Below are 288,358 nucleotides of genomic sequence, written 5' to 3' on the forward strand. Positions count from 1 at the left end.
AGTGTTTTTCCACTGTCCTGTCTCCTGAACCTCTTGGGAGTGGGCCAAAAAGGGACCAGAAAAATAGCTCTCCCAGAGCCTCCAGAAGAGCATGGCCGTGAAGTGAACTCTATCTAATGAAAGAACGCCACTGCAACAAAAAGAAAAAAAATCACACTAGGAACTGTGCTGGATCACTGAAGCCCAGCATTTCTCTCTGGACTGTCTTCTCTGCTGCATGCTTGGGCCTAAGATTTGATCCTGTGTGAGGCTTCATCCACGGAGGACTCACATCCCTTGGAGGCCAGTCAACCCACCCAGAACAGGCGGAGCCAAGGAGTGTAGCCTTGCACATCATTTAGCCAATGAATACCACCACAACACATAGAAAAACCCACAATAAAAGTGTGGCAATGGGGACACAACACAGGCCAACATCAGACATAGAAAATGAAGATGACACATCTGATGACCAGACAACAGCCAACCACCTAATCAATCTCCCAGATAAAGAGTTTAGACAAGAAATATGGAAGATGATCAAAGAACTCAAAGAAACCATTGATCGAGTTGAACAGAATACTAATAAAAACCAAGAAAATATGAAGACAGAAATCAGAAAACTCCAAACTGAAATAACAGGTCATATAACAGGCCTGAAAAATTCAGTAAATGAATTAAATGACAAAATGGAAAAGCTCTCCAAGAGGTAACAGACCGGAGAATAAAATTGGTGCTGTGGAAGATGAGATAAATAACAACTCCATACAGCAGGAAAGATTGGGAAAAAAAAAAAAACTTAAAGCAAATGAACAGACCATGGAAAAATTAGTCAAAGAATGGGAAAAGATGAAAATAGAAGTCTCGATTCGGAAGCCACCCAGCGAGCCAGTGAGTGAGTAAGAAATGGCTGCATGTGGGGGTTTCCAGGCAGAGTGCTGATTGCTCTACATGCAGAGTCTCCACCCGGCTGTGCTTCTTCTGAGGAAACTGAGGACCTGAAGGGAGCCCTGTCCTACTCTTCTCTGTCTTTCCTGAACTCTGGAAGCTCTCCTCAGAGCCCTGAGAAGCGAACCCCAAAGAAACTACATTCGGAAGCTACCCAGCGAGCCAGGGAGTGAGTAAGAAATGGCTGGATGTGGGGGTTTCCAGGCAGAGTGCTGATTGCTCTACCTGCAGAGTCTCCACCCGGCTGTGCTCCTTCTGAGGAAACTGGTGACCTGAAGGGAGCCCTGTCCTACTCTTCTCTGTCTTTCCTGAACTCTGGAAGCTCACCTCAGAGCCCTGGGAAGCAAACCCCCAAAAAACTGAAGCTACCCAGCAACTCTCCTCAGAGTCCTGGGAAGCGACCCCAAAAATACAGCATTCTGAAGTGGCCAAGCAAGCGAGTGAAAACTACGCCTGTCCAGTGGCGCCCGACTGTGAAAAACTGTGAGTGCTGCCTGTGTGTGTCTCTCTACTATCCTGTTGCGTGAACCGCTTGAGAGTGGGCTGAAAAGAGGCTCCAGAAGGCACTTAGCTCCACTTCGCTACGCAGCCGTGCGCTCTTTCTAAAAAAATAACACCATCACAAGAAGAAGAAGAAAAAAAAAAACACTAAGAACTGTGTTGGATCACAGAAGCAAGAACTTCTCTCCAGACTGTCTTCTCTGCTGCGTGCTCGGGCCTAAGATTTGATCCTGTGTGAGGCTTCATCCACGGAGGACTCCCCTACCTTGGAGGCAAGCAGGCCCATCCAGAAAGGGCGGAGCCAGAGAAGTGTGCTGCCTGCATCATATAACCAATAAATACCACCACAACACGTAGAAAAACCCACAATACAAGTGTGACAATGGGGAAACAACGCAGGCCAGCATCAGACATAGAGAATGAAGATGACAATTCTGAGGACCAGTTAATGACCAACCAACTAATCAACCTCTCAGAGAAGGACTTTAGAGTAGCAATATGGAAGATGCTCAAAGACCTCAAAAAAACCATGGATAGAGTGGAACAGAACACTAATAATAATCAAGAAAATATGAAGACAGAAATCACAAAACTCCAAACTGAAATAACATATCAACTAACAGGCCTGAAAAAAATCAGTAAACGAAGTGAATGACAAAATGGATAAGCTCTGGGACACGGTATCAGAAGCTGAGAATAGACTTGGTGCTGTGGAAGATGAGATACATAACAATTCCATACAGCAGGAGAGATTGGAAAAAAAAACTTAAAGCAAATGAACAGACAATGGAAAAATTAGTCAAAGAATGGGAACAGATGAAAATAGAAGTCTATGATAAGATCAACAGAAACAACTTAAGAATCATTGGAGTCCCAGAGACCCAGGAAGAAAATTTCCAGGAAGAATCAACAGTCAAGAACATCATTAAAGAGAAACTTCCAGAGCTAAAGAATATATGTGATCAAATCCTGCATGCTCAAAGAGTACCAACCAAAAGAGACCCAAGAAAAACCACCCCAAGACACATCCTAGTCACAATGACAAATCCCACAGATAGAGACAGAATTCTGAAAACAGCAAGATCAAAAGGGGAAATTACATTCAAGCAAGCATCCTTGAGATTTACAGCAGACCTGTCACCAGAAACACTCAAGGCCAGAAAGCAGTGGTGGGATATTGTGACAAGACTGAATGAAATGAATGCTTCACCTAGAATACTGTACCCAGCAAAAGTCACTTTCCGGTTTGACGGAAGAATACATGGTTTCACAGACAAAAAACAGCTCAGAAACTTTATAGACTCAAAACCAGTATTAAGAGAAAAACTGAAAGACCTAATTTAAAACAAGACTAACCAAAAGACACACCAAATTTTGATATAAAGATGGCGTTAAATCCCAGGACAATTCTTTCTCTCAACGTCAATGGACTAAATGCACCAGTCAAGAGACACAGAGTGGCTAAATGGATCAAAAAACTCAATCCAACTTTCTGCTGCCTACAAGAAACACACCTGAATAGTCAGAACAAACATAGACTCAAAATAAAAGGCTGGAGAAAAATTATCCAAGCAAACAACACCCATAAAAAAGCTGGAGTGGCCATACTAATATCAGATAATGCAAACTTTATACTCAGGAACGTTGTAAGGGACAAAGATGGACATTTTATATTAATCAAGGGGTATGTAGAGCAGGAAGAAATAACTCTCCTAAACATATATGCACCAAATGAGGGGCCAGCAAAATATTTAAAACAACTGTTGACAAATCTGAAAAACAATATCAATAACAACACAATAATTGTGGGGGACCTCAACACTGCTTTGTCAACACTGGATAGGTCAACCAGACTGAAACCCAACAAGAATATACTAGACCTGAGGAGAGAAATGGAAGAAAGAGGCCTAGTGAATATATATAGGACACTCCATCCCCAGAAACCTGGATACACATTCTTCTCCAATGTACATGGGACATTCTCCAGGATAGACTACATGCTGGCACATAAAACATACCTCCATAAGATCAAGAGGATAGAAATATTGCAGACTACCTTCGCTGACCACAAGGCTCTGAAATTATTTGTGAATTCCAGAGGGACTCAGAAGAAAAACTTTAACACCTGGAAGTTAAACAACCTAACACTCAATAACCAGTGGGTCCGAGATGAAACCAAGGAGGAAATCAAAAGGTTCCTGGAAACAAATGACAATAAAGACACAAACTATCAGAACTTATGGGACACAGCAAAAGCAGTACTGAGAGGAAAATTTATAGCTTTGTAAGCACACATCAGGAAGGAAGAAGGAGCTTACCTGAGTAGCTTAATGACACAGCTAATAGAACTAGAAAGTACTCAACAAAAGAACCCAAAAATAGGAAGACAGAAGGAAATAACAAAGCTGAGAGCAGAAATCAACGAAGTGGAAACCCAAAAAACAGTCCGAAAGATCAACGAAAGCAGAAGTTGGTTCTTTGAAAAAATAAACAAGATTGATAGACCACTGGCAAACCTAACAAAGAAAGAGAGAGAGAGAAACTTGATAACTCGTATCAGGAATGAAAAAGGAGAGATCACTACTGATATGACAGAGATTCAAAGGGTAATCAGAAACTACTTTGAAAAACTCTATGCCACTAAAAATGAGAACCTGGAAGAAATGGATAAATTCTTGGACTCTTATAATCTTCCACGGTTGAAGGAAGAGGATGTAGCATATCTAAACACCCCCATCATCATTGATGAAATAAAAATGGTAATCAAAAGTCTGCCCAAAAACAAAAGCCCAGGCCCAGATGGATTCACTAATGAATTCTATCAAACTTTCCAAGAGGAACTACTACCAATCCTGGCAAGACTCTTTCATGAAATTGAACAAGTGGAAACACTCCCAAATAGCTTTTATGAAGCCAACATCACCCTGATACCTAAACCAGACAGAGACACTACCAAAAAAGAAAATTACAGACCAATATCACTGATGAATGCAGATGCAAAGATCCTCAACAAAATCCTGGCAAACAGGATTCAATGCCTCGTTAAAAAGATCATCCACTACGAACAAGTAGGTTTCATCCCAGGAATGCAAGGCTGGTTTAACATCCGTAAATCTATCAACATAATACACAACATCAATAACAAGAAAAATAAAAACCACATGATCATATCAATAGATGCAAAAAAAGCATTTGATAAGGTCCAACACCCATTCTTGATCAAAACTCTCAGCAAGATGGGAATGGAAGGAACCTTTCTCAATATAATTAAGGCCATCTACCACAAGCCAGTGGCAAATATTATCCTCAATGGAGAAAAACTAAAAGCCTTCCTTCTAAATTCTGGCACAAGACAAGGCTGTCCTCTCTCACCACTCCTATTCAACATAGCACTGGAAGTACTTGCTATAGCGATTAGGCAAGAAAAAGATATCAAGGGAATCCAGATAGGAAAGGAAGAAGTCAAGCTCTCACTGTTTGCAGATGAAATGATGCTCTACTTAGAAAACCCTAAAGACTCTACCAAAAAGCTTCTAGAAACAATAGACTCATATAGCAAGGTGGCAGGCTACAAAATTAACACACAAAAATCAATGGCCTTTCTATACACCAATAGTAATAAGGAAGAAATGGACATTAAGAAAACAACCCAATTCACAATAGTGCCACACAAACTCAAATATCTTGGAATCAACTTGACTAAAAATGTGAAGGACCTATACAAAGAAAACTATAAAACTCTGCTTCAAGAAATAGGAGAGGACACGCGGAAATGGAAACACATACCCTGCTCATGGATTGGCAGGATTAACATCATCAAAATGGCAATACTCCCCAAGGCATTATACAGATTCAACGCTATCCCTCTAAAGATACCCATGACATTCTTCAAAGAAGTGGATCAGGCACTTTTAAAATTTGTTTGGAACAATAAACACCCTAGAATAGCTAAAGCAGTCATTGGGAAAAAGAATATGGGAGGAATTACTTTCTGCAACTTTAAACTTTACTACAATGCAATAGTTATCAAAACAGCATGGTATTGGAATAAGGACAGACCCTCAGATCAGTGGAATAGGCTTGAATACTCAGAAAATGTTCCCCAGACATACAATCACCTAATTTTTGATAAAGGAGCAGGAAATCCTAAATGGAGCAAAGAAAGCCTCTTCAACAAGTGGTGTTGGCACAACTGGCTAGCCACTTGCAAAAAATTAAACTTAGACCCCCAGCTAACATCATGTACAAAGGTAAAATCCAAATGGATTAAAGACCTCGATATCAGACCCCAAACCATAAGATATATAGAACAACACATAGGCAAAACTCTCCAGGACATTGAGACTACAGGCATCTTCAAGGAGGAAACTGCACTCTCCAAGCAAGTGAAAACAGAGATTAACAGATGGGAATATATTAAGCTGAGAAGCTTCTGCACCTCAAAGGAAATAGTGCCCAGGATACAAGAGCCACCCACTGAGTGGGAGAAACTATTCACCCAATACCCATCAGATAAGGGGCTAATCTCTAAAATATACAAGGCACTGACAGAAATTTACACGAAAAAAACATCTAATCCCATCAAAAAATGGGGAGAAGAAATGAACAAACACTTTGACAAAGAAGAAATACAAATGGCCAAAAGACACATGAAGAAATGTTCCACATCACTAATCATCAGGGAGATGCAAATCAAAACAACAATGAGATACCACCTCACACCATAGAGAATGGCACACATCACAAAGAATGAGAACAAACAGTGCTGGCGGGGATGTGGAAAGAAAGGAACCCTTATCCACTGCTGGTGGGAATGCCGACTAGTTCAACCTTTATGGAAAGCAATATGGAGATTCCTCCAAAAACTGGAAATCGAGCTCCCATACGATCCAGCTATACCACTCCTACGAATATAGCCTAAGAACACAAACATACAATACAAAAATCCCTTCCTTACACCTATATTCATTGCAGCACTATTTACCATAGCAAGACTCTGGAAACAAACAAGATGCCCTTCAACAGATGAATGGCTAAAGAAACTGTGGTACATATACACAATGGAATATTATACAGCTGTCAGGAGAGATGAAGTCATGAAATTTTCCTATACATGGATGTACACAGAATCTATTATGCTGAGTGAAATAAGTCAGAGAGAGAGAGAGAAAAACGCAGAATGGTCTCACTCATCTATGGGTTTTAAGAAAAATGAAAGACATTCTTGCAATAATAAATTTCAGACACAAAAGAGAAAAGAGCTGGAAGTTCCAGCTCACCTCAGGAAGCTCACCACAAAGAGTGATGAGTTTAGTTAGAGAAATAACTACATTTTGAACTGTCCTAATATTGAGAATGTATGAGGGAAATGCAGAGCCTGTTTAGAGTACAGGCAGGGGTCGGGTGGGGAGGAGGGAGATTTGGGACATGGGTGATGGGAATGTTATACTGGTGATGGGTGGTGTTCCTTTTATGACTGAAACCCAAACACAATCATGTATGTAATCAAGGTGTTTAAATAAAAAAAAAAGAAATAAACTCTAAAAAAAAATAGAAGTCTCAACAGAAAAAACTTAAGAATCATTGGAGTCCCAGAGACCCAGAAAGAAAATCTCCAGGAAGAATCAACAGTCAAGAGCATCATTAAAGAGAAACTACCAGAGCTACAGAATACATGTGATCAATTCCTGCATGCCAAAGAGTACCAACTAAAAGACACCCCAGAAAAAATACCCCAAGACACATTCTAGTCACAATGACAAATCCCACAGATAGAGACAGAATTCTGAAAGCAGCAAGATCAAAAAGAGAAATTACATTAAAGGGAGCATCCTTGAGATTTACAGTAGACCTGTCACCAGAAACACTCAAGGCCAGAAAGCAGTGGTGGGACATAGTGACAAAACTAAATGAAATAAATGCTTCGCCTTGAATACTGTACCCAGAAAAACTCACTTTCATGTTTGATGGAAGAATACATGGTTTCACAGACAGACAACAGCTCAAAAACTTTACAGACTCAAAACCAGCCTTAAGAGAAAAACTGAAAGACCTAATTTAAGACAAGACTGACCAAAAGACACACCAAATTTTGATATAAAGATGGCATTAAATCCCAGGACAATCCTTTCTCTCAATGTCAATGGACTAAATGCACCAGTCAAGAGACACAGAGTGGCTAAATGGATCAAAAAACTCAATCCAACCTTCTGCTGCCTACAAAAAATGCACCTGAATAGTCAGAACAAACATAGACTCAAAATAAAAGGCTGGAGAAAAATTATTCAAGCAAACAACACCCATAAAAATGTTGGAGTGGCCATACTAATATCAGATAATGCAAACTTTATACTCAGGAACGTTGTAAGGGACAAAGATGGACATTTTGTATTAATCAAGGTGTATATACAGCAGGAAGAAATCACTCTCCTAAACATATATGCACCGAATGAGGGGCCAGCAAAATATTTAATACAATTGTTGACAAATGTGAAAAATATCAATAACAACACAATAATTGTGGGGGACCTCAATATGGCTTTGTCAACACTGGATAGGTCAACCAGACTGAAACCCAACAAGAATATACTAGACCTGAGAAGAGAAATGGAAGAGGCCTAGTAGATATATATATATATATAGGACACTCCATCCCCAGAAACCTGGATACACATTCTTCTCCAATGTACATGGGACATTCTCCAGGATAGACTAAATGCTGGCACATAAAACATACCTCCATAATATCAAGAGGATAGAAATTTTGCAGACTACCTTCGCTGACCACAAGGCTCTGAAATTATATGTGAATTCCAAAGGGACACAGAAGAAAAACTTTAACAACTTTAAGTTAAACAGCCTCATACTGAATAACCAGTGGGTCCAAGATGAAATCAAAGAGGAAATCAAAACCTTCCTGAAATCAAATGATAATAAAGACACAAACTATTAGAACTTATGGGACACAGCAAAAGCAGCACTGAGAGGAAAATTTATAGCTTTGCAAGCACACATCAGGAAGGAAGAAGGGGCCTACCTGAATACCTTAATGATGCAGCTCATAGAATTAGAAAGTGCTCAACAAAAGGACCCAAAAATACAGAGACAGAAGGAAATAACAAAGCTGAGAGCAGAAATCAATGAAGTGGAAACCCAAAAAACAATCTGAAAGATCAACGAAAGCAGAAGTTGGTTTTTGAAAAAATAAATAAGATTGATAGACCATTAGCAAAACTAACAAAGAAAGAGAAAAGCTTGATAACTCATATTAAAAATGAAAAAAGGGGAGATCACTACCGATATAGCAGAGATTCAAAGGGTAATCAGAAACTACTTTGAGAAACTCTATGCCACTAAGAATGAGAACCTGTAAGAAATGGATAAATTCTTGGACTCTTATAACCTCCCACAGTTGAATAAAGATGAAGTAGCATATCTAAACAACACCATCACTATTGATGAAATTAAAACAGTAATCAAGTGTCTGCCCCAAAACAAAAGCCCAGGCCCAGATGGATTCACTAATGAATTCTTTCAAACCTTCCAAGAGGAACACTACCAATCCTGGCAAGACTCTTCCATGAAATCAAAAAAATGGGAGCACTTCCAAATAGCTTTTATGAAGCAAACATCACCTTGATACCTAAACCAGATAGAGATGCTACCAAAAAAGAAAATTAGAGAACAATATCCCTGATGAACACAGATGCAAAGATCCTCAACTAAATCCTGGCAAATAGGATTCAATGCCACATTAAGAAGATTATTCATTATGATCAAGTAGTTTTTATCCCAGGAATGCAAGGATGATTTAACATCCGTAAATCCATCAACATAATACACAACATTAACAACAAGAAATGTAAAAATTACATGATCATATCAATAGACGAGAGAAAGCATTTGATAAGGTCTAACACCCATTTTTGATCAAAACTCTCAGCAAGATGAGAATGGAAGAAACCTTTCCGAATATAGTTAAAGCCATCTACCACAAGCCAGTGGCAAATATTATCCTCAAGGCAAGACTGTCCTCTCTCACCTCTCCTATTCAACATAGCACTGGAAGTCCTTGCTATGGCTATCAGGCAAGAAAAAGATATCAAGGGCATCCAGATAGGAAAGGAAGAAGTCAAGCTTTCCCTGTTTGCAGATGACATGATACTCTACTTAGAAAACCCTAAAGACCTACCAAAAAACTTCTAGAAACTATACACTCATATAACAAGGTGGCTGGCTACAAAATTAACACACAAAAATTAATGGCCTTTCTATACATCAATAATAATAGAGAAAAATGGACATTAAGAAAGCAACCCCATTCACATTAGTGCCACACAAACTTGACTAAAGATGTGAAGGACCTATACAAAGAAAACTATAAAACTTTGCTCCAAGAAATAAAAGAGGACACGCAGAAATAGAAACACATACCCTGCTCATGGATGGGCAGGATTAACATCATTAAAATGGCAATACTCCCCAAAGCATTGTACAGATTTTTTTTTTGGTTTTTAGGCCACACCCGGTGGTGCTCAGGGGTTACTCCTGCTCAGAAATGGCTCCTGGCAGGCACGGGGGACCATATGGGACACCGGGATTCGAACCAACCACCTTAGGTCCTGGATCGGCTGCTTGCAAGGCAAACACCGCTGTGCTATCTCTCTGGGCCCACATTGTACAGATTTAATGTGATCCCTCTAAAGGTACCCATGGCGTTCTTCAAAGAAGTGGATCAGGCACTTTTGAAATTCATTTGGAACAATAAACACCCTCGAATAGCCAAAGCAATTATTGGGAAAAATATATAGGAGGCATTACTTTCACCAACTTTAAACTGTATTACAAAGCAATAGTTATCAAAACAGCATGGTATTGGAATAAAGATAGACCCTCAGATCAGTGGACTTGAGTATTCAGAGAATGTTCCCCAGACATACAATCATCTAATATTTGATAAAAGAGCAAGAAGTCCTAAATGGAGCAAAGAAAGCCTCTTCAACAAGTGATGTTGGCACAACTGGCTAGCCACTTGCAAAAAAGCGAACTTAGACCCTCAGCTAACATCATGTATGAAGATAAAATCCAAATGAATTAAAGACCTAGATATCAGACCTGAAACCATAAGGTATGTAGAACAACACGTAGGTATAACACTCCATGACATTGAGACTAAAGACATCTTCATGAGGAAATGGCACTCTCCAAGCAAGTGAAAGCAGAGATTAATAGATGGAAATATATTGAGCTGAGAAGCTTCTGCACCTCGAAGGAAATAGTGCCCAGAATACAAGAGCCACCCACTGAGTGGGAGAAACTATTCACCCAATACCCATCAGATAAGAGGCTAATATCCAAAATATACAGGGCACTGACAGAACTCTACAAGGAAAAATCATCTAATCCCATCAAAAAATGGGGAGAAGAAATGGACAGTTTGATAAAGAAAAAATAAAAATGGCCAGAAGGCACATGAAAAAAATGCTCCACATCATTAATTATCAGGGAGATGCAAATCAAAACAACTATGAGGTACCACCTCACACCACAGAGATTGGCACACATCACAAAGAATGAGAACAAGCAGTGTTGGTAGGGATGTGGTGAAACAAGAACTCTTATCCACTGCTGGTGGGAATGCCGACTAGTTCAACCTTTCTGGAGAGCAATATGGAGATTCCTCCAAAAACTGGAAATTGAGCTCCCATACAATCCAGCTATACCACTCCTAGGAATATACCCTAGGAACACAAAAATACAATACAAAAACCCCTTCCTTACACCTATATTTATTGCAGCACTATTTACCTTAGCAAGACTCTGGAAACAACCAAGATTCCCTTCAACAGATGAATGGCTAAAGAAACTGTGGTACATATATACAATTGAATATTAATGCAGCCATCAGGAGAGATGAAGTTATGAAATTTTCCTATACATGGATATACATGGAATCTATTATGCTGAGTGAAATAAGTCAGAGAGAGAAAGACGCAGAATGGTCTCACTCATCTATGGGTTTTAAGTAAAATGAAAGACATGTCTCAACAATTTTCAGAGACAAAAGAGAGGAGGGCTGGACGTTATAGCTGACCTCATGAACCGCACCACAAAGAGTGATGTGTTTAGTTAGAGAAATAACTACATTGCAAACTATCCTAACAATGAGAATATATGAGGGAAATAGAAAGCCTGTCTAGATAACAGGTGGGAGTGGGGAGGGGAGGAGGGATATTTGGGTCATTGGTGATGGGAATGTTACACTGGTTAAGGGGGGGTGTCATCTTATATGACTGAAACCCAACCACAATCATATTTGTAACCAAGGTGTTTAAATAAAAAATATTATAAACAATTTATTGTTAAGGAGGACATATATATACATACATATATACATATGTATATATATATATCCAAGACAGTGCTCTTATAAACTCCCTTAAATTATATTTGGGAAAATTAATACTACTGTAAAAAGGCAAAACTTGTTAATGAGTTATGGTAATTATAACTTCTACAATAAATCAAAAATAAATTTTAATAGTCCCTTTGAAATTTAATTTTCTGTACTGATTTATAGTCATGGTTTTGACTGTTATTCCTTAGGGATGAGGAATAGGATGGGAACAAAGAAAGGATGGAAAAGGAAAAAACATTTCAAATATTTGATTTTAAATAATGAGTAAAAACAGTAAAAGCAACAGATTACTGGCTGCATGCTGTATAAAATGTTTTCTTTTTCTTTACTATTTTCAGAAATGTCTGGGGGCTCTCAGGGACTTGTCCATGTATCTAAAATGATAGTAAAAAGGAGCTCTCCCCTGCCACAGCATTAAACTTTTTCCATTTCCAAAGTTTATGAAGAGTCTCTGATTATGTCATTTCTCTATAGCAGAGTTTCTCAATCTCAGCATATTGGCATTTGGAATGGATACTTATGACTTGCAGGAACTATTTTATATAGTGCAAAATGTTTCCTAGCATACCTAGTCTATAAACACTAGTAGTACTAGTAGCATTGCCTGCTTTCCTTCTGCTTTCCTTTGTGATGGTCAACAATATCCTGGTTATAGGGTTTCAAAATGTAAAATTACAAATTAGAAACCTTTCTATATACTTGAGTGCTTCTAAATCTTATAACACTGTTGTTCTTTTGGGAAACAGATTTCTCAGAAATATAAGACTAGAACAAATAACCTAGTGATTTGACTCCTTTGAATTTGCTCCCCTACCAACCATAAAACATTAATTTGTAAAGATGTTTGAATACCTAGATGCATCACAGGACTGAGTAAACTAGCCAGAATATCCTAACAACCCAATTGTCCAACAACAAAGAGGTTGTGGTATATGTTCACAGTTGAATACTGTGTAACTATAAGGTACAGCTTAAATCAAGCAGTCTAATACAAGCAATGTGGTGGACCGGAGGGTATCGTGCTAAGGAAAATAAGTCAGAGGGATGACAAATATCAAATGAGCTTACTCATCTGTAGAATAGAGAGAAAAAAATAAGAAAATAGAAAATGTCAAAGACAAATTTTTTAAATTGCAAAATTATTATAACAATGCAAAAATATTTTACTGATGAGAGCAAGAAATATTTTACCGAACCTGCCTTGCACACACTTGGAGTCTATCTCCAGCATTATTTATGGTCCCTTGAACACTACTAGGAGTGATCCCTGACTACAGAGCTAGGAATAAGTCCTGAGCACACCTGAGTGTGGCCTCAAAACAAAACAAATTTTACTGATAGAAGGGAGATAGAGAATGGTTCAGACTAGAGAGAATATAAGAGGTCAAAGGGATGATAGTGGCACTTCGGTTATGGTAGAGTCCTTTAACAATCAATGCTATAAAATTTAACACTATTGCAACAATGTCACCTGATATCTAATAAAAAGGGGGAACACAACCTAGTTTGCAAAACTTCTCATATTTCCCAGAACAATCTCTATCCTAAAATGTTAGCACTTATTAGAATCTAAAGTGTAACTCAAATATAATATTTAATAGTTAATATTAAAATAAAAATTAAAGTTAATAGTCTTTAAACACTAGTCTGCAGATCAATGATTGTCTGTAAATATAGAATGCTATAAAAAGCAATGAATGCCAGGTAGGTTAAAACTGCCAGTTTGTGGACTGGTATTCAGGGCAGGTGTAAACATTTTTTTAACCAATGTAAACTGATCTATTAGTTCACAAATGAACACTTTTTTCCCTATGCTACTGATATTTTAATATACCAGGTGTGGATAAAACAATAGCTGCCAATATAAAACACAAGAAAGAACAAAAATAAAGAAATGTTTTTAAAAATTTAGAAGACTTGGGTTAATATGTACACTAAAATTTAATAGAATATTTTGATCCTGATCTTTAAAGTAATTGAATTTACTGGATACAAATCATAGAAACATTCCAAGTATCAATTATCATTATCTCTCTAGCCCTTTTTCCCCCTTCTTTGGTCTGAAATAAAAATTGGCCAAGTTATTACAATGGCATCAACACCAAGAAAATCAAACATGTCAAAAGTGCTGTGAAAAGAACTGGGACCGGAGAAATAGCATGGAGGTAAGGTGTTTGCCTTTCATGCAGAAGGACGGTGGTTCAAATCCCAGAATCTCATATAGTCCCCTGTGCCTGCCTGGAGCGATTTCTGAGTGTAGAGCCAGGAGTAACCCCTGAGCGTCGCCGGTTTGATCCAAAAACCAAACCAAAACAAAACAAAACAAAACAAAAAAAAAGTGCTGCAAAAAGAACTGCTGTAAGATGTATTTCCCACATGTGATATAAAGGAATTTATAAATTTATCCTTTGTAGTGACATTTACACAAGTACTTACTTAGAAACATTCTTGTTTGTTAGAAGCTGTCCCATAAAATTATTCCCACATTTATCACAGAAGGAACTCTATCTACATTCATCCAAAGGAAATGCTATAATCCTGTTTTTAAGAATAAAAATTCGACTACTAGAATGAAGATCACTGTTATAAACGATGAAAGCATTACTAAATGAAATTTGTGTCTCAAATCCAGAAGTGTACATTTCAAAACTATGTTCAATCTTTTGAGTATTTCCTATGTCTAAATCTTGTTGTAACTTACAATGGCTTCTATATCTCAAATTCTATTCCCAAAAAATGGTTTGTAATAACAAATTTACAATAATTTAGAAAGAATACATGTCTAAAACTGTTTATAAATACTTGTGAATTATGTTCACTTACAATGACATTGTAGAAATGAACCATATACCTTATTTAATATTGTAATGGTAATATAGCTGAGAATCTGTCATAAAATAAATGAAAACTCCCTGATGATTAATGATGTGTGGCCCTTTTTATCTGTCTTTTGGCCATCTGTATTTCTTCTTTGAGGAAATTTCTGTTTGTCTTCTCCGATGTTTTGATAAGGTTGGATTTTTTTGTTAAGTTCTACCAGTACTTTTATATATCTTAGATATTAACCCCTTATTAGATGAGTATTGGATAAATAATTTCTTCCTTTGTATCCTGGTCTTAGTCTTTGTATCCTGGTCATCAATACCTTTGAGGTGCAGATGCTTTTTAATTTAATGTATTCTCATTTATTTATCTTTGCTTCCACTTGATTGGCCAATGGTGATTCACCCTTGAAGATACCTTTAGTATCAAGTGAAGTGTTCTGTCTATGTTTTTCTCTACATAATTTCTGGTTTCAGGTTTGATATCCAGGTCTGATATCCAGGTCTATGCATAGTATTAGACAGAGTTCTAAGATTATTTTCTTGCATGTTTCTGACCATTTTTCCCAGGACCACTTGTTGAAGAAGTTTTCCTTGTTCCACTTCCTATTTTTTGCGACTATATCAAAATTTAACTTACAGTATACCTAGGATCTGACTCATAATATTTATTTCTATTCAACTGATCTGAGATTTTCCCTTTATTCCAATCCTCATTTTTTATTTATTACTGTTTTGTAGTAGTTTGAAGTTAATGAAAGTTATGCTCTTATCTTCTTTTTCCCAAGAATTGCTTTAGCTATTCATGCAGGTTTATTGTTCCATATAAATTTTAGAAGTGTTTGATCTATCTCTTTTAAAAACATCATGGGTATTCTCATAGGAAGTGCATTCAATCTATACAATGCTTTGGAGACTATTGCCGTTTTAATGGTGCTAATCCTCTTAATCCAGAATAGTGTGTTTTCATTTCCTCATGTCCTCTTTTAATTCTTTTGTTTGTTTGTTTTTTGGTTTGGGGGGGTGTTGGGCCACACCCAGCAGCACTTGGAAGTTACTCCTGGCTCTGGGCTCAGAAATCACTCCTGGCAGGCTCAGGGGACCATATGGGTTGCAGAGAATAGAACTCAGATCTGTCCTGAGTAGGCACCGATAATAGAACTCAGGTCTTTCCTGAGTCAGCTGCATGCAAAGCAAACGTTCTATCACTGAGCTATCACTCTGGCCTTCTCTTCTAATTCTTGAAGTAGTGTATTATGGTTTTGTTTGAATAGGTCTTTCACCTCTTAGTTGATTCTGAGATACTCAATTTTCCGAGGCACAATTTGAATGGGATTGTTTTCTTAATATCTTTTTTTTTATCTTTCATTATTTGTATATAGGAAAGTCATGGACTTTTGCATTAATTTTGTAGCTGTCACTTTACTATAAAATTTCTTATTTCTAGAAGCTTTTTGTTGAGTGCCTTAGTGAGATGCAAATCAAAACAACAATGAGTTATCATCTCACACTACAAAAACTAGTGCACATCCAAAAGATCAATTAATGCTAGTGAGGATTTTAGGAGAAAAAGATTCTTATTTACTGCTAGTGGAAAAGTAGAGTGGTTCAGCCATTTTGGAAAACAAGATGGACAGTCCTCAAAAAACTAGAAATTGAGATTCCATATGACCTAGCAATTCTCCTAGGAATACCCTTTAGGCCCAAAAACACAATGCAGAAAAGGGATCTGCACTCCTATGTTTACTGCAACACTATTTACAGTAGCCAAAAATCTGTAAATAACCTAAATACCCAAGAACAGATGATTGGATAAAGAAACAATGGTACATCAAAAAAGTGGAATACTATGCAGCTGTTAGGAAAAATGAAATCATGAAATTTTTCTATATGTGGACAGACACAGAAAGTATTATGCTTAGTAAAATGAGTCAGAAAGAGACAGACATAAAATTATTATACTCATCTGTGTGGCATTAAAAATAGCATGATAATAATACATAAAGACAATAGAAAGGATAGTGACTGGAGTGCATTAGCACAGAGAAGAGACCATTATGACAATAATAATCATAAAATTATCATTTTGAACAAGAACTGGGAACTGAAAAGAAATAAAGTGATATGCATGATGCCCATCTGTAACAAATCTGCAGAATATAGTGCCTAAAATGAAAAATGGGGAAAAAAGAGAGAGGAGTGAGAGATAAAGAAAAAGAAGAATAGTGTCTGATATAAAGGTAGACTGGGAGTGGGAGAGGGATGGTTAATGGACACTGGTGAAGGGACGGGTGTTGGAACATTGCATGACTGAAACTCAATTATCAACCTTTTTTTAACACTATATCTCATGGTGATTTAATTTAAAAAAGAACAAAAATTGTAGGATTCCTTTTTCTGTTTACTGTGAAATATAATATACAATAGAATTTATACTTTAGACATAAAATGTTAAGGTACCACACCCAACGCCAGAATGCTAATACATTGTTCCTAGGTCCTATCTCATCTTCCACACCCTTTGCAGATTCAGTTCTGTAGGCAGAATCTCAAGATTTGCCTTCACTGACCACTGTATATTATTTTACATATTTTGTTTCTTTACATAGCACATATGAGTGAGATTATTAAATACTTTTCCTTTTCCTTCTAACTCTTCACTTATGAGGCACTCCTACTCCAGTGAAATGAAAACTCATATTCTCTTTTAATTCAATTCACTTATGCAGAACCTCCACTTTAGTGAAATGGAAATCTCTCAATATGTTGTATATATTACGTTATGTATATATATCACAATTTATTCACCCAAATGATATTGGGCACTTGGGACATTTATAGGTGCTAGCTATTGTAAATAGAATTGCAATGAAAATAAGTATGCAAATATATTTCCTATTAATAATTAAAATTTTATTAAAATTTAAGATAATGTTTATGGTATAGCTTATCAAATAGTTCAAAATGATACAAAGGAGGTCCAAACACAAAAATATGATGGCTAAAGCCAATGAAATGTCTTTAATTATTCATGGACAGTAATTATAAACGCATAATTGTGTACCAAATTGAAAAATCTTTCAAAAGAGGTCAAATAAAGATTCCTTTAGCCAGTGACAGAAATTATTTTTATAGGCCTCATTCCTAGTATAGCGCAGCTAGGCCAATGAGGCTATGTTCAATATTGTTAGAAACCAACAGAACTCCACCAAAGTTTATGGACGTAGTCATGGGCCCTGAGACTAAACTCAGGGCTCTGTACATGGTAGGCATGTGCTCCACCATTTGAAATATCACCTTGACCCAAAATATCAAGTAATACTATGAAAATCATATTAACTCTTTTCAAGTGCTAGCCTTAATTTTCAAAGTAGCAGCATATTTTGTTCATCTAGTCATGATTTACTTATTAGAGAAAGTTATAAAATATGACAAAAGTTGAAAATTAACAAAATATAGAAAAATATATGCCACACAATGAGAAGCAAAAGAAAACTACTATTTTTATTAAATTAAGTAAAGAAAGGCATTTCCAAGGGAACTTTTCCAGAAGGAACTATAGTGTTCAACCTCTTACATATTTACAACACAGCTTCGATATAAAACCAGTGAGTATTGATATTAAGAAAAAAGGCAAAATTTCAATAAGATGGGAAAAATGTAATAGTCTTGTATAAAACTAATAGATTAAATAAAATACAACTTTACACTGAAACATTTAATTTATTTGGGGCTATTTTGTTTGTTGGTGTTTAGACTATATCTAGTGGTGCACAAAATTTACCCTTAGTTCTGTGCTCAGGCTCCTGGTCGGATTTTAAGGAGACATATGTAGTTCTAGGAGTCAAACCAAATGGGTATATTACTGCCACAACCCATTTATTTTATATTTTTAAATCCAAATGAAAACTTTACATTTTGACACATTAATAAAAGTGCAGTTCTCAAAATTTTTCAAGAATTAACATCATTCAAGCTGCAACTCTGAATAAAATTCAAACTTTGAGATTAACATATTACCTCAAAATGTTTTTTTTAATTTTTACTTTGAACAGTGCTGAAGATTGAGAAATTGCTCAACAGTCAGGGTGTATTTGTGGCATCACACAACTGACCCTCAGCACTACTTCAGTTACCCCTGGCCCTCTGTACACAAGTCACTTAGCAGCACCACATCACCAACACAAACACTGAACTGTCCAATCCATTTCGCAAAATATTGCAGGAAGAAAGCCTTGGCCCCCTGAACTCTGCTTAAGGAAGCCCCCAGCAAACAAATAAGACATACCACTAAATAATTAACAGGTTATAAAAAAGTAATACATTTTAAAATATTAAAAATTTAATGATAATTAAATACTATCAACTTATCAGAGAAAAATAATAAATTTTGATATACTCTATGTTGAAAAATTTAATTGGTTAATTTGCTTAAATTTTGAAAAATTCAAGGTAATTTCAAAGTCAAAACAAACTGACCCTACATTTCATACAGAAGCATAAAGGTCCAAAAAATGGTCAACTCAAAACTGAAGAAAATAAATTCATAATCATTACACAGAAATCTTTACTGATCAAATGGCTACAATACTTTATTTAGTATCTTATTTGGTCTAAGTAAAGACGAATGTATTGCAGGAATAAAGTAAATAATTTAGAAAGTAATTGGATATATATGAAAGCACACTTTATCCTAAATTAACTGGTATTTTATTTTTCACTTGAGAGCCATACCCAGCAGTGCTCAAATATTACTTATGGCTATCAAGTTCAGGATTACTCCTGGCAATTTCTGGAGGGTCATATATAGCACAGGTGACAAAACTGCTGTTGGTTGCATACAAAGAAATCATCCTAACCACTATACTATCAAGCCATCAATGGGTATTTTATATAAAACTACTATACTAATAAAGTCAATTGAATAATTATTTTATGTACTAATTCTAGCACTATTTGTAAAATAATTATCCACACTGTACCCAAATAAATCAAATATATAAATTTTAACATACAGGTACAAAAAATCTAGAATAAAATAAAATATTCTATAGTAAAATGTTATTTTAAATACTTTTAAAAGTATTTTTTATCCCTGAATATATAATGAATTAATAAAGATGAGCTAACAATCTCCCCACCAAAGTTCTACTGAAGGGGACAGAGTGATATCACAGCAGTAGGCAGTTTACCTTGCAAGCAGATGACTTGTGACAGACCTGGGTTTGATCCCCCGCATCCCACATGGTCCCTGCTTGAAGGCCTGCTAGGAATGATTTCTGAGCCCAGAGCCAGGAGTAATCACTGAACTCCATTGAGTGTGGCCCAAAAACAAAAACAAAAACAAAGTTCTAGTAAAGATGCAAGAAGACCAAAAATATTAATGGAGTGAAAACTGCAAAGTTCGACTTTCATTCATAACCATCATTTTCAAGCACTCTCTTTCCTCTCTCTGTCTTTCTGTCTCTCTCTCACACAAACACACAAACAAAAAACTGTTATGTCAGCAGTAAATGGTTTCAATTTTACTTATATATGTGTCTCCTCACCCTTGCTTAACATATAAAAATATTATGACATACTTTAAATTGGTAATGACATTACATGAGAAAATATTTACAATATATTTGTAATGTGGTGGGGGGGGGGTCACACTGGGTGATGCTCTAGAGTTATTCCTGGCTCTGCACTCAGGAATCACTATGGCAGTAGTCAGAGGACCTATTGAAAGCAGAAGATCAAACCCTGGTAGGCCACATGCAAGGTAAGCACCTTATTTCCTCTATTTTCTCTCTGGACCCTACATTAGCAATTTTAAGAGCAACTTATAAAACAGAAATTGTAATGTCTGGTATGTCATTATATGTAAGTCATAATATATAAGGATATCAAGAATTATATCTGAAATTATTACTTTAGTTTTTCCATTTGAACTTTTATATATAGTTCTCAAAACTTCTCAAAAGAGGAACATTTCTATAATAAGGAGAAGAAAAATCCAAATAGGAAAGAAAAATATCTTCTTTATAAGGAGCAATTTATATCTTCAAGACATTTCTAATATTGCTAAAAGTTACTACCTTCAGCAAGGCTTAAAGGTTCAACTTTAAATCACTTCTGGGATTACAGAGTCTCTTAAAAGGAAAAAGGGAAACAAATAAATTGGCTAACAGAGCCATGGGTATGTGCTCTGGAAATATTTAGGGCCCAGAGGTTAAAAAATATTTATGTAGCAGCCTGAATTACAATTGACACTAATTGATAACAAGAATGTCTACCAGGATGGAAGTTTAATTTTTGATCTGCCCTCCTCAACATTGCTATAAATCATCTGAAATTATAGGATTTTTCTTGTGAGTTCTTATAGTATGGCTATACTTCAAAGAGATTGCTAAGATTCAAACTAATTGAAGAAACAGTAGCAACTTCCATATTTAGACAGAATAAGTTTCTAAGACACAGAAGACAAGAAAAGATAAATAGATTATAAACTTGAAGTGTCTGAAAAAAAATCTCTTAAAATCTATCCCTGTAAACCCTGTTACATAGTAAGAATGCAAGGATTTTATGTTGATACTTATATGAGGATCATTAGAACACATTTGGAAAGAATTGTTTTCAAAAAAAAGAAAATGTAACAGTACTAGAAATTCAGAATGATTTAGCTTTATTTGAATTTTGTTTAAGTATGGCAATAAGAAGTTTGGGTAAGAAAACATAATTCCTTTTTACCACAGAAAATGAAAGCATAATAGCCCAGGAATTCAGATTGGTGAACATGTGTTTTGCATTTCCTCTGTATCAAGATCTTCCAAATGTGTTAAGCCTTACAGAAGTCCTACAAAGTAAGTACAGTTACCAAGTTTTTATCATGCTCATGCTTAGGGTCTTATTCCAACTTTATATAACTAAGAAGTCACAGTGCCAAATCTGAATGCTGTTACTTCTCCTACACAACTATCCTTTAATTTAAGGTACAGGATGCCTTCATACATATGCCTTAGCAGCAATCGAACCATTGCATATAAGAACTGGAACACAGCAGACTTTCATGACATAGCCCAAAATAATAATTACATGCAAGATAGCATGTTTAGAACAAGAAAATTCTATGTATAGAATATACAAAATATAATTTTAAGAATGCTGTATAGTTTCCTAATTTATCCCACAAGTCTTCCTTTATGTAGAAGCTTCAATAAAAATAGGGGTTTAAAACTTCAGCTATATTGACACCAATAAAGAATTGGATTTGATCCATGCAGAAATAATAGAAAAAAAGTCTCAGAATAATTCTCAAGACCATGTTGCAAAAGCACTGCTTAATATTCTTCTTTTAGGGATCTTAGAGCCTTATTTAATTGGCTAAGCATTCAAGATATCCTGCCAAATATCTGTCATATGTGGAGTACAAAATTGCATGTCAACTAGAGGAAGAAGTTGGATGAAACAAAATGTAGGATGTAATATTTAGTGCTAAAAAAATCTCTGAGTGGTGAAAACTTCCATGTCCAGTGTGTCATGTGCTGTGCCAAATGTCTTTGGGTTAAAGATCAAAGAATTCAGGTAAGTTTACTTGTGCTTCACTAACTCACTGCTATTGTGGCAAATGTAGGGAGAAGTACAGGTGTACTTGATCCAAGTCAAGTAGTTTTCTATCTTTCCATAGGTGATAGATACTCAATGGTGAGGATTTTTTATGGATTATGGAGAAAGGTGAAATTAATCTGCAGAACTAAAAATGAGAAATTTTCTCATGTTAGAAGGAAAAACTGTAGATAATAGAAATCCCTGATGTTTGGCCATAAATCCCAAATACCAGGTATTGCCTCAGTCTTTCATTGTTGTGGATGATACTGTGGACACTTAATATATAGTGAAACGTAGAGCACTGATAAACTTGGTAATATTTGAAGTGTTTCTAGAATCCTTTTTGAAAATAAAATGTAGCTACTTAAATTTTGCCTGCTCATAGTGTGTCATATTGATTGATTAAATTCAGACTACTTAATCAATATGAAAGTTCCTTTTCAATTTCCTATTAATTGACTGTTTTACTTCTTAATGGAATTTTAGAGAAAAAATTGGAGTTCAGATTTCTGTGCAATCTTACCATTGTTCCCCTCCAAGAAAACTTAAAATATAATTTCTGTTATTTATATTATAAAATATTAGTTATGAAGTATTAGAGGATGGAAAAATATTACTGACATTAAAGTACTTGTCTTGAATGAAAAAGACCACAGTTCAGTTCCGAGCACTGCACATATTTCTCCGAGAGCTTCCAGATGTGACTTCCAGACACACAGCTGAGATTAAGTCAAGAGCACCCAAAGGTGTTGCCCAAAAATGCCAAAAAGGTAATAAATATTTTTAGTTGGATTCCCTAACAAAGACTTTTTTTCTCTCTTGGTTGCATTTCTTTTGTTTGTTTGTTTGTTTGTTTGTTTTGTTTTTGGGGCCACACCCATTTGATGCTCAGGGGTTACTCCTGGCTAAGCGCTCAGAAATTGCCCCTGGCTTGGGGGGACGCCGAGGTGATCCTTCCTTGGCTAGCGCTTGCAAGGCAGGCACCTTACCTCTAGCGCCACCTCTCTGGCCCCTTGATTGCATTTCTAATATCTTTTGTACGACAATTAAAGGTTACTAGGGAGCAAAAGAAGACAATTATTCCCTCCTTGACAACATTGGGGAAGTAAAAAGCAGAAGTGAGAGTAAAGAAAACTGAGGGAATCTTTTTTTATACTAAATTGTTTATGGTGAGTTGTTTTTGCCTTTATATGGACTCTAGATTCTAAAACATTCTACCCATATTTAAACAGAAAAACATTACCATTACTCTTTCTTTTTTAATTTTTTTTGTTTTTATTTGGGGGGACCACACCTGGTGACGTTCAGGGGTTACTCCTGGCTAGTCACTCAGAAATGGCTCCTGGCTTGGGGGACCATATGGGACGCCCGGGTATCAAAACACGGTCCGTCCTAGGTTAGCGCACATAAGGCAAATGCCCTATTGCTTGCACCACCGCTCCGGCCCCATATTCTTTCATGTTTTCCTGTTCAATAACTCCATTTCCAAGCTACAAAATTAAATGTTAGCATACTTTATTTAACAGATAAATTGGCTAATTCTCTAACTTCTCTTTCCTTCCCTGCTTAATACCTTCCTTCTTTCCCTTGCTTCTTTTCTTGCTTCTCAAAATAACTTTAAACAAAGTGTTATTTTTTAATTAAGTCCTTTGTGGGGATAAAGTCCAGTACAGTCTTACTAGAGAAAGCAAAGGAGGTAGATAATAGAATAATAATAGAATGTTTTTTGATATGAAAGACATCAGTATTATGATCTTTTTCAACCTAGCCAAAAGTCACTGTTTAATTGAAATTCTATAAAAATAATTAAAATAATAAGGAAAGAGTAAGTAAAGAACATTACCTGATGTGACCATTACAGAAAGATTGAACTGCTGTTATCTATGACATCCAAGTTCATCTGTGGCTCAAGTATCTGCATACCAAAAAGAAAACTGACAATAGGTACAATGGATAGACATGGGAGTAGGGTACAATTACCAGCTACTCTCATTCTACTACTTCCACTAAGAGACCTCCTATTATGACAGTGATGGTGTAGTGTATGATACAGTACTTTATGTAATAAGTCAGTGATGATACTTATGCAACTGATCAAAAATAAATATAAAATGATTGAGACACAATGATGATGTAGAACTGAAATTGTAAATAAGCTAGCTTAACAAAAGATGAAAATTGATCAAAAAAAGTAGCAAAGGCAAAAAATTAGAACAATAAAAATTTCTAAAGTGTAGATTAATTTTAACAATAAAACAAAGCTATGTGATTACTGGTATGCTATAATATAAAATGTGATAACAGTGCATATCATACCATTACTCATGATTATGATAGTCCTCATAATTATGAAACAGGTGTAGAAAAATATATCAATAACCCTAAAGGACAGGTTAGGAAAAGAGTTTTTAAGTCTATTATACCACCAGTGATCATAAACAAGACAGAAAATAATACTTGTATTTCAGTAGAGCTGAGCAGAAATTCATGAATTTTTTTTAGAGTCAATGTAAGAATCTAAAAGGTCTAGTACTAAGACAAGAGAATTGACTAGAGTCAGGTGAATAGATGTTGGATTCTGGCTTTAGCATTTTATTATCTCTGTAACTAGGTGAAGTATACTTGAGTATTTGTGACTCTGCTTTTTCCCGTGAAAATTGAAGGTAAAAATATTATCTAGAGTCATACTGAAAATTAAATAAGTTAATTACATTGAGTGAGTTTACAACAGTGTAAAGTTTACAGTATGTTAACAAAAATTAGTTATTTGTTCAATTACCAAAAACTTTATTACATAAAAAACATGAGAAATTTTAATATTGTATCAAAAATATTAAATACAAAACCCAAGGGAGGAAAAGAACATATTAGTAAGTACAGAAAAAATTATATGAACTATGTGGAAAAGTTTACATTGTGCATCTAAGACATAAACATAAAGCAGGTGGAGAAATGGCAAAATGGTAAATCTAGGTATAGTCATGACAAGTGTCTTACATTAATGAAGAGAAAATTCTAAATTTTGATTTTGAATTTTTTAAAATTTGTTTCATGGCTACGATAGTATTAATGTTAATGGTCTTGTGTACAAATATACTGTAGCTTTACCACAATTAAATTGTGCCCAAACCCTCCAGCATTTTCCCTAAATCATTTCTCTGCCTTTGCAGTTTTAATGGATGGATATATCACCATTTCCCAGATATGAGTCTAGATAAAATCACATACTAGATCAGAGATATTCATAAAAGTGATCATTTTAAAAATGATTATCTGACTGTACCAGGAAGATAAATTAAATGGTGAAGCATATACCTTCAATATACATGGTTCTAAGTTCAAATCCAGCATCTCATAGCCCTCAAATACTGCCTGTTGCCCCAGTGGTCCTGAGAATCTCTAGGCCTACCACTGCCACACTGATTATGGCAGTAAATGAGCTGTGACCTGAGACCTGTGACCTCCTAAACACTGCTTGGGGGAACCCTCAAAATATTATAATTTATTGAATGCATAATTATCATATGGCATATTGTCTTATATATTTACTACGTAGTGTTTTCCATATTATGTACAATTTATGACATGCTGTCAATATCTACCATACCTGTCACTTAATATATAATTTAATTCTCATGTCAAATCACAAAAGATGTATAACTTTTTCCCATTTACAAGATCAAAAATTTAAAAGCTAAAGTCATACTGAGGACAAGTAGCATGTTACTGAATCATTTGTTATTTTTATTACATTCTACTCTAATAGGGTACAATAGAATTTAAAAATAATAATTTAGTAGCATTAATAAATAAGGAGATTCTTAATACCCAATATATATTAAAAGTTTTCTCCCTAAATTATATTTAATTTTAAGTCTGGAAAATTTTGCATAATTTCCACATTTTGCTGATATATTAACCAAACCAGATTTGATTCTTCAATGTATATTCATTATCAATAAAATAAATATAATATTTTTCTTTGCTAATTTTCAGGGGCTGTTCTAAGAATATTTCCAAGTTAAACGTGAAAGGATTTGTTCAGTGAAACCAAAAATGCAAATTTCGCTGGGCCATATGCTTTTTTGAACCCAAAGGTGATATGGACACATGGAGACAGGAAATTATTCAATTGTGACTGAATTTTTTCTGGTGGGACTGTCCCAATATCCAGAGCTCCGAATTTTACTCTTTGTGATCTGCCTCATCATGTACATGATAATCCTCCTGGGAAACAGCCTTCTCGTTATCATCATCATCCTGGATTCTCGCCTCCATACCCCCATGTATGTATTGTAAGATGCAATAATTTGTGCTGACATTTTCTTCCTGAATACAGTAAGTGTGAAGTGCTTTCTTTGAAAAGTTCCATGAGTTGATATTAGGTATCTCAGTGTGTTCAAGTGCTCCACAAATCAACTACAATGTTTTCCTGGTTTTAAAAGTGGAGAGAAATAAGAAAGTACATTATCTACACTCCTCAACAGACTTTATTTTTTTCCATAGGAAATGCACAATATTCAAGACCTATTTGAAGGCCTTTGAGAGTGATAAACAAAACCTGGAGAAAAGAAGGCCCTAAAATTTTACTTCTTCATGACAGAAATAGAAAGCATGGACAACAGTAGCCTCAGACATTTTCCCAAGAGTACTGCAAACCAGCAGGTATCTTTTTGCTTTCTTTTTCTCCCATATGCCAGTAGCACATCTCCTCTGCCCTACTAGCTTAGTAAGTTCTAAATGGTGAGATCTAGAATCCTTGTGCAGTAATTGAGATTGTTAAGATCACAATTTTCAGGTATGTTATGGCAAGAGAAACTATTCCCCAAAAGTTAACCATTGTTTTCTTTGATTATGGGATTTAGGAATGAATTAATTTGGGAATTAATTTTCTATGTTTCCTAAGTAGTTTTTAATTAACCAAAATTTCTGAATAAAAAATAGAAATAAAATGTCCAAATTTTCCACATACAGTATCAATTATAATTTGCTGTTAATTACCTTGTGAAACTGATTAAATTCAGAATACTAAATGGTATTTAATCAGTGTTCAATAGAAAATGCTCTCCAATCACTTGTTCATTGACTGTTCTACTTTATACTAGTGCTTTTAAAAAATTTTTGAGCCAGAGTTTCTAGATATCGTTGATACAACTATCTTTAAGAATCTTCTTAGAATTTTATTTCAAATGTTTATAACTCAAAATTAAGATCATTTGAAAAAATCAATTGAAAAATAAAGAAAGAAAATCATTAATATCAGGCTAGAGCAATAATAGAATAAGTAGGACACTTCCCTTGCACGTAGCCAACCCAGGTTCAATCCCCAGCCTCCCATATGGTCCCTCAGGTCCTTCTGAAGTGATTCCTGAGCAGAGTCAGGGAAAATCCTTGAGCATGACCAGTTGTAACCAAAAAGTAAAAAACAAACAAATAAAAAAATTGATATCTAACTCCAAATGTTTTAAATAAAACAATAGTTTAATTTTTAAAATAGCCTCTTCTAAAAGGTTAATATTTCCAAAAGACATAGATATTAAACATTATAATTTCACATGCATGCATATAAAATTACAATCATTATTAGATTAGGATCACTCATTTCCTTTTAACTACAATTTACTAATAGTATTACAAGGAACAATATATGTTTTCCTATGTGTATGTAATAATCACATGACAGAAGTTTAACATCTAGAAAAAAATTATAAAATATTATTCAATTTAAGTGTTATGTGTGGTGTTATTTTTATTCCATTTGTTGAATATTTAGGAGGAAAACTTCCTTCTGGATATTCAAAATATATTAAATATATTAAATAATAACTAATCTTTAAATAACTACTAGCAAATATCTCCAAATGTCTATTATTATTTCCACAATGGCTGAAGAGAGATAATTATATCATACAATTAATCCATATTAATAATTCTCTTAGGTGCAGATAATGAATACATTTTAGTAAGAATGAACATTGTGTTACGTAATTGGTTTTTTTGGCAGCTGAATTTTTACAATAAATGTTATATTTGTTACTTATTAGTTTTATATTTTGTATTGATAAATTATGCAAGAATTGGGAATTATATGCATTCATATAATTAATGGCATGTTATTATTCAACTAGAAACTACTTAAATTATTTAAACATGCATTCAATAGAGCTAATCAGAATTTTAATTTCAGAATTTTGGGTTAATAGACTATTTCAGTTTTATAACATAAAGTGTTTCATCATTTTTCACACTGGCATGCTTTATAGCACATAAACTCTTTGACTAAAAGCACAAAATGACTATCATAAGCATTATATATTTAGTGTTTCTTCAGAAAATCATGTCATTACAATAGGATCCTTTGTTCACATCACCTTAGATATGACATAGTATTGGTCTATAAATCAGTGCATGAAGCACAGAGACATGGGGTTCTATGATAACACAGCAGGAGCAACCTACTCTGTTCATGAAGTACAGAAATTATCCTTTAAAATAATAACATATACTGGGAGATTCCTTACAGCTTAAGGAAACAGCTAGGGACCAGAGATAGTAAAGGGTTTATTTAGGGGTACAAGAATTGTACTCAACCCATGTTTAATCTTTGGTGCCAAATTATCCCTCCCCAATATCACAGCATCTCTAGGTATAGCCCTGAAGCCTTCTAGGTGTGCCCCAAAAGGCCTTCTGAAACCATTTCGTAAGCCCAGAAGAAAAACAAGATAAACAAATATCAAAGTGTAGTAACTAGGAAGAAACAAAGAAATGTGTAGCACAGTCATTTCAGACCATGAAGGTCTTAGTTAGCTTCAGAATTTCTATGTTTGAAGGGTTGGAACAAAAAGGCCACAGTAGAAAACTTGCCTGATACACAGCAGACCTGGGTTTGATCTCCAGTATCCTATCCCCAGAGCCAGGCAGAAAAGTTTCCTGAGTGCAGATCTGGGAGTAAATCCTGATCACCACTGCGTATGACAAAAAAAAAAAAAGGCCCAAACCAGAAAATATAAATCTGAGAAACTTAAAAGTAACAGTATGGTATAAGTGTCTACCAAACTGTCCTTAAAGTTGTGTTGCATAGTAAACACATTTATTTTTCTTAAATTATTACATTTCCCTATCACTATGCCATTTATGGAGTCCCTATGAAGATTCTTAGAGATAAAAACCATTTAACCCGTTTTCCCTTGACATCATCTAAAAAGAGAAAGGGCGAAAGTGGAGAAAAGAAAACCAAAGTGATCAAACATAATAATTCTATGATGACTTTGCTTTGGGCAAAGTTATTGTATTTGCTTTCTTTTCTTCACACCATATTCTGATAAATAACTCTGGCTTGGGTTCTTACTTGAATAAAGAGAAATATCTCTACTTCATTCCTTTGCCCCAAATAACACACCACATCAAGCTACAAGGTTGATCTAGTGCCATTTCTTTAATATTAAAAGTTGATTGCTTCTCTTTCAGCATCTTTCCAACTCTTGTGTATGTTTTAAAAAGAGGTGGAGACTCATTTTATTTTTTAAAATTACTTTTTATAAACACTGTTATTTATAAGGTTGTTCATAATACAGCTGTTATTTTCTTTCACTGTTACAAAGTTGTTCATGATTGAGCTTCAGTTATATAGTGTACAATACCATTCACCAGTTTACATTTTCTGCCACCGATGTCCCTAGTTTTTCTTCCACCCTCTCCCCTGCCCACTTCCCCCTGCTTACCTCTGTGGAAGACATCTCTCTCTCTCTTTCTCTCACTTATTCCCTCTCTCTCTCTCTCTCTCTCTCTCATTTTTCCTTTTAGACACTGTGATTTGCAATATTCCTTCTCTACTCTTCTTTATAATAATTCTATTTAAACAAAAAAAGTCTGCCTAAAATGATATTTCACAAATCATTTAATTTTGGGGGGGTTTTTTTTGGGGGGGGATCACACCCAGCAGCACTCAGGGGTTACTCCCAGTTCTACAATCAGAAATTGCTCCTGGCAGGCTCAGGGACCATATGGGATGCTGGGATTCCAACCACTGTCCTTCTGCATGCAAGGCAAACACCTTATCTCCATGCTATCTCTCCGGCACCACAAATCATTTTTTAATGTAAACACTTTACCAGAAAAAAAAGGCATGGATGTCTAGAAAGAAGGGACCATTTTTCATAATACAAAGACACTGATAATATCTTGTTTTCAATCTTACCAAAGCCACTTTCTCATTATCTTTCAGAGGAATTAAAATTAATGAAAAGAAAGTTAGGAGGAAATATTTGCCTGTCCTGTCCCTAACAAGGAGATTTGCCATTATTTGTGAGAAAATTCCTCATTCATGTTCAACATGTCTATTTCCAAAAATGTTAGAAGAAATTGGTGGATGTGGCTTTAGCACAGAGTCAGCAAGAGATATTTAATTCTACCACCACAAACCAGCTAGGTCAATCTACACAGTCATGGTATAATAAAGTATGACAGCTACTTAAATACCTATAATCATGTTTGAGCATATTTAACAGACTAAAATTTAAACAATTGAAGCACAATTGAGTGTTTGATGATGTGAAATAAAAGTTCAAAATACTCAGAGCTTATCAAAAGATAAATTAGGATTTAAAAAAGGGCCAGAAAGGGGCCGGCGAGGTGGCGCTAGAGGTAAGGTGTCTGCCTTGCAAGTGCTAGTCAAGGAAGGACAGCAGTTCGATCCCCCAGTGTCCCTTTGGTTCCCCCCCCAAGCCAAGGGCAATTTCTGAGCACTTATACAGGAGTAACCCCTGAGCATCAAACGGGTGTGGCCCGAAAAACCAAAAAAAGAAGAAAAAAAGGGCCATAAAAAAAAAAACTAAAGTACAGGCTGGTTTTCATTAAAGAAAAGACAAAAGTTAGATGATTCCAAATGTGTGATTATTAGTCAAACAATATAGTGTAGATCCATATATCATTAGTCTTGATCATATTAATCATCAAAATTGTGAAATGATTTCTTAGAAGAAGACAATATGAGACCCACACTCAAAGACTACAGGAATTATTTAAATTAAGCATGGAGATGATTCTCATTTTTTACTTTACTCAGTAGAGAAACATTTTAGTAATAAGCTTTTTCTTGGAATTTGTGACAGGTAGTCTAGTCTAATAGTTGTAAGAATCATGGGAGTCAAATGAATAGATATTGGATTCTGGATTTAGCAGTTAATTATCTCTGGTTGGCCTGTGTAAATTACTTATTTTTTTTATTTTGTGTTTTCTACCAGAAAAGTGAGAACAGAATATGTTCTCTAGAGTCTTACAGAAAATTAAATGGGGGCCGGGAAGGTGGCGCTAGAGGTAGGGTGTCTGCCTTGCAAGCGCTAGCGAAGGACGGACCACGGTTCGATCCCCTGGCCTCCCATATGGTCCCCCCAAGCCAGGGGCGATTTCTGAGCGCATAGCCAGGAGTAACCCCTGAACGTCAAATGGGTGTGGCCCAAAACCAAAAAAAAAAAAAGAAAAAAACAAAGAAAACCCAGAAAATTAAATGAATTAATGCAATTCAATGAGCTTAAAATAGTACCATTGTTTATGATATGCTCAATAAAAATTAGACATTATGCAGTCAGATAAGGAATATTCATGGTTCAAATTTAAAATAAAATTATTGAAGAATGACAAAATATCAAATATAAAATTGAGAGGAAAAGTATATATAATTAAGTACTCAAGAAACGATAAGCACTTTTCTTTAAAAGACACAAAATTGGCTTTTAAGGTGCAGTAAGAGAGAAAAAAGAATAGTCAAAAATAGGCAGCTGGAGAATTACCAATTTGGGAACAAAGTGCAAAGTGTCTTCTATCAAAGAAAGACAGATTTTAGACCTAGACTCCCAAATAATAGTCACTCACATATCCAATGTAGATCTTATTATTTCTTAGCTAGAAGATATTCACTTTCTTTTAATTATTTGCTTTAAGTTCAATTAACTTGCACTGATAGGGCATAAAACTTTTTAATTCTCTAGGCCAGGTACAATAAAAAAGTACTTCTTAATCATTTGGAATATTAATTTATTTTAAATACTTCTATTATATTGAATGGTATCAATAATTATCCCATATTTATTTATATTTTATAGAATTTTACATAACATGTTGGGACTACCTGCTATAGCTATTACTTAACAGATATTACCTAAGGTTGGGGAGTGGCATAGTGCTGAAGAGGATGCTGAGAATGCTTTAGAAACAAACTGAGATTATTATCTTCTGAACACTGCCAGGTCTGATCCCAAACCAAAAAAAAAAAAAAAAAAAAGATGTCACCTAATTTAATTCTCACAAATAACCATTGAACTTGTAGACTTCCATCCATATTGTTAGCAGAGGCAAGTGATGGGAGCTACCTGGGACTCATAGAAGTGCATTAAATAGAAACAGTCCTACTAAAGTTAAGTGATATTACATTTATCTGTGAGATATTTTAAATTGAATCGTGACTTATTACAATGTCTGCTAATACCAAAATATTTATTGATAATGAGATTCCTATTAACTCACATATGCAATTGGTTACTCCATTATATTTACTTCATTGATAATCTGGCATTTTCCAGAATAAATCCTGCCTTTTTTTTGTTGTGTGAGATTCACTAGAATGATCTTTCAGTGCCTGTTTCATCATTGACAAATTTAATAATCTCACATTAACTGTTTCCAGAGACTGTTCAAAGGATAATACAAAATAGTAGAAGTGAAAGCGATTTGATGAATCTAAGAAATGCTAATTTTCCTTATGTCTTCTAAATTATAAAGGTAATATGGTGAGATAGAAATGGGAAATTACTCGACTGTGACTGAATTCCTCCTGGTGGGGCTTTCTCAATATCCAGAGCTCCGGATTCTCTTCTTTGTGGTCAACGTCATCATGTATATGATCATCCTCCTGGGAAACAGCATCCTCATTCTTCTCATCTTTCTAGATTCTCGCCTCCACACCCCCATGTATTTCTTCCTTGGGAATCTCTCTTTCTTGGACATTTGTTACACATCATCAACCCTCCCTACCATGCTTTCAATGTTTGTTTCTCAGAAACTACCTATCTCCTTCCTTGGCTGTGCCCTGCAGATGGTAATCTCCCTTGGCCTCGGCTGTACTGAATGTGTACTCCTAGCTGTGATGGCCTATGACAGGTATGTGGCCATCTGCAACCCACTGAGATACACCATCATCATGAACAAGGTGGTCTATGTGAACTTGGCTGCATGGTCCTGGATCATAGGCTATGTGGTCGCCTTAGTGCAAACAGGCCTAACAATGGTATTGCCTTTCTGTGGTAGTAACGTCGTTGACCATTTAACCTGTGAGATCTTGGCTCTTCTTAAACTTGTGTGTGCAGATATCTCTGTAAATGTCCTCTTCATGACAATAGCAAGTATTGTTTTATTGTTAGTTCCTCTCTTATTAATTTTCATCTCCTATGTTTTCATTCTCTCGTCCATCCTGGTAATCAATTCAGCTGAAGGGAGAAAGAAAGCCTTTTCTACCAGCTCAGCCCACCTGACCGTGGTCATCTTGTTCTATGGTTCAGCCATATTTATGTACATGAAGCCAAAATCTACAGATACAAAGGTTTCAGATGAAATAATTTCAATGTTCTATGGAGCAGTAACCCCCATGTTGAATCCCATCATCTATAGCCTGAGAAATAAAGAGGTGAAAGGAGCGATGAAGAAAGTGCTGAGCAAGTATTTTCATCTACGGAAAATATGATAGGCCTCAAGCTCAATTATCTTCTCAGTGTGGGACCATAACAGACCTTACATTCACAAATAAAGTAATAATGTAAGTGTCAAGGGTCCTAATCTAACTTATAAAGCCATCTATAGGCTTATTGTCTTCCACACAGACTGTCACTAGAAATCTTAGTGAGGTTTCTTGTTTAGTTGTATGGAGTTCTGCCAACTAGTTCCATGTAAGTCACCTGGCTTTTCCTTACAATGAATCTGCTCTTTCCTTTCTCATCTTTCTCTTTTCTCCATCCCCTTTTTCTTTCATCCTCACCTGTTTCTTCCGAACCCTTAGTATAACAGCCTTCTCTTTTTCACAGACAGTCTCTTTGAATTATATATCTATGTTTTCTTAGCCATCATCCCCTCTTCTGGTAAAATTATGTAACTTCTTTTTCTTTAAGAGTTTATAGGACCATCTCTCTGGGTCTATCTGCTTTTAGTCAAGCTGATCCTATAATCTAAAAATAGTGGCAAGTTTCAAGTAAAAGCCTAGGCATATAAAAAATATCACCCACTTATTCTTCAGTCCAAAAAGAGCTCACCAGAGTAATTAAAAATCAATCCAAGGATACTCATTCATATGAGAAGATACTTTCTGCTCCCATTCCATAACTAGTAAGGTATGAGTCTGAAATGATATCTGCCAATAGATAGGTAATATAAGAAACAAAGCAAAGCTGAGAAAGAAAATGTATTGATGATGGCACTTTTATTTCAGAGTTAAATTTTGGTTAAAAAGAATTTTACAAAAATGAAATTAATATTTTATAAAAAACTAAGTTAAATCGATTCATCACCTCAACCATATAAAAACTTAATTTATGCTTTTACTACTCCTGATTTACATCCCCCTCCGTCTCTTTTATTTTATATCAAACATATTTATGTATATATATTATATATCATTATATAAAGTAGCTTTCTAAGTGTTCTAAATTCTCCAGGTAATTTTTTCATTTTATAACTTAATGATAATAATATAATCTTTATATTCATAAATTCAGACATGCCAACCATCTTATCAAATATTTGAGGGGCTCAAATACTTATAAATATTTTTGCTTTTGCATTTTGCTCCAATGACATTAAGTTTAGAAGCGCATTCTCTCAGTTTAAAGCCATACTACTGATACTGTACATTATTATAATTAACATTTTTATAATAATGTTTTAAATAATTATTAATAGTTGTGCAAATTATATTCAGTGTTGCTCAGGGACTAGACTGTAAAAGTTCATACCAGGCATATCCATAGTACTTCATGGTTCCTGAAGTGTAGCCCAATGATCCCTGAGCACCACAGTGTGTGGGCCAAGTTATATCCAGTACTACTGGATCTTGTCCCTATAAAAAATAAATGTAACTTTTTATCTTAAGTACATATTTTTCATTTCTATTTAAGTATACCCCTCTCTGGTCTTGCTCGGTTTTTGTTTCTGATTTTCATTTGTGATATTTTCTCAATTTAAAAAATATTGCTTGCTTATACTACTATGCCCTTTAGATTCTTCTTTTTTTTCTTCTTTTTCTTGTGGGGGGGTGTTGAATAACACCCAATGGCACTCAGAGGTTACTGATGGCTCTGTGCTCAGATCTCACTCCTGGCACACTCAGGGGACCATATTGGATGCCAGGGATCAAAACCAGGTTGGCCTAGTGCAAGGCAAACACCCAACCTGCTATGCTATTGCTCCAGCTTCTTTGGATATTTATTATATAGAATATAAGCCCTTTTACAGATGTATAACCTCATTTTGGAATATCACTGATATTGGAATGGCTTATGTACCTCTTATATTGGAATATTCTCGTATAGATAGTCAAGGTAATTTGCTACATTAATTATTATTTATGCCAGAGGTTTACAAACAGCAGTGTGCAGAAATTTTCTGCTGGTTTCCAAAACTTATTGTACTACCACTTACCAACCACATGTTGTCTTTTTATGTAGACAGGCATCATTCTGAATAGAAACAGCAAAAACACTACTGATTAGAGCTAAGGTGGTAAAGTACATGACTTCATAAATATGAACCCTGGACTCAATTCTTGGTATCAAACAAAAATAACCCACTGATTTAAAGTACATTATTTTAAAAAGTCTTTATAAAAATTACTAATAAAGCCAATACTAAAATGACCTTACTACCTCTTCAAACATAATGACAAATAACTTTAACAAATACATCAGATCCCTATAGGTGTGACCAAATACAAATGCACAATATGGGTCAAGCAGCTTGAAGTAATTACTCAAATAAAGCAGCAAGAATGGGAAAGAAAAAATTTGGAAAATCATCAAGTGTAGTTTTTAACTACTGGCATAAAATCCTTCCCAATTACATAAAGAAAGAACTAAGTTTATATACATTTGCACCTAATAAAAGTACAATTGTGTTACAGAGATTTTATTCTACCTCCAAATCCCATCTACAGATTACTGTTTCCTAATGATTTGTATAAGTAAATGAGATTCACAGCAAATAATTTTAAAATATCTATGCTTTTATGAATTTTAAAGTGAAAAAAATAGGTCAAAAATCAATAAAATAATAAGCACATTAAACTTTTCAGAATGATAATTTCAGAATAAATTTGAGAAAGATAATACAGTTGTTTAAGTATTTGTCTTGCAAACAGTGATCTGGATTTGATCCCCAGTACCTATATGTGGTCCCTCAAGCCCTGTTAGGATGATCTCTGAGCACAGAGCCAGGAATAAGACCTAATCACAGCTGGGTGCAGTTTAAATTCTCTCCCCCACCAAAAAAAGGGGAGGGGGAATTTAAGTGAGCTCAGGAAATAAAACAAAACAAAAAGGTCATATAGTGCTGAATATTATTCTTTCATTTTTATTTCTAAATTATGCCTATATATTTTTCATTTAATTTTATTGAATATCCATGTAATTAATTTTATAGTTTTACTATATATTGTTATCAATTTAGAGCTGAAGATAAAGATTAACAAATACAATTCATAAAACCACAAGTTCAATCCCTGGTATCACCCTGTATGCTAAATGAGATCCCAGCAAGAAAGCCATCTGTGTCTCTAAGCCACACAAAAACATGTGTGCCATCACTGGGTCCCCCAAACCAACCTGTGCAAATACCAAACATAAAGTGTGCAACCTACAGAAAGCAAAGCAACTTAGAGTATAGGAATCACACCCAAATGGGAGCATCATAGAGAGTTCTGCAAAAGTACTGAGACTAAAGTATGCACAATGGGTGCAGGGGTCTCAAACTCAATTTACCTGGGGGCCGCAGGAGGCAAAGTTGGGGTGATCCTTGCGTGCAAAGTCAGTAGTAAGCCTTGAACATTGGGAGATGTGACCCAAACAACTAAAACAAAACAAAACAAAAAAAGGTTCCTCTAGGACCTTGGACCGTTGGAGCAATAGAAAAGTGGGGAGGGTGTTTGCTTTGCATTGATTAGACTCACATTCAATCTCTGGAACCCCATAGTGTTCCCTGAGTCCCATCAGGAGTGATCCTAGGTTGCAGAGCCAGGAATAAGCCCTGAGAACTGTCATGGATAGTTCAAACCCACACACACACATAAACACAAAATTATAAAATTAAAAATAAAATAATGTATTGCATGACTATTGGTATGAGTGAGCACCTACAAGCAATCTGTTCTCAATGCAACAACAAAGGAAAAGATGAGAGAATAAATTTAATAAGGATATTTCTGTTGTCCTAAGTAATCAAAATATAAAGCAATGTTTAGTAAAACTAATATTTTGTATCAATTATTTCTAAAGGTAACTCAAAGGAAAAGGAAGAGAAAAGTGGGAAACACGTATAGTTAAAAGTAAAAACAAAAAAAGACAGGCTCATATTAGGATTTAAAATAGAGAAATAAAAATTATGTGCTAGCATCTCACATTTATGGTTTTGCTCCAAGGGAAATCTATGTTGCATAAGACAAAACTGATAGAAAACCTGTTTTTATTCTGGTCTAAAGAAATAGTGCACACAGATCAGGACAAGTACAATCAATCTTAAGTGACAAGCAAACAACAAGAATGATACAGTTTTAAAGTAAACAACTAAAAGCTTTTAGTCTAAGATCTGGACCCAGACAGGGACATAAATTGTCACCAGTTCTATTCAACATAAGAACAGGGCCATTGGCCAAAGTAAATTGACAACAAAAAAAAAAAGGAAAGAAAGAAAGAAAGAAAGAAAGAAAGAAAAGAATTACCTAAATCAACAAAAAACAAGTAAGAGTATCTATTTGCAGATGACATATGTGTTGCGTAAAAAATCCTAAAGATTTTGGGGCAGGAGTGGTGGCGCAAGCAGTAGGATGTTTGCCTTGCATGCACTAACCTAGGACAGACTGCAGTTCGATCCCCCAGCGTCCTATATGGTCCGCCAAGCTGGGAGCGATTTCTGACTGCATAGCCAGGAATAACCTCTGAACATAACCAGGTGTGGCCCAAAAAGCAAAAAAAAAAAAAAAAAAAAAGAAATAAAGAAAAGAAAAGAAAAGAAAGAAAATCCTAAAGATTTTACAACTAGAGAATATTAATTTCCACAGTAACAATTATATAAATTGAAATAAAACAATTCTATTCAAGATAACAATAAACAAAATGCTTCTAAATATACAAAGGTTATATATCATAGAAATTAAAGCAAACACCAAAAAGCCTGAACACATCTATGTTCACGAATTGAAAGAACTGTTTTTAAAATAACCATACTCTATAATATTATAAACTTACATCAAACACTGAAAAGGTAAACCTACTGTTTCATCAGCAAAAAGCAAAAATAAAATAACTATAAAACCCAAAGCTATCTACAAGTCAATATATCTTTAACAAGATAAAAATCTAAAATGCACATGAAAATAAAAGCTCCAAATAATAAAAATCAATCCTGAAAAGCACAACAGTTAGATATGCCATACCTCTGAAAAACATCAAAGATCTTAAGGTATATACAAGGTTCTCTAGTGAAACAAATCAGATCTTTTGAATTCACAGATAAAATCGTAGTATTGAGGGAACTTGTCTGCTGAAAAGATGAGCATTATTTTCAACACAGATGCTCATTTAAACCATTTGAATAGTCTCTGGCCTTCTGAACATTGCTATATGCATCTCTGCCACCTTGTCCCATTTGGGGCATATGGCTTCTTCTTAACAGGAATCATGCTTTTCTTTTCCCTCTCCTTTCTCACACCTAATTCTACCTTTCTTTTTCTTCTTCTCCATTCCTTTCTCATCCTTAACCTTTCCCCCTCTATCTTCTTCCTTTCTCATCTTTTTTTTTCCCTGTCCAGAGACTTCTTTCACAACCACTTTGAGCTAAATGCTTATGGCTGTTATCTTGTCAACCATTCTCTTCTCTGGTTAAAAAAAAAAAATCTTTCTTTTGACAATTCAACCTACCTTCCTTGTGAGTCCATGTGTTACGGGGCAGGCTAATCTTATTATCTGTGAATAGAAAAAAAGGCAGAGGTATTTAAAGAAATGAATCCTCTGGTCACAGCACATGTGAGACTGCCAGGCTAACTGATTCCAAAGTTACTGTCTCAGTCTGAGGACAGAGGTACTAGCTCTCCTAGGATTGCTAAACTAGTAAACTGTGATCCCAGAACCTATATTGGCAATAAGTGGAGAAAGTCTCTAAAAGACACTAAGGAAAAAGATAGGGACTATGTTTGATGATGGTATTTTAACTGTCTGAGCTAGCTGTTTGTAAAATCAAAAGCATAGTTCCAGTATTTCTTTAATTATATAAATTAATGACTTATTTATATGATATTGGTGGTACTGGTTTGGTTTAGAGACCACAACCATCATGGATCAGGTTTTTCTCTGAGTTCTGTGCCTAGGAATCACTCCTGATGGTGGTGCGAGTTGGGTGGGGACCACATGCACTGCACAGGATCACACTGGGTTGGCTACATGCAAAAAGAAACAAGTATCTATGCCCCTGTATTAGCACTCTAGTCTGATAAATTTGCATATTTATAAAATATCAATATTGATTTGGACTTTTGTCATTTAAAAATCAATAATCTTAACTAAAGTTATACCTTTATGCATTTTCTAAAAACTTATATTTTCAGAAAAAAATATATAACAACTATTTAAAAATATTTTACCTAAATGATCCCAAGTCATCCAGCTTTAAGAACCACATAATCAAATTTTATTCTGCATATCTGCAGGCATAATTCCTGAGAAGTATTTTATATTTTTACAGATTCTGGTGTTCATTTTTATGAAGTCTATTTTTTAACTTATCTATAATATCTCTCCAGTAAAATTTTCTATGCCTCTAAGTTGTTTAAGCTTTCAACACTTCATTTTTGTCGAGAATAGGCACTAGATTCAAAAGGCCACTATGTTGCTACTTTATTTGGGGGGGTAGTTTAGGGGCCACACCCAGTGATGCTCAGGGGTTACTCCTGGCTATGTGCTCAAAAATCGCTCCTAGGTTGGGGACCATATGGGACACCAGGGGATTGAACTGCAGTCCATCCTGGGTCAGCTGTGTGCAAGACAAATGCACTACCTTCTTGCCATGTGTTGCCACTTTTATTTAGGTTCAGAAATAATATTAAGGAACTATAATCAGGAATTAAAATTAAACATTAAATATCATTGTTCTTGATATCTACTAACACTTCACATTGGCCTCTTCCATCTTTTTTTCTCATTACTTCTTGTTCTGCTATCAGAATGACACTCTCTATTCATTTCATAAGAAATAAAGATTTCTTTCCAGTGGCCTTCCCACCACACCAAACCAAAAGAGTGAATTCCTACATATGCTTTATTTTAGTATTGAGTCAAAATATATTTATTGGTTTGTCTCATAAAAACAAGTACTGTTTAATAATATAATTTTCTATTGGCAATTTTGGAAGGGAGGTACACCTACAATAGTTACCCCACTTACTCCTGGCTCTGCTCTCAAGGGACCATATGACACAAGAAATTGAACTCAGTTCAGCCACTTGCAAAGCAAATGCCCTGTCTACTGTACTATTGCTCTAACCCCTCTCTTCAGAGTACATGAGCATTATGACTATGTTATATAAACAAATAGCTTTTTTGGTTAACATAATATTTCTTCTATCACATCTAAGAATTTGTTAATTCTGAGAAAGAAAAATTTTACAAATCAGGAGTGCACCAAATTCAGATACCTAAATACAAGGACAAAATTAAGATTTTAATTTATAAAATTGTGGTTTCTGTTCATGTATGTCCTATATATCCTTGGTATATAATCTGGCAGGTATTTTAGATATACATGTCCAAAAGAGAAACACTAATACTTTCCATTCCAAAAGTATTTTTCCTTAATTTTTCCCATATCAGAAAATGGCAGTGCTATACACCATATTCAAAATGTACTAGTAAATATTATATTTTTTCTCATTAAGACCATTTAGAAACTGTGGTACATATACACAATGGAATATTATGCAGCCATCAGGAGAGATGAAGTCATGAAATTTTCCTGTACATGGATGTACTTGGAATCTATCATGCTGAGTGAATTAAGTCAGAGGGAGAGAGAGAGATGCAGAATAGTCTCACTCATCTATGGGTTTTAAGAAAAATAAAAGTCATTTTTGCAACAATCCTCAGAGACAATGAGAGGAGGGCTGGAACTTCCAGCTCACTTCATGAAGTTCACCACAAAGAGTGTTGAGTGCAGTTATAGAAATAACTACACAGAGAACTACCATAATCATGTGAATGAATGAGGGAACTGGAAAGCCTGTCTGGAATACAGGTGGGGGTGGGATGGGATGGAGGGAGATTTGGGACATTGGTGGTGGGAATGTTGCATTAGTGAAGGGGGTGTTCTTTACATGACTGAAACCTAATCACAATCATATATGTAATCAAGATGTTTAAATAAAGGAAAAATAAAAAATAAAAAACCATTTTGAAGGCGCTACCCTTATCCAAGCAATAATCATCTAATAAAGGCCATTATCAAGATTTCCAAACAATATCCTGCTTAGACTTCCATTCTCTGAATAGCAACAGAAGTGTTGTTTATAGAAAAGTCTGAACTAAGGTATAAGAGCAAGTGAAGATTGATTAATGGTATTTTAAAAATTAAAATAGTGCCTGTCTTTAATGGAGGACAAGCAAGTACTGACTGGGTGAGAGCTTAAGAGAACCTCTCTATACTTGTATTTAAATTCAGTATTTGAAAGTATTATCAGAGATAAATGCATGTGTTTAGCAAAACTGACTTATCACACATAATTACTTATAATTGAATGCAAATAAATAGTTTTAAACAATAGTTAAGACAAAATAAAGCACTTGGCAAAAATGATGAAGGTGTCTACTTTAATTCACTTTAAAATCCATCCAAAATGACTTAGATTTAATAGAAGAATATATAGATAAGTTAGCGCATCTATATGAGATAAATAATTGTAGTAAAATGTCAGTGATTTGGGACTAGAGTGATAACATAGGCAGACAGAGTTTTTGCCTTGTACATAGACAATCTAGGTTCTATTCCAAGTACTCTGAATGATCCCCAAGACTGCCAGGGGAAATTCCTGGGCAAAAGTAAACCATGAACATTGTCAGATGTGGGCAAAAAAACAAAAGCAAATATATTTTTAAAAAATAAAATGGTGGTTGTAGAAGTTGTAAGGAAGAAACACTAATGTAAATCTTTTTCAATTTTGCCTATGTTTAATTTTTTTACAATATTGGGGAAAAGTATACAAATTCTATAAAGAGCATAGCTTTTGAATAAATGTTGCATCTATAAATGAACCAAAGGTAGAAATATGATCCAAAAAAGTAGAACTATACTATCAAAAACAATTCATTCATTTTAAAGGGCAAAACTTTTTAATAGGTTATTTACCATGTTAGAGAACAGAAAATAAAAATAATTTTTAATGGTCCCTGTGAAATTTAATTTCCTACACCTAACTCTTGTCAGGGCTCCAGCTGATATTCCTTGGGGATAGGTGCAAAGGGAGGGTAAAGAAAGTAAATAAAAGAAATATATCTGAAGATTATCTAGAACTAAATTGAGAAGTAATGAGAAAAAAGAAAGACAAGAAATATAATTTTTTTTACAAGATGTGCTGTTTGTCTGTGATGTTTCTGCTATTTTGGGGTGGGGATGGTCACACCAGCGGCTCTCAGGAGTTACTCCTGGCTCTGTGCTCAGAAGTCATTCCTGGCAGGCTCAGGGGACCATATGGGAATGCTGAGATTCGAATAGGGTCTGAATTGTGTTGGCCATATGCAAGACAAACGCCTTACCGCTGTGCTATTGCTCCAGCTCCTGTTTTTACTATTTTTTGAGGGCCCTACTAATTCTAAATGAATGTCAAAGACTACTAAGGTAAAAGTATACAGATTTTAGCAAAAAAAAGTTCATTTTCTCTGGAATTTTATATCTTTAATGTAATTAAGATCATTAATGTTATGCTTTTTCTATGTATATGACAATGATATAACTTGAAACATTACTGATTTTAAAAGAATTGGCATACAAAACTATTCACATTCCACAGGCCATTTTTAATATGGATCTTTAATCAATATTAAGAAGCTAAAGTTTAGAGCCAGCGCGATGGTGCAGTAGTAAGGCAATTGCCTTGCAAGCGTCTGACCCAGAACGAACATTGGTTCGATATCCCAGCATCCCATATGGTCCCCCAAGCTAGAAGCAATTTCTGAGTGTAGAGCCAGGAGTAACCCCTGAGAATCACCAGGTGTGCCCCCCCCCAAAACAACAACAACAACAAGCTAAAGTTTATTCAGATAATCTATAAATTGGTCTAATTATTACCATTTTACATTATTCATAACCCCATAAGAACTGAAAGACAAACAATAATTATGAGGGCACTATACCACTTGAAGATGATATATGAGAGTTGTATTATAATAATAATTTAGGGTAGTCTAAAAATATAAGTTTTATGCTATCAGGAAAAAATTTAAATAAATGCAAAACTCAATATGATAAAGACTATTGGTGTTAGGATACTAAAAATAATTTTATGCTTCTTGAGGCCAGAGAGATGGCATGGTGGTAGAGTGTTTGCCTTTCATGCAGAAGAATGGTGGTTCAAATCCCGGCATCCCATATGGTCCCCCGAGCCTGCCAGGAGTGATTTCTGAACATAGAGCCAGGAGTAACCCCTGAGCTCTGCCGGGTGTGACCCAAAAACTAATAATAATAATAATAATAATAATAATAATAATAATAATAATAATTTTATGCTTCTGATAAAGGTTGACATTTCAAGGAATTTTGAGCTTACAAGCGCTAGCGTAGGACGGACCACGGTTCGATCCCCCGGCGTCCCATATGGTCCCCACAAGCCAGGATTGATTTCTAAGCATGTAGCCAGGAGTAACCCCTGAACGTCAAATGGGTGTGGCCCAAAAACAAAAAAAAAAATTAATGTAGCAAATTAGAAATAAAAACACTCATTTAACTGATTAGAAGGAACTTATTACTAATGTTTTTTTAAACTTCAAACAAATGCAATACTGTACAAACAAACCTTCCAAGCAGGTGAAGAGAGTGCAAAGGTGAAAAATAGAAGAGAAGAAGAGAAAGGGGAGAAAAAAGAATGAAAGGAAGGAAGGAAGGAAGGAAGGAAGGAAGGAAGGAAGGAAGGAAGGAAGGAAGGAAGGAAGGAATGAAGGAAGGAAGGAAGGAAGGAAGGAAGGAAGGAAGGAAGGAAGGAAGGAAGGAAGGACAAAGGAAGGAAAGAAGAAAGGAGAAAGGAAAGAAGGAAGAAGAAAGGAAGGAAGGAAGGAAGGAAGGAAGGAAGGAAGGAAGGAAGGAAGGAAGGAAGGAAGGAAGGAAGGAAGGAAGGAAGGAAGGAAGGAAGGAAGGAAGAGAGAGAGAGAAAGGAAGGAAGGAAGAAAGAAAGAAGAAAGAAAGGAAAGAAAGAAGAAAGAAGAAAGAAAGAAAGAAAAGAAAGAAAGAAAAGAAAGAAAAAAGAAAGAAAAGAAAGAAAGAAAGAAAGAAGAAGAAGAAAGAAAGAAAGAAAGAAAGAAAGAAGAAAGAAAGAAAGAGAAAGAAAGAAAGAAAGAAAGAAAGAAGAAAGAAAGAAGAAAGAAAGAAAAAGAAGAAAGAAAGAAAGAAAGAAGAAAGAAAGAAAGAAAGAAAGAAAGAAAGAAAGAAAGAAAGAAAGAAAGAAAAGAAGTCATTTTTTGCCCCAAAATAAGACAGTGTGATCAGAGGTCACTCCTGGTAGTTCCCAAGGGACCATATGGGATGCCAGGCAAGAACCCTATCGGACCTGTGACAGCAAGTGCCATAGCCACTGAACTATCACCTCTCTAGCCTTGAAAATAGATTTTCTGTGTAGGAAGAGTTTACAATTACATAATGTAAGGAGACCTTTCATTTTAAGATAATAGGATCTAGTAAGACTGCTAAATACAAGATCTATAGAATATAGAATATAGAAATTCAATAGAATTTCTGCAGCAGTTACAAATGGTTATATAGAATATAGAAATTCAATAGAATTTTCTGCAGCAGTTACAAATGGTTAAAAAATACTTCAACAAAATATTCACAATAAGTCTAAAGTGTCCATGAATAAATCTATAAAAGCTGCATAAGATTTGTGAAAAGGATAGATCTTCATTAAATCATGCAGAAGAAATCCTGCCACAAATTGAAAAGCTATATTTATTCATGCTAGGAAAATCAAGAATAAAAATGTAAATTCTCTGCAAATATATCTATAACTTTATTATCATTTCAATCAAAATAAAATTGGGATTGTTTCAGTATCTGAAGTTTACCTCATAAATCAAATTGAATAGTAAAGATCAAGAATAGCCAAGACAATTTTAGAATAAGAATCATTTATTGCACCAGATACCAGGGTCATGGATAAAACTATAATAATTCAGATAGCATAATATTGGTACAGCTAAATATGAATCTATTAATGAAACTGAGAATTCAAACGTTACCTGGGTACATGTGAAAACGTGTTTTAGCTAAATGAAATTTAATATTAGACAGTATTGTAAATAAGTAGAGACTGGATAAAATATGTAAAAATTTGTGTTTTGGTATGACCACTAGTATTAAAAATAAGAGCAATTAAAGTACAACCCTACACTGTAGAGTTTCAAATTAATTTCAAACTAAATTTGAAACATTTTAAATGCCCAAATGCCAAAAGCTAACCTTTGAGAATACCTAGAAGAATATATAAAAGAATGCCTTAATCCACAGGGATAGAAAAAACCATAACTTTTTTTGATCACCAAAACACCCTCTACTGTAAAAAAATAAAAATTAATTCAAATTCATCTATATCTAAAAATTGCAACAAAAATGAAGCAGCACAAATAGCATATACAAATACAAACAGTACAAATAAGTAACAAATACTATCCCAAAAGAGGATTTGTATCTAGAATTTGGGGAAGGGTCTCCAAAGCAGTGTTCAGGGTGTCTGAAGGCCAATCCCAGAAATAATTTGCCAACCAGACCAGACTGTTCAATGCTCTGGACCAGCAAAGTGGTATCTCTCAGGCTCAGAGGTACTGGGGTCTCCAGGGCTACACCCAAAGATACTGGGGAGGACATAGGAGGGCAGATATGAAGAAAATATGGTGCCAGAGATCAAACTCAGGTGCCTAAGTAGGCAATGCCCCCAATAAGGAGGAAATCCCTTTCACTGTTAGTAGAATCAAAAATACAAAAAGTACGAGGGCCAGAGAGATTGCATGGAAGTAAAGTGTTTGCCTTGCATGCAGAAGGATGGTGGTTGGAATCCCTGCATCCCCTATGGTCCCCCGAGCCTGCCAGGAGCAATTTCTGAGTGTAGAGTCATGAGTAACCCCTGAGCACTGCCAGGTGTAGCCCAAAAAACAAACAAACAAAAAGTATTGAATTGATAAATTAATTAATTTCACTTGCAGTTTATGCCTAGGAAGATATGAACCAAGTTTTTATTGCCACTTTATATTTAAACAAAGAGAAAATTTAAATAACAATATAGTAGGCCAGAGATATAGTACAGTGAGTAAAATGCCTGTCATGTGCACATAGATAAACTGAGGTTCAATCCCCAGCATTCATATGTTGTCCCAAGTCCTGCAAAAAGTGATCCCTATGCACAGTGCAGGTGTAAGTCCTGAGCACTGTCAGGTATGGCTAAAAAGCAAACAAACAAACAAACAAACAAAATCAGGCTTTTCCCATTCTCCCACAAGTATTTTGGAAACTGTAAGGTGTAACCATTGATATTTCCAAAAAGGAAAAGTTGTTAAGTGGCACTAATACGTTTAACAATGATTTACAGTCTTTTATTAAAGGTTGTTTGTTGTTTTGCTTGTTTGTTTGTTTCTTTGTTTAGGGGGGCATATCCATAGGTACTCTGGGGTTGGTTATTCTTGGCTCTGCACTCAGAAATTACTCCTGGCAGGTTTGGGGGACCCGATGGGATGTCAGAGAGAGAACTCAGTCAGGTCAGCTTAGTACAAGGCAAGATGCCCTACCAACTGTACTATCGCTCAGCCCCAATATAGTCTTTTAAGTAAAAGCAAAAAAAAAAAATGCTTCCTTTCCTACTCGTGTTATTTAAATAAACTTATTTTTAAGTTCATTTTTAAGTATTTTAAGAAAAATACTTCTAAACCTGGCAGAACAAGTATACATCAGGAGCAGCTTGACAGCTACCTAGTGGAGCTCAACATAAAATTCATTCTGTGTAGGGGCTCACAGCTGACTAGTTGCCCAGTCCCTCTCAGGTGGCAGAGGAATGGCTAGAGAAAATAGTAAATTTATTTTCAGGGTTACCAGTTCTCTCCTCCCCACTTCATAAAAATTGTCCAGTGGACCCCTACACACACACACACACACACACACACACACACACACACACACTTCAACTTTGGGTGATTCTTAGGATTCACCATATTTAATACTGAAAATCTAAACAACCAAAAGAATATTTTCAACTAAAACTGGAGTTTTGTCTAAAACTCCAGTTGAAAACAAAATATAGGCAAGACTGACGAAGAAATAATAAAAATAATACAATGGGTAAGGCTCAATCTTAGGCATCCCACATGGTCCCCAGAACACTGCCAGAAGTAATGGTGCCTAAATGCAGAGCCATAAGTAACCTCTGAGTCTCTGAGCATCACTGGCTGTACTTCCTCTGCACCCCCAAAAACATTAGGCAAGGAAAATAGACTTTCAAAGCCTACATTAATCATTAAATTTAAAGGGTGCTAGTCTAGGGGACCAAGATCCCCCCCACAGCAGGCAGGTCTTCAGGGCCACGCCTGGTTAATCGGGCCCTGGGGGGAGGGGGGGAGAAATTCCTCCCTATGCATCCAAAAACTACAGAACCGCTTGGGGCTCGCGCCCCCGCGCGTACTTCATGTATTAAGAATATTCCTTATTCTTATGTTATGTTTTGCGTATCCAGAATGTTCATTTTGTATTCTGCCCTTTCCCACACCCTTACAAAGCTCTTTTTTACTCCTTAACTCTCTAACCCCCCCCCCGAAACGTCACTAACCTACATTACTCTTTTTAACTTCAGTATTGTACAATCCTAATCACAGACCAAAGCCGTGCATTGTGTGTAACAACCCCAAACTGTTTCAAGATACATAAAATGGACACGAATTTCTTTAGAATATTTTGTGTTTTTTCTCTGACAGCTATAATTCTTACTAAATGTTGTCTTATACAGTGACGATTCTAACCACTTTTTATCGTCTCATTTTGAGCTGTTTAACAAGGAATTTTGGTGAAGAGTCCCCCATTTTAATGCTTATCATTGAACCATATCATGGGAATCGTTGGAATTGTTCTTATGGCCCCCATATGCGCCAATAACACCACGTGGCATTGCTCCTTTTTTGCATAGGCACATTAAAATGGGAAAATACTATACATACAAATAAGATCCTATCTAATAGAGATTGGAACACAAAAATCCTGTAGTGCAAAGGGACCTTACACACTGAACATTGACATAACGACCTAGCACAGACCTTAGAAGAAAGGGCATTTTCCATTCACCCCTGAACCAGGGAAGCCATCCACAAAACATCCAGGCTGGTCTATAACATCACCTGGAAGCAATCCTCTACCACGGAAGACCCTACACTGCTCAGACATCGACCTGCTCAAAAGAGACTTCGCTTAACACTGAGAAGACTTAACAACAACAACAATGACCTGCTTACAGGACAGGGCTCCCTGCATTGCCCTTTGATTGTAAGGTGAGACGAGAGGACGCTCCACATCCTGATTTCAATGTAGGATATGCAGATTCCAGGATCTTTAATACAGAAACATGATACCAACAACAGAGACTGTGTGAAAAATAAAAGTGTGTTGGCATTACAGACAATGTCTTGGATTGGATGATCTAGCTTGCCTGGAGCCTAGAGTTGGTCTTATGCCAGGAACCTTCAGGGCTCGGGTCTCTTTGTATTTAGGCCAAGGTTATTTCTTTCCATGTCCCTCATATTTTGGTGGGCCTATGCAAACAACAAATGCCACTCTAACACCATTTTTACTATGCTCCTTTGACTCTAATCCTTAAAAAGAACCCACTTAAAATTTGAGGTTAACTTAAGCTAATATGCATGTATATGGAAATGTAAAAAAAATACTATGCCTGTAATGCGTAAGGAGTTATATAAGTTTTATGGCTTTAGATTGCCTTGTGTGCTGTTAAGAAATATTATAATGTGTTACAATCTGGGGACTTGAGGGACAAAGTAATTGTACATGGATTCTGTCTTATTTATCTTAATGTTCTTTGGCTAAAATTTCAAAGTTAAGATATCAACAAGGGGACTTCTGAGAATTATGTTATGGGTGATTGTCCTTCTACTGTAACTTTGCCTTGTCCTCTTTCTTTGCATCCTTGTTCTCATAATTAAAAATAAAAAAATTAAAAAAAATTTAAAGGGTGCCTGTTCATTGGCTCTGCTCTTCATGTGCCTACTGAATGTTGATGTTCTTACTATCCTGGATGTGTCTGTCAGCTTTAAACAATGGCTCACATCTTGGGGACAGAAGAGGGGAGTGATATTGTACTGAATAAATCCAGCCTGTGAGCTCATTGACCCTGCTCGGGAGGCCCTAAAGCTCAAATTATCATAATGATAATGATGAGAATGATAATAACAAAAATTATTAAAGAGGGATTTGAAGATACCGTGCCACTAAAAAAAAATTTTTTTAGGGACTATTTCAGTTTTATTTTTGATATGTTTATGTATCTTTTTTTTTTCTTTTTTTTTGTTTTTCTTTTTTTGATCCCATCACCAGTGCAACATTCCCATCACCAATGTCCCAAGTCTCCCTCCTCCCCACCCGACCCCCGCCTGTACTCTAAACAGGTTCTCAATTTCCCTCATACATTCTCATTATTAGGACAGTTCAAAATGTAGTTATTTATCCAACTAAACTCATCACTCTTTGTGATGAGCTTCCTGAGGTGAGCTGGAACTTCCAGATCTTTTCTCTTTTGTGTCTGAAAGTTATTATTGCAAGAATGTCTTTCATTTTTCTTAAAACCCATAAATGTGTGAGACCATTCTGCGTTTTTCTCTCTCTCTCTGACTTATTTCACTCAGCATAATAGATTCCGTGTACATCCATGTATAGGAAAATTTCATGACTTCATCTCTCCTGACAGCTGCATAATATTCCATTGTGTATATGTACCACAGTTTCTTTAGCCATTCGTCCTGTTGAAGGGCATCTTGGTTGTTTACAGAGTCTTGCTATTGTAATAGTGCTGCAATGAATATAGGTGTAAGGAAGGGGTTTTTTGTATTGTATTTTTGTGTTCCTAGGGTATATTCCTAGGAGTGGTATAGCTGGATCGTATGGGAGCTCGATTTCCAGTTTTTGGAGGAATCTCCATATCGCTTTCCATAAAGGTTTGAACTAGACGGCATTCCCACCAGCAGTGGATAAGAGTTCCTTTCTCTCCCCACATCCCCGCCAACACTGTTTATTCTCATTCTTTGTGATGTGTGCCATTCTCTGTGGTTGTGAAGGTGGTATCTCATCGTTGTTTTGATTGCATCTCCCTGATGCATTAGTGATGTGGACGCACTTTTTCATGTGTCTTTTGGCCATCTGTATTTTGCTTCTTTGTCAAAGTGTCTGTTCATTTCTTCTCCCCATTTTTTGATGGGATTAGATGTTTTTTTCTTGTTAAAGTTCTGTCAGTGCCTTGTATATTTTGGAGATTAGCCCCTTATCTGATGGGTATTGGAGTGAATAGTTTCTCCCACTCAGTGGGTGGCTCTTGTATCTTGGGCACTATTCCTTTGAGGTGCAGAAGTTCTCATCCTTAATATATTCCCATCTGTTAATCTCTGCTTTCACTTGCTTGGAGAGTGCAGTTTCTTCCTTGAAGTTGCCTTTAGCCTCAATGTCCTGGAGTGTTTTACCTACGTATTGTTCTATATATCTTATGGTTTTGGGGGCTGATATCGAGGTCTTTAATCCCATTTGGATTTTTACCTTCGTACATGATGTTAGCTGGGGGTCTAAGTTCAATTTTTTGCAAGTGGCTACCCAGTTTTGCCAACACCACTTGTTGAAGAGGCTTTCTTTGTTCCATTTAGGATTTTTTGCTCCTTTATCAAAAATTAGATGATTGTATGTCTGGGGAACATTCTCTGAGTATTCAAGCTTATTCCACTGATCTGAGGGCCCTGTCTTTATTCCAATACCATGCTGTTTTGATAACTATTGCTTTGTAGTAAAGTTTAAAGTTGGGGAAAGTAATTCCTCCCATATTCTTTTTCCCAATGATTGCTTAAGCTATTCGAGGGTGTTTATTGTTCCAAATAAATTTCAAAAGTGCCTGGTCCACTTCTTTGAAGAATGTCATGGGTATCTTTAGGGGGATCGCATTAAATCTGTACAGTGCTTTGGGGAGTACTGCCATTTTAATGATGTTAATCCTGCCAATCCATGAGCAGGGTATATGCTTCCATTTCCGCGTGTCCTCTCTTATTTCTTGGAGCAGAGTTTTTTTTTTTTTTTTTTTTTGGTTTTTGGGCCACACCCTGTGACGCTCAGTGGTTACTCCTGGCTATGCGCTCAGAAGTTGCTCCTGGCTTCTTGGGGGACCATATGGGACGCCGGGGGATCGAACCACGGTCCGTCCTAGGCTAGCGCAGGCAAGGCAGGGCACCTTACCCTCCCAGTGCCACCGCCCGGCCCCATAAATATTCTTTTTTTTTTTTTTTTTTTTTTTGGTTTTTGGGCCACACCCGTTTGACGCTCAGGGGTTACTCCTGGCTATGTGCTCAGAAATCGCCCCTGGCTTGGGGGGACCATATGGGATGCCGGGGGATCGAACCGCGGTCTGTTCCTTGGCTAGCGCTTGTAAGGCAGACACCTTACCTCTAGCGCCACCTTCCCGGCTTGGAGCAGAGTTTTATAGTTTTCCTTGTATAGGTCCTTCACATTTTTAGTCAAGTTGATTCCAAGATATTTGAGTTTGTGTGACACTATAGTGAATGGAGTTGTTTTCTTAATGTCCATTTCTTCCTTATTAGTATTGGTGTATAGGAAGGCCATTGATTTTTGTGTGTTAATTTTGTAGCCTGCCACCTTGCTATATGAGTCTTTGTTTCTAGAAGCTTTTTGATAGAGGTCTTTGGGGTTTTCTAAGTAGAGTATCATGTCATCTGCAAACAGTGAGAGCTTGACTTCTTCCTTTCCTATCTGGATTCCCTTGATATCCTTTTCTTGCCTAATCGCTATAGCGAGTACTTCCAGTGCTATGTTGAATAGGAGTGGTGAGAGAGGACAGCCTTGTCTTGTGCCAGAATTTAGAGGAAAGGCCTTTCAGTTTTTCTCCATTGAGGACAATATTTGCCTCTGGCTTGTGATAGATGGCCCTTAACTATATTGAGAAAGGTTCCCTCCATTCCCATCTTGCTGAGAGTTTTGATCAAGAATGGGTGTTGGACCTTGTCAAATGCTTTCTCTGCGTCGATTGATATGATCATGTGATTTTTATTTTTCTTGCTGTTGATGTTGTGTATTATGTTGATAGATTTACGGATGTTAAACCAGCCTTGCATTCCTGGAATGAAACCTACTTGATCGTAGTGGATGATCTTCTTAATGAGGCATTGAATCCTATTTGCCAGGATTTTGTTGAAGATCTTTTGCATCTGCATTCATCAGCGATATTGGTCTGTAATTTTCTTTTTTCGTAGCATCTCTGTCTGGTTTAGGTATCAAGGTAATGTTGGCTCATAAAAGCTATTTGGAAGTTTTCCTGTTTTTTCAATTTCATGAAAGAGTCTTGCCAGGATTGGTAGTAGTTCCTCTTGAAAGGTTTGAAAGAATTCATTAGTAAATCCATCTGGGCCTGGGCTTTTGTTTTTGGGCAGACATTTGATTACTTTCTTAATTTCCTCAATAGTAATGGGTGTGTTTAGATATGCTACATCCTCTTCATTCAATCGTGGAAGATTATAAGATTCCAAAAATTTATCCATTTCTTCCAGGTTTTCATTTTTAGTGGCATAGAGTTTCTCAAAGTAGTTTCTGATTACCCTTTGAATCTCTACCATATCAGTAGTGATCTCTCCTTTTTCATTCCTAATACGAGTTATCAAGTTTCTCTCTCTTTCTTTCTTTGTTAGTTTTGCCAGTGGTCTATCAATCTTGTTTATTTTTTCAAAGAACCAACTTCTGCTTTCGTTGATCTTTTGGATGGTTTTTCTGGTTTCCACTTCATTGATTTCTGCTCTCAGCTTTGTTATTTCCTTCTGCCTCCCTATTTTTGGATCCTTTTGTTGAGCACTTTCTAATTCTATGAGCTGCGTCATTAAGCTATTCAGGTATGCCCCTTCTTCTTTCCTGATGTGTGCTTGCAAAGCTATAAATTTTCCTCTCAGTACTGCTTTTGCTGTGTCCCATAGGTTCTGATAATTTGTGTCTCCATTGTCATTTGTTTTCAGGAAGGTTTTGATTTCCTCTTTGATTTCATCTCGGACCCACTGATTATTCAGTATGAGGCTATTTAACTTCCAGGTGTTAAAATTTTTCTTCTGTGTCCCTTTGTAGTTTATATATAATTTCAGGGCTTTGTGGTCAGCAAAGGCAGCCTGCAAAATTTCTATCCTCTTGATATTTTGGAGGTATGTTTTGTGTGCTAACATGTAGTCTATCCTAGAGAATGTCCCATGTACATTAGAGAAAAATGTGTATCCAGGCTTCTGGGGGTGGAGTGTCCTGTATATATCTACTAGGCCTCTTACTTCCATTTCTCTCCTCAGGTCTAGTATATTCTTGTTGGGTTTCAGTCTGGTTGACCTGTCTAGTGTTGACAATGCCGTGTTGAGGTCTCCCACAATTATTGTGTTGTTATTGATATTATTTTTCAGATTTGTCAACAGTTGTATTAAATATTTTGCTGGCCCCTCATTCGGTGCATATATGTTTAGGAGGGTGATTTCTTCCTGCTGTACATATCCCTTGATTAATACAAAATGTCCATCTTTGTCCCTTACTACTTTCCTAAGTATAAAGTTTGCATCATCTGATATTAATATGGCCACTCCTGCTTTTTTTTTTGGGTGTTGTTTGCTTGGATGATTTTCCTCCAGCCTTTTATTTTGAGTCTATGTTTGTTCTGACTATTCAGGTGCGTTTCTTGTAGGCAGCAGAAGGTTGGATTGAGTTTTTTGATCCATTTAGCCACTCTGTGTCTCTTAACTGGTGCATTTAGTCCATTGACATTGAGAGAAAGAATTGTCCTGGGAGTTAGTGCCATCTTTATATTAAAGTTTGGTGTGTCTGTTGGTAAGCCTTGTCTTAAAGTATGCCGTTCAGTTTTTTCTTTTAAGAATGGTTTTGAGTCTGTGAAGTTTTTGAGCTGTTGTTTGTCTGTGAAACTATGTATTGTTCCTTCAAACCTAAAAGTGAGTTTTGCTGGGTGCAGTATTCTAGGCGAGCATTTATTTCATTGAGTTTTGTCACTATGTCCCACCACTGCCTTCTGGCCTTGAGTGTTTCTGGTGACAGGTCTGCAGTAAATCTCAAGGATGTTCCCTTAAATGTAATTTCTCTTTTTGATCTTGCTGCTTTCAGAATTCTGTCTCTATCTATGGGATTCGTCATTGTGACTAGGATGTGTCTTGGGGTGTTTTTTCTGGGGTCTCTTTTAGTTGGCACTCTTCGGGCATGCAGGATTTGATCACATGTATTCATTATCTCTGGTAGTTTCTCTTTAATGATGTTCTTGACTGTTGATTCTTCCCGGAGATTTTCTTCCTGAGTCTCTGGGACTCCAATGATTCTTAAGTTGTTTCTGTTGAGCTTATCATAGACTTCTATTTTCATCTGTTCCCATTCTTTGAGTAATTTTTCCATTGTTTGATCATTTGCTTTGAGGCTTTTTTCCAATTTCTTCTGCTGTATGTAATTGTTATGTATCTCATCTTCCAGTGTACTGATTCTATCCTCAGCTGCTGTTAACCTGTGGGAAATCTCAAACATGTTTTTCTTCAATTCATCTACTGAGTTTCTCAGACCTGTTATTTGATCTGAAATTTCCGTTTGGAGTTTTCTCATTTCTATCTTCATATTCTCCTGATTCTTTTTAGTTTTCTCTTCTATACTTTGTTTGAGTTCTTTGAACATGTTCCATATTGCAACTCTAAACTCCTTATCTGAGAGACTGACTAGGTGGTTGATCATGTTCAAGTCATCAGAGTTGCCATCTTCATTCTCTATGTCTGGCACTGGCCCATGTTGTTTCCCCATTGTCACAATAGTACTGCGTGTTTTTCTACGTGTTGTGATTGTATTCATTGGCTAAATGCTGTGCACCGTCGCGAAGGGGAGCGGAGCAACCGTGCTCCTCTGGCTTCTCCCTTTCTGGGCGTGTCGACTCACCTCCACAGAAGGCTCACAGGAAGGCAGGCTGGCAGATGGGCCGCACCCAGGATGAAATCAGGCCAAAAATGCAGGACAGCAGAGTAGAGAGGCAGAAGGGTGCTGGCATCTGAGATCCAGCGAAGTTCAGTGGCTCCTCCCTTTCTGGGCGTGTCGACTCACCTCCACGGAAGGCTCATGGGAAGGCAGACTCCCCGGAAAGTTCACAGGAAGGCAGGCTGGCTGATGAGCCGCACCAAGGGTGAAATCAGGCCGAAAATGCAGGACAGCAGAGTAGAGAGGCAGAAGGGTGCTGGCATCTGAGATCCAGCGAAGTTCAGTGGCCGCCACTAAAAATTTTAACACAAAACATATAGAAACAATGTTTACAAAATATTTAAAAGGATTATACCAGAAAAATTTAACTGTGGCTTAATTTAGTACAACAGTTTAGTAAATTAATGAGTGCTGTGTAAACCGGTACCATATTTAATATTACCATACTCATTCCCCTAACTTATTTATTCTAAGACTCAAATAGGCTGATGTAGAAATATCAAGATATGCTGAAAATGTCAAGAAGCATCATATTTTTCCTTATTCACTGCTTTTACTACAATACTCAAATGTGTTTGTTTTTGTTTAGGGGCTAAACCTGACAATGTTCAGGGCTTACTACTCCTGGCTCTTCACTCAGGAATTATTTCTGGCTGTGTTCAGGGAAGCATATAGAATGTGGAGATTAAACCAGAATAGGCCATTGCTCTTAACAGTACAAATATTGGTATCAGAGATATTAGTTTAAGAAATAGTAGATTAAAGATGATTTTATTACCATTTACATTAGTAAAGCAACTAATAAGAGGTATAATAATTCACATTTAAAGGAGTTTTCTCTATAATAATTCCCTATCAACCCCCTCTCTATTAAGCTAACCGTATTATAAATACCTCAAATGTTATAGGAACTCAAAAATAAACATTGGCAAAGGACCTGCTGAAAACCTAAGGAATGAAACCTAGTCTGTAGCACCATCTAGTGGCATATGAACACAGCCGAATGAAAGCAGTTCAGGGATGCTTTGCCCAAGTACAAGCACTGAATTAACACGTACAGAGCTGCTTCTGGCAGGCTGAGTCAGAATTGGATAAAAACTTGTCAATTTGTCCATGAACAGGAGCCTAACCTTAGAAGTAATCCCTGAGTATCTCAAGTTACCTTCCCAATAAAAAACACAAACTAAAAATTTGTAATAGATCAGATAGGAAATTGGGGCATATTCTATTACCACCAAAGTAGGAAAAAAGACAATCAGAAGATCAAGATGGGCATAAGTTCTAGTAACAGAAGTGCCAGTGATAAATGAGTCAAAATAAATTAAATAAATGTTCCATAAACTTAAAAGTCCTCCATATTGAGATGGTCTACTGAGACAGAAACAGTGAAAGAGATCTACTTCAAACAATTTAACTAAAATTTTAGAAAATTTGACAGAAGAAAAGCATGAGCATTTCGAGGAACAGAAGTAAGTCACATACAAGGATTTAAAATGGCATGAATTTCTCAACACAAGCTATAATGTGGGGCCAGAGAAGCAGTTCAATGAGCTGAACACCAAGTTCAATACATCCTTGATAGCCTCGAGAGAGGACACCTCCAAACACACACACTTAGATCAGAATTTAATACCATTGGTGTGATCCAACTACCACTACTAGCACCACCACACCCAGAAAAAAAACACAAAAACACAGAAACAGACATTACAAGATACAATTTGGGATGCTGATGGTGGTTGGTAATCCTGGAAACTACAAATCTGTGAGACAGAATACTAGAGGACAGATTTTTTTAAAAAAAATTTTACATATCTATATATATGAACAGAATATGCACATAAGAGCCATTTTCTTTGGATACAATATTTTATGTGATCAACATCAAAGGATTTTTTAAATATGGAATGCTTCACGATTTTGTGCATCATTCTTGCGTAGGGGCCTTGCGAATCTTCTCTGTATCTTTCCAATTTTAGTATAAGTGCTGCCGAAGTGAGCACATCAAAGGATTTTTATCTAAAAATTTCCTATAAATGAAATAATAGGAAATTTGATTACTTTTTGTATACTAAAGGGTTATTTTTAATATTTTTCAGCATCTAGTGTTTTTTAATCTTTATTTAATCACCATAATTACAAACATGTTTGTAGTTGGATTTCAGTCATAAAAAAAAGAACACCCAGGGCTGGAGCCTCTGGTGGTGCAAGCGGTAAGGCGTCTGTCTTGCAAGCGCTAGCCTAGGACGGACTTTGGTTCAATCCCCCAGAGTCCCATATGGTTCCCCAAGCCAGGAGAGATTTCTGAGTGCATAGACAGGAGTAATCACCGGTGTGGCCAAAATAAATGAAAGAAAGAAAGAAAGAAAGAAGGAAGGAAGGAAGGAAGGAAGGAAGGAAGGAAGGAAGGAAGGAAGGAAGGAAGGAAGGAAGGAAGGAAGGAAGGAAGGAAGGAAGGAAGGAAGGAAGGAAGGAAGAAAGAAAGAAAGAAAGAAAGAAAGAAAGAAAGAAAGAAAGAAAGAAAGAAAGAAAGAAAGAAAGAAAGAAAGAAAGAAAGAAAGAAAGAAAGAAAGAAAGAAAGAAAGAAAGAAAGAAAGAAAGAAAGAAAGAACCTCCCTTCACAAGTGCAACATTCCCACCTCCAATGATCCCCATCAACCTCCTCCTCCACCTTCTTCCTATATTCAAGATAGGCATTCTATTTCTCTCACTCACTACCATTGTCATGCTAGTTGTTAGTGTAGTTATTTCTCTAACTGTACTCACCATTCTATGTGCTAAGTTTCATAGCATGGGCCGATCCTTCCAGCCCTCATCTCTGTTGTCGCTAGTATTATTACTAAACTATATTTTATTTTTTTCTTAAATCCCACAGGTGAGTGAGACTATTCTCTCTCCCTCTGACTAGCCTAGTAGTTTCCACGTCCATCCATGTGTAGGAAAATTTCATGACACATCTTTTTTAAGCTGAGGCATTAATCTGCTTTAGCTTTGGCATTTTCAATCTCGCTTGAAGGCCCCTCTGAGTGCCAGGTAAATGCAATATGAATTATTAAGAGTGATATGTAGGAAACAGTAGAGTTAGAAAAACAGTAGAGTCCTTGTAGAGGGCTTGCACATGGTCAACTTAGATTCGATATGCAGCATCCCATATGGTTACCCCAATTCCGCCAAGAGTAATTTCTGATTCCAGAGCCAGTAGTAACCCGAGTATAGCCGGGTGTGGCCAAAGACAAAACAAAACAAACAAAAGGGTGAAGGCCCCCAGTTTTAGTCATCATCTGGGGCAACGGAGGGACCCCAGACCGTGGAGTCCTTTAAAAGCCTGTCGTTCCACAGACAGATTCAGACTTCTCAGAGGAATTCCACTTTTCTTTACTACATATATTCAATTTAAGCTTTGACTGTATTTTGGAACAACTGAGAAAGATGCAGTGGGGCCGATCTCGACCTTCAAATAATTCCCAAAGCACCTCTGGTATAAACGCGTGAGGGATCAAAAGAGAGCCAGAGAGCTTTGGGGTGCTAACAGTACAGCACACTACGACAGGCGCAGGGCCACCCCTAAGTGGCCCTGGAGGCCCAGTAGCAGTTCCCAGCCCCAGGGCGGAGCTGCCCGCACTGGCTCCGCCCCGGGCCTGGGCTAGCCCGCCGTTGTCCCAGAACCCTTTCAGCAAGGAAGTAGGGGTCACGGGCCGGCTGCCCCTCTCTCTGGTGTCTGTCTTCTGAAACAGCCACCAGGATGCCCCAGTCTTCGGTGCATCCTTCTGGGACCCGCTCCGGCGGGGAGGATGGCGTGGGGGATGAGAGCAGGCAGTGGGCATGCACCCATCAGCTTCTCTGAAGGCTCCGGCCTGGACCGCAGCGCGGGGGTCAAAGTCCCCGCCCGCCCCCCAAGGTTGAGCCAATCCCAGCGAGGGGAAGATGCTTTGCCAGCGGCTGCAGCTGGCAAAGCGATTGCCCTGGACTTTTCTGGGATCAGGTGCCAGGTGGCTAGGAGAAAACTTCAAATGAGGCCGGCCGAGTGTGTCCCCCAAACCAAAAATTTTAAGATTCTACTTTATTTTTGCTTCTCCGTATTTTATTACAGGGCTTATAATAGCAATTTAATAATTACATATATAGTTACATTATGATAATATTATTAAATGTTAATAAGTGTGATTATTAAAAAGTGTTTAAAATATTCAAAATAAAGATTGTCTTGTATTTAATCAAATATTAAAATATTGAAAACATATGGTCATTAAGGGCTAGCTGGATTAAATGTGCTCATGGATATTAAAGAGAAATTCACATAGCCATTTAAAAAAATACACATTGTCGAATTGGGGAACTCATTCACACCTAGCAGGGTTGGGAGGGCTAGAAAGGCGGAGAGGGGGGAATCAGGTGCCAGTGATGGACCCTGGGTCAGCCCCTTTTGTGCAAGGAAAGCACCTTACCCGTAGTACTATTGCTCTGGTTCCTCTTCCTGCAGTTTATGTAATTTGGTGGCAGGAGAGTGCAAAGTCTTGCTGCTGGGAAACTTCACTCAGGATTCATGAGTAGTGGCAGCTGGTTACTTCAGGAAGCACGAATTATTCTTAAAACAAAATAGGATTTAGTCAACAACTTACCTGCCTTCTTAAATATATTTTTTCCTTTGTGGAAAATATTAACTTCATCACAGAATATGCTCGTGATGCCCTATGTCACTCTTGTTTTTTAAATAGTTTCCCAATGAAATAGAAGGTGTTTCATTAACTGTTACAAATACACTTACTAAGGGTACTAAAATTCTCCCAGTAGTTTTCTGTTTTTAGTAAACAAGTGGTAAGTTAATTTTCTCTCATGGAATTTTCGAAAGTCACTTCTGCCTATTATTTTATGCAACGTCAGGATACAGCACTGTTCATTTTCCCCCAGAACATTTCAGTATCTGATACCTATTAAAATTAGTTGTCATTCCTATGTGATCTTTTGAATTTGTTTCAGAACATCTCATTCTCTGTCTTGATAACCCTTTGGGTTTTTTTTGTGTTTTTTTATATTAACATAATTTTTATTTTGATCATAGTGGCTTACATATTGTTGACAATAATATTTTAGGTACATATTTACATAAAATCAGGGGGGATTCCCATCACCGGTTTGTCCTCCCTACTCCTCCGTTTTTGTCCTACCTCCCATATCCTCTTCCCTCACCCCCAGGGCTGCTAGAATATGTGGTCCCCTCTGTACCTATCCTATTACTTCGTAGTCTTGCACCTGTTTGGTCCTGATGCCTCCCTTATTTCCCCCTCTAATTGGGAGGCAGGAGTAGGTAGTTCAAGTTATGTGGTTTTGTTTTGGGAGCATCTTCTTATGTTCAAATGACTTATATTTTCATGTCTGTAATATATTTTAAATTACATAATTTTTCTGTAAGTAATTTCTGTAAGAAAGCAAAATCTCTGCTTTCTGAGGTTTTGAGGTTTTTTTTAAATAAAGTTTATCTTGTAATAACAAATCAAATTTACAGAATAAACATGTTTTTACTGTGGAAAGGTATCTTGCCATCTATATTACATGTATTCATTATAGTTTTTACAGTCATCCTTAATCATTTACTTTGAAGATAATTGTAGCAGGTCCTGGCATCAAAACCATTGAAAACTCATTGATTTATATGCTAATTTTACCATCTTAAGCAGTTGTATTACTTTATTTTGATTCGATAACATATATACTAGGAACATCTTTTTGAGTTGGTGTCTCCCCATCCCACCCCTCTTATTTTGTTTCTTCTGCCACATTCAGTGAAGCTCTGTGCTTAATCCTGGCTCTGTGATCAAGAATCACTTCTGGTAGTGCTCAGGGAACCATATGCTGACTCAGTGATAGAAGATGTGTCAGACATGTGCAGGGAAAGCACATTAACTTCTGTACTATCTCTAAGACCCAGAAAATCTATTAGTTTTAATGATATATTTATGGTGAAGAAATGTTTGCTCTAATAAAAGCTTACCCAAACACACTGAATCTACTTATCATGTTTTATATTTTGTCCTTTTCTCTATAATTATTGCTGTGTTGCCAAAAGATAATGAGATGGTAATAATTCACTCTGTATCATAAATATTATTCTATTTCCTCAAGTAAATTTTAGTATGCTAAAAACCACACAAGGATAATTTCCTCACTACATTCATCATAGAAGTGCTTGAAGTTTTCTACAATCACTTTTAGTTGTATGCCTCTTTCTTCCTCAACTAAGTTTGGTACTCACAGCTCTCATACATTTCAATATGTTAATATATTGAAATAAAATATAACTTATGAATTGTCTATCTCAAATGTAAAATGTAAAATGAGAATAGCAGCCACCTCATTTAACACTTCCTTAAAGAGCCAAAGGACAGATAAGAGAGGAGAAAAAGCACCCTAATTCTAGAGATAAAAACCTATCAAAGAAGCAAAAAACATTGGCTTTGAGTTTTGACTAAGTCTTCCTCCTAGTGTTTCTCTAAAAATGCTTTCACTTGGGAGTTAAACTCTGTGGTAGTGCTATTAATTGCACACAGAGTGTGCTGCGAGATTAGCTCTATCTTTAACATTATGTTTGTGTCAAGAAAATGGAGTCACAGCTTGTCTTTCCTTTTTCATTCCTCTTTAAATTAGCTTTTAGCAGATTCAAATTCTCTTCAATCCAAGCCATAGCACTAATAGAGATTTATAAAGCAGTAGCAGAACAGCCATATCTTAGATTAAAGCATGTCCTAGACAAAATTAAAGCAATAAATGGCATGATTTACACTGGATGAATTAATGAACTGGAAGTGCTTTGCTTTGCTCACTGACTTTCAGATTAGGGACAGAACAAAGGTGACCAGAACAAAGACCACTGCAAATAGGATACAGATGGGCACAAAGACATCCCCTGATCCACACAATCAATGAGGATCATGGAATGATAAAAGCAACTGATGCTCCAATAGATGAATATACAGATAAAAATGAATATTGATGTATAACCTAGGAGGGGAATGTATATTTGCAAACTAATTTTATACTATTGAAATTATCTGTTTCAAGTTTAAAAAGAACCCTAAAAATTCGGGACTGGATATTATAGTGGGTAGGGTGCTTGCCTTGCACACAGCTGATCTGCATCCAATCCTTAGCACTGCTTATGGTCTTGGTTCCACCAGGAACTGTCTTTGAGCACAGATCCAGGAATAAGTCCTCAGTAAGTCCTGAGCACATTAAGTTTGGTCTCCAAAACAAAATAAAACAAAACCCTGAAAATTCGAATGTAAAATTGATTTCACTGAGTTGATTTTTTTTTAAAAATAGTCAGCACTAAAATAAAACTGCATGTGTCATGTGGATACAATGCAGTCCCCAGGAGATTGGACAGTGTTAGTCCAATCCTATACCCCAGATCCCCGAAGTAGAAATGATACAGCTCCAGGCAACACCACCAGGAACTAAGCTCCATTGGGAGATTTATAACACTGCTCTGGCACCAACGTGTGTCAGTTTTGATATGACAACGAGCAAAGAAAAACTTGACCTAAAACCAGGCTGTCCTATCACATCACCTAACACTAAATGGAAATCAGAAGAAATATCGTCCTTTGAACTGTAAAAATAAGAGCACCAACAACAGAAAACTGACTTTGACATCCGTGACTGAACAGAACCTACCTTGGGACTGACTAATAAGGAAAACCCTAACCTAGGCTGTAGCCCAGGACACATAAAAAACAACAACAACAACAAGATGCCTTATTGCAGAGGTCCAACTTGGACAACAGAGACTGAGCAGAACCTTTGGATCCATAATATCCTAGGCTTCGGCTTAGGGACTGAACGAAAACAGGGAGTAAGTGTTACAGAAGACTGAACACAACAAGGATGGATAGGAACCTCTAGAACCTAGAGACTCTATCCTAGATCCTGACCTATAACCCGCGCAAATATCAAGATCGCTAGCTACAGTGGCTTGATTTTCTCACGCACAACCTAGAGGAAACTTTCCTGGCATCACAAAACGCCTTTGGGATGGGGTAATGAGTATATATGGAGCCAGGTGTTGATCCCATGATGGTATGCTTCAAAGGATGGAGAAATCCTGAATCTCTTAGGCCACGGGAATTCCCTTTCTTCTCCAATGCTTACTGTGCCTATGCAAAAAAAAAAAAAAAAAAAAAAAAAAGTGGGGGAACGCCAAACCCTGCTACTCCAGCACCCATCCTTGTTTTGTTTTGATTTGTTAGTTTTTTACTTTATTTTCCTTCTATTTCTTTCTTTCACTTTTCTCTTTCTTTTTCACTCTTGTGGTTATTATTTAGAGATTTATTTTTATTTTTATTTTTATTTGCCGGGTCCATTTTTTTTTCTTTTTTCTTCCATTTTTCTTTTCTTTTCTTTTTTTTCTCTCTCTTCTTTCTTTTTTTTGGTAGTTGTCACCAAATTTTTTCTCCCTTTTTTTATCCTTTTTATCTCCAATGACGGTGGAATGGATGCTCAATCTACAACAAGCTGTAAAGTGGAGGCCAGTTGCGCTAGCATTCTGGGGGGTAAAGGAGGGAGACATGGGATGCATACTGGGAACAGGGGCGGAGGGAGAACAGCACTGGTGGTGGGAATGCCCCTCATTCATTGTCACTATGTACCATAAATGATGCAGTGAAAATTTTGTAATAGACTTTGGTCACAATAAAAATTAAAAAAAAAGAAAAAGAAAAAGCCTGAAAAGTGGTCTAATGATGGCTACTTTGGTTCACTGTTCTTGATCTTTAAGAGTAAATATAATATAATTTACATATAAGAAGTATTGGATTGGCTTGACAATACATATGGAAATAATCTTGAAACTAAGAAAATAAGTTAAATTATTCTGTCTGATCAATTTAAATAATTTGAAATAGACTATTCTCTTTGGAGTTGTCATAAGAGTCCATTATATAAAGGCTTACATAAAATTCCTGATTGATATTATCTTGTGACAATTGAGCAGACATAACTGTCATACTCCACATAAAGGATCCACACAGTTTAATTATACACTAAGTAACTCAGTCTTGGCTGGTCCAAGATCACTACCAGTCTATTAAGGCTGTGTATTAAAAAGAATTTAAGAATACACTTCTAAGCAGTCATATATATCACTACCTACTTCTATATACAACTCTGTACCTCTTGTCTGACATTCCTTAATTATGTTTTTAAGACAGATAGGCTACTTAAAGTGTTTCTTGAACATCTTAAATGCTTGCTTGCTCTGATGGCGTCTTTAGTTTGACGCACAAGAAGAGACTAGGAATTACTGCCAATCAGGGAAAAAGCATCATCCCTGAAAGAATAGTCTAATATTAAAACAGTACATAGTCATCCAGCAACATGTTCTAGAGAAGTTTCTACAATCTTTACTTAGATGAATTTTCTCTTCAAAGGATGTTCCAGGTTAGACTGGAAGAAAATTATAACTTGTCCTCCTTCAATCAATTCTGACAATCTCTTAATTCAAGGACAATCTCTTAATTCAAGCCTAATAGAAACTAAGAGGAAAGTGGAGAGACCTGAATCTAATTATATACAGAATAAGATATGGAGACAAGAATCCTGGAAAAGTAAAGATTAACCTCTATCCCAGAAGGTTTATAATAAACTATTTCAATTCAGTTCCCCACTAAGATCATCCACCCATTCAACAATTATTCTCTGAAGATCTACTATATATCAGACACTGTTCTGTATGTTTTTAGAGGGTCTTGAATTAAAAAATATATAAAGCTGCTTCCTTAGTGTAGTTTCATTCTCATAGAGAAATTTAACAATAATATCTGAGAGATAAATGATTAAATAAGAAATTAGTAATTTGGAAGAAAGGGGACTACTTTTCCCTAAAAAGGTAATACTTCTTCCAAAGCTATAAATTATTAGAATGATTTGGGAAAACATTTGGGAAGAATGAATAATGCAAGTAAATTCAGTAGAAATTATAAATACAAAATGGCTGGAATGTGATGAGTGAAGAAGAGAAGAGGAAAGTGAGGAAGAAGTTAGAAAAGAGAGGCATGAGAAAAGGTCTAGATTGCATGTTCAACCACGGAAATAGTGGTGAGCATGAATCTTCAATGACCATTTAAAATGAGTAGAGAATTAGAGCAGGGAGTTGGAGCTGAAAAAGTGCATGAAGACCAAGGTCCATAGCACATCTGCCAGCACATCTGTTCTGAATTACCATGAGATCTTTACCACACCACAAAAATTAATGCAGTTGAGCATAAGACTGTTGAGATCTTTACCACACCACAAAAATTAATGCAGTTGAGCATAAGACTGGTGAGGGCAACAATAGTAAGCAGAGAGAAAGGCAAAATGTGAACATCTTTGGTTTTAACTAGCATTTAAGGATGGGTTATACTATTTTCCCAATTAATATTAGTAAGCTAAGAAGCTTAAGTCACAGAGGATAAAAATCCATTCCACTGTGAGATTCCTGAATCTGCCTCTCCTTGGCCCTTAGCATACTAAACACCTTAGGTTTGCCAAGCCTTTCCATTAGGGCATAGAAGGAAAATGCATATCTAAAACATGTGTACTGTTCCAGGGTTGAAGTTCCAGGTTGGGGTGATGACACGATCAAGCTAAGTATCAAACAAACCATCACAATTTGTAGGGCCATCCATAACCAGAAATTTTCTATAAATTAGAAAAAAGGAAATAAGCATTAGAAGAAGCAGCTATAGAACATACGTGAAAAGTAATTATTCTGGGGTTGATAATCGGGGAAAGAAGTAGACCGAGGTCACTGTTTTGCTTTTAAGGCTTACAAAACGATTTGACCTCAACCTCAATGTTAACTTTCAAGTTTTCTTATCTATTTTTATTTATTGGGAGTGGGGGCATCCTAATTGGTACTCAGGCCCACCTCTGCCCTGCTGTGATCCAGGAAAACAGTGATACAGGGACTCTATATGGTACCAGGGTTACGACTAAGTGGGCCAAACTGGGCCAGCCGCTCTTAATCTTAACCCCTGTATAACCTCTCGGACCCTAACTTTTCCTGATTTCATCGCCCCTCCTTCTAAGTGCTTAAGGAGTACAATCCAAATAATTATTAAGAATATTAAAAAATCAGGGCCGGAGCACGGCGCAGGGGTAGGGTGTTTGCCTTGCACGAGGCTGACCTAGGACGGAACTCTGTTTGGTCCCTGGTGTTCCAAATGGTCCCCCAAGGCAAGAGCGATTTCTGAGCGCATAGCCAGGAGTAACCCCTGAGCGTCACCGGTGTGCCAACCAAGCAACCAAAAAAAAAGAAAGAAAGAAAGAAAGAAAGAATATTAAAAAAATCAAAATGTGGGTAAAAAGGAGAAAAAAAAGCACACCGTGATGAAAAATGAAGGCTCTCTCTAATCGTTAGCTCTCCTTAAACCACACCGACAAAAAACCTAAGGAAGTCAGGCAAGGTCTTTATTTTCTTTTTCTATTTTTTAATTTTTAATTGTTTTATTCAAACACAGTAGTTAAAAGGTTGTTCCTAATACAGTTGGGTTTTTTTTTCCCACAGTAGCAAAGTTGTTCGTGATTAATAGTCCTATAACATCAAACACCCTTATGAGTGCACATTTCCTGTCACCAATGCTTACAGTTTCCCTGCCTGCCTCTGGGGCAGAGACATTTAAACTTTGTTAGTTAGTTAGTTAGTTAGTTAGTTGGTTGGTTGGTTGGTTGGTTGGTTAGTTAGTTAGTTAGTTAGTTAGTTAGTTAGTTAGTTAGTTAGTTAGTTAGTTAGTTAGCTAGTTAGTTAGTTAGTTAGTTAGTTAGTTTTTTGTTTGGTTTGGTTTGGTTTTGGGGCCACACCCAATAGTTTTCAGGTTGACTCCAGAGTGCTCAGAGATCACTCCTGATGAAGCTATATGGGGCCCATATAGAATGCTGGGTATTAAATCCGGCAAAATTTCAAAACACATCCGCCTACGTGCACAGACACACTCGTTGCACAACGGACGTGCCTCCTGCACCGTCTCAGGACAAAAACGCGCACGCGCTCGCGTCTTTACGAACTCTAGGAAGCTTTGCAAGGCATTAGCCGACGGGACGGGCTCCGGGGTGCAATAGACAGAAACTGATTCTTCCTATAATCCTCAAATCGCCTCTGAAATTTGGGGGCAAGTTGAGGAAAGGGCTAGGGCGCACCAAAGCCCAGCGCGTGGCCCCTGCCCACCCTGCCCTAACCGCCAGGACTCCGGAGGCGGAGCCCCGCCGCCACGCCCCGAGCCAGAGTGCCCGCTTCGGACCCGGCCATCCAGTCGTTGGTGGCGGAAAGAATCCTGAACCCCCGACTCCCCGCCGGCTCCGAGCTCCAGGCCGTGCCATGCTCGCGCTCCGAAGCAGCCTAGCGAGGGCTCTGGGCGCACGGACGCTAGCCACTCCGGTAGGGTTCGAGGGCACCGGGCCGGGAACCGGGCAAGGTTTTGGGCCCTGGGCGGGGTGCGGGCCAAGGACATGCGATGCCACGCAGGCGCCACCCATCACTAAAACCCCACGTGTCCAGGCTGGGGGCGCGCAATTCCCTGGGGAGCTGACAACTGCTGGGATGCTGGGAGAACTCCTTACTAGTGTCGCCTTTCGGGCATTCATAAACAGCCAAAGAAAAAAAGGTCTTTTTGTGGTCTAAAGGCGCCCCCCGAATCCCTGGCTGCTGCCCAAGTTTCATTGTTTGATGAGCCATTTCCCAAGAAACAGTCCTGTGCTGGAGTGGAGTTGCTACTCCGGCTGCAAATGAGCTAGGGAAGGCCACACCCAACGCTGCTGGGGAGAAATTGAGTGCAGGGAATCTCACATGGAGTCTCCCACATGCTAGCCTACACTTCTTTCCTAGCCATCACCCAGCTCGTTGGCCAGCGCAATGGCACAGTGGCACAGCACAGGGCCTGTGCCAGCACGAATTGCCCCTCCTGCTGATTGATCTTTGTTCCCTCCAGACTGAGTTAGCAGGTCAACAGAGCTGTGCCAGCTCAGGGATCACTCCTGGTAGGGCTCTGGGTATCCGGGATAGAACTTAATCCACGAATGTTAAGGCCTGAGCCTTGTCCACTCTCAATATCTCCAGACCGTGAAATGAGCAACTTTTGGCCATTCTGTAGTTTCTACTTACAAAAACAGAGTGAAGCTCAAGCCAGGCAGGTCTAGATCCTCTGTCAAAAAATGGCTGAAAGGTAGCCGGAATAGAAGAGTCAAAGGCAGAGATAGATTTCACCAACTGGGCGTCTGAATTGGGGGGAAGCTCCAGAGCGAGGTCTGTCTCTGCAGAGACTTCTAGAGTCTCGCTAGCCAGCAGCCTATAGTAGGATTATATATATATATATATATATATATATATATATATATATATATATATATATATATGTATATATGTATATATATGTATATATAATTTTAACATAATATATAAAATAATAAATCATTCTGGAAGAAGTATGTGCTGACGTGCCCTTAGTCCGCTTAAAAAGTTCTTATCTCCCCTATAGCAGGTCAGGTGGGTTTTCAGGCACTCCTTATCACTTTTAGTAGGGGGGCCTCCTTGGGAGAGACTGCCAGACCTCCTCCGGGAGCACATTCCAGTAAGGACCCCAGTTGGTCAATCTATCTCTGCCTCTGACTTTTTTATTCTCCCACCTTTCACTTCTAAAAAAGATAGAAGACTAACTTTCACTGAGAAGTCTTGCAAGATAAATTGGTGATACAGCCTAAAACAACTGGCTTCTGCTGTGCATTTAACTCAGAGATTTTTTTTTTTTCCTTTTGTAAGAGTTCAGATTTTTCACATATTTTCAGCAGACCGGAGAGTAAGGGACTGAGTGCTTAAAAGCTCTGGATAAGCCATAAAACTTTAACCCAAGTTTAACAAGGTACTCTTTGTTCTGATTTACAGGGTAGAGCCAAGAATTGTTCCTTCCTTACATCTTTATTCTGCATTTTGAGTTACTAAATGTCACAATGATTATAAGTGAATTGGAATTCTGTTTATGATGAGCCCTTTTTGAGGATAAGAGAACTTTTACTCAATATTCTGTTCTTAGTTCTTTTAATTTTAGACTGAAACAAAGATCACTTGCCCACCAAGCACAGTTTTGTCACTGGTATTTCTCCTGGGAAAGATAATTCAATTATGGCCATTTACCACTTTTATTTTCTACATGCAAATACTCTGAAAATCAAGTTAAAGTGCTGTTTACTACAATTACCTCATTTTCTGATTTCTGCTTTAAATAAAGTAAATTCTTAAACTATAGATACTGCAATTTGTGTATGAGGTATTCTTTTCTTACTAATGGATTGCAATGTTGACATGTTTGTCTTTTATCATCATATATAAATAGCTTTTATCTCCAAACCATATCTTGATTTTATGTATTATTAAAATAATCACTGGGGTAAAATACCTCGAGATAAATTTTCCCCTAGGGTCATTCCCTAATATTACAATATGTGTAAGAATAAAATTCACTTTAACAAAGAAAATGATCTGGAAAATGGCCCAAAGAATTTGGTTATATTTTTAAACTTGCCAATCAACATTAAAAGGTTAGAAACTGCAATAATTTCTGGCACACCATCCCTTATTAGAATTTGGCAAATAGCAGAATAATGTTTACCAAACACAACTGCACCTGTTTTGATGGCAAGCTTAGTCAATTGGGTAGTAAGAATATAATTCAATAGCTATTCATGGCAATAGCTCAAGGTTTAAAAATTATGATTGGTTCCTATAAACAATGAAAATATATGTTAAAAGAGCCAGAGATACAGTTCAGAGATTTAGGTCCATGCTTTGCACATGGTCAACTTCAGTTAGGTCCTGGACACAGTATATAATCTCCCAAGCACTGCCAGGAAGGAATCCTGAACACAGAGCCAAGAATAAGCCCTGACCATACCTTGGTGTTACTCAAAGCCAAGCACTGACCTTCAAAAATACAATAAAATATATGTTAAAGAAAGATGCCGACTTCTTTTGTTTGTTTCTTTGTTTGTTTATTGTTGCTTGCTTTTGGTTTGGACATCACATCCAATACACTCAGGTTATTCCTGGCTCTCCACTCAATACTTTTGGCAGGCTCTGGCGACCATATGGGATTCCAGGGAGATCAAACCCAGGTCGGCAACGTGCAAGGCAAGTGCTCTATCTGCTATCCTATTACTCTGGCTCCAAAATGCCTACTTTTTTAATTTACCAGAGTATTTATAGTAAGTGTTAATCAAAATTCATCCATAACTTGGTACATACTAAAACTTTTCATTGATCATTCCTGTGTAATCAATGAGGACACATGCACAAGCTAATGAAGTTAGAATTAAGTTAATGAGTCAATGGCAATTACAAAAGAAACTAATAGTTATTTGGTGATATTTTCATCAACCTGTTATAATTGGGTGCCTTAAATACCTTTCAGATTGCATCTGTAATTAAAAGCTAATGATTCAGACAATTCTGATGATTGATTTTCCTTTTTCTATCATTTACACGGTATATCACAACATTGCTATATCATGGATAAGTCATAGTTTCCTAGTCTCCATTATATTAGTTGTCCTCCATCAGTCCTATTTTAACCATTGTCAACTTAACTGGATTTAGGACCTAACCACAATTTCTATTGCTTTAAGATTAAAGGAATAAGAATTTTTTGATAGTAAGGACTTTTCAAATGTGCCAGCCATAATACATGTATAGTTTTTCAGGTTCTCTTCTATATTTCTGTGTGAGTATGTGTTTGTGTGTGTGTGTGTGTGTGTGTGTGTGTGTGTGTGTGTGTGTATGTTTTGAGACCCAAACCTATTGAAGTTCAGGAAGGACTACTTTCACATCAGTGCTCAAGGGTTCACACCTGTAGTATCAAGGATAAACCCTTGGTCTCCTACATGCAAAGCATGTTATCTACCTATTGAGCTATCTATTTGGTTCCTAATATTCTCTTAAATGCTTAACTTTGACAAATAAACTATTGACTGAAGGTGGAATATTGACTAAATAAGATATTTTATAATATTCCAGTTCTTGGTTAAAAAATGCCCCCCAGGCCTTCTTATGAAGTGAATATGATGATCCTCTGCTAAGAAACTTACTTATATATTTAAGTACTTCCTTTCATTGCCATATATCTATGAAAAGAGAAAACAAAAATAAGAATATACAATTGTGAGTATACCTTGTCCCTTGTTTCTAGTCACAGAACTGTTTCTAATATGCTATCTTATTTAAACTTATTTAAACAATATTTAAACTCATTTATCTTTCTTCAGGTATACTCATCTTTTGCTACAGGCCCCAGACAGAACGATGGAACATTCTATGAATTTCGTACCTATTTTCTTAAGCCTTCAAAGATGAATGAGTTCTTGGAGAATTTTAAGAATAATGTTCATCTGCGAACAGCTCACTCTGAGTTGGTTGGATATTGGAGTGTAGAATTTGGAGGTGAAATGAATAAAGTATTTCATATTTGGAAATATGGTATGTGTTATCAGATAAAGTATTAACTATAAATGTTTATTCAGCCTGATGGTATAAAAGATAGGTTTTTGATCAATGCTACTGTAAATACATATGCATTAAGTAAAAATTTTAAAAATCAGTCCAAAATTAATGCATTTATTAATTCTTCTTTATAGTACACATTAATAATTCATTATTGGAACCTTTAATTATAACAGGAACTTGATATTGGAAAAATATGGACCTCAAACTTTATAATAAAAATATGAAGTAGACTATTCTTAGAAATACTTTAGTATTGCTTATTATGTTTATGAAAATGTAAAACTATGATTGTACTAACCAAAGTTGGTTAAGATGATAAAGAAAAGTAGAATTATTTTGCTTTGTGGAGTATCCTGGGGACCATTCCTGACAATACTTGATCCAGCAATGTGGACTTAGCAGCTCAGTGTTATACGATCCAGCTCTGTGGTCATGCTGGATAGTCTAGTGCTGTTATGGGTAACTGTAACTGTAACTAACCTGGCTGAGTTCAGTTGGCAAAAGTATAAGAATCAAAAGCTTTTTTTTTTTTTTTGGTCTTTTTAACCACACCCGGCGATGCTCAGGGTGTGACCGAACTCAGGTCGAGCGTGTGCAAGGCAAGCTCCCTACCCACTGTTCTATCGCTCTGACCCCAACAGTATTTTCTTAAATGAGAAATATATTTGTTCAAAGAGGAATCTGTGGGGGCTGAGGAGATAACATGGAGGTAGGGCATTTGCCTTGCATCCAGAAGGAAAGTGGTTCAAATCCCAGCATCCCCCGAGCCTGCCAGGGGCTATTGCTGAGCATAGAGCCAGGAGTAGTCCCTGAGCTCTTTTTGGGTGTGACCCAAAAACCAAAAAAAAAAAAAAAAAAAAGAAAAGAGGAATCTGTGAAAGGACAGTCTCATTTCACTAATGTAAAATTTAATTCAAGGTGTGATAATCATTCATCACCACCAGCAGAGAAAAAAATTTTCTAAACCGGTACTATAACATCAATATCCAATTAAATTAAGAGCATATATTGAGTTAACTTTATGCCACTTTTCTAGCTCCTTTTATGTATTAAAACATGTTTTAATTTAATTCATTTGATTTAATTTAAATTCATTTAAATTTAATTCATTTAATCCTAGAAGCAGATGCTAGGTTGTGTCCATTTTACAGAGTAAGCATCTACCCTATAAAGATTATATTATATTATATTATATTATATTATATTATATTATATTATATTATATTATATTATATTATATTATATTATATTATATTATATTATATTATATTAGTAGGTCAAAAAAATGCCTTCTAAATGGCATACCTCTAATGCACACTGTATGATGCTATCATTAGTTTATATTTACACTTAAGTTTACTTTTCAGTTCCTCTTTATGCTGTGAACAACTTAGAGATAGATGTGCACAAATGCACAAAGATACACCTGTATAACCCAGTGATATATAGCATAGTGTCTTTTTGTGGACTCAATGAACACTTTTGAATGGAATAAAACCCAAAAACATGCAAGTGATTTTTAAACTAAAGCCTTTTCTTCCCCATAGATAATTTTGCTCATCGAACTGAAATTCGGAAAGCATTGGCCAAAGATAAGAAATGGCAGGAACAATTTCTCATTCCAAATTTGGCTCTAATGGATAAACAGGAAAGTGAGATTACTTATTTGGTACCCTGGTGCAAATTAGAAAAACCTCCCAAAGAAGGTAAGGCATCTGTCTCTCCCTGTCACATTGAATTTTGATGAAAAATGTTGAAGCTTTGAAGCTAAAAACAAAACAAAACAAAAAAAAACTGAAGTTCCAAATGGAAAAAGAAGAAAGTTAAAATTTAAACTATATAAAACCATAGTTGATTGGTGAGGTAGGAGAAAAATGGCTTTTTTAGATTATCCTGTGAAAATAATGATTTACTCATGAAGTGTAGTTTTCTTACCCTTTGAAATTTATTTTAAAAAGGACTCACATATTCAATAAAGTTTGAAAAGTTAGGATTTAGGAGCAGAGAGTAGATATGTGAGTGGGTAAGGGACAGTGTGTGTTTTGTCATAATTTTTTGTTTGTTTGTTTTTGGGGGGCCACACCCATTGAGGCTCAGGGGTTACTCAGAAATAGCTCCTGGCTTGGGGGTAACATATGGGATTCCGGGGGTCTGAATCGTGGTCCATCCTAGGCTAGCGCTTGCAAGGCAGATGCATTAATCACCTCTAGCGCCATCTCTCCAGCCCCTAATTTTTAAATAGTATATAAGCTTTTAAATATAAAATCATTTGCCATAAATCACAGCTAATCTTAGATCATAAAGTATTGCTTTGCTTATAAAATTGACTGCTGGGTGAGTATATCAATTAAAATTACCTACCAGTATTACGTCTAACTTTTGTATCTTCTTTGCATTTCTTGCTTCTCAGTTTGAAATAATTTCTAAAGATTTGACTCCTTGCTAATTTGACCTCTTGCTGATTCAAAGAATTTACTGTCTTGATCCAGTTTTAAACAAAGTTCAGCTAGAAAAATTGAAGTTGTTTGGTTGGTTGGTTTTTTGGGCCACACCCAGTGACACTCAGGTATTACTCCTGGCTATGCGCTCAGAAATTGGTCCTGGCTTGGGGAACCATATGGGACGCTGGGAATCGAACAGAGGTCCATCCTGGGTTAGCCATGTGCAAGGCAAACGCCCTACTACTGCACTATCGCTATGCCCTGAAAATTTGAAGTTTTATCTTATGCAAGACTCTCAACTCTGTATATGACATTTTAAATGACAAGATATTTGAAAAGTCCTACTTATCTACTAGAGATGGGAACTCATAGTTGTTTACAATTCAGGGATATCTCCTACCTTGAAAATATGTCATGTGGAATCAACTTAGACCTCAGGTGATTAGATACCATTCATCCAGCCTTGAACCCTGGATCCCAGACATAGAATTGGCACAGCTCTTCACATCAGCTGCAAGAAACAAACTCCATCTGGGACAGCCTTAATACTGCGGGGTCAACAACAAGGGCCAGCTCTAACATGATATCCTGACATTGAGGAAAACGTGAACAACTTGACCTGAGAGCAGATTAGCATACCTTACCAGCTAACGACAAGACAAAACCAGAAGACTCGGCACCCTTTGGTAGGTCCAAAAGCCAAGATCGTGACTTACAGATGACTGGCTACTAGAACCACGACCAGACAGTATACATCTTGGGACCAATAAAAAAGCCCTAGTTTAGGGTTTGAACTATGACTTGTACAATAATCATGATCTCCAGTCCCAAAGGTCTGACAGAGACAACTGCAACAGAATGGGGCTTCTGGAAGCACAAAAAAAGACGCTATCCTAGGTGCCATCCTAGGTTCAGTGCAAAGATCAAGATCACCAACCACAGAAGATGGATTAAAATGACACTGAGGTAACAGAACCTCTAGAACCACAAAGACTGACTTCATCATAAGTCCCACCTCAGGATCTGTGCAGATACTGAGACCTCTAAACACAAAACAGAAGTCTTCCACACACCAAAAAAAAAAAAAAAAAAACACCACCGGGATAGTAAAGGTTCCTGAGCAAAGTCTAGAGTTGATCCCATGACAGTATGCTCCAAGGACGGAGAAACCCCATATCTTTTAGGCCAAGTGAATTCCTTTTCGAATGACCCCAATATTTACTGTGCCAGGGCAGGAGGGAAAAAACAAAAATACAAAAAGCACAAAACCTTGGTTATTATCTATATATTTTTTACCTCCATTTATTATTGTTATTATTATTTTTATTTACCTATCTATTTTGGTCGATTTCTCTGTTTGGGTGTGATTATTGAAATAGTTGTCCCCAAATATACTTATTTTTTTTCTCTTCTTTTCTCTTTTTTCGTTATGTGCTATGCCATGTTTCTTTGTCTATTTTTTGTGGTCCTTATCGATATAGCTGGAGTCCTCACTGGATAATTGACACTTTTTTTTTTTTTTTTTTTTTTGGTACTGGTGGAGTGTTTCACCTTCTTTTTCTCCTTCATCTCCCAAATCGATGATGAGAGCCTCTAGAAGGATCCCACCCATTTTTGGAGTATTAGACTCTTACCCCAGTTTATATATCTTCTCTTTTTCTGGCAAAACCATGCAACTTGAACTAGCTAGTCCTGCCTACAGTTAGAGGGGGAGATAAAGGAGGCATCAAGACCAAACAGGTGCAAGACTACTAGGTAGTGGGTTGGATACAGAGGGGACCACATATTCTAGCCGCCCTGGGGGTGAGGGAAGAGGAAATGGGAGGTAGGACAAAAACGGAGGTGTAGGGAGGACAATTTGGTGATGGGAATCCCCCCTGATTTTATGTAAATATGTACCTAAAATGTTATTGTCAACAATATGTAAGACACTATAAAAAAAAAAAGAAATGGAATCTTATGGGGACACAATATAAATAAGCATTTCCTATCCACTCTGAATAAAATATACAGAAAATATTGGGAAATACTTACTCCTATAACTCATTTTTGGGGTGTCACTCCTGATAGTGTTTGGGTTTGACCGAGATAAAAAATGGAGCTCTCATAAGCAATGGGTACAATTCTAATCTTCTGAACCATTTTCCTAGTTCTTCATATTCTTTCAATACCTAAAATTACAGATTTAAGTAGCTCAAAAATCCTACTATTATAAATTCTCAACACTTATTTTAATGACATTTTATAGATTAAAAATATCATGGCCTGGAAAGTTAGTACTGTGGGGAAGGTTGCTTGCCTTGCATGTGGCTAGCAGTTTTAATCACCAGCATCCCATTATGATTCTCTGAGAACTGTAGAAGTGATCCCTGAACACAGAGCAAGGAGCACCACTGTGTTTAGTACAAAATAAAACACTAAAAACATTTTTCAATAATTGTTTATTTAGCTCTCCATCCTGTTTCTTTGTTTCTTTACAATTAAGCTTAATAGCTTACTCTCAAAATAGGACAAGGACTTTCTAAACATAAAAGAATCAAAATAAGGGGCTGGAGAGATAGCACAGCAGCGTTTGCCTTGCAAGCAGCCAATCCAGAACCTAAGGTGGTTGGTTCAAATCCCAGCATCCCATATGGTCCCCCATGCCTGCCAGGAGCTATTTATGAGCAGATAGCCAGGAGTAACCCCTGAACACCGCCGGGTGTGTCCCAAAAACAAAAACAAACAAACAAAAGAATAAAAATAATGTCAATAACTAATAAATAAAGCCAGCATGAAAAAAATGTTGGTGATTTTCCAAATTTATTTATGTAGATTAATTGTGTAGATTAGTTATATACATTAGTTATGTAGATTATGTTTTTTCCACTGAAACCAGACTAACGTGGTTAGAAACTTCTTGAATATCTTTTATAAATTATTTGTCTTTTTTTTTCCTTCTTCTAGGAGTCTATGAATTGGTTATTTTTCAGATGAAACCAGGTGGGCCAGCTCTCTGGGGTGATGCATTTAAAAGGGCGATTAATGCCCATGTCAATTTAGGATACTCAAAACTAGTTGGCGTATTCCACACAGAATATGGATTACTTAACCGAGGTACAATTGTCAATTCCTTCTCTGAAATTAATAAGTATATTGGTGTGTTTGATGATCTGCTAAGTTCATTGATTTTGTTTAATCTCTCTTAAATTAAAAAAGTATCTTAATCTTAATCTTATTTTCAAATGTTTAACTTTTTGTTGATTTAAGGGCCAGAAAAACTTGTTTCATATCTTATTTATGGTGTAAGTACTATATGAAGCCTTTTTAGGTACTGTTTTTATAACATCAAATTTTTAAAACTCAAGAACTCTCAAGAATCTGCCCCCTTTTTGCCTCTAAATATACCTATATGGTTTATTAACGAATATAACTAGTGCTAGAATAATTAAGAATTGAATAGCAATTGTTTTATATACTAAAAAATCAAAGGGAACACTTAGAGGTGATTGGGACTTACTCCTGTTTCTGTGCTCAGGGATCACTCTTGGCAAGGTTCAAGGGATTATATGAGATGTCAGGAATAAAAGTCAGATTAGCACCCTGTTTGATATGAAAAAAAAATCAAAGGGAAAAAATTTTTTACCTTCTAACCTATTGGCAGTATTGTTAACATTTTTGGATAAATTTTGACATATTTTACTTAAAGTCTGGTATATTCTCACTGTTTACATCACTAGTTTGCATCAAATTAAATATACACAATAGGAAAGTGCTTGAAATTCTGAATATCTTTAAATATTCACTGATATATCTATGTGTCTATTTTCCTATTCCTATAAGATGTTTTGATTTTAATTATTAGATAATAAACAATATCCAATACTGTTTTGTACTTGCAAGCTACTTCACCACCCCTCACCAGTGTCAATAATCCTCTACTTTATTCTAAGTCCCCTTCTTATTTCATTGTGATTGTTCTTATTCTATATTTTTATACGTAACAAAAATTAAACATGAGCATTACATAGATATAAGGTGATTAAAATGTGACTTCACATATATGTAAGGAGTGATGGATACAAATAATGACTAATGAATTCCTAACACATCTGTTTGATAAATATTTTAAGTATATAATGAACTTTTACTTGGAAGTAGGTACCAGGGATCAAACCTGGGGATTCATAATTGCAACTGAGTTACCATTGAGTTGCATCTCTGTTCCCAATGCATTTAACTTAGAAAGAGGAAAGCTGGGGCCGGCGAGGTGGCGCTGGAGGTAAGGCCTTGCAAGTGCTAGCCAAGGAAGGACCGCTGTTCGATCCCCCAGCGTCCCATATGGTCCCCCCAAGCCAGGGGCAATTTCTGAGTGCTTAGCCAGGAGTAACCCCTGAGCATCAAATGGGTGTGGCCCTAAAAACCAAAAAAAAAAAAAAAAAAAAAAGAAAGAAAGTGGAAAGCTCTTGCAGTCAGAATTTCAGAGAGCTTTCTGTGGCAAATTCTTAAAAAAATATGTGAAAAGTTTATCTGGAGAAATAAATGACTAAGAATAGCTAATACAGTATTTAGAAGATTCAGATCCATATGCTTCCTCAAATATAACATAAATAAAACTCAGCTTCTAATCTTCTCCCAGAATTTTAATTTCCAATCATATATCCTAGGAAAACAGAGAAAAAGTTAGAACATATACATGAAGAGGAAAATATGAAAATTATTTTGTCTATATCAAGCCATAGACAAAAATTAAATTTCAAGGGATAATGGATTACAATGCAGAAAAATATTCATAGCATTGCTAAATGACATAGAAATGAATGTATTTGATTATATGGATAAAAGCTAGCATGAGATTACTTGATTATATGGCTGAAAATTTTATGCCCAAACCAAATAGCAAATGAAGAATTGCTAAAGAAAAATATTGTCAACAAATAGTTTTGTTTTAAAAACCAAGGAATGTGCCTTAATCCCTGTATTATCTCCCCAGTCCCACCCTCTAAAATCTTATCACTAATATATTAATTTCACTGTTTTGATACTCACTATTTTGATTAAAGCATAAGATAATGTTTTCTGATTCACTTTACTATATATATTTTGTGTGGTACAGTAAATTCTCCCTTATTCACACAGCTACATTTTAATACCCAGTGATTACCAGGGTCTGCAAGCAAAACCAAACTCTGTAGAGAGAAAGCTCTCCTCAATACCTTTGATAAAGCTTGATTTATAAAATAGGCATAGTGAGAGATTAACAACAGTGTAATAATAAAGAGGATATTTATACTGAAATAAAATGTATGTGAATGTGGTCTCTCTTCAAATATCTGATCACATATAACATTTTCAGACTACAGTTGACACAGGTTACTGAAACCATAGATCCTGTACTATAAGGGTCTTTAGAGTCTATTTTTGGTTTCTTTCTGCAGTTTATGTTCTTTGGTGGAATGAGAGTGCAGATAGTCGTGCAGCTGGTAGACATCAGTCTCATGAGGATCCGAGAGTGGTGGCTGCTGGTAAGCTACTTCATGATGCATAAATTATTCTAAGAATAAATCTGATTTAGTCAATAACTTTGTATGCCTGCTTATTATTTTTTCTAGTTCGAGAAAGTGTCAATTACCTAGAGTCTCAGCAGAATATGCTTCTCATCCCCACGTCATTTTCACCGTTGAAATAGTTTTCCACTGAAATACAAAGCATTACTTTTACCACTATAAAATGTGTCTGATAATAGTGCTTAAATGTTCTAAGCAATTCTTTTACTTGAAGGAAGTGGTAAATTAATTCACCGTCTCTGCATTTTTAAAGCCACCTCTTTCCAATGTCATTACCACCGGAGGAAATGATTTCATTTATTTTCATTCTAACAAACCACTTCTGATATTGAAATGATTTTGTGCTTGCAGTATTTTTAAATTGCTCCTATGTGTTTGTGTATCATCTCTTTTTACTGAGATTTAAAGCTTTTGTCCTTTAAAGTTTATTTTGTGATGCCACATGGAATTCAGATCAAATATATTTATCTTGAGACAGGAATATCATCTGTATTACCTAATGTAATAGGGTTTTTCAAATTATTAGTTGCTCTAATTTGGAAAATAATATGATAATATCTCTAAGTTTAAAACAACTTAACAAAATGTGCTTTTTATGTTGGAATGTATTTAATATAGTTGCTTTTGTTGGTTTTATTTTGTATCACTAGCTTTGATAACAAAGAGTTTTGGCTTGTGTTTGTTTTTTAAAGATTTTTATGACCTTGGAAATGGTTGCCCTAATAAAAACATACACCTACTCAGGTTTTTGTTTTAGTTTCATATTATCTACTCTGGAATTTTCACTGTTAATATAGGGTGGTGACCATGATAATTTACAAACTTTATCATAGATGCGGTTATATCACAAAAACAGTAGAAACTCCAACCTGGGCATTCCAAACTGGGACATAGTACTGCAATAGCTTGAGAAGGTGGTAGCCCCGGATGCAATTGGTGGGAGTGAAGGGATACTTTTTGTTTGTGCTCTTTACAGAAAGTAGATTTTCCCAGAAGACAAGTAATTTATTCACCCGAAAAGGGGGTAGTTGGTCAATTAGTTTGGCAATGTCTGCCATAGATATGATAGTTTTTCTTGAAACACTTTGAAATTCTGTTAGTGATTCTCTGCTAAAAGTAGGTTTGGTTCTTCCAAGCTCTCCTTAGTTAATTTTACAGCTATAGTATTTTTGCATGTATAAAACACATTGTAAATGTAGACTTATACATTATTAACTAAGTGAAATTTGGAAAGCAGAAGGTGTAGTGTATAAGATTCCTAATAGTAGAAAATATCTAAGGGACTAGAAAAAATAAAGCAAAGCACCAAAAAGTAATGCAATTGTGTTGAATGTAGCCTTTACACTCCAAAAAAGAATCCACACGTTTTGTAAACTGGCTATTGCCATGTTTTCTTTTGGCTTCCCTTCAAAGCAGAAACTTCTCTAGAATTGTGTGTGTTTAACTGTTTACTTTCCTTACTCTATTCTTCCCTGGACTCAATCCACAGAGACCTATATTCTTATAAGTCTGCCAAAATGTTCTTCACCAAGGATCGTTGTCTAGATAAATCAAGTGGTCATTTTGCCACCTTTGTTTGGCTCATCTCAGTGGTTTTGAATACAGCTGACCTTTTGCTCTTCTGAAATCATTCTGACCTTCACAATGTATGGTCATAATTACTGGAAGCTGCACTCATTTAGTTGTGGTATTTCTGCACAATCTGAGTATAGTGCTTGTGTGCAGTTACACAGAACTTGCATGTTTTTAGTTTGAGTTTTCTGGAGACCCCATACTCTGCTCTGGTGGCTGGTGTTTCAAACAGCAGAGCCACCAGGAAACTCAGTACATGTAAATGGCACTGGGGATAAAACTTGAGGTCTTGTACTTATAATTCCTACTGAACTATCTCCTGATTCACCCCAGCTGTGTGACTTTAAACAAGTTCCTAATTCATATATTCATGTGAAATGGTAACATGGAGAAGCATTCAGTTTAAGATTAAATGAAGTTTATCATTTACTCAAAGAATAAATACAGATGGTCAAAAGACAATGAAAAAATGCTCCTCATCACTAATTATCAGGGAGATGCAAGTCAAAACAACAATGAGATATCATCTCACACCATCTAATAAACATCACACACAAAAAAAGAACAACTATTGCTGGCATGGATGCAGGAAGAAAAGGATTCTAATTCACTGTTGGTAGAAATGCAGGCAAGTCCAGCCTTTTTGTAAAACAATATGGACATTCCTCAAAAAGAAATTGAGCTTCCATATGATACAGCAATACCACCCCTAGAGATATAACCCAGGAATACAAAACCACAATACAAAAGTGTCCTCTGAACATCTATGTTCAGAACAGCAGCACTATTTACAATAGCCAGAATCTGGAAACAACATAGTAGCCTGACAACAGATGAGTGGCTAAAACAACAGTGGTACATCTACACAGTGAAACACTATGCAGCCTTTAGGAAGAATGAAGTCATGAAATTTGCTTATACATGTCTGGACATGGAGACTATTATGCTGAGTGAAACGAGACAGATGGAAAGGGATAGACATAGAAAATTCTCCTCATTTGTGGGATATAAGGGAAAAAAAGAAATAATATGGTAATACATAGAGACAATAGAGACAAAGGTCAGGAGGTCCAGGCCAGCATAGAAAGCTCAGCAAGAAGAGTGGTGAGTGTAGCTAGATAAGAGAAGGATCTACTAGAACAATGATAGTTGGAACTGATCAACTGATCCAATGATAGTTGGAATAAGAACTAGAACCTCTGGACAAGAACTAGGTGCTGAAAGTTGAGAAACTAACAGGAAAGGCACCCCTTCATTGACAATAGTGCAAACCACAGTGTGAAAAAGGAAAGAGGGAGAGAGAGAGAGAGAGAAGAGAGAGAGAGAAGAGAGAGAGAGAGAGAGAGAGAGAGAGAGAGAGAGAGAGAGGAGTTTGCCTGCCCTAGAGCAAGTCAGGTGTGGGGGATAGGAGTGGGAGGGAAATAGGAGACATCGTGACAGGAAGGGTGCACTGGTGAAGGATGATGTACATTGTATGACTGAAACCCAACAAACAACAATTTTGTAACCATAGTGCTGCTTAAATAAATCAATTTAAAAATAAATAAATACATTTTTTAAAAAGATTAAAGGGCACAGCAAGTAGGGCATTTTCCTTGCAAGCAGCCAACCTGGATTCGATTTCATGCATCCCATCTGGTCCCCTAAGCCTGTCCAGGAAGGAATTTTGAGAGCAGAGCCAGGAGCAACCCCTGAGCTCTTGGGGTATGGCCCAAAAACCAATAAAGAAAAAAAAATTAAAGTTCATGACCACAGGGGGCCAGAGAGGTAGGGCATTTGTCTTGCATGCAGGACTGTGGTTTGAATCCCGGCATCCTATATGGTCCCCCAAGCCTGCCAGGAGTGATTTCTGAGCACAGAGCCAGGAATAATCCTGAGCGCTGCCGGGTGTGACCCAAAAACAAAACAAAACAAAAAAAAGTTTATGACCACAGAGCTAACACTTGATAAAGATAGCTAGTTTTTTTTTTAACTTTTTCATATTCATTTGTATGGTTTGGAATTCCAAAGGCCAGAAATTTGGGAAATATGTTTATATAGATATTTCCCAAGAATTAAAGAATGGTTTTATTAAGATTCATGAGTCATTTATATTTTCTTTTCAATTAACTGTCTCGGTTTTTTACAGAGAAACAACTTTTTGGTATTTCATTGTAGTCACTGTGATGTGAACTTTAGTGGGGAAAAATTCACTCACAAATCAGGATCCTTCTACAAACCCCAAAACAAAGACTCAACAGTAGACTGCTCAGTGCACTTGCCATAGTTTTTCAAAAAAGGTCTTGAACAAAGCTAAGTTTTTCCTGCTCCACTTATTAGGGGCTATTTGATATGAGTTTTCCAGGTAACATAAAAAGCAATTATCACTTCTAACATTTCATTCATTGGTTAAGAAAATTAGATCCACATTTGATCATAGCACCACCAATCTTTTTTTTGTTCTTTTATTAATAAAGTTTTTAATTGAATCACTGAGATACCCAGTTAAAAAGTTGCTCATGGTTGAATTTCAGTTATATAGTGATCCAACAACTACCCCTTCACTTCACTCACTCACTCTTTTCCTCTCTCTCTCTCTCTCTTTCTCTCTCTCTCTCTCTCTCTCTCTCTCTCTCTCTCTCTCTCTCTCTCACTCACTAAAGGGGCCTCATGCATATCTTTACAACTTTCAGCACCCAGTTCTTGTCCATAATGATTATTTCCAGCTATCATTATCATGAGTGGTCCCTTCTCTGCCCTGAATTTCCCCCTCACAACACTGATCTTTATGGCAAGCTTCCTAACATAGACCAATTGTTGTATTGGCACTCATCTCTATTGTCTTTGGGAATTATTACCATACCGTGAGGTTGTTGTTGATTTTTATATCGCACAAATAAGTGAGATTATTCAGTCCTTTCCCTTTGACTCACTTAATTTAGCATAATAATCTCCATATCCACCCATGCATAAGCAAGTTTCATCACTACATTTTCCCTAATAGCAGTGTAGTATTCCATTGTGTAGATGTACCATCTGTTCTTGGGCACTTGGATTGTTTTCAAATTCTGGCTATTGTGAATAATGCTGCAATGAACACAGGAATGCCAAGGGATTTTCTGCATTTTGTGTTGGGGCCCCTTCAGTTTATCCCAGGATGCTCAATTTCCAATTTGTTGAGGAATATCCATGCTATTTTCTGAAGAGTCTGGACCAGTCAGCATTCCTACTAACAGTGAATGAGAGTCCCTTTCTTCCCACATCTGTGCCAGCATGTTCTTTTTCTTTTGATGTGTGCCAGTCTCTGTAGATATTTTATTGGTTTGATTTTCATCTCCCTGATGATTTTTGATGTGGACCAATTTTTCATGTGCTTTTTGGCTATCTGTATTTCTTTGAGGAAGTTTCTGTTCATTTCTTCCTCGTTTTATTTTTGTTGAAGAGATGGGATTTATTTTTTCATGTTAAGCTATACCAGTGTTTTATGTATTTTATCCATCCTTATCAGATAGATATTGGGGGAATATTCCAGACCATGGGTAGTCTTTGTCTCCTATTCTCTGTTTCCTTTGAAATTTGAAACACAGCAGATTTATGGCTCAGTGTAGCCTCATTTATTTGGCTTCCATTTCATCCTTGAAGATGCCTTTAGCTTCAATGTCATAGAGATTTCCACCTATGTTTTCATCTATGTACTTTATGGATTCAGATTTTATACAAAGATCTTTAATCCATTTTGTTTTGATTTTTAGCACTACCAGTCTTGAGCATAGCCAGCACTACACTGTTTGCAGAAGACACATGCAATTTTACTTTCACCTCTCTGCCCAGTTTCTTTTTCCATTCATTCTCCCTTGCTACCATGTCCAGCACCTTGCTATAATGTTCCTATATTTAGGGTTCAACAAAATAAACAACACCAAAGATTGCTTTTTTTAGGTCCACCAAAGCAAATAAAATAGCCTTTCTATTAAATTGGCTAAATGACTGTATTTTTTAAGAGACATCTGCAGTTTCTAAATCATTAAGCAAACTAAAGATATTTAAATACATCTTATATAAGGACAGTGGTTATGGGTCTAGGGTATTTTGGTGTTGGTGAAGGTGCAGTAACTTTGTATATTAAATCCGAAATTGTCAGCACTATTATAGCCATATTACTCCAATTTAATATAAAATAACGGTGAAAGAAAAAAACAAAACCCCTCAAACTTAGTCTCTGTTCTTAATTAAATCTTGACATGAAGTTTTCCTATACATGGATGTACATGGAACCTATTATGCTCAGTAAAATAAGTCAGAGAGGGGGGGGGGTGCAGAATGGTCTCACTCATCTATGGGTTTTAAGAAAAATGAGGGGCCGGGCGGTGGCGCTAAAGGTAAGGTGCGCCTGCCTTGCTTGCGCTAGCCTTGGACAGACCGCGGTTCGATCCCCCGGTGTCCCATATGGTCCCCCAAGCCAGGAGCAACTTCTGAGCACATAGCCAGGAGTAACCCCTGAGCGTTACCGGGTGTGGCCCAAAAACCAAAAAAAAAAAAAAAAAAAAAAAAAAGAAAAATGAAAGACATTCTTGCAATAATTTTCAGAGACAAAAGAGAGGAGGGCTGGAAGTTACAGCCCACTTCATAAACCTCACCACAAGGAGTGATGAATTTAGTTAGAGAAATAACTACATTGAGAACTATCCTAACAATGAGAATGTATGAGGGAAATAGAAAGCCTGTCTAGAGTACAGGCAGGGGCAGGGTGGGGAGGAGGAATATTTGGGACATTGGTGGTGGGAATGTTGCACTGGTGATGGGGGGTATCCTCTTATATGACTGAAACCCAACCACAATCATGTTTGTAACCAAGGTGTTTAAATAAAATATTATTTAAAAAATCTTGACAGTGCAAAATAAGTCTAATGTTTCAAGTTGTTTCCTCAATTCTCTTTAGCGATTTTCAGAACATTTAACGTTTTTCTAAACTTCTACTTTTAATCCAACTAGTCTCTTCTTTCCCATGTAGATATTTCTTACTCCTACATCGGCTTTATAACACTTTAACTGTAGGTGGTGCTACAAATGCACCAAAAAAATTGGGATAGACCAAGGACTGTCACAGCTTTATTTCGTGACTCATCACAACATAGAAATATGCCTTTTTAATACATCATATAAAGTTATTAACAATACAAATTTTTTTCTTTTTTCTTTTAATGAAAATGATTTAACTTAGAAATCTACTGTGAAACTTTGTCTAGTTTTGCAATTCTCAGATATTCCAGTGCAAAAATAGATCCCATTACAGCCAGCATAAAGTGCTTGGAATGAAGAGCCAAAGAACAAGCAAAAAACATAGCTTCAACCTAGGGCATAAGAAGAGAGAATAGTATATTTAACCTTGTGGTAATATAAACATTCTATAAAACGGATGCAACCATTTTGAGAATTAGAGCAAAATTACTATATTATAACTAGCAAGTAGTTACAACAGTATGAATTAATATCTCAATATCAAAGTGGTTCAACATTATATAACACATGGCTCTTTGGAAATTTTTTTACCTGACATATACAACCATAAGACAAATACACAGACAAATCCCTTTAGTTAACAATTATTATAGAGTGAATGATATGCAATATTTGACAGTCATAATGCATACACTTTCACTACAGATTTGAAATACAGTAGTCTGAGGTTTGTTTGTTTTTTAACAATGAGCTGTGCTGGGTGTTTAGGTATAGAGGGCTATTTTGTTTATTTCTTTTATATGTTTTCATATTCACAGTTGTTAAGGTTTCCAAGGTATCCAAAAAAAACAAAAGCAGAAATCTTTCAAAACTGAAAAACTCTGAAACTCACATAGCTATGTTTCCCTTCAGGAATACAAAGACATTTTTACTAGATTGAAAATAAAGATGATAAATTTTTCTATTAGCATTATGTTTACACAGGATATGCAAAACATGATTAGGAGAGTCAATTAGGTAATAATCATGAAGTCAATGTGTGACTGTAGATTATTTCTAGCATCAGGAGAGACCCTTTTAAATTTATATTGAAGTGTTGTATTTTTTTCCAAACATAGTTCAAAGTGCCTTTAGATTTTTAAAAATATGCCCTTGAAATAAGTAATTGAATAAGTTTTAACATATTGGAAAATTAGAACATATTCTAGTGAAACAGGAAAACAGGTTTTATTTTGAAGAATAGTAAAGAAAGTAAATTATTTGATGACTTACGCTATTAGATATAATAGCACATGCCAATAGTAATTGAAATTCTTTCCTTATAAATTTTAGAAAACAATAATGCCATCAATTTCTAAATGTTACTTCTTTGTCAAAGCAATAAGATTTTTGGCAACGTTCTATGTATTTTAAGAGAAAATATCGATTGATCTATAAAATCGATATTTAAATTTTAGATAAGGGAGAAGAAATTAGAAATAAAATCAAAGGTTACTTGAACTTCACAAATGATAATGCTTCCATATTTCCCAAGACACATAACATTAAACATTAATAAAAATTTTTTTTAAATGTTCACTAGCTAAAATGCCAATACTAAAAAAAAGATATATGGAGGCATTTGTTGCCTTTTTTATAATAGTTTAGTGATTAAAGAGATAAAAATTTAAAAGTTGTCAGGATGATGTGTCTAAAACCTTCAAAGCCAATTAAAGGTATTAAGTGCTATAAATACAAATTGTATCATTCAACAAATTTTGTAGCTAGCTGTGTGAAAGAATTTCTTGTTTACTCTTGTGACAATTAAATACTCTTGGTGTTTGCATTGTCGCTACTGTAAAGAGTGGGCTGCCCACAATTCTTTCATTGGGCTCCGATCACCACAACCACAAAAACCTGTATTTGTAAACCAGTTAGCTCAATAATATGGCACAGGAAATCTACAGAGACTTAAACCCCACATACATACATACATACATACATACATTCATACAGACATGCATGCATACAGACATACATAACACATTCAGTTGTAACATACATTAAAAATACTTGATTAATGAAGGAAGATTGAGTACTTAAAATTGTTTAAAACTCAAATATAATGTCGTTACAACTTGAAGATCACATTGTTTTCTGGTGCCTATTTAGATGAACCATCTGCACACTTAGATAAGAAAATAAAGCTAGTGAGGCCAGTCACTCATACTCCTCCATGTCATGGGGTGCACAAGAAGCTATTCTAAGGTTTCACAAATCACTGACAGACCTTAAAATCTCAAACAGCATTAAAAGTACAAAAGCTCTTTGTCAAAATACAACTTCTTTGCATATTCTAGATTAACTAAAAATAAAAAGGCGAGAAATAATACTACGTTTGTGTCAAACAAGAACTTGAGATGCAGTATAGCATGTTAGTAGACAGGACAAATGGACACAAGCCTCCCTAGGTTTGAACACAGAATCTCTTCGGTCCTCTCTTCTGATCTCAGCAGCATGAAGTCCCCACAATGTTAGCTGCTGGTTCCTTGCATTTCCCACAGGATCTAAGGATCTTTAAAGAACGACTTTATAGGAATCTTAAAGGTAATTCTATTCTGAAGCCCACAGTTCCCCAAAGTCATACTTGTCGAGGCTCCTACATCTTTGCACATTACCAACTACCACAGCAGCTCTACAAAGAGGGGATGAAAGTAGGATTTATCCCCACATGGCACCATTTTGTCACCTGATATTGGATGACATTGATAAACTGGGCAGAGCGGCTTTCACAAAAGTCTACATGATACACCAGAATCCTTAGGTTTTTCTGAGCAACTTGGCACCAATGACTGATGCCGTCTTGCCAGCCATAGGTGTTGTCATGGGAAGCCACTCTCTCAGATTAATGAATGAGGCTGTGCAAACCTTCTGAATTTGATCACCACTGACCATGACTACTTTGCAATTTGTTGCAACCCCCATGAGAACACAGAAAAAATGAAGTACTTTTTCAAACTCAAAGGTTCCACCAGGTTCTATACCAGAGTTTCACGTAGGTACAAGGTAATAAATTCAAGTCTTTTTTTACCGAGAGCCATACAAGACATAGGCTACAAAGGCACTGCCCCTGTAATGGAATTTGTTTTGATTGCATTGAATTGCATTGCATTGCATTGAATAGTTATCAGTATAGTTTCCAGTTTACTTCTTCACACAAAAAACTTCCAGCTCTTTCCTTTGGAACACTTCTCATGGCACAAAGGTAGTTCAAGTTCCTTCTTTCTTTCAGCCATTTGTATGAGCAAGATTATTCATACATAACTTTCTTTCACTTTCTCATCTTGTAGAAAAGATGTCAGTACTGCAACATCCACAACAGTCTGGTTTTTGTGTAATGACAGGTCCTTTAAATGGTCATCATCACTTTGGTCCTTGGCAAAGTTTACAAATACCTGTCAAAAGAAAAATGGACGTTAGTAAATAAAGCTTGACTTGCTCTTTTTCTGCACTTTTTTCTATATAAAAATCAAATCAGAGATGAAAAGACAAGTTGGCGTAAATAGACTATGAGAGGAAGAGGGCAATTTTCAGGGGGAAATAAACTATTTAAAAATTTGCAACCAGAAGACCAGGGATGTGGCTCAGCAGGAGAACACATACCAAGTATGCATGAGCCCCTGGATTTGATCCCTGGCACCACCAAAATTAACTAATGTAAAATAAAAATTTGTATTGTCCCTAAGATGCTCGGTGATATATTTAATAGTTTTTATTAAAGGGAAGAAGAATGAATAGTAACTTTTACTGAATACATATGAAGTAACAGGATCTTGTTTGTATTTCAGTCTTTGTAATTTAAATGGAATAAATTGTATGGCAAAATGCCCAACCCATGATAAATACTTAATAACTGGTACATATTATAATATTTTGTTATCATTTCTTTAAAAAACCCCATACAGTAGCATTTCCAATTGAATTTTCAGGTTGAGAGGGGCTCAGTAAAAAAAGCATAGCTAGTAGAAGAATAAGGACTTCAAACTCAGATAGTCTACACTGCTCTGGTGCCCAAAATGGAGTGGGGAGAAGGGATCCTCCCCCTAAAAAAAAAAAAAAAAACTATTTTGATATTGAAAACTTACTTGATCAAGTGTTGTCTGAGAAACAGAGTAATCTTCTATATGCAATTGCTCTTTACTCTGGGAAAGGATGCTGAAAATCCTAGCCAAGGAGGATAATGAGGATGGAAGCTGATACTGGAGCATGTTCCGATGCTTCTCCTTTAAGATGCTTCCTGGAAAAGCAAGTCCAAAGAAATCCTGGACAGGCTTCAGGTCAGGGTTGGACCCAGCTATTCGTACAATTATTGTATAGCCTTCTCCAAACCTGAAAGAAGAAAAAGAGGGGGGATCCCAAATAAAGGATCTGCAGGAAACGCCTCAAAAATGATAAAGCCTGAGAACCCAATTTATACCATGAAAAAGAGATTGTTTTGACATATCTGAAAATTCATTTCTAGTAAAATAAATTAATTTGCAATTTGCAGAATATTCTTTGAGAGATGCCATGGCACTCTTTTATTACATTTTTCCCCGTTTAATTCCCATCTGTATCTGTGAATATGACAGATATAAAAAAGAGACACTTCTGGTATAGAGCTCATAGTAAGGCCAGGCCAGGACCTACTTGTATTTAACTCCAGAGTCCATGTCTGACTACATAACTTTCTTTTTCATTTAGCTAACAAAGCTAGAAGTTGGATACTGTCAGGAAAATGACTCTCAGAGAGGTTCAGATACTTTTCCAAAGACACACAACCAGTAGTAGAGAAAGAAATTGAGGGGTTGGAGCAATGTTCCTGTGGGTAGGACATGTCTTGCACGCAGCTGACCCAGGTTTGATCCCAAGCATTCTAAATGGTTCCCTGAGCATTGCCAGGAATAATTCCTGAGAACAGACTCAGGTGTAATCCCTGAGCACTTCTTGGGTGTTGCCTCCCCCGAATAAAAGAGAGAAATTGAATACAGCTTGGTTTGACTCTTTCCACTACACCATTCTGTTCAGTTGACTTTCCTTTATTTTAAAAACACTATTAAAAGGTAAACACCATTCTGATTATATAATCATTGTTACCTATTTTTTAGATGCTGAACACTGCCAAGGCACCTAAATCTCCCATTGACCATAATTGCCATCCGAGTACAAAGAGCTTCACATTCTTCCATACTGTGGAAAAAGAAAAAAAAAAAAAAAGGAGGTTTAGCTTTAGAGAGATGGTCTCTAAATATCATCATGACATCTAGCATTTCAGACAGATTCTCAGCTTTCCAGAGCATAATCACATCCTGTTACAAATACATAAAAATGACTTTATTGTTGCAGCGCAAAATGGGAAGCAACTCAAATTATTTCTTAAAAAGGAAAAGAGGGTAATGTTAAATAACTGGGGATATGATTCTAATGGAATACTATCTTATGTAAGGAAATACTGACTCAGTAATCTTCACAATATAGTATTACATGATATAGATATAGTAAGGAAAGACAAAAAGCCAAAATGACAATAGTGTTTATCTCTCAATAATACAGTCTCAAGTGATGATAGGTCTTTGTCTTTTACATATTTTCTAATTTTCACACAATGATCATGAAGTTTCCACATAGGAGAAGACAAGCTATGCCCACACTACACACCTATGAGATGTGAGCACCACTGATCTTCCCTCCTTGACCACGCTTAGGGCACAATTCCACAGGAACCTCCGAGCCTTGGGATCCATGCCTGTAGTGGGTTCATCCTGTAATGAGCATAAGAAAGTTCCTATGTATGGAGAGCACGTGAGATGCAGCTTCACATTTAAATGCAAAAGCACCTTTGACATAGGCTAAATGTAACTTATTTCTAGTTATTTCTTGGCCCAAAGAATGAGACTTTACATAGAATAAATTTTATACTTATTTGTAAGTAGTGGCTCAGATTTTATTTCTGTTTTGGGGCCATCCCTGGAAGTATTTAGGGGTTATTCTTGTCTTTGTTCTTGGGGATCACTTCCAGTGGTGCTTTGGGAACCAAGCATTTCTGGGGATCATACTTGGTTCTCCTACCAGAGCTATCTCTCCAACTCTACTACTAACTAACTTTTTGAATGATTTATAGGAGTCAAAAAACCCAACTGAGATTTTCAAAAAATTTAATTTCTCCAAATAAACAGAAAGGGAAGGAAGAAAAGTCATTTAGTTTCTATCATCTTTTATGACTGACAAGTATATATTAAAAAATTTTTTTATACGAAACAGCTTACTGAAGTCAGTATAAGGTTTGGGTAAAATTTATTTTCCCATTTTATTCTAGCTCATTCTAAACTTAGCTTATTATCTTAGACTTTCTTGTCTAAGATAAATAAATTCCAGTTCTACATGACCTGAAATATAAAAGTCTGAAACCAAGTCTCCTTTCTATAATAATTCCAATGCTCTAGGCTTCTCAAAAAAAATGTCAAAGCCCACTGCCTAATCTAATCTTCTGTTTTCAATCTATCTGTATATGCTTCCATAGGAATCTTGAAATGCTCACCATTTCAGAAGATAAAACACATAGATGGTCAGATAGAATGTTCCAGAAAATTATCAAATATATTAGCCACTCTTACTGGGATGTTCCAGAAAATTATCAAATATATTAGCCACTCTTACTGGGATTCTCCAGATCAGAAAGAGAGGGAACGTAGAGTAAATGCTTCTGATACCCTGAGAGAATAGCAGAGTCTTGGCCCACTACATGTAAAGGAGAAGCTTCCTCCCTGTTTTCTGAGGTTCATGGAAGGGGAGGAGGCTTGCCATTGTCAAGCAAGTTGTGCAATGTCCCTGCACATACAGGCCTTTGAAAATGTGTTTTTGCATTTAGTCTGGGACAATCATTTTTATTCATAATCCACTCACCAGAAACACCACAGGCGGCCCGCCGATCAAAGCTATGGCTGTGGATAGCTTCCGTTTGTTGCCTCCACTATAGTTACCAGCATATTTTTCTCCATATTTCATAAGGCCCAGTTTTCGAATTGCCCACTCACCAACCTAAAGTGATTGGAAGGTTTAGTGATTTCTTATCTATGAAAATTCTCTAACCAAGTAAGACAAGATTCTATCACCCTATTTAGAAAGATCTGTGGGTGAGAGTGATACTCCCTTACTCTCTTTTGCCCAACAGATGTCTGTCCACCCCACCTTATATCACCATCACCACCACCACAATCTCTGAAACCACTGCCACCCTGAATTCCATCCTAAAAGCAGATGTCAGAAGCCAGCATTTCAAATGGCTGCCTCTGTGAGGAAAAATAGCTTGAAGCCAAGGGTCATTATCAAAGACAAAGCATGTGGAATTGAAATAGGATGCCAAAGAAGTCAGGTAACGTTCTGGGGCCCATAGTACCTTGCCAACTTCCTTCTCAGGGACTCCTCTCAAAAGGGCAAAGAACTCTACGTGTTCTCTCCCAGTTAGCAGCTCTGTGATGGCATCAAATTGAGGGCAATATCCCATGTTCTGATATGCTTCACGGATGTTTGATAAGATACTTAAAAGAAGAACAAAACCGGTCAGTTGTTAAACACTCAGAAGTACTCCTATCAGACAGCCTTTCCAGGAATTCCTATAAAGTACTTTATTTATAGGGACAAATTCTGTGTGTATTTGTGCAGACAGAAATACCACTGAACATGCTTGCTGGAAATGGAAGGAATTTTTCCCCCTTGGATGCTTTTGTCACCTGAGAGGGTATGTCTAAATTCTACAGCTTTAAAACTAGCTCAAGATCCCAAACTTGATTCTGTGGTGTAGTTATATGCAACAAATGCCTTACTATAATGCCTTTATTTATGACTAATCAGGCTTACAAGAAGCCCAGTGACTCACTCCTTTCTGCATATATAAAAATATTCCCGGAGCCGGAGAGATAGCATGGAGGTAGGGTGTTCGCCTTGCATGCAGAAGGACGATGGTTCGAATTCCAGCATCCCATATGGTCCCTGAGCCTTCCAGGAGCGATTTCTGAGCATAGAGTCAGGACTAACCCCTGAGCGCTGCCGGGTGTGACCCCCTCCCCAAAAAAAGAATATTCCCAAGTCCAGTTTTATCCACAACAATTATGTTTGAAGTGTTCATGGACACTGGATCTGGCCCTCACAGCTATATCTAATCCAACTCTTCCAATCAGTCCACCTTAGTTTAGGCAAGTTATAGCTTTTATTACTCTAAGTCTCAAGTGCCTGTGCTAAAAATAAGCCTGAAGAAACGGGCACCTGCAGTTCTAAGATTTTTGGTATCTGATCAAAGCAAAGCCTTACTCCTTGTACAATTTCTCCAGGCCCTCAAGCAGTACTTTCAATGACATGGTAGACTAGAACAAGAAACATTTTAGAGTATTACACAAGTAATAAAAGTAGATATTGTTTCATAAAATCTTAAGCTATAGGAATATTTATGTCCTTGAATTTATTGGGTTCAGATTATGTAATATGTGCTACTAAATAATTCATCTCAGAAAAATCAAAAGCCACTGCGCCTTGTAGTATTTTCCATCCAAAGAATAGAGTATTCAAAGAGTACACATAGAGTACTCAAAGGCAATATTGCCTCACAGCTTTGAGGTACAGGTATACTGCAGAACTCAGATTGTACAGTAATCCATGTGTCTAAGAGTCTGGCAGTGGCCTCATCAGTTGGTACATTCTTTAGGGTGGAAAATTTACAAAAACACAATCTTTTACCATATAGGAATTTTCCTGAGGAATAAAAGATGAATACAAGGACATATTTTACAGTCTGAAAAGCAGAAACCTATTAAGGAATTATTTAAAAAATTATAGATAGCAATGTGAAATTCTATATCTTAGCCCATTGGGAAACATTTCTAATACATTCAGTTAACAAATTTCTTTGGTTTTTGATTTTTGGTTTACATCTGACAGTACTCTGGGAACCATGCAGAACAGATGCAGAAAATCAGATTTAGACCTCCCACATGGAAAGCATGTATGCTAGTACTTTGAACTATTTCCTTAGCCCAAAAGGTAACATTTTTAATATATACCATATGGTTTTATAGTATTTTATATTATATTTTCATATGTATATAAAAGATTTTGGGGTGATAAAACTATTCTCAAACTGAATTGTCATGATAGTCACACAACTCAATTCTATAAAATGTCTAAAACTCATTGATCTGGATTCTCAAGATAATCTATAGATACAAATTATAATGTCTAAAGCTATCTTTAGATAGTAGGTGATTTGTTTTATTTTTTAAAAAGTTTATAAAGTATATTTTAAATAAATTTTCTTTAAATATTTATAAAACTTTTAATTAAAAAGTAAAAATATATTTTAAGGGGCTAGAATGATAGCACAGCAGGTAGGGTATTTTGCTTTGCATACAGCAAATTGGGTTCGATCTTTGGCATCCCATATGGTCCCCTGAGCATTCCAGGAGTGATTTCTGAGCACAGAGCCAGGAAGTAACTAACCACTGAGCACTGCCAGTTGTGACCCCAAACAAAAATTTTTTTTTCTTCCTCCCTCCCCCCAAAATTTTTTTTAAAGTGTCTTTTTTTATTTCAACATTCTAATAAACTTTATAGTACAGCAATAATGAGAAAATAGGGACCAGAGCAATAGTGTAGCAGTAGGGCATTTATTTGTATTGCACAGCTGACCCAGGACAGACCTGGCATTGATCCCTGGCATTCCATATGGTCCCCTGAGCCAGGACCTATTTCTGAGTGCAGAGCCAGGTGTAACCCCTGAGCATTACCAGGTGTGCCCAAAAACGAAACAAAATAATAAAAAAAAAATTTTATTTAAAACCGTTTTTTTTTTTAAAGCCTTTGTGGCAAAACATAAGCCACTTTCCTCACCTGTTTTTGTTGAGTAAAGCATCTCCTCTTGTAACAGAAGTATCTCCAGTTAACATCTTGAAAGTTGATGATTTACCAGCCCCATTAACTCCCAGAAGCCCAAAACACTGAAAATATAGAGAATAAGTCATAAAGGCAAATTACTGAAAATCCAAATATAACTGACTATATAATCTCAGCTTAGTTTCAATATAATATAATTTTTAAAAGCATCACTTTTAAAAATCAGTAAAAAGACAATTTTTTGGTCTTAAAAATAAGATATTCAGCAGATGTTATATAAAGGGATCACTTTAATGTGGGTGTATCAGTAAACAATAAGTTGACAAGTTGAAGCCAAAGCTAATATGTATAAAAAGCAGTAATGAAAGCCAACTAGTCAAATTTCACCATCTTATCTGACTAAAGGACATAGAAAGAACACAAACAGGGACAAGAAAAAAGAAACATCTATTTTTTTTTAAAAAATCCATTTGAATTTCATCATAATCTTGAGAAGATCAAAAAGAACATTATTTTGGATGTGCATGCTTTTCTTAAACTGCTTGACATTTTCTAAAATCATTCTCTTTTGACAGATGGGGTGGGTTCCTATCTTCTCAATGACTGATTGTTCCACATCAGCATAAATAGAGAAGCCTTTAAATGCCACTTTTATCCCCCAAAGGCATTGCTGTCTGATTGGGTAGAGAGAGTCTGAATAAATAGAGACAAATCCAATATAAAGTGCCTTTACCTCGCCAGGAGGAATGCCAACACAAATTCTATCAACAGCAGGCTTCCTCTTCCTTCTATATATCTGCAATAAACAAAAAGCAGAAATTTACAACCTTCTGTGACTCACAGTAATCCCAAGCAACTATAGAAGAGGGAATTAGAACCCAAACATACCATGAAATAATACTAATGGATAGTCCAAGGCACATCATTGAGACTTGGACTGTTCCTGTGACAACCAGAATGAATGGCAGAAGCTCAACATAAAAGTGAATGTATTTTCTCTTTTAATATCAATCTTAAAGTATACCTATGGGCCATTAACATTTGAGTATTTTCCACTTATTTAATATATAAGGATATTGTTAGTATTTTTTAAATGAAGGATTTTGTAATCTTAACATTGCAAACAGGGGTTCAGGGAAACAGCTCAAAGGGCTAGAGCATATACTTTGTATGCAGAATTCCTATGTCTTATTTCTCTCACCCACATGGGACCCTTAGCTCTGCAACAGGAGTAGCTATACCCCCAAGTGTCACCCCAAACAAAACAAAACCCAGAAAACAAGATATTAAAACATTGCAAACATATGAAAAATAAATTAATTGTGATTCCAGAAACTAGTAAAGGCTAGATATACTTCTCCTACTATACAGTGAACATTTATTAGCTTTTTGGACTTAATAAAAGTAAAATTCAACCTTGTTTATAAAGGGATCCCCCTTTATATATAACCATAACCCCCTACTTTAACTTTATGTAAATATACAGTATTATATAACTTTTAATAATGAACATGTAAATTAAGTATGAGAGCAAATATATATGAGGATTGAAATAGAAGTATTCTGTCATAAGAAATATTATCAATAGATTTCTAATTAAGATGCTTTCATGGCATATGATAAATAGACAGAAGTGGGCATAGATACACATTTGGGGAAACATTTTCTAAAAAATAATCAGCAAAATAAAGGTTTCCAACATATAAAGATAAAAAAAATTAAATTTAAGTTTTATAGTCTTTGTCTCACCTTAGTCAGCTCCTTGATTTCCAAGATGTCATTCTGTCCACCACCATCAAGAATTCTCTGTCTTTCCCGCCTGACATCTTCATCCTCATCATTCAGAGGAAGAAGCTTTGCATTTACAGATCTTAAAAAAAAAAGTTATGAACAATCAATCTTTCTGGCTATTTTTCAAAAGACAGAGTTTCAAAGGTATTCCTTTCAAATCAATCCTCCACAATGTGCAGAAGGCACAGTGCTTAGAAGGGGGTTGCCTATATCAGGAAAGACAGTATCATTATAGGCATTGAGTTTAAGTCAGTTCAAATATCAATAATAAAGGACTCCTTGCACTTTTCTCCTCTGGAACCCACCAACAACATAAATTCTGAGGAAAAGTCTCACCTAGGCCTAATGAAGAATCTGTACTGGATGAGAACAGTGATCAGGAAGAAAACAACCCCTTCCACAGCCATGGCAAAAAGGTTTCGACCCACCAAGTCCCAAGACAATGGCGAGATAAAACGATTCTCTCCTGGAAGACAAAATGCAGAGATTCAGTTAAAATGAAATACTCTCCTCAAATTCAGGCTCAACTCCACCTTCCTTTCCGAAAATTCTAATGGTTGTCAACCAAAATAAAGACTATTTTCAAGGGAGAGAAAGAAAGAGAGAGAGAGAGAGAGTGTGTGTGTGTGTGTGTGTGTGTGTGTGTGTGTGTGTGTGTGTGTGTATGTATGTATGTATGTGCATGTAGCTATTTTGGAGAAGAGCTTTAGGACAACGTATTGCAGTGCAGTATCATCAAAATTTCAGAGCCAACATGTATTAGTTATCTGTCACTTTATTCTATCTATGTTCTCTTTTTAATGAGCCATGGCAACAAAATCTTTAAAAAATACAATTCATGAGAAGTGTTGGGAATTTTAACAACTTCTTTCACTAGGAAAGATTAAAGAGCACTTTTTTAAGAGCTCCTTTCAGTAGCAACACAATATAATATCACAACTCATCACCTGCTTTCATATAAATATTCCTTAAACTCCTTATATATTTCTTTGAACCTCCAAGTTAAAAAAAACCAAACATCCTCTTCTATGTCCATTTAACAACATATCCCATCTAACTATATGAGCCAGTGGATAAAGCATAGTTAAACCGCCACAGAAGAAATATTTTCAAATACTCTAAAGGCAAAAGAGCTAGAGTAAATTACCATTTCATAGACTGTAAAAATAATATATGGCCATTGCAGGCTCATGACTTCCCTAACAGAGCCAAAGTTTTGACTCTTTGCTTCTGGTTCCCTACTTGTCCTGGTTAAATTCTCAAAACTATCGCTCTTCCAGTGACTCCGAAAACCCATCCAGTAGCATTAGGCTCTGAGTCAAGCAAAAGCCAATGTCCTTACCATCAAAACTACACCCTCAGTTTTCTCAAATCTATCAGAATTGTGTCACAAAACTTATACCAGCTACATATCATGGGTCCTATGCCCAATGACTAGATCTTTCCAAAATGAAGGCCAGAATACCAAGACCCACGCACTCCTGAAAGCTTTCTGCAATCACTGTTGCTACTTACCAAACCTTTCCAAGGCATCAGCCATTGCCTGATTCTTCACCATGTCAATGAGCCCCCGTCCCAAACAGAAGTGTGGGAAGATCAAGAACACAGACTTCAGGATATCATTGATATTATTCAGCTTCTAAAAAAAAAAAAAATCAGACAGAGAGTGAGCCAGAAACAGAGTGAGATTGAATGCCATTTGTGATTTAGACTAAAAATGTATCAAAGTCAGAAATAATGGCAATGAAGAAAAAATTTGATTCCCTGGAGTCAAACTGAACCTTTGAATTCAGATATCAATAAATAACAGCAGTCATAACTGATGATATATAACATAATAAAATTTTGCTCTTTAGAAAATTGGGAATAATGCTATAAGTGTGGAGACATATGAGCAAAGTTTAGGAGCACAGCTATGTTTAATCATAAGAAAACCCATAATAAAATATTTGCTTAGCATTTCAAAAGCAAATTGCTCGTGTCTGGGTCAATATTTCAGCTTCAAGATTTTGCTGGAATTTTAAAAATTCTTCTCAAATACATCAAGTCAGAACTAACAGAATATCCAGCACTTATGTAAATTGCTATGAACTGAATGCATTGTGCTAGCTTAGGCACAGGAGAGGCAACAGTCAATAAAGAACTACTACTCTAAGGGAGAGAGACATGGAAACTGGGAGTTGGTACACGACTGATGTGTATTGAATTGGAGGCATGAACTGAAGGTTTACAGAGTATAGGGCCTCCCAAGAGATGGGTAGAAAATAGCACATCCCAACAGCCAGTTAGGACAACATTGCAATTCTTGAAGAACAAGTGAAATGCTACTAGACTCTGATGGAAAGAGGACACTGTAGAAATACAGGAGTATTGTAGGATGATTCAGCTCACATTTTTATTGCATTGGGAAGAATTCTGAGTGAAACTGGACAGGATGAATGTATACCTCTAAAAAGCGTTGCATGCTGTTAAAATACACTATAAAAGGGAGATAACTTAGGGGATCTATAACTGGGAGAACTAATAAAGTAACCTGTTGATTATGGGAAGGAAAAAAAGAAATGTTATGACTCAAATCTTGCCACCTTGGGTGACTGGATAGACAGGAATGTCAAGAGAAACAATAGGTTCTCAGGACAAAAGGCAACATGGCTATATCTTGGATATATATAAATTATCTACATGACAGTCACTACACAAGTCAGAATGTGAAGATAGAGCTCAAAATTCAATAGGGTTGAGAACAAAAAAGCTGACGATCTAAGAGAGAACAACATTAAAAGACAGTGAGACAGAGGTTATAGTGGAAGGGTCTAAATAGTGGAAGAGAACAAATGACATCACCCAGCGAAAGTATCTCAATCGGAAAACAAATACGGCAAAACACCAACCACCAGAGGTAAATTAACAGTGAGTATTAAAATAAATGTTAAAGAAAACTTCAAGTTTTGACAGAGAAATATAAGGAAAAGGAGCAGAATGAAGTGCATTAGAACCTCAAGAGAGAAACTCCCCCCTCCCAAAGACAGAGTAGTTAGTAGTGTAATCCAATAGAAAAGTGAAAGAAAATCGCAATGGAACACTGTCCTCTGGCTCTCAGACACCTAGCCTAGAGATGCTCTCGGCAGAACTCACATTGTTGGTGAAGAGCTCCAGCACAAAAGTAGCCACACTGCCATTGATACCAATGAAGAGGTTCACACTAGTAAGGACCACATAGGCAGTGCTGGGGATCTTGAACACGAAGGAAGCAGGGTACATGAGGGGTGTGATCGACCACCTGATGAGGCACAAAAACAAATGTCTACTGGTTGTCCTCTGTCTTTCCTCTGGGATTACGTACCATATGCCTTACCCTCTGCCAGACACCCCCACCCTCCAAGGTTCCTTACCCATACAGCAGAAGGAGCAGGGCTAACACAGGCAGATTAGTGGAGGACACATAGGATTTTTGCTGGAAGCAGATGAAGATGATAATGACCAGTGTGGCAGGGACCACATAGTTGCACTAAAAGGGAAACCAAAAACAAAATTAAGCTTATTCCTACATCAAAGACACAATGATATATCTGAAATCTTCAACATCATCGGACAAGAAAGGGCAGATAAACATATTGGAGAATAACTTTGAATTAATGAAGGCACATAAACTATTAATCAAAATACTGGACAATACATTTTGACAAGCATTTTACCCTTGGCTGATTTTATAAACTACATGCCCTTTCTGTCTTTCCATGAGCTAAGCCAAGTCGTCACGCTCAGTAAACCTACTGAACGATAGATTCCCAGTCAGAGTAATTTCAATTTCACAGGCAGAAAATAAGCTTCCATTATTCTTCCCGAAAATGATCGTGTCTGTCTCATCATTAATGCTATATTATAGTTTGCCCAAGTCCAATCTCACATGTAATCTGTTTATGAGGTAAGCACTTATAGCAGGAGTGTCAGAACTGTTTCATCACACTGAGAATAATTTTAAAGTCTGCCCTGGTGTATCAAGCATTAAAATGCAGAAATAAAGACCTGACCACAGGACAATTATGAGAATTCATAGCGGGAGAGTAAAGCCCAGGCAGGAAGATAATAGTGGGCTTGTCAGCTTTTAGGAGAAGTTACAGCTTCAGAATGCAAGGCTCTGTCCAAGTCCTATCCCAGCCAATGTATTTATCAAACATCTTCAATAAAGACATTGCTTATAGTCCATTTCAGAGGCTTTAAAGCAGAGAGGAGCCACTAATATACAGGAAGATAAGTTATGGTTACTCAGTTACAGGACTTGATCTTTAATCTCTGACTCTCCTGTGCCTCATGCAGCCAGGCAATAATGAGTACTAAGTATGTGTTTACTCAGAGAGATAATTACTGAATCAAGCTAAAGGCAGAACAAGTGGATACTAAATACCATGCAGTTTAACAGGGATAAATTTGAAGTTTAGATTTGGAAAAGCCAGTGCTTTCAGTACCAAAGAGAGAGACTTGGTGAACAATACTTCCTGAGGAATAGATACTCAGTTCACTATCCAATTGCCAGCAAGTGAGTAACACCTTCCAAAATGTAATACACTTAAACTGAGGAACAGAAGTATGGGGTAAAGAGCAAGTCTCTCTAGATTCATAGCCATTCAGACCCACAGCCTGAACAAAAGGACAACTCTGGGCTTTGATTTTCAAATGGAACATTAACATTATGGAGCATGGCCATATAAAAGCAACAGACCAAAACCTTGACATGTCAGAGAGGGTTTAGTGTAATTAACCCAGAAATCACCATCATCGTGATCACTCACATCTGTCATCTATACAGCCCTTCAGATATTATAAAGTATGTTTTTATGTATCATCTGGGGATAACTTAGGGTAAGGAAACATTGTCTTCAAGTATACAAGGGGCCTGTGCCTTGGGAGAAAATTTAAATTTGCTCTATGTGGATTAAGGGAAATCATGGGAAGATACATTAAAATTCACATTATAAAAATTCTTCAGAATTCCTTGAAATTATTGTTGTTCTAAGTAAAGGCAACGCATGCACTGACATGAAATCATAATCACAACTGGTAGAAAGATAAAATATATAAATAACTTTCAAACGATGAATGAATTTTCTAAGAAGTCAGAGATCATCCTTGATTCTCAAGACAAAGGACAAGTATGTTTTTCCTAAGAGTGTTTCATCTCAGTATTCCAAAAGATTTTATTTAGGACATTAGGAAATGAGTGGTGGTGACAGCAATGGTGGTGGTATTAACTATCATATACTAATGACACAATTTTCTCTCTAGTGTAGGCTGGAGATCTGTAAGATCAGATTTGGTAGCATAAAAGAAAGTAACTGCCTCTGCCTTTTCTTTTTTCATTCATCTTTTAGACTGGCTAGAACATTTCCCAGGGATAAGCCAGCAGCTCTTTCATCCAATGCACAGTTTGATGGAGATTAATAAAGCAGCAGTATTGCCAGGGTTCTTACCATATCCCAGACAAAATTAGAAAGCCAATAAAGGACAGGCTTCACTCCACTGATGAACTGCAGGTGCTTTGCTTTGGTGACTCGCTCCTCGATCAGGAATATAACGAAGCTGGCTGGGACAAAGGACATCGCAAAGATGACACAGATGGACACAAGGACATCCACTGATGTGGTCATCCTGAAAGAGAGAAGCAGAGAGGATAAGTGGGGTCACAGGTGCAACTGATGATCCATTCAAGAAGGAATGGGTGCATGCACACGCACACACACCTGCCAAAATGTATTTTATGTACTTAGAGATCATCATTTTTAAGTAAAAAATATAGTAATAATAATTCAAATTCAAAATTTGAAATTTTGAAAATTCAAAATTTCATTGAGATCTATAAGAGTTTATTGCCTGAGCCTGGAATATGACTCAGTGACCCAGAGGGCCTGTCTATAAAGAATAAGGTAATATTTAGTAACTCAATCCTGGTGCCACAATCCTAATCTAATGGCTCTGCTATATGTGTTTGCCAACTTTGTTGTTTGTGATCCCTGATACTACAGGTGATTCCTGGATACATCATAGATAGGTATGTGCAAGCACTATAATGAAAGGGGATGATTTCCAGAAAACACAACTCAAATGTTAAGCAAGAGCTGTGGTCAGGAAGTGAGATTCCAGCAAGTACTACAACTAGAATATGCCTGAACACATCTTATAAAGCGTAACAGCAACCAACACCACAACTAAATGTGCAAGTGTCAACAAAGCACCTCCAGTTGCCACCTCCAAACATCCTAGCATCATCAAGAGAGAGAAGGGAAGCAAGGAAGTCCATTGCCATAATAAAACTTTCAGAGAAATCTAACATTAATTTAATGGCATTTGCTTTTATTCACTGTTCCTAACCTCCTAAGAGCAACACGTTACAACTTTCACATGAGTGGTTTGAAAGCTAAATAAAGGGACCAGAGAGATAGTACAGTGGTAGGGCATTTGCCTTGCATGCAGCCCACCCAGGACGGATGGCAGTTCAAATCCTGGCACCCCATCCCATATGGTCCCCCAAGTCAGGAGTGATTTCTGAGCACAAAGCCAGGAGTAACCCCTGAGCGTCACCAGGTGTGACCCAAAAACCAAAATAGAAAATGAAATAAAGTCGAAATATCAATGTAAAACAATTCAGATAGGCTCATTTGGTCATTTGGTCTATAAATAAATTTGCAAATAATAGTGTACAACATATCAATACATATAAAAATTGTATATATTATATTAATGATCATTTAGTAGACATATTAGACAGCCATACTGTAAATTAAAATGTATATACAGATGTATACATCCATCTGTATATTATAAAATATCCTAGTAATATATATACTATATATTGCATGAGCATTATATCGTATTATATATTTTTATTTATTTTATTAATATAATAATAATTTTTGTTTTGACCAAAGTGGATTACAAATCTTTCACAGTAATATTTTAGGTACATACTGACATTGAATCAGGGGAATTCCCACCACCAAAGCTGTCCTCCCTCCACCCCTGTTCCAAGCATGCATCCCATACCGCCCTCCCTTACCCCCTGGGCTGCTAGTATAGTGGTCCCATAAATTATATTATATCTTATTATATGATATATTATACATAAACTTACTGAAATTATATATTACATAAATATACATATATATTATAATACATTGTAGTGTATATTATATCATATATAATATATAATTGCATAATATATCATATTATATAATATATATAATATATATATATATTATATATAATGAGTATAGTAAAAATAATAAGTGTAAAGTTATTCATTCACAGGATGTTCCATTCACAGGAAAAAATTGGCTGTATACTATCATTCAACAATATGCTAAGAGCTGGCCTTGAAAATTTACTGAAGTTTTCTCAGTTAACACTGTATAGTCAGAAATTCTGAGTAAGAACAGATCTCTACTCATGCTAAAGGCTGTAGTTTTAAAATCAGATCATACTGGTATTAAACATCTAACACACCCAATTTCAATTCAGAAATTAAAAGCATAAGCTTCTAAATACCAAGCTTAAAGCCAGTGGTTCTAAAACCAAAATAATTTTATTAAATATCAGGTTAACAGCAAATATAATTATTTTAGGATTTTATTAACATATTTTCACTTAGAGAATTCACTAAATGCAATGTTCTTTACCTAACAGAGTTAAATTTATCTTCTGCAATTTAATCTTCCAGCCAATTTATAAACTGATCATTTTCTTCCTAGAGCCTGTATCAATACAGACATATCGTAATATAATTGTCTCCCCAGCTGTGACTCGACAACCAGCTTCCCCTACTCCAAGATTTCCCAAGTGCCTTCTCCTCACCCACCTACTCAGGCCCAGTCACACTTACAGAGCCACCTCAGAGAGTTGTTGCTTGGTGAGGTTCAGCGGGTGGTTGAAAGCAGTGATCCCATATTGGTCAGGCTTCTCTCCCTTCTGCAGGTTGGCCCTGAGTATTGCATTGTTGATGACATTCAAGAAAGAGCTGATGGCATGCCAGCCCTTGTTATTAAACCACACCTGAAATAAAATAGACCACAGATAAGGTAATTCTCCCAATCCCTGCTCTTGGAAGTAGGTACCCACACACATGTACAAATACACACGAAAACACGTAAAAATTTCAGAAATTCTGAACACGTGCCATGACAAAGCATTATAGTTGAGAACAAAGCCAACGACTAATAACAGCTAGGGTACACAGAGTATTGGCCAAATGGCCAGGCATTGAGCTGCCTTACCTCAGCACAGCCCCAAGACAGATATGGCTATTCTATTGTTTCCATTAGGAAACTGAGGCAGACATGGGTCAAAAAAAATCTTGATTAAGAACTCAATGATTCGGGGCCGGGAAGGTGGCGCTAGAGGTAAGGTGTCTGCCTTGCCAGCACTAGCATAGGATGGACTGTGGTTCGATCCCCCAGCGTCCCATATGGTCCCCCCAAGCCAGGGGCGATTTCTGAGCGCATAGCCAGGAGTAACCCCTGAGCGTCAAATGGGTGTGGCCCAAAAACAAAAAACAAACAAACAAACAAACAAACAAAAGAACTCAATGATTCACTTATGTGTATAGTAGGAAAGAAAACTGTCCTAATCATTAGTGTATATGCCCTAATTGAGAATAAATAACTCTGTCACGAATAGCTGTCTCGCTGTTGTCCTGAGCTAAACAACTTGAGGGAATATAGGGAAAATTGTTCATTAAAAATTTTACCTTGACATTATTTTTCGTGTCCAGTCCTGTCATGAACCTTCCCAAGCTGCTAAGAAATCGATCCGCCGAACTGTCCTGTGAATAGAAACCTTAGTCAGTGAGGCTGACTCACAAGAAATGCTATAGGTAATATGGCCTGTTCACAGGGAATAGGACAACTATGTGAAAGACCAATGCTTTGATTACCTCATGCATAGAAATGATATTGGAAACCATTTAATAACTCCTGAGAAAGAAGTCATGAGAAACCAAAAGCATAGCTGCTGCCATAAGCCACAAATCTTGAAGTTCTCAATTTGGGAGTATCTGGTTCTATATGTGGGAGGTGAAGATTTTCAATTTGCCCTCTTGGAAGCTTAAACTAGGGATTAAGATATTTGTATTTAGGTTACCCTAGTTTGATCCTGACACACTTATGGTCCCTTGAGCACCTATAGGAGGAATCTGTGAGCATAGAATCAGGAATAGTCTGTAAGGCCCACAGAGCATGATCTCAAAACAAAACACAAAGGAAAAATTTAAGTCCTCTCCTGCATCCTTACAAGTCTCAATACTATACTCAAAGAGCATGGGATCCATTGTTTTTAAAGACACAGACTCTGACTAAACTGTCCTTAATCTTAGAATTCATGTCATTGGATGGCATCCATTCTCACTGAAGAAAGGAGAGATGATGCAGAGGGTGGTGAGTGATTTCTTCTCAGATCCTGAGTATATGGCCACCTTAAAAAAATAATTCACTTCCTGTTTAACCAATCATGTTTTTAAAAAGTATATTTGAAATCCAGCTTATTTACCCACTGGCCAAATATATAAACTAATGTTATCCGAGAACTTTGAAATTCACTTGGTGTGTGTTGTAGGAAAAAAATTTTTCCTGATTGTTACAGTTCTGGGCTTTAGCTGGTGCATAATCATTAAATACAAATAATTATTTTATAATTTAAAACCTAAATTTCAAAAAGTAAACTAAGTGATTCAATCTACCTACCAACTACTCCCAATACCAGCAACTCTGTCTTTTTTCGGATTTGGGCTAATAAGATAGATACTATACCTTGACCACCTTTAAGTGTTTCTTCATTTGCTTGATGGCATCATTAACTTCTTGACTTGCAGGAAATAATTGGGAATTACTGGCACCCAGAGAAAATCCTCCATACCTAAAAGAACAGTCTTATATTAAAGCATAGCATGGTACACTACAGATGTCTACAATACTCCACTTGACTGGACACATGTTTCATTGAAATGAGCTACCTTTTCAGAAAAGAACCAAAATTGGGCTCCAAAAAAATTATATTTGGGCTTCTCCTAAGGAATTCTGTACCTCTTAACTTCTACTGTTCAAGTGAAAGGGACCTGAATCTGATTATACAGAGTGTTATATCTGTGACTTTTAGTTAAGAATGCCCATTCACCTCCCAGATGCTTTCCACCCCAGGAGGTTGAGATCTGAAGTTGAAGCTACTCAAGGCAAATAGATGGGGGTTTGGGCTTCCAATATATGAATATTGACCAAAGCGGCTATTAGGGTTTGTAGACAGGTTGCAGCTCTTTTAAAGAATGAGGACCACAATCAGATTCTATCTGTGCTGTGTATGAGGTAAACTGAGACCTTTGAGATAGTTCCCATTTGTATCAAATATTTCTTATTTGTATCTTAATTTATTTTCTGGTGGTCTTGTTTTCCCATTGCCTTTCAACTGGTTTTTCCCCTCCCCTTGGGGATGGGGCTGAATTGGATTTCAATAAATGGAAGGCAGGAGAGATTAGCTGGGACTGTCATCTAGGCTTGTGGTTCTGTGTGTTGGAGTGACTGGCTTGTGGGTGAACAGCTTGCAGTGTGAGTTTTCTTGCCTGCTTTATCCTCCACATCTCTGTGGATTACTTATTGCAGAGAATTGTTATGGAACCAGCTTCTCCTGTCCTCCCTGAATAGGGGGTATGGGATATCCCTTTTTCTTCTGGGAAATGTGGGATAGCCAAACCTCAACCCAATACCCAAAGAATATCTCATTATAGCTGTGTACTAAATGTAGTGGGACTGGAGCTTGGAAAAAAGTCAAAGCGGAAAGCAGGGAAGCTATGTGTGTGTGTGTGAGAGAGAGAGAGAGAGAGAGAGAGAGAGAGAGAGAGAGAAGAGAGAGAAGAGAGAGAGATGGAGGAATGGAGGAGGGAGGGATGGAAGAGGAAGGGAGGGAGAGTTAGGTTTGAGGATGCCATATACGGTCTCTCATTTTTTATAAGATTTAATAAAAACAGGTTTCATGGCTTCTTCATCCTATACTTTTCCTGTTCTACCTGGTCTTTCAAATCCCACAGAAAAATATGAATTCAAATCCAGTGGAGATAGAGAGCACAAGGAAGCTAATAGGAAGCACTAGGAAGCAAAGACCTGCTAATCTCTAAAACCTGAAAATTCTTCCTAGTCACTGGAAATCTGATTTGATGGGGAAAGAAAAAAGATGTATGAAACTGGCTTAAGTTAAATATGTAGATATTGATTTAAAAAAAAAACAGCTGAATCTCTGGGAGCACAGAAAAGTTCAACTGACTGAATGTGTGCTTTATCTGCAAGAGGCCCAGATCCATAACCACTCCTAGCACAGCTGGGAGTGAGTCCCAGCCAGAAAAATTCTGGGAGTAGCTCCCAGTCCAGAAATGCAAGCCCCTCAATATCAAAATAAACAAATGAAGAATCAGTTGAATCTCCTCAAGGACTTCAGTGTGCCATAAATATCAAAGATCTCTAAAAGTCAGCTGGGTACTGAACAATTTAGTACAAAGTACTGAACATTAAGTACAAAACAATTCCCAAACTAACACTTGCTGGAGTACAAGATACCTACATCAAAATCATCCTCCTTAACTACAAGACTCAAGGGAAACAAAAAGAAAGTTCACTTTTAGGTCTACTTACCTAAATTCATTCACCCAAATCTTGTACTTTAAGCTGCAAAAACCAAAGAGAAAAAAAAATCACTTAAACCAAAAATCAGTTCAAAAGGAACTTTGTTCTTATTCCTGACAACATAGAAGGAATCAAAATCTACCTGAAGATACAACATGGGGAGAGAAATAATCCTGTGATCAAGGTGACAACACGAGAGATTTATCACTAAAGAGAAACCCTAAGTGGTATTCCTTTAAAACCATATTCTTTACATGAAAATCAAACTTTAGTTAAGTCAATCCCAGAATCACTTTCTACACAAAGGTGACACTGATTAAGAAACTCATGAAAACGTAATGTCTCTTTTTCTCAGAAACTCAGTTATTTAACCTAAGCAAACTCAAGACGTTTAAAGGGGTCATGTACCCTTACCTGAGACACCCAGCTAGCCAAAAGAAACCAGAATAGACATGACCCAAGCATCTGCTAAGTTTTCCAATATGGGTTAGTGTTGTGTGGGAAGTTCTATGATTTCCAAATCTCTCCCATCACCTGTAAGGCAGGTGGCCCAAAATTGTCTCAGAGCTCTTTCTAGGGCTTACATAAGATTATGCATTCCATCAGGAGAGGCACTTCACAGATATCATGTTATTTCCCAAAAAAACTAATTAAGGGCACCACTATATTTTATATAAACTAGGTCTTCTAGAATTACAAGTTGCCCCCAATGAAGCAGCTAGGAAGTGGAAAAATTTAAATTTAACTCAACTTTAAATTTGAAGCCAAACTTTTTAATTGAGATATAATGAACAAATAGCACTGTTTAAGGCATAAAAGACATGCATTTGATATATTTATATACTACAATATGATTACCATGGTAGCATTAGCAAATATCTCCTTCATGTCCCATAATTATCATTTCTGTTGTGCTGGGTAAGAATATTTAAAATCTAATTGCTTAGTGATATGAATTTATAAAAATTCCACGTTAATTATTGTCACAATGATGTGATTAATTTTCACTGCATCAAGGTTATATCCCAGGCCACCTCAACCTTGCAACTAAAAACTGAATATAATTAGTTAAATGATTATTATATTATATGATATATTATATTATTATATATCATATTTATTATATAATATAATTCATATATTTAAAGTCTGGAAGATTCCTGCTCTTCTAAGCAACATTAGCAAAACATAATGCCCTCCACTCCCCCAATTATGGCTACTTATTTTTCAGACCTTCACTTCCTCTAATCCAAACAGATAAATCAAAAATCAAGTTAGACAAATAATGACCTTTTGGCTATGATCTGCACATAGGTCTTCACCAGATAATCCGAAATGTTTCTCCCAGAAAGGTTCTGAAGGATGTCCGAAGTGTTTTGTCTTCTCTGTTAGCATAGAAAAAGTAAACATAAGTGTCTTTATGTACCAGAACAGGTGTTGCAAACAAAACTAAAACAAAAAGCATGACCCATTGTCCCTCGAACAAGCACCAGTGTGAAGAGATACTGCCCACAGGACCAAGGCACTGCCATCTGCCATTCACTGAGTTCTGGTCCCTTCTGCTCTCAGTGCTGGAAACTCATTTACACTGAGTTAAAGAGTTTTCCAGAAAACCATAACTATCCCGAACAATTAGATATTGTTATTAGGAATAGATGCTGAAGGAGCATGCAGAAGCCAGGGTTTCATGCCTCTAGGCATGTGCCTTACCAAATGAACAATTTCCCAAGCCCCATAATCTTTTCTCTCTAGTCACAAAGGCTTTTAAAGAACATCACTGACTACACTTGGTGAATTATTTGATTCAGAGGAGTTGCTACACAAAAATCTTATTTTATAGAGAAGTAATATGGACTGCTTTATTCTCTTTCCAACAAGCTGCTTATCCTCACCCTGCAAACTGATATCGGTAAAGCAACAGAGAAACATCACCAACAAGCCATTTCCTGACACTGTTAATGAAAGAAGGAGAAAAAAAAAAAGACAAAACACCAAGACTCAGAACTGGTCCCACTGTCAGAGATTCAGAGAGGTAAGTTTGTTTTTTGTTTTTTTTGTTTTTGTTTTTTTTTTGGTCCCACCATTGACAATACAGACCAGGCAAAGGGCCTGGGCTGAGGTGCATATGGGGTGCATTTACTGTAGAGAGAAGGTAAGTTTTAAACTCTCAAAGGTCTTATGTGCAAGTAAGGAAATAGGCCAGAGTCATAGTAGTCTGTCTAAAGTCAGCGGGTCACTAGTGGAAGAGTCAAGGATGCAGCTAGTCTATCAGTCTGTTTTGTGACAGCACTTCTATGGGGAAACCTTGGTGCATTCCCCTCAGCCCATGCAGAGAGGAATGGCTCTAGTTCAACCTCCAACAAGTCATCCAGGGAGGTTGATGTTTCAAACACTAAATCAGACATACTGTAGTTTCTCCCCCACAACTCACATGCCTTTTCTATGACAAAAATAAAGCTCTAGACCAGAAGTAACATTCCTGATATGGAATGTCCCCTAGTCCCTCTTCCCATACAGAAGCTCCCCAGTCTTGGCTGTCCACTATTCCCTACAGTGACTCACCTGTGGAGGAGGCATCCCCCCAGCACCCAGAGGACACACAGGCAGCATCTTCTTGCTTTTATCACTGCTACACTGGCAGGCAGGAGAAGGGTTGTCCATACTCCAGTTTCCACTTTGGAAAAGGTCCATGATGGTCTGGGGAATTGAGGCAGTGGTCCACTCCTCCTCTTCCACTAAACAGGGCGTGTCTCTGTGAAGAGAGGACACCAAGGGTCAGATCCTCCCAAGGGCCTGACCTTTCCTGTTGCTTAAGCACAGGAGCAATCAATAAGAGACACAAATATGCGCTCATCGAGTCATAATTCAGAAAGCACAAGCATAATCTCATTTGATCATTTGATTGTCTGATATCATCTGCTTTTGCCACTCATCCTCAAAAGCCTCCTGAGCTTCAGACTCTTTTTCTTTTGTGAGGGGCAGCACCCAGTGACACTCAGGGGTTACTCCTGGCTCTGAGCTCAGAAATCACTCCTGGAAAGTTGGGGGACCACATGGGATGCCAGGGATCGAACCCAAAGGGATGCTGATCCATCCTGGGTCAGCAGTGTGCAAGGCAAACATCCTATTGTTGTACTATCACACAAGCCCCTTTAGTCTCATTTTACAAATAAGGATGGTGGGGCACAGATGCACCAAACACTTGTGCTGAGAGAGCAAGAGAGGGAAGCCAGATGAAACAGATGTGAAAAAAAACAAATCTGGATTTTATGTCAATGGGCTGAAAATGATAAGACTCAAAAGATTCCATTTATGTTTTAAACAAGTAGAAAATTGTGAGGTACTCAGAGTGGTGGGAATGTATGGGGAAAGCAGGGCCCAGGTGTTCGTTAGCATCTCAGGTTAGAGGTGTGGCTTTCATGCCTCACTTAAGCTCTGAATTACTGCAATACACTCAATAAGATGCTTGCCTTCTTGGAGCTTATTTTCACCAATTAATGTAAACAAATCCATCTCTGCCATCACGAAACGTGCTCAGGCCTCACTTCCCTGGCTTTACCCACATAGATCTCCACATACAAGCACCTATTCTAACCCTCTTAGTGCCATCTGTATATTCCAATGAAATGGCTTACATTCTTCATAATTTCTTTAAAAGGAATATTTTTTTAAAAAAATTGGAAGCAGAGGCAGGCCAGAGCAGTGGTGCAGTGGTAGGATGTTTGCCTTGCACGCAGTTGACCTAGGACGAACTGCGATTCGATTCCCAGGCATCCCATATGGTCCCCCAAGCCAGGAGCTATTTCTGAGCACCATAGCTAGGAATAACCCCTGAGCATCACCAGGTGTGGCCCAAAAACCAAAAACCAAAAAAAGGGAAGCAAATATAATAACAAATAACAGCTCTGAAAAAACAAGCTTTGATCAAAATAAAAATTATTTATTTAAAAAATGCTCAAATTATCAGCTGGGAACAGCTTATCCTTTTTATCCCAATAGTGTGGTCAGCAAGCCATTAGATTTTGTATAGGAAAAACAAGATAAAGTAAGAGAAACTCAGAAATCTGATACTAAAAATAAAAAAAATACAAAAAAAAACTCAAAATGCTTGTATTCTGATAGAAATTAATACATCATCTTTATAGGTGAAGATAAGTCAGACTGCAATGATCCATAATAACAGAGCCTATCTTTGTCTGTAGGTATAGGATTTGGGAGGAAAGAAGAAAAGTATTTGAATAGAATAAAGTACTACTTAAATATTAAACCTGATGCAGTAAACTAGTATCTGTAGTGATTCTCTTTGCAGAGAATCAGGGAATCTCCCTAGTCTGCTATGTTTCTGCTTTGATGATCTACTTCTGTATTGGCTTCTTAAAAATAAAACAGGCTCAAAGGGTAAGTAATGGCATTCATAATGTGGCATGGATTATTGCTGATAAGCAAAGACAAAACCATTGACAACAAGCAGAGAGTTCTAGTGTGTCTTATAACACAAGAGGCACTCACGGGATTGGGTCTCCATCCATACACCGAGTCCCAAAGCCAGGGTATTTGGTGAGAGCATTCAAGAGTTCCTGGGTGGCCATGTCTTCAGGAGCATCATTACTGTGGAACATGAGGGGAAGCCAGGTCAGCAATTCATGAAAACCATAAACTAGAGAAAATATTTTTCTAACTAAACAACGTATTAAGTACTTCCTCTATGCCAAGCTATAAAAACATAAATAAATGATATACAAAATCCAGCCAAAATGAGCTTAAAATCTGAATATAAGAAATCAAGGTAAAACATAACATTCCAAATGGAACTTAGGTACATTAGTTACACATATGGGGCCAGAGAGATAACACAATGGTAGAGCATTTGCCTGGCATACAGCCAACCCAGGATGAACTGGTCCCCCAAGCCTGCCAGGAATGATTTCCGGGCACAGAGTCAGGAGTAACCCCTGAGTGCTGCCAGGTATGGCCTAACAACCAAAAAAAAAAAAAAAAAAAAACAAAAAACAAAGTTACACATATGAAGGTCTGCATGAGTGTGTGCCAGCATATATACAGACACATTACACACTCAAAATTACAAATGTATTTCAAAGATAATTTTTAAGGATTAGTGTTTCAAAAGTCCTTTCATTATTATCCATTAGACACAGGCAGCCAGGATTTTCCAAGAATGAACAATCAGATTTCAGTTCATGCATAGACAACTCGAAAACACAAACAATAATAGGCACAGGTTATACATGCAAAATAAATGCCTGGTTTAAAACCTAGTCAGAAATTTGTAAAGAAACTTTAAAGTAATCCTGAATAGAAAGGAATCTGAGGTTAGAGAAAAAGATACTGAGACTAAGTCACATGTTTATAAATTTTTGTTTGCTTTTCTGTTTTATGCTGCTGGCATATTTCTTCCATCTAAAGTTCTACAAACTCTAGGGCTGAAAAAAAAAACTCTTGTCTAACAAGATAAAAGTATTTTTGCTTTTGTTTGAAGCACTAGATTGTTATAAAGTAACTAGTATTTTCATCTGAAGAACCCTAGTTAATGTTTATAACTAATGTACACACAGATTTTACTTTATAAAAGCAAAAGCCTGGAGTGCAATGTTTCACAGTATATAAAAACCACAATAGCTATAAAATTCAAATATATTATTGCTTAATCAGATTCTTTGCTAGGTCGTGTTGTTTATGCAAAAAACACAAGACTATTGCTGACAACAGCAATAGAGTGGGAAAAGTTCAAAGGCAGCACAGGGAACTAGGACATGGGTTTTCAAACACTAGACCATGGACTAGTTACCAGTCCTCTGATGTAGAAAGGCTGACCACCATTCAGCCACTCAGTGCTTATTCACTGCTGGTCCATGGATCAGAGCTAAGACATGCATGGTCCTCTGGCATAAAATAAAGTTGAAAAATACTGGACTAAGCTATTATTCAAGGTTTTGCTCATCACTGGTTTTCTTTGTGTTTTTTCTTTTTTTGATTTGTATTGCAATAAATATAAATATTATGTGATTACATATTATAATTAGCTATTATATATCATATAATTTATAACTGATATACTTATCAGTTTTTCTCCAAGGATGGAGGATCTTTTCTTCTAAGAGCTATTTGGATATCTATCATATAACTTGCAATCCATATAATACAGGCAGAGGGGCTACAGGCAGCTGTCAAGAAGCAAGCGGTCAGGCCAGATCACATGATTCTAAAGTCTTATAAGCCCACAGGGCAGAACTTCCCTACTCTTGTAGGAATTTGAGTCAGAGGATTCTTTTTATAATTTTGTTTTGGAGCCACATCTTGCAGTACTCAGAGTTTACTCTGGCTCTCAGTTCAGAGTTACTTCTGGTAGGTTCAGGAATCACATGGACCCCTGGGGATCGAGCCCAGGTTTGACCAGATGCAGGCAAGCATCCTAGCCACTATACTATCATTCTGAACCGACTCTGAGATTCTAGGGTCCACCTCCCCTTGGTCCTCCACACACTAAACACTGTTGATCTACCCAGGCATTCCTCCTCCTTGGGTACAGAAGGCAAATATATACCTGAAAAATGTGTACTGTTCATTGTACATCCAGGGCTGAAGTTCCAGGCTGGGGTACTTGCCAAAGGGTGGCACAATCAAGCTGAAAACCAAGGCAATGCAGACAAACACAGCTGGCAGGACAATCTGTAACCAGAAGTTATGGGAGAATCAAACAAGAGACTATAGGGAGAAGAGCTAATTTTGTCATTAAGATCAAGAGGAAAGACCACTTCGAATTCAGTGAGTCTTTCTAACCAGCCTGCAAGCAAATAAGGAAAACAGAGATCAAGGCCAAGCTCAAGGCCAAGCTCCACAAAGACAGTCTTGAAAATTTGGAAGCAGTAAAACCTAAACACAAAATCTCTTCCTACAGGCCATTACGGGAAACTGGCAGCACAAGGCCAATGGTTATGCAATGAAACAGAAGCAGCAAACTGAGAATTTCACAGAATACACTGTGGACTTAGGGAACTCTTAAGAACTGTGTTGGAGGGAATGTGTGGAGAAAGAAATTTTCTTATTCACTGCTGGTGGGAATGCCATCTAGCCCAGCCTTTATGGAAAATAACATGGAGATTCTTCAAAAAATTGGAAAATGAGCTAGCTCCCATATGATCCAGCAATACCACTCCTAGGGATATACCCTAGGGACACAAAAACACAATACAAAAATGCCTTATGCACACCTAAATTCATTGCAGCACTATTTACAATAGCCAGAATCTGGAAACAACCCAGATGCCCAACAACAGATGAGTGGCTAAAGAATCTGTGGTGCATATCCATAATGGAATACTATGCAGTCATCAGGAAAAATGAAGTCATGAAATTTTCCTATACTTGGATGGACATGGAAACTATTATGCTGAGAGGGAGAGAGATAGACACAGAATAATCTCACTCATTTGTGGGATTTAAGAAAAATAAAAGACATTATTGTAATAATACCCAGAAACAATAGATATGAGAGTTGGAAGCACCAGCCCATGATCTGAGGCTGACCACAAAGAGTGGTGAGTGCAGTTAAAGAAATAACTACACTAACAACTATCATGACAATGGTAGTGAATGAGAGAAATAAATTGCCTGTTTCAAATACAGGTAGGAGGTGGGGTAAGAGGAAAATGGGGGGCATTGGTGATGGGAAGGTTACACTGGTGAAGGAGACTGTTCTTTTTTTATAACTGAAACTCAATTACAGACATGTTTGTAATCATGGTGCTTAAATAAAGATATTTTTTATAAAAGGATCTTCCTGAAGCCTGATTCTGCCTTGACTACAAATATATTCTTAAGAGTATGTTCTGGTCTCTCTTCTTATTTGTATGGATCTACTGAAACTAGATGGTCTCCTCAGTTCCCACACTTGAAAACATGCTACAGAAATGGTGCCTATAAAATGCAACAGCAGTCACTGTCTCTCCGGAAGGTCTCAAGAAGCATAATGGTCTAAGTTCTCCTTGAACCACTTCAAAATTGAGACTTTTTCTGAGTGCAGTGACTTGTACAGAAACTCTAAACTCCCATTTATTGCTGAGAAAGTATTGTTAAAATAGCAAAAATTCAAATCAGTCCTAATGAGAAAATATTGTATGGGAATTTAAATTTGGGAAATTACTGTAATGAAAATTATCTCATTTAATTACCACTAAACCCTAAGTAGTTATAGTATCATTATCACCAATCAACAAATAAGTAACAGAAAATAAGTAAATTTCCCAAAGATTACACAACTAAAAAGTAGCAGAACTGGAATTCAAATCCAATTCTGTATGCTCCTATCTCAGAGTTCTTGTATTGCTCGTATAACTAAGTAAGAAAAAAATCTCTATAGATTCTCTCTATACATCTTGATTTTACAAACCAAAATTATTTTATTCCTCATGACCAAATGAGTTGGCATGCAAACACTGGCATGCAGGAACTCCTTGTCAACCATGCCATTTTTCCTTAGGTCTTCTGGCTCTCTTTTTTCTATTTGCAGATAAACATTAATGTAGAGAAAATCAAATACCACAAACTCTTATGTCAAGTTTATCTGCACATACCATTTCTTAGGCTTTGAAAATGTTTACCCAATTTTTCTCAACTTTGACCTTATGTGCTCTCTTCTACAATAAAACTAATAGGAAACACCCCACAAAAAATAACTAAAGTAATTTTAAGTGAGATCTCTTCTAATGAGACTTATTTTAATCCTCATAACAACCCTGCCATGGGTATTAATTCCCACAATTTATAGATGAGAAGACTGAGTCACAGATAGGTATTGAGTGGCCAAAAGCATAACTGGGTTGAAATGCTAACAATATGATTTCAGATTCCCTCTCATCACCATTACACTACCCCACCTCATAAGTGAGGGAGCAGACAGACCACCCAAGCTTGAGCCTATGAGCCCAGAACAGAATGCTCACCTGAGCAAAGAATCCCTTCCGGCTTCGTCTGGCGATCAGCAGCCTCTTCCACAAAAGGGCCACAAATTGCTGCTGTGTGAGTTTCCAGCCCTTCACCTGGTAAGAGCCTTTGCCATCCATTCCACTGAGTAGGTCTGTTTCTCTGGATTCTGTAAGAAGTCAACACTGAAAGTCACCTATCACAGGCACTTTTGACCTGCTCAGGCTCCTATCTATGGAATCATAGCAACGTCCAGGAAGCTAACTTCTGAAATGAGAATACATCTGAAGTAAGGTTTGACAATGAAGCTAGGTTGAAGTAAAAAGTCTTGACTCAAAATGTATCAAAGAGACAGTCCTGCCTTTTAGTTCTTATCTGATAGATGCAGAAAACTAAGCTGGCTTGGGACAACTATGAGAAGAGTTCATGTAAGAACAGCATCAATCAACGAGATGAATCAAGCCAGTCTCAATTTATTATAGAAAAGTCAATGAAACAAAATATGTATACACTGATGTATTTCTATATAATGACAGCTTTTTGTCTGCATCTATTTTAATTCGGATCTCAGGAACCAAATTACAATGTCTGATGTCAGGGACATAAACACCTCACAGTCACACAAGCAGGTGCCTGAAGACAGAAAGGTCTGAATAGTTTACAAACGCCCTTGTCTCTTAAACGTATAATTCCTAACTGTACAAGATGAGGCACTTAGACATCTCACCAATATATGCCTCATTTCTGATCTCTCTTTTCCATCCCAGCCAAACACACACACACACACACAAAACAACACACACACACACACACACACACACACACCCAGACAGAACAAAACCTAGTGAAACTATTAACACTAAAATCAAATCTACCTCTCTAATTCCTTAAAAATCATCCAAAGAATACTTATTTCTCAATTGTAGTCATCCAAAAGATAACTTCCAAACACCCAAAGAATGCTTATTCCTCAATTCTTCAATTGCTAATTTCTCAAATAGTTATTCCTTAATTCATATGAGAAATGGGACTAAAGAGAAAAAAATCAGATAATTTCTCAGCTAAATGAAGAACATGGTGAGGATTCACTCAGGTATGACATACACAACAGTGGGAAAGGGAAGATGGTTATTCCAACACTTATTCCAACACCCTCTGGGACTCCAAGGGTATCAATCAGGACACCGAAAGAAAATACTGAGGGAGATGGGGAGATGTTAAATTTCAAACAATGGAAATCCAGCTCTTGCTCAAACAGACCTGGGTCTATGTCAGAATCATTTGGATCTATCACATCATCTTCAGTGAATGGGCGAAGACAGCTCTGTTTGTCCCCAAAGGCCCGTCTGTTTCGTCTTGCTGGCAAGGTTCCATCTGTAGGCAAAGGGAATAAATCTATATTTCAGCTCTTACAAAACAAACCCTTGGCAGCTGGTACACACTAAGACACCATAAAGAAGAATGTGATGAAACAACTCCAAAACAAAGGCACAATTCTACTTAGCTAAGACAGTTTATAGGAGGGTTGGGGGGAGGAACAAAAAGTTACCTGAGGTCTCTGCATCCACTCCACTATCTTCAGCCACTTTGAGAAATATCTATAATATCAGAGTTAAAAAAATTATAAGCTTATGTTACAAGAGTGACAATACCTTCCAGGATTATTATTTTACCCCCGAAAGATTAATAAGGGAAAGCCTCATTTATTAATGATACTTTGTAGGAGTTAGTTATGAGTGAATCATTTTTTTAACCAGAGGACATTTCCTCAGCAGTAAGAGAAATCAATTCAGTTAATTATTTTTAAATTATAGCTAAAACATAAGAACACTGCACCAGAAAAAAAAAGTTCAGAACCCAAAGAGAATGAGTCCATTGGCTCCTTCCAAGTCTATGACCCTCAGTCTTTGAGGAGGTTAGCACTATGATAGATTATCTAAGACAGAAATTGGCAGGAGCTAATAGGATCGACATCACTAGAAATATTAAGGCAGGATTCATATATCAGGACATATGATCCAGATTCATGATTTCCAGATTGGAAACTCCATAGGAAACATGGGATAAAAGTACAGACCTCAAGGTCAGCCACAAGGCATTTGCCTTGCACAATGCTGACCCAGGGCAAACTCAGGAACCCCACAATTTTTATGTCCCTCCAAGCCCTTGGGATCTGCAATATTGTACCTCCAAAGGAAGTCATTATACCACAATGAAGAGCTTGGACTTTGAAGCCTGAAGGCCCTGATTCTGAATCCTAACTCAGTGTCAGGTTTTTCACTTACCCCAAAAGAGAACCTTTAAAGAAGCAGCAATGCATTTGTAAAAATAATAAATAAATAAATAAATAAATACATACATACATACATAAATACATACATACATACATACATAAATACATACATACATAAATACATAAATAAATACATAAATAAATAAATAAATAAATAAATAAATAAATAAATAAATAAATAAATAAAGCAAAAAACCATGTAATTTCTCATGCCTGGTCATGGCAGAGCCATACCAGAGAGCAATCTTAATACTTCACTAAGGTCAACATGACAGGGAAGTCAATGCCTGAAGAATGGTCAATGCCTCCATGATAATGCTATTACTTTTTGAAATGTTGGCTGGCTGGCTGGCTTGCTTGCTGGTTTGAGGATTATTTGTCATGCACTATTCTGAGTCCATCACTTAGCTTACTTACTTCTTCTAGGGTGGTCTCTGAGATGCCATAACTCGAGATGCCCAAGTCAGAAAGCCGATCATCAAGCTCATGGAAGAGTTCCACAAATGCCCCCTCTTTGGCAGCTTCATAGGGTAAATTGTAGGTCAGTTCATGTCCAATGTCTTCCACCAGCCGAGCCTCAGCCACATGCTTCTTGATGAGGTTGGAGATAGCAGAGACATCTGTATGGACCAAAGCACAATGACAAGATGGTTCAGGTAATTCAGCATTCCTACTCTGGGGCTGGCTACTTTCTATTTTTTTCCCTTTGTCTGCTCTGCAGAAGCCACTGCCCATGAGATGGCGCAGTTACTTAACACATTCCATGTGCTCATCTCTAACAAGAGTTCCTGAGGGCAAAGATAAAATCTTATTCATCCTCTATGATTCATTCTAGACACATTGAAATTTCCCAGTGCATGATAGCAGAGATAGATAGGGGTGGAGTGGGGAGCACAGATGGATAGCTAGTAGTTGGTAAATAAGTAAGCCCATGGTAAAGCTTGATATCTAGTACCTAAAATCAAGGGGTTCCTCTATAGAAATTGTTAGTAAGGAAACCTTAGATTTCCTCACACTTCCCTAACCAACCTTTTTTTTTTTAAGTCTTTCAATTTATATCATTGAGTACTAATCATTCCATGGAAAGAGGAGCCTGGGAACAAAAAGCTGTTACAACTGGGCAGAATATGCTTTAGAGAAGGCTTCATTTAATTCTACATTATAACCCAAGCACTGACCTCTTATACACACCTCTTGAGGAAAATCCAGTGGGCTGTTTCTGATTTCTCCATTAAGAGCCTTCCTGAGGGCCTGCTTTCCAATACCTCCCACTGGCATGGCCTTCCACTCCTCATCCCTGCACTCCAAACTCTAGTCAGATCCTGCCCCCCTAAGTAGTCTCCCAATCATCTCGGCTCTTTGAGCCATTGTGCTGCCAGCTCCCACACCAAGCCCCAGCTCCCAGGCAAGCATAATGTCAGTCTGCCACCAAGCTGCCCCCTCCACCAGCCTCCCAGCCCCAGCCCAATAGCAAACCTTGAGTCAGCGCCACCAGCCTCTGCACCTCTCCTCCTCTGCCTCCACTCTGCCCAGCTGGGAGAAACTCAGGCACCACCTGAATAAGAAACCCCAGAATCCTTACCGATGGTCAGCGTGTCACTTTCATGGTCGCTGCCCAGGCCAGCATCAGAACTGCTCTGAGAAACACTGTCCTCCTGATGGCAAAGAATGAGGTGAGAATGGGTCAGGGGCCAAGTGATGCACAGCCACCACCACCTTCCTTTGCCTGAGGAGGACTTGCAAGAGACCTCTATGAGGTGCAAACTGGAGCAAGAAGCTTGTCCTGAAGTTGAGGCATGCACCTGGCATCATGGATTTGGAGGCTGCTGCAGGGCACCCATGTGCTATGTGGGCTGTGGACTGCAGCTGTAAACAGAATCATGGGCTGCCAAAGAAAGCTAATTTGCTGACCCTTGACCATCATGGCCATAGACTTACATAGCTAGTTATTACTCTGTGTGTGTGTGTGTGTGTGTGTGTGTGTGAGAGAGAGAGAGAGAGAGAGAGAGAGAGAGAGAGAGGAGGGAGAAAGGGAGAAAGAGAGAAAGGGAGAAAGGGAGAGAGAGAATGTGTATTGGGTCACCCAGGATATTGTTAAAAGGGCTGTTTCTGATATACAAATACTATATTGTGCCATATGTCTATTACTTGAATGTTCTTGAGCGATCCTGAATCTATAGACAGCAATTGAGTACTGGTTAAAAGGTATATAAAGGAACAGGAGTTCTAGACTGAGATATAGATTTTTTAGATGCCACTAATTTCAGCAAAATAGTTTTAGCATGTCTTATGGTACAGAAGAAAATGTACCTGGTTATGATTATTTTCCTGCTGAGTATAACCTTGGATAAAACACCAAATTCACCTCCCTCATCTGAGATAATAATTACAGTACCACCTTACAGAGTTCCAATTTTTGAGACTTGATATTAATGCATGCATATACAGAGAGATATTGAAAGAATTTAGTGTTATTTTTTGTTACACCTGAAATCTGCTAGAATGAATGTCTAGCATAAAGTAAGAGTTCAATAATTAACTACTAATTTTGTGTCTGAATTAAATTAGATTTAAAGGTTATAACCAGAAATGAGGGTAGGGCTCGGGAGATTGCTCAAAGAGCTGGAACATATATCTGGCAAATATTAGAACTAGAGTTCAATTTCCCAAATTTTGGGAATTTTCCAGGGATCTTCTCTACCATTCATGGGCCTCCATAGGAAACAAGGCTTTCCAAATGATCTGATTGTGAAATGACCATAAAGCAGGGAAATGGTAGCCTCCAGTAGCAAAAGGGGACAGTGGTAGATAAGACATCACAGTCAAGAGTCCTGACTCGCTGCACCCAGCATGAACCTAGCACTGAGAAAACAACTCACCTTTTTCAAGTACGACACAGTACTGCTACTATTTCTGCAGGAGCTGAGGGAAGAATCCACATCTTTTTTGACCAAGGTCAAGTAGTAGCCTGTCCCCAACTGGTTCTTAAGAAACAAGGAGGAGCCCACACAGCACAGTTTCCCATGGGATATGATGGCAATCCGGTCCCCCAGGATGTCTGCTTCATCCATATGGTGGGTAGACAGAATGATGGTGCGATCTGCCAGTTACAAACATATGAAAGGGGAAGGGAAGGCCTGTTCAGTTCTCAATTATCTTAAGTCTTCCAGGAAGCAGGTCCACAATGTTATGTCAAGAAATGGGCAAGTTAAATGACTATCCCAGATTTCCTCAGACCATAAAGTGGTAGCCTCAATCTTGTCTGTTAATTTTCTTATGTATGTCTGGGACATACTTAGTGTGCTCAAGGCTTACTCATTATTCTATCTTTAGGGATCACTCCAGGCAGGGCTCAAAAGGCCAAAAGTTGATGACTTCTGTATCTCCCAGAAGGCTACTAATCATGCATCTCAGTCTTCTTTCCATTCCTTTACTCAACTCTTTTTCCCAGAAAAATTAAGTTAGTGCACCATGCTAAGGACAGAATAACCCAGTATCTGTTCTCCAAAACCTCAATCTATAGGGAACAGTTGCCAAACACCTCTCTTTCATCACCATTTCTCTTCTTTCAGGCCCTTAGGTGAAGCATAAGCTTTGCCTTGTATATCAGGCCTTTTGCTTCTAGACTACAAGTGAATAACTGTGAGTTCTGCATTTTCCCAAGAACCAACACTATTGTTCTAACAATTGCCATGAGACTCAGCTAGCCTTCACAAGAGCCTTTCAGTCCCCAGGGCTATAATCTAGAATTAACACATAGAAGTTACCTTGCCGTAACTTAAGCAACAGCTCCCATATCCCCCTACGGGAGTAAGGGTCCACACCAGCTGTGGGTTCATCCAGAATGACAACTTTGGACCCTCCCACAAAGGCCAAAGCAACAGACAGTTTCCTCTGCATTCCACCTACAAGAAAGAAAGTATGCCAAGGTTAGAGGATGAAATATTTCCCTCCAGAGACTCAAGGCAAAAGTGGTAAGAAATATCAGTCAAAGAAATATGTCACATTTCAGATGCACTCATTCCAGAGGTAAGTGTGTGTGTGTGTTGTTGTGTGTGTGTGTGTTATTGTTGTGTGTGTGTGTGTGTGTGTGTGTGTGATGAGGAAGAGTGGGGACATCTCTGTGTGTGTTGTTGTTGTTGTGTGTGTGTGTGTGTGTGTGTGTGTGTGTGTGTGTGTGTGTGTGTGTGTGTGTGTGTGTGTGTGTGTGTGTGTGTGTGTGATGAGGGAGAGTGGGGACATCTCTGGGCCTTACCTGACAACTGGCTTGTTTTGCTTTTCAGTTTGCTGAGGGGCAAACCCACATCCAGGAGCATCTGTTTCATCTCTGCTTTCACCTGATTCTCTGAGAGTCCTTTTAGGCGGGCATAGAACCAGATATGCTCCTCAACAGTCAGCCTAAAAACAAGGGAACATCAACTCTAGGTCAGGTCTTCTGAGACCTTATACAGTCTCCCAAAGTACCTCGCCACTTAACTTATATCAGAAGAGAGTAAACACCTTTTTCCCTCCCTTTAAAAGGAACTTCATCAACTTAGGAAAATATCACAACCAGGAACGACTCCAGGTAAAAACATAGCAACCACATAATTTTCTCAGAAAGTCATAGCTGATATGTGATGGGCACTTTTAGCCTATTCCTGGCAGGCTTCAGTATATGAGGCATCAAGTTGATCCAACTTTTTAAGCTGCAGGTCCTACAAGGGCCCATTCTGTCACCTATCTACCAGCGAAGCTGGTGAGATGGCGGGGCCTGAGATATAGCACAGATGTAGGACATTTTCCTTGCATATGGCTGATCCACGGTGGACCTGGATTCGATTTCTGTCATTCCATATGGTCCCCCGAGCCTGCCATGAGTGATTTCTGAGAAGAGCCAGGAGTCACCCCTGAGCACTGTGGGGTGTGGCCCAAACCCCCCCCAAAAAAAAAACAAACAAGCAAACAAACAAAAAAGCTGGTGAGGTGGTAACCTGGACCTATAAGATTGAGGATTACTATAGGATTTGGAGATAAGGGCAAGGGGGCATATGAAAACCAGGAGCTCAAACTGTTCACTTGCAGTACAAGGAAATGAGGGTACAGAAAGGAAGAGTTCTTTTCAAAATCTCAAAGTTCAAATCTTTCTCAGATTCACTGCAAAATGTTCCTGGGGGCCCTACTTACCACTGAGGCAAACACCTTGAACAGTTGTAGCCTTGAGTACATAGGACCCTGCTTCAGGTATCTGGTTTGGGTATGTAAGAGGATGTGGTGGAAAAGAGAAGCTGTGCTTATATTCTCTCTAGAGTGACAATACCGAAGTGCCCTATTTCCCAAGCTCAACCAGACCAGTTAGACTGAGGTCACATCCCCAAATTGACCTTCTATTTGTTCTTAAATCAAAGGACATTCAGGTCTTCAAATGTACAAGCAGGTGAGCCCTGCCATTCCCATAAAATCATATATTTAAGTCTTATAAACAGCACACACAGGAGGGCTATCCCAAACTCACAAGTCAAATAGCACACACAGGAGGGCTATCCCAAACTCACATGTCAAACAGCACATTGTGTTGGGGACAGACACCCAGGTTCTGCCGAATGATGTTCATCTCTGAGCGAATGTCCTTCCCCAGGATGTAGGCAGTGCCCGAGGTGGGTGGAAACAACCCAGTCAGGATTGACCTGAAAAGGAGTGTTTAAGAAAACAAGAGTCAATCTTCATCTCTCCTTCACACCACATAACACAGAGGCAGAGGCTTTAATAGCACTGAACTGAATCAAGATTTCAAGTTGCAATGCAATGGGAAGGATATTTTCAAACATATATTATACATGTCTCAAATTCTATCAAGTAGAATAAAATGGACTAACTTGAACAACTTATTCTCAAAAAAAATTATTTTTGTGAGTTACATAGGAGTTTTGTGAAGTTTTAAATTGCTAATGTAAAGTTCATAAATATTGACTTTGCATTTAAAACTAAAGGATGGAGAATGGAGCCCGAGAGATAGCATGGAGATAAGGTGTTTGCCTTGCATGCAGAAGGACAGCGGTTCAAATCCTGGCATCCCATATATGGTCCCCTGAGCCTGCCTGGAATGATTTCTGAGCGAAGAGCCAGGAGTAACCCCTGTGCGCTGCTAGGTGTGACCCAAAAACCAAAATAAATAAATAAATAAATAAATAAATAAATAAATAAATAAATAAATAAATAAATAAAAGGATGGAGGAAAAAGTATAAAAGGACATGACTTCCAAATATACATCTTATGCAGTCATTGGTGGAGGTGGGAGGTGGTGTCCATAGTGAAAGCCACTAAGGTTAATTAAGTTACTGTGGCCAAACTTTCTTTAGAAATTAGTCATCTGAATGGTATTTGTGGGTTTTTATAGAGCAATCTAAGATTCAGGGTCTGACTGCTCTGTACATCTGCTGAGAGACGGAACCCTAGAAATTGCTACCTCCCTCTAATAGAACTAGAATAGATATAGTTTTTCCTTCTACATTCATGCTTCATGCTCTGCCTAAACTAGCTCCAAAGAAAATCCTTGTTCAGAGCTGTCCTAGTCTGAGGTTCCAAGATCACTGTAGAACTCTAAAACTTAAATGGGAAAAGACGTTGAAAGACACCAGCCTGTTTTGAACTAAAGAAATAAAACCTATTAGCTAAAGAAATAAAACCAAATTTGTACTTGGGATTAAACAGCATACTTCTGATCCATGTTTTTGTTTTCATGAGGGGCTACCAAGGCCATGCCCAACAGATCATGTGTGTGTGCTGGGGGTCAAAAACAGAGCTTCATTAATGCCATATGTTTGCTCTCTCACTCAAGCAATATCTCCTCAGTACTTAGATCATGTTTCTATGCTCATCATGTAACTAAAGTACAAAAACTCCCTGGGAGTGGTTATAAAGGAGTGACACTCTCTACTTACATGGTTGTAGTCTTTCCGGCTCCATTGTGTCCTAAAAAGGAGGTGATCTGTCCCTCATAAAAGTTCAGGGCCAGACCATCCACAGCCACCTTCATGCCATCCCGATAAACCTTGATCAGATTCTGAATGGATACACCCAGCTTCAGGTGTGTAGGCTCTTCCTCCATGCAAACTACAAAAGGAGAACAGAGAGAAGACAAGAATGAACTCACAGCAAAATTTGGCAAGTGGAATGTCAAAACAGAAAGCTGTGCCTGTTCTTTTAAAATTGTCCCCACTTTGTGGTCACTTCTGGTTTCTTGGGAAGCTAGGCTATGAACATTTCTTTCATTAGGGTGTAGCTAAGCAACATAGTTGCTTAAAGGAAGTCAACAATGAAGGATCATTCATGGTAGACTGGGAGTGAGGGGATAATTGGGAAGAAATTAAAACAGGATATTAATAGTTGATTAAGTAGCATATCTTTAAGAAAAAGTCATATAACTGTTGTAAAACTGATACTCATCACTCAGATGGCTCTACTGCTCACAGACCATTTTCCTTCCAAGAACCTAAGAAAACAGCCCAAAAACTTGTCAGAAATGGGCATCTCTACCAGTAGTTAATTCAGGAGGAAACTCAGACTGAGAGTAATAAAGGGGACCACCACTAAGAAGCACATGGCTGAGCTCTGGCTATCACCCAATAATGCCTCCATAAGTGCCAGCAGCTTCCACCATAAGCAGGCCATGAGGTGATAATACCACAAGCAAGATGGCCCTCGTCTCTTTCTTCAAACTGTAGAACAGCATAAAATATTCATATACATATATATGTATATATATGTATATACATATATATATATGTCCATGCACACTCATGAGAGCAGGAAGAGGTGAAGGTATGTCAAATAAAGACCCTTCCCTTCCTAGAATCCAAGAAAACAAAATAAATGCCCTTCAGTAAAGAAAATATCCCTCAGTGATGCCCAATTACTGAGCAGCATTGGACATAACAGCATGTGACTATTCGTAACAGGAATCACTTGTGATTTCTCAGTGTTTGGACACTTTCAAAGAGCAAGAGTCACCTCTTCAACCTATTGGCATTCACAACACTTACTTTCCACTACTCCCTTCTGGCTGTATCCAGGGGGGCTCTTCTCATCATATTCCTCTCCAAACCAGTAAGACTTGGTGAAAGGAAAATACCAGGGCCTGGGCATTCCAAACTGGCCTGAAAGCAAATCAAGCATAGATGTGAGTCAAGTGAGACAACATCCCAGTATTCCCCAGGTTTCCAAGCCAGAGCACTCCCTCCTTGACATAGCCTCTAGAGATGGAAATGATTGGAATGAGGAGGGGCAAAGAGACTATGCACAGTTGCTGGATTTTCTAAGTATAACACATCTTTGCACTTTTTGGAATCCACCAATTACACCAAGACAGGCACCATGGCTCTCTTAGAGAAGAAGAGATAGAAGTAGTCGACCAAAGTTCATACAGGCAGAATCCTGAATCCAGATCTGTATGACCCAAGTCTCATCACTACTACAGTAAGTTCAGGTAAGAGTAATAAATATTTCATGTATATTCCACTGAAGGAAAATTGGAAGACTAATCAGAAAGTGTTAAATCTCAGACTCTCGGAATTTGATCTCCAAGAAAATGTATCAAAGGTCAGGAAGATTTATTAAGGGAAGTATCAAAATGAATCTCCATGAATCTTGATTTGATTAAATCACAGGCAAGAACTTAGAGCCAATGGAACTGATTTTATATATAAACAGAATCTATGCAGCACTGGGCTAACTGATCCAGTACAACCCAAGTGGGTTCAACTCTAAACACTAACACTTTATGGAACTAGGACCCAGGAAAGTGACTCTGAGTTCTCTCGCTGGCGAAATGAATGATAACATAACTCACTTCAAGTAATCTTAGGAAAACTAATGGCACCAAACTATCAAAAACTGTTTGTACAGTGCTTGGCAAATGGAAATCACAAAATGAGAATTATATCAATACAGAGTTGTCTTTTGACCATCAATTGTTTCTCCTTGGATCTATTTGTTTTCCATGGGCCTAAAGGCCTAGACATTTCTGGGGATTCCCCCTAGTCCCGAAAACATTTCAGCACCATAAGAGGAAAGAGCTGCCATTTCCATAAATGATGCACATGGAAACTTAATGTACCTGGAAAGACAGCCTCGATGTACCAAGTCAGCACCCCATAGAGGAAGGTGTCAAATAGCATCATGGTGAGCGAGGTGGTGAGGCTGAAGCCATCTTCCTCCAGAGGGCTCTCAAAGAGGTTGTCCCACTGCACTCCAATGCCCTGCTCCTCAAGAAGGGCAAAGTACTCGCAGCCAAACCCGAAAGCCACAGGGGACAGCAAGCTCTGTGAGAAATAGGCAAAAGTCGTTTATCCAACTCCTTGTCACTCTCATTTTTCTATCACTTCCAATGTAAATTTCACCTGGAGAAATTCTAATTTGCAAAATGGATCAATTATAAGATATGGAAGTGTTCGCCTACAGAGTCCCTGGAGGGGACTGGGCTCCAGGCAGCACAGAAAATGATTCTATTTATAACTGCTCATTTCAGAAATGCATGTATGATGAAAGGAAAAACTTTTAGTGTTATACTTCCAAAGAAACCCCAAGGACTCATAAACTCGCATTCCTCACCTCACACACTCTCTTTCACACACACACACACACACACACACACACACACACACACACACACATACACGGAAGTTTAATACTCATAAGTTTCATCAAGGTTTTCTCAAGCTTCTCACTTGGATGCTGATGGCTCAGAGTCAGAGGATGCTAATGTCAAAAATATTCACACTGAGGCACCTGAAACCTCTTGCAAGTGTCTCAGAAGACAGCACACCTGGCATATACTGAAGCTGGCACTCCTACAAAGGCTTCTTCTTTGTGCCAAGCATCAGAGGACATAAATCAGGGACTTGGAGAAGAAAAAAGAATACTCCATCTCTGATCAGTTCACAAAAATATTACTCCATGTAAACCTTACACTCAACAAGAGGAATACAAGAGTTACAAATATACCATCTGACCTCAGACTCTTATCTTTGTGTAACCTGTGTTTTATTGTGCCCATGACCCAACAGAGCTATAAAATCAACTGTGGAGACGATCTGGAAGGTCTAAATGCACAGCTCCAGGGCCATCTGTTCTCACAAGGCCATCTCCAGACACTAAAGATAAACAGAGTAAAATAAAATTCCTGCCTTGAAGGAGTCTAGAACCCAGTAAAGAACCCCTGAGGTGTCTGTGCTTCACTTAGCCTACAGAGAAGAGGGGAGGCATCCAGATAGCTGACAGTAGCCCTTTCCCAGTGCCCAGAGCTACCTACCGCAAAGATTTTGAGCACGAAGCCCACTTGTTCTTGCCATGCCGAGCACAGGACGTAGGGCAGGTACATTGTGAAGTAAATGATGCCCCCACATGCAGCCGACAGGTTGGTTCTGGAGAAGAAGGTGCTGATGAAGAAGCACTGCATGATGGTCACCACAGCAAACACAAGCAGGAAGATGAACACCACACTGGGGTCACTGTAGGGCAGCAGGTTCCCAAACTGAGAAAGAAGTAATCCATTATCCATGCTATCTCAATCAACAAGCGATTTCTTGCATGCTCTGTTAGGAAGAGGTTTTCATCCTCATCTTAGGGATAATTGAGAGAAAGCATGCAGCTCATTCCTTGGAGGAAGAAATCCAAGTCAAGACCAGGGGTGTGACTATCCCAATGTCAACCATTAGAGTATCAAGGAGTCAAGAAAATAATGTGTCCAGGCCAGAATGACAGTACAGGGGTAGCATGCATGCCTTGCATATGGCTGACCTGAGTTTGATCCCTGACCCTCCCCAATATGGTCTTCCAAGCCCTGAAAGGAATAACTTCTAAGTGCAGAGCCAGAAGTAAGCCCTGAGCACAAGCAGATGTGACCCCATCCCTAGGAATAGAAAAGAACAATGTCCAAGATAATTATTCATCATGGTTCACTTTTGATCTTGTTTCTCCAAGGAAAAATTTTATCCAGTTTCTCCTTTGAAGGACTAAGGATCATAGTGCAAAGAGCTGAAATAATAGCCTTTTATATCGCTTTTTTTTATCCCAAAGTTAATGAAGCTCAGGAAATATTAATGTCCTCCATACAGCCTGCCATAGATTCAGCAGTTGCACAATTATCAAGACCATTGAGGACCTCACAAGTAGCTCTGTACTCAGTTTACTCCAGTACTGTATCAGGATAATCCAACATGCATTAAGCTACTGTAGTATGGAATCGGATTGGTTTTACTGTCAGACAACCTCAAAGAAGTCTTTAAGTTTCACTGTATGTTTAATGGCTACTTAGTGAGGATATGATATGACTGTATATGTCATTTACTTTAAATTGTTCATGATAATCAGTCACTGCACATCTCTAATTAGCAGCAGCAAATTAAATTTTACTTACTGCCCTTTGCACACACATCCCTCACCACCACCCCTTCTATTCACTAAAAACTTTCTTTTTTGCATGCCACATCCTTAAGTAAGTGTAAAGAGAGGAACTAGCATAAAAAAACCTAGGAATGTTTAAGTTCCACACAGATCCACACTGTCCCAAAATCCCTCCAAGCTCAGACCTACTGTGTCCAGCTAAGGGCAGGTAGATATCAATTCTTCTGGATTTCCCATAACCTCACAGAGCCACCTGGCTCTGAGCCACACACCTCAATGAGTGAAAGGTCTGGAATATCAGGGAGGGAGGTTTGGGGCTACCTAAAGGGCTGGAACTATCAGCTCACTGAGGGACAGCTCTAACAAGCTATCTTGCCTACACTGCACCCCTGGCATTTGTTGGTCCTGTAGGGAAATAAACTTTCTTTGGCCCAGTCCTACAACCTCCTCCCATCATTCCTACAGGTGGTGACCCTGAAAAAAATGCCAAATTCTTTTTCATCTTCTGGTCCTAGAGAACCCTAGCCCACAACAACACATATTATTCTGAAGATAGCTTCTAAAAATTCTAGCAAAGGGTCAGAAAAGTAGTACAGTGGGCAGGGTGCTTTCCTTGTACATGATCAATCCAAGGTTGATCACCAGCATCCTATATGGGCCCCAGTGTACCACCAGGAATGATTCCTGAATGCAGAGCCAGGAGTAACTCCTAGCTACTTTTTGATGTGGTTTAAAAAATAAAGGAAAAATATTCTAGCAGAGAAATGAACTTTTTAGGACTAAAGCGATAATTCATAGTAGGGCATTTGCCTTGTACTCATCTGATCCAGGTTCAAACTCCAGAACCCCATATGACTCCTGAGCTCCTCCAGGAGTAATCAATTAATATAGAGCCAGGAGTAAGCCCTGACCAATGCTGAGTATGGCCCAAAATTTCCAGAACAAAATTCTGCAGAATTACCCTTCATAAACCAAAAGAAATAAATCATTCTCAGATTTTGCCATGAGCCATTACCAGACAGCTATGTAGCTACAGATGTGTTTCCCTGAAGCCTGCACCTAGGTATCTATCTAGTCCTTAGTATCTAGCCAACTGGTCTGACTCTAGCAAAGTAGAGTCTCTCTGGATCGCCCCTTCTATGACTATAAAATGAGGAGCTCGCAGGAGATGACACATAGGATTCCTTCCCTTCTAGAATCTTATTTCTTCTCACACATCCTGTGTGGGACTGTCTCAAGTTTTTCTGGCTGGGAGGAGCAGACAAAGAGCCTTACTTTCAAGATGATGATCAATAAGCAGGCGCTCAGAAGCAGGGGGATGAGGCTGGTGATGAACCAACTAAACCATAGGGTGCCATTGTTCAGGCCCATGATGCGCATGGTCTCCTTCAGCCGCATCTCTTTCTCATAGACAATGCCCTTGATGATCACAGCCACAGAGTAAATCCAGGCCAGGGTCATGAAGAGGGGCATTGACCGGCTCACCACCCTCAGGAAGCTGCAAGACCCCAAGAAGGGTGGTGGGGGAGAGAGAAAGACAAATATGAGCCCCCTTCACAAGGGGATGTACTTTTTATGACTGAAACCTAACTACACACATGTTCATAACTGTGGTGCTTAAATAAAGATATCAAAAAAAAAGGACAACAAATTATAGAATTAGGAACATAGACAAAATTAAGCACTATAAAGCATAATATCATAACAATATATGATAAAATAGATTACATATGTAATAATATTTTATATACTATCAAACTAATATATAATATTAGCACTAGCATATAATATTTTAATTATAATATATAATATATATTGTATAATAGATCATAGTATAGAGTATATATTATAGATTATCGTTATATTCAATTATAATACAGTATTACATTATAACATATTATATATATAAGACTGAATAAAGTCATATGTTATAATCAGGCAAAGGCTCTTAATACCACTGATTTTCGATAAACCAAGTCAGGAAACATCCCAAGGTATCTCCTTGGGATATATCCCAGGGGGGCTGGAGAGATGGCATGGAGGTAAGGCATTTGCCTTGCATCCAGAAGGATGGTGGTTCAAATCCCAGCATCCCATATGATCCCCCGAGCCTGCCAGGAGCAATTTCTGAGTGTAGAACCAGGAGTAACCCCTGAGCACTGCCGGGTGTGGGGGCCCCCCCCCCAAAAGAGGGATATATCCTAGGGTATATGTTTCTTTAGGAGGGCCTCTTGGAAAGCCCTCCTTGAAAAATTCTGGCTAATTTTTCTAAAGAGGAGAAAAATAATATAATTCTGAATGACCTGAAAAAGCAAAGTGAACAGGAAAAGAATCAGTTGTTCAGTGTCAAACAAGAGAGCAAATACCAAGAGAGTATCTGATCTCTAATTTCAGCATGCACACATAGCACAGCAGAGAATTAGAGCTTTTTGAAAGTTTGACAGACTAAATAATTCAAATGGCTACAGTAACTACACCTCCATTCTTTCTGTCTTACAAAGAATCATTAGAGCCAAAGGGATAACCTCCATAATAAAAACTAGAGTGTGATTACTAAATGCTAATGGTTATCAAAATGTATAAGACTAAGAAGTTGTGTTCAATTTTATCTGTATTGCTGCAAAAGTAATGCCAGGTTTCACTGGACTAAAATCCTGTTTTCATAACTTGTACTATGTATATTATATGTGCACTATTTGACCAGAAAGATAGAGTATAAAAAATATACTTGCTACTGGTCATGCTCTACAGAGGAGGGAGGACTACCACGTGTACACATGTGTGTCTATCTTTGATATGGTTAAAACTGTCAACTGCCTGCATCTGACTTATTTCCAAAAATCTACATAGAATATCCAAAGCAATATTTGAACAAAATCTCCCATATATAAAATAAAATAAAAGCACACCATCTAATGCCCCAGTGATTCTGTATATTCATCACACATGATTAACCGGTTAAATAAAGTTGGTGGCTTACTATAAACTTACATATCATCAACATAGCAAGGGTAAGGCATCTGCTGCAGATAGACTCCTGTTTTCTTCTCAGTGCCAGTGACAACCCTGATGATTGCCTGTTCCACTATATCCTGCAAGTATGCAAAGCCGCCCCAGACATACCGCATATCTTCAAAGGGGTCAGCTCGAGGACCAGGGTCCCAGTACCTAAATCAAAATCACAGATGTTCAAACATTTGAAAAATTCAAATCACTCACAATCCCAGTTATTACATAGCCACTATTTTACATTTTTATATTACTTTATGTTATACACACATACACACAGCATATAATAGTATCCAGGGCTTATTCTTGGCTCTGCACTCAGGTTTTATTCCCTGGTGGGGGTCAGATGTCAGGAATTAAATCCAGGTCAACTGCTTGCAAGACAAGAGCCCTATCCACTAGTACTACCACTCTGGTCCTCATGTATATTTTTTTATATAGCTAAAACCAGAATGAGCATATCACTAATCAGTTTGGTTTTATCCTCTTCATAAGCTATGTATCAATATGGCAAATAGACAAAAATTTATTTTGTCATTCCCTTTTAGAATGGTTGTTTGCCCTTTTGACTTACAGCAGTTTTTTTAAAAACTTTTTTTGATTGATTTAATTCCTTAGAATGAATCCCCTTACATGAAAATGCTGAATCAAAAGAAAATGACGGTTTATGAACTTTGAGATAATACTCTCCTACACTGAATATGGCAATTTTCAAAATCAGGCCATCAATTTACTTTTTGTGAAAATTCCTACCAAGCATTTAGATAAAATAGAGTGTCTCTGGTCCTATTAGCTTAACTGCTCTTGACTTTTCCAAGACTGACTTGTGCGATGAGATTCACTTACGCATCTTTGATCTTATTTGTCCTCTCCACATTGTCAATGTCCATTCGGATCTTGTATTTGACATGATGGGGCAGTTCAGCACTGCCAGGAGCAATTCCGGTGAACACGATACCAGCCCAGAACTTCCTCTCATCCAGCAGCTTCATGGACTTATCGATGAGTTGAGCCTCTGTCGCCGTTGCTTCAAGCTTGTTCAGATTGACACACTGATGGAAAAACAGTCTTCATGAGAAATCTGACAGCCAATGAAACAGGTCTTAGCCAAGGCTAACTCTATCCTCAGAGTAAAGGGCTCCAGCAGGATGTCACCCTCACCCTCCACTGTCCTTTTCTAATCCTCCACTGAGAACAAGTCATTATTTTTCTTCTATTTTCTTAGCAATTTTGAATCCTAACAAACAGGCAAAAAGAAATTCACATACATATATCATATATTATAGCATGTATTAAATATACATTGCAGTGCCAAGAACTGAACCCAGGACCTCACATATTTATGTACAAGACATGTGCTCTGGAGCTGAAGTGATAGCACAGTGGGTAGGATGTATGCCTTGAACATGGCCACCTGGGTTCAACCCCCAGCATCCCAAAAGATTCCCCGCACCTGCCTGGAGTGATTTCTTAACGCAGAGCCAGAGTACCATCAAGTGTGGCCCAAAAACAAAACAAAACAAAACAAACAAACAAAAAAGAGGTATCTGGTCTACATGTCTGGGGCAAATACTAACCCGATTAAAAGATAAATAAAATACACTCTACCACTGATATCTTTGACCCTATTTGTCATAACATTTTTTCATGTGAAATTATTTTTGAAAAGAAAGGGGATGTTGGGCCAAAGCTGTGCTCAAGGGCTACTCGTGACTCTGTGCTCAGGGGTCATTCCTGGCAACGCTTAGGGGGCCATATGACATAACAGAAAGTCAGCCAAGGTCAGCTATTTGGAAGGTAAGCACCTCAACCATTATACTATATCTATAGTCTGTGTTTAGTACTAAATTCTTGCAATGTCATATTAGAATTTTTAAAGTTTTGGGGCTGAAGAAAGAGTATGTTGGGTAGAAAACTTGCCCTGTATGCAGCTGACCTGGAACCATTGCCTGGTATCCTATGGAATCCCCCAAGTCCCACCAGGACTGATATCTGAGCTCAGAATCAGTAGTAAGGCTTGAGTATCATTGTGTGTGGCCCAAAAACCAAGAGAATAATAAAAACTTTTAAAGTTTCATCAGCAATGTCTTTTCCAGATAAATGGTTTATTCCCATTAGAGCCTGGTATATCAAAACAGGGAAAACCTAAATGGTATGAACAGATACATCCTTGAGCCAAATTAAATAAAGTTAGAATTAGGTCTGTTTATTTATTCATACAATTATTAAACTACTTATTGCACACTATCCATACATCAATTCCTGTGTTAGCTTTGCATAATTCAACTGTAAATAAAACTATAAAATATTTCTTTTCTTCCTTTTTTTTATTTTTGGTTTTTTGGGCTGCACCCAGTGACGCTCAGGGGTTATTCCTGGCTATGTGCTCAGAAATCACTCCTGGCTTGGGGGACCATATGGGACGCCGGGGGATCGAACTTCGGTCTGTCCTAAGCTAGTGCAGGAAAGGCAGGCACCTTACCTCTAGCGCCACTGCACCGGCCCCACTATAAAATATTTCTAAGCTTTCCTCCTATCTGAATCTTATTGTGTCATTTCAGAGAAAGCAGTCAAGCTTTTTCTCAGGATTGAGAAACAATGCTCACCTCCATGAAGTGAGATATGGTCTGAATGGCCCGGTTAGTCTCATTGAAAGCTTCTCTCCAGGTGTACACAGAGCCATTAATGGACTGGACATCCTCTGGATGCTTGGCCAGAAATGTCATGATGTCCTTGGCTGTCCAATCTAAGCCATCCAACTGCTGTTCCCAGAAGTGTTCGTTGCCTTTGCTGTGCAACAGAGTCTGCCAGTCCAATGAGAAAGGACAAAAGATAAATACCAGCTATGTCTTGATGATCACCCTGATTTACAAGGCCCTTTCACATAGGTCACCTCTTTTAATCTACACATAAAACTTTGAGATATATTATTGTAACCCAGCTATTAACCCAAAACAAAGGTGTTCCCCATCTTCTTTTTTCCTTTAAACCTTTCCTTTGACATGTAAAAGCCCACCTGGATCACTCTACCCTGTACTACCCTGCTGGATTTTATTCTGGGAGACTCAAGAAAAAACAATTTGGCTTTGGAGGGCTCAGGCAGAGATACCACAAGGTGAGAAGCAAACTGACTCCATGATTATTTTATGACTGGCTTGGTTCATTAATTCTTCACAGCTATCCTACCTGCTTCAGACCGTTCACCTAGTTGGAAATAAGGCAAGTAGGGTGATTTCACAACGTGGGAATTTATGTTACAGATTATAAAGATCACATTTAAAGATCAGAATACAAAGGTCTGGAGAAATAATTTTTTTTAACCTAGGTTGAGTCATAGTGCTAATAGGTATAGAGCTTAATTTAAGAATCAGATAATCTTAACTCTGAGTCCATGTTTTCTGCCATATCCAGCAGCCTTGTGTAACAGTATTAGCCATAGTAACAACCACCACCATCCCTACACAGTACAATATGTACTGGAGGCCTGGTTTGCTTCCACTCATACAACCCCATGAAGACAGTTATCTTCAATAGCTCCCATTTTTCACAGGGGAAAAAAGAATCAGAGAGAGATTACTTAAGTCCCCCAACACTAGGTCAACAACTTATAAGAAGTCCGCTAGGGGAGCTGGAGCTGTGGCACAAGCAGTAGGGTGTTTGCCTTCACGCGCTAACCTAGGACGGACCGTGGTTGTATTCCCCCAACGTCCCATATGGTACCCCAAGCCAGGAGTGATTTCTGAGCGCACAGCCAGGAGTAACCCCTGAGCATCAGCAGTCGTGGCCCAAAAAGAAAAAAAAAAGTCCACTAGAATAGGAAAAGTGGGCTCTTGGATTCTATTTCCTTTTATTCCTGCATTTACCTCGTTCCTTCAAGAGATACAGTCAGACAACTGTCCATTAACTTACCTCTAAACAAAATGAAAAAAAAAAACTCACTTTTGTTATTTGACTTAACAAAGTAATGCTGTCATCAAAACAAGTAGAGGATTGTCTTTTTCAATGATTGAGCACATGGGCCTAAAGCAATGGAGGCCTATACCTCATGGCTTGTTCCCCATATGGGCCATCATGGAAGAGGAAAACAAACACTCTGGTCCTCCATTGGGGTGCAGGCCTGCACAGAAACATTTCTAGCAAGATGAATCAACTTCAAACGGGACCCATGAAAAAGCAGCAACTACTTTTTTCTGTAATAGCTTTGGGATGGGGTGGAGGAATAAAAATCTGACTACTAAATGGGAATCTCCAAGGGACCAACACTGATGTTTTTTATATTGGTCTTATTTCTAAGCTTTCCCCCACCCCCATGTGACAACATAATGACTCTATAAAGTATACAACTCTAATTTTGTTAACTATCTCATACTGCTAAGCATTTAACTCAGTTTCTGCTCTCTCATTATAGAAATTATTGAAGCATAACATTTCAGGTAGTAACTTTTTTAAAAAAATTATTTCTACTGGGGCCAGAGTGATGGTACAGTGGGTAGGGTACTTGCCTTGCACAAAGCCGACCCTGGTTCAATCCCCAGCATCCCATATGGTTCCCAGAGTCCTGCCAGGTATGACAGGTGAATGCAGAGCCAGGAGTTAAGTCCTGAGCACTGCTGAGGACCCAAAAATAAAAAATTATTTCTATGAAATGTATTCCTTATAGGACATGGAACGAAGGTACATTAGATAGAACTTTTTATGGCCCATGTAATTTTCATATTAATTCACTTTCCAATAAGGAATAACAACTCATATGATCATCAGGAAGATGCAAGTAGTTAACCTAATATATAAAACTAGATTTCACCAAAGTTTATAAGGGTATAGTTTAGCAGTTTTAAAATGGCTTTATTTAGAAACTTGAACCAAGCATCACAAAAAGAACTGAGTGAAGGTATGAGGCATTTGGGGTAGGGCCTATTCTGCCAAGGGTTTTGCTGGGCGTCAGGACCAGTGACTGAGAGAAGTACACAGCAGACCACATACACAGGGATTCTGAGGGACCCCCAAGGACTTAAGATCGAGTTTAGAAATGGGAAGCAGAGAGAAAATACCTCAAAATGAACCAGATTTCATGACCCAAAAAATGTACCTCAAAATATATGGGTTAACAAAATGGATGTAACCAGAGCTATGTAGAGAGATGGCAGAAACAGAAAAACTACTATAGAGGAAATGGTGGTTTTGGGAGTATGGAACTTCAAAGAGTACAATTCAGTTATACATGATGAGAAAGTTTTAGAGCTCTAATGTGCAGCATAGTGACTCTAAAGATATATCATAATATACTTGAAATTTGCTAAGAAGCAACTATACAAGATTAGATAATAATTAGCTTAACTGTGATTACTTCTTAATGTGTATGTGTATCAGAACATCAAGTTGCCTGCCTTAAATACATTTTATGTATTTGTCAACTATGCCTCAATGAAGCATGAGAACATGAGAAAGGGTTGGGGTATGGATATTTCATGTAAAGCCTTGGGTTCTATATCCAACATAATTGCATGGTCACTACTGAGCACCTCCAGGAGTAGCCCCCAAACACTGCCTCTGTGGACCCTAAACAAAAATAAATAAATAGACACATGATGAAAGAAACCCTAACAGAAACAGAAGCTTTAAATATAACCCTACATATCAGACACAGGCTGGAAGGAGGTAGGGGCGGGAACAGAGAAGCCCAAGTCTATGGAGTTAAAACTCCTTAACAGAGAAAATAGTGGAGGAGTTGTCAAACTCCTCTTGCCCACTAAAAAAAAAAACCTTTACTCAGCATCTGCACCCTACCATTCTTTGTACTCCTGGTTCCAAAAACCGTTCCAAAAACCATTAAGTATCTAAGATATCCCCATCATCACCAGCTAGAAGAATCATCTTGGTGCCTCTCCTGCTTCCACCTCTTCATCATCAGGCTTCACCATCCAACAAATACCTTGGTCCTTCACTTGAATGTCTTTCAAACTGGCCTCTGCCTTCAATCTGCCTGACATATCAGAGTTTATACTTTTATAGTATAATTTTCTTGAAACCTTTGCAAGTCTCTCAGAAATGAAAGCAAAGCTTCTTAGCATGACACTTTAGGTCCTCTACACCATGCCATCTTTCTCCTTAGCCATAGCACATCCATGTTCTCCCAGTAGGATTCTTCAGAAATGCCTTGGTGTTGTTCACAAGAGCTTTTTTCCTATAAGAACTAGGAGCCTATGAACACTGAATCATTGAAGTCAAATTCTCCACATATATGCAGGAAAATACAGTTCTCTTTCTACAGATCAAAATTCAGAAAACACCTTCCCCAGAGCCTATCATCATCCCAAAAGGAGCAGAAGACGAGAAGCCCAACAGGTAAAAATATGTGTTCCAGGAAGAAAATAAAGAAAAAGAGGCCACTAAAACCACACCTAGACTTATGGTGCTGTCTGTACTCAAACCATATGAATTTGGAGCCCAAAAGACCCTATACATTATGGCACAGTTGTTATGATAGTCAGTAAAAATATACAAATCACATTTTTCTCATCAAAGTTCCTTGGTTTTACGATTTAAGCATTCTGCGTTGCAACAAAGATAACTTCAACTTTCTCATCATAGGAAGGACCCCTGGATATGGTCCCTTCCTTTGGTATCAGGGAATAGTTCCAAGGCTGAGACTACCTTTGGGTAGGTACTTATCTAAACCCTTTTTGGATTAGTCAAGTCCGAGACAAGAAACCTAGCAACATTCGTGCCTGCTTCTTATAAGAAACAAGAACAAAAAGAAGAGGCCTCCCTCACCATGGAGATGGGAAACAGTCTAATGATTCTATAATTCAGTCCAAGGAGATATGATATGACTAAATGGCATGCAGAGACAAGCAAAGGAGACAATCTGTTCTTGCTCAGTTTCCTCTGCTTTTGCATCCAATTTTCTCTAGAGCACTTCTCCTTTTCAAGTGTTTCTTAGACACTAAGTGCTATTCCCCTCCATGTGGTAATGGAGTCTCTGTACTCAGAGTCTTGGGGACGAGTATTTCAGACAAGACCTTTATGCCCACACCTCTGCTCAAGATCTCCCTTAGAAAAGGATAAGAAATATGTTTTCTCTTAGAATCAAAAATGAAAATAATATGGATCATGTAATTATCAAACCCTTCTTTCAAATATAAATTCTCAGTGACTTTCTTAGAAATAGATATAACCCCCAGATACATTGTGCATGAAACTGTTATCTGCTTTATCACCTGAAAAGTGATAGCTCCTAGCTTTAGTTAAGCTCAATATGTCTAATCTGCATACACATAAAGATTCTCAGGTCAGTCATTTCTGAGACAGCAACCAGAAACTCACCTCTTGAAAATTAAACAAATACTTAGTAATCAGAAAAACACTCACCCGTACTAGGTCCATTTCTGAGCTGCTTTCCATGAAGGCCCAAATCTTGGGACTAAGTTCTTCCCACATGCCTTCCACATCATGAAACACGGCCAGTTCCTGAAAAGTCTTGTTCACCTGAATCAGGCAAGAAGCCAGAGCAGGAGCGAAAAGAAGGAAGGGCAGATCAGAAAAAGTTTATTCTCTCCATAAAAAGATACTCCAATGTCCACTCCTCCCCTTCCCCAAAAATGTCTGCCTGGGTGAGGCCTTCTTGTAATCAGGCCAAGGATTTTTTTTTCCGTTTTCCCCATATGTTTCTGGGTCTATGCAAACAACAGTGACTGCCACTGTCACACCTTTACTATTGTATTTTTTCTTTAACACTTATCCTTTAAGAAAAAAAAACAGGGCCAGCTAGGTGGCGCTAGAGGTAAGGTGTCTGCCTTGCAAGCGCTAGCCAAGGAAAGATCCTGACCGCTGTTCGATTCCCCCCACGTCCCATATGGTCCCCCCTAGCCAGGGGCAATTTCTGAGCGCTTAGCCAGGAGTAACCCCTGACCATCAAACGGGTGTGGCCCGAGAAAAAAAAAAAAAAAAAAAAACAGTTTACTGAACTTAAATAACTGTAGTAGAATGTCTGTCTCGAATACAGGCAGGAGATGGGAAGGGGGGAGGAGGGCATTGGGAGGGGAGAATGTTACTCTAGTGAAGGGGGATGTTCTGTTTGTGACTGTAAACCAAATATAATCATGTTTGTAATTATGGTGCTTAAATAAAAAAATTAATAGCAAAAAAAAAAAAAAAAAAAGGAATGTCTGCCTATTGTTATGACTCAGATACCCAAGGCCCATCACAGTCAGCTCTGGCCTAGCTCAAACTTACAGTTTCACTTTTCAGAAATCCCAAAGACACCATAGTAGTCTCAATATACTCCATCTCAAGCCTTTCTTACTTTTATTGCAATTAAATCTAGATGAATATTAGACAGGAACTCTTGACCAAGGTAGCTTACCTCAGCCATCACCTGCCTTGTGGCCAGAGTGTCAGGTGTATACAAAATTTTCCCAACAAGCAGAGGCTTAAGAGCTTTCCAGATGATCCGAGAAAGAGGACTGGACTCCAAGTTCTTCATCAAATCATTGCAATAAGGAGCTAGGAAGAAGATAAAAGGCAAATTTTCAGATGTATGGCCATATGCTTAGAGGAAACAATGAAAGTTTTGAGGCTTGCCCACTACTACCAAGTTCAAATCACAGTTCTTCCTTTTAAAAGCCATGTAACAATGATTTATCTGACTTTCAATTTAATCCTGTGATAATGCAACAGATAACATCTAGCTGGCAGAGATCTGAGAAAAATGAACGAAGATGTTATCTTTAGAACCGCCCAGAACAAAGACTAATAAATATTTAGACTTCCTTATAATACTGAGGATGGAAAACTCATAACTGAGTCAATCTAGAAAAATGTACTCTGGGCCGAAGTGACAGTATAGTGGGTAGGGAGCTTGCTTCACTAATCCGAGTTCAATCCCTGGCATACCTGAGCCCACCAATAATGATTCCTGTGTGCAGAGCCAGGAATAACCCCTGAATATCACCAGTGTTATTCACAACACAAAAACAGGTACAAAAAAAGAAAATGAAATATATACTCTCATTCTCATCATCTTGTTTTCTATGAAAAAAGAGAATTCAGAATTTAGTTTTTAAACCCCCCAAAAAAGACACCATTAATTAATAGAACTCATCACATCAATCTACATTTAATGCAATAAAAATCTAAAACTGAAAAATTCAAAGTAATAATAATCAGTCTTGTTTGGTTATGCAGAAGGATTTCTGTATTACATTTTTTCTTTCATGTTGGGTTTTCAATAGCAACAACACACTACTACAAAGATAACTATTTTATAAAAGAGAATTTTTTTACATTTCTATTGGCTATAGAAATGAAGGCTTGATTTGCATTGATTGATTTGCAAAGCAAGAAAGCTGAGAGAACAGGATTTCCTAACACAGCCTCTAATGCTATCCCCTCAGGCTGGCAAAGCAATCTGTGGTGTCTGGAGCGCTTTCCTCCTGAGAAGAATAAAAGGTTCTTGTATTACAGAAATGCACAAGAAGCTGTCGTAAAGACATACCTGTGGTTGGAAATGGAAAAGAACTCCCTTGCATTATGTTTTCAAGGAAAACGAAGCCATTGTCGAAAACTGTAACAGTGGCTGCTGACTGCCACAAGGTGCAGGGCCTACAGATCCCCACAAAACACTCCTCATCTGGGGAGCTGATATGAAGTTACTAGTCTCTTTAACACGGCCTTGAAGCATAGAACCCCAAAACAAACAGCAAATCAAAGGCCTGGTCTGGTAATGCACACGCCACCGTGAACAGGTAGTTTATAGGCAGTGTGGTTTACAGACAAAAGGCAGAGACAGCAGACCTGGCTTCATATCAGCTCTTGGTCACTTAAGCCTCTCTGAGCCAAGAAGCCTATAAAATGTGGATTTATAAATCCTTTCTTCCAGGGCTATTATCAAGGTTAAATTAAAAAGTAACTTCAATAAGACAGGGGGCATGGCTCAAGTGGCAGAGGTATAAGCGATGTCTGTGCAGGATGCTGGCTTCCATCCCCAGCACCACATGTTTTATTCTGGTAGCCCATGGGAGAGTCCCTACTATAATCTGGGGAGGTGGACACAACAACTCTCAGCGAGCAGGGGTTATTGTTACTCCTACGCTATGCTTAGACAGGGGACCATGTGGAATAGGTAGCACATAAATTTAGTTTTTATTATGATTGTTTTAAAGATCTTTGAAATATAAAGCATACACTGAATAGAGAATGGAGAAGAAGATAATTACTTTGGAATCCACTCGCCTACACCCCCTAGCCCAATATCCCCAAGGGAGATTGGCTTTGAATTCTTCATCCATCTGCACAACTGAGATGTGCCAGAAGTGGCTAAGTCGGCTGACTAGAAAAGCTCAGTGTCTATGTGAGCACAACAAACATCAGCAGCTATGATAGAGAAGAAAAACAGGCATCAGAAAGGAGGAGTGCAGGGCAGGGGAAGGGCTTATGTGCCCACTCACTAGTGGTGTTGTCATAGAAGGCGCCAGCCTCTTCCTCTGTGCTATTGACTCCAAAGAGGGCTTTGTAGTTGTTGTCCTCATACCAATTGAGTGACTTGATCTTCAGACCGCCCCCTTCGGGGTGGCCACAGACAATGCGGGATACGGCCTGGTATATCTCGGTAGAGGTCCTGGATATGTTCACATCGGTCAGAAACATTACTTCCTGGCGCATGTCACTCCAGCTCCGCATGCTGAATATCTGGTGTCAAGAAACAGGAGGCCCAGGATAAGGTGAATGTAGAAAGAGGTGGGGGGCAGGGGGAGCGGTAGAGAAGAGAAAGTAACATCTTAAACTTTGTACTGCCCAAAGCCCCATTTCAGAACATAGCCCTGATGGGACATCCTATATCCTTTGCTGACCTGAGGATGGTCAGGGAGGGCAACACCAGCAGTACTTGTCAATCTACAGGTGAATCGGAGGTCTCGGGAGATGCCTAGGAGATGGTGATACACATGAAGAAATAAAAAAAGCACAGCCTTGAAGCTGTGGAGTCCCTGTCAAAAGGCTTTATTTCCTGTGAGTTCTCTCTCTCCAGGGGACAGGAGAGATTGCTCTAGGCAGCTGTGTGTGCATCCAGAAAACAAAGAAACCCAATGTGGCAACTGGAATGCCACCTCATTTTTAAAGCAGCTCAAACTCCCTTCCAAAAAAAGGTCCTGGGTAAGGTGTTCATCCTGGTCTTAGGTAAAAGTTGTGCAATGGAGGAAGAGGAAAAAGAAAGACTAATCTTTGTTTCAGCTGTGCCTCTTAAAAAGCTGTCTGTTATATTGGTAAGTCAGGGAGCAAAGGTAGTACAGGATGCACTCTGGGGTCACGGGTGAAGAGAAGTTGACACTGGTGGTGGGAATGGTTCTGATTCACGGACTATCTGAAATTCAACTGTGAAGGACTTTGTAGGACACAATGGTTTCAATAAAATAAAATTTAAAAATAATAAAAGCTTACAGTCTTTTTTTTTTTTGAGGGAAGTTTTTTCTTCATTTGTTTTGTTTGGGGGCCACAATAGTCTATAATCAGGGGTTACTCCTAGCTCTGTATTCAGGAATTACTCCTGGCAATGATAGGAGGACCATCTGGGATGCCGGGGATCAAACCCTGGCCAGCACATGCAAGGCATTTAAGTGCCCTACACACCTTACTATCTCTCTGGTCCTGAAACTTAACAGTCTTACAAAATTCATTTTCCTGAAGATCTACTTTCTCCTCGCACTGATAAAGCTAAAGTAGACTGTGATGAGAATAAATGCCCCCAGCTCAGAAAGGACAGTGTGCACAGAGCAGAGCCCACTTGGACAGGGTCTCCGGAACTGAGCTATGAGTTACAGCTATTATAGTAGCTGTAATATTACAGTATTTTTTGTTCCATAAGATGTACCTGACCATAAGATACACATAGTTTTTAGATGCTCTCCTCCCCTGCACTCAGACTTCAACTCCAGATGGCACTTGCTCCATAAGATGCACATTTTGGGGGAAAAATGTATGTCTTCTGGTATGAAAAATACGATACATTCCACAGCATTTGGTCTCACAGACAAAAGTGCTCCAGCACCTTAAGGCACTTAGGGCCTGATTGTTTGTCTGATTAAATATTTATCAGGCACTTTGCCTTTCCATATATTTTACAATCATTAATGAATCCCTCCATTCCTGGATGATCACAGATTCTCTCCACCTAGAAGGTGGAGCTAGGAGAGTGGGGAGGGGACAGTACATGCTTAGAAGGGTCCTGCACTGGCTCAGATCCCTTATAGCCCATCCCCCATCTCACAAGACCCACTGGTTCCTCTGAGTAACACAGTCCTGGCTGCTTAGAGCTTCTGTCTTTTCTTTTTATTAATTTTGATCTGAGAACCATAGCCAGCTTTGGATACAGGGGTTACTACACCCAGTTCAGTGCTCAAAGGAAAGGGAGCATGGGCTTCCTGTATACAAAACCCACACTCAGGTCAGTGCTCTCTAGCTATGTCTCTGCCTTTTGTTTCCAGAGAGGAAGTAGTTATTGGAGAGGCGGTTTAATGTCCTGAAGATGTCTTGCCCCTAGAGGGAGCGTGGAACACACCAAGAACCCTATTAGATAACTAGATTTTCTGAACTGTTTTGTCAGACTCACTGAGAAAAGGGACACACACGTCTGTGCCTTTAGAGGGACAGTGTCTTGCCTTGGAGCCTTTGAAGTAAATGACTGAGCCATTCACTTCTCACCAGGATGGCCTGTCAACCTCCATCCTAGCATCCCCAACCAGGAGAACAAGCAAAAAAAAAAAAAAAAAAAACTCACAAGAAAAACCAGCACTACTTTGAACAAAAATGCCAAGAATGACCCAGTTTTTCCCAACAGATGGCTCCTTCCAGAACCTGTCCTGGATGCAAACAGCTCACTATTCATTCTTCACTCACACCCAGATGTACTCACTGGGTTAAGACCCCAACACAGGAAATCTGGTTCTGGATCACCCAGCTCCAATCATGCTGTTTAACCATAGTCTTTGGAACCTAGTTATTTGCTGCTTTCTCAAATAGCTAAAGTCTGTCTTCCCTGGCCACCTTAAGAGTATGTTCTCATTGTACAGTCAGGGTGCATACAGTCTCCTACTCTATATTGCACACAATGTTTTCTCTGCTATCTTAGTGCACTCAGTATCCATCCAGCCTGACAAGATGCACAGCACTCAGCAGCTGCAGCATCTACTCTCTGGCCACCCAGTTAGCTGCTCACTCTGCTCTGGCCACACTAGCCTCCCTCATGCTCTTTAATGAGTCGTCTCTTTTTCTTTCCTAAAAGTAATTTTAAGGGGCCGAAGATATAGCATTGAGATAGGGCATTTGCCTTGCATGCAGAAGGACGGTGGTTCGAATCCCAGCATCCCGTATGATCCCCTGAGCCTGCCAGGAGCAATTTCTGAACATAGAGCCAGGAGTAACCCATGAGCGCTGCCGGGTGTGACCAAAAACAAACAAACAAATTTAAATCTGGCTGTGCATAGAGCTAACTACTGGCTTTGTGCTCAGGGATTACTCATAAAGGAGTCAGGGAACCAGTGCTAGGAATTGAAGCTTGGTCAGTGGTAACCAGCCAGTCAAGTACTTTACCCACTGTGCTCTCTCTCTCTGGCCCCTTTAATGTGTCGTAACCATGTTCTCCATCCCTGGCTCTGCATCTGCAGAATCTTCTGCTTCAAGTGTGGGCCACATTTTCATTTTCTCAGGTTCAATTGTCACTCTATCAGAGGACTTTCATGGTTATCTCCCCACCCCTTTCAAATCCATTCCTCACCACTCTTGCCTCCCTTACCTAGCATTGCTGTCCTCACTGCACATATCCCTGCTGTCACCTCATCTTGTTTGCTTCAGTCACACCCCACACAAGTCATATGATAATAGGAAAATGGGCGTTCTCACTGTGGCACCATCTAGCAATACTGGCTCTAGGAAGGTTCTGGGTGGCTAATAAGTACTTCTTCTACTCCAGTCTGCCTAGTCTTATCAGACAATCACTTATCCAGCTCTTTGAGCTCCACTTTCACTCAATAACTATGCCCACATTTGTTTCCCTTGAAGAGTCTCCTTTCAAATCTATTCCACTTACCACCAGAATTTGATGAATAAAAAAGTAAATTCTAGCACCAAGATCATGAATTTGGGCTGCAACTGATATGAATTTGTCTCTCCATTTTGCCAGCTGGGTACTGTGGGTAAGTTGGCTGACTCTGATTAGTCTCAGAGTCATCCTTCAAGGGGCATAAGAAAACTTGCTCGCAATTGTCAAGGAATTTGGGTAAGAGAAGCACCGTAAAAAATATTCACTTACAAGTGTAGTGCTTTGGCCAAAACAATCGATAGTTTTACAAACACTGACTAAATAAACAAGTGAATTTACTTATTATCTTTCTTTATTTGTTTTAAAGCAATAGAAAGTTAGACAATCAATAACTTGTGAGTAAAGAGCCTCTAGAAATTCTATTTGGAGAATTGGGTGCCCCTTAATTTACCTTCGATGCAAAAGCAAGCAGGGCACAAAGAAAAAAGACAAAGTTACTAAAAACAAGTATCAAGCTTAGCTGGAGCATTTCTGCCACATCAGCAATGAAAGTACCCTGTGCTTTCAATTATTTTTTTACCCCAGAAAGAAAGTCAGGGGAGTGATGTAAGAGGAAACAGCTGTAACCAGACCCATAGTTTAGAGACAGCCAGTCTCCAATGTTACAGTCTCTGGTTGGTTTTCTCTAAACCTGGGAGGGGATCCGAAAGAGTCCAGGCGGGTCAGTGTCAACTTACAGGACCCGACAAAAGAGCCCGATGGTCAGGGCAATCTGTGTCTTTTGCCTCTGGAGTGAACCCTGGCTGACGCAACTTCTCCATCTCCAGAAAGGTCACCAGCATTCCAAGCCAGAATCACACAGAGTGTAGGCTGGAGGAGGACTCAGCCTTGAAAGCCAAGGCTCTTGAGTCAGACACCAGAGATCAGAATTCAAAAGTAAAGTAAAAAAGAGAAAAACAGAGTGAAAACAATGCACCAAAGGATCAACAATATTTAATCGCTGTGTTTTCTATGTTTTCGGCATGTTCTGCAGTTTCCACAAAGAACATGCCAAAGCTTTTATTCTCAGAAAACACAAGGTTTCTGTATTTGATGAAATATCCAAAATACCAACAAATAAGGTAGAGAAGCCACTCAAAACCCTGGACAGGATCCAAAAACCATTCTCACTTATCACTGCTCTCCAATGTCCTAACTTGAAGCCAGCATCTGTCCTCTGCTCCAGGGCTCTGCCTCTCATAGCCTGAGCTCCCAACAGTTTTTCCTTTCAAGGTAATTATGAAATAAAGTTAGATGTCCAAAAGCTTGCCCACACTAAGAGATGGGGAAAAAGGTAAACTGCTTTTGCAAGCATCTATAAGCTTTCTGATCCTATAACAAAGGTCATTCTGACATATTACTCAATCTGTGAACCTGAAAGGCAAACTCAACTCCATGTTCACCAAGAGACAACACTGTCAAAGTCAAACCTCAAAGGGCAGATGTCTGCCAGATAAAAATCTAAATGAGGGACACCATGATTTTTCCCTTTAGTTAGCAAACAGGAATTTTGTTAAAAATACTTACATGGTCTTGCTATTGGAAAATAAAAAAGTGAAGTTTCTGGTAAGACAAAAGCAACATAGGAGGGATGGGTTGAGGGTGGGGTGAGGGATTGTCCACTTTACAAATGTGTTCAGTAATTTACAAGGGAAAGTTAAAAAAAAAAAAGGAGAAAGTTCCAACTAGATAGTGGGCTTTAAGACACAACTAATCGGCTCTGAGACAACTATTTGTCTTGGTTCCTTCATCTGTGGCTATCATACCAGAAAACTTTTCAGATCTTTTATGCTTCAAAAACTGGTTTTATATTTCCTATAATATTCAAAGAAGCTGCTTTGTCAAACTCAGCATTTAAAAATAAATCAAAATAAATGATAGTGAAAAGTCTTACCTCTTGGGCGAGAGTTCCAAGACTATCCAACAATGTCTGGGTGGCTTCAGCCAGCTCCTTGTTGGGGAAGAAAGATGTGGAATTCAGTTCTGTCTGAAATAGAAAAAATAAATGTTTTAAACTCAATTGCAAACCTGACATTTCTGTTGGAAATAAAGAATATTCAAAATCTTGAGTTTCATATTCAAGGAAACCACTCCCAACCAAAACAAGACAGAAAATTACTATAGTGCTTATTGCAGAGAACAATTATTAAATCTTGGGGGTAGAGAACTAGCTCAAAGGGCTGGATAGTACGCCTTGCATGCATGAGGTTCCATGTTGGACCCCTGGGAACATGTCGCCTCCAAATCACTGTTAGGTAAAGCCATGGTGTCCTGGAGCATTATTGGACCAAGCATCAGGTCTGTACTACCAGGGCAAGCATTACTAGAGAGTACCTGTGAGAAGACTCCTACACAGAAAGAATAAATTTGATAAAAAGCTTTCCAATTGTGTAGGAGTATATTGCTGCAAACTGGCTAATATACAACAGATAAAAAACACCTCCTGCAGGGAAAGTCTAGATTTATGCAATGCTTTATTTCTAGGTTTATGCAATGCATTAATTCCTAACAACTTCTTCAAGATGAGCAGCATAGGCATGGCCTTGAGAAAATGAAAAAGAACTAAAAATTATAAATCAGCTAGAAGTTCAAAAAAGAATTCTCCTTCATTCTGTTCAGGGCACCACTATTTTTAAGACTGAAAATACTGACATAGAATACTTCCTGTTATGTCCACTTTTAATCAAATATTTGCCTTGATTCATTACTTCATTTATATATGAACATATATATATATATTTATATATGACATGCCACCTAGCTATAAAGAAAATAATTAGGTCGTGGAAAATATAAGTTAGTTTAGAAAGCCAGACGAGAAAATAATAATGATGCACAGATCCAGGGACCATATTTGCAACTACTGAAGAGCCCCAGTTTGGTTTTGAGTTTTCAGGCTTCTTAAAGAGAATGACAGAAAATCCAATTCATCATTTGATGGTGCTGGATAGAGGTGGATGGAGGGATTTTTCTCTGCCATCCCAGGCCACGTGGCTCCGCAATCCCCATTCAGCTGGTGGGTCCCAGGTTTAGGTGAATGGCGGAATCAAATTCATCCAGAAACAGGCATCAGGAAGCATCAGCTTTATTCATGCCCTATCCACCACATATGTGGCCTATATTATAACCTTTTAAGCATTCAGCCATTCTTAGCTAGCCCTGCATCTTATTTCCTGTTAGCCATTTTCCCTTTGGGCTCCATGCTGGTCAAAGACCAGAACACAGAAACCCAAAAGCCAGAGCGCACAGCAGCGCAGAAAGGGCAAAGAGCCAAAAGGGCAAAAAGCCAAAAAGGGCCGAATTCCCTTGGTCCAAGCCTTATCTACCTTTTCCCAGACCCCTCCCAGGAATGGGAGGGGCTCGCAGGTAAAGTTACACCTACTATCCGGTTCCCAAGACCCCTCCCAGAAATGGGTGGGTCTAGGGTCTTAAATAGGTACACCCACAATCATTTATACTGTCAAATGAAGGTGGGGGGGGGGATTTACGGGGATACTCTGTTGTTGCTAGGCACTTAAATGAGCATGTTATTTAGCATTAGTCAACTAGAGAACCTAGAGAAGGTTGGACTTGTGGAATTAGTCTTATTAGAATTAGAATTAGACTGCCATGAAATCCTAACATAGACTGTACCAAAAATAGCTAAGGGGTCAGAGCAGTGGCGCAGTGGTAGGGTGCTTGCCTTGCACACTGCTGACCTAGGATGGACCATGGTTTGATCCTCAGCATCCCATATAGTCCACCAAGCCAGGAGCAATTTCTGAGCACAGAGTCAGGAGTTACCCCTGAGCATCATCAGGTGTGGCCCAAAAACAAACAAAGAAAGCTAAGACTGGAGATCATTCCTGGAAGCAACAACAGTTTTTAATGTTTCCCTTGAAGAAGGGAACAAAATCATGGAATTTGAAGCAAAATGGATAGAAGTAGAGGGTATCATGCTGCGTGAATTCAGCCAAATGAAGAATAATAGAACTGAAATGATCTCTATAGCGGAGATTAAGACACACAGCAAGGTAGCAATAAGAATCCAAAAGCAATATAAGGGGAGAACTGATCCTTTCAATGGAGTTGGATGTGGAAAGGATTAAGAGGGAGAGATGCTGGGGTCTAGGAGAAGAAGATGGTGGGGTGTTGGAATTATGTACATGAGGAACCATTATTAATGAGAATCTTAATCAAGACAAGTTTGTTTGCTTGATGATTCTCAGGACTTACTCCTGGCTCTGACTCAAGAATCATTTCTGATAGTGGTCAAGGTAACCTGTAGAGTGCTGAGGATTGAACCGGGGTGAACCATGTGAAAGGCAAGCTCTCTACCCACTGCCCTATCTCTCCAGCCCTTAAGATCTCCATATATTTAAAGAAATCTCCAAAAGCAAATAAAGTTCTTCACCTAACATCATCATCATAATCATCAACATAGTCAAGATAAAGTCTGATAATATCTCTCTAAGGTTCCAGAAATAGAACTTGTCTAACTTACGTATATGTGTACGTCTTGCATACAAGTAGATTATGCTCCCTCTTTCCCAGTCTTTGATGACTCGATGCATTCCTTACACAATAACCTTAGAGAAGTATCTCTGCTTCAACCCAGAGAATTATCCATAAGATAATTCATGAGCAAAATTATGATAGTTTTTGTTTATTCACTTCTCTCAAGCTCATATTTATCATCATCTAAGTAGAATCTCCAGATCAAAGGCAGTAAGGAACCCGTTTCCCCCATGCTGATGTCTTCATTGGAAGACATAAAATTAATTAGTTAATTGTGTGTACACTGGGAGGCCCACAACAAGACACCCACTCCGAATTAGTAAGCAACATAAAAAAAGGCTTAATACACATTTTTAAAATTTAAACTTGGTACCACAGCCATTTCTTTCATGAAATTAGAGTAAAAATAAGATGAACGTTTCTATCACACTGTTCCCCTCTCTTTTCTGTGGCTACTTGAGCCTAAGTTGAGTACAGAACCCTGGGCCAATAGCTCAATTCTCCCTACGCCTCCATTTCCTCAGCAGTGCACCAGAAAAAATGGAATGTGCATGAGTCACCATGCCTTCACCAGCAACTCAAGGACACACCAGCACACACTGCAGAATAGTAGAATACTCACAACTGTAAATAGTTTCATCCCTGCATTCATGTACCATAAAATGCACTTCCAAAACTGAAGAGACTTCCATTACAAACTTGTCTCTGGTCCCTGAAAAGATAGTCCCCTCCCCTCCTGTTTCATGCTAGCATTTAGTTCCCTTTCCCTCCTGCTGACAAAACCTTCCTCCAGAGGGTCTTTTCAGAGGTCTTCTAAGAGATTTAGAATTGTCACTTTGCGCAGTAGCCATACTCCAAGGTGCTGTTTCTAAAGCTCCTCAGTGCAAGTGTAAGACTGAAGTCTAAAGATAAATCTTTTTCACTCCCCTATAAGCCTGTAATACTTTCCTTTCCCTAGTATTTGAGAAGAAAAATAATAATAATGTTAAGGAGATAAAATATGTGTATAAAATTGGGGCCAGAGAGATGGCATGGAGGTAAGGCGTTTGCCTTTCATGCAGAAGGTTGGTGGTTCGAATCCCGGCATCCCATATGGTCCCCTGTGCCTGCCAGGGCCGATTTCTGAGCAAGGAGCCAGGAGTAACCCCTGAGTGCTGCCGGGTGTGACCCAAAAATCAAAAACAAAAACAAACAAAAATATGTGTATAAATATATGTGTTAAAGGATAAATAAAAATTAAGCAAATAGAGAGTGAAGAAATAGTAAAACAGGAAGGGAGCTTGCCTCACACAAAGCCAACCTGGTTTGATTCCTGGCACCCTATGTGGTCCCCTGAGCACCTCTGGGTGTGGCCTTCAAAAACCAAAATAATAAGTTATATTATGCACATAGACCCCAATGTTGACACTGAAACTGAAAAAAAATGAAGGAAAATTTATTACCTGACATAATACATATGTACACATACACATATAGATATAATGTACATATACAAATGTTTATATAGTCATGTATCTTCTACTTTCGTCGTAGTAATGAAGTGAGTCAATTAAAAAGAAGTATTCAACTAAAAATATGAAATAGGTGGGATCCACTGCACTAAAAGAAGGCCACATTCACCTCTAAACCAAGGCTCGAGCAGAACTTGTGCACAACCCAAATGATGACAGAAGCTGATGGATAATAGGTTTCACAAGATAAATGGGTTCAGGAGTTCCTCTACCAGAACCACTGGTGGTGCTTGTTTAGTATGCAGATTCTCAGCCCCAGAAACTAAATCACAATCAAGGTGTGTGACCCTCAAGTGTTCAGGGATGTCTTATACGCTGAGGTTTAAGACAGGACATTTAGATACTCTTCATGCCTCTTTTCGCAGTGAATTATTTGATATATATGGGTGTTTGCGAAGCATCTTTCTGATCCACACAATGCAGCCTACTTTGGAACGTGGAGCACTAAGAAACAGCAATCAACCAAGATGCTTCAAATATAATGGTGAATGTAAGACACCAAAAACAAACAAAAAAAGCCTTGCTAAAATCCCAGTCCCCAAGCTAGCCCTTTGGCTCCATTAGCAGTCATCTCTGCCCTGAAGACTACAAATCAATCAATAATTCACATTTTTGAGGCTATATCTTCCCCGTCAGAATGAATTTAAATTTCAGATAGTGATATTTTTTTTTCCTTCAGGGTTTTCATCTAAATGTCATAATACTGAGGCAGGCTTATTGGTCTTATTTTTAAAACAACACAAAAGTCAACAAAGCTCCATGGGCCTAATGCATGACTAACCCACAAACATAACTGACCACAGACACAGAATAAAGAACTTGCTTTAACTGCTAGATCTCAGTTCAAATATTCAGGCATTAATCAGTACAGTATTTTAGTATATGATTTAGACATCATACTGTGAGCTTCAATTTGCTTGGTTAACTTGTTGAATGCAGATTTTGTTCTCTAAGAGAATCACTGGTTAAATGTTTCTTTTTTTTTTCCTTTTGTTGGGGAGGGATGGGAGGGTGAGCCATATCCAATAGCACTCAGGGATTACTCCTAGCTTTGTGCTCAGAAATCTCTCCTGGCAGGCTTAGGGGACAATACGGGATGGTGGGGATTGAACCTGGGCCCGTCTCAGGTCAGCCATGTGCAAGGCAAATGCCCTACTGCTATGCTATCACTTAGACCCCTGGTTAAGTGTTTCAAATGTAGTTATACCACCCATAAATAACAGGACAAACCACTATTATGATTCTTTTTAGACTTATCACTTATCTGAAATTAAACGTTAGTATTTATAAACAGTATTGACATTGTAACCAATAAAAATCACACGCGCGCACACACACACACACACACACACATACACACACATACACACACTTTTCACACACACACATTTGCACATGTGCTTATACCCCTGGTCTTAAACTTAAAAAATCAAAGGATGAAGTGTCCAGATATTTTGCTTAGAATGTCCTTTTACTTTTCTGTGTTTGAACATTATAAATGTCAAAAAATGATATAAATCCATAACCTAATAGTATAAAATATGGGATAAAAAAGATCTGCTCAATTACTAGTACTAGGACAACTGATTATTCAAGTAATAAAAGTTAACAAGTGGTATGTATCAAACCACTATATGTGTATAAAACTATTAGAATACTAGTTATTAATTAAGATAGATATTTAAAACAGAAAGAGAATATACTTATAGACTGACATAGGGAAGGGCTTCTTAAAATATAAAGTATCCAAATCAAAATTGCAAATAAATAACTCCAACTCTTTGGGGGGTATTTTTTGGGCCACACCAGGCAGCACTCAGGATTTACTCCTGGCTCTGTGCTCAGAAATTGCTCCTGGCAGGCTCGGGACCATATGGGATGCCGGGGATCAAACCCTTTTCTGTCCTGGGTCAGAAAGGCAAACGCCCTACCACTGTGCTACCTCTCTGGCCCCAAATAATTCCAACTTTTATAAGCTAAAATATATACCATAAACAACATGAAAAAAGTGAGAAATAGAACAATTAGCATAAGAGTGAAATATGGTACAGCTAAAATAAGACACATTGGGAAGTATCAAAAACTTATTATTAAATTATTTATACAATGTGACCAGCAAGCCAATGCACAACATTCTTATTAACAGAATCAAATATACCTGGTAAAAAGCATGAAAAATTGCAATCCACTGGTAGTAGATATCTTTGAAGGTGAAGGGAATACACAAGTGGTATCAACTATGTTTTATTCTTTTTTTTTTTTTTTGGTTTTTGGGGCCACACTTGTTTGATGCTCAGGGGTTACTCCTGGCTAAGCGCTCAGAAATTGCCCCTGGCTTGGGGGGACCATATGGGATGCCGGGGGATCGAACTGCAGTCCTTCCTTGGCTAGCGTTTGCAAGGCGGACGCCTTACCTCTAGCGCTACCTTATTGGCCCCGTTTTATTCTTTTTTTCTATTTTTCATTATTTGGGGACTCTACCAAACACTGCTGAGGTGTCACTAAGGGCAGTGCTCGGTTCAAACAGAGATTGGCAATATTTAAACCAAGAGCTTTAACCTCTGTACAATCTCTCTGGCCTAATGTTTTATTTTTTTGACAAGAATATGAAGCACGCATGGCAAAATGATAGATAATGGCACATGAGTGCTCTTCTTGTTATTTTCTTTCCTTTTTGTATGCTTGGATGATTTCTTAAAATCTTCTTTTTCTTCAATAAATGAAAGGTAAGCAAGGGAGGGATGGCAGAAATGAGGGATAAGCATAAAAGCTGGCAGGAGAACATATCACATCTGAAAGATGTTTAACTTACTAGAATAAATAAAATTAAATCCAAGAAAAATACCTTGAAATAAGGCCACAAAATTAAATCTTAAAGCCACGTTACTGTACTTACTATTAACTATGCTTTCCTGTTCATACATCCTTGACAGAAGGCAGGCAAAGCTTGCCAAATCTTATTTCCAAAGATCTCCAATAACAATTTAATCTAAAATTCCTACTATCAGTTTTCTTATCTAAAAAACATGGTCATGGCAATGAACTCTTACAGGTCCTCACTGACTACAGTAGGCAAATGCTTTTTTTCTTATGTAAAATAAGAAAAATGGGTGGTGGGGGGAATGAAATAAAACCTTTATTTAGTGAGAGACTATGTTCTGTGTTGCGCTAACAGGAATTAATGTATTACTCAATACTTTTAGATCATAATTAAATACTATAAAAACCATTAAAAGAAGAATATACAAATGTTTATTGTATTGCTTAAAAATTCCCAACCACTTCAACAAAATGTATTCATCAAAATATAGCAATAGTTCACAAAAGCAAGGCATTCCAAGGCACTGGCCTCCATGTGACAAAGGCCTCTTTGCCCCATATTTTCTGAGTCTAACAATAGCTTATTTCATTATAGCCTCACTATTTCAATAATTCAATTATTTTTCATAAAAAATTCAAAGGCAGTAATCAAGCAAAATCAATTGGACATAAATTCCTGAGTATAGTCCATTAAATCAGCTTCAAGTATGGCACTGTTGCTGGCACATTAAAAATAAACACTCGGGCCCGGAGAGATAGCACAGCGGCGTTTGCCTTGCAAGCAGCCGATTCAGGACCAAAGGTGGTTGGTTCGAATCCCGGTGTCCCATATAGTCCCCTGTGCCTGCCAGGAGCTATTTCTGAGCAGACAGCCAGGAGTAACCCCTGAGCACCGCTGGGTGTGACCCAAAACCCAAATTAAAATGAAATAAAATGAAATGAAATAAAATAAAATAAACACTCAAGAAATGTTTGTGGAAGTAAAAACAAAGGGAAAGTGGAAATATATGAGGTAGATGAGAAATGCATTGGTAATGACTACCCACATCAGAGAGCAACAACAGACTCAGTTTCGTGATTACCTCAAGTCACTCCCTCTCTGGGAACTCAAGGTAACTCTACATTGCCCTAAGAATGAGGCCCCATGGCTCTAAATGTCTTACTGCTCTTTCTCTCGTTGGCTTCCCTGGTGACCTCTGTTTCATACAGAAATATTCAGTCATATGCACTTCCTCTAAATGCCACCTCCTCATTTCTCTCCTCTCTCATCTTCCCCAACTTCATGTCTTAGGTACATGCCATATACTCTACGAAGGACACTCCTTTATATATCATTGTGGCTACCTTCTATTCTTAGGTCCTAACTTAAGGAATGTATATTCCCCAATGACTAGGAATAAGTCACTTAGGAACCTCCATTATGTTGGCTACACAGCACCCAACAGTCTATCATTCTCAGAGCATTGGTTCCCTTTCTGATTTACTCTACCCTCTCCTCTTTCATCAGGGAAACTCAGAGAAATCTGTTCCTTGCTCATCATGCCCTCCCTTATCCAAGATTTGCATAGATTGGGGCTCATTAGATATCTAGTGAATTTATTTATATTTATTTATAGATAGATGATCACTATAAAAAGTGAAGATAATGAGAGGGTATTAATAATGCACTGAAAGCCACAGATAAAAAATAGAATATCTAGAAATTAAAATGCAATTAAAATTCTTTTCAAGTTTCAAAAATTTTGTCTGCATAATATTTTTTTTAAATTTTGGGCCATACTCAGTGATGCTCAGGGATTACTCCTGGCTATGAACTCAAAAACTGCTCCTGGCTTGAGGAACCATAGGTGACGCTGAACGGTCAAATTGCAGTCTGTTCTAGGTCAGCTGCACGCAAGGCAAATGCCTTACTGCTGTGCCATCGCTCAGGCCCTGCATCTAATTTTTTTCAGGGACTCTCTTCCTAAATAAAATGAGTGTGGGTATGCATACATTTGAGCTGTATGCAATATAGTGCAATACATGATGTTTTCTTCCTGCAAAAATATGCTATGAAAGATTCACTGGGACATTTCAAACTTCTCTTAAACACTTCTGTAAATTAAAGTCTCTACTTCACTTTGCCATAAGCAGGAAATATTATTCGGGCTAGGATTTATGTTTCAGTATAAATAAAAAAAATAAATTAGCAGGGGGCCGGGCGGTGGCGCTAAAGGTAAGGTGCCTGCCTTGCCTGCGCTAACCTTGGACGGACCGCGGTTCGATCCCCCGGTGTCCCATATGGTCCCCCAAGCCAGGAGCAACTTCTGAGCACATAGCCAGGAGTAACCCCTGAGCGTTACTGGGTGTGGCCCAAAAACCAAAAAAAAAAAAAAAATAAATTAGCCACATACCACATTCAAGTATCATCCACTGTCTCTTTCCAACAACTTATATGAAATGAAATTTTACTTTAAAGAATCATTTAGGGGCTGGCTAGAGGTAAGGTGTCTGCCTTGCAAGTGCTAGCCAAGGAAGAACGTAGTTCAATCCCCCAGCGTCCCATATGGTCCCTCAAGCCAGGGGCACTTTCTGAGTGCTTAGCCCGGAGAAACCCCTGAGCATCAAATGGGTGTGGCCCCAAAAACAAAAAAAAAAAAAAAAAAAGAATCATTTAATATTTTAACTGAATCATTTAATATTTTAACTGTTCAGGGATGGTAATAATCTTTCAAAAATAATTTACTTGGTTATGGATTTAACCATTAATATTTAAGAATTTGATGCATTCAAAAATACTTTTTGTTTTCAGACATAGTTGAATATACCTACTAAAACATAATTTGAGGCCATAATGAAACTAATCTTAAAATGGCAGCACTTTTCAAGGATGGTATAGTTATGACTAAAGCAAAAATGCATGTACAGATCAAGTTGAGTAAACATATTAATTTGCCTTTAGCTTAGTGCTAAATTCACCAATTTAACCCTCAATTCTGTGCTTCAGAATCAGGTGAACATAGAATCTGAAGAGTAAATCTGTGAGGCATGTCATTCTCCCAAATTACCAAATGATTACAATTTCTTGCCAAGTGAAAGCACATGTTGTAAACAGGTGGGCATTAAAATCAAACAAAGACAAACAAAATCTGATACTTACCACAAATACGTGATTTCAGGCAAGAGAGGAAAAGCAAATATTTTCTCCTACAACACATATACACACCCATGCATGCGCGTGCACACACATTTAAAGACTGTAAGTCCCCAAAAGCCATAATAAGCCTCATCTACATTCTGTGTCCTTATCAAAGGGTTAAAAAGATTACAAAGACCCTTCAAGACAGGATTATTTTGTTCACTCTTTTCCATCTGTTCCTTTACACAGCCCTATGAGGTCATAGGTCTTCTAGAAACTTCACGGCATCCTCACTTCACTTCTTTTGTCCCTTGAACTGAGTTCTGCCTTTTCAAGAATGTGCTGCAAGCATCAAAACACATGAGAACAAAACTCTTTGTTCCAGAGAAACAAAACTTTCCCTTATAAAATGAAGGTATCAACAGAGTCAAGACAATCTAACACATAGTCGTACAGTCTCTAAGCTTACTAATTCAAGAATTAGAACCAACTTTTTCCCACCTTAAAGATCATGCACCATCTTTACATTACTGGGATAATGGTATACTCCTAGAGCCAAAGATTAGAACCCTCCCACATACATTCTCTCACTATTGCTCACAGGGCCCACACATTGGTTAATATAATTGTCAGGAAATCTGTATTCACAGTAAAACTGCAGGATGGGAGGAAAGCCCCAAATCTACAGATCCAGGACCCAGAAAGAATTCCCTGAATTTTCAATCTCAGCCTCAACATTTGTTCTCTGTGCACTGAGGTAAATGGTCCATGTGTAATTTATTGATTTTGTTGATGAATGTTTTATTCTTTGTTCAGAAGTAATGTGCTTTCCAAGGGTATGTGTTTATTGTGCCTTAGAGTTACTCTGAGAAAATTTATAGGGTAAAAGAGGGAATAATAAAAGTGAGGGGCACTGAGGAAACTTTTCAAAGACAAAATGAGAGCCAGAGCAATACTACAGTGGGTAGGACTCTTGTCTTGTGCACAGCTAACCTGGGTTCAGTCTCTGGCATCGCATATGCCCCTTAAGCAGTATATATCAGGAGTATATTCCTGAGTGTAGAGCCAGAAGTAACCCCCTGTGCACCATCAAGTGTGGTCCAAGTCCCCCTCACCAAAAAAAAAAAAATTAAAATTATAATGAGACACTTTCCACTCAGAAGACAATGGTGGCTTAAACTGTAGGTATGTGGCAATAGAAAAGTAATATGATCATTAAAGACCTTGACAATAGAAACAAATAAATCACACTGGTCAAACCTTACTGGTCTGCAATTATGGTTCCTTCATGTGCAGTCCAAAACAGATCTGAGGTTATTATAGAACGGTTGACAAAGACTTTTGTAGACTCTTCTATCTGAGAAAGCTGCATGTGGTTTTGGATAGTCCTGCCAGGAAGCTGAGGGAAGATTTAGATGCCCAGCTAAACAGTAGAGCCAAACCCAGCATGCTAAGCAGTGGAAAGAAAGAAGTTTTTGCCAGAAGAACCTGACTTACAGACCTATGGCACGCATGCCAGAGGTGGCACGAGAAGGCCTTGCAGCTGGTACTCAGGAAGGTCCGCAATTAAGATATGAGGCACATGCCACATAGTTTTTAGTTACTAAAATCTTATTAAGGTTTAATTGACGTGCTGGCACTTTTGAGGAAATTTTTTGGTTTTGTGTGGCAGTTTGGGCACGCGGGCTCAAAAAGGTTAGCCATCACTTTAGCTCAGCAGTACAAATACAATGAACACTTAAGTAACATGAGTTCCCATTCAGCATTAATTGCCTTTGTCCCAAGAGATAATATTTTGACATGTTAGCCCATCATTGTACTCAGGAGAAAGTCATCATGGTGAAAAACCGGCAAAGCTTTGCAAAAGCCGGCTCCCTGTGTGTGACACCAGGCGGGGAAAATCCGCGTAAGTACACCGGCCCAGTGGGGCCCAACTGTGAAAAACTGTGAGTGTGGCCTGTCTATGTCTGTCTATTGTCCTCTTGCATGAAACTCTTGCCAGTGGGGGAAAAAGAGGCTCCAGAAACATCGCTAGCCCAGACGCCATTTTCAGGGAGGGACTACTGAGCATGAAAACCGGCAAAGCTTTGCAAAAGCCGGCTTCCTGTGTGTGACACCAGGCGGGGAAAATCCGCGAAAGTACACCGGCCCAATGGGGCCCAACTGTGAGTGACCTGTCTATGTCTGTCTACTGTCCTCTTGCATGAAACTCTTGCGAGTGGGGCAAAAAGAGTGCACTCTTTCTAAGGAAAGAACTCCATTGCAACAAGAAGGAAAAATCACACTAAGAACGGCGCTATATCACAGAAGCAAACATTTCTCTCTGGACTGTCTTCTCTGTTGCATGCTCGAGCCTAAGATTTGACCCAGTGTGATGCTTCATCCACGGAGGACTCCCCTCCCTTAGAGGCAAGTCAGCCCATCCAGAAACAGAGGAGCCAAAGGAGTGTGCTGCCTGCATCATATAGACAATGAATACCACCACAACACGTAGAAAAACCCACAATACAAGTGTGACAATGGGGAAACAACGCAGGCCAGCATCAGACATAGAGAATGAAGATGACAATTCTGAGGACCAGATAATGACCAACCAACTAATCAACCTCTCAGATAAGGACTTTAGACTAGCAATATGGAAGATGCTCAACGGACTCCAAGAAACCATGGATCGAGTTGAACAGAACACTAATAAGAACCAAGAAAATATGAAGACAGAAATCACAAAACTCCAAACTGAAATAACATTGTCAACTAACAGGACTGAAAAAGTCAGTAAACAAAGTGAATGACAAAATGGATAAGCTCTGGGACAGGGTATCAGAAGCTGAGAATAGACTTGGTGCTGTGGAAGATGAGATACATAACAATTCCATACAGCAGGAGAGATTGGACAAAAAACTTAAAGCAAATGAGCAGACAATGGAAAAATTAGTCAAAGAATGGGAACAGATGAAAATAGAAGTCTATGATAAGATCAACAGAAACAAGTTAAGAATCATTGGAGTCCCAGAGACCCAGGAAGAAAATTTCCAGGAAGAATCAATGGTCAAGAACATCATTAAAGAGAAACTTCCAGAGCTAAAGAATATATGTGATCAAATCCTGCATGCCCGAAGAGTACCAACCAAAAGAGACCCCAGAAAAACCACCAAGACACATCCTAGTCACAATGACAAATCCCACAGATAGAGACAGAATTCTGAAAACAGCAAGATCAAAAGGGGAAATCACGTTCAAGCAAGCTTCCCTGAGATTTACAGCAGACCTGTCACCAGAAACACTCAATGCCAGAAAGCAGTGGTGGGATATTGTGACAAGACTGAATGAAATGAATGCTTCACCCAGAATACTATACCCAGCAAAACTCACTTTCCGGTTTGACGGAAGAATACATGGTTTCACAGACAAAAAACAGCTCAGAAACTTCACAGACACAAAACCAGTCTTAAGAGAAAAACTGAAAGACCTAATCTAAGACAAGACTACCCAAAAGACACACCAAATTTTGAAATAACGATGACGTTAAATCCCAGGACAATTCTTTCTCTCAACGTCAATGGACTAAATGCACCAGTTAAGAGACACAGAGTGGCTAAATGGATCAAAAAAGTCAATCCAACCTTCTGCTGCCTACAAGAAACGCACCTGAATAGTCAGAACAAACATAGACTCAAAATAAAAGGCTGGAGAAAAGTTATCCAAGCAAACAACACCCATAAAAAAGCTGGAGTGGCCATACTAATATCAGATAATGCAAATTTTATACTCAGGAACGTTCTAAGGGACAAAGATGGACATTTTATATTAATCAAGGGGTACGTAGAGCAGGAAGAATTCACTCTCCTAAACATATATGCACCGAATGAGGGGCCAGAAAAATATTTAATACAACTGTTGACAAATCTGAAAAATAATATCAACAACACAATAATTGTGGGGGACCTGAACACGGCTTTGTCAACACTGGATAGGTCAACCAGACTGAAACCCAACAAGAATATACTAGACCTGAGGAGAGAAATGGAAGAAAGAGGCCTAGTGGATATATATAGGACACTCCATCCCCAGAAACCTGGATACACATTCTTCTCCAATGTACATGGGACATTCTCCAGGATAGACTACATGCTGGCACATAAAACATACCTCCATAAGATCAAGAGGATAGAAATTTTGCAGACTACCTTCGCTGACCACAAGGCTCTGAAATTATTTGTGAACTCCAAAGGGACTCAGAAGAAACACTTTAACACCTGGAAGTTAAACAGCCTCATGCTCAATAACCAGTGGGTCCGAGATGAAATCAAGGAGGAAATCAAAAGGTTCCTGGAAACAAATGACAATAAAGACACAAACTATCAGAACTTACGGGGCACAGCAAAAGCAGTACTGAGAGGAAAATTTATAGCTTTGCAAGCACACATCAGGAAGGAAGAAGGAGCTTACCTGAGTAGCTTAATGACACAGCTAATAGAACTAGAAAATGCTCAACAAAAGGACCCAAGAATAGGAAGACAGAAGGAAATAACAAAGCTGAGAGCAGAAATCAACGAAGTGGAAACTCAAAAAACAATCCGAAAGATCAACGAAATCAGAAGTTGGTTCTTTGAAAAAATAAACAAGATTGATAGTCCACTGGCAAACCTAACAAAGAAAGAGAGAGAGAGAAACTTGATAACTCGTATCAGGAATGAAAAAGGAGAGATCACTACTGATATGACAGAGATTCAAAGGGTAATCAGAAACTACTTTGAAAAACTCTACGCCACTAAAAATGAGAACCTGGAAGAAATGGATAAATTCTTGGACTCTTATAATCTTCCACGGTTGAAGGAAGAGGATGTAGCATATCTAAACACCCCCATCACCATTGATGAAATTAAAACAGTAATCCAATGTCTGCCGAAAAACAAAAGCCCAGGTCCAGATGGATTCACTAATGAATTCTATCAAACTTTCCAAGAGGAACTACTGCCAATCTTGGCAAGACTCTTTCATAAAATTGAATAAACAGAAACACTTCCAAATAGCTTTTATGAAGCCAACATCACCTTGATACCTAAACCAGACAGAGACGCTACTAAAAAAAAAAATTACAGACCAATATCACTGATGAATGCAGATGCAAAGATCCTCAACAAAATCCTGGCAAATAGGATTCAATGCCTCGTTAAAAAGATCATCCACTACGATCAAGTAGGTTTCATCCCAGGAATGCAAGGCTGGTTTAACATCCGTAAGTCTATCAACATAATACACAACATCAATAACAAGAAAAATAAAAACCACATGATCATATCAATAGATGCAGAGAAAGCATTTGATAAGGTCCAACACCCATTCTTGATCAAAACTCTCAGCAAGATGGGAATGGAGGGAACCTTTCTCAATATAGTGAAGGCCATCTACCACAAGCCAGTGGCAAATATTATCCTCAATGGAGAAAAACTGAAAGCCTTCCCTCTAAATTCTGGCACAAGACAAGGCTGTCCTCTCTCACCACTCCTATTCAACATAGCACTGGAAGTACTTGCTATAGCGATTAGGCAAGAAAAGGATATCAAGGGAATCCAGATAGGAAAGGAAGAAGTCAAGCTCTCACTGTTTGCAGATGACATGATACTCTACTTAGAAAACCCTAAAGACTCTATCAAAAAGCTTCTAGAAACAATAGACTCATATAGCAAGGGTGGCAGGCTACAAAATTAACACACAAAAATCAATGGCCTTTCTATACACCAATAGTAATAAGGATGAAATGGACATTAAGAAAACAACCCCATTCACAATAGTGCCACACAAACTCAAATATCTTGGAATCAACTTGACTAAATATGTGAAGGACCTATACAAAGAAAACTATAAAACTCTGCTCCAAGAAATAAGAGAGGACACACGGAAATGGAAACGCATACCCTGCTCATGGATTGGCAGGATTAACATCATCAAAATGGCAATACTCCCCAAGGCATTATACAGATTTAATGCCATCCCTCTAAAGATACCCATGACATTCTTCAAAGAAGTGGATCAGACACTTTTGAAATTCATTTGGAACAATAAACACCCTCGAATAGCTAAAGCAATCATTGGGAAAAAGAATATGGGAGGAATTACTTTCCCCAACTTTAAACTGTACTACAAAGCAACAGTTATCAAAACAGCATGGTATTGGAATAAGGATAGGTCCTCAGATCAGTGGAATAGGCTTGAATACTCAGAAAATGTTCCCCAGACATACAACCACCTAATTTTTGATAAAGGAGCAGGAAATCCTAAATGGAGCAGGGAAAGCCTCTTCAACAAGTGGTGTTGGCACAATTGGATAGCCACTTGCAAAAAATTGAACTTAGACCCCCAGCTAACATCATGTACGAAGGTAAAATCCAAATGGATTAAAGACCTCGATATCAGCCCCAAAACCATAAGATATATAGAACAGCACATAGGCAAAACACTACAGGACATTACAGGCATCTTCAAGGAGGAAACTGCACTCTCCAAGCAAGTGAAAGCAGAGATTAACAGATGGGAATATATTAAGCTGAGAAGCTTCTGCACCTCAAAGGAAATAGTGCCCAGGATACAAGAGCCACCCACTGAGTGGGAGAAACTATTCACCCAATACCCATCAGATAAGGGGCTAATCTCCAAAATATACAAGGCACTGACAGAACTTTACAAGAAAAAAACATCTAACCCCATCAAAAAATGGGGAGAAGAAATGAACAGACACTTTGACAAAGAAGAAATACACATGGCCAAAAGACACATGAAAAAATGTTCCACATCACTAATCATCAGGGAGATGCAAATCAAAACAACGATGAGATACCACCTCACACCACAGAGAATGGCACACATCACAAAGAATGAGAATAAACAGTGTTGGCGGGGATGTGGAGAGAAAGGAACTCTTATCCACTGCTGGTGGGAATGCCGTCTAGTTCAACCTTTATGGAAAGCGATATGGAGATTCCTCCAAAAACTGGAAATCGAGCTCCCATACGATCCAGCTATACCACTCCTAGGAATATACCCTAGGAACACAAAAATACAATACAAAAACCCCTTCCTTACACCTATATTCATTGCAGCACTATTTACCATAGCAAGACTCTGGAAACAACCAAGATGCCCTTCAACAGACGAATGGCTAAAGAAACTGTGGTACATATACACAATGGAATATTATGCAGCTGTCAGGAGAGATGAAGTCATGAAATTTTCCTATACATGGATGTACACGGAATCTATTATGCTGAGTGAAATAAGTCAGAGAGAGAGAGAAAAACGCAGAATGGTCTCACTCATCTATGGGTTTTAAGAAAAATGAAAGACACCCTTGTAATAATAATTTTCAGACACAAAAGAGAAAAGAGCTGGAAGTTCCAGCTCACCTCAGGAAGCTCACCACAAAGAGTGATGAGTTTAGTTAGGGAAATAACTACATTTTGAACTGTCCTAATAATGAGAATGTATGAGGAAAATGGAGAGCCTGTCTAGAGTACAGGCGGGGGTCGGGTGGGGCGAAGGGAGACTTGGGACATTGGTGATGGGAATGTTGCACTGGTGATGGGTGGTGTTCTTTACATGACTGAAACCCAAACACAATCATGTATGTAATTAAGGTGTTTAAATAAATTAAAAAAAAAAGAAAGTCATCATGGTGAGAATTTCAGTGAAGCTAAGCAACTAAAACATACTGACATATAAAAATTTGATGTTATTCAATGAAAATGTGTTTTAAGCAAAACAAACACCAGAATGCCTCATTAAAACCACTTTTAATTACACAGAACTTTAAGCAATGGTTTTCAGTTGTTAATCCATTCATAAGGACATTAGACCTTAGGTGTAAAAACATTGAAATCAGTGGATGAAGTCATAGCACAGCTGGTAGGACATTTGCCTTGCATGCAGCTGACCTGGGTATGATCCCTGGCATCCCATATGGTCCCCTGAGCCTGTCAGGAGTGATTTCTGAGTACAGAGCCAGATATGAGCACTGCCAGGTATGACCCCAAAACAAAACTAAAACACACACACACATACATTGTATTCTGATATCCAATGCTCACTGCCAAAGTATAACTGAGATATAAACATAAATAAGAATTTACAGAGTAAAAAAACCTAGTCACATTCCATGCTGCCAAATTTGTTTTGTTTTCTTTTGATTGGAGGTTCTAGGAGAGTCAAATCTGCTGTACTCAAGGCTTTCTCCTGACTCAAGAATCACTCTTGATAGTGCTGGGGAAATCATAGAACTCAAACTATAGTTCATAATGATTAAGTGATGGACTTAACCTCTAGACTATCTCTCCAGCCCCCCAAATACAATTATTAACCAAATCTTCAGAATTTCTTTGCTTGGGGATAGGACAGATAGCATAACTGATAGGATATTTGCCTTGTAACTGGCCATCCCAGGTTACCTTCCTAGAATCACATACGACCCCAAGCAATGATCCCTAGCATAAAAGACGGATCAATCCTAGGTGGGTATCCCCATTGCCTACAAAAAAAAAAAAAAAAAAAAACGGTGAGAAGATCTTTGCTTGGCATAGTTCTGGTTCCTGACACTGATCAGCTAAAAAAAATTTCTATCTCACCAGCAATTATTTTCCACATGCAACTTCTGTTACTCATATTAATTAGGTTATTAACTTTTATTTATTGAGCACCTGTGTACCAAGTTCCATGCCAAGTTTTTCCCAATGTGTGGCCAACATGATCACAACAAAGAGTACACTATACTATCTCAATATAGAAAACAATACATGGGATTACTGGGGCTCATTAAATTCAAAATTAATGCAATTGGTAAAGTGCTGAAATAGTGTTTGAATCCAGAGGCCCCAAGGCTATACCTTTTCCACTCTACCATATTTTCCCCTATGTTGTAAAAAACACTGCTGTGTTCAGAGATCATCAGAAGACTGAAGGTGTTACAGGATGAAGAATCATAAAACCCACACTGAAGAGTACAGAGAGCAAGAAATTGAGAGAGGAGGACAAAGATGTTTCCAAGCATGTCTACACTGTTAAAGCTCTTTGGGTCAAGAATCACATATGGATAGACAATTTTTCCCCCACTGTTGAGCCGAGCCTGGCATTTGCTCCTGTTAGCACTCCTTGGCACATCATTAACAGCCCAGGTTCAATAACACTGCCCATCACAACAATTACTAATACTGAAATTTCAAATTAATGGCAGGAGTAAAGCTGTTTGAATGTAAATAATATATTAAATCCCAGTGCTTCAGTTAGGCCCTGCTTAGTGTAAAAAGTAGAACTCATATTTCAAAGTCACTTGCTTTCAAAGAGATAGTCCAAGATAAACATATCTTTATACAGGAGACCACTCACAATATTTAAATTCAGAAACCCCAACTTCTGGGAGTATGGAGAGAGATTCCACAGCTACAGCAGAAATAAGTAACTAAATCATTACCTGATTAGGAATCAAGTAATCCATGAGGCACCACAATGACTACACAAAAGATTGCGCTATGATGCAACTAAAAATGTTAACAAACCATTTCCATATACCATAGAATGCCAGGAACAGCCTCTGAAGTTAAAATCTAAACTCTTTCTGGATTATAAAGGTTATTCTGTCTTTCAGGCCTTAACTAAGGGAGTGATTTTATTGAATGTGTGTACACAAGAGGTGTTTAGTGGTAAGCAGAAATAAACAATAAATGGAGCATCAGGATAAAGTACTATGTCTTCTTAAGGCACCCAATCTTTTCACAATATGAATCATCCTGACTTAAAAGGATGAGCATTTCTTTTTTGAAATGCAGTAAAGAAAATAGTTCAAAGGCTCAAGGAAAGAAGCTACCATCTATAGATACCTTCAATTCTCTAAGCCTTCCAATGCAAAAGGAGCTCATAAACTGAAAAACCTTTGCACACCTTGCTATTTACACCAATTATTCAGGGCTAATCTCATCTCCATACAGAAATTGACCTAACTCTGAATTACACTATGAAAACATTAACCAGTATATCATAGACCACTGAACAGAACAATTGTATTTTATTACTGAAACACAACATTTTTACTTCTGGTATATTTAAAAAAAATAGGTCTTAAGTATCAAACCTAAGCTTTTCACATTCACTGGTTCACAGTCAACACTTGCTACAGAAGCACTTAAGAGCTTGGGTAGTTTTACTATGAGCTTTGCTTAAAGGAGATGCTTCAGAATCATTCTCAAGCAGGATATAAGAATTTCTTGATGGTCCACCAAAAGTATAAATTGGGGGTTAGAGAACACAGAAGGAACATGCATGCTCATGTGGAAGAGAAGATGCATTATATGGGCATGGTCTTGAACTTGAGGATACCACATCTTTGCTTCAAAACACTACTGGATTTTGGGGGCCCAGTGACCCCTAATGCCACTAAAACACACTAAGCACTAAACACAGTCAGGGGTACTTCGCCACCAAAAATATATTGTTTAAATACTGATATGTGTTTCTAAAGTCAAATTCTAGGATGCAAGTCAATTCTCCCTGAAAATTAACATTCTTAATGTCCTTGAAAAGACACATTCAGACTTTGGTATTTTTTGGTTTGGTTTGATTCGGTTTGCTTTGGTTTGGTTGGGGGGGACACACCTAGCAATGTTCAGGTGTTAATCCTGGTTCTGCACTCAGGAATTACTCTTGGTATGCTAGGGGGACCATCAGTATGTCAGGGATCAGACCCAGGTAGACAGCATGCAAGGTAAGAGCCCTAATTCTTTACTAGTTCTCTGTCCCCTGTTAATTTTTTCTTTATCTATGAATTTGTCATCAATTCAGCTAATTAGCTAATTATTGGATATAGCACTACCCTGTTCCAGGGATTTTCCCACTGTGACAATTCACAGAATCTCCTTTCTGATAGGCCTTTAAAATAAACTGATCTCTATCTTCCCCTTCATTATTTTAAGACTTTTTTTTATATGGGATATTTTCTACCTCATGAACTCCTAGAATCTCATATGAGAATATTTTTTAAACTTCATATTTAAAAACTAGGTGACCCCAGACAGAAATAGGCACCCTGGCTGAACCTTATGTTTGGACCCAGAATCATACCTATTTACCCTTTGGGAAAATAGTTTGAAAGTTTAAAAGAAAAAGCCAAATGTCATTAAGTTAAAGTCCTAACTCCCAGTCAGCCCTATGCTTACACAAAATTGAAGCAATGTTATCCAAGAGAAAATTTCACATTTGAAATACCTATGTATGAAATACCCCCTTGCAACAAGTCTACTTACCACAATTGGCTTCAGGATATCCATGTTGGAATGAAGGACTTTCTCTGCTGCATCCAGTTTTTCCTGAGGCAGGACACAAAGTCTGGATGCCTCCTGTTCGCCAAGCTGAATCACCTCTTCTAATTTGGATCCATTGCAAAGATTGGTCAAATGTAACTTGTAACCATGCAAAAACACCTAGACATGTTTTGTGTAAAAAGGAGACAAGGCCAAAAAAATAATTAAAAATAAACAAACAAAAAAAGACAAGCAATCAGATTACCAAAGGGAGACTTATAAAGGCCGAAGTAATAATACAGCATATCTGGCATCTGCCTTGCAGGGACCTGGCCAGGGTTTGTGTGTTCACCAGCACCAGATATGATTCTGCCAGGAATGAGTCCTGAACAGAGAGCCAGGTATAAGCCCAGAGCACCAATGGATGTGCACCACCCCCCCAAAAAAGGCAAAAAATAAAACCCTTTAAATATTAAGATCTTTGCAGAAACTGCACATTAATACAGCTTTGAAGTATAGGCATCACCAAAACAGTGCAACACAGTGGATATCTGAATTTGAGAGCATATTAAGGCAAAATCTGACAGAATATAACCTGAATGTTGTATATAACTCATACTCTTTTAGTCTCTTCCTTCAAATGAAAGTCTTGAATCTAATTGCTCTTTTCAAATGTGGAACAGCAAAGAAAAATTCAGAAGTTAAACACTTGAAGAAACTTTTATTAGCAAAAAAATTTAAAAAATCCTGCTGAACTTGAGAGGAAGTATGGTGATGGGGACATTTCTACAGTTTATTTGCAGGTACAGATACTTATTTACTGCCTAAGACTTTGCTGAAGAAATTCTGAAATTTGTAACTTGTTCTTGCCTCATAACTCAGAACCAGAAAGTCAAGCCTCTTATTATTTAATTGGTAAGACTTGTGTATAAGTAGCCTGTTCAATATAGCAATTGCTTATACAGAACCTCTTCTTAGCCAAAAGTTAATTCATTGTTTGGAGGCCTAAAGTATCTTCTTTATGGCATTTATTGTACATAGACAGCAAGATCAATAAGAGAAGAGGCATTATAGCTTTCCTTGTTCACTTTGAACCTAAATTATGAGAACATGACAGATAAATGATAGTAAATATCATGGAAGTATCAATGGAATAATATAAAAAGTCAGTAAACATGATAGTAAATACCAGTGGAATAAATAGATGGGCGATACAGTTCTTATCACTCCAGTTCTAGTTCTTTTGTCTGTTTAAATCAGTGCATCACTGACCTGCTTATAGTAATAACCTAATGCAAATGATGGACCAACCGCCTCACAGAAACCATGCCTCATTCTAACACAACACTGCAAGAGCACTCAAACTACCAACAAACTTAATGGGTTCCATTAAATTCCTACCTACTGGCACATATGCAAGCACACTTCGGCTATATATATTTATCTAACTAGTCCTCACTACTGAAGTGTCAGCCTACCTCTCTTTGCTTAGACACTGACACAAGGCTGTAAAAACAGTACTGTGGGTAAAGTGCTTGCCTTGCAGGCAGTTGATCTAGGTTCGATCCCTAGGATTGTATATGGTCCCCCAAGCACCACCAGAAATAATCCTTAAGCACAGCTGGGTGTGGCTCAAAGTGTGCATGTGCACACACATACACACACACAAAGAAAGCAGGGAGGATGGGAGGGAAGGAGAGAGAGGGAGGGAGGGAGGGAGGAAGGAAGGAAGGAAGGAAGGAAGGAAGGAAGGAAGGAAGGAAGGAAGGAAGGAAGGAAGGAAGGAAGGAAGGAAGGAAGGAAGGAAGGAAGGAAGGAAGGAAGGAAGGAAGGAGAGAGAAACTTAACAATACGGTGACTCATTACTATGCAAGAGCCAAACTTAGGATGCCCCTTATTTTAAACTGATCAGATGTGACAGATATGAAATTGGCTGAGGGAAATGGAAATCATGCTAAACGCAATATTTTCATAAGCCTGCTGCCTTTGGCTGATATCCCAACCACACAATTGGTAAACATGAAGCATATTTTCCTAGTTTCATAAGGGCAAGCAGTAAGCACATTTTTCTTATTTTAAAAACTCTAGATCCTATAAAGCAAAAGCGTACTTTCAAGCAAACTACTACTATTTATGTTTATTGTAAAGACAAGCTAATATACTAATACAGGGCAGGGTAAAAAAGATGTTCCCACAAGGATAACACACAAATTTGTAAAGTGTTTCATAGAGAGAGAGAAAGAAAGAAGAAAAGAAAGGGGGAGGGAGGGAGGGAGGGAGGGAGGGAGGGAGGGAGGGAGGAAGGAAGGAAGGAAGGAAGGAAGGAAGGAAGGAAGGAAGGAAGGAAGGAAGGAAGGAAGGAAGGAAGGAAGGAAGGAAGGAAGGAAGGAAGGAAGGAAGGAAGGAAGGAAGGAAGGAAAATGTTCTCCTTTCTTCCAGAAAAAAAAGCTTAAAAACCACACAATGTGATCTGCTATCCCTGGAGCAGAATGTATGATATCTAATAATGATGCCAGATGAAGATTTCTAAAAAGTGTGGTCAAAAACTACATAAACACTGAGGTTATTTAGGTTATTTCCTACTCCTCTTAATTAACTTTCTTTTTCTCCTTGTGCCTCATCTGCTTTATAAGAAGGTTGAGTGTTTTTAAATTTGATTTTATAAACAGAGCTGTTCCAGATCAACAATAATCAACCCTGACTATTGCCTCAGAAGTAAGATTTTTTTTTTAAATGTTGTATCTGATTCATCTTAATTCATCCCCTTTAGAGAGACGTTATCTGCAAATGCTAGTTGATAGGCAGGAAGTCAGTTTTATTTCAACCAGCTGGAAGCGGAGGCGGGTGCAGGCTCATGATACCAGGTTTGTTTATTCTACTCTGGATGGTTTGCCAATGCAAGCCTAAGGGGGAAAATAAACACAAGGGAAGCTGAATTTGAACTAATAACTGCCTTTGGTGACATTACAAAGACATGTGTTTCCTTGCAGGCACTCTGGAACATTAGTTACCACTAGTCTCACTGAGGAAGCCCCAAGGAGCAGTTTACCTTGCGAAGACTGACATGAGTGCCCAGCAGTCTGTCCACAGTAGGCGTTGGCAGAGAGAGGTTGTGATTCAGAAATCCAGAGAAGGTTTCATTGTCCCGAAGAAAATCCTGAAGTTTCAGTTCTGTTAAAAAAAAAAAAGTGTTATATTTTCAAATAGCTCAAAAAAGGAAGGAAGGAAGGAAGGAAGGAAGGAAGGAAGGAAGGAAGGAAGGAAGGAAGGAAGGAAGGAAGGAAGGAAGGAAGAAAGAGAGAGAGAGAGAGAGAGAGAAAGAAAGAAAGAAAGAAAGAAAGAAAGAAAGAAAGAAGAAAGAAAAAAGAAAGAAAGAAAGAAAAAGAAAGAAAGAAAGAAAGAAAGAAAGAAAGAAAGAAAGAAAGAAAAGAAAGAAAGAAAGAAAGAAAGAAAGAAAGAAAGAAAAGAAAGAAAGGAAAGAAGAAAGAAAGAAAGAAAGAAAGAAAGAAAGAAAGAAAGAAGAAAGAAGAAAGAAAGAAAAGAAAGAAAGAAAGAAGAAAGGAAAAGATGGCAGCACAACAGGCCAGGTGTGGAAAAAAAGTAACTCGGTATTGATTGCCTATTCTAAACCATGGGTGTCTGGCTGCAGAACACAAAGAAGAGAAATTAAGGGAGCTTTACTTTCTGAGGGGTGACATGAAAATATTGTTTTCTGAAGGTAAGTGGGACCACATGCAGCATGGTCTTCTAAACTCAAACAGTATGAGACATACACGTTCTTACATTCTCACACATTCACATGCAATCACAAACACATACACACACACACACACACACACACACACACACACACACACACAGCCTTCCTCCATTCTCAAGCAAAACAGAGCAATTAAAAGATCTCCCCCATTCTCGCAAAATTTGAATCACAGAACATTATAAAAAAAAGACCTGCTTGGGCCCGGAGAGATAGCACAGCGGTGTTTGCCTTGCAAGCAGCTGATCCAGAACCTAAGGTGGTTGGTTCGAATCCCGGTGTCCCATATGGTCCCCCGTGCCTGCCAGGAGCTATTTCTGAGCAGACAGCCAGGAGTAACCCCTGAGCAATGCCGGGTGTGGCCCAAAAAACAAAAAAAAAAAAAAACAAAAAAAAAAAAGACCTGCTTAAGTTTGATTCCCATTTTTTCCTAGAAAAGATTATCTGGCTCTAACTCATCTATCTGACAACTATTATTCCTAAAGAAATCTTCAAGAAGCTCTTTCTAAGACAGGGCTGTGGCTTTGGTTGGGAGCAGTTATTTCTTCCATACATAAGACCTTGGATTCGATCCCCAGTAAGATATGATCCACAAGAACTGGGTGAAGGCTTGATCTCCCAGCACCAGAAGATGTGATCCCTGAGCATAGCAATGACAGCTACATAAAGAAGTTGTTCCCAGCTCCAGCTCTGAAAAGAACCAATATTCCTGCATGCTGTCACTTTTCATGTTTCTTATCATGCATGACACTGTACTGTGACTCTTGAGTCCAATTCTATAGCTTTTCTATAGCTTTGAGAGCTCAAAGAACGTAAGATTCATTTTCAGGAGCATACTAAAACACAGTCTCTTGGGCTCAGGCCTAGAATTTGGACAGAACAGAACTAGAGTAGAGCCTCAGAATTGATATTAAAGCTCTTGTGCTTCTGTTAGGGTGCTATTTTATTTATATATTATTTCTACTATACTGTATCTCTAGGACACAATATGTGTTTTATCGCTATATCCTAGAGTCCACAGTGGTACTTAACAGTTACTGATCAGTGAATGACTAGTTAATAAATACCAGAAAAGGGGAACATTCCAGAAGTATCTGGTTAGATTCTCTAGGGGATTTCCTTTCAGCTAAGCTAAGCTTCCAAAAGAGGCCCAGGAATGATAGGATGAGTTTTAGTGCATTTCCTGTGAATAAAAAGGACCCCTAGAGGCTAGATTTATAATCCCAAAGAGGAACAGAAGTGACATGCCAGGTGCTCCAATAGCTCAGATATTGTAGAATTAAAAAGGGAAGTTGAAAAATCAATTGCTTCCACTGAGGTCAGACAAAAATCTTTTTTTTTTTTTTTTTTTTTTTTTGGTTTTTGGGCCACACCGGTGGTGCTCAGGGGTTACTCCTGGCTGTCTGCTCAGAAATAGCTCCTGGCAGGCACGGGGGACCATATGGGACACCGGGATTCGAACCAGCCACCTTTGGTCCTGGATTGGCTGCTTGCAAGGCAAACACCACTGTGCTATCTCTCCGGGCCCCAGACAAAAATCTTAATGGAAACAGGGGAAAACAGGGCACAAAGCATCAGAAAAGCTGCTGTGTGGATCCATTTATGTACTAACTTATTTCTCCTAGTGGCATCACTCTCCGGCCTCACCTGTAAAGGGAGGAGTAAACAAAAAAGACCTCTCAGAGTCCTGCATGTAACCAAATATACCCAAGAGCTGAACCTCACCAACCAGGTGAGTCACAAACTCTTCCTATGAATGGAGGTAGGAGTAGCCAGCACAGGCCCACAGACATTGTGCTGGGGAACTTCAGAACAACCTCCTCCTCCCTGCCCGGGCTGCAGAGCATGATAGGCCAAGCCAGGCTGCACTTGCAATGGGTCTAGGTCATGAGCAATACTCTTGAGACTAGTAAGTGTACTCAGCGTGTTTATAAAACTCTTCTGCTAAATCAACAGGCATTGAGGATGCAAACAGCTGGATATGATCAAACACCAAAAGCCTATCAAAGAATCCTCTGGATGAGGATGTAGAATCGAGAAGCTGTAGAAACAGTCCACAAAGCCTGGCAGTAAATGTGATGGTGAGGATGCTGGGTGGAAAGCAGCAGGGAGGACCAAAGGTCCTCACCTACAAATATCCTGCATACTAGTCATGGACAGAATTACAGATACATACCACCAACAATGGCTGCAGAAAAGACATGATGGTGCAGGAGTCTGGTTCTCTGTCTTGGACTCCCATCAGACCTCCATAATGAGCCTCCCAAATGTCCCCACACCCAGACCACAAGTACCATCAACTCATCAGAAACTCTGGGGCTAAGATCCAGGTAGCAGAATTTTAAAAAGCTCCCAGGTGACTATAGAAAAATCTAAGAAACAGAGGCAGGGTAGAAAAATCAGGGGTACAGGATCAGACCATCCAAGTTTGATTCTGGAATGTACTGTTTATTAACTGTATGGAATTTGCTATTTCATCTGTCCTCCCAAAAGCATAGAGATAACAGGCTCCCCGTTTCAAAGACAGGAGGATTGGAAATACTCACCTGTGGAGCATGAATAGTGAGGATTGGCCTCTTGTTAGGTACTCAGTAAATAGTCATCATTTTGGAATACAGACACATAGTACTAGGGGCTAAGTAGCTTGCCTTACACTCAGTCAACCCGGGTTCAATCCCCAGCACCCTATATGTCACATGAGCACTTCCAGAAGTAAACCCTGAGAACAGAGCTAAGAATAATCCTGTGCACTGCTAGATGTGGTCCCAAAACAAACAAGCAAAACATCATCATTGAGGAAATGTAGATAGTAAAGAAGGGATGCCTGGATCACCCTTGACCGCAAGCTTAGGGAAGACAGAGAAGGAAAGAAATCAAGATGAGAAAAAAGAACATGAGAAAAAAAGGTAATAGAGGAACCAGGGGTCGGGACTTCAGTTATATTGTTGATATTGGTGGGAAAATGGGGGGATGAATGGCAGAGTATTGGAGCACCAGTGATGGGAGTTGACACTGGTGGTGGGTCTGGTGTCAAAATATTATATGCCTAAAACTCAACCATCCATAACGTTGTAAATTATCGTTCTTGAATTTAAATCATCATTATTTTATTATTGCTGTAAGGATTTTTACAGAGAAATAGAGAGTGAGAGTGTGTGAGAGAGAGAGAGAGAGAGAGAGAGACTCTTAGCTTTACCGGTGTCCTATAATGATATACAGAGGAAAGGCAAGGATGCAGACCCTGTCCCTAAGAAACTTCCAAGGCTAGTTGGGTGATGAAACAACAAACCAATAAAGCAGAAGGATGCCTGAGAAAACCAAAGTAAGACAGTTCATAGAATGTAGAGATTAAGTAGAGGTTTATCTGCAAATTTATCCTGGGTGAAAGGGCAGAGAAAGAGAAGAAGAGTTCTAAAATAAAAGCCAAATTTTGGAATAGGACAAAAGGCCAAAAAGTCTCGAAAAACTGGGTTTCTAAGGAAAGGGTAAGCCTCTTGTGATGGTTGAGATTTTAGTACCCTAGAGTCAGAGCTATGCATACAGTGGCTCTCAATAATTTTTTTTGGGGGGTGAGTTTTTTTGTTTTTGTTGTTTTTGGGAACATACCCAAAGGTGCCAAGATTTTATTGCTGACTGTGCTCAGGGATAACTCCATGACAGGGCTGCATGAACCATATGAAGTGCTAAGGATCAAAAGTGGCACTTTGATCCTCATAAGTACCTTACCCCACTATCCTAGTTCTGTTTTTTGTTTGGAATAAAAAACTAAAAAGCACAATAAAAAGAGAAATAAATATTATTGATGAACAAAAAAATTAAAATTCAGGGAGTAAGATAGAAAGAAGAGTAAGAAGTGTGGTATGAGGTGAAAGGTGGGGTGGCTTTGTACCCTTATTCTGTTTTTTCCATCATGCTGCTGGCAAGAAAATGAATAGAGAAGCCCAGAACATTGAGAAAGTGAGCTCTTGGAAGCAGCCCTTCTCTTAGCCAAGCTAACAGCAATATTTTCTTTCTGACTTGACCCTTGAGTCATCTCCAAGAAGTCTGTGGAGAATAGGCTGAATGAGGTGGTCCTCCTCTGTGCCCTGGTAGCATCCTATGTTTCCCTCAAGTACCATAGAGTTCTCCCTGCATGCCTTTCTTCCCAGAATATCTGAAGTGCCTTGAGAGCTGGGACTATCTTGACTCCTAAGCTCAGCAGTGCCTGGCAAAGGGTAAACACTACACACAAACAAGTGAATAGGTTCCTTAAAGGAAGTGAGTTGAGGTATAGACAATGGTAGAGAAATAAGTTCATCCTGTAATGGTCAGGAAAGAATGGGACAAGTAGATCAGGAACACACATATTCTCCCTAAGCCTGCTTAGTGGTACCAGCTCGATTCAAGATTACCGTAGAATGAGAGGGAAAAAAAGGAATGCAAAAAAGGAGTATCATGTCAGTAGAATATCTGGGGAGGATAATGTCAACTTATTGGGCTGAGGTGGGGGGGTAGGGTGAATACATGAGAAAATGCCCAGACATGTTTATGGCCTGGCACCATGCAAAGTGCTCAACTACTAATGGGTACTCCATTCTCACTTTAAGGAAAAGTTGACTTCAATAGCTCATTTTTCTTCTTTATTTTTTTTTTCATGTTTTTGAACCATATTCAGTTTACTCCCAGCTTGGGTTTGTGCCTGGAGGTACTCAGGGGACAGTGCAGTATAGGGAATCAAATCAGGGCTATTGCATGCATACTATGTGCTCCAGCATATTGAGATCTCTCTCCAGCCCACCCACTACTAACCTGACCCAAAGCATAAACTGTACATACAGAGGTGGACAGAAGTGATATGTGTATATGAGAGAGAGAAAGAAAGAGAAGAGAAAGGGTAAATAAAGAAGGGGAAGAGACATGAAAGAGAGAGAAAGAAAGTGAAGAAAAAAGGGGGAGAAAAAGAAAGGAGAGAAAGAACAAAAAATTGGATTCACCAAGCTGGGTTATTGAATAGAACTGAATCCCTGATCTCTTTATCTATAGGGTAAAAAAGTGGAGTTGAAGCTAACTGATTTATCATTTGTAACTTTGGAGAAAAATAAATAAGCCTAGCATTTCCTAGAGAATCAATAAGTAAGGTCACATCAATGAGGTCATTGCCAGAATACAATAAGAAAAACTACTCAGTGGGAATAAGATGAGCATCCTGAGAAGAAATGACAATAAATCAACAGCCCCAGTAAGTTGACATGACTTCAAGTTTTGTCTCTGTAAAATGTGTAGGAAGCGAATGTGATTTTTAAGGTCTTCTATCCATGGTATCAAAGATTAAAAAAAAAAGGGGGGGGGGGATAATAAATGGAAATCAACACTGGATATGAAGTTAAAAGAACTAAATTCAAGTCCTAGTTCTGCTGTTTCCTAACTAGTTAACCATCAAACTCACTTTTTCTTTTGGGGTTTGAGGGTGGGACAAGGAGAGGGAAAGGGGAAAGAGATTTGGGGGGGGCTATACCCAGAAGTTCTCAGAGGCCATTCCTGGCTCCATGCTCATGGGACCATGCTTTTGTTGCTGGGGATAAAACCAGGACTTGCTGCATACACAACAAAAGCCCCCCCCCATCACCCTTCTTATTATCTCTCAGGCCCTGCTTTTCCTCTTGATCTCTCTGGGTCTCAGTTTCCTCAGGCATAGATTAGGCTGATGGCATTCAGATACCAAAGTGAAAATCAAAACCATGTGAGGGTACTCTTCTGAGGAAAAGAGCTGACCACCTATTTACAAGAGTCCTTGAGTGTTTTGAATGCTATCACAGAACCAGGCTGTTGGAAACTGGGCTGCTTACTAAGTAAACCATCCTTCCATGCTCTCTGCAGAGCAGACTGAAAGTCACCAGTCAGCAAAAGGCCAGGACAGCTTTGTGGACACATTATATGCCACGCAAACCAAAAACACTTCAAAGGCCGAGCTCAGTTTACCTGAAAACTGGCAGATTCCATTTTGCCTGTGCGTTGCCTGGAAGAGCAAAGTATGCCTATCTAGTTCCTGGGAGCTTTACTTTGTGTGTAGTGAGGAAAGGCAAAGAATGGGGGGGGGGGGGAATATCACTCTAAAGAAGTAAACAAGTGCAACGTGTACTTATGTGGGCTCTGGAGGAACAGCACAGCACAGAATCCTGTTTCCTGCCAATCCTCCAGCCAGCCTCTGACCAAGCAAGGAATCACTTCCGCACTCGGTGGAGGGTGTGGTGGGCGAGCCCAGCACTCAAGGGATGCTTCATGCCACTTGGAGTTTCCTCTGGCTTCTAGGCAGCCTGCAGAGCTTAGTGGAGGAGGGCAGAAAAGGAGGGGCCTGAGGAGGAATTGAAGGGGGAGCAGCAGAAAGGAGGAGGGAAGCCCTCAACCTCCCTTTGCAAGAACTGAGAACCATCTGGGGTTACTCCTGGTCAGTGCCCTCCAGTCACCAGCTAGGGTTTCCAGATCACTGTAGCCTCTTTTGTTCAATATGAAAAGGAATCACAGCAATTGGCTTCTTGAGAAGTGGGTGGAGGAAGCAAAACAAAATAAAAGCCACAGACCACATCCAAGGCCCAGATATTCTGGTGCAAAAGAGTTCAGGATATCTCTCCTTGCGCCTCTCCAAGTGATGAGGCCAAACTCTAAAACTTGTTTCTACTTGACCTAAGCTTGTTTATGCACGTAAAGATGCCTCAAACCACTTTTCTCCTACAAAAGGACAAGAAATCAACATGTTCAGGTAGCTATCTTCTGGGGATAGTTTGTTGTTTGGGGCTAGTTTTCTTGATGTTAGAGCTCTTTTTTTTTTTTCTATAAGGGTAATTCTTGCCATCACCCCACCCCACCCCACCCCCACACCCCACCCCTGAGAGGACTGAATTCTCAGCAAACAACCCATCTTTGTCTGGTAAGTTTATGGCTCCAGGAAGGTGGGTATGGCCAGGTGACAGGCTCCTCCTAAAATATGGTTCTCGAGGGCAAGTGAGAGGAGCCCCAAAACCTAGAAGCCTCAGGACTATCCTATTGTTCTTCAGGTGGAGCAGGAGTAATAGTTTAGTAGGTATGTGGCCAACCCAGCAACTCATATGGTCCCCAAAGCACCACTGGTAGTAATTCTTAAGCGTAGAGCCAGGAGTATCCCTACGAAATGACCAGTTGTGACCCCAAAAGAAAACAACAAACAAAGCATTTAAAATAAAGAAATGAAGACATAGCCAAGAAAAGTTCAGGTTCTCTGACAAATCTGGTTCATCTCACTTCTAGAATGTACCAGCTTGAGTGACATTGGAAAGGTTATTTAGATTCTCCGAATAGCCAGTTAGCCATGCACTGAGATATGTCAGCAAAGATGTGCTTTATAGGTAAGCACAAATGTTACCAGACATGTACATACCTGAATACTGATTCATACATGCTACAAGCACAAACCCATTCATACCAAATATTAGTCAGGATAAAAAAGATCATCAGGAGCAATTATTGGGAGCATTCTCAAAAGCAACCAGGATATTTATTTAGGCTTGTGTTCACTGAGCCCTTAGAGGCAAGTATCAGAATTTCCACCTGAATCTTCTCTTTAAACTACTGGAAGCACTGGAACCTCACAAACCAAGTATTCCTTAAATGTAAAATGAACGTGCTTTTCCTGCAACTTCTACTTAGCAATTGAACCTAAAATATAAGTGTTATGATTCAAAGTAGCAACAGTTTGAGGTGCCCACAAAAGCTAGGGATCTGTCACAGTATCTGTAACGATATCTTTTGGTTTTGTTTTTGTTTATAATGTTTATGAGCAGCGCTCAGGGGTTACTCCTGGCTCTTTACTCAGAAATAGCTCCTGGCAGGCTCGGGGAACCATATGGGAATGCCAAGGATCAAACCCAGGTCTGTGCCAGGTTGGCTGCATGCAAAGCAAATGCCCTACTGTTGTGCTATCACTCCAGCCCCTGTAAAAGTATATTTTACACAGTATTTTGTGTAAAAGCCATCCTGGGCTCAGAGATAGTGCAGGGGTTAAATGTTTCCCTTGTGCACAGAGAAAAATGATTATTATTTACCAAGCATTAGATGGTATACTATCATTTTCTCAAATCCATCAGATAAATTGTGAGAAAAATATTTTTTTTCCAGTTCTAATTTTTTTTTTAAACAAGGAAACAACCCAAGAAAAGTTAATTTCCTCCTTCAAGTAACAGAACAAGCCAAGTGGCAACTTTAATCCCAATCAGCTAAAGATACTAGCATAATCTCTTCTCACTTTATGGGAAAGAAATCAATCAGCTTAAAAGTATTTCATCACAGGGGCCAGAGAGATAGCATGGAGGTAAGGCGTTTGCCTTTCATGCAGAAGGATGGTGGTTCGAATCCCGGCAACCCATATGGTTCCCTGTGCCTGCCAGGAGCGATTTCTGAGCATAGAGCCAGGAGTAACCCCTGAGTGCTGCCAGGTGTGACCCAAAAACCAAAAAAAAAAAAAATAAGTATTTCATCATGATCATGATTTGGGCATCAAAAGCTGGTTATGCCACCTATCTTTCTGGCTGTTCACAGTAAGGCTTAGAGTGGCAGCGCATCGGGTAAGATGGGAAGACGCTGGGACAAGGTCAGAGAGACCCCAATGCAATACACAGTTTTACTATGTAAACTTTGAGAACAGACATGATCCTCTTATGCTTCTGTTTCTTCATCAGTAAAATGGGCAGAACTATGCCAGATTGCTGGTGTGGTTGCAAGCTACGATTTAGCACCGTTGAACTGAATTGGCTTCATTAATCAGCACCACCAACTCTCCTGGGTAGAGACATAGGAGAAGGCTGCTCTCTTTTTCGGTTTTAATTATGGGACCAGCATACCTCCCAGCTCTTAGGATTTATTCCTATCCTTGAACTCAGGAATCACACTTATTGGGGCTCAGTAATCATATGGGAATCGAACCTAGATAAGCTTCATGAAAAGTGCCATACCCACTATTTTATGTGCTATCACTCCAACTCCTAAGTCTGCTCATTTGTGCCTCACTGACACAGTGAGTGTTCATAGGGTCAGAAACGGAGTTTATGAAAATATACAAACTGAATTGTCAACCTGTCCTTTGATACTCAGGAAGTAAAAAACTATTACACTAGAAAAGTGAGAGCCTTCAGGAAACACAGCTTGTGACACTGAGAAATTAAGACATTTTTATTGGGGTGAGCAGGGGATGTATCATGCTGGGTGCTGCTTAGAGCTTATTCCTAGCTTTGCAATCAAGGATCCCTCTTGATGGGCTCAGGGCACCATATGAGATGCCAGGGATTGAACCCAGGTTGACCACATGAAAGGCAAATCTTCTATTCACCATACTGTATCACTCCAGCCCCCCCAATTTTTTAAAGTTTGTTATTCTGAAGTCTGATATTCTGGAGTACAGAACATCATGTGAATGAGTACAGTTCAGTTTTCTATTCTTCTCTGAGAAAAGCTGACCTTTAATCTAGTTTAGTTTCAGCAGCATTTCAACACAGCAAGGAGTATAGCATTGTGCCCCCTACATAGAGCCCAGCTGGGACCAGGTTCCTATCAAGATAGAAAGGCTTAAATAAGGATAGGTAAGCCTGGAACAATTTTCAAAACATTGTATAAAACTGTAAGACCCCAAATCAAAACTTTTGGCAAGTATACATGAAGCATGAATTGCAATCACTCAAAGATTTCAAGGAATTTCCAATTTGATGGCATAATATTGACCTGTATTATTTCCCAGTTAGAAGGCCCATGGGGTTTATATTGAGAGGAAGGCAGGAAACAAAACAGAAAACAGAAAACAAAATTCAGCGCTGTAACCTCTCTTTGACCAGCTTTGACCAAGTAACAAGAAGGGACTCAGGCAGATAAGAAGCTATGAGTCACAGAATGTTCTTTCTGGCTAGACCTTGGGGATTGCTCCACCCGGGTCTGTTACCCAGGAGTTAGGAAGTAGAGAAGTGTGGCATTTTCCTAGGAAGCCCTTTTGTCTCTGATGATCCCAGTCCATCTATACCCAGTGTTCTCCACTGACCTGCTCTTTTTAGAAGATACTGACAGAAAGAATATGAAAGAAGACCTAGTGTTATTTTTGCTTTGCTTCCTTAGGGAAGTTATTTCGCCTCTCTGAACTTCAGTTCCTTCACGTGCATAAAAAAGGAACAAAATTACCAGCCTTATGTTTGTATGCAGTGAAATAAAAATGTCTCAATATGTGTCAGCTACCGTACAAGTTTTTACCCTTATTAGTTATTAGTTCATGTATTAGTTCATGTTTAGTTATTGTATGTATGTAGTGTTGTTATATGTACATACAGTCATTATATAATATAATGTACATGTGTGTTATATAATATATGCATGTACTGTGTAGACATATAATACATGTTACATAATATTATATAATACATATTCTTATGTGTATTATACATGAGTTTATTAGTTCATGTATCCCTTGTGTACACACACACACGCATACAGAGCATAGCCCTAAGAAAGAATTACTATCTCCAATTTGATGAAACAGAGACAAAGAGATTGAGATTTTATGAAATTATATGAGTCATATTACTGGTTAGCAGCAGATCTGGAATTTGAAACAATACAAGTTGGCTGCCTTGTGTATTTTCCTGACACTGAACTATATTGCCCAGGGGATGTTTACAAGATAATAATTTTATATTCTCTTTCCTCAACTCCCTGCCACCATAATTGGCCAAGACTGACTAATGAGTGGAGACCCTGGACTTCCTAAGAAGCCGCCAAATAAATGAATAAAATAATAATAAGATAAAATAAAACAGCCAATAAAGGATAAAAGACAGCCTTTTCTCACCTTCTTCCACAAAGATTCACTGAGTGAGCTGCTATACTGATGCTTGAGAAAGAAAAAGGCCCAGGCCTGCTCTCTAAGGGCTACCAGAGAGGACTCTGTAATGACACTGGTAGCTCCCAAATGTCCTCCCCTCCAAGTTTTCATTTGGAGAGAAGGAAAATTGAGGCCCAGCATTTGAACAAACCCTGAAAATCTATTGTGTAGCATCCATGGACTAAGATACCACTTCTCAGTCATCCACAGATATCATCTGCTCTAATGTCCCATCTTCTCAAGATCATCATTTCCATGAAGCTTATCACAAAGAGTGGTAAGTGCAGTTAAAGAAATAACTACATTAACAACTACTAAGGCAATGAAAGAGAGAGAAATACAATGCCTGTCTCAAAAGGCAGAGGATGAGGAAGAAAGGAAATGGGAGTCAATAGTGGCAGGTAAGTTGCACTGGTAAAGGGGGATGTGAATTTTATGGCTAAAACCCAATTATGAACATGTTTGTAACCATGGTACTTAAATAAAGGAATTATATTTAAAACAAAAGATCATCTCCATTTCTCAGGTAAACTGAGGGTCAAAATTAAAAAGGACTTATGAGTCATAAATAAATGAGGAGAACCTGAATTTGTCCTAGAAATGTATTTTTACCTAAAGTCTGAAGCTTTTCCTTTTATACCTGAACTTCCCAATCTTCTATCATGTGCCAACTACTCTCAGAAATTTTGCAGTATAAACATTAGTATTCCCATGGGAACTTGAAAAGAATGATGGAAGGGCCAGGGAGATAGCTCAGCAGTCAGAGTGGTAAGCTTTGCAAGTACAAGACCTGAGGCTAAATCACAGCACTACCTGGTCTCCTGAGCACTGCCAGGGGGTTCTGGTGGCCCCCCTGTGTACTGGTGGGAGGGTCCTGATGGTCCACAACACCACAGAGCTGGAGAAGCCCCACATTATCATTCCTAAGCATTAATTTGCTTGAGAGAGCTGAAAAAGTATCACTGGAAGTAGTCCCCAGGGCCCTGGAGCACTGTTTGGGAGCTGGCCCTTCAAAAGGAGAACAACTAGTGTTTCTCCATGAGCTCTCAAACATTAAATTAATCACTATTCAGCCTGTGTAGTTATAGATTTAGGAAAAGAAAAATTCAAAATTTTTGGCAATGAGAAAACTGGATTATAGCCCTTTACAAGGCTTTCTATGTGGCTGGGTTTCTCATAGGATAGTTTCAAGGATAATTACATTTGTCCATGACTTAATTTTTAAAACTGGAGGCCTTCCCAGTTGGATGATTATTAAAACATGCATGAGACAATTCCACAGAAAGAGAACTCTATAAAACACAGATATTTAGTTCTGTTTCATTCCCTTTGGGGTGATACAACCTTGGGAAAGTAATTTCCACCCCCTTCCAGATCAGACTCTTGTCCAGAACATAAATTCTATATGCATAATAGGTCATATTTCTTTGATATCTCTCTGTGTCCCAAAAATTATATCAGTAGTAGAAACATATTAGATGTCCAATAAACACTGGCTTAAAAATTGAATCAATTAATTGATTTGCCTAAATAAATGAAATAAATGGCCTCTAAGATTTCCACAAATATATGGTAGCAAAACAATACCCATTCCCAAGAAACCATGGATTTGAAAAGATTATTTGAGTAAAAAGCTTTATATTTGCAAATTGTCAATGGCTATTCCAATGATTTTAGCAAGTACTAGAGAAAAGAACAAGATGAATCCTACAAGTACATCACAGAAACAAAAGTAGAATGGCCCAACACAGTAACAAGTTAAGTTACTGGCTATGTGAGTGCTGGAGTTCAAAAGGGTTGTTCATTTCCAGCAAACTAATCTAAACCCCCAGCCTTGGTCCCATAGTCATCAATGACTGGAATAACACAGTGAACTCTTTTTTTTTTTTTTTTTTTTTTTTTTACTTTTTTTTTGGTTTTTGGGCCACACCCGGCATTGCTCAGGGTTACTCCTGGCTGTCTGCTCAGAAATACCTCCTGGCAGGCACGGGGGACCATATGGGACACCGGGATTCGAACCAACCACCTTTGGTCCTGGATCGGCTGCTTGCAAGGCAAACGCCGCTGTGCTATCTCTCCGGGCCCACAGTGAACTATTTATCAAATTTCTCTGTGACAGAAATCAGCAAGCAGCAGCAGCAGCATTGCACTACCAAAATCTGAAAAACAATTCTGGTAGGAGGCCAAGAATGTAGAATAGTCTGGGTGGTCCTAACACCACAGGGCTGGGGCAGCCACATCCTCAGACTGAACAATGGTTCAGACCTTTTTTTTTTGAAGGGGGGGGCGTTTATTGGGAATGGCCCAGAAAAGATATTTTATCTTTCAGATCAAAAAACCAACAGTACACAGGGCCGGAGCCATGGTACAGTGGTAGGACTTTTGCCTTGCACATGCTGACCTAGGACAGACCACGGTTCAATCCCCAGGGCACTGCAATGGTCTCCCAAGCCAGGAGCAATTTCTGAGCAAATAGCCAAGAGTAACCCCTGAGCGTCTCCGGGTGTTGCCTAAAAATACCCAAAAAATTAAAAATTAACAGTACAATTAATAAATATAGAACAGTAATTCTGGTTAACTCAACTTGGAATATGAGTTGACCAAGTGACATGCTTGCCAAAAAACCCAATGTGCTCTCAGATCTCATTAGCAGGAATACAGTGATCAGATTAGGGAAGAGAATGCCCCTTTCTACTAAGTGTCTTCAAGAAAGACACAGGCACAGTAAATATAAAAAACGAAGCAGAACAGAAATTGAGAGGAGGGCCCGGAGAGATAGCACAGCGGTGTTTGCCTTGCAAGCGGCTGATCCAGGACCTAAAGTGGTTGGTTTGAACCCTGGTGTCCCATATGGTCCCCCATGCCTGCCAGGAGCTATTTCTGAGCAGACAGCCAGGAGTAACCCCTGAGCACCACCGGGTGTGGCCCAAAAAAAACAAAAAAACAAAAAACAAAACACAAAAAGAAATTGAGAGGAAACCATTCCAGAAGAAGCATGGTCTCTGAAAATCCAAAGACTTCAGGAAGACAGGTGCAAACATAAGCACTGTCATTAAATATACAAGGGAAATAGAAGTAGCCTCATTACTACAAAGAGTTACATGATTGTGAATGTTTTCTGATTATTATGGCTGTCCATCTTCTAGATGAATTGCTGTGTGAGTGATGGGGCCCCTCAGAAAACAGATTTGTGGTAGAAGAATCTGAAAAGGTCAGGATTCCAGACTCCACCAGCTCAAAATCCAACCCAATCCCTGTGTTCCATAACTGCAGACTAAACCCATAACTTTGTCAGTAAGATTATAGTTAACATGATTGACTGTTATTAAGATAACAGGATCCTAAATCAGGAGTCTACACAGATAGGCCCCAGCCTCTAAATTTGTGCAACCACTCAAATTCAGCACAAAGCCACTGACTTTATTGTGCATTTCCTCTGGCTTTGTGCAGCAAAGCAAAGAAATGGGGAAGTAGTTGGATTCATGGCTGTGGAGCAGCATAGGGTGAATGGGGAGTGTGGACTAAGCAAGAAATTACTATAACCAAGCCAGGAACAAGTTCTCTTTAGAGCTGTGTGGGCAAAGTTTTTGAACATAGTGTTGGCATGGCATCTCCCCACAAACCCATCTTTTTTTGTGAATCAAAGACAAAAATTATGCTGTGTGTTTAGTGCAAAAAACAGTGCAGCTTCCCCTAAGATCTGGAACTCTGTTGAATACATTGGTTCCAGCAGATCATCTCTCCCTAGCCAGGAAAGTTGAGAGACAGATGAGCAAGGGCAGATGCTCAGCAGAGCATCAGTGACCCATAAGAAAAATCTGGATCCTATTAAGTGAACATCTACTGGGTGTGAGATGTTGTGTTTTACATTTTATATTGTGAGTGACCTGTTATTTTATAGCTGCAAAAATTAAGGCTCCAAGAAGTTAAATAGTTGGATGAGTATGTCACTACTCCAAAGAAACCATAACCATATTCAGTTAAGCAATAGAATTTTTGTAAGTAGAAGAATTACATTTTGGTTTGGGGTTTTAGTTTGGCAGTCACCTCACAGTGCTCAGGAGCTACTCCTGACTTAGTGCTCAGCTCAGGGGTCACTTCTGGCAGGGGACCAGAGCACACTGTATCAGGATTGCACACAGGTATCCTCATGAAAAACATGCATGAAAGCCCATTGAAATGGGCTTTTAGCACTAAAAGTGCTTTTGTTTCTTTGTGCTGTTTAGTTTATGTCATTTATTCCTCAAAACAAGTCTCTAACATAGGCTCCTATATCATTCCCCCATGTTAGACAGGAGAAATCTGCACCAAAGCACTTCATAACTTACTCAGTTATAAAGTTCCAGGTTTCTTTTCTTATTTTTTCTTTTTTCTTTTTTTCTGGTTTTTGGTTTTTGGGCACACCCTGCAGAACTCAGGGGTTACTCCTGACTCTGCACTCAGAATTGCTCCTGGCAGGTTCAGGGGCCCATATGCCATGCCGGGATTCAAACCCAGGTCCATCCGGATAGGCAGCATGAAAGACAAACACATTACTGCTGTGCTATCACTCTTACCCCAAAGTTCAGATATCTAAGGAAGATCTCAAGATCCTCTTTCCTCCAGGCTATGAGCCCTTCTAGGCTACTAAAACAGCCCAAAATCTACCTCTGAGTACTTCAGGCTGGTGCTATAAATCAAATTAAATCAAAAAGACCGGACACTTTCATTGGCACTTGCTTCCTCTTTTTTGTTCTGCACTGGGACAGTCACTTGAACCATCAGGGACCTACAGTTACAAAGAGACAACAACCAGATGGCTGGACCCATGCAGTCAGAAGTGGCCCAGGAGTGAACTCTACCAAGCACAGCCACACTCATCTCTCTAATATGAAGTGACACCAAGTCCATGTCACCCCCTCGCAGAGCTTTCAGTTCCTCAGCCTTCAACACCTCTAACTGCTACTTCTTTTTCTGCCCAAAGCACAGTTCTAGGAGGATGTCTAGAGAAACCTCTGGCTCTGCTTCAAGCTCAAGCACCAGACACCATTTCTTCAATCAAGATGACAATCTTGGAAGCCTTCAGCCAACACCACACACCCTGAGCCCTTCCCACACACCCCACCAAGGAAAAAGTACTTTCCCTGGGAGCAGTGGTGGCAGCTGGTCGGCGATAGGAAGTCATTTATCACTGACATTGTTTAGAACCAGTGGCGCATGGTGATAATAAAAAGCAGATCGACTTTTAGTCAGCTTCATTACTGCTTTTCTATTTCTCCACAGACCTTGCACACCAACAGAGCTTCTACCCAGTGGACTGATCCACCACCCCTGCCCCCTTGCTAGGCCCCCAGAGAGAAGTTGATCTGCGAATCCCACAACCGATGCCGCTGTTGGCAAACTGCCTGCTCCTTGCAAGCTCTCTCAACAGTATGCAATAAAGTGCCTGGGTATTTACCAGGTCAGAGGTAAAGCTTTCTCTTTTTAAAGATCACAGTTCAAATGGCCACGAGACAAAAATCAAATGATTAGGGGAAAGATGAATTGCCTTTTCCTTTTAGAAAGGAATGTTTGCCTTTTACTTACCCACACTGGACAACTATAATTGCTCTGCTAGGCACTGAAGTCTCTATCCAAGAATTTGAACACTCACCCTATGCTCAACTTTAAAAAAAAAAGTGAGGGTGGTGGCAATTTGCAGCCTTCTCTATCTATCTATCCCTAACTTCCAGCCCAGCCATTGTTCTCTGGGGCTGGGGCCACCCAGGTTTCCTAGTTTCTTCCCTTCTTTCTTTCTAATAGGAGTTGCTTCCAGAGGTGCTGGATCCTACAGTGCAGGATGATTCAATGTTGCTCAGGAAGTGTCAGAGCCACTGAAGCTACCCACAGAGATCTCAGGGGCCATACTGTGATAATGAACTCAGGCTCTGTCTGACAGAAGTCTATAGCTTCCCTAGTTTTTTTCTCAAATGCTTTACAGCCTCATCATGAAGGAGGAAAGCCAGGTGGAAAGAGTTAAAAGCATGATGAAGCCTCACCAGTGCAGGACAACTTCTAGTTAGGCCTGTTACACTGCAGGCTCACACTTACTTGAGCTGGAACTCTCAATCCGCTTTAGCGTTCGAAGAACTTTGTGGATGTCCTTTATGCTGGTGTCTCTCTGGCTATACAAAAGGAGCCGCTGAGCATCAGAAAAGAGGCGGGACACACTGTAAGCAGCACAAGGAAAACAAAAAACCCTTGTTAGGAAGACTGCCTCTCCAATTGTCTGGTCCATAACCCCATGCAGCTGCCAGGAACTCTACGCATCCATCCCCCCACCCCCCACATCCTGCTTCAATGATACCCTCATGTCGCTCTGCCCACATTCCTATGCCAAATGCTCTTTTTTATAATTTTTTTTTTTGGTTTTTGGGCCACATCCATTTGACACTCGGGGGTTACTCCTGGCTATGCGCTCAGAAATCGCCCCTGGCTTGGGGGGGACCATATGAGAGGCCGGGGGATCGAACCACAGTCTGTCCTACACTAGCGCTTGCAAGGCAGACACCTTACCTCTACTGCCACCTTCCCGGCCCCACCAAATGCTCTTTTCCAAGTTTCTATAAAGTCAAATCCTACCACCTTCCTTCAACTCACAACTCATGTGTCTCCTCTCCTGAAGGAACTACACACACAGACACAGACACACAGACACAAAGACACACGCACATACATGTTGCGCACAAACACACACACACACACAGAGACAGACCATACCCCAGACTGTCTTACTCAAGTGGCATCAATACCTACTCTTAGGCATCTACAAAATAGTTTTAATTTCTGGATGGAAGCAATATGAGCAGATGTTTTGCATATAGGTAGTCTGGATCCAATCCCCAGCACCATGTAGTACCCAAAACACCACTAGGAGTGATCCCTTAGCACGAAGCTGGAAGTAGCCCAGGAGCTAGCAATTTCTATCTGTGATGTGACAATTGTCCATCATGTTTTAATTTTATTTTAAATCGTAAGTTATAAAAGGGAACTATAAATAAAAAATTAACCTGATTTGCATCCCGTTTTAAACTAACATTGCTGTGATTTTTTTTTCATTTATTTGCATTAAAAAAGGCTACAAAGTGTCAGGTTTCTGAGCATACTAATTGGCCCCACATGGTCCAGCTGCAGTTTCCTAAAATTGTCTGGATACCTCTCCTTCAGTCCTTCATCCATCATAACATATGTCATGGTCTTGTGAATTTAGAGAATCTTTATTCCTCAGTAGATACTGAGAAATATTTCTGTCTTGTATTGAAGTCAAGAGCCAGGGATGCAAAAATAGGGAAAGCAGCACCCTAGTCCTCTGGGAGCACATGCAGGGCCCATAGACAGCATTAAGCAGTATTGTAGAGCAGTCATAGAGCTAAGAGGGGATTGGCAGCAAAGAGGGCCCCTGCCATTGGAACTGCAGCCCATCAGGGAAACATGCATAGCTCGACTACACCTATCCCTAGCTCAGCCAGCTATCTCACGTGCAAGGCCAATGTGGGCTCACTGAAAGGGCTGATCACCAGTTAGGCGTGCTGTGCTAGTTCTTCACACCCACTTGCCAGGCATTCTAGGATAAAAAAAATGCCCCAAATACATGGCTTTGGGCTGCATTCACATTACTCAAAAACACACCAAATCTTAAGAGGCAATTCTCCCTTCCCTCATTCTGCAGCAAACCTTTACAAAACAACTTCACTCTAGTCCATACATTTAAAATTCTCTGGAAAGAAAACTATCCACGTCTGAGAAAGAAAATCTGATCTGGTCATCTGGTACTTACATGGATTTGTTAAAGTTTCCAACAACCCCAGGAGCCTCACCAGGAGTAGGATAACGGAAACAGGGGTTGTTGGCATTACAGATAATCCCCTGAATCCAAGGCAGTGTCCCTGCAGAGGGCATGGCTTTGTTCGGAAAGTGGCCTGTTGAAATTGAGAAGAAAAACATAGAGAGAATGATTAATTCCTTGAAGTAATTCCAGCACCTCCTAAGAACCTTTACCTCATTCTTCCTTCATATCTCTTGGCTCCATCATAAATATTTGCTCTATCCCCACCTGCCAGAGACATGCCACCTTCAGAGTGAGAAACCTGGCTTCTGAGTTTGGTTCCTAACTTGTGTGGTATTATCTGTTGAAAGAGAGCCATGATACAATCCTGGAGAAGTGACAAGAGGACTGAATAGATCAAGTGCAGACAGTGCCCAGTATGCAGTAAGTTATCAGTCATTGTGTCATTGTGGTCATCTTTACTTCATCTAGAGATGTCCTGTGAGTGACCTAATCCAATTCCTTCCCACACTAAACTAAAGTTTGATGAACCCTGGGAAACCATTGGGTAGGACTGAGAAAGTTGGATCCCTTATCTCTATGATTCCAATTCCAGCACTTTTATCTTGATTCCTGCAGCCTCCTTTATTCTCTAACTCTTCTCAGTCCCCTCTGGCTCTGTCTTCTGTTGGTCAATCATGTTAGGGTAACCTCTACTACCTGCTCACAAGTTTCTCCAAAACATCTGATAAACACAATGCTTTGGGGCTAGAAGTCATCTGCAAAGCCTCACTGGTCCTGAATTTGTGTCTTCTCTTCTCTTCTCTTCTCTTCTCTTCTCTTCTCTTCTCTTCTCTTCTCTTCTCTTCTCTTCTCTTCTCTTCTCTTCTCTTCTCTTCTCTTATCCTCCTTCTTCTTCCTCTCTCTCTCTCTCTCTCTCTCTCTCTCTCTCTCTCTCTCTCTCTCTCTCTCTCTCTCTCTCTCTCTCTCTCTCTCTCTCTCTCTCTCTCCCCCCACCCACCCCCCATTTCTGGTCTCCAGTATCCTAAGCACAGTTTGGGTGTGTCTCGGTCAGTTGCGGGGACTGCACATGAGGAGCAAATTAAATGTATCTACAAGGCAAGGGCTCTTAACACAAGGACCAAGCATGTATGAATTCCTCTGGAGAAAAGGCCAGGGTGAACCCCTAATTACTTAGCCACCACTAAGATTCAAGTCTTTAGGAAGCAAAGAACCATATAGCTTCACAGGTTTTAGGAATAGGCTAACCAAAATATGCATAATTCCACAACTTATGAAGCAGAACCTTTGACAAGTCATAACTTTCTGGAATCCTTAGTTTCTTCATTTCCTGTCAAGTGGGTATACAAAGGCAATCTACTTTACAAAGTTGTAGTGTGCATCTTAAGAATTCTTAGGCAGAGTGCCTAGCCTGAGATAAAGTGCCATGAGTCTGTGGGTTTGATAAAGATGTGGAGTGATGAGCCCACAAGATGACTAACTCTACTCTCTACTCTTACCTGGTCAGCAACATACCTTCCAACTTAGAGCTAGCACCTACCTCCTAAACTGAAACTGTCATATATCGGTTTATTTCCATGCAAATTGTTAAGAGACTCTTCTTAGAAGTTAACTACAGGCACAACTTGTAATGCTTGCATTTCAGTGGGGGGCCTTTTATTTTCATCTTTCTCTTCTACCCATATTCCAATCCGAAAGGCAGCTTTCAAAGAAGGATGTAACAAGATATAATCACCCTCTACAGGGACTCTGGCCTTTTGAACATTTGCTTAGTTAGCCTACTTATCTTCCTGTTAATATTTCAAGGAAAACCAAACAAGATCCCTTGCCTAAACAAGGGAGATTTATGCAACCCAACCAAATACTTGAAGGACCAAGGGATTCTCCCCTTTAATCTCCTTGGATGATTAGAACCAAGACCTAGGTGTACTAATCCAAGCAACACAAGGCCAGGCAATTTTTGTGTTGAGCAAAGACTTTTCCATCTAGGTTTTGTCCCAGCTTATTTACAAACAAAAGCATGTTGAGGTCTTAACTTTGGGGTCCACAGGAAGATTGCCAAATAACATAATGGTCACTCAAAATCCAGAGATGTTATCAGGACCTTGATGGCTCAGGCTTACACTGAGAAAGATAGTGGCTAAGAATTAGTCACCAATCTTTTGTTTCCAGAGACAAGGGACTTGACAAGCTTCACTTGTGCACTGTGTCCTTTTAGGTAGATGTTAGAAGGAGGTAAGAATAGAGAGCAAGTCTATAAGACTTGCATAAATGGAAGATTAAAGATCTGCCTTTTACAGGTATAAAAATTTTACTCCTCGGAGAATCTATGGTCTGGAGTCAAAGGGATTAGGATTCAACAATTTGACCAAGATCACAATCTTGGCAAGTGATAGAGCAAACCCCATTTATTTATTTTAATTTATTTTGAATCACCATGAGATATAGTTACAAAGATGTTCATGATTTGAGTTTCAGTTATACAATGCCCAACCCCCCTCCTTTAACCAGTGTATCAGTGTCCTTAGTTTGCTTCTGGCCCTCCCACCTTGGCCCTCTCCACCTTGCCTGCCTTTATGGCAGACATATTCTGTCTGTCTATCTGTCTGTCTGTCTCACTCATTCACTCTTGCTCTTGCCTTTTTACCTTTTTGAACACTGATTTGCAATATGGTTACTGAAGGAGTATCACTCTACCCCCTTTCAGCATCCAAGTCTTGTCTAGAGTGATTATTCCCTAATATTAAATGTTAAAGCAGTCCCTTCAATGCCCTAACTGCACTCCCCTGTGCTTTGTGGCAAGCTTTCTACCATGGACCAGTCCTCCTGACAAACCTAAATGCTAATATCCAGGCTGTTTGAATACACTATTTTGAAAGCTTAAAGAGAATAACTTTATAAGGTTCTCACAGATGAAAAAGCTAGTTTTCCTTCAACATCTTCAGTGGTACTTATGGAAATATCTAAATGAAATCAAATTCATATTTCTCATAACTCAGCTAAATCTCGTTAGGTACCAAAAGAGAAAGCAGAATTACTTCTAAGTCCACTAAGTACAGATTTCATTTTCTGTTGTGTTTTTTTCTTTCCTTTTTTTAGTGAACTATAAAATAATGTCTAGGAGAGGGCTCTAATTTATTTTTAAATTTAGTAAGAGCAAATAATAACAGAAAAATAACTGTTACTATGAGCTATGAGAGAGATGGGGCCAGCATAGGGGATAAAGGTAACTTCAGGGTAAAGGACATGGGTCAAAAGAGTTAGCCCATGCCTGGTATATGTGAGGCCCTAAATTCTCTCCCAGATATTACATGATCTCTCCTGGTCCCACTGAGTATATGTCAGGTGGTCCTTAGCAACACTAGATAATTCTAAGCATCAAGCCAAGCTCTGAATGTCAGGAAAAGGATAACTGGGAGTATCCCTGGGTGCCCAGCCCCAAACACTGCTTTGGGTGACCTCTTAAAAAAAAAAGGTGATTTTCCACCCCAACTTTTTTCTGATAAACTACATCCTGAATGCCTCAAAGACTAGGGGTGCGAGCAGTGCTGATTAATAGTAGAAAGCTCAACCACCTACATGAAGTTCTTTTGAACTAAGACGTTTCTGCAGAATCAGTCAAAAAGTCATCTAATGATTATGAGGTGACACGACATTCACAAAATGTAGTTAATATTACTCCCCATTTCAGAGAAGATGAAACTCAGACACTGAGAAGTTAAGTTAAAGTGACAGTGTTGGAAAAGTTTTCCAAAAAGGATATGAAGTCAGGATTTAAACCAAGGCAACTTGACATCTAAAGTGTGTTGTGACCACTCCTGCTATAGGCACTTACTCTGTGCCACAGAAAAAGGGGCTGGGCGGTGGCGCTAGAGGTAAGGTGCCTGCCTTGCCTGTGCTAGCCTTGGACAGATTGCGGTTCGATCCCCCGGTGTCCCATATGGTTCCCCAAGCCAGGAGCGACTTCTGAGCGCATAGCCAGGAGTAACCCCTGAGCGTCACCGGGTGTGACCCAAAAACAAAAAACAAAAACAAAAACAAAACAAAACAAAAGCCACAGAAAAACACATATAATGTGGATACAAGTAAGTAACTTAAGCTTTTTTTTTAATCTCTTACTACATATGTCTGTAGACACGCCCATGCATTTCTTGAAGCCCAATTTACTTCTTAAAAATTCAATGCAAGGGGACTATAAAGTCTCTAAGAAAGTAACCTGAACACATTTGTTATGAGAATAAAATTAATTGTCAAGCAATCTGAATCCTATTCAAAGGCAGCTTTAAATGAAATGCTCTATGATGTGCAGCTGTGTACTATGGTACAGTACCTATGAAAAAGAAACTGGCAAGGACCACAAGATAGTAGAACTAAGGCACTGCTTTGGAGTGTTGTTTTAATCATAACCTTCTGCACTATCTATCAGTAGGTTATTTATTTTCATGGCTTTAAATGAAGGAAACAGATGTTGGCTACTATTATCACTATTATAATCAACAACCACTAAGACTAAACATCATTTCCTAATTTCACGCCTTATCAAAAAAATTATAAGGTTAGATTTTTTTAGTTCTAAGCCATTTCCATTTATAGTGTTCCCTAAAGATAGCATCTTACGATCCAGGGATGTCACTCAATTGGACAACTTTGTTTTCCATATGTGAGGCCAGGTTCAATCTCCAGAGGAAGGGAAGGAAAGGGAAAGGGAGGCCAGGTTCAATTCCCAGAGGAAGAGAAGGGAAGGAAAGGGGAGGGGAGGGGAAGGGAGGGGTGGGAAGGAGAGGAAAGAGAAGAAGAGAAGAGAAGAGAAGAGAAGAGAAGAGAAAAGAAGAGAAAAGAAGAGAAAAGAAGAGAAAAGAAGAGAAAAGAAAGAAAAAAAGTATTGTCTCAAGAAAAGTTAAATTTAACTCATGCCTACTGCCTGGATTTTGTTTGTCAATGCTGAGTCTCCAACAGGTTACCCCAATTACTCACATTCATGTTGCTCATAGGGTGGGTAGCTCAACCGAACAGAGATCAGAATGAAGAAGATAAACAAAGGCCAGGTCACTTCCAGCAGCAGTTGACACTAAGTGGGAAGCAAGACAGATAACGGTGAATACAGAAATAATGGCTGCTAAGGCTAGTAGGCAGCTAATCAACTTCTCTACTTTCTCCCAAGGCTCTTATTTTATAACACTGAATTGTTGGCAGTTCTTTTGCATGAATATACTATTTTATGCCTCTGTGTTCTCCTTAAAAATGAGAAGATACTTCCCAGTCTGTTTCATCTGGATCATTTCTATTCCTTCTTCAAAATCAAATCAGGCATAATTTTCTTCATTAAAATCTCAGGAGTTAGAAGCCCTCCTCCTGTATGTAATGTTTAGATACTACTCTCAAAACCCTATTTTCTGGAATGTCAGAGGCCAGATATTTCATCACCACTGCATTAATAGCATCTTAAAGATAGGTACTGGGTCCAAGTCAGCTCTGCATTCCAAGCCTCAGCTTGTGATGTTTGTAATTGTTGTTGACCTTTTGTTGAATGCAAAGGGCCCAAGCAACTTGATGTCCTGAATATACTTCATCTCTGCTCCTTTATTTGTTTTTTTTTTATATATTTTTAAGTTTTTATTAAGGTAATATTAATTTATAACATTTAGTATGTTTAAGTAATGCTAGAAATGGTTTAATTAATGGTTAGAAAGCTCAACCGCCTACATGAAGTTCCTTTGGACTAAGATGTTTCTGCAGATAACCAAAAGTCATCCAGTGACTGTGAGGTAAAACTCATGACATCCATAAAATATAGTAATTATCACATTAGAGATGATGAAACTCAGGCACTGAGAAGTTAAGAGAAAGTTTTTATCAAGCTTATCATTTGGCATCTACAAATATGACATTGTTATAATCATTCAAAGTCTGCTTTCCATCCTCTACCATACCTATTGCCCCTTTCCCTTATCTCCCACATTTCATTCCCCCTTTCCATTCTGCTTTCTTAAAGATATCTAAAAATGTGCCCCTACCACAAGGACAAGAAGAAGGCAAGGTAATGGAAATTTAGACACAGTTTCATGTTGACTTGTGTGTAACCAAACTGAAAAGACATGGATTAAGTCAGCATCCTTCTAATCCTCGAGTCTTCTTATTAAATTTGAAGGCATTGGAACTCAAACATGATCTACTTGGTTTAAGCAATAAGGTTTCTCAGAGAGAACACTTCACCTCAATGAGGTATATGAAAACAATAAGCAGAGAGAAAGAATAAAACATTACACATCATTTAAGTGAGCTGTTGGTGTTTGGACCTCACATTTCATTGTCCAAAGTCCCTTGACTCTTCTATTTTCTTCATAACTATACCCTGATGTTTTAATTAACATGATCAACAAAGAGTCTGAAGAGAGAGGCAAGGCTTCTCTTTGAAAGTAATTATTAGTGTGGTTTCAGAGAATTAAATTTAAACAGAATTTCTATGAAATCATTCCTTTTCTATAAACAGGACTTTTCTTGAATCTCAAATCCATGTATTTTTATTATGGAAACTTTTAAATTGAAGGAGTAGAGGAAAACAAAAAGAAAAGGTAAATCAAAGTACCCTTAATCCTACTTCCCAGACATAATTCCTAGTAAATTGAGTCCACAGTGGTTCTGTTAATCTATGGTCTTTTTTAATGCAGATATAAATATTATTTTCTAAAAACACTGAGATTATTCAAAATATGTATTTGCATTTTACATTTCTTAATAATCACTTAATAAGATTCTAAATGGTCACTTGGTTTTCAAATCTTCATTAAAACTTTCTGCTCTGCTGATTATAGTTTGCTTTTGCTTCTTTCTTCTTTGTATTTTTTCAAGTATTTTCAATAACCTATTTTAATTACTAAAGTTCCTTTGTCATGGTTCTACAATAAACTCTTCTTTAAGTCTTTGTTGTTGGTGTTATTGTTGTTGTTGTTGGTTTTGGTTTTTGAGTCCTATCTGACAGTGCTCAGAGCCTTCTCCTGACTCTGTACTCAGGAATCGCTACTGGCAAGATTCAAGCGACAACATGGGTTGCAGGAATCAAACCTGGATCTGATGCATGCAAAACAAGCACCCTATCTGCAGTCCTGAGTTCCTTTTGGAAAGAAACATGAAAACAGAGGATGTCCTAGGGTGACAAGACCATGGTCAATTTTTAAAAATGCTTTCCTATATCTTCTAAGTTTTCCATAATTAGCACGTATTATTTCTTTCATGCAACCACAAGAGAGGAAAAAGATTTTGTTACCATAGAATTATAAAAAACTGTCTTGGATCCAAAACACACCAGGGTCTCTCTCACAAAGAAAGCATGCTGACACGGGGGTTTCCACACCAAAGACATGGATGCTTTTATTATGCCCATCTGTAAATCATCCCAAAGAGGCAACACATTGATAACTCCAAGCCTCATCTGGCAGTTGAGTTGGAAGTCCCTCCTGAGAGCATCCCAGAAATTCTGTGCTTTTATCGCCTCTTCCTAACCCAGAGCTTCTCCCCTGAGGAAAATCTTTGCACTAAGTCTGTCACATGCATGATAAGGACTAAAAAAACTGTTCAGTAAGTAAGAGAATGAACTGAATATAAAGATGATAAAAAAAATAAATAACTCATTTGAGTCCTTTAGTAAAGCAATCTCACCATATATATTTAAAAAGTCATGTACAGGGGCCGAAGTGATAGCAAAGCAGTAGGATGTTTGCCTTGTATAGGGCTGAACTGAGACAAACCCAGGTTCGATTCCCAGCATCCCATATGGTCCCTGAGCCTGCCAGAAGGAAATGCTGAGTGCAGAGTCAGGAGTAACTCCTGAGCGCCACTGGGTGTGACCCCTCCAAAAAAAATGTCATGTACATACCCATTGGCCAAGTAATAATCTCTGCAGTTCTTCCATGGAACCAAATATAAATTAAAACTACAAACATAAAGTTATTCATTCTAAAATATTGGGAACAATTCCATAAAAACAGAAAAATTAAAGAATGTGGGTATATCTACTAAATATATTTTATAGTCATTACAGCAATATCTGTACAATACAAGTACCATTATATTATTCAACATTATAATATTGTTTGTGTACTACATAGATAAGTACATAAAATTACTTACAAATATATTTTTAATTTATACAATAGAGTTTGGGTTATATATTTACACTCGTGTGGACTCATGGTTTTTATGTACATAGTTTCCTCACCTCTATATCACTGAAATGTCTAAGGCCTTTGACTAATGTCCTTATGTTATTCTCAGTTTGCCTCTTCAAGTCCTCCACTTAAGTACAGATTCACAGAAAGGAATAAAACTTTTTAAACATGGGTTGACCATGAATGAATTCAGTAAAAAAATAATGGACCCAGAAAACCCAAAAGCATAATGTAAAAATATGAATTAGGGGCAGTGATAGCACAGCAGTAGAGCGTTTGCCTTGCATATGGCTGACACAGGACAGGCCTGGGTTCAATCCCCAGCATCCCATATGGTCCCCCGAATCTACCAGGAGCAATTTCTGAATGCAGAGCCAATAGTAACCGCTGATCACTATCAAATGTGCCCCCCCCAAATCTATATATAATATATATTATGTTATATATAATATGTGGTATATTATATATAATATATGTAACTCATATACATATGAATTAAGCAATCATCAAATTTGAAATGCTGAAGCTACCATTTGAGCTATTTTGCATAACATTTTAAGCTCCTAGAGCTTAGTCCTGGCTTTGTGCTCTTAGTGGTGTTCAAGGGACTATATGTAGTGTAGGGGATCAAAATCTAATCACAGGTTGGCCGTATGCAAGGCAAGCATCCTACCTGTTGTACAATTTCTCTATATTCTCTATCTCTTTAGCTTCTCCTTGAACATTTTTTAATTGATTTTACAGCCACACCTGCTGGTACACTGGTACCAAGGGCTGACTTATTTCTGGCTCTGCACTCAGGAGATTACTCTTGATAGTCTTGGAGGGCTGTGTAGGTACTAGAAATCTAACTTAGATTGGCCACCTGCAAGGCTAGCCTACCCTCTTACTTTAAAGATAAACAATAGCTACCATTTTATTTTGAGTCTAAAATATAGTAGGCATATTACATATGGAAAATTTCATATAGTTTTCATAACAACTCTGTAATGGATGAACATTACTGGCTCCACTGTATATATGACAACATTAAAACTAATGGAAAAGTAATCCACAGGGCTAGTCAGTGACCGGGCTGATTAGCAGCTCATTCTGTCCAGCCTGGAAGGCCAGGTAACAAAAAATTCTACTTGACACAGCACATGATCCCATTTTTCTAACTAGATAATATGCTCTAAAAGCATTAATCAGTCCCAAAGGATAAAGTAAACTCAAAAGATTTAGATTTAGGTTAATTAGAATCAGTTATAATCACCTAGTACATCCACTGAGTTTTGTAAATCTCACATCTATTATTTAATTCTCACAATAATTCTGTAGGGTAGGCTGAATCCTGACCACTTAATTAGGGATCTACATGGGCCAGAACAATGGTACAGTGAGTAGGGAGCTTGCCTTGCAAACACAGCCAACCTGGATTCAATCTCTGGAACCCCATGTTGTCCTCCATGCTACCAGAACTAGTACCTGAGCACAAAGCCAGGAGTACATCACCAGGTATGGTCCAAAAACAAATAAACAAAAAAATAATGAATTAAGATTCTGTTTGTTGATCAGAACAAGTCAATTTTTCTTCCCATGAGAAAGGAAAAAAAATTATCATTTTGGAATCTAATAGATAAATCAGCTAAGAAAACTTCTTAAAAAATAATCATGGGGCCGGGCGGTGGCGCTAAAGGTAAGGTGTCTGCCTTGCCAGCGCTAGCCTAGGACGGACCGCGGTTCGATCCCCCGGTGTCCCATATGGTCCCCCAAGCCAGGAGCGACTTCTGAGCGCATAGCCAGGAGAGTAACCCCTGAGCGTCAAACGGGTGTGGCCCAAAAACCAAAAACCAAAAAAAAAAAAAAATAAAATAATCATTATTAATAATTATGTCTTTCATTTGTGTTCATTTTCATTTGTGTTCTGTTTTACAATTAATCTTCAAATAACTCCATTAATATTATATATCTAATGATACTATATATAATGATAGTACTATCATGTTCATTATAAATAAGATTATGAAATTATGTCCACTTTGTAAATAAGGAAACTGAGATTCAGAGTTAATATAAGGTTGGCAAGTGGCAAATCCGGAATTCAAAATCAAAAGTTGGGCCCGGAGAGATAGCACAGCGGTGTTTGCCTTGCAAACAGCAGATCCAGGACCAAAGGTGGTTGGTTCAAATCCCGGTGTCCCATATGATCCCCCGTGCCTGCCAGGAGCTATTTCTGAGCAGACGGCCAGGAGTAGTCCCTGAGCACCGGCAGGTGTGGCCCCCCCCCAAAAAAAAAAATCGAAAGTCAAAATAATTGAGCTCAACTCAATTAGCTCCTGCTCTTGAGTGCTTGAGAGAACATGCTCTCCATCTAATCATATCCTGTGTACTCTAACCATAGCACCTAAATTTTTTAGCCTAGCAGAGGCCCGATTTGAATTGACACTTACATATGTCAGAGCACCACCTTCAAGATCCATCCCTAAAACAGAAAACTTGTAAGAAAGAGTGTAATCTCTGCTCTTCCATTCTGTACCTCTAAAATTATTTTGGTTTTTGTTTTGTTTTGGTTTGGTTTGGGAGCCACACCTGGCCACACTCAGGAGTTACTCCTGGCTCTGCACTCAGAAATCACTCCTGGTAGGCTCAGGGGACCATATGGGATGCTGTGATCAAACTAGGGTCAGCCACATGCAAAACAAATGCCCTACTGCTGTGTTATTGCTCCAGCCCCTCTAAAGTTATTTTGTTACTAAGCATAAAATTCACCTTCCAAATTCAAGTGTTCTTGATTCCACCACTCCCACACAAACTTAATTCATCTTCTGATAATTCCATCATCAAATTAGATTAAATTTAGATCATCCTTCACAAAATCTCTCTTAAATATTTAGCTAGGAAGTTAAACTGATGTGTGACTGCTATCATTTTCTTATGAAGAGTCTTATAGTCTTTCTTTGGTAATAGTCACCCACAGCTCTCTACCCACACAAGTAATAAGGCAGATGAGAGGAACACTGTTTTTAAAGGTGTTTCTCACCCAAGTAAAAAAATTCAGAAGCTTTCTCTCTTAGTACTGGATATTAAAATAATAGTTCTGGTGTTTACATGAATGGCTATACTGAGTTTGTCTTAGTCTCCCGAAAACATTATTTTGCATTTCCCTTTGGACAATATAAGCCAGCACTTTCTGAGGAGGGTTTCTCAATGAGTCATGCTAGTTAGTATAATAGTACTGACATTTTGGATCAGATCATTTTGAGGGATTTTTCTATGAACTATAAGATGTTTGTTCTCTCCCTGGCCTTCAGATCTTAGCAGCATAAAAACTCCCGCCCAACCAAATATATCTCCATACTTCTCTCTGGGGTATTAAAACACTGACGTACCCATAAAGACATATTATTTATACCTAAATACCCAGAAGTCAAGCTAAAGACACTATTATACATATACTATTGAACACTTTACATCACCCTTAAAAAATTAATTAAACCACCTAAATTGAAATGCATTTTAATTAAAATGATAAAGTGGTTTCTCTGAACTAAAAAGTTTGAATTCTGAGATAATTATGCTAAATGAAATAATTTAGGGAGGAAAAGACATTTACATGAACATTTCATTCATAACTTGAATATGATAAACTAAAGCAAACAACAATAAAACAGCAAGAAACAATAAAACTCAATCCTAGACTCAGTAAAAGCTATCCTGATTACCAGGGGGAAACTAGAGTAGAGTGAGAGAAATTAGTACAGGAGTATTTTAGGAAGTAAGCTGACACTGGAACCTTAGTGGAGGGAGTGGTGACAACTACATAGATATAGATGTGAAGGTAATTGCTTAAACTATTCCATGATATTGTAAACTAATTAGAAAACAAAAATAAATTTAAAATACTATATTTCACCAAATAATCATCACAGACTTTATGCCCAAAAGAAAAATAATTTATTTTTTGGCATGGGTTTATCCTCAGTGATGCTCAAGAACTATATGTTCCCTGCTTGGTGTTCAAGGAATATACCCAGACATGTTTGGTGGAGCAAGCAGTGCTGGGAATCAAAACTGGGCCCCCCCCCCCCAACAATGCAAAAATGCTATTTTGCCAAAGAATGAGATGCAACCATTATGTGAAGTTTTGTTTAATTTCATGCTAGTAATAATGGAAAAAAAACAGGGTGAAAATTATGCAGTGGTAAAGATAATACAATAAAAAGTGGCAGTGAGATAGATGGTATTTCTGGTAACTTAAGATACTTAGATTTGGGCCCGGAGAGATAGCACAGCGGAGTTTGCCTTGCAAGCAGCCGATCCAGGACCAAAAGTGGTTGGTTCGAATCCCGGTGTCCCACATGGTCCCCCGTGCCTGCCAGGAGCTATTTCTGAGCAGACAGCCAGGAGTAACCCCTGAGCACTGCCAGGTGTGGCTCAAAAACCAAAAAAAAAAAAAAAAAAAGATACTCAGATTTAATATGAAGGAAACAGACAAAAAACTAACAAAGACTACTCTGAGACACTCAAGAGAAGTGAGGGACAAGGAGCCTCCTCAGATTTCAAATGCTCATCAGAGAGAAAGTAGTCTGCAACACTGAATATAGAAGATCTAAGTTGCAACCACCATGCTGCAACACTGAATATAGAAGATCTAAGTTGCAACCACCACGCTTTGTAAGGTGCATGTCAAGGGAAAGGAAAGTGGGAATGGGGAATGCAGGATAATGGGAGCATCGGTGATGGCAGTGGACATTGAGGGTAAGGTTTGTGTTAAAATATTATATATCTAAAAATTCAACTATCCATAACTTTGTAAACCATGGTTCTTTAATTTAATTTTTAAAATTTAAAAATAATAAAAGCAGTCTGGGATGTAGCAATATCACAAAAAATGCTTATCAAATGACCAAATGAGTTGCCTTGAAATAGCCTCTTCATAAAAATAAGATTTAGTGTCTCAAGAATTACTGGAATAGAATCCATGTTTAATAAGAAGTTGTTTGGATGGCAACATTTGAATGTAAAGAAAAATTAATTTTAGACTCATCACTAATGCAATACATCTCACTTAAGCTTAAACAAATGAAAGTGAAAATTTAAAGATTAATCAGACAAATGCAAGAGGACAAAAGAAGTTTTTAAATCCCAGCCTGCCCTCCCACAATGGAAAAAACTTGGATGGTTGGTGGCTTTTGTAATTAGTTTAATCCTTTGATGATCTTCTAATCAGACATTTCGAGTCATAACCTTTGAAACTAGTATTTCTAACCATATGGTTTGGGTCTAGGGAAATATTACAAAAGCGAGAAAAAGGTCTATATAATAAAACCATTATTCCAGCAAGCACTGGAAACTTCAAGATCAGTAATACTTTGGTATTACCAAGGTTGGTATAAGTTTATAAAACACAGCACTGATGTCTAGGTAGCAAGTATGCCAATAGCATCCATGATAGATATCCATAGAGTCAAAAGACTCAGCCCCTTTTCCTACTAGCACCCTAATTTAGAATACATTCTTATTACCAGTGAAAAAATAGATCATAACACCAGCCTGCCAGGATTGCAGAAGATAATGAATACTTAAGTATTTCTAAACATTAAAACTTTGGCCTACATATCAATTATTTGAAATAGAGTTAGTACTTGGAAGTATGGGAATATACATACCAAATATTAAATGAATAAAAAACAGTGTAAAAGGGTACCCATATATGTAATGACAGTTGTCTTCTTCAGCGATCATCATTCCAATTCTGGTAGTCAAGGCACTTTTTTAGTACAGGAAATAGTTTTTACTCTTTCCTACTTGCAAAGCCCTGCATGGTCTGATTTTCCTAGCTCACCCCTAACCTGTCTTCATTCTGTTCATCAGTCTCTGGCTTTTCTGATACTTGACTCAGTCGGCACTGGGGCTTAACACCCTCTTGCCTCCACTTAGAATACAGTCAAGCTCAGAGCTCTAGCTAGTCCCCTGGATTTTTGTTTAAATGTTGTAACCTTCTATGTTAAACTAAATTACTCTCCACAGTCTGGTAACACAGTAATAATCATTTGCTTGTTTATTTTCCTTCTAGCACTTACCACAGTTTATAATCATATTTTATAATATGATAATTATATTTTATAATTATATTATAATGTGCTTTCTTTCTCAAACTATCAGCTCAGGACATAGATCATATCCCATTATATTCCCTCTGATTTACCACCATACATCCAGCACACATCTCACATGGAATATATATGCAATAAATGCTTAACTTGAAATATTAGTGTTTATTGGATTTAGCACTTTTTCCACAAAATGGACATGAAAACTCAGATGAATTTACTTTCGCTGTGCTGTTGAGGCATACAGTGGCCACAGTGGAAAAAGAAGTCAATTAAAGTTAGAAAATACTTAGAATTATTACCTATATTTGAACTATTATTGCCAGGCCAGGGCCAAAGAAAGAAGAAATAAGTAAAGATGAATATATAAGTAAAAAGGATCTACAATGTTTCTATGCACCCAGATTTAACTAAAATTATTTTTTTTTTATTCTAAAAGTCTCTAGGTGTCTCTAAAATTAGCCATTTTCGTTCATAGTAACTTGATAGTTTTTCCCTTGTCATATTCTTGGGACCAGAGTAAAAGTATAGGTTTGCCTTGCCCATTGCATCACCATATGATTCCCTAGCCTGCCAGGAGTAATTTCTGAGCTCAGAGCCAGGAGAAACTCCTGCACATTGCTGGGTATGGCCCACAAACAAATTAAAAAACAAAAAATAAATAACCCAAATTCTGGTCATCTAATTGATACACAAATATTAGAACTAGCCATTTTCCTAGTCACATGCTAGTCAGATTTGAATGAGAAAATTCATAAAAAAGGCAAAATATAAGAAGAATGAAAGGTCATACAGTCATACTCCATAACATCTATATCATGGGACCTTGGCCTCTAGCTCAACCTAAAAGCAGAAAAAGATCTGGAAATCTCTAAAGCTCCTCACCCTTCCTGTTCCAAGCCCTATTTGTGCTAAATGACAATCACCCACACAAGTGACTGATACTTTGGACCCAAACTGAGCTTTGCACCCAACTTTTGCAATTCTATGTGGTCTTTGCTCAACAGGAACTATGTAAGTTTATTCCTGCTCCAAAAACCAGCAGATGGTTCAACGAATGTCTATAATGGAGGCTTTAACTAGCCACCAAGGTTCATCAGCTAACAAGAATACTGAGGAGAAAGGGCAAATACTCATACCCTTTCAAAGGATTGCTGTGGGCCATATATTTCCATTTATTGGTTTCTCCATATTCATTCTTCCTAGCAGCAGCACACAAGGCTCCTAAAATGGGAGCCTCCATCAGCCCTGAAAACTGATACAACAAATCTACAAATAGTCATCCTACAAACACTTATAAAACATATATGAGGCCTTAGTCTCTGGGGCCAAGTGTATAAAAATTATGACTATTTGCTTCTGCTGTCATCATTCAAGTCCCCTCATTGCCCAGCAGGACCACAAAACCCAATAAAGGGATCACGGTCTCTACCTCAGGGACTCTTCTTTACATATAAAATAAAATTTTCTTTCCCTTCCCTCCCACAAGACCTGGTCTTAATATTTTCAACCTCGTCTTATGATTACCCAGTCAATCTTCTTTATTCCAATAGCACCACTGGTTTTTCTGTTCCTTTACTCAAGAACATGTGTTAGGTCCATAGCATTTCCATTTCACCTCTCTGACCTAGAATATAATATCCTAATCTCTGAGCTCTTGATAGCCTCCATTGATCTCAGAAGAAGATAAACAATAAATTTCCATACATTCTATGCAGGAAAAGTATGATGAAACTGCTAATTTCTTCCCCAACCCAATAGACAGGGTTGGTTCTGATGATGTGAGTCAACAACCATAAAGTTGAAACCAGAACCAACCTTCCAGTTTCCATTACTTCTAAATTATGCAATCTAAAAATCCAAGTCAGGTAGTAGACTGGAAAGTAACTGCCATGTCTTCCAAATGTAAGTTACATGAAAATTAAACTTTTAGTGTAGATACAATAAAACCTGTTTATAAAACATTTAGCCTGAAGCATCACTAAGTGATACACTCTCAGACCCAGACCTCATCCCCAATTCATTCCATCAATTATACAGCAAAGACCAGATCTTCCTTCTCCAAATATCCATACTCCTTCTGTCTGTTCAGCACAATGCTTATTTCCTTTAGAAATAAGAAGTGGGAAATAACAAGGACAAGCAATCAAATAGTGGTCATTCAGCTAGAAACTTCCTTTTGTGAAAGGATGATGTGTCCCTACTTCCTCTTTCAACAAGAACTCTGCCACTAGGCTACAAATTGCATTTGACTATCCTGAAGTTCTCATTCTTATCTTGTTTTTGTATTGAGACTTTATCTGTGGTACACAGGGCTTATTCCTGGGTTTGGGAAACCAACTGAAATGTAGGGAATGGAACCTAGATTGGCTGTGTGCAAGGCAAACACCCTACCCTCTCCACCATTGTTCTGGCCCTCTCTTATCTTAATTCCTTTTGAAACCCTAAGGAAAATCAAGCAAGGGAACTCAAAACAAGTGGAGACTAGCCCAATTGGAAGAACCCAAACCCACCTCCTCCTAATCCAGGAGATTCCTTTGTTGATCTTGACAAATCTCCCTCCCCCATTTTGTGCCTCATCCGCGTTCTCATCTGTAAAATAAGGTTTGGACAAGAATCCCATTTAAAATCCCTTTCACTGTTATGAGACCATAGGCTTTGTACTACTCCCTGTCTAATGACACACTATGGCAGTTACCATCATGCTGGCAGCCTCCACCAGCACAAGAAGAGCAGGACTCCTGCACCACACAATGAGTAAGAGCAAAGAAAGAAGACCTTGCAAATAATACCAGGATCTGAGAACAGCCATAGAAGGCAGGAAGGTAGGATGGATGGTGAAGAAGAGGTAAATAAAACCTACAAGATTTTGAGGCTATCGACAGAATAATAGAGTGGTATTACTGAAAAGCAACCTGGCATAGTTGTTTAAGAGACAAATCTAGATTCAAAGATTATTTGGGTTTCAATTCTACATGCACTTCTGATTGGAAGATTTTACTCAGACAACTTATTTAACTTCTCTCTGAGCTTCACGTTCCAGAACCTGTAACATCAAAAGATACATAAGATCTTTTTATTTTTTTATTTTATTTTAATTTATTTTTTGGTTTTCGGGACACACCCAGTGATGTTCAGGGGTTACTCTTGGCTCTGTGCTCAGAAATTGCTCCTGGCTTCGGGGTCCATATAGGATGCTGGGGAATTGAAGCAAGGTCCTCCTAAGCTAGCACTGACAAGCCTTACCACTTGCACCACCTCTCTGCCCCCAACATAAGATCTTAAAAGGATTTTTAATGAGATATCATTAATAGATCTCAAAAGGATTAAAAGGATTCAATCAGTTATGGAACTTCAATGCCTCAAATACAGAAGCTTATTCTAAGAGCTTGCTTTGTATTATATCATATTTTCTTTTTATTCTAACAAATATAGGATACATAAATTCTAGTTCCTTTTTTCACCAGTATCCTTGAAGTTCAGGTCCACATTTATTTTATGAGGAGTTAATATATTCCTGAGGAATCATATGTGACTATCCTGTGAACATTTCCTGTATTTTCATTTCAATGGTCATGGGAAAATCTGAATACCTACCTTCTTTATAATGAAGTTTTTGCATAGATATCAGAACTCAAGTTTATATTAGTTTATGACTGTGCTAGAAAAAATATAATAGTGACAGAATAATAAGAAAGAAACCCAAGATATTAATTATGAGATTGGATCATATAAATGTTACTGGAAATGTTTATTAAATTACTGAGTTGTTAATATAAGGTGATAGTAACTATTCCAACTTAAAAGAACCAGCACTACAGTGCTCACTTATGTTACCACTTATAATTTGATTTGAGTTAAACATCAGTTATCTACTGTATTCATGACATGAATTTGAACTGTAATGATTTTACAATTTACTTTGCATTTAATTCACAAGTATATGTGAGTCACATATAACCTACAAATATAAGAAGCTTATATGTAGTCTTATACATGTACAAATTTAAGTAAAGCTGTAAAAAAAAAGTGACTACAAGGGGCACAACTTTTTTCAGAAATTCAATATTATCCTAGTTTGAGATACACTAAATTATCTCCAAAATCCCTTAGTTCTTTAAATCTAAAACTAAAAGATTGTTTTCATTACAGATATGCTATGCTTAATTAAATAGGGATGCAGACTTTGAATTCAGGAAAAAGTGGGTCAGGAAACAAGACTAGAAAAGAGGACTACTGCCAGCTCTGTATTCATAAGTCACTCACTCCATGTGGTGCTCAGAGAACCAAGTGGTATCAGAGAAGCCTGACCTTCTGCACACAAAGTGAGCATGTAGCATCTTGAGCTATTCCTTTAGTCTTAAAACAGAGATTTAGACATCACCTATGAAAGAGTAAAACTAAAATAGTATTAAGATAGGGAATACTGGGGCCGGAGAGATAGCATGGAGGTAAGGCGTTTGCCTTGCATGCAGAAGGACGGTGGTTCGAATCCCGGCATTCCATATGGTCCCCTGAGCCTGCCAGGAGCGATTTCTGAGTATAGAGCCAGGAGGAACCCCTGAGCACTGCCGAGTGTGACCGAGAAAAAAAAAGATAGGTAATATTAATAGTATTATGATAGGAAAGGACTGACATCTGCACTTTAACATGTACACTGGACATTATAGATTTCACTTTCCACTGTGGCAAAATACCATTCACCTGTGTATTAGAGCAGCATTTCCCATCTGGGGGTCTTGTATCAACTCCTAGGAGTAGTCCAGAAAGGCCCAAAGGTGAAAAGCACAGTAAATGGGGGAAGTCAGCCAGATACAAACTAAGGGATGGGGCTAAGAATGATCAAGATTAAAGAATTATTATATTAGAGATAATCCTTTAGGAATTTCTTGAAGAATTACTGGCCTATCTGAAAGTAGATGGCCTCAACCCCCCTACAAAAATAACATAAGCTGCAGTAGCTAATACCTCCTAATTTGCAATTCCGGCTAAAGGAAAGTATCCACAATGACAATAAGTGTTCCTGGCACAGGTCACTAAGATCTGAGCCATTAATTCACTTCCTCCCCACCTCTAGAAGCTCAGCCTCTGGAGAGTAAGTGGCTTCCAGAACTGTGGCAAAAGACAAGGCCAGGATGGTCAATGGCATCTGTGCCAGATTCCACCAGTTAGAACTCAGCTAAGTTTTTCAGTATGGCTGCAAATCCACACTCCATGGTATGTGTTAACAGGTGGCCCATATCGGGGCCAAAAGTCGAAGTCAGAAGCATTCGATCACTCTGGATAAACCATAACGACTCCCCTTCTTCTTTCCTCTACACTTCCAAATCAAAATCCAGCAAAAAATAAAATAAAATAAAAAAAAATATAGAGTATGGTAGAGCCCCCTGAGAGATCCGCACTTACTGTTTGTCTTCTTCGGTAAGTGATATTCTTCCAAAGCAACAACCTGAGCTGAGTCCAACAAGCCATGTTAACTCAGCTGGCACCCAGGACAACTGGCGAGCTCTGGAGCCTGGAGCTCACAGCAGGGAAGCTGTGGCTGGTCATTAACTGAAAGATAAAGAAGAGAAGAGTGAGTTCTAGCTGCAGTCCTATGCCAGTAAGGGCTGTGCTTCCAGCTCAGCTTAAAACTCAACACCCAGCTCTGCATCATGACTGTTCTTCATGGCTCAAAAGACCACAACCTACCACAAGAGCTGGAGTTCACCAAGATTCTTGAGGTTTTTCTAGAAGTAGCCTGGAGCTAGTTATTAGAATTCTAATCATTTCGACTCTACTGGTGTAATCACGTGAGAAGGGGAAAAAAATGCACTCAAGTTAATAGGGCCAAAGGGATAGCGCAGCGGTAGAGCGTTTGCTTGCACACGGCTGACCCCAGGACAAACCTCGCTTCGATCCCCAGTGTCCCATATGGTCCCCCAAGCCAGGAGTGATTTCTAAGCGCATAGCCAGGAGTAACCCCTGAGTGACACTGGGTGTGGCCCTCCCCCAAAAAATAAAAATAAAAATAAATAAATAAATAGACTTAAGTGAGCATTCTGCAGGCCAAAACACTAAGATTACAGTCAGAAGACCGGAATCCCAGTAACCTGCCTCCTTTCTCTAGGCTAAATGGCTTCCCTGTCCAAAGTGTCAGTAGATTCTGCCTCAGCCCTGGAGTGTTGTGTGTGATTTCCAGAAAGTCACTGTGCTGTGACTACATTCTCACCTGGCCACAAAGTGGAGTCACTCAAAGAATAAATGGCAATGTCAGTAGTCTCCCGATGTGAGAAACCACAGTATGTTTTGGATAGCTGTGAATAAACACCAAGGAAATGCTACCAAGACCTGTCTCCCAGGTGCTAAGGCCAACCACAGGGTTGTGAGTCTGTGGAAAGAAAACAATCCTGTGGAGAAACAGGTCTGTTAAAACAGGTGAAGAGCATCGCCTGTGGAACTGACAAGCTCCCACTGTCCAGACATATGCATGCTCTGGCCGGGATCCAGCCTGCTCCTTATCAGGTGGCCCAGCTGCCTTCTTGCCACATCTGCCATGCTTAAAAGAAAGAGAGTTTCTCACAAATGAGGAGATATAACAGTCTCTGTATCTCAGCAGGCCACCCAACAACGTAATTCATGCAAAACTTATCCCAAGTAGTCAAGCTTTATTTAAGGGTGGCAGAGGGGCAGAAACTGAAAGAGTGAAAAAAGCAATGTGCAGAATGAAAGCAAGGCTCTACTGGCACTTTGGAGACAGGAAAAACCCAGTAGAACCAGAAGCCAGTTTTCCTTCCAAATGGCTCTGTTCAGGGCCAGAGAGACCAGTTAGCAGGTTGGAGCACATGCTTTGCATGCAGTAGCCCACATTTGATCTCTAGCACCATTTAGTTCTCAGAGCACTACCAGGTGTGGCTCAAAATCCCAAAAATTAAATAAATAATAAACTTTTCAGTTCCTATGTGTTGTACAGAGATATTAAACAAGTGAACTAATAAGATAAAAATAGACTTTTAGACTTCAAAGATAGGGAAGAGAAGGAAAATCAAGTATAAGGGAAAGGTGAAAAAGATAACTAGATTGTTTTAGTGGAGAATTATATTTATTATATACAGATATAGACAATTCAAAATGACACACACCTGCAACTTATAATATAATGCTTTCAATAAAAATATCTTAATCAAAAATAGAAGAGGTTCCATTAATCATCGTGGCCTCAAACAGAGTAGAGGGGCGATATTAGGGATAAAAAAACCATCAGAAAAAAAGAGCGGTAAATGTACTGGTCCCTGTGGATACACACCAACTAAATATGTTGTGTGTAAAAAAAAAATCTGAATTCAAAACGGATCACAAGGCAAAGGTAAACTTTCAGTAGGATTTTACCCTTCTGTCTTCTATCCCCAAAAGACTTGGTTTAAAACTTCTGAAAAAAAAAAAAAAAGAGTGGGAAAAGTCTTCAGTGCCTGAGAAGGAATGGCCCCAGTATTCTATGTCTGAATTCATTCATTGATAATCCAACAAAACAGAAATTCTTCTGAAATATTCAAGTCTTAAGACCTACTTCTTTTCTTTATCACTGGCTCAGCAAACTTCTAGAAGGGCACAGATTTCTAGCCTCTGACTCCAAAAAAGGGGGAGAATTAAATCAGCCCTGTGCCTGTTCCTAATGTGCTATCTGAAGATGTCAGCAGGGGCCCACAACGAGAGCCCGAAAACCATCAGGAGTGTCCTGGTAGTAACACAAATGGTTATCTAAGTGCATCTTAAAAACACCAGAATAAATAACCAGACATATTTTTTTCTCATACAAAAGCAGCTCTCCAGAAATCACTTGATTTCCTAGAAACTATGTACGAGTTTGTAGCTCAAATTGGGGAGGGCTGGATTTAAGCTAGTGGGAAGAACCAGACATGAATTAACCCCAGTTTCACAATGGTTGTGCCCTAAGCCAAGCCTTCATGCTTTCCGGGCATCAATTTCCTTGTAATAGAACAGGAATAATAATGTTTACTTTATTGATGCTTTAAAAATTCAATGAGATGATATAAATAACTTCCTAGTATAGAATAAGGTAAACTGCAACAAATGTTCCTTTCTTTTAAATTATACTTCTCTGTATGATGGGTACCTTCTAGTAGAAGAATGGATATACCATGACCAAACAAACTTTATTTGTTATTTCTAGCAAAGCCAGTATAGATTTCTAGAAATGAAGGACATAGTGGCAAGGAAGAATCTGAATTGGTTCATGCTGGAGACCTCAAGGAGCAACCAGGTAACAGAAATCACTAGTCCTGAGAGGTCAGTAGGAAAGGAAGATTAAATGTGTGCAAGAAGACAAAGGCCAGGTGAAAAAGTTTGGAGAGATTTCAGACATGGATTTTGAACCTAAGAGCCTACCCAGATACACAGAGAGTTAGCAAGAAATAGCAAGAGATTCCAGACATGGATTCTGAACCTAAGAGCCTACCCAGATACACAGACAGTTAGCAAGAAATAGCAAGAAATTGAGCCCTGCTAAATACAGGGGGAACTCAATTTGCACACCAGCTTGGTGCCAGCTTCCAGCTAATTCCACTCTCCCACCACACACACACACACACACACACACACACACACACACACACACACACACACACACACACACACACACACACTGTCTCTGTCCAAAGAGAATCATTTTGGCAATGTGTAAAAACCATCCTCTGTTCAGGTTATCTGAACATTTGTACATCAGTTTTCCAAGAAAGTACAAAAGCAAACTAAACCAAAAAGAAGGCGGTACTATGTACTGAATATCCCAGAGTTTCAAAGGTAGTTGCATGTTTCTTCCTGCCCTTCTGTTCATTTCTAGTTACTGGCTGGAAAGGATCCCACTACCCAATCACGGCCAGTCAATAGGTCGCTCCCATTCCCGGCTGACCACAAGAGTCACTTCCAGCCTTCATTCTTGCCCATCCATTTATCACTGAGAACAACTAGAAGTATTCAATTAAACCAAATACCCAGGGAACCACTCCCCCACTTAAAACACTTTGCCAGCTCCCCACAACCCTCAGGATAAAGGCCAATCCTCACAGTGTTTACCTGGCTTCCCTGCTGAGTCCAACCTCTCTCACTATTCTTCACCCACTGATACAGGCCCTTGAGAGCTGCTCACAGACTCTGAAGGAGACACCCTGGGACCTCCTGCTGTCTGGAAACACTTTTCAAGTATCCCAGCTCTGACACTGTGTGATTAACATTTCCTCTGCCTTGATCCCCCGCTGGCCAGGGAGATTCTGGGAAGGTACTAGAAGATTCCCCTCCTCTACCTGGGAGATTCTCCTAAGGACTCCCACAGAAATTTCTGTCCTCTCTTGCAGTTTTGAGACCAAGATTAAACCGATGCTGTTTCCTTCATCTCTGTTTTTCCTAAGGTGCAAAATAGTACCTCTGTGTAGGAAATGCTCAGAGACTGTAGGCTTAAATTAATTCAGAGACAAATGTGAGAATTAGGGGGTGATATTCCTGGCCCTTTGGTAACCAATTTCTCAAGGTTGAGTAACTACTGCAGGCAAAGTGTCCCCAGTGAGAGCTTTTAGTCTTCTACTACACACTGGTGAAGGCCACAGAGGACTGTTGAACTTTTCAGGTGTCTCCCGGGGACATCCAGGAAAACATAATTGAATCTAAGTTGGTTTTCTCTAAATACCAGGGTTAGCCAGAGACAACAGCAGTCATGAAGTCTGCTTTCTGCCAATTTCCAATTTCAAGGGTCAGACGCTCGAGTCCAAGCCAGGTCTCATCCTCAGTCATATAGGCAGGCTACCCTTGGTCAAAATTTAGATTTCCAGGTCAGAAAGACAGTACAGAAGATAAAGACTTGCATGCAGCAAAACCATGACCCTGGTTTAAATCCCTGGAACGAAATGTTCTCCCTTGAGCACTGCCAAGGTTTACTTTACACCTGTGAACAGAATCAGGAATAGCCCTGAGATCTGCCAGGTGCAGACCAAAAAAACTAATAATAAAAACAATTATGGTTTTAAAATAAATAATGTATTAGTTATTAAAAATCAATGTTTTAATAGTGTTTATTTATTATTAATGATCATTATTATTTGATTTTAATATTATTTATTATTTATTAAAATAAATAAATGTATTATTCATTAAAATTAAATGTATTAAAAATAAAATAAAATAATAGTGTTTAGGGGCCGGAGAGATAGCATGGAGGTAAGGCGTTTGTTTGCCTTGCATGCTGAAGGACGGTGGTTCGAATCCCGGCATCCCATATGATCCCCCAAGCCTACCGGAAGCAATTTCTGAGCGTAGAGCCAGGATTATCCCCTGAACGATGCCGGGTGTGACCCAAAAATAAATAAATAATAGTATTTTTAAAATGTAATTGTTTCCATTCCAAATCTTCAGCTATCTAAATAGGATGCAATGGCAATGACCTTGTAAAGATCTATGTTTTGAAATTTTCACTTTCAATGTCAATGGCCCAGGGTATTTTAAAGTTCTTAATATTTAAGAGAGTCAACAGAATGCTTAAACCTGACCTTCTCAACAAGCAAAAGAGTTCAACATCATCAGTTGTTGAATCTCATGGGATGGTGAGAGTGCTGAAGAAAAAGGGTGCAGAATAAAGGAAAACAGTATTGTAACAGCTTTAGGACAATGAAGTGAGAACATGGACATATGCCACTCACAAAAATTCTTCAAGATACAGTGGGGGTTGTGCATATTTTTCACTTTTCCCTAAATATCAGACAGAATCAGATACTACCAAGAGGATAAAAAGGAGTGGGTGTGGAGCAAACTTGGGGCAAGATAGCAATAATGGGTCCAGTCAGGCCCTACAATCCAATTTCTCAACCCCTCCTTCCTCAGCAAAATGGTCCCATTGAACTTCACCTAGAAGTTTCAAAGGGAGACAAGATAAAATAAAGAAGAAAGGAGGCAAGATAAAAAATGGATAACATGCAAAAAAAGACAAGGTCAAAGAGTTTGGGTTTGTTGGTTTTTTTTCACACTTGGCAAAGCAAAAAGAAAAACAGGAAGTACTTCTCGTGACTGTCCTCTACCCTTCTAAAGCATTAAATCTGTCAGCGGAAATATGATGAGGAAAAACTTTACATTCTTGCATTGTTACAGATTGTGAAAAAAACAAAGGGGAAAAAAACTAAATTACTTTTGTCTGCTTCCTGCAAGAACACTGCAGGCACTTGAGGCCCTGCCCTGAAGTTTCAGTGGCTGTGAGTCACCCTAAACCAAGATATACCCCAGAAAAAAAAAACAGTGTCTGGGCAGGAACACTGATGCTCACTGGGTAGAGAAGCCAGCAACTTCACACAGAAGCAGTGATTTATACTTCACAGGGCCATATACCAGATGACAGTGTATTAGTAGATAGGAGGAATTTTTTTTTTCAATACACTTCCCTATCACCACACTCTATCTAGAGAAGCTGAGGTCCCAATAAGGCAAAGTCACACACCAACTTATACACCAGCTATCATATACTGTTTCCTACATTCTCCTAAGATTCCATTTATGTCTTTAAATACACTTTTTCATGTGAATTATACTGGAAGAAGTCATAAACTCAAATGTTCAGTTAACTTGTTTTTCTTCTTCAAAAACATTGGCTTAATGACTTCCATTTTTCAGACTTAAAATAAATGTGGTCTATTTTGCATATGGTCTATTTTGCAAGACAAATTCTTGTGATTAACAAAGGTAGATAGTAGGTAAAATTTGTGATCATTCTCTCCTGTTGAAATTGTGGCTAGGGGGCAGAGTGATAGGACAACAGGTAGGGCATTTGTCTCACACATGGCAAATCTGGGTTCAATACTCAGCATCACATATGGTCCCTGGAGCCTGCCAAGAATTATTTCTGAGCTGAGAACCAGGAGTAACCCCTAAGTGCCACAGGGTATAACCCCAAAACAACAAAAAAAGGAAATTGTAGCTAGATATTTATAGCAATAAAGCAACAAAGTGGGAGGTAGATTTAAGGCAGCATTTAACAATGAATTGAATACACTGGCACTACAGTTCAGCTAATTGAATATTCATGAGATGTTGATGCAAAATGCAAGAAATCAGAGAAGTCTATGCATTTCAGACCCAGGTGGGTCCTGTAACTCTTGTAAGCCTTACACAGCATGCTTGCTTTGGGAAAGACCTGTTCTTGAATTGACCCTCCAAGTGTGTGTGGTTTTGCTGTTGAACAGTGATTTCTTCCAGTCCTATCTATCGGCAATATTAAGTTTGATGCTAATTTGACTGTCTATATAATGGTCATCCTGGACAGTCTCAGAAGTCCAACCCCTCTCACTTTCTTACTGTCCTGTTACCCATAATTTCAGTGAAATTGTGCTTTCTGTTGCCACGAACCCTTACGGCATGCAGAAAAGTCATGCCTACTCTAATTAAACCATAACGTTTCCAGGACTAAAGTGATAGCACAGCAGTAGGGCATTTGCCTTGCACACTGCAGACCTAGGATGAACTCCAGTTCGATCCTCAGCATCCCATATGGTCTGCCAGGCCTGCCTGCCAAGAATGATTTCTGAGCTCACAGCCAGGAATAATACCTGAGCGCTGCCAGGTATGGCCCAAAAACAAAAACAAAATAAAAAGCATAACATTTTCATATTTAAACTTAAGGAGGCAAAAGGTATAAGACATCTTTAGAGTCAGCACTATAAGACATTCTGACATAATCTAGAAGCTACACTAATAACACTGACCACTTTAAAAAATAGTTCAAAATATAGACAGATTAATTGATTTTATTAATTCTAGACAAAATTCTTTTAAGTATCAAATCAAGTATCACACTTAGTTGACTACTAGTAATAAAAACTATCAATAAATGTGCATTTTTCCCCTGAAATACATATTCAGTTCTTAAGCAAAATTATTAGCTAACAATAGTTTCCAAAATGGGGAATATAAAGTGAAAATAAAGTCAGAAGAGATCCGTGAATACTGTACAAATCTATAACTAGCTTTTGAGAAGTATAATTCTTCCTTCTGTCAACAATACTACTTTCATAAAGATTTTTATCATGTCAATTTTTATCATGTCACTGATGGCTAGATAATCAAAAGCACTATTTTTCACTATCAATAATGCATTTCTACCAACGTCTCAGGACTTGTAAACTCTTTAAAAAGCCAAGATTACAGAGCCGAAGAGATAGCATGGAGTTAGGGCATTTGCCTTGCATGCAGAATGACCGTGGTTTGAATACCGGCATCCCATATGGTCTCCCAAGCCTACCAGGAGCAATTTCTGAGCATAGAGCCAGGAGTAACCCCTGAGCACAGCTGGTTGTGACCCAAAAACCAAAATACCAAAAAAAAAAAAAAAAAAAAAAGCCAAGATTACTAAAAACAAATCTATCATCTACCCAAATTCTGTTTCATCCCTACAAAATTAAGAGAAATTCTAACAAAATGTTAAAGTGTCCTTGTACCCCTGCTGATTTCCACTAAACAAACAGAGTAACCTTCAAAGGAAGATTTAAGTAAACAATACCACTATTTGCTTTGTGTTTAGTTGAGGAATATAGAACACATGGGAAAGGGGGAGAACTTTATCCTAGAAAAGAAATCAGACTGCCAACATTATATGTCATAAGAAAAATAAGCAAATGTTTTCTACCATAATCATCATGCCAAAATAAGAGAGACTAGGGTTGAAGAGATAGCACAGAGGTAGGGCATTTGCCTTGCATGCAGAAGGATGGTGGTTTGAATCTTGGCATCCCATATGGTCCCCCGAGTCTGCCAGGAGCAATTTCTGAGTGTAGAGCCAGGAGTAACCCCTGAGCGCTGCTAGGTGTGACCCAAAAAACAAAAAAATTTTAAAAAATTTAAAAAAAAAAAGAGACTAGATGGAAAAAATATTTCGATCATAAATACTCTGAGCTATAGAAAAACACAAACCCCTAGGAACAATCAGTTATTTACAGCAAAATGTGAATGAATTATGTTCCCTTTTGGTGGAGAGTTTTCTAAGAAAATGTTTGGTTTGGTTTGATTTCAGATTTGAGGCCAGACCCAGTTGTGCTTGGAGTTGATTTTTGGCTCAGCTCAGGGATCAGTACTGGCTAAACTCTGGGGACCATAGAGGATGCCAGGGATTGAGCCTGGTTCTCCACTGCAAAACAAGTATCTTACCCTACTATCACTCTAGAGACTCTGGCTGGGGCTTCTAAGAGCCAAACATCAGGTTGAGTTGCTTATACACTCCACCCAGGGGCTCACTAAAGGTCAAGGGTCACTCTCACTCAGTTATGGTGCTTACTAGCATGGGAGGGTTGAACTTTTGAACCGTGGTACTCCTATACATTCTGGCCTCTCCACAGGTTACTGTAGTGCTCATACATAGGCTCCCCAGGACTCACATCTCCTGGACATGGCACTCACACATCTTTGAGCTATAGTGCTCACCAAGAGTCACATTCCATTGGGTATGACTGTCTGCAGTGTGGCTTGTCGTGCCAAATTCCCAGGCAAGCTCAGACAGCAAAGCTGCTGGACCGTGGTGAGACCAAAGACTGAACTGGCAATTCTACTCTTGATGGCAGGAACTCAAAGCCATGGAGCTGTACCTGTAGTTTCTTTATAAGAAGAAAACAATTTTGGGCCAGAGAGATTGCATGAAGGTAAGACTGAAGGTCACTGGTTCGAATCCCGGCATCCCATATAGTCCCCCAAGCCTGCCAGGAGTGAATTCTGAGCCTGGAGCCAGCAGTGTGACCCACCCAAAAACGAAGGAGAAGGAGGAGGAGAAGGAGAAGGAGGAGGAGGAGAAGGAGAGAAGGGGAGAAGGAGAAGGAGGAGAAGGAGAAGAAAGAGAAGAAGGAGAAGGAGAAGAGAGAAGAAGAAGAAGAGAAGAAGAGAAGAAGAAGAAGAGAAGAAGAAGAGAAGAAGAAGAAGAAGAAGAAGAAGAAGAAAAGAAGAAGAAGAAGAAAAGAAGAGGAGAAGAAGAAGACGAAGAAGACGAAGAAGAAGAAGAAGAAGAAGAGAAGAGAAGAAGAAGAGAAGAAGAGAAGAAGAAGAAGAAGAAGAAGAAGAAGAAGAAGAAGAAGAAGAAGAAGAAGAAGAAGAAGAAGAAGAAGAAGAAGAAGAAGAAGAAAAAGAAGAAGAAGAAAACAGTTTTGTGGCTATATTGACAAAAACCAATTTGACCTCTATCTCAGGAAGAGCACCTAGTGCCAACCTTCCTCTGGACTAAAGCATTTATTTTTCTGGGTGTTCAAGGGCTTGAGAAACAAAGGAACTCAAATCCCATCACTACCTTATCCTTCTTTTGTACTTTTTCTACTATGCAACAGATTCCTATAAATATCCATAACTCCTTTTAATTTTCTAGAAATCAATTGGTTCCATCAAAAAGAAAAGAGGTTCTGGAGTCAAAGAAAACTAGGTTTCAACCCTCAGTTACTCCCCAGCGCTGGCACCCAAAAGATTCTGCACCCCTTAAGTATTTTCCATAAAGTTGAGCTAATGTGGTATATGAACCATTTAGCCAGTTCCTGGAACAAAGTGTCCAGTAAACAGTAGCTATTTAATGACTAATGCTGCTGCATTCACAGAGTAAAAGCAATCATCAAGTATGGCACACACATGGGGCAGTTTCTTTAAAGAATCTTTCTTCTTTGTCCACAGTAGCCACAGTACCCCATCACCCCCAAAGACTTTTCCAAATTAAGCTAGAAATCTCTCTAGAGCCTGGCTCAGCAAGAGAGGCAAAAGTGTTACCCTACCTAATATCTTAGTGCTACTTCTGTTATTGTGTTACCATAAAACTCCATTCAGGGCTGGGAAGATATTCAAAGGCTGAAGCACAGGTCTGACATGGGCAGACCCGGAGATGAATCTCTGGCACCACAGGATCTATGAGGAATACCATGGGTAAGGCTCTGGTGGCCTACAGAACCCAACAACCATTCATGTATAGCCAGACCAGGTGGCCACTGAGTCCCTTGAGCATTGTTTAAGAAACCCCAACAATTTTTAAACCCCTCACCCCCAATCATTTCCACTATTCTTGCCAATCCCTCAACAGTTGGCTACTGTTTCCCAGACAGGCACACTGTGCCTTCCTCCAGGCCAGTCCTGGTAAGTCTTCCCTTACCCTTCACTCACCCACTCTCTGAAGCTCTGTCTATGCTATCAACACATGCCAAGTTGGTCTTACACTGCATCTTTTCAGTATTCTCTATTATCTTCCTCAAGGCACCCATTTAGCAGGTGGTCCCAGATAAATGTGCTATTAGCTGTGTCTCCACCTCATGTTTTCCCCTATCCTACAAGTACAGATGATTTGTTGTTCTATAAACATTGTGGAATGAAAAGTGACCTCAGGAATGAGCAAAGATTCTTCAAGCAGGTTCACGTACCATAACAAATTGGAAATTTCATTGACAATAAAGGGTGGACTGACACCATGACAGATTTCCAACTGTGTTCAAAGAACACAACTCAAGAGGGGGTGTCTTTAATTTGATTTTCCTCTAATCCACGCAGCTGAAGTTTCATTTTCATTGCCTTTATATTAACAAAGAAGAATCTGAAAAGTAATGGGACAAAGCTAGGAAACCCTTGTTATTATATAGGCTAATAAGGAGACTGTCTCTAGGGACCTGAATACAATGATGCCATCTTTGACCACAGACCTAAAATCTGAACCCACAGATTTAAATCCAGAAATTGTTCAAGGAAGCAAATTAACTTCTAGATATACAATCTCCACTTCAACACTATTCCCTTTACTTATGTCAAAAGGCAAGCATCTGATCTGCAGCCTCTAACTGAAGTCTAATCCAGAGAAATAACTAAACCCACAGCCTTCTCCAGAATAATCTCTCTCTCTCTCTTTTTTTTTTTTTGTTTTTTTGGGCCACACCCGTTTGATGCTCATGGGTTACTCCTGGCTAAGCACTCAGAAATTGCCCCTGGCTTGGGGGGGACCATATGGGACACCGAGGGATCAAACCGTGGTGGCTAGCACTTGCAAGGCAGACACCTTACCTCTAGCGCCACCTCACCGGCCCCCAGAATGATCTCTCTTATGAGTCTATTCTGGAGGCAGGGCCCAGCTTCTGTCATGTGCCCCTGACACCTCATTTCTGCCTTGTGAGGATAGGTGAGAATTTGGAGGAGAAGGTATATTAGCCCCAAGTAGTATCAGGAATCTGTTGTAGGCAATACTCAACCTGGTACTACTTAGGCTAGTTAGTGGTAAAGGCCACAAGAACCAACCATTAATGCCATGAGACTCTGAGTTGCTAGGAATTGAGGTCAGGTCCTCTACATAGCAGGTGTCATAACTAGTCTAACCCTTTGAGCTAACTATCCAGCCCTTGATGTATTTTTCTGAGATTTGAGAAGATCCTACAAGAAGGAAAAGATCTACATTATTCCAAGGCTAATATGATTTTCAATGTTCCTTCAAGAAAGTAAAAAAAAAAAAAAAAGGGCCCAGAGAAATAGCACAGCGGTGTTTGCCTTGCAAGCAGCCAATCCAGGACCAAAGGTGGTTGGTTTGAATCCCGGTGTCCCATATGGTCCCCCGTGCCTGCCAGGAGCTATTTCTGAGCAGACAGCCAGGAGTAACCCCTGAGCAACGCTGGGTATGACCCAACCCCCCCACCGCAAAAAAAAAAAAAAAAGGCCAGAGAGATAGCACAGTGGTAGGTCATTTGCCTTGCATGCAGCCAATACAGGACAGACGGTGGTTCGAATCCCCAGCATCCTATATGGTCCCTGTGCCTGCCAGAAGCGATTTCTGAGTGAAGAAAAGAAAAGAAAAGAAAAGAAAAGAAAAGAAAAGAAAAGAAATGAAAAGAAAAGAAAAGAAAAGAAAAAAAAAAAAAAAAAAAAAAAAAAAAAAAAAAAAAAAAAAAAAAAAAAAAAAAAAAAAAAAAAAAAAAAAAAAAAAAAGAAAAGAAGAAAAGAAAAGAAGAGAAAAAGAAAGAAAAGAAAAGAGAGAGAAAAAGAAAGGAAGGAAGGAAGGAAGGAAGGAAGGAAGGAAGGAAGGAAGGAAGGAAGGAAGGAAGGAAGGAAGGAAGGAAGGAAGGAAGGAAGGAAGGAAGGAAGGAAGGAAGGAAGGAAGGAAGGAAGGAAGAAAGGAAGGAAGGAAGAAAGGAAGGAAGAAAGAATTACTGCCTTCAAATTTTTCACAAACTAGGAGCCAGAGAGAAAGAGAGAGCTCAGTGGCTCAGTGTGAATGCTTTTGCATACTGGAGGCTTGGTTCAATTCCCAAGTCCATGGTTCCCAATGTACAACCACTGGTGACCTCCAAGCACAGAACTGGGAATAGCTCCTAAACACTGCTGGCTTAGGCCAAAAAATAAAAAAAGAGATTGTAACAAATTAAATATTTTACATTCCAGAGGAAAAACTTATTCAGCGAAAGATGGAACTAATAAGCTAGAGGGTAAAAAGCCAACTAGTGTCTTTTTCACAATTATGGTTTTATAATGGTATTTAAAACTTCACACAATCCATTCTCCCAAGTAATTTTGTGCTAAGTCTAAGTCTATATACAAGGAGTAGTGACGTCCCCACATAGAGTCCTCTAAAAGAGAGAGTGCCTAGCTAGTCTCTGTAGCCTCCGGGGTACTGCTACTCCCCTTAATGGACAACACCTTCTGAAGCCAGTTGGTTCAAACATCAGACACCCATTCATTTACTCTCAGCAGAGGAGAAAGTCATGCTGTGACCACATGTGAAATCTGACTGGAGGTGCAAAATAGCAAAAGGCACTAATTCTACTAAATCTGCAAGTTCTTTAACAGAACTGACAACTGAATAAACATCACTTGACCATAGGCTTTTTCTAGTGCATACATGAGGTCCTTAGAAATCTCAATTTTGGTGGGGGATATGGCGAGGAGTAGAAAATAGAGAGTAGAGGTGGCATGAGGGGAGCATGTTTGGGACACACCCAGCAATGCTCAGGGATTACTCCTGGCTCTGCAGCCAGGAATTACTAGTGACAGTGCTCAGGGACCATATGGGATGACGAAGAGAACTCAGGTTGGCAGTGCAAGGCAAATGATCTACCTGATGTATTATCGCTCTGAACCCTCAATTTACTTTCATCGCCAAAATCATCACAGTGTTTGTGTATTTTTGTATAGAGTAAACAATCCCTAAGAAAGCTTCAGAACTCAGGATTTCTATGAGATTCTCTTTCTACTTAAATTTAGAGCCAAAAAGCAATATTTAAAAGAGAGAAAAATCCAGTTGGAAGACCCTTTAAGTTGTATGCTTTGGATCAACATACAAAACAAATAAATGTCAGTTCACTAGTCAAGGGTTCAGTATCCATTTTGAACTGGAAGGGTTTTGACTTTTATAAAAAGCAATTCCATTTGTCTCTCCTAAAGTATTCTGTAAATATTACCCTAAATTCTGATACAGCAGCAAGAAGCCTGGATTAAAGAGGCAAGAGGTCAAGATTGTAATTCATAGTCAATGACAGCAGGGGAGTAAATTTATGCAGCTTTACCACTTAAAGCCACAGAACAGATAATAAGACTTTATAATGAAGAGGCCCAATGGAGATGGTCTTCTGAATCCAAGAAAATTAGATAAATTGGTAGCAGGTGAATTGAACCCCAGCTCTACCAGAAGCAAATCTACATGGATCTAAACAAGTAAAATTTCATAGGCACACCCTCCATAAAGGAAGAACAATGTGTTTGCCCAAATGTGGGAGAGTTTTAAAGGGGGAAACTGGGGAGGTACTAGAAGATTTCTGAAGATAGACAGATACAATACAAAATATTCATACATTAAATCACACAATGAAAAATGTTGCTCTTTTCAGCCTTTCTTTAGCCTTTATAAAAATTTGATAACATTAAAAAGTCTTTGGTTTTCAACACACACTAATTTCTTCTTTATAATTTTTTTTTTTTGGTTTGTGGGTCACACTCAGCAGCACTCAGGGACTACTCCTGGCTCTACACTCAGAAATCACTTCTGGCAGTCTCAGGGGACTATATGGGATGCCGGGATTCTAACCACTGTTCTTCTGCATGCAAGGCAAATGACCTACCTCCATACTATCTCTCCGGCCCCATGCTAATTTTTTTTTTTTACAAAATGTCTTTGAAATGCAAGATTATAGACTGGACTGTTAAATTTTTTAATCTATATTTTAAAGTGCCTTTTATTTGTGATAACTAAAAACATTAAAGTTAGGAAACTAATAATTGATTCTTTTATTTAAAGGATATTAATACTTACATAAAAGTGAATCCATGTAAATACTGAGAGCAGCAGAGATGCTGTATAAAAGGTACAGAGAAGACTAAAGAACATAATGTGGGGGAAGCCCTAGCCCACAGCATGATCTATGCCTGGTCAATTGTTATAATTTCAGTTACTGAAGAAATAGAGTGCAAGGAAAAAGCAAACACAGCACAGATGTGAGATTCCAGAGCGGTGAGGAACCAAAACAGAACAAGGCATTCTAAAAACAGAAGTTAGAGGAATGAAGAAAATCTACAGTGAGAGAATCATTGAACTGATAACTATTGATCTATCCTATACTAAGCAATGACAAGAATACAGCTGTCATTCCTGAAATAGTTCTCCTGAATCTGTAAAAAGGCTATAAAAATAAAAACAAGCCATTATTATGCCAACAAATCTTTAAAGCCAAGCTAAAGATCACTAATACTGGCAGATACTTTAAGAATTTTGATATTAGTTTAGCACCCACCACTCTGCTAAGCAAAAGAATTTAGGTTAATGGTATTTTTATATTAGCACATTTAACTTCAATATAGATATATTTTTAAGATATATTTCTCTGGGGCCGGAGAGATAGCATGGAGGTAAGGCGTTTGCCTTTCATGCAGGAGGTCATCGGTTCAAATCCCAGCATCCCATATGGTCCCCCAAGCCTGCCAGGAGCAATTTCTGAGCCTGGAGCCAGGAAAAACCCCTGAGCACTGCTGGGTGTGACCCAGAAACCACCAAAAAAAAAAAAAAAAGTGGAAATGGCTCAGTTTAGGAAGAAGAGGAAGAAATGGTGAGGAGGAATCACCATCTTAATACATCCCATAGTAAAAAAAAAAAAAGATATATTTCTCCGCCCTCTCCTATTTTAGTCAGAGATCACACTTCATGCATGAAAAAACTAAACTGTACCTCCATCCTAACTTCTACATCTGCAATGGAGAAGGGTCTACAGGTAACTCTAAACTCACTGCCTAGATAGGACATGGCTTTCTATCTTTCTTTTTTTTTTTTTTTTTTTTTTTTTTTGGTTTTTGGGTCACACCCAGCTGCGCTCAGGGGTTACTCCTGGCTGTCTGCTCAGAAATAGCTCCTGGCAGGCATGGGGGACCATATGGGACACCGGGATTCGAACCAACCACCTTTGGTCCTGGATTGGCTGCTTGCAAGGCAAACACCTCTGTGCTATCTCTCCGGGCCCGGCTTTCTATCTTTCTAAAGAAAGTAGCTACTCCCATCATTGTGAACTGGCCATCCAATTAGATCACAGAAAGACAGCATCCAATGGATTTCAAACTGCCTAAAAAGCTGCTTCTTGAAGAGAACAACATTGACTTCACTCTTGGCAAAAAACATTATTCCTGACATGACAAATAGGAGAAATTTTTCAAAACAAGTATAAATAGAAAGATGAAACCCTGACAACTTCTTAGCAAATTTTCTCTTCCTCCTTTCTCCCTCTCTTCCTCTTAGTTCCCAGTATATTATGATCCCAGAAAGAAGAGATACAGAGCAATACTTTAGAGAGCTCTGTGTCTTGAAAACTAGCCAGATAAAATGCTCTGTGTCTTGTAGACCTACCCCCAATGATAGACTTCCTATGGTAAGGTGAATACCATTCTCATTGAAACATGGATAGTGGCATTCTTCTTAGAAGAATGAATAAATCCAGAATTCAGAAAGTTTTCCTCTTAGGACATATTGGTTTAACAGGACTGTAACAAGTAAAAAATAGAGAAAAACTTACATCCAAAGATGTCCAGCATAGACAATCCTAACAAGTATTTAGTTTCAGAGAGATTTTTCAGATGGGTGAAAAGGAAATGAGAACTATCTTTTACTGTAGGGGAGCTAAATATCTTATTTACCTCCACTGAAATAAATTGAAGATAAAGAAACTCCTTTACATTCAGGTATGAATCCTCTTTCAGCACTGTGATTCCATCTGCCTATTTTAATACAAGTAAACACAATTTTGACAGTCTTTCTCTCTTCTACCCTACTTTTCTGCTCACATCTTTCTTTCCTTAATCACTATTCTTTATTTTTTCGAGTGTGCGCCCCCGCTGCATTTTGGGCCACACCTGTGACACTCAGAGGTTGCTCCTGGCTATATGCTCAAAATCGCTCCTGGCTCGGGGGACCAAATGGGATACCAGGGGATTCGAACCAGAGGTCGTCCTAAATCTGATCCCGCATTGCAAGGCAAATTCTCTACTCCGCTGTTCTATAGCTTAAGGCCCCCTTAATCACTATTCTTATCAGGACCAAAATTCCTGCTTCTCTTTCACTTTTCAAAACCCGAATGCTTTGTTATACCAAGTATACATTATCTGGACATGTATTTGGGCAGCTTTCGATCAACTAGCCATTTTCTCGTCAATCCTCATTAATAAATCTTAGGTCTTAGATCTACTTAGATCTATTAGATCTTAGATCTTAGATCTATTAGAGCTACTTAGACCCTCTATTTAGTGGACTGGTACAGAGGGCATACAAGTTAGGGGGACTTACGAGCTAGAAACCCTTTTAAAGTCAAAGGACATTCAGGGATTCTCCAGCCTAGCAATTTGCTCACAATTTAACTTGAGATATATTTTGCTAGGGATTGTTCTCCTCTGGAGAAATCCATATTGTCTCTTAAACACATACATATTATATATTTATTTCCGTATATTTCTCTAAATTAAAATTTTTTAATAAAAATTGTAACCCCAACCTCTTCTATTTTATTAAGACAGAAACCTAAATTTCAGAAAAGGTAAAATGACTCTATCAAAATTACCAGGCTCCTTAGTAGCTTTCTGTAATTGATTCATACATAAAACTTTATGTAAATATAACATATCAAAATATAATTATATATAATAATATACAAGTTAAAGAATCCATAGCTTTTATCATATTCTCAAGATAGTCATAATCTTTTCCCCATAACCACAATATATATTAAATTTTCCCTTAAAAGGTCACCAAATGCTTGCTATCTGAAATCATCTTCAAAACTCGCCAGATAAAATGCTCTGATTTCCAAATACTTCTTAGAAATTAGATTTGGCACAGAAAATGTTGTGGACTTTTAAATACACAAAAAGAGTGAATAAAAGAGAAGGCCCTATGTCTAAAAGGTTGTTTGTTTGTGTAAAACTAAATCTCTAAATTGCTTAGTTAATTGTCTCATTCTCACAGATAAAAATAAATTAATGTGCAAATCAAAGCACTTGACTGTGAGATATCACAGACCAGGGCATTTTCTCTAACCACAGCTGCATCAAAAACGGAAATGAAACTAAATGGAATCAAAATTGTTTATTCCACCAAAAGTTTGCTGGCCTAAATAATGTAAGTAGGCACTAAAATTTTGCAATCTATCCTAAGCCTTACCTTCAGTTCAGTTATTTTTCATAATTTTTATTTCAAAAGTGGCTCTGATTATCCCATTATCTTAGTCTTTAGGGTTATCTGGGTTATCTGAAATAAACAGGAGATTCTTGTTCTCCTTGTCTGACTTGTTCAAATCAACATTTATTGACCCCCCCTTCCATATAAAGAAAGCCTGGAGAGAATTCAGGACAGAAGAAAATGAATCAAAGACCTTCTCCTAAGGAAGCCACACACTAGGGAGGATTTCATTCTTCAAAACTTTGGTATTCTGAAGTTGGAGCTACAGTACACCAGGTACTGTACTGTACTTTGCCTTGCCCACAGCCAACCTGGGTAAAATCTCAGGCACCCCATAAGATTCATTGCCTACCACCACCACCATCACCACCACCATCCCACCCTCCCAACCACTCAGCAGACCAGGAGTGATTCCTGAGTGCAGAGACAGGTGTGATCCAAAAACAAACACAAAAACAAAACAAAAGTCGGTATTCTGATCAAGTCTTTACCCTCATGTTGGGAAATTCATGGAAAACAGGGCCAGAGTGAGAAGAGTACAGCAGTATAGGGAGGGGGAAGGCCATTTGCCTTGCAAGCGGCTGACCCAGGATGATCTCTGGCTTCTATCTAGTCCCCTGAGCACTGCCAGGAGTAATTTTTAGTGCAGAGCCAAGAGTAATCCCTAAGTACTTCCAGGCGTGACACAAAAACAAGAGAAAATTCACAGAAACTAACTGCCTGGCATGCAAGCTCAGATGATTGTTAAGTCAATTTCATGACTTACTTAAACTTTACTTAAAGTTAGTTTCACCTTACAAAGACAGTAACAAAAACAATGACAAAAACAAAGACAATGGCTATTTTGTGTAAATTATTACCGGTAAAAATGTTCAAAACAAAAAGAAACATCATGACAACAAGCAAATGTTTGGGGGCCAGATGATACTACAGCAGGCATGGTGCTTGCTTTGCACTTAGAGGACTCACTCGGGTTTGATCTCCAGAACTCCAGATAGTAACCCCAGCAACACAGGAGTGAACCCCGAACACAGAGACAGAAGTTCAGTCCAGAGACGCCAGAGTGATAGCACACTGATGACTGATTCATTCACTGATGACTAAATTCATAATTTAGGAATGAAGCTGACTTATTCCATTTAATCCCCTTTTTCTTTTGGTTCTTATACTTTAACAGTCAAGACTCTGTCATCCACTTTCTGGGTAACACAAAGGAAATCACCCAACTACTTACAAATACATACATGAAGCAAAGTGGAAAGTCTCCCTTTTCAGACGAGTTCGGTAAAACTGACTGTTCTCCTTAGGCTGTTGCAATCCCTAAGGAAGCAAGGTCACAATGAGCTAAAAAATTAAAAAGAATTTGGCAGTCCACAGCAAACAGGGAACCCATGACACAGGAGACAGGTTCTGATAAGGATTACAGCCCATAAATGTACCAGAACACAATGAGCATCCTTGGAAAGTCCTCTGCTCTCAGCAGCTGAAATTGTAGTACCTCACTACATCATAAACAAGCTAACTCTGCAGCTCACTGGCTGGGTTCAAACCTTAGCTCAGCCACTTGCAAAATATGTTGTCATGGACAAGTTATTTAGCCTCTCATTTTCCTAATGTCGAATAACAAAGGAGTTTGTCACAAAGATAAATTCATATTTGGAATAGCACAGGCACTTGGTGCTATTCAAACAGTATCAACTATACAAGTATTGCCAAAAGGTAGGTATTTATGGTTATTTCCACGTGCCAATATAAAGATGTCTTGAGTTTTAGCAGACACCCTTGTTCAGAATAGATAAATGAAATATTTTTTCAGAACGAGCTTTTTAAATTGAGTACTGGTATACCTGATGATAGGAATATAGTAACTTTGTTATTGCTTTAAAACCCAAATAACAACGCAGTATTTGGATTTCAGAATATTTTAGAAACACAAAAACTGTGTCATGGGAATACATGAGGGTATAATTAAAGATTCCAATTTAATTATGTCCATTTAACTATTTTAGGTGCTAAAATGTAAAAATAGTGACTATACTAACAATTGTAACTGTGAAGAGAAGGCGTAAGGAAGCAAGTTAGGGCCCGGAGAGATAGCACAGCGGGCGTTGGCATTGCAAGCAGCGGATCCAGGACCAAAGGTGGTTGGTTCGAATCCTGGTGTCTCATATGGTCCCATGTGCCTGCCAGGAACTATTTCTGAGCAGACAGCCAGGAGTAATAACCCCTGAGCAACGCTGGGTGTGGCCCAAAAACAAAAAAAAAAAAAAAGGAAGCAAGTTAATAGGTGGGAAGATTCCTATGAGAATGAAAATGGAAAAATAATTCAATTGCTATCCATATAAGGTAAAAACTACAAAACTAGACCACGGAGCTCCATTAAATTTCACTCATTTTTGACTATCATTTGCATTGTATCTTCCTTGAATGAAGATCCAGAACAACCAAGTCCTAGTCATCCTGTTAGGTTCCTAATCATTGTCTCATGTGGCCCATAAATACCTAAATCAAAATGTACAACTGTCAATAGCAGCCCTCTATTTAGAAGTAAATTGGAGTACTTGGAAGGGTTAAGAGTTCAAATACTTGGGGCCAGAGTGATAGTGCAGAGGTGAGGCATTTGTCGTGCATGAGACTGATCCAGGACAGACCTCGGTTTGATCCCCTCCCTGACGTCCCATATGGTCCCCCAAGCCAGGAGCAATTTCTGAACACATAGCCAGGAGTAACCCGAGCGTCACGGTGTGTGGCCCAAAAAAAAACAAAACCAAAAAAAAAAAAGAAGAAGAGTTCAGAGTGAACTCTTTGTGAATGAGAGATACCTATTACAGTTGTCCCCGGCCCAATTATATGTTTGTCATTCTGCAGCACCAGTCTGGGCCTTCTCAAAATAGTAAATAATTCACAGGATAGTGAATTATTGTGATTTCACTTGCAATTTATGTACCCAAAATTGGTTCTGGGTATCACTAATGCTGATTATTCTGATTCTACTGCTTTTGTTCAAATAAATTTTACTCTGTTCTGATATAAGAAATGTATGTTTTCAGAAACTCCCAGTGGTAAATTATTTTAAAATAATTTGTTTTGTGGATGCATTTGGGGAAAGAATGAGATGACAATGGAAACAATGAAAACTTGAAGATTATACTGTGTGCAGATATGCTTTTTGAACATTCCTCAAGCTTTTCCACATTCTGAGATTTGAGGAAAGTGTCTCAAGAACATGAACAGCATTAAAATCTAATCTTTTTGCAGTAGGCACAAGAACATTAGTAATAAATATAAAAGGAAATGATATTCTTTTAGATGGGACTTAAGTTTGGTCTTAAAGATCAAAACTTAAATTTAGATCTCAAACTATTGTCAAAGAAATCAGTAAAATTTCTCTTGTGAACCTGATACGGTCTGCGAGTTGTTCTTTGGGTCTGAGGGCTGTGGGATGGAGAAAAATTAAAAAATGACTTGTTAATCATGATCAAGAAGCAAGTTTTCTTTTTGAAAAGAAAAAAAAAATGTCCCCTATAAGATATACCGCCCAGTCTAAGAGGCGCCAATGAAAAGTTTCGGGTTTTAAGAGAGAATGGGACAAAACAAGGAAAACTACTTCCCAAACTAGACTTGATTTCTTCTTTAAACAATAGAATAAAACCTTGTTCATAGTCTCCTTTCTGATAAATGCAGAGAAAGACGCTGTGACCCCCAACCCTGGCGGCCCCCACACACTCCCCAAGAACCCTAAGGGGTTAGCAAGCATCTAGGAATGAGAAAATAGAAAAACAACCGGTTGGACCCGATTCCCAGACTAAACCCCCCCACCCCACCCCCAGTTTGCAATAACCAGTGTGCACTATCTCTTGGTGTGCACTATCTCTTGCGGTCGGGGACCCTGGAGCTCAAAGTGTTGCGAAGCCTAGGAGGGTGCGGCCACACTCGGGACCCGGGACGACTCTGGGGCCACTCGGCCTCCTGGAGGCGCTGCGAGCCAGCCAGTCCCTCGGGGCGCAGCCAGCCGGCGCCCAGCCCTCCCCGCCCCCGGCCTGGAGCTCCGGGTTCTGCAACGCCGCCGGGGTTACTCGCGGTCATTCCGCCGCACGGGCGGCGCCCCGCTTCGGGTAGCCCCCCAAAAGCCGAGCAGCGCCGGGATGCAAGATGCGGTGGGGCGAGGGTGTGCGGGAAAAAGTCTCCGTTTAAGAAAAAAAATTTGCTGCCCCCCCCCCTAAGTCTCCGTCGTCCTCCCGCTCCCACCTCCGCTGCGCTAGGGATCCGCTCTCCGGGAGTACCGGAGAAGCACCCCCAGGTCCAGCAGAAACCCCAGAACTCCAATCTGCCATTGCGCCCACGGAGTCCATGGGGATGACCCGTGCTAGAGTTTGGGGGCCAACAAGCGTGCACCGATTTCCAGATCGTCTTACCAGCAGAGCTGGGACGCGGTGCAAGCACAGACAGTACTTGGGGTGGGGTGGGGGGGAGCCCCGGTGCAACCCAGCCAGCCGAGTGGGGGTTGCAGCCCCGTCCGGCGCTTCCGAACAAAGGGAAGAAGAGCCGGTCCCGACCCGCCGGGCTCTGCACCCCTTGCAAAGGCGCCCGGGGCAGCCAGCGCAGTCGAGTCCCCAGCCCGGCGGCGCCCCAGGTCCGGCGCCCCGGGTCCCCAGAACCCAGAGATGCTCCTGGGACTCAACCGATGGGCGAGACCGGAGCGCAGCAAGCAGAGCCTTAGCTTGAGGGTCACTAAGTCCCCCCCCCCCTTAGGAAGCCCCCTTCACCCACATATTTATTTATTTACTTACGCCGGGCTCCAGCTCAATTAGCATCGCAAGAGGTGAGAATGTTGGGTTTGGAGCCAAAGTATCCCCCTCCCCAAAAAAACCCCAAACTTCCCCAAATCCTTCAGCCCAGGAACAACAACAAAAAAAACCAAAAACAATTCCCTCCCGAGTCACAAGCCAAGATCTTACCTGCTTTCCACTTTGTGTCGGCGTCTCTTTTCCCCAACCCTTGAAAAGCCCCTTTTGCAGAAGGGGAAGGAAAAAGGGGGGACGAGGGAAACACAAAGCAAGCACTCCTGGTGCGAAAGTGGCTCTGGAGGTGCTGGTCCTGCGGCGCCCCCGGTCCTGCCCGCCTGCCACCCGGGCACAAGCGTCGGTTCGGCTCGGCCCAGTCCCGGCCCGACTCGAGCGCCCGCGGAATTACCGGGGTTTTGCCGCGACTAGTTCCTTTTATAGATTGGGCTGCGCCGAGCACCGGGGTTACTCGCGGTCAGAGCCCGAGCTCGCCCGCCCGGCATCCCCGCCCCCGGCCCCGGCCTCTGTTGATGTGTTCGGGCACTCCGCAGAAAGCACGTGGAGCCCAGGCCCGCCCCTTAAACGGGCGACGGCCCGCAGCTCCCGGCTGGGCTGGGTCCGAGAAGCCCACGTCCTGGGCTGCGGCCCCCGGGGCTCCACCGAGATCTACGCGCTCCCGGCCCACCCCCGGGCCTGCCCGGAGCTGGGAGCCGGGATTTGAGGCTGCGCTGGATTCGCTCCGTCCCGTGTCCCTCTGGCTAGTCTGCAGCGCTCTTGGAAATTGCTTCCTTCCAAACTCCTTGCTTTTTCAGCAGTGTGTGTGTTGTGTGTGTTGTGTGTGTGTTTCCTTTGTTGATTAACTTTTGTGTGTGTGTGTGTGTGTGTGTGTGTGTGTGTGTGTGTGTGTGTGTGTGTGTGTGTGTGTTTCCTTTGTTGATTAACTTGGGAAACCAAAGGGGAACCCCTCATTCTGGAATTTGCTCTATCAAAAGCAGAGACACTGCACTCCCGGAGGCCGGGTGGTATTTGTTTTCTACCTGGAGGGAGCCCAGACTGTGGGATTCAGCGGATGATCCATACTGCCTGTCTTTGGAACTTACTGCTAGAGCCTTCCAGAACCAGAACCAAATAGCAACCTTCTCTCTGTATAACCTGAGTTATAGAGAGGCTGAGAGGCCACAGAACCCAAAGTAATAATCTTAAAAACAGATTAGGTGGACCAGCCTTCTTATTTTCATTATATACTGGTCAGTGTCCCGATGATAAGCACACAGGGTTTCTATTGATTTGCAAAGTGAAGCTTGAGAATCGCAATAAGAAACCAATGCAATACTCCAACCTCCTCCTCTAGTAGACTTGGGGAGGGTGGGAGAGGGGAATGATGGTTTCTAATTTTTGTGGCCAGATACCCAAAAGATTAAAGGATTAGTTAATGTGAACTACCCCCCCAAATGTCTCTTGCCTTGTCGAAGTATCTTCGGAGGAAGGTTGAAGGGCAGGTTCACATTCAGATTTCTTAGCCTTTGAGCAATCTTAACAAGATGAGGGAAGGCAGAGGGGGAGCCACAATCTGTCTGTGGAACCCCTGTTGTACAACCCTCTCCACAGTGCAGTCAATAGGCACTTCCGGGTCACTTCAGTGGTTTTCTCAACACTTAAAACAGATGCATTGGAGAGACTCATGGAGGCCTTGGAAATGTGTGTAGGGGCACCTGGCAAGAACTTCTGGAATCCCACACAGCTCTAGGAGCTCTTTGGCCTGCAAAACTGCTCACTAGTCAGATGACTGGAGGCTGGAGGAGAGCTAAAGGTAAAACAATCTTCTGAGGCCTGGGGCCCAAAAAAAAAGTTCCTTTTGCCTGAGAGTGACCAAGGAACTGGGTACTAGGGTTAAAGTTGACTGAACCATACAGTCCACAACTTTCTGCCTCCAATTTCTTCTTCTGTAAAGCAAAGATTTGGGGTCCAGGCAAGTAGTACTATGGTTCATGGCACCTGCCTTACCGTGCATAGTTATGGGTTCAAATTTCTCACCAGAAATTCCTACATATGTTGAACATTATGTCAGAGGCTCTGCCATTTGAGTCTGACAACTCTACCCTCTGTGATTCCTGGGGCCTCAAGTGGCCACTTATAACACCATAGCAAATTGTGTGTAAACACTACAAAAAAGAGATTGCAATCCTCTTCATTCCCCCACCCCATCTTATGAGCACGGCAACTATAGAGGTGTGTAGCCTTATCCAGAAAGTCTGATTTTCGATGAGCAACGTGTGAGCTTCGAGGTACAACTCCACCATCAACTGTAACCTCTGTGCTCAATGAAGAGTGTGGCTCCTAGTGAATAACTGTGTGCAAATATCACAACTGCAGGAGCACGTTCTCTGGTGAGTATTACAGCTTATTATGTGACTCCTGCAAACCCACAGCCAAAGGTGCAGACAGAAGGCATGTCTGTGGCCTTTCGTATAATTCCAACATTAATGGAGAAGGAATGAGGGAGAAAATAATGGGAGAAAAAGCATTTTTCAAATGGTGAGATGATATAACCTCTTCCTGATTCCTATGGGTTTTCTGCACATTTGTTTTGTTTGAGTTCCTTGGGAAAATGACCCTGTAAAGAAAGAGAGTATTGTTAGCTGATGATTAATGTTATTTTCAAAAACCAGCTCCATCCTATAAAGATTTCCACATGGTATACTTTTAAAAACCCAGGTCCACCCAAGAGTTCAATGTGATATTGACCATAAAGATAACTCAATGTTGGGTGGGGGGGGTGATGTTTTGCATAGAGGAGATTCGGTTCAATCTTCAACACCCCAATCTTACAGCACCTTTGTAGGTGCTAAGTGGAGAGGAGCCTCTAAGCACTGCTAGATATGATGCCCCCCCCCAAAAAAGTGCTCTATCTACCAATAAGAAGCCCCTAAAAGAGGTTCAGAGTGTTGACCAGAGACACAGAGACAGAATTCTACTCACACCAAACTCATACTTTGTGGGATAAGTTCATACAATAAAAATACTGAATTCCAAGAGTCTATGAGAATATTTATTTCCTTCCTGACCTTAAATGGAAAAGTTTTATTTGCACTTGAATATATGTCTGTGAGTTTTCCCAGAGTCTTTTTGTTCCGCTTTTTAATTTTATTAAAGAACTGTGATTTGCAACTATCAATAGATAGTTGAGTTTTAAACATGTAATGCTCTAAAACTACCAATGTCAACTTCTCTCTACCAAGTTCCCTCCCATGGAATCCCCAGACTCCTAAGTCTTGATTCCTATTCACAGGAATATCAAAACAGGGAGTAGAACATTTTCAAGAAGTAATAAGACCCTTCTTTGTTGCTACTGTCCTGGAGAAGTGGTTTCTGAAAAAAGTAGCCTGGGTGGCTGGAGATTCTATTCTGAGATGACCCTGGTATCTTCTAATTACAGAATTGCCCTTCAGGCAGCTGTGGCCTTGGAGACCCTGCTAGAGGTCATGGAGCTACAGAGAAATTTTTAGCCTTTCATGGAGACTTTTAAATTAGGTATTATCTAAAAAATATTGCTTGAAGGTTGCTTTGCTATCTATTAGCTGCTCTATGTAAATGTCCAATGCATCTTGTTGAAAATATGAATAAGATTCCAGCACTCTTGTTTGTGGTATATATGTATAAACTTTGGTTTCTGACAACTTAAAAAAATTACAGAAAGTCAAGAAAGAACTAAAAGCAAAGTATTGTTTTTAAAAAAGAAAACTTTCTTCAGCTGAATCTTTTACAACTAATAGCTAGATTTTCTAATTCCTAAAAAAAATTATAGGCACATAGAATTTTTTTTTAATTTATTTAAACCAATCTTCCAAATAAATAATAAAAGGATCTGAAGGCCTGTTTTGAGTCAGTTTAATCCAAATACATTGTTAGACAAATCAAGCCATCAATGTTCATATAAGAATATATATATATATATTTCTGTGGCATCATCTTTATGTAGTAGACTATGTATCTTAATATCTACAAATTTAATATAACAAGATTAAGCAATCAACTTTTCTGTAACTATGATATATGATGTATGAACAATACATATCATATCTACTGATATATGAACAATATATCAGGTTATTGCTGCTTCTGGAATTATGTAAGTAAAACATAAGTTCTACTTGTCACTAGGATTAATAAAATTAGCTGGACTGTGAACAAAAACAATACCCTGAAGCACTGATGAATCAACAAATTAGAATCCTTTTCTAAAAGTGATCTTTCCAGTGTGTCTCTGAGTTTCCCTTAGGAGCCAAAGATTTAATCTCTACTACTGTTTTTTCACTCTCAGACCTTTACCCCACTTCTCTATGTCTCTTCTGTCCAGATTCATTAATGGCTTACCTTGTGGAAAAAAAGAGAAAGTGGTCTATGTATTTCTTTGTTATCATGAAAATTTTTTATGGGGAAAACTGAAAAGGAAAACATCTCAAGCACAGAAAGACTATTTGATTGGCACTGCTGGTGACCTCCTTTAAGTCCTTAGGCTACCTTATCTCTGGCACTTGACACTGTTGGCCACGCCTCCCCTACTAAAACTAGTTCTCTTGTATTTCCTGAATCTCACTCTTGATTTTTCAATCTCTCTCTCTCTCTCTCTACCCTATATATATATACACACATATGTGTGTGTATTTAAATGTATGTATCTATGTACATACATAGATATATACATAGATACACACATGTCCTCATACAAGTTTATTTCTCTTTATTTCTGCATGTGCCCTGGTTCACTTAAACCCTGTATCTCCAACTTTCATCCACTGCATTTTTTGCTCTACAAGGCTGACCTGACCATAAGACACACATAGTTTTTTGATGCTCTCCTCCTTGGCACTCAGGCTTCAGCTTCAGGTGGCATTTTAGGAGGGGGAAGTGTGTCTTATGGTATCAAAAAGTAAGGTTTTTATTGAGCCCTCAGATGAACTTTCTAAGTCATCCTTGAGATCCAGCAGAGTTAGTGGCATGCTAGAGTCTTCTTACATTTACTCAAAAAATAGATTTCTATCAATAATAATCCATAGTAAGTCATTTCTGTGATTTCAGGCCTAGTGAAAAGAGTTATACCATTGAAAATTAGCCAAAGAACAGGGCTTTGTCTTTCCTTTTTTTCTTTGTGAGTCAGATGTTAACATTTGCTAGTAAAAATTGGACAGTACATTCTGCAAGTCAACCTCAAGCCAAGGTTCTTATTGCCTCTTTAAATCTTTGTACTCACCTGCACTATATTTTTCTTATTTTATTTAATTACATCATCACCATCCACATATTGACTCAGGGAATTCACAGTCCTACTTGCTAAACTATTCATTTCTCTGTTCCCATCTTTCTTTTGTTATAAAAATCTCAAAAACTGAGTCTAAAGAGTTTTTTTTTTTATCTAATTATCTCTGTCCCTTCTCCTCCTTTCCCACTGCATAGATCCAAGCCAAAGGTCTTAGTTTCTGTATTTGCTACCCTGCTGTCCCTTTAGATTCTGCCCCTCCACATCCCATTATTTTGTTCTCCCTACCAGTAAAAATTAAGTCATTTTTACAGGAGTGGGAGGAGAGAAGGAGTTGAGCTATGAACAACAACTAAAATAATTACTCATATTAAAGAAAACAGACCTCAAGTTCTTTAAGAATGTGTATAAAACACTTTATAAGCATAACATTTGAATGCCTTTGAAACTTAATTATATGACCTGCATCCTGTTCCAGACTTTTTTATCCTTATATCATCCCTACAGGTCCCACTTGTAGAATTTCATTCTACAAACTTCCCATGGCTCTGCCAATGCCATTTTCCATTATTTGGAAATCCTTCCTCTCAACTCCACCAGTGTTCTATATGAGAAAACTGAAATAATATAGGAGATTGAGTCATTTTAAAGAGACTTCTTTAGCCTATGTATTGAAGAAGCAGGATGAAATGAACAGTTAGTTAATAACTAACTGTTGTGTGCTATTATTCTAAAAGTAGAGGACAAAGACATAAAAGTAAAGAGATAAAAATTCTCTTCATTGGATATAAAGTGCAAAGCATCTGAGAGAGAGAGAGAGGGGAGTATCTTTGAATCTTTTAAGTATGTCAAATAATCAGAAAATAGTTACCCTTAGCCCAGGTTCATTAGAAAGTGTCAATAGGACTGAACTTCGCTGGATCTCAGATGCCAGCACCCTTCTGCCTCTCTACTCTGCTGTCCTGCATTTTCGGCCTGATTTCACCCTTGGTGCGGCTCATCAGCCAGCCTGCCTTCCTGTGAGCTTTCCGGGGAGTCTGCCTTCCCATGAGCCTTCCGTGGAGGTGAGTCGACACGCCCAGAAAGGGAGGAGCCACTGAACTTCGCTGGATCTCAGATGCCAGCACCCTTCTGCCTCTCTACTCTGCTGTCCTGCATTTTTGGCCTGATTTCATCCTGGGTGCGGCCCATCTGCCAGCCTGCCTTCCTGTGAGCCTTCCGTGGAGGTGAGTCGACACACTCAGAAAGGGAGAAGCCAGAGGAGCACGGTTGCTCCGCTCCCCTTCGCGACGGTGCACAGCATTTAGCCGATGAATACAATCACAACACGTAGAAAAACATGCAGTACTAGTGTGACAATGGGGAAACAACACGGGCCAGTGCCAGACATAGAGAATGAAGATGGCAACTCTGATGACTTGAACATGACCAACCACCTAGTCAGTCTCTCAGATAAGGAGTTTAGAGTTGCAATATGGAACATGTTCAAAGAACTCAAACAAAGTATAGAAGAGAAAACTAAAAAGAATCAGGAGAATATGAAGATAGAAATGAGAAAACTCCAAACAGAAATTTCAGATCAAATAACAGGTCTGAGAAACTCAGTAGATGAATTGAAGAAAAACATGTTTGAGATTTCCCACAGGTTAACAGCAGCTGAGGATAGAATCAGTACACTGGAAGATGAGATACATAACAATTACATACAGCAGAAGAAATTGGAAAAAAGCCTCAAAGCAAATGATCAAACAATGGAAAAATTACTCAAAGAATGGGAACAGATGAAAATAGAAGTCTATGATAAGCTCAACAGAAACAACTTAAGAATCATTGGAGTCCCAGAGACTCAGGAAGAAAATCTCCGGGAAGAATCAACAGTCAAGAACATCATTAAAGAGAAACTACCAGAGATAATGAATACATGTGATCAAATCCTGCATGCCCGAAGAGTGCCAACTAAAAGAGACCCCAGAAAAAACACCCCAAGACACATCCTAGTCACAATGACGAATCCCATAGATAGAGACAGAATTCTGAAAGCAGCAAGATAGAAAAGAGAAATTACATTCAAGGGAACATCCTTGAGATTTACTGCAGACCTGTCACCAGAAACACTCAAGGCCAGAAGGCAGTGGTGGGACATAGTGACAAAACTCAATGAAATAAATGCTTCGCCTAGAATACTGCACCCAGCAAAACTCACTTTCAGGTTTGAAGGAACAATACATAGTTTCACAGACAAACAACAGCTCAAAAACTTCACAGACTCAAAACCATTCTTAAAAGAAAAACTGAACAGCATACTTTAAGACAAGGCTTACCAACAGACACACCAGACTTTAATATAAAGATGGCACTAACTCCCAGGACAATTCTTTCTCTCAATGTCAATGGACTAAATGCACCAGTTAAGAGACACAGAGTGGCTAAACGGATCAAAAAACTCAATCCAACCTTCTGCTGCCTACAAGAAACGCACCTGAATAGTCAGAACAAACATAGACTTAAAATAAAAGGCTGGAGGAAAATCATCCAAGCAAACAACACCCAAAAAAAAGCAGGAGTGGCCATATTAATATTAGATGATGCAAACTTTATACTTAGGAAAGTTGTAAGGGACAAAGATGGACATTTTGTTTTAATCAAGGTATATGTACAGCAGGAAGAAATCACCCTCCTAAACATATATGCACCGAATGAGGGGCCAGCAAAATATTTAATACAACTGTTGACAAATCTGAAAAATAATATCAATAACAACACAATAATTGTGGGAGACCTCAACACGGCATTGTCAACACTAGACAGGTCAACCAGACTGAAACCCAACAAGAATATACTAGACCTGAGGAGAGAAATGGAAGAAAGAGGCCTAGTAGATATATACAGGACACTCCACCCCCAGAAGTCTGGATACACATTTTTCTCTAATGTACATGGGACATTCTCTAGGATAGACTACATGTTAGCACACAAAACATACCTCCATAATATCAAGAGGATAGAAATTTTGCAGGCTGCCTTTGCTGACCACAAAGCCCTGAAATTATATATAAACTACAAAGGGACACAGAAGAAAAATTTTAACACCTGGAAGTTAAATAGCCTCATACTGAATAATCAGTGGGTCCGAGATGAAATCAAAGAGGAAATCAAAACCTTCCTGAAAACAAATGACAATGGAGACACAAATTATCAGAACCTATGGGACACAGCAAAAGCAGTACTGAGAGGAAAATTTATAGCTTTGCAAGCACACATCAGGAAAGAAGAAGGGGCATACCTGAATAGCTTAATGACGCAGCTCATAGAATTAGAAAGTGCTCAACGAAAGGATCCAAAAATAGGGAGGCAGAAGGAAATAACAAAGCTGAGAGCAGAAATCAATGAAGTGGAAACCAGAAAAACCATCCAAAAGATCAATGAAAGCAGAAGTTGGTTCTTTGAAAAAATAAACAAGATTGATAGACCACTGGCAAAACTAACAAAGAAAGAAAGAGAGAGAAACTTGATAACTCGTATTAGGAATGAAAAAGGAGAGATCACTACTGATATGGTAGAGATTCAAAGGGTAATCAGAAACTACTTTGAGAAACTCTATGCCACTAAAAATGAAAACCTGGAAGAAATGGATAAATTTTTGGAATCTTATAATCTTCCACGATTGAATGAAGAGGATGTAGCATATCTAAACACACCCATTACTATTGAGGAAATTAAGAAAGTAATCAAATGTCTGCCCAAAAACAAAAGCCCAGGCCCAGATGGATTTACTAATGAATTCTTTCAAACCTTTCAAGAGGAACTACTACCAATCCTGGCAAGACTCTTTCATGAAATTGAAAAAACAGGAAAACTTCCAAATAGCTTTTATGAAGCCAACATTACCTTGATACCTAAACCAGACAGAGATGCTACGAAAAAAGAAAATTACAGACCAATATCGCTGATGAATGCAGATGCAAAGATCTTCAACAAAATCCTGGCAAATAGGATTCAATGCCTCATTAAGAAGATCATCCACTACGATCAAGTAGGTTTCATTCCAGGAATGCAAGGCTGGTTTAACATCCGTAAATCTATCAACATAATACACAACATCAACAGCAAGAAAAATAAAAATCACATGATCATATCAATCGACGCAGAGAAAGCATTTGACAAGGTCCAACACCCATTCTTGATCAAAACTCTCAGCAAGATGGGAATGGAAGGAACCTTTCTCAATATAGTTAAGGCCATATACCACAAGCCAGAGGCAAATATTGTCCTCAATGGAGAAAAACTGAAAGCCTTTCCTCTAAATTCTGGCACAAGACAAGGCTGTCCTCTCTCACCACTCCTATTCAACATAGCACTGGAAGTACTCGCTATAGCGATTAGGCAAGAAAAGGATATCAAGGGAATCCAGATAGGAAAGGAAGAAGTCAAGCTCTCACTGTTTGCAGATGACATGATACTCTACTTAGAAAACCCCAAAGACTCTACCAAAAAGCTTCTAGAAACAATAGACTCATATAGCAAGGTGGCAGGCTACAAAATTAACACACAAAAATCAATGGCCTTTCTATACACCAATACTAATAAGGAAGAAATGGACATTAAGAAAACAACTCCATTCACTATAGTGTCACACAAACTCAAATATCTTGGAATCAACTTGACTAAAAATGTGAAGGACCTATACAAGGAAAACTATAAAACTCTGCTCCAAGAAATAAGAGAGGACACGCGGAAATGGAAGCACATACCCTGCTCATGGATTGGCAGGATTAACATCATTAAAATGGCAATACTCCCTAAAGCACTGTACAGATTTAATGCGATCCCCCTAAAGATACCCATGACATTCTTCAAAGAAGTGGACCAGGCACTTTTGAAATTTATTTGGAACAATAAACACCCTCGAATAGCTAAAGCAATCATTGGGAAAAAGAATATGGGAGGAATTACTTTCCCCAACTTTAAACTTTACTACAAAGCAATAGTTATCAAAACAGCATGGTATTGGAATAAGGAGAGGCCCTCAGATCAGTGGAATAAGCTTGAATACTCAGAGAATGTTCCCCAGACATACAATCACCTAATTTTTGATAAAGGAGCAAAAAATTCTAAATGGAACAAAGAAAGCCTCTTCAACAAGTGGTGTTGGCACAACTGGGTAGCCACTTGCAAAAAATTGAACTTAGACCCCCAGCTAACATCATGTAGGAAGGTAAAATCCAAATGGATTAAAGACCTCGATATCAGCCCCCAAACCATAAGATATATAGAACAATACGTAGGTAAAACACTCCAGGACATTGAGGCTAAAGGCATCTTCAAGGAAGAAACTGCACTCTCCAAGCAAGTGAAAGCAGAAATTAACAGATGGGAATATATTAAGCTGAGAAGCTTCTGCACCTCAAAGGAAATAGTGCCCAAGATACAAGAGCCACCCACTGAGTGGGAGAAACTATTCACCCAATATCCATCAGATAAGGGGCTAATCTCCAAAATATACAAGGCACTGACAGAACTTTACAAGAAAAAAACATCTAATCCCATCAAAAAATGGGGAGAATAAATGAACAGACACTTTGACAAAGAAGAAATACAGATGGCCAAAAGACACATGAAAAAGTGCTCCACATCACTAATCATCAGGGAGATGCAAATCAAAACAACGATGAGATACCACCTCACACCACAGAGAATGGCACACATCACAAAGAATGAGAATAAACAGTGTTGGCGGGGATGTGGGGAGAAAGGAACTCTTATCCACTGCTGGTGGGAATGCCGTCTAGTTCAACCTTTATGGAAAGCGATATGGAGATTCCTCCAAAGACTGGAAATCGAGCTCCCATACGATCCAGCTATACCACTCCTAGGACTATACCCTAGGAACACAAAAATACAATACAAAAACCCCTTCCTTACACCTATATTCATTGCCGCTCTATTTACCATAGCAAGACTCTGGAAACAACCAAGATGCCCTTCAACAGACGAATGGCTAAAGAAACTGTGGTACATATACACAATGGAATATTATGCAGCTGTCAGGAGAGATGAAGTCATGAAATTTTCCTATACATGGATGTACACGGAATCTATTATGCTGAGTGAAATAAGTCAGAGAGAGAGAGAAAAACGCAGAATGGTCTCACACATTTATGGGTTTTAAGAAAAATGAAAGACATTCTTGCAATAATAACTTTCAGACACAAAAGAGAAAAGAGCTGGAAGTTCCAGCTCACCTCAGGAAGCTCATCACAAAGAGTGATGAGTTTAGTTGGATAAATAACTACATTTTGAACTGTCCTAATAATGAGAATGTATGAGGGAAATTGAGAACCTGTTTAGAGTACAGGCGGGGGTCGGGTGGGGAGGAGGGAGACTTGGGAAAAAAAAAATATTTTTGTTAGCCATCCAAGCCACAGAGGTAGGCAGGGGAGAGGGCAGGAGGGAAACTGGAGATCTTAGTGGCAAGAAATAAACACTGGTAAGAAAAAAAAAAAATAAAGAGGCAAGACAAATTCTAGGAGCTCATCATTTTAGGCTCAAGGAGATACATTCTACCACAAATCCACAACTACCCAGGACTCTACTAAAATGTCATCAGAGCAGATATCCAAGGAAAATAACAATGCAAAGTTTGGGGCATCACCACCAGACTACAAGAGGGGACAGAATTTCCAGGAGAAAATAGGGTCAAGTAAGGTGATCAATTCTGTTGTCAAGGAACTAAGGATATTAACAATTTACATATAAGTTGATTGAAGCATGCTTCTAAGCTCATGTTCTTCCTAAAACACATATTTCATTTGTTTGTCTCTATTTACTTTGATTGCCTATTTCTAATATGGAGAAGTCTGTATTCTCTCTCAAATATGTACTTCTCCTTTTCTCTCATGTCCCATTTTCCTAAATAAATTTTAAGAAAAACTTTCTTTTTCACCAAAAAAAAAAAAAAAAAAAAGAAAGTGTCAATAGATTCAGCAGACAGTACTCATAAGCTTGAAAAGAATATAATTGGACTCTGGGGATTAAAAGAAACTAAGCATATATTATAACAAAAATGATGTGTCTGCATTCTCTCATTATTCAGTGTTTTCTGATGGGTCTTTTTTTTTTTTTTTTTTTTTTTGACACTTGTTAAAAATCTAAATTCCTGGCTATGATTTCTGGGATGAAGGAATGTTTTGTCTGGTGGCCAGAAGCTTTTCTCCCTCTGACATATTAATAAGAGAATAGGTCATTAAAAAACAAAGCAATTGAGTCAATGTTCCACATTCTTCTCTCTGACCCACTATACAGGCTAGGCCCCCTTCATCTCTTCAATATTCCAAGATTGATTTCTTCAGAAATCCTGGGTCTTCCCTCTGTTGCCAGCCTCAGTGGATTTGTGTTGGTTGGCCCAGCCTTCACAACAGTCCCCTTCATGTCTTCTGCAATTGTCTAGAGACAGAACAAATGCTATGGCCTTCTCAACTGACTAGCCATATGTTGTGCTGGGAGGAAGTTTTTGTTTCCTCTTTGTTGCCACACTTCTGGCGACTGATGCTGTCCTGTGAAATCTATGAAAGTTCTTAATTGGTACTTGCCCCAGAAACCCACACAGGCACATCCACCCATAAGAATGTAAATGAGAGGGAATAGGCTCCCTTCTCATATGCCTGGGGCTGACTGCACAGCTGACCATAAATAGCCCTGGCCTCACTGCTGGAAGGAGCAAAAAGCAAAGAAAGCTAAATCAAGGGTCTAGACCTAAGACAAGCAAGGAAATAAAACTTAGAGGCTAAGTAAAGAAAAAAAATTTTATAAAAATGAAGATCATAAAACTGAGGGCATTTTGCCATTTAGTTTAGCTTTCTTTTTATCTGCAATTGTATTTAAAAATACTTTATTATCATAAAGCTGCAGAGATAGTACAGGGGATAAGCTGCCTGTTTTATACATGGCCCATCCCCAGGACCAGATATATGTATATACGGTTGCCAGAGCACTTCTAGGAGTATTCTTTGAAAAAAGTAAGCTATAGTTATATGTACATGTCATTTATCTTTTGTCAAAGTATTCATTAATGTATTTTAAATATTTTTATTCTTTATATTTATATCCATAGAAAGAACACAAAGGATCACAGGTAAAGGTATTTGTTATTTTTTGATGAAGGGTATAATAAAAAGTAATTTTTTCACATATAAGTATATAAAATTTTTAGGATAAACATACCAGTTTTAACTCAAAAACATCTTTATGTAGAGTCTGTATATAAGAAGAGAATTTATAACATCAAAAAGCAAACCATAAATTACCATAAATTAAGTAAACTAACATATTTAAAAAGATATTTATGAACAGTAACAAAGAAAAAAGAAAACAAGAAGAGTTGAAAATAGTTAAGAGCAAACTCTGGGATAAGTATACTTATATATCATAAGAATTAATGGAAACTGAAAGAACAAAAGCAACTAAAGTTGATGTAAATGTGGAGTGAAAAAATGAGTAGAATTTTCTTTCTTTTTTTTTTGTTTTTCGGGCCACACCCATTTGATGCTCAGGAGTTACTCCTGGCTAAGAGCTTAGAAATTGCCCCTGGATTGGGGGGACCATATGGGAAGCTGGGGGATCGAACAGCTGTCCTTCCTTGGCTAGCGCTTGGCAAGGCAGACACCTTACCTCTAGCGCCACCTCGTCGGCCCCGAGTAGAATTTTCTTAAAGTAAACATACAAATGACCAAAATATATATATGAAAAAATGCTCTGTATTATTATCAAGAAAATAGAAATCAAAACAATGAATTTTATTTTATTTTATTTTTTTTTTTTGGGCCATGCCTGGTGATGCTCAGGGGTTACTCCTAGCTATGTGCTCAGAAATTGCTCCTGGCTCAGGGGACCATATGAGATGTCGGGGATTGAACTTAGGTCCACTGTGCTATTACTTCATCCCCCAAAAACAACAATGAAGAATCATCTCACACCAGTGAAATTGGCACAAGTCACAAAAGATGAAAACAATCAGTCTTGTCATAATGTGGTGGAAAATAACTTTTATTCAAGCTGGTAGGGATGTCAATGGGTCCAGACTTTTGGGGAAACAATGTGGACACTTCGAAAAACTAGGAGTTGAATTCCCATGTGACCCATCAATTCCATATTTTGGCGTCTACCCCAAGAACTCAAAAACTCTATTCAGAAAAGACATTTATATCCCCGTGGTATTGCAGTATTATTCACAGTAGCAAAAATCTGGAAACAATCCAAGTGTCCAAGAAAAGATGATTGGATAAAGAAATACAATGGAATACTACTCAAGTATAAAAAAAGATTAAATTGTACAATTTCTTTTTTGGTGTTTGGTCCACACCCAGTGACACTCATGGTTACTCCTGGCTTGCTCAGAAATTGCTCCTGGCTTGGGGGACCATATGGGTCGCTGAGGAATTGAATCGAGGTCCATTCCAGGTCAGCCACGTGCAAGGCAAATGACCTACCACTGCGCCATCACTCTGCCCCTAAATTATACAATTTGCGGCCATTTGATTGCTCTGCATATTATTAAGCTGAGAGAAGTTGGTCAGAGGAGAGGGACAAATACAGAATTACTTCTCTCATATGTGGGATATAAAGGACACAATAAGGGAACCTCAAATTGCTGAGGCAATAGAACATAAGAACTAGTCTGTAGAACTGAGCTCATCAAGATGGGAAGATAGTGGTGGTGGTGGGGATTGAAGAAGAGACACGCTTAGGTGGAAGTTATGGTATTGGAACATAGTTTGCATAAAAATTTATTATTACTTGTACTGTGCATTATGGTGCCTACATTTTTTAAGTTGATTAAGGAGATTTTAAACTCATCCTAGGGTTTCACTGCTAAGTGAAAATTTTTATTTATATGACATATTAATAAATTCTTTGGTATTTAACCTCTTTGCTCCTCAAATGGAGATCATGGGAGAATATGTTATATAAGGTGTTAGTATTAGAAAAATTAATACATGTGCACCCCAGCACTTCTTGCTTGCTCCCTAATATTCCCAGTAAAGTTAATCTCCCTCTGACATCTCTGGGGACTTTTGCAATCAAAGCAAAAGTCTCTTCCTTCCAAGTAGGTCCTGGCAAACCTCCATGCGTTACCTCCACCATATCAATAGGCCTTGTACCACATCTTCTAAACTGTGTAGCCACATATATTCATAAAAGCTCACATTGCTTACAGTTATATTTCATGTGCTTGAGTGAAGACAGGCCTGAAAGGAAAAGAGCAATTCCCAATATAATTCCCCAGAGGCTTCTAGTAGGGAGTCTAACTACAAAGAGTAGCCATCAGCATAGCAGGAGCACAACAAACACAACAAGAAGACATGGCGAAACTAACCATGTTCAATAAGTATAAAAAGTAACTCAAAAGGCTCAACCAGCACAAACTAGCTCTGAAAATACTCAGAGCAGGCTTTAGTGACACTACATTAAGGATTTTTAATGATCTCAAAATAACTATAGTATAGTGAAAAAAATCACAAGAATGTGTGAGAGCTGAAATAAGAAATCTGCAATTAGAAATGAAGGTTAGGTGACATGAAACACTCAAGAGTGGGTCTGAGGAGCAGAATGACAACAGCTAAGGAAAAGATCAAAGCACTCCAAAATGAAATGCTGAAAATTTTTAGACTGCAATAAGATGAGATAGGGAAAACTCTAAAAACAAACTTGGATCTTGAACATGCAAAGATCTTGAACATCCACATACATGAGTATGCCCCCAGTACCTCTAATTTTTTTCTTTTAGAAAGAAAAAGCACACCATATTGTATATTCATTATATTTTACATGCCTCTTTTAATGAACTACTTATAAAATCTAAATTAGCAAGTTTGTAGGATCTTCATTGTGCCAGTAAGATGCTATGGGCTCGATAAATGAAAGTTAATGCTATTATCATTTATTATTGCTATTATTATTATCCAAAGCAACAAATAATTGTTCTTCAGTGCTCAATAAGTCAAAAAAATCATTCCTCTCCAAAAACCCAATCTGTGAATATTACGTTTTTATTTATTTTATGGAGAGAACTTGTTGGACCAATCTTAGTAGTATTCAGGAACTATTCCTGGCATTGTGCTTGGAAGTGACCCCTGGCAAGAGTTAGGGATAGAATCAAAGTGTATGTATCAAAACAATGGTGTACCCCAGGTGCCTTAACCCCTCTGCATATCTGTATAGCTTAAATGTTTTATTTTATGTTTTCAAATACATTAATTGATTGAAAAAAAACATGAAGGATTTCACCAGGTGACTTCAAATATGGCTGTTATCTTTTACAGTTTTTTTAAAAATTACTTAAGACCTCATTGACTATGAGCCATACTGATTCTTTCTTGAGACTTCCCTCCCTCATCTTTGAATAATTGCCTGAGAGTCCTGGAGCCTTCAAAGATCTAGAAAGGCTGAAGAAGCTCTAATTTGTAGCAACCAATTACTCTGTCACTAGAACACAGAATCACCACTGACATTAAAGTCCTATGTCTTTGTTCCCCGCTGGAATTAACCCAGCTGTATTTTGACCTATTCTACCAGCCCTGTCCCTTTATATTTCTGAACCTGTGCCCATACACACCCTCCAACCCTCACCATCAGAATCCCCTCCCCTCTCAGCCTAGAAATCTGTAGGTGAGAGTGGAGGAAAACAATGGCCTGTTATACATCCATAGAAAGTTCTGGAGAAATCACTAAGTATGTGAGCAGAGTAAATTTAGATGGCAAAGTACCTCGATTTTTGTGAAACTCAGTCAAACTGGAAGTCCTTTTATGATTAGCTGAGCTCTCATCTGTGCATCAATAAGAATCTCATTCTTTCCTTGAAGATAGTAGCTGTTAGTACTTTTGCTATTTAGAATTGGATATTTCTAAGGCATACTTTTATAATTGTAACTGAACACAATGTGAGTCACACAGCAATAAAAGGCATTACCACCTCTAACTAAAGCAACACCCTGTCCTCTCAAAGCTCCCCTTTACTAGTATCAAAGACCTAATAAATCAGCAGGGGACAGGCAAAGAGGTCAGAAGTAACACTCTCTTTTGGTAACTCAAATGAGACCAAAGACTTATCCAAAGCCATAAAGTACATCGTTTAATCCAGGTCTCTTTGTATATAGTGAATTAAACCCTGGCTATAATAAAGAAAGTAGGATGAAAAACAGCCAGCACTTCAATGGAGGTGGACAGTAAGGCAATGTCAGAGAAGAGATGGATTAGAAAAATATGTGGGCAGCTGTAGAAAAAAAGAATACTCCAATAACTCTTTCATGTGTGGGAGGGAGTTTTGAATGACCTAAGATTCTATGAGATACTAACAATTATTTCTTTCACAAACACATTATTTGCCACCTTATATTTATATTCAACAACTTGTGTGTTATAAAAAATATGACACGATGAAGACTAAATAGGCAATTTCACGAGCATTTTCTTAAAACCATGCAAAGGTAAATTGAAGTGTTGACATGAAACTTCAAGAAAACTATCAAGTCATAGAACTTTAATTCTGTAAACATTTAATTCTATAAAAATTATAATTCTATAAACTTTAATTCTATTAAAATTCTATAAAAATTCTATCCCTGACAAGAAGTTATATTTAAATCAACCATCAATCAAAACTTAATTTCTGAGCTGAGTAATAGATATCCTTTTAATATAATCTTTCCAATCACTATATGTAAAACAATATTTTCTATTAAACAAGATACATTAGTTGGCCTTTAACCTTGGATTTATGCCCATTCAATCTAGGAATTACATTTTAAATATCAAAGATAACTCCTTAAACTCAAACTAGCAAGTTAGTGATCCATACATATTGGATGGGGTATTAAAGAGATAACAAGATTGCTGGCCTTAGTAGTTCTATAAATATGGAACTGAACAATTTCTTTTGTTGTATATTTGGACAATACTTTTGTGGTTTTCATGATACTTGATTATACCTAATTAACCTGGTAAATAATAATCAAATTCTAAAACTCAAATAAGTTTCTGTGAAAATAAAAATAAGTTTAAAAACAAGATCAGCAATTTATGGTTATAGACTATGCAAAAATATACAAAGAAAGTCTATGAAAAAATTCAAAGAAGAAAATGGGAACCACTCTGAGACCACTTTTTAAAGAAGCCTTTGGCCAATGTCGCTGTTGAACATTCTTCCAGAATCATTTCCTGTGAATTATCATACATTTAGGTATATATTTGCCATTTCTTAAAAGCCCATAATATAGACTTCAGAAGCATCTTTAGTGATCCAATGCCATTGGTTAATAAATAAGAAGCAAAAATAAACAAATTAAACTACATAAAATTAAAGTTTCTGCACTGTGAAAGGGATGATGTCTAGAATAAAAAGACACCCCACTAAGCAAAATATGACAAAGAATTAATATCCAATATTTAGACAGCATTCACAAATATAAGACCTGAAAAAATATATAAAACTTACAAAAATGGGGAGAGGAGATGAAAGAACAAAACAGAGGAGATAAATATAATACTTCCTCAAAGACACCAATAGATAGATGGAAGAAGTGCTCTTCATTTTTTGTAATCACAGAAATGCAAAACAAAATACAAGGTATTACCTCATACCAATGAGAATGGCACATGTCATAAAGACTGGAAACAACCAGTGCTGGCAGGGTTATGGGAAAGAAAGAAACCTCATCTACTGTTGATGAGAATATCATCTGATTCTATGTAAATCAGTATCAGGACTTTTCAAAAGATTGAGTTGAGCTTCCATATGACCTGATGATTCAACTTTTTGGCATCACTTCAAAAGAATAAAAACATTAATTTGCAAAGACACTTTCATGTTCTTTGCAGTACTACTCACAATAACCCAGTTCTAGAAACAACACAGTGCCAGCAGTAGATAAGAGAGCAAAAAAAAAAAAAAAAAACAAAAAACTGACATACACACAAATGCACACAATTGAATACTACTTAGCTATCAGGAAAGATAAAAATCCTACAATTTTCTGCAACTGGGATGGAGCTGGAGGGTGAGATAAAGGGAGAAGGACAATGATTAAATAGCCTCTATCATGTCTGGACTGTAAATAAACATACTAAGAGATTTAAAAATAATCAGTGACAGGAATCTAAGTGATAGCCCAGTAGTCGGTAAGGAACTTGCTTTGCATGTAGCCTACCTGGGTTCAGACCCTAGAATCCCATATGTCCCCTGAGCCTGCCAGGAGTAACTTCTCAGTGCTACCAGCATGGGGAGTTCCCAAAAACAAACAAACAAAAATAACCAATGACAATAAGCTGAAAGTTGGCCTAGATAAATAAATTTTGGGGGGCCAGAGCCATGGTGCAAATGGTAGAGTGTTTGCCTTGCACACAGCTAACCTAGGACAGAGCATGATTAAATCTCCCAGTGTCCCAGATGGTCTCCCAAGCCAGAAGCAATTTCTAAGCACATAGCCAGGAGTAACCCCTGAGCATCACGGGGTGTAGCCCAAAGAGCAAAAATTAAATAAATAAATAAATACTTACCTGGCAGGGGCGATTCCATGATCACGAAGGTGGTTTCCCCAGGGTGAGGCTTGCCCATTGCACTCCGGGCAAGCTGACCCCTGCAATTTCCCCACATGTGGGAAACTCAACTGCATAATTTATGGTAGTGGGGGACTGCGTGCACACTCTCCCCTGGCTAAAAAATAAAAATAAAAATAAATAAATAAATAAATAAAATGAATTTTCTAAGCTGGAGGTGTGGAATGAGTAAATCTAGAGAAAGTGGTAGTAAGATGAGACTATTCTGGCAGTGGATGTAGCCAAGCACCTTTATATCTCTGAAATATTAATATTAACATTATTATAACTCATTGTAGTCAAATGTCTAAAAATAATAATTTTAAAATTATAATTAAAAGTACAAGTTTACCCGGAGTGGTGGCTCAAGTGGTAGGGCGTTTGCCTTGCACATGGCTACCTAGGACTGTGGTTCAATCCCCCAGTGTCCTATATATCTCCCAAGCAGGAGTGATTTCTGAATGCATAGCCAGGAGTAAGCCCTGAGTGTGACTGGCTGTGACCCTAAAAGCAAAAAATAAATAATAAATAAATAAATAAATAAGTACAAGTTTAGGGTCAGAGAGATGGCACAGCAGTAGGGCATTATGCTTTGCATGTGGCTGGCCCAGGACGGACTGCAGTTCGATCCCCCAATGTCCCATATGGTCCCCTAAGCCAGGAGTGATTTGAGTGCATAGCCAGGAATAACCCCGAGCATCACTAAGTGTGGCCCAAAATCAAAACAAAAATAAAATTACAGTTTAGCCATATAGGGAATCTGTAAATCACTACTTTTGCTAAAAATATATATTATTGAACTGTTTCATTTAAATAGATAAAGATTTGTCATTTTTTAAAAAGTATATGATATTCCACATATATCATATAAATATTACAACTTGAAATCAACTCCCACAGAAAGGAAAATAAAATGTTTCTTTTATATTTTTTCACTTTTTGTGTGTGTGATGTTATGAATCAAACTCAGATCTCAAATATCCAAGATAGACGCTTTCCCAAAAAGGCACATTCTGGCCCTGTAATATTTTTAAAACACAAAACAAATGCAGCCAGGAATATTTTTGCACTATCTTTGCACACATGTTGAAGGATACCTTCAAGTATTTTTGCAAAAGCAGGATTTTTCTATTTTTCTAAGTAACAGAGAGTCAATACTTAGGTAGGTATAGCTAAAGTACCCTCAATAAAGTTAACACCAATGCACATTCTCATGAGAAGGATATCATAATGCATAACATTTGTTGTTATTTTAATTACCAGAATTAATTCATTTTTCTTTGTATAAAGTACTGTGAACATTAATATATTTTATATATGTGTGTATTTATATTTATATAGTTAATGTTACCATAATTATTTCTTCTTTCTAGCAATTCCCTGTACAGACAAAATTGACCTTCCCTAGCCCCCACATATAAATCCTTGACAACCACTGATCTCTTCTCTAACTCTATGCAGTTTTTAATCTTTTCAAGAACATCTGTCAATGAAATAATATGATATAAAATCTTATAATATTGACTTATTTGAGCATAATTTATTTTGTTGTTGCTTTTTGGGCCACACTCAGTGACACTCAGGGGTTACCCCTGGCTATGTGCTCAGAAATCGCTCCTGGCTTGGGAGACCATACGGGACGCCAGAGGATCGAATCTCTGTCAGTCCTATGCTAATGCCGGCAAGGCAGATGCCTTACTGCTCTGCGCCATCACTCTGGCCCCCACCATAATTTTTTTTTAGTATTTTAAATTGTCATGTGTATCAATTTCAGTGCTTTTAAATTGATAAGCAGTATTTTATTATATGTATGCTATCACAAATTTGTTTATCCTGAAAGACTATATCTAAGTTATGGGCAGGATGAATAACTATGAACATTCACACAATCTTTTTTTTTTATAAAGTTTTCATTGAATCACTATAAAATAAAATTTCCAAGTTGTTCAAAATTGAGTTTTAGTCAGACAATGTCCAACACCTCATCTCTTCACCAGTGTACATTTCCAGGCACCAATATCCCCCCAATTTGCTTCCCACCCTCCCCATGCCCTCCTTCTGTCTGCCTCTATGGTAGACACCTTTCTCTTTCTCTGTTTCTCTTACTCTCTCACTCTTGCTCTTCCTCTTTCCGTTTTACCCCTTCTAAACACCGTGGTTTGCAATATGGTTACTGAAGGTGGACCACACATATCACATTACCTCCTTTCAGCATGCAGTTTTTGTCCAGAATGATTATTTTCAACCACTGTTATCATAATAGTCCCTAACTTCACTCCTATACTCTTTTCACACAAAATATTACTGTGTATTTATGAATAGAAGTTTTCATTTCTTTAGCACAAATACTCAAGAGCATTATTTCTGGATCATTTGGTTGGTGTGCCATTAACTCAACTGCTCCACATCCTTATCAGGGATGTATTGGCAGTGTTTTTCACTTTGGCTATTCTACAGGTGTCACGGGTAGAAATGTGCCTTTGTTTTTATCCTTTTCTCAAAATTCTTATCTGGAAGCAAATTCTTTTTACTTTTACTGTTATTGTTTTTTATTTTCTTTTTCTGGATTCTAAAATTAGTGGACATGAGTTGGTGTGGGGATGGTGAGGTCTTTCGAGGCTGGGCTCGGCTTGACAGAACAGGAACTAACTTGAACCCTGGACCCAAGAGAAAGACTACAATGATGATGAGTTCTTTGGCCTTATGGTGACTTGTCACAGCTTTCTTAAGCTGGCTGGGAATGGAGAGCCCAGAACACACGTGGCATCTGTTCTGAACATGGCAGAGATTCCTTCAAATGAGACAGAAACTAGAAATGAAGGGGTACAGCTGAAAACTTAGAGTTCCCCCACAAGAGGCCTAAACACCTGACCTTTCTCCTACCAAAGGTGCTTTTTCCAAGGACCACGGCCTCACAAACTGCAAATAGAGGTCACTAACTGGAAAAAAGCCGAAAAGAAATCTCCTTGGAAAGGGACTAGGAGCAGGCAGAGGAGTGGATTTTCCCCAACCCAGATTCCGGCTCAGACAAATTTGAAAGCCTAAGGCAGAAGGTGAAGATGGAGAGGATGGAGGATCCAAGACCAGCTAAAGAACAACAAAGGAGAAGCTTTCAGAACTTCCTGCACCTGAGTTACCTCCAAAAAATTAACTTTCTTTTATGCTAATCTCTTGACCCTATTTTCATAGGTCACTATATTGCTGGTTAAATTGTGTTTTATCTGTATGGATATTATTGTTTTGTTCTAAGCCCACTGCAAGTAGAAAATTTTGTATTTAACTTTAGAACTTTAATATTTGTTTGCACAATTCTGGGGAAATTTATCTTAGAGTTTTGAAAGTTCTCAGCTATTCTAGTGAATGCTTCCCAATTGCTATGATGTTATATTGTGTATCTTATGAAGCAGCTTATTTGCAAACTGTATTATCTGCAGAAATGTTCTTATGATTTTGTTTAGAGAAGCTTAAGAAAAAAAACTTGGATGTTCAAGACTTATCAATGGTGCTTGTGTAATAATACAAAAATGGTGGAGAATGTGGGTATCCCCCCCCAACTTCTTGTTTATTCCACCTGAATGATCAGAACCACCCACACCTGGAATGGGCTGGTAGAGGAGTCTGCCTGGCGAGAGAATGGAGATAAGAAGAGTTAGAGTCAACAAAAGGAGTCAGTCAGCAAGGAAGCCTGGAGAGCAGCTGAAAGGGCGACTGGCAGAGAGAAAGAACATAGTAGTGACTGCTAAGAAAAGGCTTAGCATAGAAGCCATGTGAAGAAATGTAGATGGCGGTTAGGACCATGAAATAAAGCTGGCTGACTCCTAAAACTTCATCTGACTGCTTTGGGAATTTCTCTGCTGTCACACTGCAACCTTCAAACCCGCCAGTGGTCCTCAAACTATGGCCCGCAGCCACATATTGTATTTGTATCTGTTTTGCAAAATAAGATATATGCAGTGTGCATAAGAATTCATTCATAAGTTTTGTTTTTACTATAGTCAGACCCTCCAATGGTCTGAGGGACAGTGAATTGGCCCCCTGTTTAAAAAGTTTGAGGACCCTTGCACCAGGCCATAGGGGCTGCAGGAGCCAGGCCAACCCAAGAAAGGCCTCACCATCCCCACACCAACTCTAGGACTCATTAATTTATATATAAACAACAGACATGTCTTTATGCTTTAATGATATTTTAATCTAACTGTTGGTCTATTTATTTATTTATTTATTTATTTATTTATTTATTTATTTATTTAAAAAGTCTAAACCCGAGCTTTGTGCAGTGGCAGTATCATAGCCAATGAGATTTATCTGAGGAGCGATTATTGCTCATTGAAAACTTTTCCTAAGAGTTTAAGCCCGAAGCTGAAACCAGAATGGGAACAGCAGGTAGAGTGTTTGCCTTACATGAATGCTGGACCTGGGTATAATCTCCAATTGAATACAATTCCTATGGTATCCCAATTACTTTCAAGAGTAATTTCTGAGTGCAGACAGGACCAATCCCTGAGTATTGATTGCCAGGTAGAACTCAAAAATAGCAAAACAGCAGAAGTTTAAACCTGAAGCCGACCAATAGTAGAGCAGTTACGGTACTTGCCTTGCATGCTTCAGACCACAGTTCCACCTCCAGCATCATATTGATCCTTACCACAGGAGTAAGCCCTGAGCACTTCTAGGAGTGACCCAATGCCAAACCACTGGAAGCCAAAGACACAGCTAATTATAGTTTCAAGAACTTTCATAAAATATTAAAAAAATATTTGTAATTCAATTTATTCTTAGCCAACATCTTAGTTTAACTTGATGGGATAAAAGTTGCAAAATCATCATTGCTTAAAAATTAAAACTATTTTATAGGAGTTTGAACAATAGTACAGTGGGAATGGCATTTGTCTTTCACATGTCCTACCCAGCTTCAATCCCTGGTATCCCATATGGTCCCCCCACAAACACTATACAGGAGTCATTCCTGACTGCGGGTGTGAGCCAAAAATAAATGTTCAAAAACTTTTATTTTCTAAAAGTTTTCTCTCAAGGATGTTTTATACAACAATGTCAAAACATTATGTTAAATATTCTACTGAGGTTTAAAGTGAAAAAGTATTTAATAGGTAGTAAAACTTTTCTAATTTATTATGAGGAGAAAGGTAAAGCTAAAGAGAAATACTTTCTGATAAAACTTTGCTAAAAATTTCATCTCTTTCAAACCCCAAAGAGCACAAAATTATTTTTCTAAAAATCAAAGAGTTAATTACTAAAATTGCAAATTTAGATTTCATATACCTAAAACACAATCTTAGTGAATAGAAAGAATTATTACTAGCTAAGGATGATATGAGGATAAAGGTGGATGAAGAGGGCTCTAGGACAAGGGTGCAAGTGTTGGGGAGATGTAGGAAAATAGGGTAGAAGAATAAAAGAACTAATCCTCAAAAGTAAAAACTACATCTGGGGAAAGAACAGTGTAAAGGTATACACAACTGACAATGATCTGAGTGAAGAGATGAGATAGGAAAGCATTATGTAGGATAATTTATAATGAATAATGTAGGAGATAGTAAGTTCCCTGACAAAGAAAAAAAAGAATAAATTTCCACCTGAGCCAGACTAATCAAGGTTTCCTGGACAAGGTGTTGAATGAAAGCATAAAGAGATACCTGTAGTGAAGGCAAATTCATAATCAGTTGTCACTGTGTTGTCACTGTATTCCTTTGGTAAATTGTTTGTCTCTAGATTTATAAACTTTCAAAATTATCCCACTTGTAAAGAATTTTAAGGCCCTCAGATGCTTATTAGTATGCTGAAAATTCCAAGCTCTTGTCTTCTCCAAGGTAGAAACAACTTCTCCTCCTACACTGCACACCTGTCTACTTGGCAGAATGAAAAGGGAGGATTATGTGATTGGCCCAGAAAATAAGGGTGTTACCTGTATAAATTTTTATTGCTAACATCATCGTGCTCATTAGTGTAGTTGCTTAATTCATACCTTAGTATCATATCAAATAATCAAACATTTATAAAGTGTCAACAATTTATGCAAACAAGCTAAAGTAAGTAAAAGGGTAGAGATAAGTAATCAGGATCACTAGAGCCCAAAATAAAATTCTTAATATAAACTCGAAGACAGAATCCCTGAAAGCCCCTAAATAACAAATGATGGTAACACCTGCTTCAAGCATTTTTCTCGATAAACATTTATGGAGCACCAGCTATGTGCCAGATGCTGTGGTGCTTTGCAGGAGCTTACAGCTGAGTGAGGAGAGATGCGGAAAAACAATTTCAATAGTACCTGAAATTAAGTCAAGTTGAAGGGGAAATCAGGTGTTAAGGAAGCATGAACATGCAACAACCTAGCCTGAAAATCTGAGAAAGTTTGAGGTAAATCTAAAAAGCAGAGAATTTCTCCAAAGGTAAACAAAAAAGGGATTTCTAATAAGGATGTGGAAAGATATAAAACAAAACAAAAAAACAACAAGGAATTAAGAGGTTGAAGTGATAGTCTGGTGGGGAGAATTTTGCCTTACACATTACCAATCCAGTTTCAATCCCTGGTATCCAATTTAGTCACAAGACTACCATCACGAGTGATCCCTGAGCACAGTGGGGTCTTAATAAAATAAAATAACAATTTTTTAAAAGGAACATGGGGTGAAATAGATCAAAGTGGATGCCAAATTTTCTGTTGTAGGATATTCTGAGATAGGGTGAACAGGATAGAAAATTGCATGGGCAGCTCAGGAAGAGCCGAAAAATTATGGCAAAAGACTTGAACCTTCACTGTAGGCATGGCTTGGTTTGAAATAGGTAAGAAGTAACAACACTCCTTTCTTCATATACTATACTATATAGACAGAAATATCCTTGCCACAAAGTGATCATGAATTAAACCCCAATAGTCTCAATTCAGATTCCATCCCTGACTAGTTCAATGATTTCGGTCAAGTTATTTACCACCAGCGTGACTCTGATTTCTCTACTAAAAAGTGAGCATAATAAAAGCAGCTGTCTTAAACCAGAGAGATACTGCCCAGGTCAAGCTTTTTGCCTTACATGCAGTTGACAGACCCCCCAGTTCAATCCCTGATATCACATATGGTCCCCTGAGCAGAGACAGAAGTAAGTCCTGAGCAAACCTTATATGGTCAAAAAACAAACCAAAAGATGTACCTGCCTTGAAGCTCAGGGGTCAGTAGCTCATGCTTTTTAACTATAAGGTCCCAAGTTCAATTTCCTGCTCCAATATTCCCCTTTTTGGCACTGCTAGGTGTAGCCATGGTGGCACCTTCCAGGTAAAGTTCTGGGGCCCCCAGCACCACAGGTCCTGAATAGTACCACATACTGAGTCCTAGCACTGAACCCCTTCAGCCTGGTGGCAGATCATCAAAGAAATAACACCAGGTGAACCTGAGTCCTACTTGGGAGGTTCAAAAGAGAAAAAAGAAAAGTACATGGCTCACAGATGCATAGCAATTTGAGATAAATATATATAGTATTACTTAGAACATAGCTCATAGTGTTTGATAGAAGTTAGATTAGATTGTTAAACTGCACTGTGATTTTCAGAAATTAATAATGTACTTTTAAAGTTGTTTTTTAATCAAATATTTCCCACTGACCCCCTGATTAGATCCCATGTGACTTTTTTTTTTTTTTTTACTTTTTGTTCTTTTCAAAGACATTCTGAGCAGCACTTCCATCCCTCAAAACTACCTCCATAAGGGACATCCTCCCTTAGAAATTACCGTATTTTCCAGCGTGTAAGACAACTTTTGAAACAAAAAAAAAGTCAACCGAAAATCGGGGGTCGTCTTATACGCTGAGTATATCCCGAAAAATGTTTCAATATGCCGCTAAACGAAAATTGTCTGAATATTGCCACAAAACGAATTTTCCAACTCAATCCTGCACCAATCACTACAAGGCTGCTCGGACCGCCTCTCTAACTCAGCCAATCCAAGCAGGCTCTTGATGCATGCAAATTAGACAATGTTCTGGACCCGAATCTACACTGTAAAAAGCCTGCTCAGATTGGCCAGAGTCAGAGAGGAAGTCTATTACAGTATAACCTTTGAACCTTTGCTTGTTGTGATTGGCTCACTGTGGTACATACAGTTGCAGCACAGGAACGTTCTGTCTGACACAGCGAATATAGGCCTAAACCTATGTTTGAATTGCAAACTTAGGGGGTCGTCTTATATGCCCAGTTGTCTTATACGCCGGCAAATACGGTACTTCTGAAGTGGAGAAGCTGCAGGTGGCTTTTGTTAGGGGCTCCCTGTCTGGCCTGCTACTAGTCGGGAATAAATGGATATTTCACAGCCAGTTCAGCTGTACCACCCAGAGCACAGCTGGGCTGAACTGCTAACCTGAGAAGCCACAGGCAGAGACTCCAGGATTTTTGTTGGGTGAGGAGGTTCTTTCTCCTCTAGAATGCAAGAACACCATGAATCATACATACACGGGAGGTTTCCCCCACTTAGACTTCTGAAGCAGCAACTGCCAACTCTTGGAAGAAGCACTAATAATATGAAGGTGTCAGTTATGAAAGCACAGGAGATGAAATCCCAGGCTAACATGGAAAGAAATGCAGCCTCAGATATTTTTAGACTTGTTCCAAACTAACCACAAATGGGTGCTGTCACTCAATTGCCAATTTAACAAACTATTTCACAAACGGATGCAGTTGGTGATCAAGTGGACAAACTGTGTCTCACATCTCAGAGGATCACCTGTAACAAATTCAACAAAAGCATGATGACAATAGGACCTAAATCATCAATGAAAGAGTCTCCCAAACATTTAAGATAGAGCCCCAATGTGAGCAATTCCTACAAAGGTAGCAAGGCCATTTTCCTTCAGTTCTAGAATCAGGCCACAACCTGATATGTTCCCCCAAAAGAATCAGAAAAAAAAAATGCTTCTTAGACCCAGAGGCTTCTTCTCAGTGCCAAGCCAGAAGCTCAGTTATGGCATTTAGGGGAATTTAATGCATCCAACAATACTTTTAGGAGAAAGAATTCTAGTTAGTTCATTTAAAATTTCCTCTTTCATCACTGTCACAGGAAAGAAGGAAAGAAATGGAAGTACTGAGAAGTCAAGTGTTAGCTTATAATTCTTGCTACTGACAGCTCTGGAGCCCTGAATCTGTGGCAACTAAGAATTTTTTTCTACTTACTAGTTAATTAAATAATGTGGACACCAGCCCAGCTTCCACTCTCTTGGAGTAAATATCAGGTCATGAAACAAAATCTCCTCAATGTTGGAAGCTTTGTGTCTCTCTTGCTCATTTAGGAATGTGCCCCTCTTCCAAAGACTTCCTCATCCTGAGGCCAAATAAACAACAACAAAAAAAAAACCCCAAAACTTCCTCATCCAGAGGCTTTTGCTCTAACTTGTTAAGGAGAAGTCAACAGCCAACAAGTCTTTCCAAAAGCTTAAGATGGAATGGAAGACCTAAAGGATGTTTCTTTCATGTGTGTTGTCTTTGGCTACCTTGATTCTGAAGCAATTTTATGTGTATCCCAAATCTTCCCACTCTTTCATAAACACAGACTCTATTACTTCTCCGGGCATCATTCTCATGGGGCCCCATCAGGTGGCCAGCCATAAGCATAAGGGAGGGGAAAGTTTCAGGTGATTGCCTACACACTTTTGGCCTCCTTATCCCTCCTGGTCTGCTATCTCTGTCACACCTCCTCACATGCCTCTTTATCAAAAATAACAAAAACACACAAACCCAGCAGGTGCAAGACCATCTAATACCTCCTTCCTCAGTCACTCCCCCCCCCCCAACAAAAGAGAAAAACACAAGCCAAGGAACCAAACAAAAGGTGTTCAGGTGTATGTGTTTGTGCTTGTACAAAGAAGCCTTTGGAAGAAAATGATTGCCTAACCTCAAACACTAGAACCATCCAAGTTTCATCTCTTAGAGAAGACATGAAAACTGTTGGAACCATATTAGAAACCAAGTATATGCTTAAATTCCTTAGGGGAGACAGAAAATGTTTCTAAGGAAAAACAGATTCTTGGTATTCCAAATTAACAGTTAAGAAGAAATTGTTTTTATGTGCTTTGGTACTGAAAGGCAATCCCAGAATGTATCGGTGAGTAGAGAGAAAAGTGAAAGAAGACAAGAGTCAATGAAGGGATATAGATGGGGAAGGAATGGCTATGAGTGGCTTGGCCTCCATCCTGCTTGAGACACTCTATAGCACCTCCCTTTGAATCGGACAGTAGAAGTGGCTGAAGTGATCAGGATGAAAAGTAGAAAGGGGTATTCACTCTCATGGCCTGCCAAGTTCAAGTAGTTTATCTGTTTGTTTTGTTTGGGCAGTGCTAGAGATCAAACACAGGGTCTCACACATGCAAGGCAAGAGCTCTTCCACTGATCTATATGCCAGGTCCCAGATGAAACTATTTAAAGGTAGGGTCACACTACTCCTCCCCTTCTTCCCCTTCTTGGTCATATGCCCATAATTGCATGCGTGCGTGTGTGTGCGCGTGCATGTGTGTGTGTGTGTGTGTGTGTGTGTGTGTGTGTGTGTGTGTTGGTGGCAGCTTAGCAAGCACTTTTGGTGAAACTGAAAAATTACTCTCAACACATACTATTTAGGCATTTTTGGTTTGTTGATTTATATATTTTCAGAAATATATAAGGAACCCTAGAGAATTCTCTAATTCATTCTGTAAAGTCAGATACTATAAGATCACAGACTGGTTTTTGGTTTTTAGTTCACACCCAGAAGTGTTCAGTGTTTCTGGCTCTATACTTAAGGATCTCTCCTGGCAGTGTTCAAGGAACAAATGGGGCTATAGGGATTAAACCCAGGTCAACTGCCTGTACGACAAGCACCCTACCTGCTGTACTACCTACCCAACCCCTAATTTGGTTTTGGGTTATACCTGGCAATGCTCAAGGACTATACTCAGCAGTGCGTATACCCCATATGTGGAGTTAAACTGAGGTCACTGCATGCAAGGCAAATGCTTAACCCCCTGTATCTGTCTCTGTCCCTTTATCTCACATGCAAATACACCACAATGACCAGGCTTTGGTTTTGTTGAGTCCAAATTCTACAGTTATAGATCCATTAGTTACTTTATTCCTTCAAGGATGGTGGCATTCTGATAATCCTCACTCAGAGAATGCAATAGGAATCCTGAAGATTCTAGATTTCTATGAAAGTCTTATCAGAAAGAACAAGTAATGTGGCTAATTGGAATTCACACAGGTACCTCTTTAGTAACTCATCACATCACATAAACAGAAATGATATATCCCTCCTTGGAGCTATACATTTGGCAGAATTCTAACATTATCTATAGCTTAGATTCCTAGCTTCACCAAGAAGGGCCTGGAGACTGGATGTTCACAGATGGAAAAAAGAACACTGCTTCACAGCCAAATGTTCAGCTCTTCTCCAACACCAATCAATGCATAATTGAATTGCAACAGTCATTAGCATTCATGCACTATAATGAACATATTAAAAATATGCATGGATGTATATATTCAGCTTAATAAGTTAATGAGAATTTAATGTTTTAAATTTCACCCTTCTCTTCCTTGTAGTAGCAGCAGCAGCAGTAATAGTATCTGCTGCTGCTTCTGCTGCTGTTTTAATGACCAGAAATCACACATATACCTAGCTGTGGTACACACTGACTTTTTTCCCTAGGTGCTCACCAGAGCATTGTACATCAAGCATTGTACTTGCACATGTGCCCGAGGTACTCATCAAAGTTGAGCATCCTTGGGTATGATGCCAATACATACTCTGGTCAGAGGGTTCCACTCTTAGTCAAGACACGTAAGTTATGATTGTAGGACTTTCCAGGGGTCACAGTTGTGTTCACTTATGTTTGACAGGGGTTCTACTTCTTAATTGCACTGCTCAGACAGATTTTTGATTGTGGTACTTGTCAAGGGTTGCCACCCTTTCTGTAGTGATTAAGTATATTTGGCTGTTGTGCAGCCAAAAAATCACTTGTAGTATCTGAGGCCACAATTAGCAGAACTGCCAGGATTATACTCTTGCATAATGGGTCATGAAGAATTCAGCGTCATAACCATGTGCTTGCAAGGCAGGTGCTCTTATCTACTGTGCAATTCTGCCAGGTTTTATTTTGCTTTTCATAATAAGTGAGAGGAGCTGTCCCAGGGCCAGTCAATATATTCTTTTAATTCCTTTTTCAGATATTAAACAACTATGAGCAACCCCTCATCCCCCATTGTGTGGCCCTTGAGAAACAAAAAGCATAGGATGGTTTTTAGAAGCACATAAAAATCTATGCTCATGGGGCCTGGAGAGATAGCACAGTGGTGTTTGCCTTGCAAGCAGCCGATCCAGGACCAAAGGTGGTTGGTTCGAATCCCGGTGTCCCATATGGTCCCCCGTGCCTGCCAGGAGCTATTTCTGAGCAGACAGCCAGGAGTGACCCCTGAGCACCACTTGGTGTGGCCCAAAAACCAAAAAAAAAAATCTATGCTCATTTGGCATTTCAATAAATCACTAAGTTAATATAGATTAGTCTTTACAAGCACATAAAAATGGTTATACAAGAAAAACTTCTTTAACTAATCAAGCACAACCTTTGGCCACTATTTTCACCTTTACAGAATATATAGGTGCTCATGCTCTAAGCAGGAGCCATACCCTTTCTTCAATTTACAGACAATAAACAGAATATTTAGAAGGGGGACCTAGTTTGAGTGTGAGTAGGAGAGGACACCAGACACCTTGTGAATCTATCTCTCATACACTAGAAAGAAAGCTTTAAAAAAAGGGGGGGCTGATAGTTCCACAAGTTACTGTTTGAAAACCATTAATGTGTTGCTATTGAAAGTCCCTCCTGCTTGAAAGTCTGTGTGGATGAGATTTAGTCACTTTCCTGAGAGCTGAGTGACTCTAGATCATGACTTCATCTTTCAGGCTCCCAGGAGACTGACTTGAAGACACAATGCTCATTTATTCTTCTGCACTGTTCAATTTTGCATCTCTAATTCCTACTACCAGGTCTGTCACAAAGAAAATCACAGGAGTGGGCATGGCATGCAGGCTCAATGTATACCAAAGGACAAAGAAAATTTCCCTGGGGGAAGCCACCTGGGAAGCAGGAGTGTACCATGGGTCTAATTGTGTCCCCACAAAATACGTGTGCTGAAAGACTAAGTCCCCCAGGATGATTATATTAGGAGGTGGGACTCTAGATAAAAATTGGGTAGCACCAGTGGAATCCTTATGAGTGAAACTCAGGCCTTTCTACAAGGAACCCCAAATACTGGAGATATAATATCATGGATAAGATTCTTGCTTTGTATGCTATCAACCCAGATTGGATCTCCAGTCTCCTGACTACCACCATACTGAGCCATGAGTGACCCCATGAGCATTGCAGGAGTAAAATAAAAATAAAATTTTAAATATTAAAAAAATAAAATATATAAGGAACCTCCTTTGGGTTTTTTTTTATCCTCTTTCTGTCAAGTCAGATATAGTAAGATGACTAGTTTCCAAACCAAAAAAAAAAAAAACTATCATCAGATCTCACACTAATCTCAAACTTTTATCTTCCAGAATTGTGAAAAATGCATTTCTATTTTATATGTCACCCATTCTCTAACATTTTGTTGTAGTATCCAAACTGACTAAACTATTGGTTTCACAACCTCTTAGTTACCTACTTTGTTGGACATATAGACATGTATGAATACGCATGTAGCACATGTCCACAACTATACATATGCATGCATAAAACATGTGCACATGTTCATGTCTTACACTGTTCCTGAGCACAAGAACAACAACTTTAGTCCTTTTTTATCCTTGATAACTTGTGATCTGATGCTACGTACTGCAATATTGACTTATTTCTTTACATGCCCAGGAAGCTGGCCTATTCTTACTCTGTCCATTTTACTTTCGGACTTTTTGTCTTTCTCTTTCATGCTCTATGCAGGCACCCAGTCCAGGTTAAAATTTTCCTCCGTTCTCCCAAACTGTGCCAGCTCTGCTTTGATCATTCCTGAGTCAGACCTATAGTTTTAGATGCAGTACGACTGATCAATGTGACCAATGGAAAGTCCAGTGAGATGGACATTTCCATATGATAAGGAGGCTATTCTTCTACTATTTAGCAACTGCTTTATATAGCTGACTCATTACATAGACTTGTGAGTCAAGTGACTATTGTGCCTGTGACTTCTCATGAACTTACAAGAAGTCAATTCTTTCCTATTCTTTTTTTTCCCTCTTGAATTTTTAAAATTATAAAATTAAAACTCTACATTTGGGGGCCGGGTAGGTGGCGCTGGAGGTAAGGTGTCTGCCTTGCAAGCGCTAGCCAAGGAAGGACCGCGGTTCGATCCCCCGGCGTCCCATATGGTCCCCCCAAGCCAGGGGCGATTTCTGAGCACATAGCCAGGAGTAACCCCTGAGCGTCAAACGGGTGTGGCCCAAAAACCAAAAAAAAAAAAAAAAAAAAAAAAAAAAAAAAAAAACTCTACATTTGTCCTCATTAATAGTTATTCCTTGCTTTAGAGTATTCTTCCAGTTTTCTTTATTTTTCTTTTAAAGAAATAAAAATAAAAATGTGTCTAAGGAGATGGTGAATGTCCAGTGCTAGAGCATGTTATTTGAAAGGTAGTAAACCCAGATTTGAATTCATAGTACTGCATGGCCATCTAACACTGATAGGAGAAATCCCAGAGTGCCATCCTCAGAGTATACCCTCAACTCAATAGAATAAAACAAGCTTTATTTTGATATTTAACATCCTCTATGTATGATTCAAAATTAGTGTAAAGAAATTTAAACATTTCATTCAGGTTAACTAGCAAAACTGTAACACAGTTTTACATTGTTTTTACACTGTAAACTGTAAAACATCATAAAACATAAAACATCATAAAACTTTCCTGCACCTCTGGATGCCTCCCTTGGCCTATTAGCTTCATATTTGAGTAGAAACAAATCTATCATGGCACCATTCTATTGTGTTTTTGGTATCTTGTCTTTCAATCTTTATTTTGTTTTATTTTGGGGCCATATCCAGTGGCACTCAGAAATTACTTCTGGCTCTGTGCTCAGAAATCACTCCTGGCAGGCTCAGGGGACTATAGGGGATGCCAGGAATCAAACCCAGGTCAGCCACATGCGAGGCCAATGCCCTACGCACTATGCTCTAGGCCCTTGTCTTTCAATCTTACTTTAATTACTTTAATCTTGCTAAAATCAAGTTACATTGATTTTAAGAAATGTTTTCTATTACTGTCAACCCTTTCACATAAGGAAACAAGGTTAATGCAGCATGGCTTCCTTCAGTCATCTCATGCTGTTTTCTTTGCTCTGTGCATACACGCCATCTGTCTCACCATCTGATACTTGGGTCTGAACATCAAACGCACCACTTCGTGAATTTACTTTTCCTTATATTAAAGGTTAAATTTTTTATATCTAAAAATGAATCGTGTTTTGTTTTCACTGAAAAGCAGAACCCATCTGGGTAAGACTTTGACTATAATGAGTTCACAAATAAAAACATAAAAAGAGCATGCCAGGGGAGCTGATTATATCACAACATGAGAGTTGAGAGAACATGACCAGTATAAGTAGACATTGCCCTCCTGGCTCACTAAGCCATTCTCTCCATCACAATACTTAAATAGTGTTTCTCTTGATGCCCTTGACTGTCTCAGCACATAGTAGAGATAATATCAAACCAGCAAGCATTCACACTATGTGACATAAATGGTTTAGTAATTGGTAGGGAAAGCACCATAATTTCACTAAGAAACTTCTAGTCAATAATGATTATTGAGGCATCAGAGACATGGCTCAACAGGTTGCTTTGCATCAGAAGATCTATGTTCAATCCCTGGCACTATCTAGATTCCTAAACACCACCAGTGCAATCCCTGAGTACAGAACTAAAAGTAGAGTCTGAGTACTGCCAGGTGTAGCCCAAACAAATGAACAACAATGATCTAGTCCAATATCACTTCATAATAGGCCCTACCAATAAAGATGAAGAAAACATAGCAACCTATGGTTTATTATATTTTTGCTATATCTTTACCCCTAATATCTAGTGTTGTTGATTCCATACTTCATTAAATGAAACAAAATAACCCTAGTCCATAGACCCTTAACATGTCTTTATATATATTATGTATAAACTGAAATTATTGCTATAATAAGTTTGTATCTATCTATCATTCTGAAAAGAACAAAACTACAAGAAGATCAATTGAATCTGTGGCTTCTAAGAGTTCAAAGAGGGATCCAAGTCAGTAAGACAATGCACAGTGGTACAGCTGTGTCTTTTTATGACCGTGGAAGCATTTTGTATCTTACCTTTGAAAATGTTTATATGGCTATATTTTCCCAAACCTATAAAACTATACAGTGAAAGGAGTCATTTCTTCGGTATACAGATTTTCAAATGAATGTGGTTCATAAAAAGTTAACTTTCCAATGGTAAACCAAACTTTTTTTTAAAGAGGAAGGAAAGTTAAAGTAAATTGAAGTTGCTATATCATAATATGACACAGAATGAAAAGCAATAGATTGGGATTTAGGTGAATTATGTTCCACCCCTGTTAAAATCATTTCCCCCATTGGAGCACTAAAGTCAAAAGATATTCTTGCTTTGCCTCTTATCACTAAATAGCTTTTGTTTGTTTGCTTGTTTGTTTTTGGGTCACACCCAGCGGTGCTCAAGGGTTACTCCTGTCTCTTCACTCAGAAATCACTCCTGGCAGGCACAGGGGACCATGAGATGCCGGAAATTGAACCACAGTCCATCCTGAATCTGCTGCGTGCAAGGCAAACACCCTAAGGCTGTGCTATCGCTCCGGCCCCAATTACTAGTTAACTTTATAAGAAAAACTCTAACTGATACAGCCTCACAAAATAGAAGATGCAGGGCAGAAATGTCAGCTCTCTTGGACATGCTTTTATGTCATTATAACCATCTTTGTGTTATCAAATGTATTATTAGGGATCAAGCATGGCACCACACTTTTCCCAGCTGAAGATAGGCCCGTCCCTGTCCTCAGCTGGTGCTTTCCACCAGATTTTAATAAATTTTGCTTAAGTATTAATGCATATATTTCTGCATACATTTTGCTATAAGTAAACTTTATTAGACATTCTTCCATGCACTTAATCATTAGGCTCCTGAGGAAATGTTTCCTTGTTATTCGACTCAACAACATTCACCTATCTGTACTGAGTTGTCCATCTGTGCATATTCTATGCCTATGCCCTCTGTAAAAAGTCTATGGCTATGTAGTAGCAATGGAAACCCTCTCATCACGACAGTTTTAGTTTCTAGAGGCTGAACTCCTGTGTTGAATGTTCTCTATAATAACAAGTATTTTTGTTATAATTTCTTGTTTTGTAAATTATTTTCCTTCAGCATTTTTATTGGAGTATTCCCAGGACATCCTATGTTTCATCTGCATATCTTTTCCCTTACTACTTACTTAATAAAAGTGATTTTAATTGTGTACATTGATTTATACATAATGGGCAGGTAGCATACTGACTGTGATTTTCAAGGAAAAACCTTGTCTTCCAGAGCCTTGTGTATCTAAGCATTACAAACATAAAGATAAGACTATAGCAGTACTTGTCATTTTTTTCCAGCTGGTACCCAAGATCCAGAATTTATGGAAAATAATACAGACATCCACAAAAAGAGGATGGGAAGCCTAAATTATCCTTGGCCTCGCCTTCATCTTTCACCCCTTACTGGTTTTCATGGCTTGTCAACTCCCTCCTTTTCTGCCATGCTCTTTATTCCCACTGCTCTTGGCCTTGGACACACTTCCGCTCTTTCTGTTCCCAGACTCTAGGTAGGGCTTTTGAAACTTTTTCCACTCATAACTTCTTTTCTCTTCTTGTTGCATTCTAAGAAGTGCAACAGGGGTAAGCACTACTCAGATTCATTACTTGTTCATATCTATTTAATTTCTGATCAATGCACATTCAGGAACCTTCAACTGTTGGACAAATTTTTCTCAACCACATTTAGTCATCCCAAACAGGATCATGATCCATATTTAAGAAATTAGAATCATAGGAACATGGTCAATGTTTACTGTTATACAATGTATTAAGTAAACTTGATAGAAAGCATTCAATAAATATTGGATGTATAAATGGATAGATGGGGAGAGAGTAAATGAAAGAAAGCAGAAGAAAAATGAAAGGAAAAAAGGTACTGTTTCTTTTGTTTCTCTTGTAGAAAAGTACTTGTAAATCATAAGTGAGCATGCTGTGAAGTACATTTAATTTCTCTCAACTGGAAGAGTAACTCCCAAAAATAAATTCTTCCCTGCCCCTTCCCCAAGGGTTTCACTCTGCACATGATTAATCAGCATTTGAGAATTGATCATAGTTTACCAATAGACGTTAGAGAAAAATCAATAGAAGTTTATCAATAGTTTACTAATAGAAGTTTACCAATAGAAGTTAGAGAGGAGCAGCATAAAAAGAGATGCAGCAGCTTGTACCTCTGGTTGGAAATCTTCCTCCACTCCATACATGGGGCTCTACATACTATTTGCACACCAGGCCATATTGCTGCAAAATTCACTGTGACTCAGTAAATGGCCCAGCTGCCTCTGCTTTCAGGCCAGGAAGTTTCACCATATCCAGATCTTTGAGATGTTTTATTTTCCCTTGGTTCTTTTGAGATCTCAAACCCTAGCTCTGTGACAAACCTACTAGCCAAGGGAGGACAGTTTCAGTTATAATTAATGAAAGAACAAAGTAGAAAATAGAAACACATTCTTAAGGTCATCACTCATCTTTTTTTGGTAGAATTCAACTCTTTGCATTCAATGGGATGGATTCTATCTCTGTGACTGGGGAAAATAGCCTTTTCAAAATTGGTGTTTCTTTTGGTTATATGATAGAACTTTATCATGTTTTTGCAGGTGAGTAATATTTAACTTTACAATTTATGAAGAAAAAACCCATAAAATTAATTCCAGTATGTAAGTGGGTGGATATTATTAGCTGTGGGTACTGCTTTAATGACTATAGTTTGGTGGGGCTCTATACAGTGAATCTAAACAAGAATCGCCCTTCCTTCCCTGGTGTAACTCAATGAAACAAGCTATCCTGTCTTTCCCCCATTAAAAACAAACAAACAAAACAAATGTGTTTAATACTAGCTGAACATGCTTTTCATGCAGAATACCCTAGCAGTGAGTGGTCCCCAGAGTACAAGCAAATAGTAGCACCACAAAATATATATAACCAACCTTACTAAAAGTACATTCATAACAATATTTCCCATTTTAATTAAATCTTCTTAACTGCTTTAAAATTTGTATCTCTTACTCACTCACCATAATATAATGGCAAAATAAAACAAGCAAAAATTTTATTGATAGAGCTACTATGATTTAAAATATCATTAATGATGGTTTCCCATGCACATAATTCCAACACCATACCCATCACCAGTGTATCCACCTTTCTTCCCCAAGAACCTCAACACTTTTTCCTTTTAACTTCCCTCCCAAATTCAGTGTGTCAATCAGTTCTCTCTTTGTGTTGCCTTTGGTCCTTTGTTACTTCCTTGCTGTATCTTTATGTCCTACACATAGGACATAACCCTTTTTCTTTTATTGGCTTCACTTATCAAAGCATATTTTTATTTCTATTTATGTTGCAGCAAATTGCATGATTTTGTTCTTACCAAGAGAAGCATAGTATTCCATTGTATATATATATATATACCAAAATGTATCCGTTCATCCATTTTGGGGCATTAGAGATTGTTTCTATATCTTGGTTATTGTATTAAGTGGTGTGATGAGTACAGGTGTGCTGATACCCATATGAAATAATATTTTTATGTTTTAGAGCTATATGTCCAAAAGCGGTATTGCTAGATAATGTGAGAATTCTATCCCTATTTTTTGGGAGAGGAGGGTTTAGTTTTTAAGTCACATCCAGTGGTCAGGACTTTTTTATGACTCTGTGCTCAGGGATTACTCCTGGTATAGCTCAGGGGACAAAGTAAGGCCTAGGATCAAACCTGGATTGGTTACAAAGCCAGAGCCCTATCCATTATACTATCTCTCTAGTACATACCCCTTATTTTGTTTTATAGCAATCTCCATATTGCTTTCCATAGAGGCTGACCAGACAACATGTCAACCAACAGTGGGATGGGGGTTCTTTCTCACTGCAACTCCATGAAAAGTGCTTCAAACAACAACAAAAAGTGTAAAGATCAGATGAGACGGTAGAACTAGAGCTTTCACACCTTTAGCCAGAGCAGGTACAATGTTCTATTGCATTGGTGGTCTGCTGTCCTGAGCCCAAACAGTCCCAACAATCTGGTGGTTGTAAAAGCATGACCAATAAAAATGTGTCCAAAGTGAAAGACTGATCAACCTGCATAACTGGTTCTACTTTATAAGCTGTATTGGACAAAAGCAACATATTTATAAAACTCATTTACTAGGTGTGCAATAGAGCACTGTGTAAATGTGAGTGCGCAACTAGTGTACTTTGCTGAGAAATGAATAAACATACACATCACTTGAGAATCTAGGAGGAGCTGTGATTCAAGGTTTTTTGTTGTTGTTGTTGTTTTTGTTTTGTTTTGTTTTTGGGTCACACCCGGCAGCAACCAGGGGTTACTCCTGACTCTATGCTCAGAAATCGCTCCTGCCAGGCCCCGGGGGGGACATATGGGATACCGGGATTCGAACCGATGACCATCTGCATGAAAGGCAAATGCCTTACCTCCATGCTATCTCTTCGGCCCCAATGATTCAAGGTTTGAAAGCAAAAGTGATGAAGAGTCCACAAGTCCAATAAATGTTTTATTTCAACTACTCCTGTTGAGCAGCTAGAAGGGGAAGAGATAGATACATTTTCCAACAGTAAATTGTTATTGTAACTGTGCTGCAAAATTAATAAGAAAACAGGGCTGAAATTTGTCAACCAAATTGAATTTTTGCACTGAAATATACCTAAGAAAGCAAGATACAATATGTTTTCTGTAGCTGAATTTCTTGCTATTTCGATTTTATAATCATACAAGCTATGACTTTCCTTTTCTTAAAGTGAAATATAATGTTTATAACTAGTTCAGGTATATGTGAACACATTGCTAAATGATTATCATAGTAAGTTTAGTAAATAATATAGATCACTAGTTACAAAATTTTTTCTTATTTTGAAGAGAACTTTAAAATGAATGATGTTAGCAACTTTTAAATATGTATTTCAGTAGTATTTATTAACTACAGATATCAGGACTTTTTAATCTTTGTGAGGTTGGGACCCAGGTAGTAGTGCTGGGGCAGTGGGAGGGTGGGGTAGTCATGTGCAGTACCTTCTCTCTGGCCCAGGACTTCTAAAAAATAAAAGGTTTTGAGTTTTTGTTTTTGACCCCATTCACATAATTAATAATACTTTCCCCTTACCCCCAGAAGCTCCTTTCCCAAAACTAAAAAGTGATGGCAAAGGAGAAAAAGAGATATTTATTCAAAAATTTGGTCTAGGTGTTGGTTTGACCAACACCTAACAGCACTCAGGAGTTACTCCTGGCTATGAGCTCAGAAATTGCTTCTGAAAGGCTCAGGGGACCATATGGAATGCCAGAATTCAAACCCAGGCCTTTCCTGGGTTGGCTACATGCAAGGCAAATGCCCTACTGCTGTGATATTACTCTGGTGCCAAGTTGCCCTTTATGACTGGAGAATATCTACGGAGAGATGAACTTTTTTGTGCATTTTTCACCTATCTGTGGTAGGTGGTCATATCCTTAGCCTTGATCTGTCCTGCTTCTACTGTAAAGATTCTATGACAGACTTAATGTTTCCCAGTGCCACGTGATTTACTGTGACCTCTCCACCAGTGCTATGGCACTTTCTGTTAAGACAGAAAGCCTTGCAGATGACTATCAATGGCACTTTTGCCCACCTTAGTCTTTGTTGCTAAGGGATCTTATAGATCCCTTGGGTTGAATCCCTAGATTACTAGACTGAATTAGAAAAGAAACTCTTTTCTAATTTTCACAAAGTTCTTTGAGTTAGAGTAAGTTCAGCTCACCAAGTAACTTAGTTTATCTTTTTCTTTTCGTTTTAATAGATCATTTCACGAAATAAATATCATATTTCCAGCACTTGAAGCTCCCTCCACTTTTATTTTCTTCTTTTCCCCTAGTGCTATTTTTTTCCTTTTGGGTAGAAGAAGAGGGAAGAGCATACCCAGAGGTGTTGAGGGTTGAGGGTTGAGGGTTCTGTGCTTAGAAACCATTTCTGGTGATGCTGTAAAGAGTGTATGTGATAATAGGGATCAAACTTGGGTCAGCCAAATGCAAGGGGTAACTATGGTATTTTTATTTTTTTTTGTTTTTTGGGACACACCCGTTTGATGCTCAGGGGTTACTCCTGGCTAAGTGCTCAGAAATTGCCCATGACTTGGGGGGACCATATGGGATGCCGGGGGATCAAACCACGGTCCTTCCTTGACTAGCGCTTGCAAGGCAGACACCTTACCTCTAGCGCCACCTCACCAGCCCCTAACTATGGTATTTCTTAGTCCATGTATGTCTTTTATTCTTCACCTCAACTAAAATTGTCTCTAATTAATGGCAAGTTTGTATATTGCAAACTTTATATAAGTACTATCTGTTATACTGGCATTGTTGATAATCACTCTTGATTATTTTTTTCCTGGTTTGGTGGCCATATCTGGCAGTGTTCAGGGTTCATTCCTGGCTCTGTGCTCAGGAATCACAACTGGTGGTGCTTAGGGAACCATATGAGATGACGGTTATCAAAACTTAGTCAGCCACATGCAAGGCAAATGTCCTACTCAATGCACTATTGCTACAGTCCCCAACCACATTGATTTTTTTTCTGAAAAAATTGTGTTTGAGATTAGCACATACATGTTAACAATCCAGTTAAATTCATTCACCTTCACTCTTTTATAATATTCCATTGAACAAATCTATTTTAATATCTATTACCTGAAGAGTATTCTCATTATTATCTATAGCTTTCTACTTTGGCTCTGATAGTAATCATTACTATATAATTTACATTTTTGTTATTCAATGAGTAAGTACAAGAGTTTTTCTAGACAAGGGGCAGCAACCTAAACATTGCTGTAGTTTTTGAAACTAACCCCAGCCCAGAAAACCCAGCTGAAGCTGGTGACAGAGGTGAGCTGGGAACACTCAAGTAGGGTGGAGCTAGAGGAGCACGCTCCACTTTGCTCCACGGCCATGTGCATCTTCTAGCAATGTACTCCACCATAATACATAGAAAAAAAACACATAACAAGCATGACAATGGGGAAACAATGTAAGCCAAGACCAGGCATAGAGAATGAGGATGGCAGCTCTGATGACCCGAAAAGTGTCAACCACCTTATTAGCCTCTCAGAGAAGTTTAGAGAAGAAACATGGAGCATCTTCACAGAAATCAAAAGAAGCTTAGATTGAGTTGAATGGAACACAAATAAGAATCAAAAAATATATGAAGATAGAAATCAAAAAACTCCAAACTGAAATAATAGGTCTGAAAAATTCAGTATACAAAATGAAAACCTCAATGGAAAACCTCTCCAACAGAGTAAGAGCAGCTGAGAACCAATGAATCAGTAAGCTGGAAGATGAGATGCATAACAACTTCATACCACAGAAGAGATTGGAAAAGAGCCTTAAAGAAAATGATCAAACAACAGAAAAACTACTTAAATAATGTAAACAGATGAAAATAGAAGTTTTTGATAAACTTAAAAAACAACATAATAGTCATTGGAGTACCAGAGACCCAGGAAGAAAATCCCAAGGAAGAATCAACAGTCAAGGACATCATTGAAGAGAAACTCTCAGAGCTAAAGGCTGCATAGAATCAAAGCCTGAATACCTGAAGAGTACCAGCTAAAAGAGACCAAAAGAAAAGTACCCCAAGACACATCCTAGTCAATATGATGAATCCAACAGACAGGGATAGAATACTGAAAGCAGCATTCTAAAAGGGAAATTACATTCAAAGGAGCATCCTTAAGAGTTATAGCAGACCTATCACAAGAAACCTTCAAGGCCAGAAGGCAGTGGTGGGATATAGTGATAAAACTCAATGTAATGAATGCTTCACTTAGAATAATGCACCTAGCCAGACTCACGTTCAGGTTTGAAGTATACATAGCTTCACAGATAAACAACAGCTCAGAACCTTTACGACTCAAAACTAACCTTAAAAGAAAAACTTAAAGGTCTACTTTAAGACAAGACAGACCAACAGACACACCAACTTCTACACAAAGATGACACTAAGTCCCATGAGAATTATCTCTCTCAATGTTAGTGGCCTAAATGCACCAGTTAAGAGACAGAGTGGCAAAATGAATCAAAAAGCTGAATCCAACATGCCTACAAGAAACACATCTGAATAGTCAGAAGAAACAGACTCAAAATCTAAGGTTGGAGGAAAACCATCCAAGCAAACAACTCCCTTAAAAAAGCTAGAGTGGCCATATTAGTAGCAGATGACACAAACTTTAGACTCAAAAAAGTTATAAGGGACAAAGATGGACATTTTGTACTAATCAAGGGACATGTACAACAGAAAGAAATCACCCTCCTAAACAAATATGCACCCAATAAGGGAACAGCAAAATATTTAATACAATTATTGACAAATCTAAAATAAGACATCAATAGCAACACAATAGTAGTGGAAAACCTCAGCACTGCCTTGTCACCACTTGGTAAGTCACCCAGGCTGAAACACAACAAGAAAATACTAGTTCTGAAAAGAGAAATGGAAGAAAGTGGACTAGTAGATATCCTAGGGCTCTCCATCCCCCAGAAAACTGGATACACTTTCTTCTTCTCTAATGCAGATGGGTCGTTTTTTAGGATTGACCATATGCTAGCCCATAAAACATATCTCCATAAAATCAAGATGATAGAAATTGTACATACTACCTTCTCAGATCACAAGGCACTGAAATTAGAAGTGAACTACAAAGGGACAAAGAAAAAATAACTCCTGGAAATTAAACAGTGCACTACTAAACGACCAGTGGGTCAGAGATGAAATCAAAGAGGAAATCAAAACAGTTCTGGAAACAAATGACAATGAAGACACAAACTATCAGAATTTATGGGACATAGAAAAGGTGGTACTAAGAGGAAAATTTATAGCTTTAGAAGCAGACTTCAGGAAAGAAGGGGGGCCAGAGCAGTGGTGGAAGGGGTAAGGAGTCTGCTTTGCCCGTGCTAGCCTAGAACAGACCACAGTTAGATCTCCTGGCATCCCATATGGTCTCCCAAGCCAGGAACGATTTCTGAACACATAGCCAGAAGTAACTCCTGGTGACCAAAAAGCAAAAAAAAAAAAAAAAAAAAAAAAAAAAGGAAAGAAGAAGGGGCCTACATAAATATCTTAATGGCACAGCTTACAAAATTAGAAAATGATTAACAAAAGGAACCAAAAATAGGAATAGGTAGGCAGAAGGAAAAAACAAAGCTTAGAGCAGAAATCAATGAAGTGGAAATCCAAAAAAGAAAGAAATCCAAAAGATCAATGAAAGAAAAAGTTGCTGCTCTGAAAAAAATATTGATAAACTACTAGCAAAACTCATAAAGAAAAGGTGAGAAACTTAATAATCTGGATAAGAATGAAAAGAGGGAAGATCACTACAGATACTGCAGAGATTCAATGGGTATTCAGGGACTATTTTGAGAAACTCTATGCCAAGAAACATGAGAACCTGGAAGAAAGGGATAAATTCTTGGACTCTTATAATCTTCCACAATTAAACCTGGATGATCTAGTATATCTAAACAGATCCATCAATACTGAGAAAATTAAAATGGTAATCAAAAGTCTTCCCATAAACAAAAGCCCAGGCCCAGATGAATTCACTAACGAATTCTTTCAACCTTTCAAAAAAACAAAAGGAACTACTATCAATCCTTTTCAGGCTCTTTCAGGAAACTGAAGAAATAGAAACATTCCCAAATAGTTTTATGAAAATAATATCACCCTGATACCAAAACCAGACAAAGATGCTGCAAAAAAATGAAAATTACAGACCAATATCCCTGATGAACACAGAAGCAAAGATCCTCAACAAGATTCTGGCAAATAGGATTCAATGCCTCATCAAGAAAGTCATACATCATGACCAAGTAGATTTCATTTCAGAATGCAAGGATAGTTTAACATACAAAAATACTCAACATAATACACCATTTCAACAAAAAGGAAAAAAAAACCCACATGATCATATCAATAGATGTAGAAAAAGCATTCAATAAGGTCCAACCCCCATTCTTGATAAAATCTCTCATCAAGATGAGAATGGAAGAAACTTTTCTCAATATAGTCAAGGCCATCTACCACAAGCCAATGGCAAATTTTATTCTCAATGGAGATAAACTAAAAGCCTTTCCTCTAAAATATGGTACAAAACAAGGCTGCCCTCTCTCACCACTCCTATTCAACAGAACAATACAGAGTGTTGGAAGTTCTTGCCATAGCGATCAGGCAAGAAAATGATATGAAGGGCACCCAGGAAGAAGTCAAACTCTCACTGTTCGCAGATGATATACTATATTTAGAAAACCCTAAAGCAGGGGTCTCTAACTCAATTTATCTGGGGGCTGCAGGAGGCAAAGTCGGGGTGAGACAGGGCTGCATAAGGGATTTCGCTTACCGAATATTTGCAATAAAAAATCGCATTAGTAAGAAAAAAATCGCAAAAAGTCGCATTAAACATTTGCATACCCTGAACGGAACTGCTTGGGGTATGCGAAAGTCTAATGCGATTTTTTTTTTTTTTTTTTTTTTGGTTTTTGGGCCACACCCTGAGTTGCTCAGGGGTTATTCCTGGCTGTCTGCTCAGAAATAGCTCCTGGCAGGCGCAGGGGAGCATATGGGACACGGGGATTCGAACCAACCACCTTAGGTCCTGGATGGGCTGCTTGCAAGGCAAACACCCTGTGCTATCTCTCTGGGCCCAAAGGATACTTAGCGATTTTTTTCTTACAAATGCGATTTTATTGCGAATACTGTGATATTTGAAGGCTGGCCGCGGGCCACAAAATGTTGTACGAAGGCTGCAAAGGGCCCGCTGGCCGCGTGTTTGAGACCTCTGCCCTAAAGACTCTACCAAAACGTTTCTAGAAACAATAGATTCATATAGCAAAATGGCAGGCTACAAAATTAACATGCAAAAATCAATAGCATTTTTGTACACCTATAATGAAAAAGAAGAAATGAACATTAAAAAAACAATCCCATTAGTGTCACAAAAACTCAAATATCTTGGAGTCAACTTAACTAAAGATGTGAAGGACTTATACAAAGAAAACAACAAAACATTGCTTCAAGAAATAAAAAGAGGACACAAGGAAATGGAGACACATACCCTGCTCATGAATTGGGAGCATTAATATTATTAAAATGGCAATGCTCCCAAAGTATTGTACAGATTTAATGCAATCCCTCTAAGGATATCCATGACATTCTTCAAAGAAGTGTATCAAACACTCCTGAAATTCATTTGGAACAATAAACAACTGTGAGTAGCTCAAGTAATATGGGAATATGGGAGGGAATATGGGAGGCATCACTTTCCTTAATTATTAGTTATATTACAAAGCTAAAGCCATTAAATATTGGAATAAAGATAGACCTTCAGATCAGTGGAATAGACTAGAGTATTCAGAAAATATTTCCCAGACTTACAATCAAGTGATCTTTTATGAAGGGCAAGAAATGCAAAATGGAGCAAAGAAGGCCTCTTCAACAAGTGGTGTCGGGACAACTGGTCAGTCAATTGCAAAAAAAGCAAACTCAGACCTTGATCTAACACCATACACAAAGGTCAAATCCAAATAGATTAAATACCTTGATATCAGACTCTAAACCATAAAGTGTATAGAACGACAAATAGGTCAAACACTCCATGACATTGAGACTAAAGGTATCTTCAACGAAGAAACAATACTCTCCAAACAATTGGAGACAGAGATAAACAGATGGGATATATTATGCTGAGAAGCTTCTGCACCTCAAAGGAAATAGTGCCTAGGATACAAAAGTCACCCACAGAATGGAAGAAACTATTCAACCAATACCCATCAGATAATGGGCTAATATCTAAGATATACAAGGTATGACAGAACTTAACAAGAAAAAAAAATCTTACCTTATAAAAAAGGGGAGAAAAAATGAACAATTTCTCAAAGAAGAAATACAAATGTCCAAAAGACTCATGAAAAAAAATGCTCCACATCATTAATCATCAGGAAGATGCAAATCAAAATAACAATAAGGTACCATCTTATGCCACAGAGACTGGTACACATCACAAAGAACAAGGACAATCAGTGCTGGCAGTGATGTGGGGGGAAAGGAACTCTTATTCAATGCTGGTGGGAATGTCTGCTAGTCTAGCCTTTCTGGAAAACAATATGTAGATTCCTCAAAACATTGGAAATTGAGCTCCCTATCATCTAGTTATACCTATACCACTCATAGGGATATATACCAAGAACACAAAAACAAAATACAAAAATGCCTTCCTCATTCCTATATTCACTGCAGTGCTGTTTAAATAGCCAGAATCTGGAAACAACCAAGATGTTCTTCAACAGATGAATGGCTAAAGAAACTGTGGTACATATACACAATAGAATATTATGCAGCTGTCAGGAGAGATGAAGTCATAAAATTTTCTTATACATGATGCACATGTAAATTATTATGCTGAGTGAAATAAGTCAGAGGGAGAGAGAGACACACAGATAGTCTCACTCATCTATGGGTTTTTAGAAAAATAAAAGACATTATTGTAATAATGCCCATAGATGAGGGTCAGAAGGACTGGCTCATGATATGAAGCTTACCACAAAGAATGGTGAGTGCAGTTAGAGAGATAACTACACTAACAACTAGCATGACAATGTTAATGAGTGAGAGAAGTAGAATGCCTCTCTTGAATACAGGCAGGAGTGGGGGAGGAAGGAAATAGAGGCATTGGTAGTGGGAATGTTCCACTGGTGGCAGGGGTGTTCTTTTTTTTTTTTCCTTTTTTTTTTTTTGGTTTTTGGGCCACACTCGGCGGTGCTCAGGGGGTACTCCTGCTGTCTGCTCAGAAATAGCTTCTGGCAGGCACGGGGGGGGGGGGGGCGGCAATATGGGACACAGAAATTCGAACCAACCACCTTTGGTCCTGGATCGGCTGCTTGCAAGGCAAACGCCGCTGTGCTATCTCTCCGGGCCCAGGGGGTGTTCTTTTTATGACTGAAACCCAACTAAAATCATGTTTGTAATCACAATGTTTAAATAAAGATATTTTTTTTAAAAAAAGTTTTATATAAAGTACACCAAAAGTAGACTTAATAATCTTGAATACTGCCAAACTGAGCCAACTTACTGTCATAGAGAATTTCTATTGTTCAACATCTTTATATGCATATACACACATAAATAAACCAAAAATCACTACTGAGAATTTGATTTAGTTTTTATTGATGGACTTGAGGAACACTGATCACTTTAGTCTTTCATTCATTCTTCCATAAACATGATCCATTTAAGTATATTTTCGAAGCAGGGAGTAATGCTCAGTAACAACTTATAACTCACCTTTCTGAGGCTCTAAGATTGATTTCAGGCATCCTATAGCCCCTTCTCCACAAAAGATCACATTTAAAGTTGTAGGATATTGAGCAAGAAGATTTAATGATTTTTAGTGCTTTTTGGTAAAGTTTTTTTTAATATTTTTTCATAAAAATCTTACACATTCGGGGCCGGGCGGTGGCGCTGGAGGTAAGGTGCCTGCCTTGCCTGCGCTAGCCTAGGACAGACCGCGGTTCGATCCCCCGGCGTCCCATATGGTCCCCCAAGAAGCCAGGAGCAACTTCTGAGCGCATAGCCAGGAGTAACCCCTGAGCGTCACAGGGTGTGGCCCAAAAAAAAAAAAAAAATCTTACACATCCTTTTCTTAGTTTTACCCAAAGCTCCTGCTTATTCTGTTGTTACTACCATAAGTTGTATCTTTTGTCAAACTAACCTTTGCCATTGCTGCTGGAATAATACTCAGTGT

At 38.5% G+C, this 288,358-nt stretch overlaps 3 protein-coding genes, 2 non-coding genes and 2 pseudogenes across 6 annotated transcripts; 4 read left to right on the top strand and 3 right to left on the bottom strand.

Annotated features, from left to right (window-relative positions):
• The first annotated feature begins 26,367 nt into the window (after positions 1-26,367).
• LOC126004455 (olfactory receptor 13D1) lies at positions 26,368-33,991 on the top strand. 2 transcript variants are annotated; one of them, XM_049770890.1, is made up of 2 exons: positions 26,368-26,527; positions 33,201-33,991. In XM_049770890.1, exons 1-2 carry the CDS (start codon positions 26,368-26,370, stop codon positions 33,989-33,991), a joined length of 951 nt encoding a protein of 316 aa, XP_049626847.1. The 2 variants fall into 2 exon arrangements, with proteins under 2 accessions (XP_049626847.1, XP_049626842.1); XM_049770885.1 differs by lacking the exon at positions 26,368-26,527 and having other exon boundaries at positions 33,053-33,991.
• Positions 33,992-57,882: 23,891 nt separating this feature from the next.
• On the bottom strand, positions 57,883-57,989 carry LOC126027644 (U6 spliceosomal RNA). Its single transcript, XR_007502299.1, has one exon. It is a non-coding gene; the product is annotated as a U6 spliceosomal RNA (small nuclear RNA).
• A 10,250-nt stretch (positions 57,990-68,239) lies between these two features.
• NIPSNAP3A (nipsnap homolog 3A) lies at positions 68,240-80,938 on the top strand. Its single transcript, XM_049770906.1, has 6 exons — positions 68,240-68,395; positions 72,268-72,478; positions 74,053-74,211; positions 77,893-78,042; positions 80,364-80,450; positions 80,538-80,938. Exons 1-6 carry the CDS (start codon positions 68,336-68,338, stop codon positions 80,612-80,614), a joined length of 744 nt encoding a protein of 247 aa, XP_049626863.1. The 5' UTR covers positions 68,240-68,335; the 3' UTR covers positions 80,615-80,938.
• Positions 80,939-89,053: 8,115 nt separating this feature from the next.
• ABCA1 (ATP binding cassette subfamily A member 1) lies at positions 89,054-215,506 on the bottom strand. The gene is made up of 49 exons (XM_049770919.1): positions 215,363-215,506; positions 200,671-200,764; positions 195,688-195,829; positions 193,962-194,080; positions 176,318-176,439; positions 173,272-173,448; positions 151,935-152,027; positions 146,418-146,658; positions 144,335-144,474; positions 143,341-143,457; positions 138,576-138,773; positions 136,816-137,021; positions 135,952-136,128; positions 134,236-134,458; positions 131,867-132,088; positions 130,673-130,877; positions 129,600-129,713; positions 128,499-128,670; positions 127,112-127,243; positions 125,833-125,975; positions 125,345-125,482; positions 124,457-124,677; positions 123,160-123,232; positions 121,995-122,197; positions 120,834-120,882; positions 120,545-120,658; positions 119,305-119,453; positions 116,907-117,031; positions 114,854-114,952; positions 112,907-113,096; positions 111,635-111,729; positions 110,354-110,386; positions 108,488-108,593; positions 107,431-107,505; positions 106,567-106,736; positions 104,162-104,339; positions 102,086-102,201; positions 101,829-101,973; positions 100,209-100,332; positions 99,030-99,159; positions 98,652-98,772; positions 97,636-97,698; positions 96,900-97,006; positions 94,417-94,558; positions 93,924-94,058; positions 92,679-92,782; positions 92,118-92,210; positions 91,127-91,370; positions 89,054-90,436 (listed from the first exon to the last, which is right to left on the bottom strand). The coding sequence occupies exons 1-49, from the start codon at positions 215,426-215,428 to the stop codon at positions 90,296-90,298; spliced, it is 6,786 nt and encodes a 2,261-aa protein (XP_049626876.1). The 5' UTR covers positions 215,429-215,506; the 3' UTR covers positions 89,054-90,295.
• LOC126032685 (uncharacterized) lies at positions 112,415-112,513 on the bottom strand (annotated as a pseudogene).
• Positions 215,507-258,198: 42,692 nt separating the features above from the next.
• Positions 258,199-258,362, top strand: LOC126028760 (U1 spliceosomal RNA). Its single transcript, XR_007502480.1, has one exon. It is a non-coding gene; the product is annotated as a U1 spliceosomal RNA (small nuclear RNA).
• Positions 258,363-262,510: 4,148 nt separating this feature from the next.
• LOC125995522 (uncharacterized) lies at positions 262,511-262,593 on the top strand (annotated as a pseudogene).
• The last annotated feature ends 25,765 nt before the right edge of the window (positions 262,594-288,358 follow it).

This window comes from Suncus etruscus, chromosome 1 (genome assembly GCF_024139225.1).
Source record: "Suncus etruscus isolate mSunEtr1 chromosome 1, mSunEtr1.pri.cur, whole genome shotgun sequence".
NCBI lineage: Eukaryota > Metazoa > Chordata > Mammalia > Eulipotyphla > Soricidae > Suncus > Suncus etruscus.

Bases quoted from the DNA above. Each gene is read 5' to 3' on its own strand.
- NIPSNAP3A (XM_049770906.1), top strand. From the start codon at position 68,336: ATGCTCGCGCTCCGAAGCAGCCTAGCGAGGGCTCTGGGCGCACGGACG. The intron at 68,396-72,267 runs GTAGGGTTCGAG...ATCTTTCTTCAG, and splicing joins CACGGACGCTAGCCACTCCG to GTATACTCATCTTTTGCTAC. The intron at 78,043-80,363 runs GTACAATTGTCA...TTCTTTCTGCAG, and splicing joins ATATGGATTACTTAACCGAG to TTTATGTTCTTTGGTGGAAT.
- ABCA1 (XM_049770919.1), bottom strand. From the start codon at position 215,428: ATGGCTTGTTGGACTCAGCTCAGGTTGTTGCTTTGGAAGAATATCACT. The intron at 94,559-96,899 runs GTGAGGAAAGTG...TCTTCTTTTAAG, and splicing joins GCTTTACTCAACAAAAACAG to TATCTTATCAAACATCCGTG. The intron at 90,437-91,126 runs GTAAGTTTTCAA...TTCTTTTGACAG, and splicing joins CTCAGACAACACTTGATCAA to GTATTTGTAAACTTTGCCAA.
- LOC126004455 (XM_049770890.1), top strand. From the start codon at position 26,368: ATGGAGACAGGAAATTATTCAATTGTGACTGAATTTTTTCTGGTGGGA. The intron at 26,528-33,200 runs GCCTCCATACCC...TCATCTTTCTAG, and splicing joins CATCATCATCCTGGATTCTC to ATTCTCGCCTCCACACCCCC.